Here is a 275,286-nt window from a genome sequence, read left to right on the forward strand (position 1 = left end):
CTCAGAGAAAACCTGAGTGTGACCCGCTGGGACCTGCTGTAAGAAAGCAAACACTTTGGGTCCTTTGAAAGTCAGTGTTAAAAGGGAGACTGTAGAAATAGTCATGTTCTGCCAAAATACACGTTAGCTGTCAAATTTACAAGATACAGTTACAATACACAACAAGAATGATTTGATATGTACAGTAAGAAACCATCTTAGTTAAACAGTTAACCAAAACCTCTATTTATTATCCATGCATTCATGCATGGATATATCCATGCCAAGTCATATGCACAATCGCAACAGAGCACATGGTTATTTCAAATATTTATTTCCTCAAAGTTGAAAAATAGCCTTTAATTGCAAAAGCATACACATTGGAAAAGACCTCTGCTTTAGTCTACCTAGTACTTAGAGTCTCTCCGGGATCCCACTGCCAAATCAAATACAAGAAAATATTTTAAATCACACTTGTAGCTTACAAACCACTTTTTAATTGCAGGTCTCACTCAATGTTATCATGCAAGCTTTGTGCTTCACTGGGAATTTAAGAAAACTGCAGAAATTCAAGCTATTGTAAATAATTATACATATATGACAACTAAAACAGGTAGGCAAGAGTGTGCCTTCCATTTTTAAACCACTAAAAGAGATGCTGTCAATATTTTATAGCACAATATTGGAATTACTTGAAAATTGACTTTTAGTTGATAGAAAAATAGAACTACTTCAAATTGGTCTCCTCCCTGGAGCACAAAATAATGATACTCCGATTCTCCCTTGTTTCTGCAGCGTAACAAAGGTGATCCACTGCACAGACAACAACACTGGGACTGCTGGAACACAACACAACTGAAGGCTTCAGCACAATAAGGTGCTATACAGTAGCTTCAATGCCAAACTAACTCTGCTTGACACAGTCCTGACAGTTCTTTCTAAAACTACTCTTCTCGCTTCCTCTTAATGTTCATGGGCTGGAGAGAAAATACCCAAACCTTAACCAGAAACCATACAATCTTGCACGCTGCCACTGGCATAAGAAAACACTCCCAACCTGCTGAAACTGAAGTGGCATGTACAACTGTAAAGCTCTGGTTATACTTTGCCATAGTTATGCAATATTTGGAAAAAGTACACTGTTCAAGATTTTGGCACACTAACAAATAAAATCCAGACATAGTCCATTACAAATATCAAAGTAACCCTGTGCACCAGCTCCTTTCCATATAGTTATATCTGTTATAGAAGAAATCCAAGGCAGCTGAAATCTAATTACAGAAAATAATACAACTCAGGGTAAATTGTTACAGTACATGTCCCTTTCAAAGTTGTTATAGCTTAATGTATGTTCCCTCTGTCAACTACAATGCTATCCAGTCACTTTCATTTCCCCCCCCCTAGATTTTGTAGCATCAAACCTCAGTAGAACATCCTGCTGCTGTTAAAAGATGCATCACAGCACTTGCATATACAAGAACATGGGCATCACTGAAAAATTCCTTTGTTATTAAAGCCCACCTACAACTAGTGGTTGCTTTTGGTATTGGATTATCCCTTTTGCAATCAGTCTTGGATCATTTGACAACAGCTGTTGAAGTGGGGGTAAAAGAATGGAATATTTTAAACAAGTTAAAGCAGTTTTAGCAAACAACTTTGTTTTTTTATTTATTTATTTATTTATTTTATTTTATTTTATTTTATTTTGTATAATGATTTAACATCCACTTCTGCACGTTTTGGCAATCAAGTTACTGATTGACAGGATTATTCACATCAAGTCATTGGAAGTGTTCTAACACACTTTTTGGAGCCACACAATTATTTTACAGAGTTCCACTGCTGCTTAGATTTGTGAAGGTTTCTGTATTTCTTCAGTTCTTCGTTTGCATGAAGAATGAACAAATGATAGCACCATGCCTTCAAGAAGAAATCACCTGTGCACAGATACACAACCAACCCTACCAAAAATGTCTGAAACATAAGAACTCAATTTATCATACTTTTAGCAAGAACACAAGGCCACAGAATAAACTAAAAAAAAAAACTGTTTTATTGTGACATTTATGACATTGAACCCTTGTTGATATGAATGACTATGGGTACTCTTAACACATTACATAATGTCATGGTGTAGGATGGCACTGATTGTCATCTGACTTTTGAGAATGTTTAATGGTCCCTACTGACCTCAGTGCATTTTGGCAAGTCACAGAAACTTTATCATCAGGTTTGTGTATACAGTTAACAAGTAGTTGGTCTTATAAGCACCATTACAAACCCTCACATTAAGGGTATTATTAATCTAGTTTACAAATGCTTCATTGATAAAAATAACATGATTACAGTATACACACACTTAATTTACATGTAATGTATTATAGGCATAACTGAAATAAACTACTGAGCTAACTTTGGTTGATTGAAGTATTTAGACTGAATAATGGCAATTTTGGCTTCTAAGTTGTGTAAATATTACAGTGCATTTATAAATCTAGGTTGAAAATTTACTAGCACCAAATGGATATCATAAATGGCTGACCTAGTAAGTTGTAGTTGGAGAAGCAAAGTTTAAGAATTACAAAAATAGAGCTGTCCATCAGTTGAAAGCACATTCTTGTACCTCTGCTGAAATGATGATGTGTCTCAGCATCAGTGGCCAACTTCCAATGGTTAAAGTCCCAGTTTTCAAGATTCAACATATCAAGGTAGCTCAGCTACAGTTAAAAGCCTGAGAAAGTGGTTGTTTTGAGCTAGGGTATTCATCCTGTACCTTGTTTATGTAATAATATAATAGTGCTCATTCATACAAATGTACTCATGTACCTATGATATGGAGAATCTGATTGGGAGGAATATTCATTCCTACCTATCTATCTTTGGTTTAATTATTTGGTCTTTGGTTGATGAATTAATGAAGCAATATCTGAATTTTCATTTTCAGATTATCTCCCAGCTCACCACTGAGGTAGTCTTTGTCATGTTTCTCTTCAAGCTGGTTAAGTTCCTTCTTTTTATAGAGTGGAATACTAGTGATTTGTAATGAATAGTTTCCAGGCACTGGCTTCTTCTTTGTGAAATGAAGGTAACTTATCCCGTCCTTCTTATTGATTCTAAAGAAACCATCTTCATTTCCGGAGTCAATTAAATATCGGTTATGGTTTGTCAGTGTTGTGAGGGCAGGAAGCAGTTTCAGGATGCGATCTTTGTTACTGAGATCAGAGATGTTGATAGAAAAGACTGCTGCTTTCTCAATATCCCAGCTGGCAAGGCTGATTGGGGGCTCCGGCTCTTGCTGATCCTGCACAAGAACAAACAATGTTAGTCGGCTTTGTCAATGTTTCACAGGTGCCTGTGTGCGTAGTTCTTGTCCAGTGCATCTGTTACTACTGAAATAACTTTTAAAAGGACATTCTGTAACATCATCTGTCTAAACCACTCTTGGAGTGGTCAGAATAACGTACAGTCACGTATCCACTCTTCAGGGCAAAAGCACTCTCCTGCCTTCCCATGTTAGCAGAGAGCCACTCACTGAGCACTTAATGGAAATGGCTCGCTGGCTCCCAAATCCTCTGTATTCACATGTGGAAAATATGCTCTTCGGCATACACACACGAACAGAGTACACACAACAGCTCAGGGTAGTGATGGTGTGACATCATTTTACAAGAGTGTGCAGAGTCTCTTGGTTATATTTTGAATGGAATGCACGCATTTGCATACACAGACACATACTTTTTCCTACACAGTTAAGACCTGCCATGACCTGCTGCTTCTCTGGCCAGATCAGGGCAGGTCCCATCACCTTTAACGTCATTGTCACCACAGAAAGGATGAAGAACTGGGACGTCCAATGACTGTGAACATTTCTGCAAGCTGTTTACTGTTTGTAAAGTCTAAGTATAATTAGTGTGAACAAGGTTTAAGTCTAGTGACCTGAGTGGGACACTGCACTGTATGACTCAAGCAGAAATTTCTGACGTTATATTACAAGAAGTTAAAATAAGCCAACGTGGCACTCCTTAGGTAATGCAGGGAGTTTTGCTCAAGAGAGATTACAGTAACATGACACATTGTAGGACCATGCCTCTGCCACAACTTCTGCACTCACAGTGGGAGGGGTGGTGCTGGGAGCAGGCAGACTTTGGACACTTGTGCCGCAAGCACAGCTGAAGAACAAACAGCATTACAACCACCTCCGCCATATTGTTTCACTGCTGTGATCAATTCAGAACAAACCCCAGCTGGGGGAGTTACTTTAATCCCGTTTTGAGAAATGTTTTCTAAGAACTAAAGAAAAATATCTCCATACAGGATGAATGAAAAAGGGTGCTTGTTCTTCATATAAAGACAACACACGTCACTTGTCACACAGCAGACCAGTTTTCACCCAGATATAAGTGTGGGCATTGAAACCACTCACTAACTTTTGGTTGCTAAAAAAAAAAAAAACAATGAAAACAGATAGGAAAGAGTACAGCTGGGTGAGCACAATAGATTTTAAGCATTTTACTGACACACAGTTACCCACTCAGAGGCAAATGGAAACTGCCACTGTCCCCAGGGACTTCCTAGTGATGGCAGTTGAAGCTCAGCCTCCTGTCTTTCCACTGGGACAAGCAGTGAGCACCACGAGTGACCCCGTTGACAGCTTCATTCGTGGGCTGGCAGCCCAGCCTGAGTGACTGCAAGGGTGTGGACAAGCCCCAGGAAGGCCTGTGGTGACAGGTCCTGCTAGGTGGGGTCCTCACCCTGAACAACAGTGCTGCCTTCCTGGCCACAAGGTCACACACATTTTTTTTATTTTTTTATTATTATTTTTATTTATTTATTTTTTTTTACCTATCTGCCATCCTCTAACATCAAGAGCCTGCTTTGCTGGGGAGTGCATTAACCTCTATAGATAGCTGGGTGGGTTGTTTTACTGTTTGACGTGACAGGTAAAGATGAGGGTTGCAGAAGATGACCTTAGTCTAGTGACAGTGAACAATTTCAGAACAGCCTCCCCCCCCAGACACCTGTAGTCCAAAACCAGCTCTTTGGTCTACTTTGGGGTATATTTTTTTCTTGTGGGATTGTTTCTTGGCCCAAGTCCTTCTAAGATTGCTTTTCACGAGATAACACCAAACCCCTTCCCCCTGAAAAGGGTCAATTACCTCTGCTTCATTTGCAGTTTCATTAGTGCTTCTGCGCTTCCTTCCTCTCTTGGGATAGCCATTGATTTTACATTCATAGCAAGCTTCTGGAGAGAGAGAGTTGTCATCTACTTCTCCACTGAGTGAAAGTTCTTGCCCTTGACCTTTGCCTAGACCCACTCCAGAAACACAGTGTCTGAGGAAGGAAGAAATCCAAAATTAATTATAGTGAGAGACATATCTTATCAAAAGCTAAATTTGGGGACTGCGAATGCAAATAATAAGCAATTATGTTGCACTCATTTCCCAGAAAAATTTTCTGCTGAATTCAACAGGCAAAAATCTCAATGAATCACAGTGCAACTGCCTCTTTGATTTCAAGACTCTGTCTCCAAGAGGCTTTGCCTAAGAGAGACCTGCCAATATTAAACAGTTTTAAAAACTCAGGTTTAGGCTCTGAGAAGTTCTTAGTTATTTCTGTCACCCAACCTGAAACACATTAAAACAGACCAATTTTCAGAAAGTGCTGAAAAATCTGAGAATTGGGGTCTTCCAGGCCAACTGAGTATCCCAAACTTTGAGTCACCTCTAAAATTTAAGCCACAGTCTTTCTGCATTTGAGTGCTTGGTCCTACATGATGCACAGCCCTAACACTCCCACTGGGGCAAGTGAAAATTGGTTTCCTTGATAAGGGAAACATTTATTTAAAAAATAATTAATATGGAACACAGATAAGAATATGGAACATGCAGGAATATAAGAGCATACAAAATTGTTGTTCCAATCAGTAGGTGAAACCTCCTGTATAACATCATTTGTCTTTGGATTTGGAGGGGGATGGGGTGGGCTTGTTTGTTTTTAAAGAGACAAGTGTACACCACAAATCATGGTGAGAGGTGTGAGCTTCCAAGGGGCAAGCTCAGGTAGCTTGTCTAGCTGCTGGGCTACGTAGGAGAGAGGTGAAAACAGTAGTTTAAAAGAGATTATTGAACTTTGTAATTGTGAGAAATTTCCTTAAACACTAAACCCATACAGCTCCCTTCTCTCTGTTAGCTCTCCCCTCCCCCATCTCTAAAACAGGCAGGTGGATCCGTCTCCTGAACACCTCCACGACCTTGTCGACCTTTCAGTGGTGACAACCCGCTGGTTCTGCTGCGCCACACCACAGAGAAGGGAGAGAGTTATGTCTCCTTTATGTCTGTTAGGTTAAAATGAGAATCCCTTACCCTTGTCCTATTCTGAAGTAACCAGGTGGACATCCACAGACATAGCCACCTTCAGTATTTGAACAACCATAACTGCATGGGGCTTGTGCAGAACCGCATTCATTGATATCTTGGCAACCTCCACTAAACTGTTCATACTGAAATCCGGTAGGGCACATACATTTATAGCTTCCCAAAGTATTGTGGCAAGATGCTCCTCCACAAATGTGTGCACTGAGACATTCATTTTCATCTGGAAAGGAAGCAGAACATACTATGTTAACTGTTTCTCAGGCCCAGCCCAAGCTACCCCTTCAGAAAGGCTGTGCTCGACTTGCTAAACCTGCTGCCCCGTGAGATGTGCAGAAAGGAAGGGAGGACAGGGCTCGGCCTCACCCTGACTACAGCCACACAACCCAACAGCTGGGCTGCTCTAGATGCGTCATGCCACGTCTGCTGGTGCTGAGTGGAGAAGCAGAGGAGGGAACTTTTTTGTTCCAGAAACAATTGAGAAGGATAAAACATTGTACAGGTGACACTCTGGTCTAGTAATCACATGCTGATAATTCTATTCAGCATTAAAGGGAAGAGTAGGGAACTGGGCTCTGACACCTTTTCCAGGCACTGAAAATCCCTCCCTACATGCAGTTAAGTACAGGTGAAGTGCAGGAACTAGTAGTAAAGTAAAAATAAAAGCAGCTGAAGATACAAAGGACTGCCACAGTGAGACAACACTTTTCCAAACTTTCCAAGTGTGGCACTGTAGGAGTTTGAGGTCGGCTCAGGCTTGCTTACTGTAAATGGATGATTTGTTAAATGCAGTTGGTCTCTGATGTGGCAAAATCGCTTTGAAATGTTCTGAATGCTATTGTTCTCCATTTTCTGTGATAAAGCAACTGCACATGCTTGGGTGCGTGTACACATGCATAAGAAATGTCATCTGGACACTGCATAGATAAAAACATCAAGCCCAGAGCAGCATTTCTGACCTGAGCATCCACATGAGATGGAAGTACTAATTCAGAGCATCATTGTCTCTTCCCAAACAATGTGGCTGTTCTTTCTTTGTTTAAAAGCAGTGCCTTTACTTTTTGCAGTGTGATTACAGAACTGCCTGAGCAGAGAATGCAGTCACACACAGCACGAGGCATGGGAGGAACCAAAGCATTCTTCAGTGATTATCTAAGTCTGTGTTGCAGCAACATCAGAAGTCCCTGAATACTTTATTAAATAAATTTAAAAAGACACAAACTGTCTGCAGAAGTGGGATTGCCAAGTAATAGGAAAGAAGTGTCACAGAAAAACCTATTACATGAATTTTTCCCCTGTGATATGCGCAGGAGATCTTGATAAGTATTTTAAGCACATAAAATTACAGATGTTATGATTTGAACATGTGGAAAACTCAATATATTGCAACCTGGGGCTGCATTCTGTATCACCAAAGCCCAGAGGAGCTTTGACATTAAGGTAGAGTGATGTCTCAATATCATACCTAACACAGCTGAATCCATGGCAATGAAGCACACCATAAGCACTTGTTTGTGCCAGAGTGTTGCTGCACCAAAAGACATACTCTACAACAGCTGGAGTGTGGACACTACCAACTCTAGTTCCAGTATTTTGGGTGACCGGTGGAAGAAAAAAAACATGTAAAAAGGAAAAAAAAAATGTACAGGAGCCTTGGACTCTGTGCTAGCTGTGCCATCAGGTGCCAGCCTTCCTCTCTGGTGCTCTGTGCTCCAACACATGCAGCTCTGTCACGCTCAGCTCCAGCAGGAAGGAGAGGTGCCATGAGCACACAAGGAAACCAAACCTCTTGCCCTACAATGCTGGGTTTCTGCCTGGACTACCCTGTGTCCAAGAAGGTGGAAGTACTAGCCAAGTCTGTCCCCATTTGTGGCACCCAACCTAACTTTCCCTAGTGAAGTCTGGTGATTAGTATTTGTTGCACAAAGGTTGAAGCCCTTCTGTCTTTGCATTTTGAAACCGATAATCCTTGTATGAAATCTAAACAGTAGTCAATAGTCTCAAAAAACAGAATAAAAGCGTGGGCCTGGTCTGGAAACCAGGCTGGAAATACACGTAGTTAAATGCTGTCACCCAAGAAGACGTCGAAACAGCAAAGATGACTTGCAAAACTAAAAAGCTGCACTTTTTCACATTACACAATGTCCTCCAACAGTCAGAATCAGTAGTACTAAAAATGCAGGTTCTTTATTACAGGCTTATTTGATATTTTTTTTTCTCATGACAATTATTAGATTCTAATTTGACCCTAAGCTCTGCTAATTTAATTATTATTCAAGGCCACCCTATGTTTGTACTCCCCGCTTGTTCTTTTGTATGTAATAGGCATTAAGTGCTGGAGCACAAGCAAGCAAACATCACAGCAAGGGCTGCATAAAATGTCAGGAATTTTGGTAAGCATAATGAGAAGCAGAGACCTCCCTAGAGCACCACAGTGCTAACAAGCTACGGCATTTTTATGTTTCTGAAAGCAAAGAAAGCCAAACAAAGAGTTACAGAGCTCTTTGTTCTCAAAGAGGTCAAACACATCTCCAGCTACCTACATAAGATGAACTTGTATGAGGCCCATTCAATGTCCTACTGCCCTTCACATGCTGCTAACAAAGGTAACATGTATTTCTATGTATGAATTTTAAAAAGTGACTTGCCAACACATTGGTTCCATTGGTAATGCTGGAGATATCCTTGCGGACAGCTACACCTGTATCCTCCAATTATATTTTGGCAGCCATGCTGACACCGGTGGTTTCCATCACATTCATCAACATCTAAAAAGGTGAGATACATTCTGAATTATGGGAGAAAAGCTCAAATTATTCTATATTTGAAAAGTATGTTACAAATAATTGTGTATATGTATAGGTATATTCAAGGATCTTCCAAAAACCCTGACCAGCACACGAACTCACTTCAGGCCTTTCAGGTTTGGGTTTGTAGCTCCACATCAAGTAAATTAGGGCAGAAAACCACCCAAAGATTAAATACAGCCACAATTTTCATAGCTACTGCATTCTGCTGTTGAGCAGAGAGAAGAAAGCCATTTGTATGTGAGACCAACAAGGCCTTCCTAAGGGTCCTAATCTCCACAGCAAAGAATTCCTTGCTTTTCCCTAAGCAAACCCAGGAATCCCAGGATATCTTTTTTCAAAGCAAACAAAACCCTGTTCCTGTAAAAGGCTCGAGGGACCCAGAAAAATATAGCCACCAGCCCTTGAACTCTTCTCAGCAGGTCACCTTGGAGATGCAAGACTTCCTGTCCTTGGTGAGCCCCTCAGAAATCCAGGCAGGATTCAACAGAAGTTCACTGAACTTATGGTTCTTAAACTAAAACATTCCAGACTAAATTGAAGTCTCCTCAGAAGATATCAGCTCTCTAGCATCCTGCAATATATCTATTTATTCAGGCCCATTAGGGGAAATTGTTATAAACTTGGATACCCCACCCTCTCTTCAGTCTGCACATGCTTACCCTGTAGGTTTTGGTGCTTACTCTGTATGTCCCTCCTTGGATAATAGTAGGATAAAAGAAGATGAAGGAAAACAAGACAAGATCAAGTTAAATGTGTTGTACCTACCTTCACAGCTAAGCCCAGTTTGATCTAGTGAGAAGCCACGTTGACATTCACAAACAAAACTTCCTGGTGTATTCTGGCAAATACCCTTCGCCCCACACAGGTTGATTTCAGTAGCACATTCATTATTATCTGAAGGAAAACAAAGCCTAAATGTTACTTTGACATGAGGCATTTCCACGGACCTAACGTGTAACTATTTAAAGGAGGACTATAGAAACAAATGTTTCATGCTTATTTTTTAAAGGAGCCTCAACGTGATGTCTAATGTGGGCCTGCAATTAACTACAGGAAAAGAACTGATTTTTAATTTTTATTGCTCCTTGGGTAAGAAAGGCTAAGGCAAAAATTACAAATCAGTGGTCTTACTGTCTAGTTCTCCCACAAGTGCAAAATTCAAAGACATGGTTTAAGAAAACAAAGGAAGGTAGGGAGGACCTCCACCTCTGTTCTGTGGGCCTGGGATCAGAATCTGGCCTGTTTCCATTTGGTTTCCCAGGAAGCTTATTTCGTCTTCTTGCTACTTTGCTTCTGGAATAAGAAACAGTAAGAAATCCCAAATCTGTGTCTACATTCTCACATCACTTACCAATGCAGGCTGTATGGTGCTGAGTGAATCCAGGAGGACATTTACAAGTAAAACCCCCAATAGTGTTGACACAAAGGAACTGGCAGTTGTGCTGCTTTGTAGCACATTCATCAAGATCTAAAAAACAAGCAAATATCTTTCATTTATGTTCCCTGGCAAGGATGTGACAGTTCAGTTGGACTTAGAAGAGATTGCAAATAAATAAAGTATCAAATAAAGGCTTTTGAATCCACACCTCACTTTTCAAGCTGGCTTCCAGTACCTCTTACGCGGAACCCCACATGTTATGATGGGATTTCAGAGCTATGCTAATATTTGCGATAATGCAGGACTACAGACACCACTCTCATCTGCCTGAAAGGTGCTATTATATGTTAAATGCCTGCTCTAGATACAGTCAACAAATGCAAAGTCACAGTCTTGATCAAAAGCAGTGGCAGATTGCAAAATGATTGCACAAAAGTATTGCACTGAAGCCTGCTATAACTCCAAAAGAAATATTTAAATACTAATGACAAAGTATACTGTCATTTCCCACGCCAAGTTTAGAATTGCTGCTCAAACTTGTGTGGTTTCAGTCAGAGCTTTGGTAACAAGATACAGAAATAAATTAAAATATAATGAGCATTTCAAAATCTCTCCTGCAACATTGTCCCCTATTCAGCCTGCTGCAGAGGTGGTTGGTTAAAACTCTGTTGATGCTAGACAATGCACTACAAACCACATCCATCTTTGAACTGCAGATCATTAGAATTATTATAATTAGCAGTCATAAAGATATATTTATCATTGAAAAACATGGCTTAAATCAATATGCTTACCAACATAAGACCAATCATTTATATCATTGGTTCAGAAGTCTTTAAAGATTGACTACTACCAACCTGCAAAATGCCTGTGGTTCCAATGTTCATCCAAGTTAACAAAAAGTACCTGAAACACCAGCTCCATTCTGCACAAGCTATTTACACTATTTATTTTTTTTTTGGATTGGTATGAATTTCTGCAGGTTTTGTGTTTTTTTTTTTTTGTTTTGTTTTTTATATACCTTTGCAGCTTCTCCCATCTTCTTGAAGGATGTACCCTTTTGGACATGAACACTGGAAGCTCCCCTCTGTGTTTTTGCAGATGAAATTGCAAGGTTTGGGGGACTCGTTACATTCATTCAGGTCTGAAATAAGCAAAAACATATCTCCACTGTGACAAACAACATTCATGATGCTTTTTGAAATGCTCCAAACCTCATAAGGAAAGACATTTTAATTTCCTCATTTTTTCAAAGTTTTTGTATTTCCTTCCACAAGCCATGCCTTGTATATAAACTTTATATGTATACAGCATAATAAATTTTATATACATACCGCATAATGAAAAACCCACCTATGCAAAGAGTGCCAGTTATGTCTGTAGTGTAGCCCAGGTTGCAATGACAACGGTAAGATCCCCTTTCATTAATGCATTCCCCATTACGGCAGACATCATGAATAACCTTGCACTCATCAATATCTGCAGTTAAATGAAGGTTAGTTCACAAGAGAACACCATGAAGAGCTGATTTTGTAAAGTTTGTAAAGTTCTAGTAGATTCTTGCAATCTGACATAAAAAAGTCCCTACATTAAAAAAAAAAAAAAAACACACAAAAAAAACAACACATAAAATAATGAAATATTGCCCAGATTAAGGAGAAATATTAAGTAGAAAAATATGGAATGGATCATTAATCTAACTTTCAAGCACTATGAACAAGTTTTAAGTGTAAGTAAAACAACTGGAATTGATCTACATTAGCCTCCGTAAATCAAACATCACTTTACTTACATGTACACAAGTAGTTCTTAATCTGTACCTACAGCACAAACAAATGTGAGCATGCAAATTCCCATTTGAGTGTGTGTCAATCAATGTTTAACTATGCAAAAAGCAAGATTTTCTAACATACTACTCAATAAATTGCATAAGACGGTGTTTAATAGGTAAATTGGTACCTGCTCCATTAGACATATATCCTCGACCATGAGGACAAAGCTTCTTAAAGGCCACAGTGCCTGGGAAGGGGCAGACCTCACAGTTTGGCCCCCAGCCTCGGCCACCATCACAGCAGCATTCAGACTTGGTGACAGAGTTCCTGTTGCTTGATCCGATTTGACACATACTTTGTAAGACTTCAGTGAAGCAGTAGCCTTCCCTGTTGTCTGGAAGACAAATTATGCATCACAGAGAATACTAATGGTGATGACCTCCATAGGGTCATGAGATATTAGGAATTTAGTTAGAAATATAAAAGAAAGGGCATACTTCACCCTGGGACTGTGGAACTGAGAGTGAAAAACTACCAGCAGTAAGAAAGAGAGCACGATGTCTAAGGGAAACAAAGAAGACAGGAAATTTAGCAAAAGGTGGAAGACAAGTTACATTATGCTCATAAAAAGATACACTTCAGTTTGATCCCAGACAAGAAGGGCTGGCTGAAAATCAGAACTAAAGAAAAGGCAGAGCAATTCCAAGCTGACTGACACCACCGAACAGTCAGCTTGCACAGCAAGCCAACCCAACCTGACTAATCAAAGCAGTTAGCAAGTGAACAAAGAAGTTGCAAGAGGACACCTACTTAAAAAGGCCCCTTCTAGAAGGAATGTAAATTGAAACACAGGTTTATTAACTGTTACATTTCTAAGTATAAGCTCCTGAGTACTTCCACAAAATGTAGTAACTCATTAAGCTGTGAAACAGCCTCAACCAATGGTCGCCTCTGAGTGCCAAAAAAAAACACCTTACAACCACAGATAAAGTGACTCCCAGAAAACAGAATTTCTGCAATCGAAGTGATTGTTCATAAGGGTGTTACTGTTAGACTTACCAAGGCATTCTTTCTGGCTGTCACTGACGCTGAATCCCTCATTGCATTCACATCTGTAACCTCCCACTGTGTTTACACACCGGCCATTCTCACAGATCCCAAGTTTGGTCTGACATTCATTCTCATCTGTGTTTTCAAAATGATATGAGAAAAATCATGTCTATTACTGGATTGAAGCAGGTTATAGAAGTTTACATGGAGTTTTTAAGCTGGGCATTCTGCATTGTTAAACTTGCATAAATATTTTTTTTTAAATAAAAATTCTCTTTATTTAATTTTCAGAGGAAAAAGAGCTGACCAGCTCACAACGTTATATATTTTGTTACTAAATTTTCTCTGCAACATATTTCTCACTGGTTTTCAAAACTGTTCCCAGTTATAGCTGTACTTCTTAATGCTATCCAAAGTTTTAAACTAATTCAGGATCTACACTCATTAACAGAGATAAACAAGCTCACAGCAGTAAGTAGGAAATCCAAATTTCCTACTTACTGCCCAGATGTGTGAACACCTGAACAGTAAAGGGACACATATGGCACTGGTGGATCCACTACGCAATCCACTACTGGTGGATCCACTACGCAAGTAGTTTCATAATTCTTCTCTTGGGTTCTTTAATACTTTGTTAAATCCAAAATCATCTGCTCTGCTGAGGAACTGTCTGTATCAAGAGCTTCAATGCTTCACACTTACCTACACAGCCTTCCCCATCTGGTCTGCGCTGATAACCTGGTCCACAGATACACATATAGGTACCTATTAGGTTTTTGCACTCCATCTGTTTTGAGTCACAGTCATGAATGCCTTCTTCACACTCATCCTGATCTAAAACACAAGGTTTAGACATTATAGTATAAATAGATGCTCCTGAAAATTCACAATAGTAAATACTGACTTTGGAATTTTAATTCTAATCAAATTCTACACACACTTTTATTATGCAAAACTATATACAAGATGTAGTACAGACCAAATTCAGTTCTCCCACATGCCCTTTTTACTGGGGCAAGACAAATCCATATCATCTGAAGTGACCTCACTTTATGTAGATGTATAAGATTTCAGGCAGGATAGGGCTGATACAATCAACTGTGTAATGCAAACTGCAAGCCATAGAACTTCATCCCAAATTCCTTCTGACTTAGTTAGTTCCTGAGGTTAAAACTCTGTACCACTACTGCAGTGAGTCAGGGCCCTACCCCTGCAGGAACTTAAAATCATTATCTTGCAACTGTGAGAATCTGGTAGGAGTTTTACCTCTGCACATTCTCCGGTCTTCTCGCAGAACGTACCCCGCAGGGCACTTGCACTCATAGGATCCGTAAGTGTTCACACAGCGGAAAGCACAGAGCAGAGGGTTCTGAATGCACTCGTTGACATCTAGATTCAGAGCAGCAAAGGCCACATGAAGTGAAAACATGCTTTTGCAATATGCAGCAGACTTGAACATGTAGGCTTTATTTATCGGCAATACCACAGAACTCCGTTTAGCAAGGGCTAAATTTTAATTGTTGAGGACCCACATTTCTACTCATTTCTGTAGAGAAGCAGGCACCAGACATGCTAGGATGTTTAAAAGATACCTGAAGTTTCAATATCTTCAATAGCAAGCAGCCTATAGAAATAATTTCCAGATCTCTGCTGCCAAAATACCATCTAACTTAAAATTGCATCTTTTCCGCTTCTAGGCTCAATTTTTATGACTGGTTATTTTTAAATTCTAGATTCACTATTTCAAATTCTTCATACACTGAATTCCATAAAACAATATTCTCACTAGAAACATGATTTTGAAGTGCATTTACATATGCTCTGGGCTACTAATTACTGCTACATAACAATGTTTATGCACTTGCTAACTCCTCCTCTGCAATTTGAGCTTTGAACCAAGTTCCACAGGGAAGTGAATGAAGCTCTAACTGTATATAAAACTAACATGAGCTGACATAAAGATAGAAGCGTTCTTTTGTATGAGCTTGCAAACAACTAGATTGTGGCAGATAATTTAAGAACAGCTGTGTCAGGTCAGATGACAGTGTCAGAATGTCCTAGGACATTCTTCTCTCTGACTATAATGGGAGGGGAAGAGTATTGAAAATAAAACTCATACCATGTATGCAGAGATCTTTCCCCTGATACAGCCTCCCAGTTTAAGGACTTCCACAGCCAAAATCCACATCCATACTATCAAGTTTAATTTCCATTGATGGATTACCACACAAATTTGTGCAAACTCTTTCAGGATCAATTTATACTTGAGGCTTCACTAATGCTCTGCAGCAGAGTTCCACTACTTAAATAAGTACTATGCATACAAAAATGTTTTCTTTGGTTTGTCTAACATGTTCCTTCTAGTTCTGGTACCTTCACCAGTTGTGGCTTTACAATTATAAATCATTTAATCATATTTACCACACTGAAATATTCTAGTCTAACTAATTTTCTGTGTGCTCCTTCTATAACCCTGATCTTCCTTATTCCTCCCTTCTTTGTGCACTTTCACTTTTTTATGTCTGAAATGAGAGACCAAAGTACAAAAAATATTCAATGTAGGGGTACCATAGTAATTTTATATGGTACTGTGTTTACACTGTCTGTTTGCTCCCTTTCTTTCCTTAAAAACAAACAAACAACAACAACAAACAAGCAGTCCATTTTCTACTTTCACTTTTGCTTAACATTTCAGAAGTCACTGACAGTCTCTCTTTACTCAAGGGCCACCTGGGAGGTGAGCAAAACCCATAGAAACAGTAAACAGCATTTCTGGGGACTGTTCTGGAGAGACCATACTCCCAGATGCTCCCTTCTGGGTGATCGTTTAGTAGATAACACCTGAAAGCCTGTTCACCCAATCTCCAATAAGAAAAAGGTTCAGTTCAAGGTGAGTACGGGAAGGAGGAACTTGCTTTCCCTTTTCAGATAAAGACACATTGCTCCAAACGGCTGTATTTTACTTTTTAAGCTGCTTTACTCTCGTCAGTTGTTTCTGAAATCAGGAAACTGTTTCAGCACACAACTGCAATGACTGTCCTTAACATGTAGGAGTCTCACCTTCACACGTCATCATTGGTCCAGGCTCAAATCCATCAACACAGGTGCATTCAAAACCTCCCACTACATTCCTGCAAGTTCCATTTCCGCACGGATTTCCAACAGCACATTCATCAGTATCTGCAAGCAATTAAATCCAGGCAAGAATACACAGTTATTCTCAAGTATAAGGTATAAAACTCTATGTCATCAATATGCAACCAAAAAAAAATACAAAATCCAAGAACTCACTTAAGTTACTGCATTACAGTCACAGAATTCTGTCATAATTTGAGAACACTGGAGGTTTTCTTGGCCAAACCCCCATCCAGTGGAAGACCTACTTGGAACAGGTTGCACAGCCCCTGCCTAGTCAGGTTTTGAACATCAGCAGGGATGGAAACTCTATGTTAGAATAATGTATCTCCGTTATGTCTTTAATGCTTAACAACTCAGCAGATTCTTTAAAATGGAAGATGAACCAGCTGTACTTACCCACACATTGAGTTTCCTGTAGGATGTAACCATATGGACATTCACAGCGGAAAGACCCATCTGTGTTGATACACTGCCCAAATTTACAGTTATCTGGATCAAGGCACTCATCCACATCTGAACCAGAAATACAAACAACACATTAAGAGCAGTTTACTTCATGTGGTTTTAGACTTCTCCCAAAGAACAATGTTGTTTTGGCAAGAAATATTCCTGAGATCACAACAAAAATACAAATATTTGAATTTTGATTTACTAGGATGAGAGCAAAGAATTCAACTTACAGGCTGGCTTTCAGAGTACAAAAAAGAAATTCATTCTAAACATCATATAAAAAAATTGTCTGGGGAGGAAAGGCATAGGGAGAGGAGTACATATGAAAAATAGTGGTCATCCACTGCTCCTTAAATGAAAATTTTTGCCAGGGAGGCTGAAATGTGTTGGGTGAGAACAGAATGTACTGATGGCATTTGGGAAACTGTGGTTTGTACTTCTGGGGCCTCTGAACAGGCTACCCATATTCTTTAAGAAAAGGCAGGTATGCTATGTGATCCATTCTCTAGATTCACAGAATCTAGAATCATTCACAGAAGTTTCCTAGTAAATTTGCTCAGCTTAAATTAAAAAGCCAAAGGTTTTTTAACTCTAGTTAAAAAAAAAAAAAAAAAAAAAAAGTTAAAAGTTAAATTTCTGACATAGGACATATTCAGGCTTGAATTTAAAATTAGTATAAATAAATGAGAAGAATTATAGAAGTTTCCAAAATTTGTGTATTTGGAAATAGTTGCAGAGATGTTATTCTCAATTTAAACTGAGAACGGATTTTGGGTATAAAATGTCATATTGATACAACAGCATTAGCAGTTCAGGCACTTACCCAGTCTTGCATCACCAGGTCCAACAAGGATGCCTATTCCAAATGGACAAATCTGTCTGAATGCCTCTGTGCAATGGAAAGAAAAAAAAAAAAAGTTCAAAGCACATGATAAATTCTGTCTTGGAGATCAGCATTAGCCATAAGCTATGCAATCACTCATACCAAGTCATCCTTCTCATGGTCAGATCCAGAAATTTAGTATGTACAATTTAAAATGCATAATTTACTTTAGTCTTATATTAATGTGAAAACTGTATGCTTACTTTACATTCCACCTGATCTCCAGTATGTATATATGTAAAATTCTGTGAATAATCAGCATCGTTCAACTTGCTTTAAGGAGTAAAGTAACGCAATATTTCCACTTTAAAAGTATCAATAACAGTGACTGCATTCATTTTTATTGTAAATTGAAGACTTCCTACATTTTCTGAACAAAATACAATCTCATTTGTAGTCACTAGTTAGTAGCAATAGTCTTTTTTATAAGTAGGCTAAGAGTATAATTTCTGGGTTCAGCTTAGAGTGAAGTTACCACCCAGTTTCTAAATCCACAAGGTTTTCTGTGCAGTTTTTGAAGATTTAAAGATGATGTAAATCTTTAGAGAATGAGTTGTTCCCAATTTTTTTGTTGCATATGGCATGTAGTTCCTTACCTATGCAAATCGCCTAATATATTCTGGGCCTTACAGTAAACAAGAAATCATACATTTCCACTCTTTTGGACCAAATTACAATGAGGATTTTGTAATCACAAAGGCTCTTCAGATTCATAAACTACTTTTGGGCCAGACATGCACACACACAAAAAAAAACAACAAGTCTTTCAAATTGAAACTAGCTTTCTACCTCTCTTCTCTAAACTGTATCTTCAGCAGATGGATGGACACATGCCTGTAATTCAAATCATCTCAATACACTGCTGAGCATCTATTCACTACTAACCATGCTCAGAACTCTTCATAAGATACAACTTTTATTTGAAATTGCAGTAGGCTGCAAAGAGGCAGTAAAAAAAAAGTTCAGCAGTAAAATCCAATCTTAGCCACAACAGATGTTATATTTTCTTTCGTTGAAATACATTAGCATACTGTTGCTGAGGTTGAACAAAACTGAGCTAAAATTGTGCTGAGCACACTTGCGCTGAAAATAACAAAGTGACTGGCATGCTGTTGCTCTCTGATTGGGAAACTTATCCCTGTGCTACTCAAAACCCACCTACTGCCCAAGCCTTCAGAAAGAGACTTGTCTATATGCTTGAGTTTACTAGCCTGTATAAGATGGCATGCAGTGGAGAACACGTAAAGATAACAACCAAGTACTTATTTAAAAACAAAACAAAACAAAACAATGGAAACACAACTAATTCCAGTGTCCACAATATGTCAAGACATAAATTTCCCTCACTCTGATATGTCAATACCATTTCTCTTTCAAAAGATAAGAAAAATGCCCTTGATCTCGTCATTTGAGAGCAGCCTGGACTGCAAAAAACGTTATGTGCTGACACTTCAAGGAAATGTTGTGATGTATATCATGCTTTTCCAGCTGACTGGTTCAAATGCTCCTGGGGCAACTGAATTAGATTTGCACAGGCATTATGCCTAGAAGGAGTATTGCAACTGGCACATTTGTTTTCTCTTTTCTTCTCTTGGTTTTTGTGTGGATTGTCTGCAAAACATCTACATGACATATTAATGAAATGAACTGTATTAATGTATTCCTGAAACTAGTAATGCTGTTAACCGCATTTGTCAGTATGAATTAAAGTGCGTTCAGCAAATTGCACTACGATGGTACAAAGGCCTGTTGAGTTGTTTGACGCTTAGTTACTCACAGTCTTACAGAGGATACTCACAAAAGAAAGTATTTCTTTAGCAACAGTCCAGGAAGGCTTTCCTTCATAAGGGCCTCCGTTTTGTCATTCTCTGCTATTTTTGCAAGTCATTCACATTGAAAAGATTGCCAAACAGATTTTTTTTTTTTTTTTAAATAATAACATGAAGTCACAAAATTTAACATGGTGGTTCAGATGAGGAGCTAATTCTATTGTGTTTTTTGTTTGTTTGTTTGTATTGTTTGTTTGCAATTTAGATTTCATCTTTATGGCACCCCTTCCTGTACTTGTAATTAGATGAATTCCATTTGCATCTTGCAGGTATTTCCACATACAGCCTCCTACCTTCCTACTGCAGTATGTGACACCTCCAGAGCAAAATACTCACCAACTAATTATACTAACAAACCTATAAGGAAACATGGAATATGGTTGAGAGATGCTTTTTGAGACCTCAAAGGCATCTACTTTAGAGATAGCAATGGCAACCTCTGGAAAAATATTTTTCTTAATTCCTTCTTATAAGAATCACAATCTTCTTTCAGTTCTGAAAGGCTATCATGATACTAAGGTCACCTAGTCAAGAACACACCATCTGCTTCCTCTGGGCAGAGTTCACAGGGATCTCCCCACCCTTGTCCTTTCAAGGCACAGCAACACTCTTGTTTGGAGTGGTTTCGGGACTTCGGCACAGAACATTTTCCATCTTCAAATTTGGTAAAGCAGTAACTCACTCTCAGATCTGCATAGAGAAAAAGTTGTTAGTCTAACTTTGGCAGTTTTCACTTAGAGAAGTTAGTTGCAAAATTACATGAGGTCTCCCTACAGCCCCCCCAGCAAAGCACCCAAATTCCATCTGATTTTAAAAAGGACCATTATTGCCTCTGACAGGAGAGGCTCTGATGGGAACGCTCTGATGAGGGAGAGACTCCTTCCATCCCAGTAAAGGAAAGCTATGGGATAGAGTGTCCTATCTCAGTCAGGGAAAAGGAAAAGATTTTCTCATATTTCCAGCAGAGACGAAAGGGCTGTACTCCCTTCCTATCTTCACTCCTTTTTGTAAAAAACAAACATTGACTTATTTATATTTCATTATGAGTAAGAATCACTTAAGTCAAAAGATTTGAGTAAACTTGCAATGATAATGCTGTGTAGTATTAAACTGAGGGGCAATGTACAATAGTGCTTTCTGTATAATTCTTCCCAGAGGTACATGGAACAAAGAAAACTGGCCCTGTGGCACTACATTTTACTGCTTTAAGCTGGGTAACAAGGATGCTGGAGTAGGGCTGAGATCAGAGACCACAAGCATCCAGCAGGCAGAAAGCTGGCAGCTCCCTGGCTTGGCAGGGGAACAGCAACAGGCCAATTGTGGAAGCAGCTGCTCATCCAGTTTTCTGGCTGCAGCATCAATGCTGGGCAATGTCCAGACTTTACAAAACTCCTAGGTAATGGGAAGTTTTAAACAAAAGTTTGTTTTGCCCGAGATACTTGAAAAAAACAGTCTTCTTCAGTGGATGGGGAAAAACACAGTTCTTAAGGTTTGTTCACACAAGTATGCATTTTCCTCTACTATTCCATGTGAAACAATGGTTGGCTTTTATAAAGAAGAAGATAAAGCTGCATACTTTTTTTGTGATTTTGTTTCTTGTTGTGTTTTTGTTTTTTAGTGTTTTTCCCTACCTGGAGAGAACAATAACCTCAGGGTAAAGAAATCTCATTTATACAAGCTACAAAAACACAGCTAAAACAGCCATGCTACTTTCTTGAAGTTGAGGCAAGTAACTATGCCAAACTGCATGGTGGTTTGGAGACCTGGATGAATGTTTACTGCAGGTTCCACAGATTCATTTAGCCCATTGTGAAGTGAAGAACTCACTATGGTGTCAATAAGCATCACCATTATGTGCCAAGCATAACTACAGAGGTCCTTATAGAGGTCTTACTCATCAGCAGTTACCGATGTGCACACTGTGTATGGGACATTTAATGATATATCTATTTAATAATTTCCAAAGTATTTAAAATAACTCACTCCCTAATTTGCTGTGCTTATTCTTTATCCACAGAATAAACTAACCTGTGGCTTTTCATTACTAGATGTTCAGTTCTCAGCATTTGACCTGTCTCAGTGCCTCTGAACAGTGTATGTACTAATGCCTGAAGCCAAAAGGAGCTTCAGACTTTTTTAAGTAGATGGGTGCTTATCAGCCATGCCACACCACTTGCAAATGTTTTCCATCTTTTTTCCATCCACACATTTGCGTAGAGGAATAGTGTATAACAAATGCTATATAGAATTTGATAAGTGCTAAGAACAGCCTTATTCCTGGAAATGCTGTTTGTAGCACTGCACTGCAGTAGTCTCCCATGTTCATGCTTCTACACCATGTCAAACATGTCACAGTCTATACAGAATCTAGGTAGCCTCAACATTTCTTCCAGGGGTGCAAGAAAGGGCTACAGGGCAACATAATTTTCTCACTTAACCTGGTGCATTTAACATAATCTTCACCTCTTTTATTGAAATGTTCTCTTTGATGACAAACAGATGTTAGAGCAAGACAGAACCTGGCCACAGCTGAAGAATTACCATGTTTTTCTTGTGAAAAACATTGTTTGAGTCCAGAGTCTCCTTATTATATTAGAAACAGGCAGCTAACAAGGCTTTTATAAAACAGAAAACAAATTCTGAAATGCCAAAAAAAAAAGAATAAAATTACCTTGGCATCGCCTTCCTGTGGAAGACAACACAAAACCTTCTGGACACAAGCATTTGAAACTGCCTGGTGTGTTGCTGCATGTGCCCAGGGCACAAATTTCTGGCTGTTCTACACACTCATCAATATCTGTAAGAAAAGTAATTACAGAGATGAGAAATAAAAATGTCTGCACTGGCAGATGTACAACATAAAATACAACCTTACATCAACAGTGATATCTAACAGATTTGAAAACACTAATGCCAATAGAAGAACAGACAGAAAGAGGGATGAGAAATCCAGGCACAAAATCTACAGTTAGTTTTCAAAACCTCATGTGGTGGGCACGCCTCAGCAATGTACCATCAGCCAAACAGCCTGGGATCAGATTTTTCTTGGGATCTGATAGGGTAGCTCAGGTTCAAATAAAACTGTGTGAGATTTTCTGAGAAGCAAGTGACTTATCAGTTGCTACAGTTCAGAACTGCATACTGCCACAAAAGAATAAACATTACGTATGTTTAGATGCAGAGAACAGTGGTAACAACAGTGAGTAGCTAGAAAAACAAACAGATAAAGGATTGGTCTATACACACCTTCACATTTGTCATTTTGCAGGACATATCCAGGAGGACAAATGCATCTGAATGACCCATCCAAGTTCTGGCACGTGCCCGGTGAGCATTTTCCAGGATCCAGTGCACACTCATTCACATCTGAAAGAAAAGAGAGACAACAGCAATTATTTCAAATATGTTATCTCCACAAATCTGCTGTAGAGGATGCTTTACTTTTGATTCCATCAAACTAACGGTGGAACTTTCCAGGAGCAGAAGTGTCTTCATCCACTTGCTTTTCTTCAGCTAGCTATAATGACATCAGTTTGACAGTTCTCTCTGACCTCCTTCACTTTTCACTCAACACTGTCATTTCAAGGTTTGTTGCACTTTCTTTTTTTGACCCTAAAAGAAAGTACTTACCAACACAAGTCCTTCCATCCAGAGCCACCTCATAGCCATCATTGCAAAGACACTGGAAAGATCCAATCGTGTTCACACACTGACCATTCCTGCAGAGCATCCCATTTCCACTTGCACATTCATCCACATCTAAAATAACATTGAAAGATACATGAGAAATACTTGCACCAAGTACAATTGCATAGATAAGATTTCTGTTTACACTACATCGCACAGTAACTGAGAATTCATCAATAAACCCTTGTTTCAAATGCAAGTGAGGGAAAAATACTCCTATTGGTCTACGTTATAAAATTGTCAAAGTGAGAGTTAAAAAGAGAATGGCATATTTCACAAGAAAACATTTAAGTGCTTATAGAAAAGCAAGAAGTTTACAATCAGAAGCCTTTTCAGACCAAAGAAATAGCTTTTTGTCTTTAATCACATAGACCATTCAAAGTGCAATTTTAACACCATAGAAATGATGGTACTAATGTTAATTTTATTAGAAGCAGAAAGTCTTAGAAACACTTAACTGGTCTCAGCACTCCTTACCTATACAGTCATTGTTATGTGAGAGGATGAACCCCAAATTGCAGCGGCAATTGAAAGAGCCAATGGTGTTTCTGCAGGTTCCATTGCCACAGGCATCTCTCTCACACTCATTGATATCTACAAAGGAGAAAAAACAAGCAGCAAGAATTTTAATCTCTAATGGGGAAAGGAAGGCCTGGAGCTATCCCACTGGCATGAGAAATAATCTACTGCCAACACAGAGCAAATAGAAGTAAAAAAGATTTTCCTGTCTTCCAAAAGGAAGATTTTACATGGGTTTACGTATTTGATAGCAACATATGTAAAAATAGATCAAGTGTCCAATGATAATTTATTCTCCTAAATCTATTTTGTATCTATCTCACCCTCCCCAAGGGATTTCTAATTTATCTTTGATCATAAACATCCTGAAATCTCATCCTATCCACAACAGATCTAAACTAACAGCTACAAATGGGTTAAGTACAGAATTTCCTTCTTTATGAAGATGCCTCTGTTTCTGAAAAGGGCACTTTTCTGGCAGGAAATCTACCCTTCGCTTATTCTATTAACGAGTAGGCTGTATACAATTTCTGTATTGCAATATTCATCTATTAGATTTCTTGTCTAAGGAATAAATGAGACAAAATGCTTCAGAAAATTCTAACAAGGAAGGAATATTTTCCTGAGGAATGAAAGCATCAACAGTTCATTAGACAGGATATATATTTTTAAAGGTTCTATCTACAGTAACGAGATGTTCTTCTTTCATTATCAGCTTATCATCTCCATTTACCAGGTATGGTGTTTTCACACCATTGCCAGTGGTAGATGGCTCACAATCAGTTCTTAAAGGGCCACTCCTTATGATACAGAGGATCGGCTTCCATTAAGATAGTCATTAGTCTAAGTACAACTTAATTGGATATACTTGCCTATACACATTGTTCTGTCATCGTTGGTCTTGAATCCGTTGTGACAAATACAGTAAAAACTTCCGACAGTGTCAATACACTGCCCATGGCTGCAGATATTGGGAATTTCTTGACATTCATTCCGATCTGAAAACAAAGAGGCACATTGAAAGTTAAGGCCTCTAAACTACAAGGCTAGAAAGATGTATTAGCATCAACCATGATATTTAGAATTCAGTGCAGGTCTCTAATTTAAAGTAGTATTTTTAATTTATTAATAAGAGAAACATTACTAAATAAATCTCTGGAAATGGGTAATTTGCTTGTAAACTACCTTTACAACATTTGTGGAGCTAGAAAAAGTCTAGTGTAAAAATGATATTGCTGAAACACGAATTCTTGCTGAAAGGGAATCATGTCACTAAATTGTGATTTTCAAATCACTGGATTTGAAAAGCAGATTTAATGACATGAAATTGTGTCAGGAGATTTCTGAGTGTTCTACATTGATTTCACAGCAGATGTGAAAGCCTCACATATATATATTTATATCACAGTTTGTATCCTTCTCGTGAAAGCAGCTTATTGCTTTTAGCCATGTTAAGCGCAATGCTGCTTAACTGACTTACTGAAATCATACAAAACTGAGATTGAAATAAATCCTACGCTCTTTTCACTGAGCTTACAAAAAGATAAAAATGCATTAAAATATTAGGCACTCTGCAGAGATAAAATGAGCACAAGTAGCACCTGTGTCTTATGCAATGTGATGGTCCTGAAAATCAGACAAACAAGGCACGATAAGCTGTCCTGGATTCAGCTGGAACAGAGTTAATATTCTTCCTAGTAGCTGGTATGGTGCTGTGTTTTGGATTTAGGATGAGAATAATGCTGAGAACATGCCAATGCTCTGGTTGTTGCTGAGCAGTGCTTACACTGAGTCAAGGACTCAACTTCTTACACTGCCTTTGCCAGGAGAGAGGCTGGGGGTGCCTCACAAGGAGCTGGGAGGGGACACAACCAGGACAGCTGACCCAAAGTGGCCACAGGGATATTCCATACTGTATGGCATCCTGCTGAACAATAAAACTGGTGGGGGGTTGGCTGGGGGAGGCAGGAGTGGGAGTGGGGAGGCCACTGCTCAGGGTCTGGCTGGGCATCAGTCAGTGGGTGGTGAGCAATTACATTGTGCATCACTTGCTTTGTACATTTTTTTTATCATTGTTATTTTTCTGTCACATTAAACGGCCTGTATCTCAACCTGTAAGTCTCCCTGTTCCTCCTCCCCCCCCTCTTTTTTTTTTTCTTCCAATTCTCTCCCCCATCTGTCCAAGGGCAGGGAGTGAGCAAATGGCTGCATGGTGCTTAGCTGCCTGTCGGGATAAATCACAACAAAAGCTCAAACAGCAAGAAGAGTTATGCTGTATGTAGCCAGAAAATATTTTGCCAACAGAAGCATACAATCACCTGTATAGTTCTGCAGAAAGAGATGGGGAAAACTATCCTGCTAGCATGGGATTTGCTGCCTTACAATAGCAGGGCATCTATTACACTAGTTCAACAGCTACCCGTTTCCTGCTACTCTTGTTATGAATACTTCCAGGCAGAATGCAGGGTTTTATCAATAGTAAGCGAAACAAAATGTCAAAGAACAAAATGTTTGCTGTCTAGCAGAATTTTTCCATAACAAATCAGAAACATGAATAAAATGAGGTCTTTTTGTTGACCTCATCCACCAACAAAAGCTGGTTTGATTCAGTATGCTTCCTGGCATTTTGTCTGCTGCATCTCCAAAATACTGCAACTGATATGCTCCCATTAGCCTGTATTGGAGTCTAGTTGATTTTAGTGTTCTGTAATTTTATTTCAAATACAATCTAAGCAAAACATCTAAGATGCAGTTTCATAACAAACTGCATTGCAAAAGTGCAAGAGTGAAATTGTTCCTAACTGCAAAGAATTGCGTGTACTAAATCTTGTTTTCCTTTGTCTGTTCTCCACACTCTGCTAAGCACACAGACCATCCTGATAGCTCTCATCCCTAGGATTACTGTACATCAATCAGCTCCATTAGTAACTTTGGATGAACATTTACTGACTACTAAGCTCTGCCAATGCTATTAAGGATACTGCTGCTAACTAGAATCTAAGGAAGGAGAAAGGAAACCAATGCTGGATAGCATGCTGATATAAGAATTCCTAATTTTCTCATCTCAGAAATGTAGAGGGGAAAGAAAAACTATGACTCTCTTTAGTGCTCCGTGAACAGTGAATTCAAAGTCCCAGGGAAAAATCACTTCTTTTGGGATAAACAGACAATAGAACAGAACAGAATGGAATAGTTCAGTTGGAAGGGACCTTTCAAAGGTCATCTAGTCCAACTGCCTGAGCACTTCAGGATGAACCAGAAGATAAAGCAGATTAATGAGGGCGTTATCCAATTGACTCTTTAACACTCACAGGCATGGGCATCAACTATCACTCTAAGAAGCCTGTTCCAGTGTTTGACCACCCTCACAGTAAAGAACATTAGAATTGTTTAAAAACTGGGAGGCAGAATTGTCTTAATTGTTTATAAGAAAAAATACTCATTATACCACGATAGATAGCACCAGAAGAGTGCTATTTTTATAAGATAAATTAAATAGTCATAGTATTGTTGACCATGATACAACCTAGTTACGTACAATAACATACAAGCTACTGGGGTGTAATACTATTTAATGCAGAAGCATGACTGATCCAGCATTGCAAGGTGCTTATCACTATGCTCTCAGCAGAGCAGTTAGGATTTTCCTTTCTTTGCTGGATCAAGTATTTTATCAACCACCTTTGACTCTAATTGTTACACTTTATTTTCACTAAGTATAAAATAAGAGCAAAATACAGGGAAGTATTACTTTTGTGCCAATTCATGCTGGGTTATTGTAACCCGTATCAGAACCTTCCCTGGCTCTTCCTGTACTACGGTCGAACACGTAAAAACAACAATTACATTGGTAATGTATTGCATATTTACATATGCCACTGCATAGCTTTACAAAACAAAGTTTTAGTTCTCATAGTAGAGTTCAGGTTGCCCCTACACCCTTTTCCCTCAAGGGTCTCATGAAACAATGAAAAACTGCACTGCAGGAAAAAGTGCACTTCCTAAAAACTCAAGTACTCAGAAGCGCAAACAGAAGGAAAATGTTACCAATTTCCTTTGTAATTATTATATTGTTCAGAAACGTATATAATATTTACAGCTCTTTAGCTCATAGCACTCTAAAATCTCTGCAATTCTTCAAGTAATCAAGATAACACCAATGCCTCTCTGGACTATGATATTAGAAGAAAGACCAACTAGATTAGAGAACTACAGTCCCAGTCAGGGAGTATCTAAAAATAATGTTCAGGGGCCAGTTTAAACCCACGGAAAAGTTAGGAAGTTTAACAGAAAGCTTTTTAAGTTAGTTGTTGCATATGGCTTAGGTAAGTCCACCTTATCAGCAGAGATCCCAGCAAGCAGTGATTTATTCGTGAAAAAACATGTGGCAAAAAAAGTGCTAAAACACATCCAGAAAATAAAAATAAATGACTTTATTCAGATGAAGGGGAAAATATCACATTCTCTGTCAGCAACTAAATTTTTAGTGTCAGAAAACAGCTAGTCACAAAGTAGTGAAGCCAGACATGACATGGACTAAAGAATCACACACAGAATCACAGAATTTCTAGGCTGGAAGAGACCTCAAGATCATTGAGTCCAACCTCTGACCTAACACTAACAGCAGATCTTTGCAGTTGGTGGTATAAAGTGGAGGTCAAATACCTACTCAGGTGATTAACTATCATTTATGCCTTTGCAGGATGGGCCCATTACTCTTCCGGGAATTAGCAGAATGTTTATGGGATTTCCTAAAAGTCTTTAAGAGGAGGGTTCTTGGAGCCTAGATCACCTCCTAGTATAAAAAATACATCTTACTGAAAAGGAGATATGCTTTTTTAAACTTCTTTTAAAAGGTACTACTTTCTGCAGACATTCATTCATGCAAGGCAGAAATACTCACCAGTGCAGCGTCCGGTTGATGTGAATCTATAGCCAGGTTTACAGTCACAACGGTAGCTACCAGCTGTGTTGACACACTCAGCATTTTGCTGACATACTGGTCCATTTTGGCATTCATCAATATCTGTTATACAAGAAGGAATTTGACTGTTATGGTAAATTGGTACTAGAAAGATAAGAAAACCACATTGTTTTTAGTGTAAAGGAGTACTGTTTTATTAAGTATAGGTATTTCTTTTAATTCTGAAAACATCAATATACTCATTAAATTAGGTACTTGGTTAAATTTAGATGTCTCCTTGAAATGGTCCCTAATCTGTATGTTCCATTTGTAAAACTTATTCCTGCTTAGAAGACTGATATAATGGTTTTCTGAAACTATTGGAGTGCACAGGAAAGGACTGTTGCAACCTTCCACTTGGATAGACTTCTGTCAGACTGCGATCAGAATAAGGAAGTTGCTATGCCCACGTAGATCTGCAGGTGGAAATTATAAGCATCCCCCCAGTCGTAACACAGAAACAAGATCCATGTTGGACGTTAGCAGCTTACAATATAAATATAAACAGCAACATAAAACTTCAGGCAAGGAAAAAAACCAGTTTTCCTTATTTAAGAATGTGAAAAGTAGATGGACATGAATGACAATTTTTTCTTTTGTGATATTCGCCTGTACTTACAATTTGGGAAGATCAGTTTTGGATTATTTCCTGTGGATGGCTGCATATTGAAGGCAGCACACTCACTTGGGAGAGCTGTACTACCACATGCAATTTCTACCAGCAGCAGCACCTCAGAGACCAGTGCAATGACATAAATACATGCACCATTCTAAATCTGAGAAACATAGTCATAGAATCATTTACTAGTTACCCAGCCTAAGACAGTATGAGTAAGAATCTGACAGAACAAGTTAAATTCATGGTCAGAGGCAACGAGGTGTGAAAATAAAGCATTAGCACTGGATTTGATTATGTTTTTTAAGCTTTGAAGATGGAATCACAGAAGTAGAATTTTACTGTGGATGGATTGCTGCTAGCCCCCTCGTTCTCAGAATATGGAAGGGAGAGAGCTGTTTTATAGGTTAGATGGTATAACCAAGAGATAGATGTATAATAGCCCTCTTAGAGAAATACACAGTCTAAGAGAGGTGATTCTCACAATCATGTTCTAACAATAGATATTGACTATAATAAATCAATATTATTCTGGAAAAAAAAAAGGCAGGTGAGCGGGGAGAGAAGCAGGGCTCTTAAATGCAATTTTATTCTCATTAAACAGCATTCACAGCACTGGATGGCAGAGCAGAGGCTATCCTCTGAATCCATTCAAGCTTGGGTCAAAGTCAACACAACCCTCATTGTCACTTGGGTTTCTCAAAGCTGCTGCTAACAGAGAACATTATTTCCCTAGAAATGTAACATTTCAAATAGAAGCTGCCTACAGAACATGCTTGTACTTGAAGCTCCTCAATACCTTGCTTTTAGTATCCATTTTGTCAGCAGTCATAAACCACACCAGGGAATGAAGCAACTCATACTACTGTCTTTGGTTTCACCATAAAAATGACTAATAAAACATTAGGAAATGTTTAAATTGCCCTCCCCCCCCCCCAGCCCCCCCCAGGAAAAAAAAAAAAAAAAAAAAAACACAAAAAAACAAACAAAAAAAACAACAACAACAACAACAACAAAAAACAAACAGAAATCTTTGTCCCATAAGAAAAAATATCTTGGAATAAAAAAATATTATTGTGATTTGACTCAGGATGACTACTCTTGTCTTGGCTTTTCTGTCAAATATGAAAAACAATGTTTCTTCCCATGACTGCTGACTCATGCTCCTCCAAAGCCTAAGACGTCTGATAGAAAATCTGGTATTTTCTATGCAAAAAAAATATTATAAAAGTCTTAATTAACACAGACTTACTACACTGACACCAGTAATTTCCTTTGCTAAGAATGACTTGCAAGTATCTCAAATTTGCCACTGTCTGAATTGTCAGCTGGTGAAATACCATTTCTCTGAATGATATCAACACTCTACCTTCGCAGATCAGTAGCTTGTCATTGTAGAAGAAACCCACAGGACACTCGCATCGGAAGCTGCCAACCATGTTTATACAGATGCCATTTTCACACACTCCAGGAATCTCTCTACATTCATCAATATCTGCAAGAAGATTTTTTTTTTTTAATTCTTGTAAACAGCACTTCATAAAATCCTTTGCTGAAGAACATGTCCTCTTGCATTTATCCTTAATAGAATCATCAAGCGCATGTGATCATCAGAACTTTTCCAACTGCAATAGATTGCAAGTCGTTCCAAACTATGAAAATGTAAATGTTTCCTGTTTCCTCAGATCCTGACTCTTCTCTGTAGCGAAGACATATCCTGCCACATGGGAAGGCAGAGCGCAGCACACACCCCTCCTCATTTCTCCCATCCATAGCACTGGCGAACCTGCTTGTCATTCTGAGTGTTACAATGAAGTTATTTGGAAGAGCCAAATGGAGAGAGTTTAACTGCTTTGAAAATGATATTCCCCACTTCACTAGAAATATTACGATTTAACTAGCCAAACACTGCATCAGAGCAACAGATTAATCCTAAAGCACCTGATTACTGCCCGTATACTGCCTCCGTTTGTTACATGGCACATTATCTGCTTCTTATTTGCATTCTTGTGTGAATAAAAACAAAATAGAGTCCCAGTAGGGTTTACTCAGACTTCAGTCTTTGAATTTCTCATTCTCTCCCTCTTTTTGTTTTGCAATTCGTTACTCACCATTCAAAAGTTATACACAATAACATATGTGAGAAATATTCTAGTTGAACAGAAAAAAGGATTTTTCTGTCAAACCAATACACAGGGGAACTGGTATGAAATGTCAGAATAAATCTCTGGTTTAGTCCCAAGGAAAGACTCCTAATTCTACTCAGAACAAATGCTGATTGGCCTTACTCCCAGACTTTGTAGGCTTGGTATCTGTGCCCTGCTCATGCAGGACTGATGATAATTTATTTAGAGCTTTATATTGCCTTAATAACAAGCAGCAATAAACATTGCTGCTAGCTAGGAGGAGCTATACGGAAAGCTTGCAGGCTCAAAATTCAACAGAAGGTTGATCTCCATTACACTGTTTGGCTTTTCTTCCTCCCATAAAAGAAATAATTGGGAAAAGAAACATCCTCCCTTCCTTGGACAGAGGTAGTATGGAATTTAGTTCAAAACAGAAATCACAACTCACCAACTGGTAGTCCTGTATATATATCAATGAAGAAGCCAGGCCTCTGACTTCCACAGAGCGTAGAGAATTCATCTACAATAGGAGACCAAAGCAGCAATTACAGTATTTTGAATTAATCAACAGTCACAAATTCACTACATCCTTTGCCCAAAGAAATTTCTACTTTTACCCTTTCAACATCTGCAGGGTATGTAGAAGTATGCAGATGCTTCCCTAAGGCTCACTGTGTGACGTGCTTAGTATGTACTTGGGTTCTCATTCAAAGGCCACTGAAATTAGCACATAAAAAGATGAGGAAGGTTTGGGCTCACATCCTGGCTTTGCTGTGCATATGTTTATCTCTGTGCATTACAGTTTCTGCACACAAGTCCAGATCTGAATTTAAAAAAGTCTGAACCATAAGTTGGAACTTATCCAAATAATTGTCTAGGAAGTTTATTCTTATAGCTAACCACCTCAAACCAGAGTGGGATATCCTGGGCTCAACTTTGCAGAGTCTTAAGTCAATGTGGAGGCTTCCTGTATGCCCATACAATTAGCCCAGAAACTGCTACATCTTATTGTAGCTGCTTGACATGGATCGTTCTCAGAAGAGACAAAGGTACCTCAGCAGTCAAGGCACAGCACAGCACACACATTTGTTGAAGCAATGGCAATAAAAATCCGGTCAGTGCCTCAGTACTTGATCAATAATAGGCATTTGCCAAGAGATGGATCAAATTATACAGCATGAAGTCTCCCAGAAAATGAAACTGTCACAAAAGAGGCATGGCCCAGCAGTCTGTACACATACCACTCCAAAAGGATTTAAACATATGCTTTCATTGTGACTAGGACTGATCACATCCAGGCCAAAAGAGGTAAGTGATCTCTTCATTTTAGATACACAAGAGCAGACAAAGTCATAGCATCTCTTTCTCTAACAATGTTACACCTGCTAATAGTATTCCTGTTACCAAGGCTTTCAAATTGCTTCCCAATTCAAAAAAGTACCGGTGCTAGGTATAGGACACTGTTCACAAGGCTTATTCCATGCACGTCCAATGTTGTAGGAACAGCAGCACATTTTCTTGGTCATATTAAAGAGTAGCTCGCCATCACAGGTTTGGTTATCAGCATAGTAATTTCTGTAGCACAGACTTCTTCTCATATCTGTGAAAATGAAGAAAAAAAGGCCAACACATCAGCAACTTTTACAAAAGATGGTGAACCTGAAGGGTTTAAGAACTATTCTTCACATACATACTTTTTAGATGCCTGTCTAGTAGATGTTGTGGTACTGTAGAATACTACATAAAAATTTATCCCTACAAGATTACTTTAAAAGTATGAAAACTTGTCTGCAATACAAACATTTAAGAGTCATAAACACTGCTGTAACACTGATCAGAATCATTAAAGGATTCAGTATTGGCGTTTTGCCTAAAATTGAAAAACACGAGTTTGTTTGTGGTTCTTCCTAAAAACTGTGCACAGGTTGTGATTTCATTCTGTGAAGCCTGAGTCATTTTAGTAGCGTATCACCTGCAGAAGCTTTTAAATGAAAAGCTGAAATGATAACTGGAAAGGATGAACACACAAATTATCAAATCAAAATAGAAATTCTGATGAGATACTAAAAAGTCTGTAATAAAAGTGATCTACCTTGGTTTATGTAATAAGATGAATAAAAGAAGGTAGATCTTTTATTTAGTTAACTCTTGTTTAACTAAATTTAGAGGAATAATTCTGATTTGTGCCAGCTAAAGCCCTGGCCCAAAGCATGAATATAAAGCTTAAAAAAACCCACAACACATACCCATACAGTTGTTCCCTCCGTTGACTTGCATGTAATCAGGAGGACAGATGCAGGTGTAGTTCCCAACAGTATTGTAACATGTGCCAGGTCCACATATGCCAGGTGTATCACACTCATTCACATCTAGAAGAGAATAAAAAGGCAGTGAGTGGCCATAGCAGTTTTCTCATTGTGCTTTCAAGAACGAAAATGTCTCAGTAACACCTGAGGTTGGAAGGTACTAACAGAGGACAGCTGAAGGATCGCTGAACAAGATCATGGTGGAGCAATGCCCACACAGTGGAGGAGTTTGTGGCACATGTGGCCACAGAGAGTCCAGCTGTGATGTGAAGATGGGGACTCTAATGTGTCTAGGCAGATCAAAGACAGTAATTTGGTTTCTGCAATTGCCACACAAAAGTAGCATTTAAAGATCTCATTCATTCCGAATTCCCAAATCCAGACAAGAACCAAAGCTGTTTACTGTGGAGTGCCCATCTCAGTAAGTAATGATGCTAAAACAGACTGATTGGAGGGTTCAAGTCTGTTTTGACTGGGAAAAGTGAGTAACTTTCCCAACTCAAGATGTCACCTTAATTTCATCAAGAGATCAAGATCACATGACATCTTACGTGATTCATCATCACGTAGATTTCATCAACATTTGCTAAAATAACAACAGAAAAAGTCCAACTTGGTTCCTAAAAATTCAACAGTAGTTCACTAACCTTAACATTTTAAACGATCTTTGACACATCACTAAGGAAAAATAAAAAGGTAGATCTCCTCTTTAACAGGAAACCATTTGTTGAGCTACATAAGCACAATATGCATGAAGCGCTTTGCTTCAGACTTAATTTAGAACCTGGACCTTTTATACTTCTGCAGTCCCTGGAATATCATAAGTACTGTATTAACATTATTAACAGTCTGGAAGGCTGAAGACAGCATGGGCTTTGGGAAATTTAAGGATTTAAGAGGTTGCCTGAAGTTTTGTATCCAGTAAAACCTGATAGTTTCAAGCAATGTGATGAATATATACTACGGACAGTGCTGGGGGAAGAAAAATGTTGTGCAGTCCAACAGATATTTTCAGTTGGACATTGAAATCAATAGGAGCAAAAATAAGCAGTGGATAAAAAGCACAAAGACATTGTAACCAACCCAGGAAACCAAGGGGCAAGTTAGCTCTTTATCTGGCTACCCATAAACCATTCTATTACCCATTAAAGGACAGCTATTTTTTTTTATAACTGGTTATTAAACTATATTTTACATATAAATGGTTGTTTTTTCTGTCTTTGACAAAAATATTATTATTTTGAATATAAATTTGTATATATTTCAACATGGTCAAGAAAGAATTCTCTCTCTCAATGTAAGACTTCAATCTGTTTCAACTTTCCACTGTAAAGCTGCATTGGTCTGCTTATTTTCATTTTCAAAGACAGATCAGTTCTGCTACATGTTGATTTGTCGTCATTTTATATCAATAAAAGCTGAAGACTAGTTAAGTGAAGGCTACGTACCATCACATACTCGAGTCTCTTCATTCAAATAGTACCCTGATGGACACTGACACTGGAAGCTACCAAATGTATTAATACATTTTCCTCCTTGGCAGAGCCCAGGCAGTTCTTGACATTCATCAATATCTGTTCAAACAAATTCAGAGACATTATCTCATTTACACTTTTCTATTAAAAACAACACTCACTCAAGAGTTTAATAATTTTAGGCATGTAAAAATAGGACAATGTAAATATTACCCTCTAATATAACTGTAATAGGGTTTGGTCGGAATCCTTCTCCTCCAGGGCAAAGAACCTTATATTCAGCTGAAAACAAAATAGATTTATGAACTTAAGATAGCAGAAACATTTTCAGCACAATTATCTTTGAAAATTAGTCAAATTGTTACAGATAATATAAATGTAAAATAACCAGACATCAACATTAAATTTTACTCTATAACATCAACTGCTATTTCATTTCATAATGTTAATTTTTTTGTGTAACAGCAAACTTGCTCAAAAGTGATAATATTCTGTCTAGATAACTGAAAGACTATTAAAGTTTTTGATTAAGACTGATGAGGTTCTTCAAAGACCTCTTTCCTGCAGGTATCCAGTAAATGATCACATTGTATTGTTGTGTCTAACCCAGGAAAGCTGACTTACTTGTGTTCACAGGTGGGCACTGTTCACAGGGAACTCCCCAAGCTCTGCCCAGAGAGCAGCAACAGGAGGCCTTAGAAACACCCACTCCAATCTCATTGCTGCAGAAGGTGCCACCATTATCTCCACGTGTTTTAATGTCCAAGTAACAGTTGCCAGATCGTGTATCTATTCAGAACACACATTAGCAACAAACATTTTAGGAGAGGGGAAATCACAAACAATATCTCAGGATGAGGGATAGCCTCAGACAACTCTAATTTCTTGTGTAACAGCTAAAGAAAGTGACTTGTGTTGTCCAAGAGAACCCATCTCTTCCTGCATGGGTAGGACAGTGGTGCCACATCTCTTCAGCCAGGCCTTTTCTCATTTTGATTTACATTGTCATCCACATTTGTACACCCTTCCAATTTCAGAAATACACTGCTTTCTCCTCTCTATGAGATTAACATGCATGAAAGCATCTACTTGTTAGGATTTTCAAATACATTTGAATTTGAGGAGCATCCCTATGCCCTCTTAAACAAACAAAAGCAAAAAAATATCAGAGTAACGAGTAGTCAGAGCCTAATAAAACAGCATTTCCATTGGTCATGAAAGCTGTACCTATCCAAGCTGCACTCAATTGCTCAAAGAGTGTAAGGTGGCTTTATGCCATAACTTCATTTGCCTGCCATCTTGGGGCAAGCTGGATGTTGGTTTAAGCTTGCTGAAATTTAAAATCATCTCATGCCTGCTGTAAATTGTGGACAGCTCTAACAAGCCCCAAGGGCTTGGTTCTGGCAGCAGGGCATTGCTGGCATGCTGCATCACTTCAGGCGTGTTCTCACTGCACTATTACAAGTTGCAAAACTATTAAAACAGGCCAGGGGCAGTGGGCTGGGAGTTGGTGAGTCTGTTCCAGCCCTCTTCCATGACCTAGGACTTTCACAGAATCACACAGATGACCTAACACTAACAAGTCCTCCACTAAACCATATCACTAAGCTCTACATCTAAACATCTTTTAAAGACCTTCAGGGATATCTACCACTTCCCTGGGCAGCCTATTCCAATGCCTAACAACTCTTTCGGTAAAGAAGTTCTTCCTAACATCCAACCTAAAACTCCCCTGGTGCAACTTTAGCTCATTCTCCCTTGTCCTGTCACCAGGTATGTGGGAGAACAGACCAACCCCCATCTTGCTACAGCCTCCTTTAAGGTACCTGTAGAGTGTGATAAGGTCGCCCCTGAGCCTCCTCTTTTCTAGACTGAACAATCCCAGCTCCCTCAGCCGCTCCTCATAAGACTTGTTCTCCAGACCCCTCACCAGCTTCATTGCCCTTCTCTGGACTCACTCAAGCACCTTGATGGCTTCAACCCCCTTCTTGGGGTTTTTGTGCCCCAGGTGCAGGTCCCGGCACTTGGCCTTGTTGAACCTCATACAGTTGGCCTCAGCCCATCGGTCCAGCCTATCCAGATCCTCCTGCAAAGCCTTCTCACCCTCGAGCAGATCGACACACGCACCTAACTTGGTGTCATCTGCAAACTTACTGAGGGTGCACTTGATACCCTCATCCAGATAATCAATAAAGATATTAAAGAGAACTGGCCCCAGTACCGAGCCCTGGGGGATGCCCCTAGTGACCGGCCTCCAACTGGATTTGACTCCATTCACCACAACTCTTTGGTCCTGGCTATCCAGCCAGTTTGTAACCCAACGAAGTGTACACCAGTCCAAGCCAAGAGCAGCCAGTTTCTTGAGGAGAATGCTGTGGGAAATGGTGTCAAAAGCCTTACTGAAGTCAAGGTAGACCACATCCACAGCCTTTCCCTCATCCACCAAGCGCATCACTTTGTCTTAGAAGGAGATCAGGTTCTAAACGGTTAGCCTTGCAGCCTCTGTGCAACTTCACTTGTAAATAAATATGAGTGGTCCCTTACCAACACAGCCAACACGGGTAGGATTCAGCTCAAAATCTGGAGGGCACTCACAGGTGTAACTACCAGCAGTATTGACACATGTGCCACTGATGCAGGTTGTGGGATCTGCACATTCATTAACATCTGCAAAAAAAAACAGCAGGTGGTAAGCAAATACTCCAGGACAGTGCATACCATAGATATATCAGGTATAATATGCTGACCACCACAAATCCATTAGTTACCAAGTACTGATCTCCAGGAAGTTCTCAAAGTAAATACACGTCTTAGAAGTAGAACACTAGCCTGAGATTAATTCATCATTGCACTAGGAAAAAAGTATTTTCCCTAGAAAACCAATCTATCAATTCACATAAAATATTCAAAAATACTTAAGGGAAAAATACATGACATCAGCTTGCCATCCAGTACTGTGAATGGAAACTACAGGGTGCAACACATCTCTGCCTTGAAGATGTAGACAAAGATGTTATCTCTGCTGTATTTCTCCCTTTCTTCTCTGAAGCCACTGGGAAATCAGAAGTTGACAAAAAAGGTGAAAGAGGAATGTGGAGAAGGCTGCCAGTCTCCATTTGAGTATAATTTCCACTGACATTTCTCTCTGTGCTATTCAGCAGATTTTCTTTATATTCAGACTGATCTGTATAGCATTTTAAAATAATTTCCTAAGGAGCAGATTATAACACTAATAGAAAATTAAAAAGCGTGTTGTTTGAAATCATCTTTACCTGTGCAGTTACCACCACTTCTGTCCAGTTCATAGCCCACTTCGCACTCACATCGGAAAAGTCCAGGAAGGTTATGACAAGTACCGTAGACACAGATGTTAGGAAGGGAGCACTCATCAATATCTGATAGAGAAAGAGGAATGGAAAAATATAAGATTTCTTTATCTTTTTTAATATAGATACAGAAAACTACAAAAAAGTTCAGAAAACATGAATCTGGAAACCGACTGCTCCTGTGCACTATATGAGACCAGACAAGAATAACATGCAAGATTTACGCTTGAAGCCTAACTAATCTAATCTATGGCCTTTTTTTTTTTTTTAATGCAAAATACTCTTTCCAATGTCACTAGAGACCATATAGAAACAATCTGAATTTACTCATGGGCTAACCTGACAAGTAGCAAAATTAAACATGGCAGGAAATATGCTTTAAAAATGAAGTTCATCCTAAATCAGCAGCCATCTCCAGAAAGCTGAACTTCAGCAAAATAAATTAATAATAATAATAGGCAACCCCCCCCCCCATGCTTGTGCACAGAGGTGAATTTGATGCTCATCTTCAGGTTTCTGCACTTGACAGATCTTGAGGTTAGCACCTTAAGCTCACTTCTATGTGCTGTTTGTCTAAATCATTGTATCTGATTCATTATTTACTGAATGCTTTATGTATTAGACAAAGAACAACTAAATGAAAAAATAAAAAAAAAAGTGTGTGTTTACAAAGGACCTTAAAATACTGTGTTTTGTGTACACATCCGAGACATCAAGGGAAGTCTGTTTTCACAACGGAAGCTAAGCTCTATGTAAGATATTTAAAGTTAGCTAAAAGGTCTCAAAGTAAATTATTGCATGAAACACTATGAAATGTAATATTCTTTTAGTTTATGCACAAATTCACTCTCGTAAATTAATTCTCTTGGTAGATTACTAAAAAAAAATACACAGAATACTTTTCAGGGGAAAAATCCTATTTATAGTGATGTAATTATGAACTCCCTCACATACTAGTTCTTACAAGTCATTAGTATGTCAGATGATACAGCTGCTGCTTCTGGACTGACTGAAGTGATAAGTGCTATACAAACTGGCTTTCATATATCATTACCAAATATATGCCTTTACACACATTGGTAAAATAGGTATTCCTTGGGTTTTGTAAATCTTTTCATATAAAAAGCTCTTACTGAAGAGTGGTAACCAGATCAAAAAGAACAAATACTCTCGGGATTTTTTATTTTTTTAATTTTTATTTTTCCATGGTCATATAAATTTTCTGTAAGGCTTCAATCTCTGATTTGGCATTTGGCAGAAACCCTCAAAGCAGGCTATATTAGCTACCAAACCAGTGTTTTTCAGCTTCATATGCACTAAGGCAAAGTAACTGTTTCTGTTTAACTGTTACAAATAAAATGAAGAACTGTGTGCATACTGACCAAGATGAAATGGCAGTTGACAATGCCATTTGGATCAGCAATCATGTCTACTAATAATACGTGGAAAAACAGTTTCCAAAAAGCTGTCCTTTCTCTATACAATAGGTAAATGAAGACCCGGAGGTCCATAATAAATACTAGCATCCAAGCACATAAACAGAAAAAAAAAAAAACAACTATTGACAGTTTTCATGCAGTTCTCAATAAAACCGCAACTGCAACCAATTGTAAGACTTTTCAAACATAAATTATTATTAAGGCTGAATTTGTTGAGTGTTGTTTAAAGCTTACAGAGAATTACCTTCACATGCTTTCCCATCCGGACTTGGCAAAAATCCCATATCACATTCACAGCGATATCCTCCCGGGGCATTGAGGCACTGCCCATTTTCACAGAGATTTAAGTTTTCTGAGCATTCATCTAGGTCTGTAAAAGGAAAAGAAATTGGAGGTTTACAGTAAACATGGTTTTCTCAACAACATTTATTTCAGCTAACTATGCAGTGTTCCAAGGATTTTAACTATTCTCTTAGCTCTGAACACTTGCAGAAGAAACTACACCCTACTTATAATCAAAAGAAAAATTAGCAACAGGTACAGGCTGCTAAAGTAGCTACAGCTAACAATGGTTGGAAGCCATACACACAGTCAAATTTAAACTCAGAATAAGAACATGAATCTTGTTATCGTTATCATTTCTATTACAGCAAAGCCTAGATACAGCAATTGAAATAAGAGGTTTACTGTGTAATGAGCAAACATATGGTAGTAGACGGTCTCCATGCCAAATAGAAAACACTAACAAAAGTGGCACTGAAGTGAAAATAACTCGATCAAAACCAAACTGCAGTTTAACAGCTGATAAGAAAAACGGCCTTGCTACTGGGCTACGCTGCCCTTCAGATAGATTGTGGCCCCTATTTTCTAGCTGACATTTTATACATTAACAAAAGAGCCTACTTGCTGCAACAGAGTCTAGCTGTCAGTGTGAGTTTGTTGCAAGTCCGTGGCTGGCAAAGCAAAGGTAGTACCTATCACAGTGAATGCTGTATATTTTGGAAGAGAGCTTACAGAATATTTGCATACCCTAGTTGGAGCCCCAGCCACCTCTTGCATCCACGAACAGTAAGCTTTCCTTTTTTTTTTTTTTTAAGGTGTTCAACTGAACACAGAATCTCTCTAAGTGCTCTGAAAGATGTAGTTTATAGACTCCTAGAAATCATCATCTAGGAAATTAACAAAAAGCCCTGCAGGTTATGAAGGCCACTAAGGAAGCTGAATCAGATTCAAGACTAAATTATACACACTCCATTAAATGGAATCCCAGGGCTCATTTATAAATTGGAATTATTCAAATTCTGCCTTAAACCTACTGAGCCAGATTCTCAGATGCAATGAAAACTACTGTTGTTGATAAAGCACTACTAATCTGCAGCAGCTGAAAATCTGGCCCACCAACTGTCTTCCCATTGCTTTATCCTCAACATGATCCCCCTGCATTATCAGCAATGCTGAATTCCTTAACGTAATAGCAAGGTTGTGAAAAAAACAAAACAAAAACATTTTTTGGTAGTTTTATAAAACAATTTTAATAACGTACCCTACTATTTAAATATTAATGTTGGCAGCCAGTGGATTGGGTTACTAATTGGATAAATTATATGATGAAACATTGTTTTAGTAAGTTTGCCACCCACTCCTACTAACAAGAAAAGCTCAATGAAAACTTATATTTTATCAAAAGAAAAAATTGACTGCTTTAGGTATAATACACAGTATCTTTAAAGTTGTCACAACTTAAATGAAGTAGAAAACAATGGAAGATGACATTCGAGAATAACTTCAAATCTTTAAAAGCTTTTTTTTTCTGTATTGAATCACAGACTAACTTAGGTTGCAAGACATCACTGGAGATCATCTTGTCCAGCCTCTGCTATACAAAAGGCTAATTTCAAAATTATATCAGGTTATTCACAGCCTTACCCAGCTGAGTTCTTAATAATTCCAAAGATGGAGATCTTACAATATCTTTTGACATCTGCTGCAGAGCTTAAGTGCTATCTGCTGAATCAGCAACCTAATTTGGGGAGCACCAGACCTAACGTAACACAATCCTGTAGCTGATCCACACTTTATATTCTAGTTGAATGGGATTCAGAGTATTTGTGTTTAAATTATAACACTAATAAGCCTAAATGCCAGGTGAGTATGCAAGCATGGTACTTGTCTCATTCTTAAGAAAGCTTACCTGTACAAGTGAAGCCATCCCCAGTATAACCTTCTTTACACAGGCAACGATAAGAACCCATTGTGTTCTTGCAGTCAGCATGTGGACTGCACATGTGGGTTCCATTTGAGCACTCATCCAGATCTTTAAAATAATAAGAAGAAAAAGATTTTTTTTTTAATTAAAAAAAAAAACAACCAAACAAACATGAATACACACTTTAGGCAGTATATGACATGACCAAACCTCTACTTCAAATAATCTTCTGTAATAAAACCCCCACATATGTGGTCATCTGACGGGAAAAGTAGTCACAGCTTATTTACAGCCCAACAAAGAATGGTGACAAGGTAATTGTGAATGAGGAGGCTGCAGGGCACCCTCCAGGCTAAGATCTTCTAGGATATATCTTGTTTTCACAAGGAGTACTGAGAGACCTCTCACTGTCTCCCATGAGCCACAAACTTTCCTGAAGTACACAGTCTCTCTCCATGGTCCAGTTCACTTCCATCATCTCACTCACCAAATATGAGATAATGCCGATTTCACAGTTACCATGGCAGAGAATTCACTCTCCAATGGATAGTGTCAAATTGACCTAATGAGGATGATAAACATTTGTCTTCTCTATTTGTAGGTGTGGTATTGTTTTTTCCAGGGTCACACAGACCCCGTGTTGATCAGACCTTACAAATAAATGCATACAACACTCACCTGTGCACTTGATACCATTCCCAACCCAGCCAGGGCTGCAGCTACATTTGAAACTTCCTGCTGTGTTCGTACATATGGCATGCCTATCACAGTTATGGGCTCCAATTTCACACTCGTTGATATCTGTAAAAACAGAGACATTTGAAGAGCTCATGGATCAAACTTTCTCAGAGTCAGCCTACTGATATAGGAATTTTTCAAGACAGACAATGTGAACATGAAAGCAAGTCAGCATTTCTTTACAACATGAGATTTTAAAATGACACAGAAAAGAAATAAAAGCAAAGAAAAGCAGAGAAGCATGTAGAATATTTCAAACATGCTGGCCTACTACCTGTTTTTCTGGGAGACATATAAAGCAGTACTTCTGCAGTCCACTCCAAAATCTTTTTATAACTAAGGAGGAAACCAGTAACTGAGGTTCTTCTTCTTTTGCTATCCGGTACATTCACAAAGAACGTGAGGACACAGCCCTTGGGAAGAGGACTAGAGCCCATAAAGAGTGGTAACACTGCAGGTGTTCAGCATCCTGGGATATATGCCTGTCAAGCGGCTTTCAAATAGGTTGTGGTTCAAATCTAGTGACTAAGACGTGACATGTGGACCTGTGCTGCCTTCACAGCTACAAGACACCACTACAATCTATTGGCATATCCGGAGTGTACCTTAACATAAGTGAGGGAAAGATGACAGCTTCCCCGTCTGCCCATCCTGAAGGTACTCGAGTGGCTCTGCACTGCATGGTTTGCTAAAAGATCAGAGGAGTCTCTGCTGCCCATGGACTCTTGGAATGCAGCACATCCCCCACAGTATCTGCAAGGATGCTGATGAACACCAACTGGGTACGGTACCACCTGCAAACTCCTCCTAGCATTATCCCCAGGCAGTTAATGAAGCCAGGTTCTGCTTTGCCAGAGACGGTGGGAGGTGAAGGATGGGCTGTAAAACTGCATATAATGGGACAGCTGATGGACCCAAAGCTCATCAGGCATGCAGTTTAATAGGAGCTCAGGAAACCTATCAGAATGGAAAAAGTCAGCATCCTTGGAGACACCAGACAGCAAGTCATCCAAACTTTAACATATGCATTCATGCCAGCACATTCTATTTCAATATTTTCTATTTTCACCTTATTTTGATTCCCGGGTGTTCTCCAGCAATGTTGAAAAGTATAGACATTAAAAATACAAACAACTGAACTTCATTCTGACTCATCACAAAACAATATTAATACTCCATATAAGTACTTGGAGAATGTGTAAGCTTGAAGACAAAGTTCTTAGGAATTACTACTGGTAACTAAAACAAAGTGGTCAGCAATTTTCTTACACATCTGAGCTATGGATTTTACATTGCTTTCTGTAATCAAGCTCTCTCTAACTGTGCTTTACATCCACACAGGATGTAAATTATTTTGACTTCATATCAAACCACTTAATATTTATATCCTTTTTTTCACCCTCCCAGATACTTTTTGCTGTTGCAATAAGTCAAATCATGCCATCCTGCTAAAAGCTGATGGAAATGGAAATCAAGCTCATGAACTCCACATGATTCCATACACAAAAACCCACCTCAGACCCCTTTTGAGAAGATGATTAAGAGAAGGTATTATCCATCAACCAGTTAACAGTCAGTGGGGTTCTCAGCCCCAAACCCTCAGACCTCATCTACCATTGTACCTAAAAGCAACTACCTCTTTCAAGAGAGCAAAAGAGTGGAGCCACCAGGGAGAGTGTCCAGGTAAGACCTTCACCATTTCCTTTATAAACATTTCTTAGGTTTTCTGCCCACCCTTCTTTAGGCATAAGGCTCTACGTCCTTTCTGTATAACCTGTACATATACCCTGCCTTTTCACAAAGGCTACAGGCAACTCTGAGAAGTAGATAACAAATGTCTTGCATCCTACAACTAAATTCTTGACTCAAGATTATTATTTTTTTTTTTTTATAACTCTGTAGTGAAATTGCATCCAGTCTTGTTTTTCTGAGTTTTTCTAAATGAGGCATTGCTCTGAATCAAAACTCCAGACGTGAGTATCCTCACAATCTAAATACTGAAGTCCAGATACAGATCTAAGTCTGGCAGCTGGAATTTACTGTTAATGAAGGCAGACTGCACCACAAAGCCTGAAAACATGCAAATGGACACTTACTTTTTAGAACTTAAGGGGGGGGGGGGGGGGGGGGGGGGGGGGGGAGGGAGGGAGGGGAAGGGTGCAGATGATCTCAAAGAATATTTGCCTTCAGTATGTGCAGAAACTCATGTGAAGATAACATCACCCTAAACAGGAAACTAGTGTCTGTTAAAAATCTTAAGGGTGGTCAGGAAAAAAAAACAAACAACAAAAAAAAACAAACAACCAAAAAACAAACAAACTCATTTTGGCTTGGACTGAAGGGAAAGACTAAAAGGAATTTCTAGAGGTCAGTTACAGTATACATTGACATAAAAAAGCTGAGGCAAACACTCTATATTTTAACCTTCATGTGATTTTTTAAAACCAAACTGTTAGACTTTAGCCAGCATTAAGATTGTCCTGTATTTGATTATTTGATGCTTTGAAACAACCAATATCTTCCTTATACCCTCTGGAGCACAACAAAACAACACAAAGACCATCATCAGTTGAGATATTTCTGCCAAGAATTCTTCTAAACCACCAGCAAACACAAACAGAAACTTGCATGCAACAGCTCCACCGCAATGAAGTCATGTTCAGGCTCAATTTTAAGGCAATCTAAAAGCAATTTTTAGTTCTACATAAACTGACTGTGGACTCCATCTCATTTTGTGCTGGCCCACTAAGAGTTTGCACCCCATTACTATCTCTCAGTGGAAGAGAAAGCAATTGCTGCACTTTCTCACAGCTTGTGAGCTGAGCACCTTCCCCGGTGCCAGCCATCCTGTTCCCCCATCAGCTATTTGCCACAAACACTAAAGAGATTGGAATCTTCTGCAGGATGAAAGTTGTGAGCACAAATCTATATCCAAACAGGGGTATTCATAATGGGATCAACTTTATCAGATATCATCCACTAAAATGCCATTTTACTTGCTTTGATCAAAATCTTAAAATCCTTTTCAGCTTTTATCCACCAATAAATAAACAAATAAATAATAGATTTCACTACTTTTTACCTGGGTAAATATCAAATAGGGAATGCAAAACACATTTTCTAATGTATTCTACCTTATCTACCTATATCTACCTTCACAGTGATGTTGCTGGGCTTATTTCATTGATGCATGGAAAATCTTTCACATACTTAGATGAAAGCTCATTGAGGCGTATAAAATTCCTTTACCAGCTTCTTCCCAAATTATACTTATTTTCAAAGCTATCTGCATTTAACTTACACATTGCTTTGTTGTAATCCCTATTCTCTCCTTTCACTGCACAGCTGAGGTATAAGCCTAAATTTATTGCACTGCAATTATTTCCAAGGCAGAGATCTCAGACCAAACAGGGTCCTGTGTAAATGGGGCAGTGAAATCAATGGAATTTATGCCTGCTTATACTGGAGCTTAACATGGATTTATGTTACCATAAGTACTGAATTATGACTTCACAGAATGAATCAAAAAGGAGAAGTTGAGCTCTGTAGGGGAAAATTAATTCAACATAAATATCTTTAATAAAAGAGTCCAGATTGTGCTGCCTGCATGGCAGTACAAACAGTACTACACTCTTCAAATAGCTCCAACTATTTTCATGCAATTGTTTGAAGAGCAAGGCATTACTCAGACTGAGTAAAGGTATCACGACCCAAAGAGCACACAGGAGAATGCTGCTCAAGTCAATGTTTCACAGAATGATGGCCTATTCCCATTGACTTCAGTGGGATTTTCATTAAAGAGTAAAGGAGTGAGTCACTGATTTATATCAACCTTCTCTTTCTGCCTCCAGTATGAGTCTGTGACAAGCCAAGGAAAATAAAGACATTCCAATCCAAGACTGACACTGCATCCTCAGCTGGTCCCACTGTGTCCCAGTCCTGCTGTACACATGCTCTCAGCTCTGTAATTGCACAACTCCCATTAATACTAAGGGAGTTGTCTGCTACAACAGATGAGAATATGCATGATAAATAAAATGCAGATCTGACATCATAACAATCCCAAGCACTATGGGGAAAAAAAAAAGTCAGTCACCCTATTTTGTTGGCTCTTTCAGTTCTCTGGACCAATGTTTTTTTTCCCTCAAGTCCTTGGCAATTAATAAAGCATCTCTCTCACTGATCAAAGAGACACAAGTATTTAGGGCTGTGAATGTACAGCAAAAATATATGCCTCACATATACCTGTTGTGTTGGCACTGTGCCTGCAAACATGTCAGCCAAATGCAAGAAACAGCTAGCCAGCACCTGCACAGAGTCCCCACACAGTTTATAAGTGCATCATTAAAAATCAGCCAGAGAGAAGCACAGGGAGAAGTCACTTTATTCTTGCCTATACTCTGGAAACATCCAAATGCAGAGGAATCTCTGCATTTGAACAAAGAAACACTAACCCATGACAATTCATATATCCATCACAGGGCATGAAAGCATCAAAGTATGCCATGTACATTTACTGTTAAGTTTCACTGGGGATTCAATAGCCTATAAAGACTCTTAGCAAAGCGTGAATTTAATTCAGTCTTCACCTATAAATTAGTACAGTTTTTCAAGAATAATGCAAATCCCTCAAGCATTTTCTGACTTCTTTTTTTTTTTTAAATTTTTGGCACTTTTAATATATATATAAATATATATATATATATAATCTGTGCATTTTATTGCACTGACGTTCCACTGGTATTTCGAGCCTGGCACTGATTCCCACCAGACCGGTCGTCTGGTGGAAGTCACAAGGCATTTCCTCCTCCTGGGATGCTGCCCATGTAATCAGGTGAGGAAAAGGAGCTATTAAGAAGGAATGCTTCTCAGAAGGGAGAAGACAGTGACTTCTGTCTTCTATTTCAACTTAGCACTCGTTTCAACATATGAGTGGAAATATATATGGAAAAATTCCCTTAGTCTGAGCTCTGTACTTGGTGTAACTGTTTTCTTCTTTGGGATTCACTCTCGGATTCTGTTTCGCATACTGCAGTGTAAGCCCCTCCTGGAGTTTTTTCCCATGGGCCAGGTCTAGCCTGCTATTGATCCTTACATAATCAGCCCGGGGTACAGCATGTTGTTGATGGACAGGCACCTACTCACAATGCACTCCTTCTGTAATACTCCCATTTGGCGGGTAACCTCATAATATTATTATCTTTTGGTATTTGGCCTGACACAGCCAGCTCCCAAATTCATAACGGGAAATGTATTTGTTTCACTGATACCACAATTCTCTTGTGCCATCAGACTGAAGCACAATGTATTATTAATGGCCAGAAGCCAAAGGCAGGGGAGAGAAAGTCAAAACAGATTGTACATGCCACAAAGTGTTATGGACCTACTTCTGAGGGCAAATGACAAGGCTCACCTCTTCCTTTCACAGTATCAGTTGTCTTTCTCTTTTTAGCTGTGTTATTCTCAGCCATGCAAGTATTTAGCAGCATGCACACACTTCTCCTTTAGCTGTTAATATCATCACTACTGAGTGACAGCAAGTAGCATTCAGGACCAAACCCTCTAATCTCGCCCAAAGGCCATGGCTGAACACCTTCCACCAGCCTTTCTCCAAACAGAGTGGCCCTCACAAAGTCAGCAAGCAGAAACTGACCCCAGTCCTCCAATTCCCCAAGCTTGCTGTGGAGAAGCCTAGACCATTTGAGCACTACTTTTTATCTGCTGACCATCTCAGGTGACTTCTGCCCCAGGGTCACCTCACGCAGTTTGACTTTGTGAAGAGCAGCCTAACCCTGTCCAAGCACAGCTTCACCAGGAGCACACAGCCATAACTAGCCAGGATGGGTGTAAGAGAGTCAGAGAAGAATTTGTTCCTCTAAGAAAGTATCAGAGCAAGTAAAGCTGAGGCTCTGCATCAACAGTGAAATACTGCATCCAAAGCACCGATGAATCTCCAAATGCAAGTGCCAATACAGGATTCCATCTCTGCGCAAATACACGAATACTTTATTGAGAGAAAAAGCAGATAAATTTGTTATAAAGCTCAGCAATCTGGAACAGAGATAGGGGAAAGCTTTGCAATCTTTCCTCTAGTGGCTATGAACCACTACTTGCCTAGAAAAATCTAAAATGAACTGCTCTTGGTCAGTCTTGCCACAGTTTGCTTTGTGAATGGAAATTACATCATTTGTAACATTTTGCCTCAGAAACCTGCATTCACAGTGTATATTTGTGTATAAAACATTTTTAATTTTATTTTTGTTACTAAGCTCTGTACACATTCTACTGAGAACCAAGGCAGGGGGGAGGAGGGGAAGGGGAGGCTAACATCTGTGTGGGATGGGAATGCAAGTCAGTGGGTGGATTCTGAATACTGTTACATGATTGGTGAAATACATGTTTATTTGTTAAAATGGAAACAATCAGTAATGACAAGGGAGCTGAAATATTTAGACAAAACTGTAATGGAACCCAGAGGACGTTATTTAATTGTTCTCATGAAACAAAGAACCTCCCATTCAAAGTATTGTAGACATTTTTGTAATTTTTTTCCACGGGAGTTCCTAATTACTGTGAATGCTTTTGAACTGTCTGCATGACAAGAATCGGGCCCTTGTGTCAAGGTGCTGTTAGTAGGGTCCCTACTGAAGAAGTCTTGAAAGATGCTCTCATGGGTTTTAGTACCTGGGTCTAGAAAATTCAGCTCTGGCACTTAGGCTATGCAAGCATGAGGTGTGGAATTCAAAAGACTCCACCAGTAAATCAGACTTTTTCTGTCAGAATGTGAGAATCTGCACAATGGGACCTGTTTCCTATGCTTTGGTTCCTACAAACAGTCTCCTCATCATGAAACCAGGCTATGAAGGTCCTGCTCTGCTTTCTCCCTTCCCCGAAGACTTACTTAAATCCAAACAATTTTGGTGAGTTGAGTATGGTCCCATCACAGCTGTACCAGCACAACTGATACTACATCATTTTGTTCCTTAGGCCACTGGCCTCTTTCAAATCACAGAGGGTTTCTATAGCATCTGCTGTAAGTTAGGTGTCCTGGTGAGTAGCGTCCTCCCTGGGACACTGACACATAGCCAGGATAAAGAAAGAACAGGCTGAGAGAAAGGTAAGTACATTTGAGGCGGTGAGAAGAGCCTACATGGCAGATAGCATCCATCCAGAGGGCTGGGCTTGGCTGGAACCAGGAGGCAGGGATTTCCCCGCCTCTGTTAACAAAAGAGTATTTATTGGGACAATTGCCACTACCTTGTGTCACATGCTGCCAAAATGGTGTCTGTTTCCAGGCACTTCCCCAGAAGCCATACCTCAGATTCCTCCCTTGCCTCCAGGACCTTTCTCTGCCTTTTCCCTTCTACTAGTCGTTTCATCTTCCCTGAAAGCTCCTTACTGTCACTCATTACACGGTGTGATAGCTGTACCATGTCTAACTGATCAGCATGAGGGATTTCAGGTCTAGAGAACTGAAGATATTTACATAATTTAGGACAGAAACAAAGAACAACGAAATATTGGTCTACAGGGTACAATTAGAGTTTTCTTGGATTTAGATCAGTTCATATGTAAGTCAAAGGCAGCTGTTACTAATGCATAACTATTCGTCCGCAATCCAATATGCAAAGTACAACTTAAGTTCTCAGATTGTTCTATGAGAGCTGTTAAAAACCAGCCTCATATATTTGGGGCACTTACAGTATATTAATAACTCAGTACAATAAGAGCAGACAAAGAATAAAAGTCTCAAAAACATTGCCAAAAATGTGTTTACCTTAAGTCTACATCAAAAATTATATTAAACATATGTTTGCTTTCATATTTTGGGCAAAGCCTAAGATTCTCAACACCTTGGCTTGAGACAACAGCATTAGGATCATGCCCTTTAAGTCTGTATATTTGAACCTCGTTTCTGTTAGCTTGCAATATATGAACTAATGCAAATTCTGATTTTGCTGATATAATGTAGTTGGGTAGGTGTATTGTTGCCACTTTGCAAGAACTGAGAATATATTTTGGCACATATTTCAAGCCATTATGTTTGCCAAAATAACACTTGGAAACAAGACCCGTTATTTGCATGCACAGCATACAATTAACTAATCCTAAACCACTGTGGCCCTCAACAGTCTGTCAAATTACAGCCAATGGCATTTTCTGTTCTCTTAGACTAACAACGATACAGTAAGCCCAATTTTGCTCCCAGTGCATATTTTATCACTCATTTCAGCAGAACCTGCATTAAGCTGAAAGTTGTGCCACAGAATGGAAGCAAGTTTGGGTAAGGATTACAATATTTAACACGAGTGAAAAGAATCACAGTGAGGAGGTTTTGAACACTAGAAAAACTAAAAAGGCATATAGAATCACAAGTTCAACTGAAGATTAACTATTAACTTTGTAACATACCTGTGCAACCAGTTGTGCCTTTCTTGCCTGAATATCCCATATCACAATGACAGATAAACGAGCCTTTTGTGTTCTCACAGGTTCCACTCAGACAAATGTTTGGATGCAGATCACACTCATTAACATCTAAAAAAAAACAAACAACCACCACATAATTTAAGATTTATTAAATAAAATTCTTAGAAAGTAACTAGCAAAATCTCTGAGATATGGTTCCTTAAAGACTCAAAATCAGCAGTATTGTCCAAAGAATGACTATGACTATTTATTGAAGCTTTCTATGTATATGTATGCGTGTGTCTGTATAGTTATATATGCATACACACACAGACACTATCTAGTTTTGCTCAAACAGTTCTCAAATATTCTCCAGATTTTTAATTTACATGTGAAAATTTGTTCCGGATTCAAACTGTTTCCTGACTTTGTTCTACCAAAGCACAGTACTTGCACACAGTTTGGTTTAGTGACAAGTTTAATCAGCACTGATGATTTACCTTGCCAGAAATTTTCCAGTGTCACCCATCAGCAGTTCCTTTCTATAAGCCCTCTTTGATCTGAGCTGCATAAGAGCTTATTGGAAGAGGACCCAGAGATACACTATTATAGATCACCACGTCTGCATCCCAACTTGATCTGGGGGTATACTGGAACACACAGAAATTACATCTGCGTTTGGTAAACATAGCTTGTGCACTAGGACTATTCCTGTGGTCAGGTGGCCAAAATTGCAGCATAAGAGCAATACCTTTTAAATACCATTGTCTACCTACTTGGAAATAGTGCCTTAATGAATATTTTTTTCCTTAGTTAAAGCAAAGAGGAAAAGATATATTTTCACTTACCTACACAAGTCTTCATGTCCTCTGATGCCATGAATCCATCATAGCAAAGACACCTGTATTCTCCTGGGATGTTTGTGCACTGGCCTCCATCACAGATGTTAGGATTGTCTTCACACTCGTCAATATCTACAGGGAAAAATCATATGCTTTAGATATGTTATCTTTATGCAGTGCAACTAACCGTAACCACAGCAAGCAAACATTGGTAATCACACTCAAGATTGAATCCTTGAACAGTATATTGCAAAACTGTCTTGATGATTAAACTTGCCATCTCCTGGTAAAGTCTGTGGAAAACATTCCACTCGTGCTCCAACAGGAGCAGGAACCAGCTTTGTAGGTAAAAAAAGTCACTAAGAAAAAAATACAGAACCTTTGTCACACCGCATGGCCACATATAATTGTATCTTTTTAGATACCATCCATCATTGTTGAAGTCAATGGAAGCTCCAAATTCAAATACAGGGACTTGATCCAGTCAAGCTCATGATGTGAATAATTATAGCACATACATTTATGTCACTAAGAGATTTTATGGTGGTTTTTGGGTGGGGTGGGTTTTTTTGTGGGCTGGTTTGTTTTTTTGTTTGTTTGTTTTAGCATTTCAGCAGACTGGCTAACTCAGACACATACTTACATTCTCCAGCATATAAGATGCTTTTTCAATTCATGAATCGGCCATCACCGATTTGGGGCAACTGCAGAAGCGGACACTTTATTATATTATTGCAGCCATGCTAAGGTCTGGAATCTTTCAAATTCCCTGGGGTTACGTTATTGTTTCTTGTAAAAATCCCTAGAATTTCCCTGTATCAGCACCAACATAGACCAGCAAGGATAAAAATCAGAAACTCTGCTTAGTGATTCCATGGGAAAAAAGTCAGTACAAAAAGGACAAGATTCAGGAACCCCCTTCTGAGAACAAGGGTGTAACTCATTATCAGACTGGTCTATTGTGGATTGCAGTAATTATGCAGCTGCAGAAAATGAACGCACTTTAACTAAAAATATTATGTTCATTATTCTTCTGTATTTCTAGCAGCAAATGTTTGTGTGGATACACACAGCTTCTGCAAGGAAGAAGGCTGACTCACCCTTGTTCATCTTAATGAGCAAATAACATTGGCATGGACATTAGCCTGGAAATGTTAATTTGGAATGAAATTTGAATTAACATGCAAAATTAAGCTCTATAAATTGGGATAATGACAGAAATGAAGAGCTTTATTTATTAACCTGTCACTGTACTGATTTCACAGTTGGGGGAAAATCATCTGACAAAGAACCTGTTGTTTCTCCTAACTGAGGTGATTATTTATGCATAACCTCACCAATTCAAATCTGACCTACTACTGAACTGAACAGCATTCTCAATAGCTCAATTATCAAGAAATATATTCCATAATAGCTTCTAGCTCTGTATGATGTTAAAATTAAAAGACATGTTCACAAAGAGAGCAAACTGAAAATGTAAAATAGGTGTTTCACATACTTAGGTCAAAATGCTACTAAATCATGTACCTTGCACAAACATACAACACAGTACAATCAGTCATTATGTGCAAAAAGTAGAATATGTTGCAAAAAAAAAATTTTTCTTATTTGTCACTAAGTTTGGGTAGAAGTCAAAATTTCAGCATGCAGACTTTGAATATTCACCATACACTTATATATGTAATTAACTTATCTTCATAAGAAGAATGCAGCATTTTCAGATACTAAAAGCATGGTGAAGGTGGTCTGGGTATTTTCTTGGGTAGAGTTTGACTAGATATCCAAAAGTCTCTAGTATTTCTGCTATCCGTACATGACACATGTGCAGACATAGCTGATATCTTTCTACACAGACTGTAGGAAAAAGCATCCGACTAAAATTTGATCACTGTTATTTGTGTTCACAATTAATTGTATCTACAATCTTTCCTGGATATGCTCACATAGATCTGTAATAATAACAAAAATCTGGTATGTCATCCTTCAAATCCCACCTATTGGCAATAATCCTTAATGGAATTTCATTCATTCTCATATTTTATATTTAAAAAAAAACTAATACAGATGCAGGAAATACCAGAGTTCCTCTATAAACATAGAATTATAATAATATCAAATGGTTTTTGAAGTGAGGATATAAATTATCTTTTAGATTTGGGATAGCAACCTGTTCTAGCATGACATCAGTAGCTCCCCAAAGCTGCAGTCATTTGTTGGAGTGTGAGGCATCTATTCAGTATGGTATTTTGTGTTAAGTACATGGATAGGCCTAGAGAAATCAGCATACTTATGGAAACCTCCTTACACATTAGTTATTGCATCCAAGTCTTTCTTAGGGGAGAATATGAAAATGAATAGCTAGCAGCTATTAATGGCTGTCCTGTAAATGAAATTTTATTTTTCAGAGTCAAGGCTGGATATAAATATTCAAAAATTAACTAAGATCAGATGGTTCCTCACCCAGATCTGACTACAAACCTCTAAGGACTTTTTTATGCTTGAGTGGTCAAAGACATTGAGAACCCATGCCCTCCACACAGCAAGGACAATTGCTCCTTCCCTTTTTAAACCTGAAAAGGGAAAGATGATAGTTTTCTATTCCAAAGGTTTTTGTTTAATAGGCAGGAAGATGCTCTAAACAATCCGCTCTGTTCTTGGTTTTAGAGATTCCTCTGGCTAAGGGCAAGAAGGGCTAAAACAGAGGAGAACTGTTGCTAGCCATCAGACTTGAAATCCCTAAGACTGCCTGAATATGCACTTGTGTTATTTGTACCCAAGTCAAGCCAAGATGAAAACACAAAAGTGGACAACAGACCCCCTGCTCCTCCCCTCCCTCTCATGTATCTGCTAATCCTGTCAGGTTTAGATTCTGGTTGAGTCACAATTTTGATCAAATGGTTTTTATTTTTGCATTCAAAAAGTGCCCAAAACAGCACTGTTGGCAAGTTTTTGCATGTTGGCAAGTTTTTGCCTTCACAAGAAAGTTGACCTATCCCTGCTCACTAAAGTAAAACATTTCTAATTTAAGTATTTGAGGTTTTGAAATATTTAATTTCAGGGTCAAATTTGCACTTTTCTAGTTGACTTCTGTCTTTGTAAAAGGGTCAGATGCTTGATGAAGATTGGCTACTTCACAGCATTGTGACAGTGTAATCTTTCAATGGGGGGCAAGCTGAATTGAACCATGCTTTAAGGCTCTTTTATCCTTTGGAATGGTAGTGAATGGCCTCAGGGTAAATGAGATCTTGTTCAGAGGTCCATAAATATTTACCAATTCTAAATGTGAGTCCTCTCTACTAATTTAGCATAGAAAACTCTCAATTTGTTCTACTATAAAGGCAATTCTATTCCAAGGGATTAACCCTGCTATATTTCTCATGCTCTTCAAGTTCTTGGATGGAATTGGCAAACAGCTGGCAAATATTCACATGCCTCAGCAGTTCAGTGGTTGTGCAGGAAGAAATAAGAAAAGAGCAGAGAATAATTATCTTTCCACTAACCTATGTGGAAATCACTGAGTACAATCCACATACTGGGATTATGACTACCAGAATCCCAAAGGAGAACACCCAACCATTACAGAGATCTGATGACAATTTTCTCACAAACTCTGTTTAGAGTGCAAGAGCAATGTTTCCTAAGAAAGATTTGCACTATTCAAATTTCAGTTTGGCTGAAAGTCATTCCGTTTTGAATGAATGCAGGACACTTGCATTTCACTAAACGAAGAACTAAAAATAGGATTATTTATTTTTTTTTTGGTTGTTTAAAAGCAGACAACACTGCATCTCTATTTGTTCTCCAATATAATCATATCGTATACACGTATGGCATTCTGACATATGTTTATGATGATTCTTTCCATTAACTTCAACACATTTTGGATTTGGACCTATTATACCTTAAGGGAGAAAATTTATCTGCTACTAAAATATCACTGCCTTTTGCTACCAAATATTAATATTAAGAAGAAGTTACATTTTTAAAATACTGAAATCAACCATTTCAGCTGAAGAGTTCCAAAAATCTCCCTTACCAGTACACGTCCTATGGTCTGGCATGAGTGCAAAGCCTTGTTTACAGCTACATTCATAGCTGCCCTCGGAGTTTGTACAGAAGTTCTCACAGCCACCATTCATTATGCTGCACTCGTCAATATCTAAAATGGAGAAAATTACAGTTAATACCCACAGTATCTTTTACTTTAAAACTCATTTCACAGACATACTTGGAGTTAGTTTTCCAGAACAGCATCAATCCAGCCTCTACACTTGCTTTTGCATGCTCCTCGAAGATACAAGCGTTTGCAAATACAGGCATTAGGAAGAATGTCAGGCAAACCAGGAAGGAAAAGAATCTTCCCTACTCACTAGGCATCTTGTGTAGGCTTTGTCCTTACCAACACAGTGTAACTTGTCAGGTGTAGACTGATATCCAGGGTTACAAGAACACTGATACTTTCCAATCAGGTTGACACAATGTCCGTTTCGGCACAAGTTGGTGCTTAGATCACATTCATTAATGTCTGTTGCAAAAGAAAAAGACAAACACATTTTTATATCTGTATGGAAATGAAACTATTGCAAACATAATACATGCTAGCACAGTAAAAGATTAGTATAAAGATCTGTGCACAGTATCAATTTTATCTCCATATCTCACCTATACATGCAGAAATATTTGGTGATATCTGATGGCCTGGAGGACAATCACACCGAAAACTTCCCTCTGTGTTGAGGCAGGTTCCACCTCGGCAGAGAAGGGGGTTGCGCTGACACTCATCGATGTCTGTGAGAAGAAGGGAAAGCACATCTGTGGTGGTTTTACTCAGGCGGGCAGCCGAGCTCCACCACAACTGCTCTCTCACTCCCCTTCTCCTCAAAGAGGTAGGGGGAGAAAATACAACACAGAGAACTCGAGGTCTGAGATGAGAAAGGTTTAATTAAAGGGAAAGGGAATGGGGAGAAAAAAAAGAAACAAAAGAAACAATAAGTCCGTGTGGAAGCACAGAGAGAGGGGAAAAAAAAAAAATTCTCTACTTCCCATCAACAAGTGATGTTCGGCCACGTACTGGGAAGCAGGGCCTCAAAACGTGTAGTGGTTGTTCAGGAGGAACAGCCCCCTCCCCCACGAGAGCCCCCCTTTTTATTGCTGAGTGTGACATCAGGTGTTATGGAATATCCCTTTGGTTGGTTTAGGTCAGCTGCCCTGGCAATGTCCCCTCCCCACCACTTGCCCACCCCCAGTGTGCTGGCTCTTGGGGGCTTGGAAGGAGTACTGATGCCGTGCCAGCACTATGCAGCAATAGACACAACGCTTGAGTGATATCAGTGCTGTTCCAGCTACAAGTGCAGAGCACAGCACTGTGTGGGCTGCTGCAGGGAAAAGGTGACTCCAGCTCAGACAGACCCAACACAACATCACCACCAGGATCAGCACTGCCAAAGCACCAGCCCTGGCAATGCCCCAGCAGCAGCCCTAACAATGCCCCAGCACTGTTCCTCTCATGAGCATACCTATGCATCTCCTCATCCAATGCCTTTCCAGGTGCTGACCATGCTAATCTCCCCAGGGTTCCAAAACACGTGTTAAAACAAGGCACGGGACTGCTCCACACACCGTACTCACACAGCCCCTGTATGCCACATCCTACTCCCCTCACTGACATGCGTACCAGGGGAAGTGATCACTGCAGACCAAGAAAAACTTTCCTCTGTCCTGACCGAGTCCATCTGTCCCCTTAGTCTTCTCCCACTCCCAGTTCCATCAGCCCAGATTGATGCTGGAGCCTTTGCTACAGCTAGTCATTCCTTAAAACTGCTTTAACTTCAGAGTTGAGGATTGTATCCCTCTCAACAGATTGTGGGGATAAATTTAACCTCCTAAAATCCTGACCCTTGCACATTTATGCTTTGGCATCCTACAGAAATAGGAAATTAATGTTTGTGGTGGAAACCAAATTAAAGCAAGCTTTAATAAGACTCAAAAATGAGAGGGATCTAAATCAAGGCACAATCAGGCCTTTAAAATAACCTGATTGCTTCACAAAAATAAAACATACGTAAAATACTACTGCACATCTACGGTATTTAAAAACATACCCATGCAGTTTTTCATCATCATAAATCCACTTTCATAGCCTTCAAAACATTCACATTCGAAGTCCCCAGGAGTATTGACACAGATCCCTTGACCACAAAGATCAGGAGAGATGCGGCATTCATCGATATCTGTAACAGAAAAAAACATTCACAGTATTTTCAAAGTAGTCCAGCTTTTCCTTTTCCAAATCAAAGTTATGAGAGATGTCTACGCAGTTTACCTGTGCAGTTCCTCTCTTCAGAATCAAGGGCAAATCCACTATCACATCTACACTTGAAACTGCCAATGGTGTTTCTGCATTTTCCATGGGTACAAAGGCTGGGGACCATTTTACATTCATTGATATCTAAAAATGAAACAGATTAGGCATTTGATTGTCAAGTGAGCTAGCAGAACATCCAAAAACTTCAAGAAGGACAGATTAGTAAAAATGTAAATTCTGCAATAAGAAGCCAACCGCAATTTATACACGCAAACTTTCATCACTTCCCTCAATGTAATAACAAGCATTCATAAGCAAATATATTATCTTTAACACAGACTTTGGAAGAGTTTTACAGAGAGGTAAGTATCCTTTATTTCACAGAATCTAGAGTGTAACTAAGGTGCTAAGGAAGACCTCTGTTCAGTGCAAAGGTATTCAAGCACTGCATAGACTTCATGTTTCTTGTCCTCAAAGAGGGAATGCCTGAGAAAGAGGGGACAGGTCATGCAAGATCTTGATGATATATTCTCTTAAAAAAGCCACATTTCTCACTCTTCTTAGCTCCCTGTGTATGGATTTAATGATAAGGATATATGATATTATCCCTTCATACAAGAACTGCACACAAAAGAACAACATTGACTTCAGAGATCATTCTTTCATGTGATAATTAACTCTCCTTTTGGGAAACTTGGCCACACTACATAAACTGATAGTGCCTTCCACCTAACCACCAATACAGACACTATGTAGTGGAACTGCATACAGCACTTTTTGCCATAAAAGGGCAAAAGGTCTTATCCTTCCTTTGTCCTACAGGATCTAATTGCAGCTCACTGAAGGAGACATTGATTTGAATGGATGGAGGATCAAACCTACAAGGGCAAAGGAAGCTTCCAAAAGAACCAGTGCTAGTGGTTCTATCTGCTAGTTTCTGAGAAAAAATGTGTCTTTCATGAGTCACAGAAAATATGAGCATAAATAACAGCATGTCTCACTTCTTTATGGATAATTAATGGCTTAGCAAATGTTTATAAAGCTAAGACTGAAACTATTTACAACAATTATCATTCATATATATTTCCCTATCCTTTAAAACTTCAAAATATTTAGGTTTTGGTAACTGGCTTTTAAAAAACAAATTCACGTTCAGTTGTGCTTCTGATATTATCTAGCTTAATCCCACTGGTAACCCTGCAAAGATGGCTTTCAACACATGACACCAGGGTGTCACTGTGTGATGCCCACTAATGCTGGTAGTTTACCAAGCACAGTCATAACAAGACTAAGTTTACAGTAAATTCAATTCTGCTCACTTAAGTTATCATGCTGGAAACATTTTTCTCAATTTCTAGTGGGTCCACAAGAAATTACCAAAATTTTTCATCCTCCCTTGCTTGCTCCACTGAAAAATTGAAGTTCCCATACCCTGTGCAGGTAAGAAAGACTCTGCTCTTAGAATATGTCCAAAGCTAACTGCGCCGTTAGTTCTGGTTTCTTTTATTATGAGGTGCCAAGTTTTCAAAACTATTCCATCAGCCAGAGATGCCATTAGATGCATCACAGGAGGCACGGTCATGCACAATTTAACTTCTCTAGTAGAGACAGGGATTTAGTATTTTGAGGCTGCAGTATAATATAGTATTTAATGGTCTGTGACACAGACTAAACGATCTTATGTTTTATTCTGGCCTTACTTTCCATGAAATCTAATGGGATTTGCAAATGTGCCTTAAGGCAACTGAAGTGCCTAACCACCACTGAAATTTTCAAACCCCCAGGAACTGACCAAGAGAAAAAGGAAAAGGCAGCAGAACTTGGTAGCAAAGAACTGCAAACACATCAGATACCTTTAGAAAAAGGTTTCCCAGTAATCTCTATCTTTGTAGAGAATCCAGATCCTCTGGGACAAAGAGCTTCAAATTCTGGTGATCCCTTCAGAGGACATTCCTCACACTCAAAGCCCCATGCTGCCCCCACAGAACAGCAGCAAGCATCCATTCGGTGTCGGCCTGGTATTTGTAAAGTGCATTGCTCATCTTCATGCTGCAGGTAGCAACTCTCCAAGCGAATGTCTGTTGGCCAATTGAACAATATGTTGAGAGAGAAAAAGAAAATTTAGTTCACTGCAGAGGAATCTCCAGAATCCCTTCTCAAGACAGTTTGCTCTGTGCTTTTGAGGATTCATGGGGCATACCAACCCCACTGCACAGCTCCTAACAGCAAAATATGAACATTAAATTTGAAAATTAACAACTGAATAAAGTTTAAATGTTTTCTCTAAAATGATGCTCAACACTTGAAATACATTTAGGCTCAGAAAAGGGTTTTAAGCATTTCAGCTTATGTAAGGTATGGTAAACCTTTAATCAATACAAGCTATTCCTCATTCTGAGACAAATCTTAGGCATTTACTGTTATAAAGGGACGAAGGTGCTTTGTATGAACTGCATACAAAACTTTGATATTCTGTTGCACTCCCCATTAATGCGTACACTGTGGCTACCAACACCACAGCTCTCATCAGAAGCCTTGGTCCTGGCAACAGTGGTCCCAACACCACCCTTCCAACCTCGGTGGGACTGATGATGAAGAGTACTGAGGGCATGGATGAGCTGTAGGGATTTGTCAGATGAACAATTTGGAACCAAATCTATGCCATTCACCAGCCAGCAGATGGTGATGGGCTTTAGACACTACCACTGGAATCTGTTCATATTCCAGTTGAACAGAGTTTATGTCCTTGATTGATTCCACCTGAAAATAACACATGTGGACAAAAATAATTTTCCTTATTTGTAAGAAAACATGCAGCACAAATCTATTTTCTCATTACATAGATTTGCTATTCCCTAGTAGACCTGTAAATGGAATTAATACTTACCAAGACACGTCCGTCCAGAAGCATCTAAAGTCATTCCACTGGGGCACTGGCAAACAAACGATCCCAAGGTATTGACACACTGCCCATTGGTACAGACTCCAGGGAACACCTCACATTCATTTACATCTATTTCCAATGAAAGTGTGAATAAATGTAATCACTAGCATGCTAAGCATTAACAGGTCAGAAAAAATACTAACATTCTAATGTTTGTGTTTTAGGATAAAATACAAAGCCACAACAGTTTATATGGCCTGACAAAACCGCAAATATTTAGGATTTCCTATGCAAGTCAGCCAGAATCAATTAATTACAGACAAATGTTGATGATTAGGAATATTACATGTTGTTATTTGTTGTTCCTATGAATACTGAAATCCAATTCTAAAATAACTAAAAAACATACAAAATTTCCAAAAAAGAAGAAAAATATTTTCAAATATTACCAATTTTCATATCTATTGTTATTTGGCACTTTCTGGAAAGGATAATTTTATTATCTGTGTTAGCATGGCCTAAGCACAAACAAATGTTTAGCAATCTAAGCATGGGGTCCTCCCACCTGTGTCCTTTGTGAAAACCACATGCTACACAACTGCCTCTATAAAAAAGCCTCCAACGTTAAAGATGACCCAAGATGAAGTATAACAATTTTTAAGACAGTAGGGGATAAGAACAAGGAATCAGAAAGGAATGACTGGTCTATAGCTCAACATTCATGTACAGAGTGTAATCAAGAAGTGGGTGGGTTGGACTCATTCATCTTACAGACAAATCTAGTGTGAACAGAGTCTGTGCAACACTCTGACTGCATAGCGCAGGGTAGAGGATGCATGTGTAAGGGGCATCAGTGGCATCTGCCCTTGACTAGATATTATAGATAAAAAGCCCACATCGACTAGGAGGCATGAAGTAAAGCCAACAGACTATCTGTAACCACTGAAACACAGATCACAGCCTGTGAACCATATTTCAGCTGACAACTCCAGGGCTCACCCATAAACTCGAGGAACACTGCTAATTTAGTTTGCTTATTTCCTTGCACAAGGCCCGTTACTAATTTTACATGGACTATGTATGGGAGAACTGAGTATCACCTTTTATGAACAAAACTTACTCTCTTTCCCTGTCTCTCACTTGCCAGTAAATTTCCCTGAGCTCTTCCCCTGTCTTGAAAAATGCTTACATTGGTTGAAACCCAAATACCACTTTAGTATGTTAAAACCAGGGGAAAGCACTCAGAAGAATCTGGGACCATCCAGGTCCCATTGAAATCAGAAAGATTAAAGCATGTAGTAGATGTAATCCAAAGTGCTGGTAAAGGAAATGCTGAAAACAGTTATGTCTACATCTTGGAAGGATAAACTTTCCATCCCAGCAGTGTTGAAAATGTTCTAAGACTTTCCTTGTGAATAGAGAAAGGTGGGGCTGCTTTTTTTTTTTTTTTTTTTTTTTTTTTTTCCCCTTTTCTTTCACTTACACACTCCAAAAAGTGTTGCTGAGGTCAGATAAGTTATGTACAGTGGGTCTGCAGCACGGACGTGCCAAAGTATTCAGTCATCATTTGGAAAGCGAAGAATATGTGTGAGGGTGTTCCTCTTCCCTTTTTGTTGTTGTTTTATTTTCTTTTTTGTTAAGGAAAAAAATATTTCTTTATGGAAGCTACATATGGGAGTAATTTTTAAAAAATATTTTAACTGCAGTGTCATGTCAGATGTTGTCAGTCAGGATGACCCACAGCGGTTTGAGACTCTCTGAGCTTCTGCTTATTATGGAAATATGCAGTACTTTGCCAGGGGTTCAAATCAATTCAGATGAAGATGAAATAGGGTGGGACCTTCAATTCTCACAGAATAGTATAGAGTCATCTCATACTGAGCAAAAAGCTACACATTTAAAAAATGTTCAGCCTGTTCTTTAACCAAAGTTTAACTGTGTCCTGATGCCCATTTTTTATAAGACAATAACTATGCTTTGGAACATTTCTGATTTAATATGTTACATGGAAGAAAGTCAAAGTTAAGAAAAAAAGCTTTCATTTCAAATACAGTCTTTAAACATTCTTATTCTACAGCATGGTAATGGCTTTGCATACCATTGTATTAATAATGCCATGCTTTATGGCATATTTTGCCTGAATAGGTTACTCAGTTAATAGTATTTGAAGAGAGAACCATCTTCTTATACTCATAGATACTGTATTTTCAAGTGTGTACTTTGAGATAAACTATATGTAGGAATGTTAAAAATATATATATAAAAATTCAATCCTGACATAAATTTAATGAAGTTAATGGAATCATACGAGGTAAGAATTTGGCATAATGTTCCTCTATGCTAAATTAACTGCTTAACTCAAAACACTGGCGTTTTTTTCATTCAAGCTCTGATTTATGTTAAGGCAACAATAAATACCTTCACATAATGTTCCTCTTATTCTTGAATATCCCTTTTGGCATATTGGGTCTGTAAAACAAACAAAAAAGAAATTTTAGAATGGTACAGTACAAAACTCACTGTTAACCTCTTGTGCAAAAATGATCATGTGAAATATTATCTCGAGTTTATTGCTGTGAGAGGTCTGAGTACATAGACAATATCTCAGTATTTTCTGAAAAATAAGGAGACAAGATGGGGCTACTACATAAACTGTGTAAAGTGTCAGCCATTGTCCTCTTTTACCTCCAACGCGTCTTAGCTAGCTAACCACAAAGTGGTTATATTATTCCTGCTTTATTCAAATCAATTAATTCATTTAATCTGGTCTCAGCATATTACAGCTCTATTTATCACTGACAGATGAGGATGAATTCTGCTGAGTTATAAAGGATGAATTAATTGATGACTTGAGCAAACTAGCAGCTTTCAGTGTGTGTAAGTATCAACCCATACACATTTGTGCAGTCATCATCTCATCCTTAGGTTCCCAGCTCATTCCACAGTTCAGTCAGGCAAATTGTGATAAAGTGAATACGCAGGCACCTCAACTCACTGCTTGATCAACCATATGATTCTCTAGATTGTCAGTTAATCTACAGAGTATAATAACAAGGGCTACTCCCTCTCCTCCCTCCATTACCACACCAAAGATCCATTTGTTGCAAACATTTTCTTGGAAGCTCTGGGGAACGTGCATCAATTGCTACATCGTTAAGAACTTTAGATCACTTATTATGACAAACCATGCTAAAGTAAGCAAGTTACAGACTGTAGGTGTGGTCCCTTCCTTTCAGAATTTAATTTTGTAAAATGTTTACTATAAAAGCCAATGTCAGAGCTTTCTATAGTTACATGCCACCTCTCAATATTAAGTCATCTTTTTTTCAGACTAAATAAGGAATGAGTGTTGTACAAGAGAAACAGTAAACTTATTTATCTGGCCTGTGGTCAAAGTTCTGTGACAATAATGTGGACCAGCCTCAGAACAAGGAAAAATCCAAGGTTCCTGAGGATACATACCATTTGTTACACTATGCCACCTTCTCAAAATAAAGCAAGGCTATAGAAGACAAAGAACAGTTTCCCTGTCTTCTAAAACTTTATGGATCGATTGAGAATAAAACCAGTCTTACTACCTTATTTTATTTATTTATTTAATGTGGCACCGGTGCCTAGATGGCCATCATCCTTGTTCTAGGCACTAAAGGGTTATGCCAAGGATTTCATAGCTAAATGGTTTAAACAAGCTTGCCTTTTTAAGCTTTTTCCCTTGCTTGGAATGTTACTTTATTCATGAATTCAAGTAAGATGGGAAGGCTCTTGTAATGTCACAGCTGTGAGGTACAAGAGCTTTGAATGGGAATTTTAAGAGAATAAATGAAGAGTGTTACCTCGTTCACACGGTGTACATGGACTACCCCAAGCAGCACCTAGTGAGGAACAGCACTGGGACTTTAGAGTTGCTCCATTGATATTTATTTCACATCTTCCATCAACTATGTTCTGCCAACAGGTACCCTTAACAGTTTCTGTTAGGAAGAAAACAAGGTATTGTCATGCAGATTGTTTAGAATTATACATGAATATATTTGAAAATACATCTCAATTTAACCATGAAAAAGAATCGTCCTTTCATTCTAACTCACCACATCAGATCTGAATTTAGATTAAAAGATCTTAATTTATCCTTCTCTGTGCTGAAGTACAGCCTGTAATCATCCCAGCAAAGAGCCCTTGCAAGTCCTAATTTATACTTATTAACCTTAACAGGGAATATCTCAACACCATTCAAGACCTGAGTCGCCATCATTTTTTTTATGATTCAGATCTGAGGCCCATGTAGAATGGGGCAGATATGAACCTCTTCTAGATCCTCCATTAATCTCTAAGATACTCCAGTCTGGATATCTGACCCTCCCATCTCCAGTGACAGGAGACAGCTGAGGACCACCCAGAACCATAGCTCCATAATTTTCCTTGCTGACTAGGCAACAGCTATAAATTATTGTCACTCCAGAACAACTCAGGGATAAATTATGAGCCCACATAGTATATGAGTCACAGCATTGTCTGTGTCTGCTCTAGAGTTAGTCTAGACTATATTAGACCTATGCTCCATCTCAAATCAAAAAGGGGCCTTTCTAGAGAGAAGATCTTAAGGAGAAGATTTTAAGATCTTGCAGGAAGGTTGAAGTGGGTGAGCACATTCCTGAAGAACCAGTCTGATCATTCCCTTATATGTTAGAAAAATTTTCATCTCCTTCAAATTTGACATGAAAGCATACCATGCTACTACATGCTAGTCACACTTTATGTACCCATAGTAATGGTGAAAACAAATACTTTAATGTTGTTTCTGGAATATTTTCTACTAAACATATCTACAAAAGTAATTTTAGAGTTTTTTTCGATACTTGGTGTACACTGCTTTTATGTCATTGGACATTTTCTACCAGCAAACATAAATTTTTCAGAAAAATAAATACCTATGCAGATAGTTCTTGTTGTATCCAAAGTACTTTCAGGAGAACATTCACAAGCAAAAGAGCCTGGTGTGTTTTTGCATACCCCATTAACGCAGGGGTTAGATTCACACTCGTCAATATCTAGAAGAGAAACACACTGCTGTTAGTGCCAGGAGACATTAACAAAAATACACATAGCCTTTTGCAGCGTGGGTAAAAATGGAAGCAGCTTTCCTCATGATAGGTTTTCCTCATATTCTGTGTTACAGTTATATAGTTCTTCACAGCAGGCTAATGATGCATGTGCCCTAAGGACACACTAACACATGAGAGCATTAAAACACTGAACTCAGCAGAAACATCTAATTTTTCTGTGACATCCAGCTACTATCCTGTTTTGAGTTGGTAGACTGTGTTGATTAAGTGATTTGATACACTGTCTGCAGCTCAAAAAGGATTCACACAAGGACCCATCTAGCTTTTTGCTCTCCACGTGAGAGAAAAGATTTGTAAAACCTGTCAGTTTTCACAATTTTTTCACTCCTGGCACAGTGCAGGCCCACTGGTGGTAGCCAATAAGGAGAATGCTAGAGCAGACCTGATATAAGCTATTCCACAAGGTTACATAAAACTTTGGTTTTGTCTCTCCTCTTTCCCCAACTTTCCCATATTATTTCCCTATGATTGTTTTGTGTTTTTTTTGCATTTTTTTTCCTCTCAAGTTCTACATGTTATATCCTTATCAAGATTCAAAGTATTTCTGACACAACCCCAAAACAATCTCTGTGAATCAAACTAAAATAAAATGAAGTGTCTTCACAATTACCTTCACATGTTTTTAGGTCTGGAGTGTATACAAATCCTTTGGGACAAGTGCAGGTGAAACTCCCAGGCGTATTTCTGCATTGTCCGTTGTCACAAAGCAGCATGTTCAGTGCACATTCATCAATGTCTGTAATGAAAATTAACATTTTTTTTTAAGAAAGGAAACATTCCTGGACTAGAAGCCAAGACAAAATTCCCCTCCTCACAGCCACATTTTATTACATTTTGCGTATGTGAGACAAGGAAATAAAAGGGAGATAGAGAATACTCATACACATGCCTTGCACTGCTTTCCGAAAACACTAAATAGATTTCTAGACTTTTTAGTAAACAACAGACTTGGAATTATTTCAAATGGAAATGACCACTCCAATACTTAAGACCCCACTTCCTTCATCTTCCTTCTTCATGAAAACTTGTTAACATAGTGGAAACAATAAGTTATATGAATTCAAATCACACAAATATTACCTGGAGAAAAATTAATGGCTTTGTTTTGCTTTTAAATGGGGAAAATGCCCCAAAAATATTTGTTCATCTTTTCCCGTGCTTTACTATTTAGGAGGCTATTTTGCATTTGTAAGTGCTCATACTTTCCTTCTACATGAATTCACAATATGTGGCAGCCACAGCACTGTTTAAAATAAAGCTGGGAATCACACTTTTGTCTTGCCTTTATTGTAGAATAGCTCTATGCAGTCTCTGATTCCCTGAACAACAGCCCTCACTCATGGGAAAAAAAAAAAAAATAGATGATTGGTTTGGAAAGATTTGCTGGTCATCCTGGTCCTTAAATCACCATTTTTCCAAATCTGCTCTGACTGTCTTAGATGTTATGGTTAATAAGGCCAATGTGAGTCTACTTTGTTTCAGAGTTGAAAATTTTCAATAGAAATGCCAGTGCGAAATTTCAGGAGCCCTTAGGAAATCTTTGGAAGAGCTGTGGTCATGAGAGAGAAGTTGCAAGAAGGTGGCAATGGGCCATGAATGGCAGGTGAAGATCAGGAGAGACTTCAAGAGCAGACAAGAACAATTGGCTAAGTCAGAGAGGCCTCAGAAAGTGTTGAGAGAAGTTGGGAAAACTCAGAGGGTCAGCTCAGCAGCTGGGAACAGCAGAAGTGCTAGGAAAAGCAGGGAGATTTGCAGAATAAATCAGACCATGTGGGAAGCTTCACAGGAGTTCAGAAAAATTGAGAGAGGGCCAGGTAGAACATTATAGAGGAATGGGAAACAGCTGCGATAGAGCATGGATGTGGGCTGCAGCAGGGTGGGCTGGGGAGCAGCTGGAAAAGTCACAGATGGATGGGGAGAAGAGAAGGGATGCCATAAGCTAGAGGCAGACTCTGAAATGGGACATGGATAATCAAAGCCAAAGAAGCAAATGGGAAAATGGGATGAATTACATCATGACTTTTATCAAAGATCAACTCAGACTTTTTATTTTTAACAAGATAGTGGATAGTTTAGACTGGAATAACACAGATGACTTAAGCTATTTAGATTTAAATAGAGAATACAGAACCAAAATAAAATTATTATGTAAGCTGAAGATAACAGGAAGGAACTTATGAACTTTAAGGTAGATTCAGATCTGGCTGAAGGAGAGATTACAGTAGGTTACATTAAAAAAGAGAGTCATCACATAGGAGAGATGATATTAGCAATGTTTTTCAAGGATAAGTCATGGTTCTATTCATTGCCATATAGAAATAAAAAATGAATTGCATCAAAAATTATGGACAACACTACACTGGAAGTTATTGCTAACACAGACAATCATGCAATTCTTTCAATTGTGCAATTCAATTAAGCTTGACAATGTGAGTAAGAAAAATAAAACACAATCACCAATGTTTGAAAACTTAGGGGCAAGTAACAATAACATGCTTTAAAACAGAACACATAAATTGAAGGCAATAGAGGAGAGAGAGCTCTGAGTGTACCTCCCAGTTAGAGGCTGACTTTAATCCCCAAGTATAATGTGTTTGAGAAAAGAGTAATTCACTCCAAAATCAGTTCAGGCAGGACTTTTATAGGGGCGATGGAGAAGTGCTGGCACCACTGTTTAAGACACTGGTTGGACCTCATCAGAAGACCACATAATGGTTGGATCAGTTGTATGCAATACAAAGCTGTAGCCTTTGCTTTTATGAAACTACCAAAATCATTAATTTGGATAGTCACTTAGGCAACAGAGTTTGAGAAAGGTTACAAAGATTCTTATAGAAATACTTTGGGGATAAGTGCTGACATGGTGCTATGTCAAATGATAATATTAGTACAACATCAACTGGTCATAAAATGGTCACAAATTTTAACAGGAAACTAGAAGAAATTTGTAACCAATTGTATAAAGACATACTGGAAACATGAGCCAATGCAGTAGTGGAAGAAAGGAATTTGAAAGTTTTTAAGTAATGTGCTTTTTGAAAGTGTTTAAGTAATGTGCTTTTGATGGTTCTGTTAAGTGGAACAAGAGAATTACCAGAACTAAAATTTCTAATAGGAGTCTGTAGATATCTGAGCTTTTTTTTTTTTTTTTTTTAAACATCCTTGACAGGATGAGAAGAAGCTGAACTACTACTTATTTCAATTCTTTTAATCTAATTCTTTTAAAAAGTGCAGTGCTTCTCTTGTTGTTCCTCTAGAAGTGACCAATTTATTTCACTTTTTCTGTGATGAAAAAAATTGGCTTTTTTTTTTTTTTTTTTTTCACTTGTACAGCACAGGAAATAAGCCATAGCTAGAGAGAGCATACAGGCAGAGTCTGCTAGTGCTTTCATCAATTTTCCTACATCTGACCAGTAAACTTAGCCCTGTCAGAAAGTTGAAAAGGAATTTTCCCTAAAGTCAGAACTGGTGGAAATCACAGAAGTTTTCTGTAGTATAGGGTATACTCATCTTCTTAGGATCTATTATATGTTTTACATAAACACATTTTTTTACATAAAGTCCCTCTTGGAGGTACTTACCACGCTGGTGATCCTAGATCTCTCCCATGGTGCACTGCAATAGCAGGATCTGGCTGTTTCTTATTTGGAGAAACAGTGATGCCATGGAGCACATATTTAGGGGACTTATCTGAACTGCCAGCGATTCAGGTCATTGGTAGCAATGGTCACTTACACTCTTACGCTGGAGGACTTTATAAGCAATGTAAAGCACCAAAATTAAACCAATAAAATTTAGCAAAAACATCCAGAAGAGGAACTACTGGATCTGATGAAACACTGAAGAAAATGGCAAAGGAGGATAAACACGAGCAAACTTCAAAATGAAAAATAGGACATTTCATACCAATGCAGTTTTTTCCAGTTGAATCCACTTCATACCCAGGGTTACAAATACATTTGTATGTTCCATGCAGATTCTCACACCTTCCATTGGGACAGAGATCAGTATCCAGTAAGCACTCATTAATATCTACATAAATGTTAAATAAATAAATAAAAACAAAAGTCAATTGTTGAGAACTGTGGGGGTTCCCCCTTTTCATTCTCCAAACTAGAATAAGATATATTTTCAATATCACTAACATTGGACATTCCATATTTTTAATTATGTAGTTCTGATTAGCAAATTCACACCTAAATATTCACATTCAAGACAAAATATATCCTTTTCACACTGATTTAAGACCATTTCTAGCCCACAAACATTTAAAAAACTTGCAACTGTAGATACAAACTGGGATATTAAACTGGGCTCTTATGTTTATAGATGCACAGGTACTAATAGCACCCCGTATTCATTTGCTCTGATTCACAGCATTTCCAGATGTTATCACTCCCAAGAGCATGAACATCCTTCCTTTCTGAATGCTCTTCCCTCTCTACTGGCAGCAATTCTATTAGTGAGTATTGACTTACTTAAGGTTTGCAATTTCAGTTGTACAACTACAAAGCTTTTATTGTAATCATTTGTTCCTTCTTTGTAATTATCAACCAAGCTCTGTTAGCCAGGTACTTGTGACTGAGATGAAAATACACGAGCAAGCTCAGTGTTCAACATGGCTTTATTCTTCAGGTCAATTTCAATTAAAAAATGTAAATACGACTTACAGATAAGATTTCTAGGTCACGTAGGTAATGACACTATTCACAGATTTGCCACTATTCTATAACAGCACTCACATACATTGAATGGCATAAAAAGAGAGGGCACACTGATGAAATAGCATGCTCCACTTATTTTATCCTAAATTCATCTATTCTTCTGTTGCAAACACCCACCTAGATAAGCCTTCCTCCCACTCTTTCCAGCCATCATCCCATCCAGCATGTCTAACTAATTAAGGATATCAAGGTCATGCTTTCAGCCAGAACTTCCACAGTTTGAAACTACATAAGGTGATCTTACCATTTCCTCCTGCTGTCATGCCAGTTCCACTACTGCACAGAGCCTGATATTCAGCTGGAAAAAATATGAAAATACTTACTGGCATACTCTTTTTCAGTTCATTGCTTTCAGCTTCATTTACAACATGCTAATTAATTACTCCAATTAAATAACATGCCTTTCAATTCCAAACACACGAATATTCTCCCAATGTTCTGAATCTGTGAAACATTTTAGCATTCATCTGCTGATGAAGATGAATGAGTAAAAACTTCAAATGCTGAACCGAGGCATTCAGGAATAGGCATGGGCTTCATCATGGCCTTCCTACATAAATAAATCATAACATCTTCACAGCAAAATCCTCCAGTATTCATATGTCCCAGTCCTTGCTTGAAGTGCACACTCAAAGTGATTGAAAAACAGAAAAAGTTTTCCATAAATCTAGGCCATATTTAACTCCATTTAGTAGGAGTGTCTGCAAATCAAGAATCTGCTATCCTTAAAAAAAAATAAAAATAAAATATCAAATTTTCTCAAATGTTTCAGTGAATGGTGGGTTCAAGTCCTTTTGAGTTCAGACCATTTGACAGAGTAAGCTGAACAATCACATCTACATCAGGACTACCTGTAAACAGATAGGTCAGTGTTTTTCAATACAGTTGCACTTTATGAACAGTCAAAATAGAATCTTAGAATCATAGAATGGTTTAGGTTGGAAGGGACCTTAAAGATCATCTAATTCCAACTCCCCTGCCATGGGAGGGGACACCTCCCACTAGACCAGGTTGCTCAAAGCCACAACCAACCTGGTCTTAAACACTTCCCAAGGATGGGGAATCCACAGTGTCTCTGGGCAACCTGTTCCAGTGCCTCACCACCCTCATAGTAAGGAATTTCTTCTATCTAATCTAAATCTACCCTCTTTTAGTTTAAAAACATTACTCCTTGTAAAATAATTACACTACTATTAAAAATATATTTATTGAACAGCTGTTTTCTCATCAAGAAAATCATATGCAAAACACCTCCCAGTCTTATCATAATCAGCAGGTTAATACAAATTCAGAAGGCTGTACACTTAACAGATTTTCTGACTTGTAAAACAAACAGATAAGTGGAATCAATTGACCCAAAATCATCTGTTACAAATATATTCTGCATTATACAGTTTACAACAGGACTTTTCAAGAGAAAGGACCTAAACCAGGGCAAACCATATATGTCTACATTGTGCCCAAAGTGATTCAATATCCATGTAGATACACACACAGAGCACATACTGCTACTTGAATCAATTAATCACTGCCAACTTATGTGAAAGCAGACCTGCTCTAGACATGCATCAGCAAAACTATTATTCTCATACTCAGTAGGAACTTCTGCAGAGAGTTTCTGAGGAGAACAGAGCAACAAGCGTCTTCCTTTCAGGAATTCTTTTAAATTTCTCTGATGCAATGCTCCTCTGTAAAAAATTTTCTCCTTTCCTCTCCAAGTCAATTCCCAAAGAAATGCTGCACTTCACCCTTTGTGAGATGGATTTTTTTTCATTTTAAACAGCTGAGAAGGTGGGCAAAACAACACAAAAAAAAATAGCTTTCACATGTGTAAATGTTCTGTTAAAGTAATTAAAATAAACAGAAGTCAATGATACAGACTCCAACATTTAGATCGAAAGATTTCAACTCTACTGTACAGAAAGAAGGGCCTATTGATATGAACAGAGGCTGTTGGAAAGGCTCTTTCCTATTCTGCTAACATTTCCGTGGTGTTTTGCTATTCTAAATAACATGGCACATTATAAAATGGTGGCAGCAAGCTCTTGCTGAAGAGCTCTAATCAGCTCAACAAGCCTAATCTGTTCCAATTGCTCGTGTCTCTAATGCTTTTCATAAAGCTATCAGTTAAAACTGAGATTTAAAATACATTTTTGGCCTACAAAGCAGGTACCAAGTTAGTGTGAGATGGTTTAGAACTACTTATCAAATGGCTTATTTGGTTCATATGCAACAACAAATTTGCTGAGTGCAAAGAATCACTTGACAAAGTTGTGCTTCAAACTATCCCCCTGCAGTCACCTCCACAAAACCAGCGTCTCTTTATTTATTGGCTTCAGGACAAGGACTGCATCAACATATTCTTCTTGAAAGAAGTGCTTGCCTAAAAGCAGATTCTGCCCATGAGAATGATTAGGATTGCTGTTTTGCCAAAGTGCAACTATGTTCCAGACATTGCTTGGTGGGGATTTTGGTGAGAGACTCAAATATTCTCAACTGTCTTAATCGGGCTTTTGTTTTGCACTGACTATCCAAAGTCTACTTACTGTATTAACAATTTCAGAACACTGGGGTGATACAGAATTCAGACAGCCAACATGTGACTGACAGGTGTACAAAAGGATTTGCATGAATGCATGAATTACTCAACATGGTTCCATTAATAATTTGAGATCAAAATTATACTTTTAGTAATCCACATCTACCAAAGTAGAGTTTTGTATGTGACAATCTGTTTTCATGTGTGTAATGACTTTCAATCAGATATTGGCATTTACTGTTACCTCAAAAAATTCTCTCCTATGCTATTTCAATACTCAAAATAGCAGATTGCTCAAAATACTTAACATGTTGTATGACAACATAATTCTCCAGTTTTTAGATGCGATGTAAACACAAAGCTGTATTTTACCTTCCTAAAAACAGCTTATTGACATAAAGCTTACATTAGAGTAAGTACCAGTTAATATTCCATACCTGAATTTTGTGCTGGACAGGGTTGGCAAGGCTCCCCAAAGGCATAGTCAGTGCTGGCACAACAACATTCCGATTTTGTAACTGCACCGGTTAATGGTCTTACACATTGCCCTCTCTTGTAGCCACCATAGCACGTGCTTCGCATATGTGTATCTGAAGAAAGAAATCCCTCTTAATCCTATCATTATCAACTATAGTGCCGTAAGTTACAACAGCTATTAAATATAGCTTGGTTGTCATAAATAGTGTCAAAGCTGTCAAAACAAAATATTTTTCACCATTTCCCTATGTTTCTCAACGACCTATACCCTTACTATACTCAGGACAGGAAATTCTTCTTCCTCATGCTCCTTCGAGTTCAGACACACGAACTAGTTACCACATTTAATGACTTAACAAATGAACTACAGAAACTGTTACTATGGGCTCTAACATGCAGAAAATGCAAATGTGTAATGCATTAGCTTAGAACTCTTTTATTGACCCTATAATGCATTTTAAATTCCCACTTCCTTTGCAACAAAAGTAAAGAAACAATTACTATAGCTCTGCTGACCACAGCTACTCTGTCAACCGGGATAAATCAACTACATATCTGAGCAAAATTTAGTGAAAAATCCATATTTTCATGGCTTCTGAATGTCAAAAGAGGTTTCCCTAATGAGAATACTTGTGGCACATTACCGAGATGGCTTTTTAAAGGCAAGTTGTAGACTGAGGGACTGGGGGCAAATATTAAAATATCAGAACACCTTATTTTTCTGCATTTTTTGCATTACTGCCTTTCAGAATACTCAGAGATGAAACCTTACAATTTCTGAGTGTACCATTAGTTTTCTGTTGTTGTTTACCTTTTCAGGATCATGGTTGACATTTCTCACTTTTTAAAACCTGGCTGATAATGGCCATCAGACATACATGTATTATAATTTTAAAATCAAAGATCTCAAACCTCCTTCATTTAATAAGAAATAGATGAAAGTAGGAAAATTGGTATGTCCAACTTTAAGAGATGAAAGCCTAACTAAATCTTTAAGCTTGGTGAAAAAATGAAGTAATCTAGACTGACAAAAACGGGGCAGATTCTCACCTGCTCAAAACTGATACAATTTTCATCCCCAACAGCACTATTCTATATAGTCTACCTGATCTTGTAATTTGGCCCATACATTTTTTACCTTTAAACACAAACAGAAAGAAAAAAAAGTAAAATGGGTCATCAATATAAATATTCCAGAAACCACTAATCCATGAAAATACAGTAAATTCTACGTTCAAATTCCAATCTATCACTTTAACTTTAATGCCTTAACATTGGTTGTGACTCGCCTCACATTGAGCTTGTCTTACCAACACACACACGTCCATCCAGTCCTACTGCAAGGCCAGGGAAGCATTCACATCTGAAAGAGCCATCAGTGTTCACACAGCGCCCGTTCATGCATATTCCAGCTGTCTCACACTCATCGATGTCTGTTAGAGAATAGAATGAGCTTTATTAGAAACTAAGTTACATAGAGTTCAATGCTTGGCTGAAACTTGCATTTGTGCAGCCTATTTTCAGCTGAAACGCATTCACAGCTGCTTTCAATGCATCTTATAGAAAAATATCGAATGAAAATGGAAACTAGTTCAAATAAAGGTCTTATTAAGATTATCGATTAATTAATTCTGTAAAATAAAAGAAGAAAATTTAAAATTCAGGAGAAATGACAACAAACCAGAACAATTTGACTCTCTTAGGATTTTTCTGCTGCTCAGAGGTCTACACTTTCCCAACTTGTTCCCAAGGGGTACATATTCCAAAATAAGGGTCATTCAAGCAAAAACATAACAGAGAAATGAGGAAACTGTGACTGCTAAGACAAAGGACTTCTGTAGTGTGCAACTGCATATTCCCTTTCTGTGTTAACAGTTGGTTTGCACTGTAAGAAATCAGCCCAGATTGCAAATTGGATCTCTCACACCATCACTGTGCTCCCCTCTATCAGGAATGCCTTCATAGGGACACCAAAGAATTTCCCTTCCTCCTGCTGTGGGTTCAGTTTTTGCAAGCTCATATGAATGTTCACAGGCAGACCCTTCCTGCACACAGCATCTCTCTGGTTATCTGCATGACAATTACTTTTTCCTATCAGATGCTCATTACAGCCCATTTTATAAACTTTTAATGGGTGGACTATACTCCAGTCTTGAAAGGAATTTCCTAATGATCTGAGCACCAAGCAATTGCCAAGTACAAGCTATCATCTTTGCCCAACAACAGTACACTAAACAATAAGGCCCTTAGCAGTGAAATATAAGAGTAAAACCTCACAATATTGGACTATCACAAAGGGATGTCAAATTAGCAAAAAAAAAAAAAATTACAGGCTTCCTGTCCTAATAGTAAGATCATTCTCTAGACACAGAGATCATGGCATTATTTTATAGGTGATTAAGAAAAGGAGTGTTTAAAATATTGTTTGGAAGTATGTATAACCTTTATAAAATAATCACTTCATAACAACTCTCCATAACACATACAAAAGACAGTGTGTGTGTGACAATTTCCTTTTTTCTGACCTTAAAAGGGCAAACTGAGAGTGAAACACCTCTATGTTTTACTTAGTTTGTGTTGTTTGGCATAAAACATGACTTGTATGATCCAAGATTCCTTTTTCAAACTGCATTTTAAAATAGAAGTTATAGTTGAGTATATGGGCTCAATTCATTTCAACTTCATCCTGCAATCTTTCGTTCTGTTTCAGGCAAATTTTAAATGCTTTTCCCTCTTCAAATGTAGTCTTTACTCAGTCTAAGTAAAACTGACTCAGGAACTCAAAGTATGTCCATATTATTTAAAGGTGCAGACAGTTTTTGCTAAACAATAATGAACTCCTTGGACAGATACATTGTAAAGTAGTAAGGGATGAAACGTCAATGTGTTTTGTTTTATACTCATTTAAAAATGTGTCTAAAATACCATCATTGGTGTTTTATAGAAATATACACTTGGTCACTCAGCATTGCAGGGGTAGCTGAAATCCTGGCTCCAGTGAAAAAGAGGCAAAAATCCTCTGCTTTTACCAGGGCCTGGATTCCACCCAGTAAGTCAACTGCACATGCAGGCATAAAGTCCAAATTTCTAACCCTGACAAGGGTCCACCGTCCTCTGTGGTAAAAGCCACCATTTTGACAACTTCAGAAACACTCACTTTTCTGACTTTTGCCAGTGTACCTCAACCTAGTTCTGGAAAACGACCTAATATATTAATTCTCCATGTCCAATCAGTTTTTGCCTTTTCTGCTTAGCTTGCTCAGTAGTGCCAGCTGGGTACACTAAGTCCTCTAATTTTAACCAGGAAAAATTTACTCAGACTACTAAAGCTCCCACTTCCAGTTGCCTTGCAAGAGCTTTCAATAATGCTTTAAACCTCTGCCTGCCTGATATAAGTATTTCTGAAAAAGCTTCAGCAAATCATCAGTGGAAGAACCTAATGGTGAAAAAGTTTAATGCGTCTTGTATTACAGGGAATACACAAGACTGTGGTGTAACATTCTTTTTTGGCATGTTACTTCATAAAGACTGAGTGGAATTTTTACCAGACAGCCAAGCATATGCCCTGTACTTAAATTCCAGTTTTATGGAACTGTCAATTACAGTATTCCTAACTTTGAGTTAGAAATTCTTAACATTTCCAAATTCAGCTTACAGTGCATCAAATGAGATGTTTATATGAGTAACATGTTTCACACTGCAATTCTTGCATTCTTTTGTTGATCTCCTGAAGAATTTGGCAAAAATACTTGTCAATTCCATATCAAAATTGCTCAGGCAGGTAGCCAATTTGTTGCAGAAACGTCAGTTTGTGCATACACATGTTCCCAAAATGCGTGAGCACTAACTGCATGTTTAAGCTTGTGTAAGATCTTAATGCATTCACTTCACAAACAAATTCAGGATACACAGTGTGAAAGATGAGTGTTTCAGAACCTAAATGTTCTGTAAGACAGGAATTATTTACTCTGCACATGTGGTATATACAGGGAGGACTCTACAGGGAGAAACACTAACATGTAAAAGGAAAAAACATTATTAAGGATCAATTTTAAACTTTTATTAATGTGACTAGAGACATTTACCAGAGAGTTGTGCTCATTCTAGCCAGTACTTTCTCCTGGGAATTTCATGATGCTTTGGGCGAGTGGAAGAAGGAGGCACATATGGGAATTTGGGAATATGTGCACTTTGGGTGTCAATGTCTCAAAATCTGGTTTGATTTTCACCCAATAGCAATTTCATACTTAATGAATGTTTGCATGCTCGTTCATAGAGAACAAGGCTTACTGTAAGTGTTGAAAAGCAGTGGGAGAAATCCTTTATTTTACTATAACATCTGTTCCAACTTCCAGTAGAAATCAGTTGAGTTGCCTGCAATTTTGGATAACTTTCAAATATTCTCCCTTTGAAGCACAGAAGTAACATTTCTCTAGGGCCAGAAACCCCTTTTTGGCTGTATCCATAGTCCTGTTTGGCCAGGAGGCATGTAAGAGAGGCTATGAAGTCAAGTATCCCAAATTTGATTTTGAAAGAGTCGAAGCAATTTATGTACCAGTTTCTTGGATGGCATTTCAGTGAACAGACTGATGTAAAAAAAATAAAATAAAATAAAACCAACCAACCAACCAACACAACCCATCAACAACAAAAGGCCACACCGAAAGGTGATAAAGGCACAAAACAAGGTTTTCGGCTGAGTTTTCATGAGTTAGTCACATCCCTGCTAACAACACAGAGAGCAGCCAGTGAGTGGTCTTTGGGAACAAGACTGTCTGATGTGCCAAGGCCTGATAGGCATTGAACTCTTCCCTGCCAAGTCTGAGGCCAAGTCTCATTGCCTTCCCACACACAGATCAGCTTGAAAATAAGCCTTGGCAAAGCGCAGACATACACCCACTATTTGGAAAACAGGTAAGAATGTAAATACAGCTGATTGCTGTTAAGTGTGTGAAAGTTGCTGCCAATGCAGACAGTAGCTCGTAAACTAATTGGACACATGTACAGATCCATGCATTTGTTTGTCTGAGAAATTAAAAGACAACTTATTCTCCCAATCAAAACTATCCTATTATGAAGCAAGAATGGGGTCTCCTCTTGCTATAGTATATGAATCCCCTGCCTGAAAGCTGGGTAGCCCTGGCTTGCACATTTAGTGCAAAAGGTAACAAATGCAAGAAAATTTCTGGATGTTTTACCAATAAATCACTGTCCTAGTTTGGATCCAAAGTCTAAGTCTAGGTACCATGCAGCTCAGATCTAAGACCCATACAGTGTTCAAGAAGCAAAAGGATCCAGAGAAATTCACCTTTAATGTCAGTAACTCTCAAAAACAAATTAATTCAAACATTTAATTTTGTAACTGGTCCACAAGACGCTGATGTATAATGCAGTGTTCTTTTTTTGGTTTTGTTTTTTGTTTGTTTGTTTTTTAATTTACTGAAGCGTAAAAACTTTCAGTTCAGCTGAAAGATTTTAAATTTTTCAAAAGAAAAATCCTATGTAACTTGGCACAGCATTTGCTTATTCCTTATTTCAGCTTCTGTAAGTAAGTTGGCACAGCACTTGTTTGTTCCTTATTTCAACTTCTGGTTTGCGCCTATAAAATGCACTGAAACACAAAGATTTATACACACAAAACTTGCAGTTCCTGACGGGACAGAACAGGAACTCCAATGACATAACTAGCAACAAGAAGACTGCAGTGTCTCCCACGGGAGCTTTTGCTGAGCTAGTGCAGCAAACAGGAAAGACAATCTCGCTGTGGTGCTCATGTCTGCATCTCGGTCACAAGGGGTACTGCACACTCCTTGGAGATACTGTATTGACTGGAGACACCCAGTCAGGAATGGGAGACAGACCCCAGGAAGGCAGTGAGCCAGGGTGTTTGCGTGGTCAAAGGCAGAAAACTTGAAAATGCCAAGCACAAGAAGTGCTGAAGTGCTGGAGCCAAACTGCAGAAGACCTCATAGGCAAAAAAAAAAAAAAAAAAAAAAAAAGAGTTGAACTAGGTCAGATCACACAGTTGTTGATCAAAAAATATTTCCCACTGGTTGGTCAGGGCTGCTGCTCAGCAGTTTGAAGAAGACTGAGTGCTGTCTTCCACAATAACAAATCATTCTAGCTAATTAAAAAAGCATATCTGATGAGAACTCTGCCCCGTGTTTCTTGTCGCCAAGGATCACTGTAAGGAAATTGAAGCTACAAGAGGAATATAACTCTCATGCTTTGGGAATCCATTACTTATAGTGCTTACCTCTGCAATAACGTCCATCAGATGCTAACTGGAACCCTGGTTTACAAATGCATTTAAAACTGCCGTCCTCATTGATGCACATCCCATTCAGGCACATATTTCTTATGCTGCATTCATCCATATCTGAAAATGCACATAACAGATGTAATCCTTATACTGTTTACGTAAAAGAACTCCTACTAATTATATCCAAACGGTAAACCTTAATTTCCTTCTTGGTTGTCAGGAGTACATGATAAATGGGAACATACAGTGGGACACAGTGCGCTGCCTTAGGTTATTCATGAAAGCAGTAACTCCAGTTTTTCATAATGAATAGTTAGCATACAAAGGTATGCATACAAAAGAAGTAAAGAGAATGACAAAATAGATGAGAGACTGAACAGTTTGAGAACTGCCTGTTGGTAAAAACTTTTAAAAGATTTTTTAGAAAAAAAGGGGGTGGGGTGGGATGCAATTGAAGAGAGACTGCAATCTTGATGAAAATGGAAGCTAGGTTAGAAGCAGATTGCATTTGGAATGGCAAACATATTTTTATATTACTAAGAACACCTGAATGGGCAGGAGTGGATACCTGTGTTAGAAGTAAAAACTTCTGTAACCTCTGTTTGATGAGTTTAAGATTTCCAGTGTGGGAGACTTCCCACCACTGCATTCAAGCATGCAGAAGCACATTGAACTCTGCTGCATTTTCATCACCAATTTCCATTTAAAATAAAACTCGCACCTTCCTGGATTTGGCATGACAGGTCACATAGTAGAGGTACTTACTAGCTTCATGCTGGTATTATTCACTCTCTGACCTAATGGCATAGAATAAGAATTCAAATAAGAATAGCATATACTGCTATTCTGAACCCTGCACAGTCAGTCAGTCTCTCTCTCATGCAAAGACAAGAAATTTCTGTGCTTGATTTGAGTAATATATTATGTGCTCTTAGTCTTTACTTCATGCTGGTGCAAATGAAATAAATTTTGGACATCACATACAAGAAAATCAGTACTACTTAGCAATTTCGTATAAAGGACTATACACAGTTACATTGAGGGATGGCACACGGTCTTTACCGGTAAGTGTGGGCGTACGTATTCCTAAGAACAAAACTCAATGCATTACAATGCCAGAGATGAAACTGTTTCATAAGCGGATGCAACAGACATTCTGGCAACATGTGCAATGGAATTAAAAATGTTTTACCAGACTGCCGATGTCCTGGTTCTTATTACTATTAGCACATGGTATTTGGTGGGAAAGGAAGAAATCAGAATCAAGTGTTTGTTTTTTTTTCCAAAATATATTCATTTTCAAGTACCTTTAGTCGATACAGATCCATAATTAGATATTTAAAAACTAACCTATAGTGCTAAACTGTGTCTAAAAAAAGAGTCAGGTAAAACAGTCTTAAAATGTCTGTCTCTACCAAGGATTAACAGAATCACTACAAGCACATAAAATCACTGGATCATAATGACATTACAATATATTCGGAATCGTGCTATTTTCCTTAATATTGCAGCTGTCTTGGACAGAAATTACACTTCTAGACATGGCGTGTTTTCTTTTTACTTACAGGCTAAGTCAGACAAAAATAATTTATGATTAAAAAAAAAAAAAAATCATGTATCTATCCCAACCAGGAATTTTGGCATTAAGTCTTTGAGCTGAATCACTGAGATAATATTCTGCCAAAAATGTTTCTAAGAACAGTGCTTGAAATTCCTTTAATGTATGAATAGATCATTGGGAACCCTCCCAAGGACCTTGAGAAGCATGATAAAGAACATTTTCCTCCTCCCCCCCCAACTTTGCTAAAGGTCTGGGAGGTAGGAACACATCAATTATGTTTACAAATTTTTCTTAAAAACAGACTTTATGGGTCAGCCCAGATTGCATCTGCATAAAACACACTGCTAGTCACCCAGTTAGATCCCATAAAGTATGCTGTTAAACATACAGTAAAATTAGGCAGCATGTGACTTGTACTCCATTTTAAAATGTACCACTCCCATCAAAGAAACTGCATTTTGCCATAGTGGTATGTGCTATTTCTCCTGCTGGACAGACATTCTGTTGAGGATTGCCAAGCCAAGGCTCCAGAACTGGCTGCAAAAGACAGTTTACTTGCCCTCCCAGATACAGCAAAAGGTATATAGAAATTTGATTCCTTGCTCCTTTCCTTTCCCTCTCATCAAAGGTTCTTTTCTTTTTTATTGATGTGAATAACCTCTTGCAACTGTATATTATTGCAACTAATATGGAGTAACTTCAGAAAAATCTTACCTTCACAGTTTTTCCCATCAGCTGCCACTTGAAATCCAGCATTGCACACACAGTGAAAACTGCCATCTGTATTTATGCATCGTCCATTATTGCAGATACGACCATTCTGTAAACATTCATCAATGTCTGAAAGCCAAACAAAAAGAAAAATAACGTTTTAGGACTTTTCTGTTTTATACTCAAGAGGATTTTTTCCCATTTTCGTTCCCCCAAGATTTTTAACCCTACATGGAAACAATATTCACCTGAGAAATAATTTAATTTGATTTCCACAACCAAATGCTATAGGTATGGAAAATGTTCTGTCAGCTTGAAATTTTAAGTTCTGTGAAAGAATTTCAGTGAACATTACCCAGCAGCTTGCTCAAACAAGAATCAGACCCATTTAACTGTTGTTGTTTGGTTTTGTTTGTCTGTTTTGTTTGTTTGTTTATTTTTCCATTTTCATTCATCATTAAAATGCTTTTACTGAAATTTAACTTAAGAATAGCTAACTACTGAAGGAAAGACAAGTTTGTTTTTTGATGCTGCTTTGTAAAGTAAGAGGAGAGTTTGAGACTTTTCCACCTCAGAAGGTATTTCTCATGCTTACTTTATATTTGAAACATCAGCTCCTCATTTCCCTCTCTCTTCAGGAGGTGCTTGGCAAGTGCTTTGGAGGACCTGAACAGTGATATCACACAAGGCTGGCAGCTCTCCCTTGCCTCCAAACGAGGGGAGAGGAGATGCTGAGACAGACTGTCTAGACATTTTTCAGATTGCTCAGTGTTCTCCATCAAGGCCTGGACCATCTCCCAGAGATTCCTGCACACAGGGGACTCTGTTCACAGAGATTTCAACCAGCCTATGCAAATGCATCTATAGTACAATCACATCATCTTCCCAAATATTCTGGAGGTGCCCTTCCCCAAGCCCTCTCCACAGAAGAACATTGCTGTGCTTGAAGAAGGAACAGAGGACAAGGAGTCCTCCTGAACAGTGCCCCTGCTCTCTAGACAGGTATCTGAGGGGAAACTTATGTCTCATGAAATTGTGAACCTAGATTTGCCTTCCCAGCAGCATGGTACTTCTAGGAAGCTAATAAGAAAGCCCTTAAAATACCTGTTTTGCCAGCATGCAACCAGACCAGCAGAGGCAAGAGCTGCTTAAGTGGCAGTGGCAGCTAGCATCCCTCTTGACAACCAGCAAAAGCGTACAGGCTTGATAAACCTCTTCGCAATTGATAAACAAGCATCATTGATCAGTAATGCAGAAAGCAAGTTTTCTCTGTGCTCAGTCCCTTTTCCCCACTTTTGTGACACTCAGTTGTACCTGAGCCTGACTTTAGTTACTCTGCCAGCTTTCTTCTTCGGGGTAGGCTGAATGCTAAATCAAGATTTTTCTGGCCTTTTAGTTTTTAGAGTTTGTTAGGATCTCTACCTTCATGGATCTGATAAGGTAACAGTTTTACACTAAAAGAGAGTAGGTAGTAGGTATGGGTTAGACAGTAAGAAAAATTTCTTTACTGTGAGGGTAACGAACACTGGAGCAGGTTGCCCAGAGAAGCTGTGGATGCCCCATTCCCTGCAAGTGTTCAAGGCCAGTTTTGGATGGAGCTTTGGGTGCCCTGGTCTGGTGGGAGGTGTCCCTGCCCATGGCAGGGGAATTGGAACTAGATGATTTTAAAGCTCCCTTCTGATCCAAACCTTTCTATGTTTCCATCTAAATCATGGTACAGGAAATTAACACAGAATTTTGGTGTTCTTTACATTCAGAAAGCTGACTGGAGACCCATCACTTGTTTCTGTTACCTTTAGAATTTTCAAGTTGCAAAATATCATTATGGATTTTTCTTTTTCCTCAGGGAAACTTCTAAAACTCAAAGTTCCCCTCTCACTGAAATGCCTGAAATTGCTGCCACCTCTGTGTGAGGTATGATCTCTTCCTCTTGAAAATATCAGGTAGATTATAAAAAGCACTTAGCTATTAAAGCTTTGATTCCTGAAAATTCATAGTTAATCACCATAAAATTTCATTTTTATGGAGGTCTATTTTACATCTACTCTTCTGCAATTGGAAAGCATTGTTCATTTTGATCATTAATCATAGCTCTAGTAGCCTTATTTATCTAAGTTCCCAATTAACATATTCATTTAGTGGAACTCCTACTAAAATTAAAAGGAATGCTATTAGCATTTATATTAGTAGCTTGTGTTACGGACAGCAATGTTTAATCAGACACCTATCAAACTTATCATGCAGAAAACCTTCCATGGAACCTCAGAGCAAGGAATAGATAAACATCTGGTCATTAAAGAGGTTTCATTTTTCAAGAACGGATGTAAGGAATACATTTGCAAAAGTGTATCACCACAGACACATTTGTATACGCAAAAAATAGAACAATTTACAAAGTAGTCACACAAAGTAATTCTACAGTAAATGCTGATTTTGGCAGGCTCCAGTGCTATATGCATATTTTGCCAAATGTACCCCACTAGCCCTTTTCTTTTCCCTAGACTGGTCCTAAAAATTCCTTCAGAAAACAAAGATTCTGCATATCTTAGCACTTCATGAACTGTCTGTCAAGCAAGTACAGTTCCCATAGACTGCAAAGGAACTGCTAAGTGACCACACGTTAATGCCATTAAGCTACTGGGCTTCTGACAACCATGTGTTTGTGTAATGAATCAGTCATATTAAAAGCGTGTGACAAAAATGACTCATGAGTGAATTCATCACCACTGAGACTCCACTTCAGCACTCCTTCACCACTAGTCAGCTGAACTATGAAGATGCTTCCACAACTTGGCTGTTTGGCAGCAACTAAGTCAAATATTCCCGGCAACATGCAGCAGAGGTGCTGGCTCTGCATGTCCTCCTGGATTGGAATAAGCTTCTGTACCACAAATACCTTTCAGATTCACAAAGGAAAAAATAAATAAAAATCACACATTAATATAGATAGCTTTCTTCTGGCTCTTTAAGAAACTCTGCTTCATGATGACTGCATGTTCAGGGAATCCTTCTTTTACTCCAGAAAGCAAAATATTATAACAAGCTAGGACTTCGAGCATTCAAATTTATCCTACTCCATTTAGATGCCTCCTTTCTTGTGGAATATCAAAGTAGTCATTAATTCTCCTGCCCAAAGTCTCTCATTTTGACTTAACCATAAAGGACTGCATCCACCTGTGTTGCCTAATTACCACCTCAGGGCAGTTTGGAAGTCACAGAGCCTTGACAGAGGGCTGAAAACTGAGGAGCTACACCTTCCCCACTTCTGAAGACAGGGTGAAGACCATCAGGACTTTTGTTGCCCTTGTTCTTCAAAAACACAAATGGGGATTCTACAGCTTCCCCACCTAGCCTTTTGTATGCTCTGCCACTTCTTCACACCTTAGTGAGCTGAAATTTATGCTGATTTCTTCCTCTGTCAGTGCTTATTTTATCTCCTACCTGTGTTAGTCTTTTAGCAGTAGGTAAAAGTGCTGTTTCAAATAAGGTACGTTTATTTGTCCTTGAGATCCTTGAGATGGAGCAAAAGAAGAAACAGCTGAACACGTTTTTTTGTTGTTGTTGTTGTTGTTTTGTTTTGTTTTTATTTTTTAAAAAAGTCTTCCAATTCAAAGCCACAAATGGTGCCAATATACCTTCAGCACAGGACAAAACGTCTGTTTTCATAACCCTGTCTGAGGAAGGCAGGTTAATCATTTTGGAAGAGCTCTTTTTACTGCTGTATTTATTTTCTTTTAGATTTTTTTAAATCATACATAACAAGTGTTAAATGTTGCTTAAAAACTGTTTTCCCTCCTGATATGTATACAATAAAACAGATATGTCTGTAAAACTGTGATTTACCTCGGCACTCTGTTCTCGTTGGTGTGCTCTGATATCCTATACGACACTGGCATATGTAGGATCCCTGGGTGTTCACACAGTCTCCACTGATACATGGATTCTTCTCACATTCATCAACATCTGCAAGACACAGACAGTATATTTTTATTAAGACATTGGTTGAAAGACATTCAGGTCCATAGGGTTATTTTACTGTTTTGTAGTTGGAGAAACAGTGTGCTGCAATCTAAAACGAGAGGGGATACCACTGAATTCCCACTAACAGGATCCCATGTTCTAAGCTAAGCAGGACCTGGGAAACTGGAGTACTCAAGACAAGATATTGTGGTAGAGTTCTTTATCCCACATGTCTGTATTCCCAGCACCACATGACGGATTTTGACAGAAGCAAAATCTTGTAAGACAGCTAATCCTTGCTCCTTTCATCTAACTCCAGCTGAGTTCCAAAATCAAAGGCCTCAAGAGTCCAACAAGGTACTCCTGATCAGCTGAAAGAGGACTTGTTAATTTCACTGAGTTTAAGATCATGTCTGCTTTTATTTATTTTATTTCATTTATTTGTTTACAATAATTCTTTTGCATACTCAAAGAGATCGTAACTTTTTAAAGGTATCATTTTAAATCACTAAGAAACACATTACAATCACAGATTAATAAGAAATCCTTAATTTGGTATAATTTCGTGACAAGTTACAAGATTTGTTATATGCTGTCTTAAGGATAAAACTGCTGTAAAAGTAACTCTGCTGTTGAAAGAAGTTTTGCTGTCTTTTTAAATATGAAGTTATTTTGGTGTGTTGTTGTTGTTTGTTTGTTTGGCAGGGGGTTATTTTATATAAGAACTCAGAGTTATTACATTGTCTAGAAAAGAAAAAAAGTTTAATAAAATTCCCTTCTGTGATTTACAGCAAAAAAAAATCACATACCAATGCATTCCCCTCTAACATCCAATTGGAATCCTTTGTTGCACTCGCAGCGGTAGCTCCCAGGAGTGGGAATACAGCGCCCATTAAGGCAGAGATGTCGGAACAACTGGCAATAGTCAGTGAAGTTCACCGGCAAGATCACTGAAAAAAGTTGGAAAAATATTTTAATAGCTCATCATAATCATTTTTGGTAATCTGCAACTTGGACAGCATTTTCCGTTAAAAATAAACATTTACCTTCCATCACAACATGAATTACATAGTACAATCAGCACTGGAAGAGAGAAGACAGCACTTTGTCTCTAAGAGATCTGTCTGAAACCAGCTAACAACCACTGCCTTTTTCATTGTGGCAAATCTGATACAGTTTTCCTCTTTTGCAGGACAAAAATGGCCTAAAACTGCTTGGACCCAGGGGAAAAGCAGGTGTGTGGAATTGCAGGGACTCTATCAAAGGCCAGCTGTAACAAGGAGCAGGAAGACTGGTTCAGTTATCTTCATTTTCAAACACAACACAATGACAGAGGGCAGGAATAACCTTGGAAGGTATGCCTATACGGACTTTGGCAGACAGACATGAGCGGGTTCTATCCATGCTCCCAGCTGACCAGAAGCTGTGCAGCTACATCAGTGCAGTGTCAGGCCTGAGTTAGTATACTTTGCCTCTTAGGCTTATTAGCTCAGCTTGGTGCTGAACCAAGACTAAATAGTTTCAGCTGGTGTAAGTGCAAAGGGAGCCTGCCTGCATCTGCACAGAGCATGGGTCAAACGAACTTGTGTTTACTTGCAAAAGAAAATGTGGTTAGGCCAAGTGATTTTAGGTGGTACATGCCTACTGCAAACTATCTGGGTACTCAGTAAATTCCCTGAGAAAGGGCAGAATAAGGAATATGTCATTATTCAGCTCTGGCTTCTATGTTGTTCTAGTGAAACCGTACCTATCTCATGTGTATCACTGGAACAGTTCTTTCTTTACATTGGGTCAGCCTCAGTGCCCACCAGACTAGTATTTTTACCTGTATATCACCTGGCCAAGTGAGAGCGAGGAACACAACCTGAAAGAAGCTGCTTTCTCATAGACAAACTCTTTAAAGTAACTATCACAACTTAGTTCAAAAGCTATTCATGTTACATGATGTTGACATGCAGCAAAGCTCACAATAGCCTTAAAATGACAGTAATGTAACTATTATGATACATACATCTCAGTACAGACAGTAAAGATATGATGTTGGAATCCTATAGAAAGGAGGAAGACACTACCAATGAGGTACACTTGCTGTAAGATACATGTTAACCAGGCTACAATTAGAAGGATATCTAGAAACTATATGGCCACATAAAATAAGCGATAACAGCTGAAGAGAACAAACTGCTCCTCAGAAATGCATGTTTGTATATAAACTAAATGCAAATGGTATAGGAAAAAGTCAATACTTCCTTCTTACCATGAGGTGGTGGAGCCCGAGATGGATAGACAATTTCTGGCTGTTGAGGGACCAGAGGAGGATAAACACCAGGAGGGATTGGTGGAGGCATGACTTCAGGACGACCCGGAGGAAGGTCAGGTCTTGCTGGCAGCAGAGCGGCTACTGTGCACAATTTGCGATACTCATCTAAAATGTGAAAAACACGACTGCTGTTTTAGACTCTTGTAGCTTTTCCATTTAATCCAACTCCCCCCTTTTCACAGCATGTCAGATTAGTAATACCAAACTCTAAATAATTTGGAAACTCTGAGCCTACAATTTTCTTCATAACAACAAGCTTTGTTCTGTGAATCACGTCATTAATCCAAAGGAGGGTATTAATGCTGCTTGTCAAAAGACTGCTCGTACAAAGCTAACATAACTGACTTTCTGGATATGAAATTGAATGGTCAAACTGGGACCTGATCTTAATTTCATCTTAATCTGATTTCAATCATCAAATCTTTGATGAACTCAGTGAAAAATTTACCAAAAGAAGGACTTTTGGACTTGATCCCAAGTTAATTTAACACAAAACCTCCCATAAAGCTAGAATAATACTGCACTGGGAAAAAACAAACAAACAAACAACAGTTTCTACTATATTTCTTAAAAGTTAGTCCCCTAAAACAAAGAAATATAAACATAAACCATGAGGCAAAAGCAATTAGAGAATGAATACACTAGCGCTATTTCATTGTGAAAATGAAGTTTGCCCTTAAAAGCAGAAATCAAATGAGGTGCAATCTAAGGAATGTAGTAAAAGAGAAACTGAGTCAGATCCACACCAAATTCATCCTTCCCTTAAGGGGAAAATGATTTGTTTTGCTGTAAACGTTATCTATACTGAGCCTTACACATTCTTCTATTGTTTATCTTTATTAGTGGCATCTGCCCTACTGACTCACTTTTCCTTGTGCCCCCAGCCCTTTTGTCCTTGGGAAGTGTGGGTTTGGAAGATGTGCTGCAAAAAATGCGCACAATTAAAGACCACATTTCCAGCTGATCTGATTCACACCCACAATTCATGTGTACACAAATAATTACTTGTGCAGCCAGTATATTTGAACTTCAAAATTGTAGAGTTTATGGCAGAACTGGAGGGAGGAATTATATAATGAAAACAAAATGCTAATGATGCATGAATTTCTGAACCAATATAAAAAAATGAGAACTGAAAAACAAATCCAGTGTTGGAAGATCTAGGTTGAGTATTTCAGCCTTCAACACTTTCATCCTGCTTTTATTTTCACCTGTAAAACATATTAGAAATTCTTCCTGAATCACGGAGGTTTTGTTAAATAAATATGGTAGCCCCAAATTCTGCTTTTCCTGATTGTGTTTGTGTTTTGTCTTTGTGTTTATTTTCATACTCTTAGGTGATCAGTTTGTTTCATACATCACTGCATTCCCCTCTACTGTTTTAATGTGACTTAATCTTTAAATCATTCGTAAGACTGTATTGTATTTTGCTTGTTTTGTTCTAGTTTTCTATTTTGCCTATTCATAAGTAAGCTGAATCCATTCTGTCAGTGATCTGTGATAAAATAGACACAGAGACATTCAGAAGGAAGTGTCCACTTAAGTACGTTCACAAACAACAGCGTGCAATTTCTTTCTAACAACAGTAGTTTTAATAGTCAATTTTCTAATCATCCATTTTCTACAACCTAGTGATTAGTTTCTGTGAAAGGAAATACTTTATTTCTTTTTCACTCCAGATTGGTAATGCTCAAGTACCCAAAGGCAATTGACCAAGAGCTGAGAATTTCCACACAAAAAGAAGTCACAGCATTGGGGCTGCCCACGAATGCAATCAGCACACATGAGCAAATGGTTTAGGTGAGAACTGAACACACATGTGGCTGGGTGCCTGACACACCACTTTTGAATTATTTGCAGTGTCAATGCGAAGTGTCACTCCATATTAACAATTATTGCTGTGTTATGCAAAGAAATACAGTGCAAGCCTTTTTTATTGCAACTTTAATCTCCATGTATAATTTCCAGCAATAAACAGCCTATTTTATAGTACCATCTGGTCTGCTGCCCACATTGAAAATGCAGCTACTTGGTTACATTATGCAACCAGTACTCCACTTCATATCGCTGTGTGCTTCCATTTCAGAATTAGAGAGACTTTGGGCCATTGGTACTCTTCGCTGATAGCTCTAAATTCTGCATCTTGCTTTCTCAGGCTATATTGAGGAATAAATGAACATGATTAAATAATGACAGCAATACCTTGCATACAGGTAAGGCTTTTCAAATATTTCAAAGCATCTTTGAAAAGAGAAAGTTCAGTCTCAATCTATATCCCAAGTTAGAAGAAAAAAGTGGAATATAGCCATGATCTTGGGAGACCTTGTATAGATTGTTGGATCAGGAAGTCTGAGTTCTAGCTCTTTTTCCACGATATGTCTCAGTCTGTGGCCTGTGCCAAATTACTTCACTTTTCCACCCAGCTTATTCAGCAGTTAGATATGAATAATTAGAAAGTATGTAAAGAAAACAGGGACTATGTTAAGATTGAGAGTTGTCTCATCCTCTTCCAATTTCAGGTGATCGTCGATAGATTATACTATGTTCTTAGCATTATTCTAGTCAATCGTGGATATTTAAGATGTTTAAATATTATTAACGAGATAGTGACAGAACCAGGAAGATACCTCCCACAGTTTTGATCTTATCTCTCTGCTTCAGTATTACAGTTTCAGTCAAAGGGTTAAAAACAAGAATAATAAGCACTCCCATATGTATTCTTTGACAATTTCTTCAGTTATACTGCAGTAGTGTTATGACCCCAAATTCTCCCTAAACCCTGCACCTCCCTTGAGCTCCTCCTAGCAATCCTTAAGCTTCTTGTGTTCTTCATTTCTAAAGCATTTCATTAAGTCTCCACTCCTGAACAAACTCAAAACATCTTTCCTCTACCCCCTCACACTTAGTTTCACAATCTGCTCACCATCTTCTGTAAATTCCAGATTCATGTTATCTGGGGATCTCAATAAGCAGTGAGGCACTAAAGCACAACACGTTTTGGTGTCAGACAGAAACCATGTTCTGTGTCAAATTCGAGAATGGCACCTCGAACAGCTAGACATACGAGAAAGAAAACCAGTTTTCCAATGAGAATGAAATTGTAGATGGATCTATTAGAAAGCTCTGGACTAACTTGAGCCTAAAGAGGATGTTGAAAACAACACCTCAGTCAGGTAGGGTCAGAATATCCAGGCTACAAAACATCAACTAGCTACTGATAAAATCCTCTGATAATGTTTGCATGCCCTAGCCTATTGGCATTCCTGCCATAGGAGACCATGCTCTGAGCAGCGGGGCTGGATAAAACCATCTCTCAATGTGTCTTCTAGCCTCAACTGTTGTGTGTGATCCTGTGACAAAAATATTACTGATGAAAGAAAATGGCTGCCTAATTCAATGTTCAATCACACTCAGAATACAGGTGGATTCATACCAGTGGATCTGATCGGACACATTTCAGGAGCACCAGCTGCACCAGAAGACCAGCATCGGCCACTGTCACAGCAACACTGCATTTTGGACAAAGGCTGGGGGAGCTGATTGCTGCAGCGCCCATTCGTCAGGGAAGAGAAGCAGTATCCAGGACGCACATCTACCAAGAGAAAAAAATGGATACATAATCATCAGTTCAATGAGGAATGTGACTTTAACAAAAAAGACAGGTCCCATTTTTCTTCTTTGATTACATGATCAATGATACAGCGTTTTCAACATTAAAAAAGAAAAAGAAAACCAAAGGCAGAAACCCACAAAAATCTGGATAAAATTTGGTCTATGTGGGATTCAACACAGGTGAAATACCTCCTGTGTGAAAGCCAAAGTGAAACGTGGTAGCAATGAATTAGAGGAGGAAAAACAGAATGGAAATGGGTATTCAGTATACAAAATATGCAGGGCCTCCAAAGAAAAATTCCAGTGTCAACTCTATAGTTAGTACTATAGATAGATAGATAGTACTAGATCAGTTCAGTTTAAGCTTTATTTCAAAGCCACTGATACATAGCAAAAATTCACAGCATTGCAGATCTCAAAGGAGTAATTTATATTTCATTTGTCACGCCTTCCCCAGCTGAAGTAGGTAGTGATTTGACAAGATATAGGCTTGCAGGCAAGAGAGAGCAGCACAGCTTTAACTAGTACCGTCACATTGTTTAGGGAAACATACTGTCTTCTTATCTGAAAAGGGTAAGCATGTGCTGTACAATGAACATCCCATACCCAGATTTCGTACACTCAGCTCTAACAACATTGTACAGAAGATACCCTACCTTAGAAATGGGAAAGAAAATGTATATGGGAGCAAAAAAATAGAATAAAGTAATCTTGTGATAAATACAAAGCTCTGAGCAATTGTTTCACAATACGTCATACCACGTCAAATTCAATAAAAACTGTAGAGTGATTTGATGCTGCATGATAAACCAGATCAAATTTGTTTTTAAAATGCACAAACATTTGCTGTCAAAATGTAGTGGAAAAAGTTACAGATAAAACCTTACAACAGCAGACACCATGCACAAAAGAAACAGTATCTCAGTTATACAAGGCAAGGCATTCATCTGTCTAACCAGTGCTTTCCAGAGTTTACTAGATATTCTAGTGGACAAGTAAAAAAAATAAATAAATAAATAAAAAAGAAGCAGGGAAGTTTCTTATTATTTTGAGGAAATTGATATATAGTGATATGTTGGGAGAGCCTGTGATGGTTCTTTGTTTTATTAGCTGGAACCATGAACACGGATATTACTGGCAGTACAGCTAAAACAAAAACAAAAACAGTTGGTCTTTGTTTTCAAACTTCAGTTTACTCTTGTTATGATACAACGGAATTCTGAAATAGACCAAAAAAAAAAAAAAATCTATTCAGTTCTGTTACTGGCCTCCTGGTACCGAACTGAACTGCCAAGCACACGTAGTCCTTGATCTACCATTTTGAAATCAAAGAAAGCTCTGATGCAAACTGTTCTCCACTGCATTTGTTACACAGTCTCCTCTTCACACAAAGGAGAGGTACATTCAGATGTTTGGCGTGATGGTGGGGTGCATGGGCAGGAAGGGAGGACTGTAACCATCCCTAACCCCTGTAATTCAGTCTTATCAGTTTTGGTCAGTACGAAGTTCTGAAACAAGTGAATGCAGTAATGGACAGAAGTGGGAAAAGTGTCTATGTGGGTTCTGTGCAAGCACGCAACGTGCCATAAAAAGATAAACAAAGATAAACAAAGAGCAAACATCTTTGTCTGCCTACAGGCATACGAGCTTATCCAAAAGCTACAACACTTTCAGAAAATGAAGGTAAATTTGTGAGTTTTTACTTATTAGGAGTATTTTCCATATTCTGGAAATAATTCTGAATTATGGAAATAATAAATTTATTAATATTAATATTAAATTTATAATATTATATCAATATTAATATTAAATTTCCATAATTCTTTCCTTATTTAGTTCTTTTTTCTCTTTTATTTTCTGTTGCAAAAGGGAAAACACGCGTAAGGTCAAAAATAGAGGGAAAAACATTTTTCTATTCACAAATACATTTTCAGATTTAACAATTATAATATTTTTCACTAAAAACTATTTCGAAATTTAAAAAAAAAAATAATCACTGAATATAGCTTTCAGGAATTTTTGGAAGGAAAAAAAAAAAAGTAATCTAAAAGTAACACAGAGCAAACAAATTTATGAAAGCCAGAACCAGGTTTATAAGCTTTCTTAATAGCACTCTCGATGTACTTTGGTTGAGATGTTTCGCTTTTATTTCTACTCTCCAGCTCCATTTGCTTCATCTATTCTAATTTTTAAGATTTGTCATAATGGAACTCCCAGTTCTCCCTTTGGATATTTGGCTTCAGTGCTGCTCCATTTGAGTCCCATAAGGGATACATTTCTCAGAAGCATTTCCTCATCTCTAACAGAATAGACACGTTCAGCTAACACTTTTCACTTAAGACAGGCATGTTGTAATTAAATCAAGATTACATGTTTTGCCCATCTCTAATACAGATTTGGGTTCCATCCCTGTTAATATAGCAAGTAAACAGTCTGCGTATTAGACAAAATCCAAAATATCTGCAGCTAATTAACAATGCTTCCCATTTAGCACGTTTTGCCTTGGACACGAAGCCAAAATTTCAATGATGGTTCATGGTCTGGCATATTACTTAACATAGCCTGTCATCATTTAAGTACCCCATTCTTTAGCTAAACTATTTCAGACTGCAAATACAGTGGGTAAAAAAGGCTGGAAAACTGCAGGAATGGAGGGGAATGTTGGGCAAACCTGACTGAGCAATGAATATAAAAAGTAAAACGCAAATAGCAGTTGAGCATCTCCACAGAAGTTTTTTGCTACATAAAAGTGCAAAAATATCCTTCATAAATATTAACTACAAATGGTAATCAATGATTTAATGATTGTCATTTAGGAGCTATTCATCTGAACCAATGAGTAATGCTCAACCAGCATTTTAAGCGTATATAGTACACGTCTAATCTACTAAAATTCTGTTCTTGATAATGCAAGAAACAGTCTATTTCTCACAACCCGCAGAAATAGAATGGCACTCACATAGAATGATTCAAAATGAATCATAACCCAAACTACTTCCAGAACTCTTGGGAAAATTAATATCATTTGGTACTTTTCTCTGTGAAGTTATTTTTGTTCAAATTTTTCCCAAATCATTATATACCAAAGGTACTAAACAACAAAGAGCTCAACCTGTTCCAATGCCTCACCACCCTCATAGTAAAGAATTTCTTCTGAATATCTAATCTAAATTACCCTTTTTGAGTATCAAGCCACTACTTCTTGTCCTATCACTACACTCCCTGACAGAGTCCCTCCCCAGCCTTTCTCTAGCCCCCTTTTAGGTACTGGAAGGCCACTATAAGGTCTCCCTGAAGCCTTCTCTTCTCCAGGCTGAACTACCCCAGCTCCCTCAGCCTGGTTTCACAGGAGAGGTGCTCCAGCCCTTAGATAATCCTCTGGATAATCCTCTGCCCATTCTGGACTCACTCTAATATAACTAAATGGACTAAACCAAGTACAAACATAAGAGCAAGAATATCAAGTATAATTGTTAAATATGTTCTGCCTACTTAAAGAGAACAAATGTGACATGACAGAAAAATTCTAATACAAAAAATTAAACAGAAGGTCACAACAAAGAAGGAAAGAGGAAACATCTTGTAAATGAAAGCCTCATTTTGTAATACAAATATAGGCACATTATGTACTTTTATATAAAAGAAGGATTTAAAGATCACAAGGTGAAATATATTTCTGGTACAATGTTACCCATTTCTGAGATTCATGAATGCTCATGACACCTACTGTATTATGATATACAGTATTTTACTCACCTATGCATTTTAAGCCATCAGGAGCTGTATAAAACCCTGGAGGACACTTGCAGAAATAACTGCTGACTGTGTTTGAACACTCTCCTCCATCACAGATTCCAGGAATGGTGCTGCATTCATCAATATCTTAAAGCAAAAAAGAGAAGCAGGGTCAGATTAGCTGTATTAGGCATGAGAAAAGTTGTTTTATAATTAACATTAATGATCAAATTCATGATCAAATTGATCATTGATGATCAAATTCAAGTCTGATACCCCTCTCAACTTATGTACTAGGGACACAATCAGCAGTTTCAAACCAGGATCAGGATCTTTTGTTAGCTATCTTATAAATGCAAGTGACACAGAATCTAAGGTCATATTATATCTATAAACTGCAAAAGGTCAGTTTGTTTTGCTGCTTAATAATGATGAATGAAAATCTAAAGCTGCAGAAAGGATTTACTAACTGTAAGTAAGCAATAACTGCCAATTTGAATTCTGCACACTAGGATTAAGAAAATTGGTAGTGATCGGGAACATAACTGTTACGTCTTTTGGTATCTCCAGCAGCACAGCATCTTCTGGCACCAGACAGGCAACCCTGATTTAAAGGGATCTGTGGCACCTACTAAATTGCCTACCCTTACTGTGTTTGTTTTTTCCTTAAAAATCCCCCATACAAAACTGACCAGATAGGTACTAGTTAACTAATGCAATCCAACAGGATTGTAGCACAAAGCACAATGACTACAAGCAACAAAAACTACCTTTCTGTTCCTCACCTGTTTCTCTGGCAATAAAAAGCCACTAAGTGAATGTACTGAAATTTCAACAAATTGCTTGACACTACAGATTTCTAGAAACTGAAATATCTACCACAGAAAGCACGTCAGATTTTTTTCTCTCCAGATTTTGTCAGTAATTAAAAAAAACAAAAACAAAAACAACCATACCGTACCATCACTAACAATTTTTAAACCATATACTAAATCATCAGCATATATCTAACACAGAAATTTTTTCAATTTCTGTTGGAGAAAATAACACACATCTTATACCTGATCATTGCTGCATACAGGAACAGAGGGAAGGTTTCTTCCATGCTTAGGAGTTCATGTTATTTACAGTCCTGCAAAAAACAGCCTATGCCAGTCTCAGCTGCTCCTTAATTACCATCAATAGCCCGCCTGTGCTGTGTTGTTACTTCCCCCCTGGTTTTCAGTGACTGTCTTAACATTACAGCTGTATCTACTTAGCACTGCTCTCATCTAGGAACCTGGAGTCCAGCTGAGCTTGAAAATAACTCACTTTTTTCTCTGGTACCTACAAGAAGAATCAGTAAAGCAAACCAGAAAGGCAGGTTACTTTTAGAGTGATCAGTGACAACTCGCTGTCACAGCCATCTAAGATCACTGAGCAGCTAGCTCTCCTGAAAGGGAGAATCCTGCCAGAAATCATGGTATCACAGGACTCTCTCTATACAACCTCTTCTCCAGAGATGTACAAACAGATAGACACATGGCTAAAATAATGATTTCACCAACCACAAAAATTTCTGAGATGAAATACTGCAACACCACCCAACACACCAAGGCAAGGAATGAATAATATTGTAGTCATTATAAATGATTTGAAGAATTTAAATGTAACGCCTAAATTGGAATTTGGCCCCAACAGATGGGGGAACACCCGAAGTCCCACAGGCCCATTAATGTGCTTTGTATCAAGTAGAGAGGATTTCTCTTTTCCTTTTCCTGGGAAGATAGTAATATAAAAATGATCAATTCTTTTTTCCCTAGGTAAAGAATTGGATGGTCTGCTATCTTTGTGGCCCCTTGCCTTTCCGGGAAAGGAGTAAAGGGACTGGGGTGGCATACAGATGGCCAAACTTTGCAGATTGTCCCATCCCAAACTATGCGGGGCCCTGGACCCCCTGTGCACACATTCCTCCCTAGCATCTTGCTAGCTGTCATGATGTGGGTCACATTCCTTGCTTGGGTGTGTGAGAGGGGTGTGACTTTTTGTTCAGTGCTACTTCAAGGGTGTTGCCAGAGCCTCCAGCCTTACTGCCCTGGGAGCACTGCTAAGAGACTTCTGGCTTCTGATCCAGGATTATACTCTGCAGGAGTCCCAAAAGTCTCAGTGACAAAAAATGTGGAAATTGAATTTCGGTCTGAATAGAGCCCTTAATTAACAGAGAAAAATGCAGTTGTAAATGGATCAGATTCAAGCATCTTCTGACTCAAATTCACCAATGTTTATCTAAAAGTCAGTGTTGCCACTGTTTATATAGAGTCTGACCTTTTTAAAAGCAAAATCACCACTCTTTATTTTAGGGTTGAGCCTAATCCAAACAGTATTTCACTATTTATATTAGTGTTGACATTCATATAAGCAATATTGTCATTATTAAGCATGCAAGGTAAGTATACTCAATGTACTCACAGACATGAATGTCACTCTAGGAAAAATTACTCCCTTCAATCGCCACAAAAATATATCTATCTCAGCTTTAATGCAACTACTGCAAGAGGAATACTGATTTGAAGCAGTGAAATAACATAACACCTAAAATCTAATTTTCCACCAGCTTTGATAATAAAGAGGACTTTGTCTGACACTTCTCTTTTTCCCATCTTGCTCTGATGTCTCACTATACCTTATGATTTCTGTCATGATCTTACTTGAGCTGGGACCCACAATAAAATGGTGCTACTAATTCAGCAGGTAGCTCCCAGGTCTATGAAACCAGGGACCAAGGAGATGTTACACCTGCCAGAAATCCTATCTGCTGGACAAGAAGTTAAACCAAGTACATGATCATATGTTTATTATTATGTGATAGAATTAATTATAATTAATTGCAATAAGCCAAACACCTTGTCTTATAGTGGAAATTTCAACTTAAAGGGATAATTCAGGAAAGCAGAATGGATATTCAGCTGTTACATGACTATGTTCTTAACTATCGAATCACTGTCCTATTTCATGATGCTGGTATAGGGCTGCTACTTTCAATTCTTTCAATTTTATTAATACCTACAAGGCTTTCACGAAAATTGCATGGTACATTTTATATGAAAATGTACTGGAGGTAAATCTCTGTCTGCTGAAGTTCAACAATGCACAGGTATAAAATAAAAGAAAGTCTATCCCATCTTTGCAGCTAAGAAATTTCACAAAGAGATTTCACATGATGGTGCACAAAATTTGTGGCAAGGCTTGGAAATGAACCAAGTTATCCCAGGTTCTTGGGACAGTCAATCATTCTCAACTGTTAGAAGAATTGCAGGCTCTGAAGGTGTTCTTTTCTTTTTATTTTTTTTTTAAATATGATTTCACAATCAAAAAACACCATAGCAATGTTTATACAATGCAGCAAGCCTGAGGTTCTCAGTTTTAATACTTAACAGTATTAACACTAGATGTAAAAGAACTCAGTATTAATACTTAACAAGGCACATGTTCAGTCTTTCCTATTCATCCTGTTCTTGATACTTCATCCACTGAAGGAAATACTTGTAATGTTGTTCTACCATGAAGCTGGGCTACTTTCTGCCAAAACCATTGGCAGTCAATATGAAAGCCATGCTATGTACACACTCTTCTGAAATTGCTTTCCCTAACACGTAATTGAATTATGATTTTTTTCTTGAAATACGGATTTTCCTTTTGAAAGACTGTCATAATTCTTCCAAAATGACTACAAAATTTTGAGTACTTCCTTAAAGGCACCTGACATAAGAAAGGGTGGTGGATGCACACCTCCCTTACACAATCACCTTAAGCTGTAGAGGTCATTCTTCATCATTTCATCTTTCTGAAGGCTTAATCTGCAAGGTGCTAAATGCTTGTCAAGTAACAGAAAAGCAGGACATTCAGAAAATACTCTGGGGACAGACCCTCTGCCACCAAAGTCAGTGGAACAGTAAAGAAGCCAGTGATTATTACTCAGATTTTCCCTTCAAAAATTAGAATTGCAGTATCTATGCCTGATTATTATACTACAGAGAAGAAAAACCATTATCAAATCACAGTTAAAAATTCTCAAGATTCAATAATCATGCAGTGCAAATCTCAATGCTAATATCTAGCACCTGCTAAACTTCCAAATTAGGATTACCAATAAGGAAAGACAAAATGTTTGCCCTTCTTTAATATCTGCAACCATAAGGATGAGTTTAGACCATAGTCCTGTGGTCTTCACTCAGCAGTGTAAAATTCTCATTAATGTCACATACAGTTTAACTGAGTAGGTGGGGATGTGTTGAACCTTCCAGTCATATATACTTTTTGGTTAAAAGATCCACAGAGAGACATGTGCCTCAAGCATTTTTAAAGTAACATATCAGTTAAAAACATTTTCAGCTTTAATGTTTAACTCGTTTCAGATGTACCTTTAAGTCTGCAAAATGTTACATGAATAAAAGGCTGGAAAAAGCTGCAGGGCCAATATTTAAGATTCTCTGTTTTAGAAGGAGAAATGACTGTTATTCATATTTGCTGTGAAGAATGCTGTTTGCATGTTCATGGCAGAAGAGACTGGAAAGTTTGTAACAAACTCCTAAACAAAGTTGGCCCCAAAAAGAAGACTTCCCCCCTTTAGTTGCAGAAGAAAGTTCTGAAAGTTCTTACCATCACATTTTTGTGTCACTTCATTAAACTTGTGTCCAGCTGGGCATTTGCACTCAAAAGATCCAACAGTATTAATGCAATTTCCCCCTTGACAGATCCCAGGGATGGCTTGGCATTCATCCACGTCTATCATATAAAAAAGGAAAAAACACCCACTTTAAATTCATTTCTCAAGAATAGCCATAATAATTTGTCTAGATAGAAATTAAAGTAAATATGCCTACATCCATCATTCACCCATGATAATATTATGATACTTGCTTGTGAAGTCAGACACTAATTTTGTAATTACTCTATGCAAAGTATGATTAAGTACAGTAATCTAAATATTTTCTGCAAGAAATTACATGGTTATTATTGTTACAGACATTAAACATCTAACTGTTATTGCTTTGTTTTTCCAAAACATCTGGGGAATGGTGATGCAGAGAACACAGCCTGCCACAACCCAGGTTCCTTTGCGTGTCTGAAGCTGGGCACCCAAAATCACTTGCAACTTTGAAAAACTTGGCAACTCCATATAGCATATACCTGAGTGCTGAGATGCAGGAGCCCCAAATCAGTGGAGGAGCAGTGTGTGATGTGCATGGAGAGGCCTTACAGAGGGAATTGCATGGTCATTATTGGTGGAAATGATTAACTCCTCACACTCCAGTAAGTTCAGCATCAATGACCTTAAGCTGTGGTTAGGATTTGACTCAAGGAGTTCCATAGCCATAATTAATGTCTCCAGAGGCATTATTAATCACCTACTTAGACATTCATAGCTTTGTCTATTTTTTGTTGTTTCTTTCTTTCTTTATAGCTTTTTCCTTTACTTTTCTCTTCCTTTTAATTTGTCACTTAAGAAAAAAATGACAAAGATAGTACCACAGGGTAGGTAGGAAACACAAGACAAACATTTTCAAGAAGCCCCACTTTCTGGCCTGACAGCTATTTTAGCACAACAACGTGTGTCATCACTAAGCTGCAGAAGTATTGCAATGGCTTAGTAATAGCTAGAGAAAAGAGATTAAAGGACGAGGACTAACGTTGCCATAGGAGACAAGGGAGGTCTGGCTCCCAGTCCCCTGAGGGCTGCCCTGTGTCTGTGGCTCCCTAGTCCTTTGGGAGCAAGCAGAGCAGTCACCACTCTGCACCCCAAACACCTGTGCTTACACACAGCTTCCCAAGGGGTACTAGCTGCTGCTGGCAAAACCCCATTTCTTGAAATCTTGGGCTTCAAGCTAGGATCAGTTTCTACACAGGACCACAGGCTGAAGGAGATGACGCCTTCAAATCTCCCTGTATAAATCCCAGAGAGTCAGCTGCAATGTGTCTTGCAGTCTGAAAAGCAAAGTATTATGTCTGTACAAAAGGCCAAGAGGCAATTTCCCTGGGAGCCACAAGTAGGAAGTTTCAGCAACGCCATGGGGCATATCTGTACCACATTGCAGAGCATTATGTAAAGATCCCCCAGTGATGAACTGGGTCACAGAGTGCCACAGCAGAGCCACAGCAGTGCTGTGCCTGAGCTAACCCAGGTGCTAGGAGGCACAGACAATCAGCACAGCACCCACTGACACTGTCATACTGCTGCTGGAACCTGAGCTAAACCCAAATGCTGCGCTACAGTAACAACAGTCAAGCCAGACTTCATGGCATTGCCCTGAATTTAAAATAAAAAAATAGAACTTATGCTCCTGAGTCACAATGTCTGTTTCAAAATCCCACGTTTTGGCTTTCATTTTCATAGTTTGTATCTTTAAGAAATCTCATCTGTAATACTAATTTAACTTTTAGTCAGACAAAGTCAAACTGTAGGCAGTGATATTCTATTTATTTTTTAAAATAAACTTGTCCTCCCCTCCATTTTATTTCTTCTGATTTCTCCACACAATAATAATGGTTTCTTTTCTCTTCAGAGAACCTGGATTTTATTTAACCTGCTTTTATTTACTTAGATTGAATATGGATGTGAAAGCCCTGAAATGTCTTCAGTCTGAATGGATGTTATCTGATTTCAAAAGGATTGGATTTAGTACAATTGTATGAAAAATAAAGTTAATATGTGGTTCCATAGCAGATCTGTTGAAATTATGAACACATTACAAGAGAAAAGAAAACTGGAAAGTACAGGTCAAATATACATGGCCAAAACTGTGCTGGCACTGCATACGGATTAGCATAAATGTAGCTGCATGCAAAGAAATGTGCAGCAAGCGGAGGTAGCCTTATTGTGAACTGCACAAAACCATCAGAGAGGTCACCGCAACTTTTCCATGACACAAACAAGTGGGCTATAACTAGGTGTGGCATGAGGTCAGGGGTGTGGGCCACATATTTATGCACATACAATCACAGAACTGTCCAGAATGTTAATTTACAGATTTCTGCACAATTTAGTTCTGACTTTTAACAGTGAGAGGAGAACAGATTGGCTGAGGTCAGAATATGTACACGTTATGCAGCATACGCAAACATGCCCATGTTGAAGTTCACCATGCCTGTCTGCAGGCACCAACCAGGACTTAGCCTGTGACAGATATCTACATTTTTTAATACAATGGAATGTCTTGAAGTCCTTCACAAGAATTTGATGATTAAATAAAATTACTTGTAGATTTATAATCTTTATCTTCCCTATTTTAAAAAATACTGTAACTTATTAGAAAATGTTAGACAGATCGAAATAAACTAGTCCCAAAGATACGGCCCTGGGAATTTATAATCCACATCAGTTTAATACATAGCTGCCCCTGTTAACTTTCTCCTGTTTCCTGCCAGACATCCAGACAATAAAAGAATTTATACAGCTGGAAGTACTAGAATAAAAGCCAAAAGCAGAGTAAGGACTTTCTATGGTAAGGCATGCTTAGAAAGAAGTAAGCAACATCTGGGTGGATTTTACGATTTGAAACAAATGCAAATGCATTTCCAAAATTGTATAAAATTTACAATAAGTATAATAAGGCATTTGAAAATGTCATGATGTGCACTTTTCTCCAGGTTGAAGCAGTGTAGCTCAAGAGATAAGACACCTAAGATGAATCCAAACCCAACAAATTTTACCTAAAAAAATCCCACACCAGATAAATGGAACAGTATCACCACAGATTGATGTATGTTTTGAGCACTTCTTGAAACACAATAAAATCCTCCGTGGAATGGCTGAGTGGTATACTCTGAGAAACATGCTACAGAACCAAGGGAAAGGGCTCCTGGCAGTGAGAAATTCGTTAAGATGCTAGCTGCTCTCACATGACCTAAGTTACTAGTGTACTCACTTGAACATCAGACACTCACTGAATCATGAAGTAATGCATTTGACAACGTTTTTCCATACTTCACACATATAGCCGAGAATGACTTAGGACAGGTTATTCACAGCAGTGCAACTCAATTAAGATTAATCCAGTAACAATTTCAGCAGCTTTCGGGTAAGCTTTGCTGCTAACTTACCTTGACAGGCCCCCGTTCGAATGTTTGGAATGAAGCCTCGGCGACAGGGATGCGGCTGGGCAGGACACATTTCACAGGGGTGGCCCCACGCTCTTCCAACAGTTGCACAGCAAAGGGTTTTTGTGCAGACTATTCCACTGAGCTGTCCCTGGCACATCTGGTTGGTTACCAAAGTGAAGCAAGGGCCGGTCCTGTAATCTGTGCCAAAGACAGGAAACGTAATCAGCATCACAGTAAAAATACATAACAAAACTTATAATAACTTACAATAAAGCAACAAGATTTAAGGAAGACTTCTGCACATAAATTCCCTACTACCCCAATGATTTCACTTAGCAGTGCTCTGCTACAGGTTTTTCTCAGATTTACTTCTTATTCAAATCCAAGGAAAATACGCAGCTCCACAAATACACTGTGACTATTTTACCAGGGGTATTATATATTTAAGATTCTCCACATCCCCTTTGCAGCTTGGTTTAATCTCTAGTAACACTATTTGGGAGGTCTTTACACTACTTTGTTTTAAATATTCAACACATTAATTAAAATAATACTGATAAAAAGTTAGGATATGTTTATTTCCACAAGTGTTATTCTCAAATGAGTCTCAAGGGACAAGAATACAGACTGCAGGAAGTTTTTCAAGGACAGCTTTCACTGTTATTGAGGCATATGCCGTACCAGATACATGGGTAAGCTTTGCCTACAGCTGAATGGAGGGCATGTGGAACACATCTGCTTTGATTTGTTTATGGTAGGACAGGCCACTTATCCAACAGAAAGAATTAAACTAAGATGTTAATAAAATACTGGTAGACTTTATTTTGTTCCTTTCTCCAAGGGCAACAACCAAACAGTGGTACTGCCAATTCAGCTGTCTCCTGCACATCCGGGGTGCGCACTCCAGCTAATTCTTCACAAGTGACCCTAAAATGCTTTTCTGTTATGGTGCACCAGGACAGAGTCCATCATCCTGTAAGCACAGCCAGCAAATTCTAAGCCTGACGTTCATCTGTACTGAAATAGTTACCAGCTGCATAAGCCAAGGTCACTAAGCAATCCACACTGCCTTGTAGAGATGACATTATAAATGCCTTCAATTTTCATGCCACTTCCAAACGTCGTTAACAGTAAGATGTTTCCATTAAACCACTGATAAAAAGTGTTAAATAGGGCAGAAGTAAGAATGGACACTTTTTCCATCTGTCCCCCAGTACTCTTGTCAGACAAGTACTCCAGGATTGCTCCCCGAACCAGGTGCACCTTGAAACTGACCACAAGTCCTATATGCCATAAAACAGTGCTGTATTACTACTGCTATCTTCAACAATTAAACATGATCCTCTCAGGAAGGATAGCAAATTAATCTGAAAGAATTATTTCTGATAAACGTGTACTAAATGCCACTCACTATCAGTGACCTCACATTCAGTAAAGGATGGAGATCCTCCTTAATCTTCATTTTGCTCTTGGTGTATTTATAAAAGCATTTTTCATCGTCTTTCACTGCACTAGCCAAATGGAGCTCCTGAGCTTTGGCCTTTATGATTCTGTAACTGCACAGCTTGCCAACAGCTCTAGAGTCCTCCTGAGTTGCCTGCCTGACTTTATATTAGGGGAGACACTGATTTAATGTCATCCTTATATGCTATTGGATTGCTAACACAAAATTTCTGTCCTATCCCCTCCAAACAGTGCGGCTACATTTATTGAACACTTCTCCATCGCCTTCCCCAGCAATTCTGTAAGACTCATCTTGAAATGGGTCAGAATCTCTCTTACCTCTGATTACTAAATTCCATTTCATCACCCTAACTTTTTTTTGGGTTGGCATTTCTCTTTCTACCCCTTCAATTCCCATATTTTTCTGCTCTACAACTTCTCTCCAGTTCTTTTCCTGTTTTTAAGCATTTTTGTAGCTACCTTCATTTTCCTAGTTAGATGGCTTTGTTTTGCGTTTGTCAAAACTAACACAGCTTTCTTTCTCATTTCTCATAGTAGACATGAAGCTTTGGAATCACACAGTATTACTAGCTTTATCATATTTCTTCAGCCCACAATGAATACAAGTGAGTCAGAACAAATTACACCTAACCAATCAAAAAATTTTAGTTCTGAGATCATTCCTTCAACCTAACACAAACCAAGGTCTACGACAGGTAATCTACTTTACTGTATGCAAAACTTCTGATACTAGAACTCCTAATATTAAAACAAGAGATGACAATTTATTTAGAAACACCACAGTTTTGTGTTGGCAACATGAAACCTCCAGCGCACCTCCTAAGAATGAAATCCCTTATTGTAGATTGCCCCTATACAGTTTAAATATAGACAGTTAAAAAAGGAGGCATTTTGTTCTCTGTCACAGTGGAAAGCAAACGTCAGACAGCCCATCTTGTATTTTATGTTATGTTATGAATGGATCAGCATTTACAATTGTTTAATTTCAAATTATAAATGGCTTATCAGTGGCTAAAATGACTTAGAAATATTGTGAACCCAATGAAGATCACTTCATAATCATGCAAATTTCCCTGAGGTTTGAGTAACAAGAAGTAGGACAAATATGGACTCAAAACCAAGCAAATCCATCTCCTATTTGTTATTATCCGATCAAAAGAGCTCTAAAATTAAAGTATTCCTAATGTTGTGTTTAATATCTTTTACATATTAAAAGAATAAGGCATACAACAAGGAAATGTGTTTCCGTTAAAATGATGGCAGAATAAAAATATAATAGTATAGCTAGTAATGAGGTACCCTTGGATTTACACCATCTTCTTTAAAACTGTTCGGATTTATGAATTATGTTGATTTTAGAAGACACTGTAACCCATAAGGCCTATGTTACAAAGCACTGATGTGGAATATGAGCTTAAAAAATCGTTTCTATTTTGTTACAATAACATTCCCTTATGCATTCATGATTACTCAAACTACTTTATGAGTAAAGCTCAATCAAGATTCCAAGTGATCAGTAAGGAGCTGAAAAAAGAGGCATGGATACTACCAGAAAAATTTGCACTTTTCCAGAGTAATTTTACTTTAACTAAAAAAAAAAGTTGAGGTTTGAAATTAATTTAGTAAAATTATTTTTTAAAGATGTGCAACTGATGGTTCCAATGTTCCACATAATTTCTAATGCAATTTTCAGCATGTGCAAGCAGCCTTCAATAAGACATTAATCACGGTTATCTAACAATTTTATCTGCTTCTTCACATACTTTTTAGCCATTTCTACAAGGAATAATTCCTCAGGGGTCCTCAGACAACTGAGAAAACAGCACAAACTGAAAGCACTTTAAGTTCATATACGTCAAAAAGAAAACAAGGGCAATGGAATGAAGCTGGTGTATACCACATAAAATCCTGTTTATTAAGTCCAAGGGAAAGAAGCAAGGTGCATTTTGATCCGCAACTTGTTCCTGTTTTAGCAATAATGATCGGATAATTTTAGTTATCCTTTCAAAAGATCCCTTATATTCCTAAATCCATCAGAGAGGCTGCTGAAATATGTAGCACAGGAAGGCTTTGATCAAAACCAAGTACAGCAATAAATAATGGTAATTGTTCCAAGTAATGCTGGACAGCACCAAGGAGACTCAAACACTTGGTCAGTGCAAGACTTTCTACAGCATGCACGCTTCTTAAGTCCTCAACTCAGAAAACCCTTAAACCTTTAGCTCCCGCTAACCCCTGTTTTCAAGAACAATACATTTTTTAATGTTAAGATACAGTTTAAACATAATTTTGAACTAAGGGAATACAGATTAAAGAATTATGATAGTGCAAGGATGCTGGATGAAATTACAGTCACTCTCTCCTCAATATTCATTCCATAGAAACATCCTAGAAAGAGTTCTTGATGGTTAAATTAACAGGCTGATTTCACAAACTGATAACCACCTATTGTAGAGGAGACTCTTCCAGCCCTGTTAGAATGAACTGCAACTGAGTAAGTGCAGAGAGAGCAGGATCGGATCGGAAATGCAAGTCAGCATTTACCTTACTGTGATGCTCATTTGGAACCTGATTTCAAACAACCAAAGAATAATGCTAGCTAAAAGATTGCCAGTCTGATTTTCAAGTAGCAGAATCCTTTCGACAGTACACAACTTCACAGGTAAATAAAGTTTCAGGTATCTCCAGAGTTATGGATACCATGATACAAGTTTGTGCTTCTACACCCAAGAAGGTATTTGGAAAATTATCTTCATATTTTAGTAGCAAATGAAACTAAATACACCAGTCTAACTGAATGGAGAGACTACAAGAAAGGGATTACTATGGTCTACTGAGAAACAAGATAGACAGAGGAGACTGCACCATATAACCTGCCTAGTGCTGTATTGCAAGGAAGAAAAAGAAAGAAAAATTGAAGCAGAAGCGAAACAGGTCACTTAATTGTAAGACTGGCCAAAAGCAACTGCTCACCAGATCATCAACCAATTTTTTTCAGAAGGAAATGCAGGTCTACATTACGATTTATTTAACAACACCTTTTGTAACCTGGACCGCGAGTTTTCTATCATTATCCAATTCAGTAAGGAAGATACCACACTTATAGACTCCCATGTAATGGTGTCACCAAAAGCTCTGTAAAATGTAACAGACTGAACAGAAAAGACAGAAGAAGGTGAAAGGAAAAAAACAACTGAAGGGAGCGTCTTCAACTATTTAAGAGGTAAATTTCAACTTTATTTTATTTCAGTTGTACAAAACACATATTTCTAATGGGGAAAATGAATTTTACAGTGATTCTGTTTCTCAATGGCATTCCTAAAGTACAAGAGGGAAGCACAAATTTCAGATTAACAAAAATTAGGATCAGGAAAACAGATGATGGGAGTTCCAAAGGAGTTTCCAAAAATGTCCCATGACGGGACACTTGCATATAGCAAAAATTAATGGGGGAGAAAGGAACTCTGAATGCATCAACTCTAGCGTCACCAGTAAGAAAGGTATGAAAATCACATCAAGCAAATTATGGTTTTGAGACATAAAGACAGTATTTTATAAAATTAGCTTTCACTGAACCATGAATGAAGAATCTTAAATGAATCCTAAAAGTATGCGCACATAATCTTATTTACCCACATCAGAGATTCTAGGCTGATCCAGCTGTGCTTGCACAAACAGAGCTCCTATCATTTTCCCAAGTCTAAAAGCTAGGAATTGAATAAATGTATGTCTGCTACTCTGATATAAAATTTGAAATAAATGGTGACCTCACAGCAGTAGGGATATAATGAGAAGCACCAAATCTGAAAGTCTTAGTTCTTTGAGGAAGCCATGTTCCTTGACAGGATCAGAAACCATACAATACCTCCACTTCAGTACACTAACAACTACACTGCTGACAGTTAAAGAAAAGAAACAAACAAACAAACAAAAAACAAAAAACAACAACAACAACAAAAAAACCTGCTTCATTCACTGTATGTTTCAATGTACTTCCATCGTTTCACACTCTTCAGAGTGTGAAATGCAGTTAAAGATGATGGGGAAAAATATCACACATTCTGCCTCATCTCAGGAGGCAGGATGCATTGTGCCCAAAATGAGTTTTTTTTGCAGTAAAGTTCCAAGAATTACAGGGAGACTCCAAAGTGGCACCAGACCACAACAAGGCCACGCTCACTGCAGCAGTCAGCACCACCATAACACAGGGAGTTACTGAAAACAGAGGTTCAGCATTTCAGGCTCAATTTCCAAACGTCCTTCCAAGGAATTCTAGTATTTCTATGCAAAAATCTCCTCATAAGGACAGAGGGAATAAACAGACTGCTTTATACACATACGACTCCCAAGACGCTAATGCAAACTCACGTGTGCCACTTTACCAGAGGCATAGGAAAGGCCAATGTGCTTGGACTCTATTTGCACTTGTCCAACGTTCCCTTTCCATTGTGTGTAGGCTATCATGAAATCATGTTTTGCATTTATACAGGATTTCATGGCTTTTAAGCACCAGGCAGAAAAGTGAATGACCACTGTCAGGAACCCATGGGATAACAATTATTTACCTCTATTTTTCTTAATAGGGGACAGGCCACATATCTCACTTCACAGACTGAATTGAGACCAGACATACAGCATCACGTTCCCATGTTAGCTTGATGCACTGACTTCCAACCATTTAAAAACTCAGACACCGTAAGTCTCAGTTCACAGGTGAGACGGAAATGCCAGTTGATAAATGCATTCAATCCCAACACTTTTTTTCCACATGGGCCATTTCCTCAAATAATTACTCACTGTTAAGCTCTCCCCTGTCCCCTCCTCCCTCCAGTCAGACACTATTACTCATCCCAGTCAGATCACAATGTGTCATCACTGGAAAGTACATGGCAAAGATATCTGAGGGTGTTCAGAAGGAAAGAAAACAAAATTTTGTAAACATTTTAAACACTACTTCCTACAATGTCCAAAACTTCTTACTAATGAGGCTTGGTGGATTTAGCTGTGGTATGTGAAGAAATTATCACCATGTCACTTCTGTCTGCTGCTTTCCAGTGCCAGAGGTGGTTTCACATATTAACAAGACTGTTTCTTGGTTGCTTCAGTGCACAGTCAAGCCCAGAACTTGAACTGCTGAGATTTAACACTGGTTAGTACTGCAATGTCACTGGATCTGGGGACTCAGAGTGCACTCAGTCAGCACTGTGTCTGGCAGGGGTATAAATCTGGCAGCAGAAAGGGCTCAAAATACCACAGCTGTGCTGTGGACAGATCAGTGCTCCAAGTTGCCTCTCATTATTTTAACGAGAGTAAAAAACATCCATGGAGGCATATCCAACACTTGCAATAAATAACTTCCACTGGTATCATAACTCTTTATTCTGTATTAGTCAACCACAAAAGTTAGTTCCAGCCTCATATATTCCAGACCTAGGAATACTATCCCCTCATTCATGAATCTGATGACCCCATTTCTGCATGTCTTCCTCACCTTTGGTTGTTGCAAATTGTTCTCATATATTGACTTGCTGGCACACTTCAGCCCAAATTTATTTTCCATTCCGTAAGCTTCTTCACAAATCACTTTCTGCACAGATAATCTGTTTAACATGTCTATCTAGCAAATATTATCTAGTCTTCCTAGGATACTGGTTAAAGAACGGGACTTTTAAATAACAGTTTGCTAACCACATCAGACTAACATTATCAGTTGCACTGGATGTAAAGAACAATTCAGGCTGGCCATTTAAAAAAGTATTTTGGCAATTCATTTTCAAGAACAAATATACAACTTTTTCATGCCAATTTTGTTCTTGCAACTGACCCAGTTCTTGAAGTCTGTGACTGAAAAGTAATAACATTACAGTAATAAAATAAAAAATAATAATGTTCAAAAAAATATTATAGAATTGGAGTGATTTGTTGCACACATTTTAATCCAACACGCAGACTAAGCATTTCACCAAAATCAAGGCTTTAGCTCTGTTGTTCCCAATTATGTGCGGCAGCAGTCCAAATACAGAAAATTGTTACCACATTTTATTCTTCTCCATGATGAAGAAAACAGTAAGCAATGCAGCTAAATGCAGAATAACTTCTCATTTCTGAATAATCAGTTACCTGACAAACTCTTACCCACCCTACTTTGCTATGTAAGCTACAAAGGAACATTTCTTCACAGATTTTAATTTTTCCAATTTCTTTCACAGGCTAACAAAAATGAAATAAAATTCTGAATTGATTTCCATCTCTCTTTTTGCAAAAAAGTAACTAACGTTGGTGACATATTTATTGTCAAGACCGGATGATTATTAAGGAGAATGGATTCAATTGAAGAACTCTGGAAGTTTCACTTAAAAAGCACAAGTTGGCTGAAGTTTATTACTACTTTTTTAAAAGTAGAGCTCTTAAGAAGTGCCACGTTATAATAACAGTCTTAACATACCACAAAGTATTAACCATTAAATAACAAGGTAAGGACAAAGCTAGTAGATGGGCTCTGTAAATTTTTTCTCTTTGGTTCCAGAAGACACTGACTATAAAATAACTAAGACTATCCAAAAGTAGAGCAAACTGCGTAAGAAAAATAGATGCTAATGAGTTATAGTATATTAAATAGAGTGACATCCAAAGACAGGGCAAATGCTTTCAGACAATGCAACATGCAGCATTTAAAGACATACTGCTCATATTTTAAAACAAGGAGTGGTACAATATATTAGGAATAACTGTGTGTGTGTTTTTTTTTTAATGTAAATGTTTCTCTGCAGTGTCATGAAACAAAATACAATTGCAGAGCACTGGAATGAAACTCAGTCCAGGACCGAAGACGGGTTATAAATAAAAAGGGGAGGTGAGAGGAAGGAAGAGAGCCAATTTCACTGTTCAAGCTAAGTGAAATACAAAGAGTAAACATACAGCAGGAATGGCAAGAAGTCGACTCTGTTTCAGTGTGGATAACTTAAAGGGAAAGCAGTAAATGTAATAATGGTGTTTTGGGTGTCAGTAAGTATATATTATCATAATGACACATGGACAAATGTTTGTGGTCCTAACAGAATGCAGAACTTCTAGAGTCCTGGCAGCTCTTTAACGAGGTAATTAGAGCAAACGACAATTTCTCCTGACTTGGTTGTAACAGCTGCCAGGAATCATCTAGCTTGTCCTAAGAAAGCTCTCTCTTTTCCATAACTGAAAGGGACCAGCACTCCTGAGAAATTATGGCAGTGGAAAAGCTTCCACCCAACACAAGCAAGGATCATGTTCTTGTGAAGATACTCGTCTCCAAATGGCTGCCAGCTCCCTGACCAAAGGGTCTTCAGGCAGCCACTGGCCTGGCTTTTTGTATTTTCAGTACTTCTTGGGTAAGTGTAGTTTTAGAGTTATGATTTTAGTTATGACAGATTTGATATAATGTAAATATTGATTTATTTATTTTACTAGTCTGAAGACTTTCAAATAACTTGCACTTTTCTTTTTTGAATAAGTTTATAATATGGAGTTTTATATTGCAAATAACCAGCTTAAAGCATTTGAAGTATCTGAAGAACAGTGATAATATACAGTACTTTGATTTTCACAGAAATATTTTAACTATGATTTTCTTTCATCATTGCACTATACTCCCCTCAAATCTCATAAAGTGTTACAAATTTAAACTGATAATTACCAAAATAACTTCAGATACGAATGACTCACCTCGAACTCTGCAGCGAAACACATCAACTACTTAATTGAAATACCATGCAACCCTTTGTGTTAAAGGATCTGATTCCTTCCTCAACTAAACTGTGGCATCACTCTGTGTTTACACCAATATAATCATGACAAGAATCTGTCTCATTTTGCATAACCACATATATGGGATTCACATTAAGACCATGGTTCCAAAAATAAACACGGTAATAGCATGCACTAGTTAACTCTGAGTAAGTCTGATAGTATCTCTGTTGAAATGTTATAGAGTACATGCCATAACTCTGCAATTATCACATGTACTTAATACCTATTTCTAGAAGTAGAAAGCGTCGCTCTCCAAGAAAGCAAATGATCTAATCTTGACTGACAAGTATTTTCAGCTATGCAAGTATAATTTTAAGTGTTTGTGTGTATGTAAATGGGTGTGTGTGTATACATATCTATCTATCTATATATAACACCTACCAAAATACATTTTATTTTTTTTTTTTGTATAATCCTGTAGATATCACTATGAACTCTACTTCTCAGTTGCCATTCTTCTGGTCTTTTGATTTATCAGGTTTTCAGAGAGCCTATGGTTCTCTCTTCTTTACTGCTTTCCTGTATTATCTACTAAAGCATTAAATAGTTGCTATCTGTGAATGAACTGCAGAAAATCTAATATATTCAGACAGCTTATAGGCTTCTATATTTATTGGAAAGAGACAATGAACATCAGTTATACTAGTATTTAATGAAAAGAAGTAAAGTCATTCCCTTCTTCATTGACAGCTTGGTTGGAGAAGTGTTCTTGCATGGCACTAACTAGGAGGTGAATATCGCCTCCAGTCAATGAATGACTGGCCTCAAATGACTGAGGACTTTCTGCATATACTACGTTTTTAATCTAAAGATCAGAAAAACTATTTATGGCAATTCTCCATTAAATAGCCTTTGCCAAAACCATATCAAAAGTCTGTTTTTCCCAAGAAGTAACAAAATACAATGCTAATTATAATTAAGTATCCTAAAGGAGAGAAATAAAAAAGAAATAGACCATTAGCACACTTAGGGTCAGATTTTTTTCTTGCATGTATGCTGCAGGTAGGAAGAGCAAAAGGTCTTTACTGACTAAGATTTCATTTGCCCTCCAATATGTGGCATAGCATGAAAACTTGGGAAACAGCCAGTGGTCTTGAACATTTAACATTCAAGCTCTGAAAGCTTAAATCCAGGTTTCTGTTTCCTCCCTATTAGAAAGGACATGATGGCTTTGTAGGTACCCAAATGTGGACATCCAGAAGGAAGTCCAGGTCTCAAATACAAGTAAATGGTTAGACTCACTGACTTTGGTGAGACTGACAATTCTGGAAAGAGCGTAGCAGAGGGACACCAAGATGATCAAGGGACTGAAGTACCTCTCCTATCAGGAAAGGCTGACATGTTCAGCTTGGAGAAGAGGAGGCTCAGGGGCGATCTTATCAATGTGCATAAATACCTGAAGGGAGGGTGCAAAGAACACAGAGCCAGGCTGTTTTCAGTGGGGCCCGGTGCCAGGACAAAAGGTGGTGAGCACAAGCTGGAAGTCTGAGCATCAGGAACCTCTTCTGTACTGTCCAGGTAATGGAGCACTGGCACAGACTGCCCAGAGAGGATGTGGAGTCTCACTCCTTGGAGATCTTCAAAAGCTGTCTGGAGATGGTCAACCTGCTCTAGCTGTCCCTGCTTCAGCAGGGTTTTGGGCAAGATGACCTCCAGAGATTCCTTCCAACCTAAACAATCTTGCAACTCTGTGGGGAATCCCATTGCCTGTGATTGCACATGCAAACCCACACACGGAAAACAGCCATCACTGGGAGGTGACAGTAAGAGAGAGATCCACCCAGCATCAAAGGCCTCTTTCCAAAAGCTAGTCGATACTGGCTCAACCAAAAGTGACACACTCCAGTTGTATTTCACTAACAATATGCTCACAGGGAATAGCATCAAACTCTTGGAAACTTCAGTTTGCACTGAACCAATCATTGTTCCATTTGGGGTGATTTCTCACTACTTATTTTAGAGATTGTGTTGAAAAACAAGGTTTCTCTCACCTCCATTCTGCATAAATCCCAGTGATTTTTATTTTTTGACTTGACAGTCACTGAAATTTATCAATGTAAATGCACAGAACATCTGGAATTAATAGTTTCAATTATCTGAGTGCATAACAGTGGTGCTCCAGAACATATGTCAGTGAGAATCAGATAAGTAATTTTTATTTGGGTGCTATGGGAGAAAGGAATCAGGGGTTCAGCAAATAAACCAGGTGTCTGTGAATACCTAATTATGGCACATAGGGGAATGAACAGCTCTGGCCTCTTCTTTGTGTGCTTCAGCAGAGCACTGCTGATTTCATTAAAAAAAAAAAAAAAAAAAAAGAGGGTGGGAGGAATATCCCTGTTGAATAAGGATGATAAGGATGATGCATGTCCATGGAGTTGCCCCCTCACATACTTGCACTTCCATCTGAGGTACAAAAGAAGTTTTATAATACTCTGGCTACACAGAGATTCTCCAAAAGATAAGAATATACTCAATATAATAGGAATCTCCCAGATGTAGGTCAGCTAACTGCTAGCCTCACCAGCTCCCAACACAGGAGTCCTTAACTTCTGAGGAACAGGGGTGCGTTAGCCTGTTATGCCCCTGTACCCCCCCCTCTCAGTTTACGCTGCACGGTGTAACACCCCACAGCCTGGCGCTGCACATCACTGCCAACACATCGTGATAAACGAGTAGGACCAGAACCTAAAACATATGAAAATTAAGAGAGCCAAGGAATGCAGAAGTCCTTTAAATATGTTTCTCATTCTTAAAAATCACTGAAATGCCTTGTAATTAAGGATACTATTTACAGATTTAACTACGCAATTTATAGATAAAATAATAATTTATGTTAAATTTACAAAGCCCTTACAGGCTTTGCTTCTGTTTACAGATAAAAGTATCTGTAGAAACTGCTGTTGATCCAGATGCCTGTCTAGTACATAATACCTCACAGCCTTACAAAATGCTGTGTATAAAAGGATGGAAATTGCTTTTTGGCCTACTTTCTACACTGACATACAGAAGAGGAGGGATAGTCTTGTGGTTGAGACACTTGGCTGGGATTGAGATGACCTGGGTTCAGTTTCAGACTCTGCTACAGACTCCCTGTATACCCTTACACAAGTGACTTAATCTCCCTGTATATTAGCTCCCCACATGTAACATGGGGCTGCCAATACTTCTGGACGCTGTTGGGTTTTTTCCTCTTCAGACTACACAGCCTTTGGGACACAGACTGTGTGTTTTGTGAATGATAAAGGGAGCCTCAAGCCAAGTTCAGGCCTCTTGGCATTACTGTAATAAGATGAGAAAAGATTTTTCACATAACGTTTTTTGTACTATGACCCTTCAAGTTATTTTATATATATATATATATATATATATATATATATATATATATATAAAAATTAATTGTCTGTTTATAGTAAAAGACCAGAGGAATTAGCTCCTGAGATTTTCTGTGCTGGGCAAGCGCAACAGCAGCAGAACAAATTCCACAGAGGAACTCATGCACAATCAATTAGGTCGTCTAATTAATTTTCCAACTCAATAGATGCTATGAACTATTTTTTATGCAGAAATATGTCTTTACGGGACACACATGTAAAATCAATCCAAAAACTTTTAAAATCTTAGAGGAGAAGGATAGATGCTATTCGCTTGAAGGTAACAATGCCCTCTCACATGGGATTCATATTTCTGACATGAGAGGAGAAAACACATACGGGGAATAACAGTATTTTCCAATTGACAAGGTTGTGTATTTAGCATTACAGACTGACTTGTTAATCACTATTTAGAATGATTTATGATGTTATGTACCCCATAAGTAGGGAGAATGAAAACACTGGCCACGTGGAAAGAAAAAGCAAAAGATGTGCTTAGAAAATATGTCTAAATACAACAGGGACAAAATGTATGGATGTTTATGGGATTTTTAAGCTGAGATGACATGAGGCTACAGCATCTAACAACAGAGATCTGTTTATCCAGTCCTAATGCAGACAAACCTTCAATTAACATCAGCAGGAACTGTGTCTGAATAAGGACTGCAGAACAAAGTCTGAAACAAGTTGAAGAAGAGTGGCCACAGAATTTTATGTCTTTTCTCACAGGGTCTTCAGCAGCAAAATTTTAACTGCTGTGTGTTTCTCCTGCACTGCTTCTCCCATCATTGTGATTACCCCAAAATACTTCTTCCCCACTAACAGAATAAAGCGTGAGACTACAGTTATAACTGTGAAGTCTGGGTTAGAAATGTGAGTTGTGGTATTTCTAGAGTCCTAAAGGAAACAACGTAAGTTATACACATATACTTGGTAATCCATAATTATAGGAAAGGTGGCACAGAAGCGCAGCAAGACACATCAATCATGGTTTTATCATGGGCATTTCTGTGTAAACATGCACTAGGTTTATAAATGAACTTAAATATCCTATAGCAAATAAAAAGCAATAACCCTAACCATCTCTCCAAACTGTAACACTAATCAGTTTTCAGTTAGTGACTCTACAATGTCCTCTGTTTCAAATGAAGCGGCTCCTACATCAGACAAGTGGACAAGAATAAGAAACAGCAAGCTCTGGAAAAGATGCACACTGCCAGTAGGAAAGGGAGAGCCAGTGCAGAAAACTTTTAGGGAACAAGTGTGAAGGGAACAAGGATCCAGCAAATCAAAACAGCAAAAAGAGAAGAGGGAAGAAAAACAGGAAGGCAGCAAAGACAGGATGGAATAAAGCAAATCTAACACATGAGTGGGAGGCACAGAGACACAGAGAGATAAACAGTGGGAATCAGCAGACACCACGTGTGAAAAGGGTTGGAAAGGAAGGGAGGGAAAAGGCCGGCCGGCAGAGAGTTTCATCAGCCAACCAGGAGAGGGAGGTTTGCCAGGACAGGCCAGCCAACTAACTAGTTAAAAAGGAGGTCCAGGGAGCCAACTAGTAAAGAGCAGCCAGCCAGGCAAAGACATCCAGGAGAGCAATGTCTATCGAGTAGGATGGGAGCAGTCCCGGCTCCACCCAGGATGTGGGCAACCTGCCACCAGCACCGTGACTTGCAGGGAGCGGCAGGTGTGAGCGGCGCTCACCTTCACACTCTGAGATGCAAAAAGATGCCTGGGAATTTCATAGCTGTGTGATAAGAGTACCGCTGATGCAGTACACAACAGCCTCCCATCTGGCAATAAACTCTGAAATATTATGTATTAGCTACCACTGGGTGACTACATGAATAAACAATGATTACATAAATTACAGATATTATCCTCATTTTTTTCCCAAATGGCTTTTTCTCCCTGCATCTTTTTCATATTCCATATTTCCAGTTGATTTCCATATTCTTTTTTGCTTTGATATTTTCAAGCTGCTAAGGTAAGAAGTATGTACCCCAACATTATTTATATACATCAATGTCATAACCCTAGATCAAGCAAAACAAATACCAGGCCAGTGATAAATGAGGATATTAGATTTAAAAAAGGTTAGAAACCATGTCAAGGATGGCCTAATCCAGCTGCACTGACAACATACTGCTTAGCTGTTAAATTAGGCAGCTCTTATGTATCCATCTCAAAGAATAAAATTGAGGCAAAATTAAAAGCTGTAGCTAATGGATTGCCAATACTTGTGCTGTTTTCTGAAACATTTTTATACCGAAAGAATAATTGTATAACTGAGTTGGAGCTGAATAAACCATGGCAAGACCTAATCATACGTTTTAAAACTCATATTTCAAACCAACAGTCACCTTCTCCTTGGGAGAAGAGAACAGTACAGAATGGAGAGCACCTCAGGGTTTCCCTCAACTGCTAAGAGGGGAGAGAAGAAGGGAAGCAGGATGGACCTCCTGTCTGCTGCTGGGAGTTAAGATGGGCAAGCATACGCAGTACAGCACAATGCAGTTTGAAGTTCCTCTGTGGGAGCTCCTGCATGTATCTGAACTGCACGGTTTAGCAATTCCAGTGCCAATTTTAAGCTGTACCTAAAAATATAGGAAATATTTTCTTTTAATATTTGATAGAATGGGTGTATTTAAAAATCTAGGTTGTCACAGATACACATAAGCATCACTCCCAGCAATGTTAAAGGAACAGCAAACTGTTCTGAGAGGTGACTAAAGCTTCAGCTGCTTGCAAACCAGAATTGTGGAAAACTTTTAGGTGGCTTTAAAAAAATTCCCATAAAACAGTAGAAAGCTCATAATTTAAGACACGTTAGTGGGAGTGAAAACTTCCTCACAATTATCAGAGGTATTGTGCACTATATCCAAAAGGTAAGTAAGATTGTTTCCAGAAATAATGTCTTTCATCCACATCACCCTTGTAAGGAAATATTTGTTTTAATAATTAAGCTTCAAGTTTCAGCTACACTTACAATAAATAAAATTTGAATTAAAAAAATGTTTTTAAAGCACCAAATAGTTTAGTCTTATAAAATAAAATAAGACTGTAGTGGTTAAGCTGCCTTACACATGAATGTTTTATTAGTGTGTGAATATACTATAAACCTAAATTATAAAGATAATGTAAGGTAGCCCTCATATTTCAAATGAGATAACCACTGGAAGGAACTCTTGCCTGGCAGCACACTGGTCTCCTACTTTCCTCCATCTCATTTAATTAAGAACTGCAAATTGGATCCGCATCTTTTAAACAGCTGATTAAAAGCCCTGTTCATAAAAGCGATATTGTTCATTTTTTCACACGAGCATCAAGCTAATGCCCTGCAGGGCAGAGTGCCTGCTGCCCACCTGGGATCTGATTCTGCTTAGAACGAGGTGCAGAGAGCTGCTGGCATCCTGTGCACTCCATCTGCACAGGATGTCATTCCATGGAAAAAGAAAGGATGGCCCAAAACTCTTCCCCATCTACTCAAATTTGGGTACAACCTAAATCCAGCTGAAGCAAATGAAGAGCCCCTTTGGATTTGAAAGAGGCTATTGGAGGACATGTACACATGTATTTATCCATGCATTAACCAATGTATATTGACACATCTTGCATTCAAGAAACATTGTAGAAATGAGAATATCAAAGAAAGATTGTGCATACAGCACATAAGCCCAACTTAGGCACACTGCATTTTTAAATATAAAGAGACATAATATATTTTGTTTCTTACTCTATTAGAACCTCCCATATTCATCACCTTGAAATTCAAAATTGCTGTTAAATAAATACTATTCCAAATAACAGTATTTCTGTACCCTACAGCCAGAGATAATAGCCTTCTTTGCTAGACCTTGTTCATATTTGTGGCTTATGTCTTTGAGCACTTCTATCCAAAATTACTGATTGATAGTAATGCATGGTACTACAGCACAGAGCTAGCCACTTTCTCAAAAACCTCTTGCTCTCTCTTGAAACCTGTCTGAAAAAAGCCTGCCTGTGTCAATTCTGAGGAAAAGGAAGAGAAAAAGAAGAATGATAAATGAATACACAAAGTGATGCACAATGCAACCGCTCACTACCCGCTGACTGATGCCCAGCCAGACCCTGAGCAGTGGCAACCCCCCACCAGTTTTATTGTTCAGCAGGACGCCATACAGTATGGAACATCCCTGTGGCCAGTGTGGGTCAGCTGTCCTGGTTGTGTCCCCTCCCAGCTCCTTGTGAAGCACCCCCAGCCTCCTCACTAGCAAGGGCAGCACAAGAAGCTGAGTCCTTGACTCAGTGTAAGCACTGCCCAGCAACAACCAGAGCATTGGTGTGTTCTCAGCATTATTCTTGTCCTAAATGCAAAACACAGCACCATACCAGCTACTAGGAAGAATATTAACTCTATCCCAGCCAAAACCAAGACACCCACCCAAGTCTTTGGGTGTCCCTTTCTTTGACTTCAGTAGGGTTTGGATCACTTCCATAGTTACTGAGAAGTTTAATCCAGGCTTTGCTTCCCTGAACAATATAAAATTTTCACCCCCGAATCTAAAATACTGCCCATATATTTGGATGTAAAACCAATATGCTTTTCTTGTTATTGTTGTTATATGTGAAATACATGCATAATCTACCCTCTGGTCATAACAAAATGCAAAGTTGTGGAATAAATGTAATAAATGCATCGCCTGCAGGGTTTTGGCAACATTTTACAGTAAGTGGCAAATCATTACTGGTTTTGACATTCCCTGTGAGGTTAACCATCTTGACCTCTGCTGATATTTTTTGGATGCAATGGCAGTTTCATAGAAATTTTTTTTGTGCTCTTTAATGCAGAGTCATTACATAACATTTTATAAGATTACCCAAGTAATTATGAACAGGGAACAAAAGTCACACATGCGTATGCACAACAAACATCCTGTTTGTTTGGATGATCTCAGACACTAAAAAGCACTATTCTCATGTCAAGACTTCCTTCAGAAGACAAACACAAAGAACAATGGCAGTCTCTCAGCAGCGGCAGATGTCAATAATGGCTCCTGCAACCACCCTCTAGGCAACTGTAAGTAACAAATCAAAACTATCTCCAGTCTTCTAAATCTGTCCTAAATCTGTCCTCCATCACATTGAATTCAAAGGAAGTGTTTCCACTGATTTCAACAGGACTGGCACACTCCTGGTATATTTCAAGGTTAGTTGAATCATTGGAACAGCAGCAAGACTTTGCATAGGAGTAACAAAAAGAAATTCCTCCCAGCTTGAGACTGAACCAGACATCAACGATATAAGCTGAAGGAAGTTGTTATTTCTATTCAAAATTCTAAACAGCTGTTTTCAAGACAAATTAAAAGATTTTTCAATGTTTGGATTCAACTCAAGAGCTTTATCTAATGCATACTTTGTATTTGAGTATTTGTTGAATTAGAAATTTAATAGAGCAGCTGAGTATTTTAAAATCTTTTGGAAGATGTGAAAAAGGGATGTGAACTCTAGCACACCCTGTAAAACATAAATTTCTTAGCAAAATAATATGTTATTCATGTGCTCTGTACATTAGGTCAATTATTACTCACTTTCTTTGGAGAACAACCAAGTGCCTCCACCCTTTATAACAGAGAACTGTAATCAACTCTAGTAAGAATAGCAGAATTATTCTAATACACATTGGTGGCTCAGGCCCTAGCTGAGGAAGGCTTGAACAGTGAGAGACTAAGATTGATTTCCAATCTTTTTATTTTTTTGAAATTGGGAAAGAAATTAATGTTTTCTTATATACCCTAGTAAATAATTTTAATTTTTTTTTTTTTTTAAAAAAAAAAGCTTCTTAAAAAAAAAAAGAGGAATGCTTTAAATTAGCCCTCCAATTTAAACACTTGTTACTTAATGACAAATTCCATAAACATTCTAATACCAATACTTATTCCACTGCACGTCTTTCCATTCCGCTAACCCAATTTAACCTCTCATCTTCCTTGGAGTCAGCAGCTGTACAAAGAAATTTTTTAATACTGGCATCAGCAAATGACTTAAGTGCTAGTGCTAGATTTAAAATGTCTTCTAAAAACATGACTTTTTGTATTGAATTTGGAACTGAGTCTGATACAACTTGTACTGTTAGTTTAATATAGTATCACCTTTCATGAAGCCATATCTTGTTGGGTTCCTGCTGGGACCTGAGAGCTGAAATAGCAAAAGGTTTAATGCATGGCACTTCATTTTGCCCAGCCTGGCTCAAGCCAAGAGAAGCATTTCAAATTATTTAGATAACCACACAGATTAAATACCCAGCAAGGTAGCTTGCTAAGTCATTCATCATTTGCCATTCCTGGACTGTGCTTGCGTCTAGCAATGTTTTTACTAGAAAAGCCATTCAGATGAATGGAATGCACATCTCTGCTGGGTTTCCCCTGCCTAAGAAGCAGTCTACACTTCTCAACCTGCCTTCAATGCTCTCTTCCTGAGTGAAAGCATTTGAGGTGGCAGAGGGGCTGGACCCCCTCTGCCACCTTCCTCTCTCCTATCTTCTTCCCTCACCTGCTTCTCTTGTTTTTCTTTGTAACTCCTCATAAATTTATGTATTAAGAAATACCTTTTCTTATTTCAGCCCCTCAAAAAGCTCACAATAAATTGTCCTCTTATTATTCCTTTTCTTTTCACCTCAAGGAACAAGTAACTGGGATAGTTCACACTGCGTGGTGCAATTCAATTCCAGACACAATATCTGCATCATTAAATTATACCTTAAAGGTTACTGGAGTGAAAGTGATCTAACATTGACTCTCCTTTCACAGCTACATATCAGTTCTCTCTTTTTTAACTGACCATTTCAATGGTAGGTCTTTTTGCCTTTAAAGCCTGCAGTCTGGAAGTCATTTTTGACCCTGTGGTTTCTTTTGAAGCCTGTATTAATCCGACTGTAAAGCTGTCACACTACCATTTTGTGAATCTCTCCAAGTTACCACCCATACTGTCCCACCGGGATGTGGAGGTTCTCATAAAGACTTTCATCATATCCCAGCAGGACAATTATAATGCATTGCTTGCTGGTTTTACTGTTACCTCTTATAAACATTTCAAGCTCAAGTAGGACTCTGTCACTGTACTGCTCAGCTGAACTAAGATGTCTGGACATACTATTCCAGAAGAGACTAGTTCAATGGCCCTTGAAGAAGCAGTTCTCATTTGAACACCGTTGAAGAAGGTGTCTCACTTTAAGATCCATTTTAATTGCACTTTAAATAAATTTTAGTGTGCTCTTCACAGCAAATGTTTACCACTTCATTTTTTGTCCTAGTTCTCAGAAAGTTACACAGACAAAGGAGGTTTTGAGATCTTAAAATCCCCTCTTACTAAGGGACCCAGTTTCCCCCTAAATCCAATGAAATTGTCAGTGAAGTTGGGAAAAAGTCTCAAAGCATATCTTTGGTTCTGCTTATTTGCATGTTATTTAGCTGTATCAGTTACAACATATAAGATTTCTAATTAAAACCTTATAGTGAAAAAGAAATCATGATGGTGAATTATTTAAATGCAGCATTAACAATGTAATACTGCAAGCGCAGTAGGCATAACATGACAAGCATGAAGAATTATGACTGAGTAAATTACCTCTGGGGATTTCAACTAATCAAACAAGTCAATCAATAAGCAAGAACAAAGAATATTTTCCTCACTTTCTTGTTGGCTTCTAATTTTAACTTCTTTAGAACTTGAGAAAAGCTGAAGAAAGTAACTAGTCATATTCCTTTGTGCAACATTTCATCTTTTCTGATTTGTGATAGGTTTTCTTGTGTAACAGGCAAAGGTAGTGCATTACTAAAGGCCTGTGAATTAGGTTTGGTCTCTCTATTCTTAGGGCTAGGACCGGAAGTAACATCAAAGCTCTTACAAAGCACCACTGAGTTAGCATAACAGATCTAAAATCACTGAAAAAAACGTTGGACAGAAGACTTTATTTTCCTTATTCTCCTCTCATTTTTGAAGAGAATAAACATGAAGAAGTTTTTTTGGAAGTGTCTAAAGCACAAAAGAAATTATTCTTTAAGCATATATGACTAGATTGCAGCAGCGTCAGTATGAAGTCTTACATAGGTTTGATTCTAGATTGGACTCTAGAATCTTCCCATCTTCTAAGTGACAGACGTATAGCGAGTATCAAATGAAAAGAGGAAAATCCCCCTGCTAGTTTCTCTGTAGTTACTAATGCTACTAGAAATTAAAACCATTCCCTATCCCACACCCCATAAACCAGTGCAATTTTGTCAGCTTATATTTTTAAATAAACTGTTCCATTTTTAGAATTTTAGTAGGCAAGTCCACTAGAAATTATCAGCGTAACATGTGCTTTCATTTGATAGCTCTCAGTTAATCATTGCCACAGGACAAACACTTCCAGACAGCAGAAAGCACAAATAAATAAAACAGACAAACAGAAACAAACAAAACATGCAAAAGATCCAGGATTATGAGTGCTTTGACGCTGTTAGCCCTGGATCTTCCTTAAATCCCTGGCAGCCAGGAGGCCAACCACATCCTGGGGTGCATCAAGCACGGCATCGCTAGTCAGTCAAGGGAGGTGACTGTCCCGCTCTACTCTGCTCTGGTGTGGCCTCACCTTGAGGACTGTGTGCAGTTCTGGGCACCACAAGTACAAGGACATTAAACTGTTGGAGAGTGTCCAGAGGAGGGTGACAAAGATGGTGAAGGGCCTAGAGGGGAAGACACATGAGCAGCGTCTGAGGTCACTGGGCCTGTTCAGCCTAGAGAAGAGGAGGCTGAGGGGAGACCTCATTGCAGTCTACAACTTCCTTGCGAGGGGGAGCGGAGAGGCAGGTGACCTGTTCTCTGTAAACATCAGTGATAGGACCCACGGGAATGGTGTTAAGCTGAGGCAGGGGAAGTTTAGGCTGGACATCAGGAAGAGGTTCTTCACCGAGAAGGTGATCACACACCGGAACAGGCTCCCCAGTGAGGTAGTCACTGCACCAAGCCTGTCTAAATATAAGAAGCGATTGGACTGTGCACTTAGTCACACAGTCTAAATTTTGAGCAGACCTGTGTGGTACCAGGAGTTGGACTTGATGATCCTTATGGGTCCCTTCCAACTCGGGATATTCTATGATTCTATGATTCTAAATGGCTAACAGGTTTGAATGACACAATTGGAGGTGCTACAAATCACAGCTTAACACACATTTTAACACATTTTCCACAAGGTGATTGGATATAGGCCTAGGCAACCTGCTCTAGCTGATCCTACTCGAGCAGGGGTGATCTCAAGAGGTCCCTTCCACCCTAAAGTGAATCAGTAAGGTGAAAAAATCTTAGAAATTATCCCTTCTGTCTCCAGTACTTCTTAGTAATTCTTCTCCATCCAGCCCATGGAGTAAGGAGGAAATAACAGCAGTACTGAAACTCCTGGGGATCACCAGGTAAACTTGGCAAAACTTAGGTGATGAAGACAGGGCCATTATAAAACAAGAGCAGCACCATTCAGTAAGGCAGGCCTACTCGAGTGAAATGCTCTTTAAAAAGTCACTCACTAAATTAAACATTCAGAAAAGCAGTGCGAGGCTCCTCCTTCTTAATGGGACCTGAATTACATCGCCATGAAAGAAAATTAAGACTATGGCAGAGCAAAGTGAAGGTGAGGCTGCAGTTATGTTAACCTACCTGTGCTAGTATAGCATGGTTAATACCAGCAACAGACACATAGTAAATGTGTAAGATCACAACCAAAAACCAGGTGCCCACAGGTTTCATATTTCTGTTCTTAACATACCTGAATATATAAGTACGTATATGTGTATATATACCCACACACTTTTAATAACTTTCATGCTTTTTAAAAAATTGCTTCTCCATAGCCTTTACATATCTTTTTTACAAAGAGAAATGTTGAATCTTTGTTTCTTACATAAAGAAATTCCCCCCTTTTCCAAAAGAGATTTTCTGGATAAGGAGTGCAAAGCTAGACTCCGTTTTACAGCAGAGCAGAGTTTGGAAAGTGATTCTTTCTCTTAAGGCTCCTTTCTTTTCAAACCTTATTTAGGCCTCTTTTCTTTTCCTACAGCGTTTCTCCAGAGTGCCAAACCGTACAAGCTGTCACAGAAAAAAAATTATGAAAACCACTCAGTCATTATTCCTGAACTTCTTAAGGCCAATTGGAAGCGTGAATGTGACTGTCCTTACAACTGCTCTTAGGTAGTTATTTCCTATAACTTTTTGCCACTTTCATGCTGAGATAGAATATAAGATACCTTTATAAATGTAACAGAAATTTCAACAATTCTGTTAAGAACACGTTGCAAGAAAAAGTATGTGTGACAAAACAGTTACACTGACCATTTTGAGCACCTCTGCTTAAGATGTATTTTCATTAGCATTTTGTACCTGACCTACATAAAAGAATTGTTTTTCTTGGAAATGCCCTTGTCAGTTTATCCTTACATTATGTATGATCTATGATGTTTTAGAAGAAGTTTTCTTTTCTTTGTTAGCACTGAGCATCATGAAGGCTTTAGCACTGAGCATCATGAAGGCTTAAAAACAAACAGAGGAAAAACAAACTCCCAACACAAACTTGACTTAAGGAATCCTATGTACTGATATTTCATTTTTGCTGTTGCAATTGTAACAAATTTTTTCAGCTTACCAGCTGAAAAAGGGTATGAATGGAAAATATTCATAGAAATTTTCAGGGTGATTCACAAGGAAAACATTTGTTTTCACTTTAACAAATCAAAGAATTTTAGCTAGCTCTGCTTTCTTGTATCAAAATATATTGTGGTCCAGACAAAAAGGAACACTTTTCTCCATAAATGGCTAAGTCAGCACTGTAAGAATGAGTTCTCAACTTCATTTACTCATTCTTTGTATCATGTTCAGCTCCAGGGTCACCATTTAGGCAGTACCTCCTCTATCGAAAGCTCCATGAGAAATTGTTTGTGCTCACTACTTTATGTTCTAAAAGTTTTGTAGTGACCCACTGTTGTGGTTTAACCTGGCTGGCAGCTAAACACCACACAGCCATTCGCTCACCCTCACCCCTCCCTCTCTTGGATGGGGGAGAGAAATGGGAAAGAGATAAGAAAGATAAGAAAGAGTTGAGATAAAGACAGTTTAATAAGACAGGAAAATAATAATAACAATAATAATAACGATAATGATGATAATAGTACTACTAATAATAATGTGTACAAAACAAGTGATGCACAATGCAATTGCTCACCACCCACTGACCGATGCAGTCCGGCCCTCCTCCCCCGGCTAGCCACCCTATTGTTTAGCATGACATCGGATGGGATGGAATACCCCTTTGGCCAGTTTGGGTCAGCTGCTCTGGGTCTGTCCCCTCCCAGCTCTTGCTGCACCCCCAGCCTGTCCGTTGGCAGGACAGAGCAAGAAGCTGAAACGTCCTTGGCTTGGTGTGAGCACTGCTCTGCAACAATTAAAACATCAGCATGTTATCAGCACTCTTCTCATCCTAAGCCAAAACATAGCATTCTACCAGCTACTAGGAAGAAAATTAACTCTGTCCTAACTGAAACGAGGACACCCACAAATTGGGAAATGGCTGAAATTTGAAAAATGGGAATGCTTCAATGGCACTAAGATCAAGAATGGTTTGAAGACACTTGTTCTGAAGGCTTTAAATGCAACGTTATGCAGCAATGATAACTAAAATCAATAAAAGCTGACTCAGTCTTTCAGCACAGAAAAAAAATCTCACTTTCATGATACATCAGACAGATTCTTCCCATTTCTCCTTGGAGCTCTGCAGAGTGCAAATCTGGCAGTGCAGGCCATTCAGGGAAGTTACATCTTTCAACTGCCTACACTGTGTATATAAAAGTCATATATGTATTAGTGTAACATCCCATAATCAAACAAACATAGACATCTCTTTGTGTATGTAACTTCAACAAAGCCTTCTGATGAAAGCACGGGCCTCCACTCTTTATTTCTTAAGACACCACAAGGCAGCTTGCAAGCACCATGCATGAGCAAAGCCAATGCAAGGTTCTATCTCTGACTGCAGGAAGCAGAACTGAATTTCTTGTGCAGCAAACATGTGCCCGCAGGCTGCCAGCACACCTGGAGGTAGGCGTTGGTTGCAGCAACCCAGCTGTCTACAGGACCGGGAGAATGATCTCAGTGATTCTCATGTGAGTCCCTTCAGGACCTACACGCAAGACTCACATCTCACAGATTAAAACAATGCAACTATTTCAATCAAGCATTTGCAGTGTTAGTTATGCAGTGTTTGTATTAACATATGCCATTACTACTTGAAAAACGCTTTTAGTTCTACCTCAATCAAAGCATGGGCTCCTCAATTTGTCATTAAATTTGTATGCATCTCCATTGTTACAGCTAAAATCAAATCAAAACAAAACACAAAGTCCAAGTAATACCTTACTGCACATCTAAAGGTCAGTGCCCTTAGCAGCCAATCAAGAAGGCATGGAAATACAGAGAGGGCTGCCAAATAGTTGAATGAAAACTTTGGATTTGGATTTGTTTGACTAAAATCAAAACTCAATTTGGAACAAAATGTAAATGTTCAGCTTCGTGTACAAAAGTTGGAGTCCTTACATCTCACAAGAGACCTAAGCCCATATGTACTGAATCATTTATGGATCTTGATTAAGTTTTAAGCATATATCCAAAGGAACGTTTTAAAACATGCTATGTGGTATTTTCAGATGCACAAAGGATCATAACATACAGCTGGTTAGATAGTGTATTTACAAGGAGCAGAACAATGAATAAAAGCCTTCACATACAAAAGACCCTAAAAATGCTTTTTGGTCTTAAATAACAGACTGAGCTTAGCACTGAGTTCTGATCCAAAGATCTATTGATTATATTGCTAAGCATTATAAACGTCCTTAAATCACACACAGTAATTCTGTAAAGACTGACTTCCACAGCATTAAGCTGCAGCTTCAGTTTTAAGACGAAGAAAAACTCCTCATCCATTTAACTCAACTTCTTTTATAGGAAAGATAATCCTAGGTGCTGATACTGACTTTTTTGTTTTAAAACTCAAAGATATCAAGGGTGGCAACATGTATAAAAATTGTGTTAAAGAAAGTAAAACATGACTGTGACTAAACATATTTAACTTCAGCCTGAAGCCATGTTTCATAATCAGGTTATAAAATCAGGGTGAAAATAGTGTGCAAGAATACTTATTCCAGGCCTTCAAGCTTACGCATCTTTTAGTTTGCTGTTATAATACTGTACACACTGTATTCATGTTACAGGGCTGCAGAAACTACATGTCTGTGTCAACAGATGTGTTTCTTGGAAGACATCTACAAAAATCAAGTTTATTCAAATGTTTGCCAGCTACCATATGCTGCAATACTACTTTAAATGCAACATAAGGCTTTGGGAACATACTTTTACTGCTATCTACACTTTGTTATTTACTTTCCATTTAGACTAAATACCAGAGACGGGGCACACTAAGGGGTGCAGTGTCCTCTTTGTAAAAACATTCTACCCGTTGTAGTATTTAGAAAGAAAAAAAATATACACGGCTCTACACTGCTCTCGACCACTTTCAGCGGCTGCACTTTCATAGTGAGGCTCTGGGAAAGATATTTTTACATATGGCATTAATTCTGGGAACTTTTAATAATGGCCAAATATAATTAAAAATTAGGCAAAAATTCCTGCCATGGAGAGAGCAGTACAGAAACAACTCTGTTTGAAGAAAAAGCAATCATTTGCTCATATTCTGAGTCCAGAAAAAAAACAAAACACACGTGGTACATTTTTAATATTTGAAATGCATCAGGCCCAATTCAACTCCTATGTGAAGCGAGTGGCAAAACTCCAAAATGCAGCAGGATTGAGCCCCTGATGTTGTCACAAGCATTCAGATAAACAAACAGGGCTGCAACACATTCTAAGCTTCCACTGTGTTCCTCTAACTGGATCCAGACAGAAAAAGAAAAGCACATTTCATTGCATTTTTTCAATACCAGAACAACAACAATATACAATTTTATATTCTATGGAAGTGACCCTATTATACTATAATTATCCAAATGCCCAAAGAAAAACAGATTTGAAGAAGTCAAGTTTTTATGCACTCATTTGAAAGACATTGTTCTATCAAATCCAATAGGGATTTCCGATCTCTCTGAGGTTGGTAATATCAATTCTGCCTCTGGACTTTTATCAAATGCATGATATAGCAATGTTTTAGATGCCCACTTTGGGGTCATTTGAATATGGCTAGCAAAATCCCCCAGACTCTTTTTACAGACAATAAAAAGTGCTGTCAATGTTCTGAATTATCCTCATGGGAACCTAAGCTAAGCCTCTGCCCTCATTCTCTTCAGAGACTCTAAAAGGGACTGCAAAATCCATAAGTAACGCATGTTATTCTGTGTTAAAAGACAAATGGTGTAAAGAAGACATCCTTTTTTTTTTTTTTAACCAGCAGAAGAAATTGTGCTTTGCTTGCATCTTAGTTTTTCTATTACCTGATTTCTTTTCATTAACAATATGACTAAATGATATGCTTAAACCTGAGTGCACCTCTTGAAATTTAACTGACTCTGAAAGCTTTGGCCAAAAGCCATCAAGACCCTTAAGCATTTGCGTTATTTTAAGAATACTGACATCTCAGTTTTGCATTTAAATGCATGTCAAAGCCCGTCATTGGATCACAGCCAGAGAACTCAGCACCTTCCAGAATGAATAGTTGAAGTTCAAATTTTAACTGAGTCAATATCCATGAAATATTTTCCTTTCTGTACTAGGCATATTAAATGTGTCTTAAATTGCTGTAGGAAGCATTTCCAACTCCACTATATTCTTACTGTATAGTTTACATCAAGTTCACCTTTTTGATGAACACTATCCCACAGAAAAAAAAGAAAAAAAAAAAGAAAAAAAAAAAAAAGGTCTATTGTATTTATAATACGCCTGCACATACTTGATGGTATGCCCAAGAAGCTTCCCCTACTCTGGAAAGGCACCAAACACCATTCGTGACAGTGTAGGAATTACTGATACATGTGTAAGACTTGACAATAGCACAGCTAGGGATCCAGCTCTGATACCATGTATCACTGGTAACACAGTACGCAGTCTCCCAGAACTTGAAGAGGAGTTCCACTGATACTAACGACTCTAAATATTCATTTTGCTCATGTAAATAGTGTTTTATGCCATCATTAACACTTCTAAGCCACACAAAAAGTAATTTGTACGCTGAAATTGTACCATGCTACCCTCTGAAAGAATGACTGAATAGATACATAAAAGTACTCAGGCCACAGATTTGATGTCACTCGCAGCACTGTGAAAGAAGCAGGTCTTTTACCAGACAAGCTCTTTCATTACACATGTATTTGAAGCTACTGACCTACACAGAAGTCCTGCAAATCTTCATCAACAACCATATGGTCAGCATTTACTGAGGTAATACCAATTAAGCTAATTTGTATTACAAATATGGGCCAAACATATGGAAAAACTAGTTAAAACAGTAGACAGAACACTGCAACATGCTGCTGGACTTAAGAAGCTGGCTCAAACTTTGATACAAGCAACTGGAACATTTTCATTGTTTTCTGTATTGGATTATTAGAATAATTCCTATGAATTTGGTTGTCTCAACATTGTTTTATTCAAGACAGTTCTAAGCTATGACACATGCAGCAATGGCTGGAATATTCCTTGGTCTGTGACATACGTGCCACAAACACCCTGTGACTGTTACTATTAGTCAATGTTCACAGAGAAAAGCACTGCGTGATATGCAGTAGTAAATTACTTACATCACTGTTAGCATGTGGCATGGCACAGCCTAGAAGTCAAACCACAGCCAAACACATGGGGAATGTGTATGCCACAAAAGCGTATCACTTCACATTACATTTATATCCAGAAATGGTATTTTCACAATAATCTGCCTCTCCTACTTCTCCCAGAAATGGGATAACTTAAGAGACTAATTCTTTTATTTATTTTCTATTTTTTCCCCGCTCCACATTCAGAGAAGCTTTAGTTTTGTTTTGTTACTTTTTTTCTATTATCTATTTACTGGATAACATCCATATACACATACATCAGAAGCCCACTAGGGAATGTCACAAATCCACATAACATTCCAGAGCTAGATTCAAAATACGGACCTCTTTTTTAGCTGACAGATGTGTAAAATCATACGCAGCCAGACAAAGCCCTAATGACTACACAGGTGCATGTGCTTAACAATGCAAGTTATTCCTACTAAAATCAACATTAGTTTATACTTGAAGTTATCTTCAGAAAACATTTTTCTGATGGCATAATGTGATTCTGCAACCAAAAACCACCACACCCTTTTTAGAGGAGGGGAACATATTAGCTCAGCTAGGTAGAGAGGCCGGAGGAAATCTCTGTGAAAGAAGCCAACTTTCAGAGGTTTTCTGGGAAGATATCACAGAATCACAGAATTGTAGGGGTTGGAAGGGACCTCGGAAGATCATTGGGTCCAACCCCCCTGCCAAAGTAGGTTCCTTAGAGCAGGCTGCCCAGGTAGGCGTCCAGATGGGCCTTGAATATCTCCAGAGAAGGAGACTCCACAAACTCCCTGGGCAGCCTGTCCCAGTGCTCTGTCACCCTCACCATGAAGAAGTTCTTTCACATGCTGGTGCCGAACTTCCTGTGCTTCATCTTGTGGCCATTACCCCTTGTTCTGTCCCCGCAAACCACTGAACAGAGGTTGGCCAAATCCCTCTGTCTCCACACCTCGGGTATTTATACACATTGATGAGATCCCCTCTCAGTCTTCTTTTCTCCAGGCTGAACAGACCCAGGTCTCTCAGCCTTTCTTCATAGGGAAGATGCTTCAGGCCCCATATCATCTTTGTGGCCCTCTGTTGGACTCTTTCCAAGAGATCCCTGTCTTTCTTGTACTGGGGAGCCCAGAACTGGACACAGTACTCCAGGTGAGGCCTGACCAGGGCAGAGTAGAGGGGGAGGATCACCTCCCTTGACCTGCTGGCCACACTCCTTTTAATGCACGCCAGGATCCCATTGGCCCTGTTGGCCACCAGGACACACTGCTGACGCATGGTCAACCTGTCGTCCACCAGGACCCCCAGGTCCTTCTCCTCAGAGCTCCTTTCCAGCAGGTCATCCCCCAGCCTGTACTGATACATGCAGTCGTTTCTTCCCAGGTGCAGGACTCTACACTTGCTCTTATTAAACCTCATTTGGTTTCCTCCTGCCCATCTCTGCAGCCTGTCGAGGACTCACTGAATGGCATTACAGCCTTCTGGCGTGTCAGCCACTCCTCCCAGCTTTGTGTCATCAGCCTGCTTGCTGAGGGCAGACACTATTCCCTTATCAAGGTCATTGATGAAGATGTTGAACAAGACCGGACCCAGCACCAACTCCTGGGGAACACCGCTAGTCACAGGTCTCCAGCTGGACTCTGCACCACCAATCACCACCCTCTGAGCTCAGCCAGTCAGCCAATTCTCAACCCACCTTACTGTCCACTCCTCTATCCCACACTTTCTCATCTTTGCTAGCAGGATGTCACAGGAGACAGTATCGAAAGCCTTGCTAAAGTCAAAGTAGGTGACATCCACTGCTCTTCCCTCATCAACCCAGCTGGTGATGCCATCATACATGAAGAAGGCAAAGAGGTTTACTATCATTTGGCTTCAATACTGCAATGAGCTTTAACCAGAAATACTACAGCTCATTAATGCCTAGTTATCAGTAAAAGAGAAAATATAGAATAAAAAAATGTGTTCTAAGTAAAATCTGCTTATGGATGATGCATTTAAAATACAGATTTCCACCTCATTCCATGGTGGTATGATTTGGCTCAAATTGCTTTGTGCCATCAGTTTCTTGTTCCACCTGACACAAAGCAGGAGCCCTGAGGGACAGGACTGAAGCTGATAGCAGGCTTCAGCCTTGAAACTTGCCCTAAGTGGGTTGAGTGAAATCAGCCCGAATTCAGGCAATGTAAAAGCAGCTTTAAACAATCCTTTTTAGAACTTGCACACTGTAGCTCCTCACCAGACTGAAGGCTCAAACCCTTCACCCACGGAGAACAAACAAGCACTCACTGCTTGAATTTCAAAGCCTTTGCAATAATATTCAGTACAATCATTACCTATAAAGATTTTATTCTATGCAAATTTCAGACTTCTAACCAAAGACACAACATTTTCCATTCCTCTTACTCCTCTCTCCACTGATGAGATCACGAGGCTCAGAACACAGCTGCTCCTCGGTCTTCAGAAAAACTTCAGCACTAGTTTGAACTACTACAACATCTGAGTGGACAACTGGCAAGACTTCAGACAATGCCAACAAAACAATTTTATCTGCTGTAGGGAGTGCAGCAAATACCTGCTTCATCCTACTGTCTGCTCCAGCTCAGAGCGAAACATTTCTGTCCCCCACTATTTGTTATTCTGCATCACCACCTACGCTGCCCTTTTAGAAATGCCAGCCATCACTCCAGCTGCAGTACCAACAGCAGTGAGCACCTGGCATACTCACTGCCAAAAACTTTGTGTGCTAAACACATCCTGTACATGCAAGCCCAAAATCAGGTCAGTACTACCCATACTGTCCCAGGTTTGCAGATATGTAACACAACCTCTTGTATGGGTAGTATGTATGAATTTCCAAAGAAACAAATCAATCAATAACTCTATCAAATTAAGTGTTATTTTTAAGATTGCAAAACTCAACAGAAAGCTTATACCTAAACCTTGATTGCTGTATCTCTCTCAAATGATCCCTTAAATTGGTTTTAATTCCATGGAAAAAAAAAAAAAAAAAAAAAAGAAAACAATATACCAGGTGAGGTAGTTGGTATATCTGTCAGCTGTTATCACTATGGATACATACACACAAAAAAAACCAACAACAACAATAACAATAAAACTGTACAAGATGGAAATAAGGATTGAATGAACTCTGCCAAAAGACATGCCAAACACAGAGGCAACATGCTGCTTACCACTGGTAAGTAAATGTATCAGAGAGATATGAGCTTTTCTGATGACTTAAAAATTATTCAAAGTTTGTACAAAAACACTTATCAATATATATATATATATATATATTTATTTCACAGCTCTCCCACTGAAATGTTTTCATAGCAAAAAATAAACAAAACAAAGACCCTAAGCAGTAGCATGTTTGTTTCATCCCAGTGTATTACATCTGTACTTCACATTCTACAAGAATGCCAGTCCTATTTTACCTTACTGATAGACAGCAATACAACATTACTACCTAAATGTGTGGTGGCACTGGTATTTTCAAACTATTATTAAGCAAGTTTGAAAATCAAAATTTTTTCCACTGTTTTAGGGCACATACCTCTTTCACACTGGGGTCCTGTAAAGCCATAGGTGCAAGCACATCGGTTCGGAGCCACACATCTCCCTCCATTTAGACATCCACTTTCACAGACAGCTGTATCAGAGGGGAGGTAAGAGTAGTCTTTATTGAGTTATTTCCAGAAAGACAGGAAACTACATACTTGACCAGCTCAGGTAAACTAGCAAACACTGTAAACATAACAGGCCAGGATACATTTTTTCCAGAATCTGCTTCTGATCTTTTGCTATTTCCTGGTCTCATTAGTATAATGAATTCATCTTTTCAAGGGAGCATAACATAAACATACTAACAAGCACAGCTTCTCCAACCTCTCAGAGCCTCTTTGATGACTAGACAATACCGTAACTGCAAAATAACATCTTTCAAACTTTCAATGAAACAACACTGAAAATGTAGAGATTGCAGATACGAACTTAATTTCTGAATCCTCTAAATTGTTGCCTATTCAAACACATTAAGAGAAGGGCGATGAAGCTGGTGAGGGGCCTGGAGAACAAGTCCTACGAGGAGCAGCTGAGGGAGCTGGGCTTGTTCAGCCTGGAGAAGAGGAGGCTCAGGGGCGACCTTATTGCTCTCTACAGATACCTTAAAGGAGGCTGTAGTGAGGTGGGGGTTGGCCTGTTCTCCCACATGCCTGGTGACAGGATGTGGGGGAATGGGCTAAAGTTGCGCCAGGGGAGTTTTAGGTTGGATATTAGGATGATCTTTACTGAAAGGGTTGTTAGGCATTGGAATGGGCTGCCCAGGGAAGTGGTGGAGTCACCATCCCTGGAGGTCTTTAAAAGACGTTTAGATGTAGAGCTTAGGGATATGGTTTAGTGGGGACTGTTAGGTCAGAGGTTGGACTCAATGATCTTGAGGTCTCTTCCAACCTAGAAATTCTGTGATTCTGTGATTAAAAAAATGTATTTGCTCCTCTACCATAATAAAAAAAAATAACAATCCAGTGTTAAAAGGCTTGTTGCTGATGCTTAATAATTCATGATATCAACTACAACTGCAAAACAATATCTATTTTGATTTAGTTAATCCAAGATATTCTTCCTTGTACTACACTGTGATAAAGTACAATTTTTTCTCATAATGAACTTCAAAAGCAATTGCTCTCAAAGATAATCAGAAAAAGGAACATTCACATGAAAAAAGGGTTTTTTAATACAATTTGATGCTCTTTGAGTAATGTTATTCTTTGTTCCATTTCACATTTCACTTTAGTAGAAAGAACGTTTCCATTTGTCCTCTTTTATCCACTTGATATTTCACAGAGAAGGCAGAAATACAATTCTTAATCCTTTCACCATGTGATCCTCTTCCAGATTATTAGCGTAAATTCATGGTCTCAGTGAAGTTCATTTTAAGTGTGCCATTGACTTTGACAGAGCAGAGCACAAAAGGTTTTCATTAAATAGGCTAAACACATTTTCCCTGTCAGACCAATAGTGCACTAGATAGCAACATGACAGCCTTGGTTAAAAGCAGCGCCTGCATCCTTATTTGAGTTTCTTCACAGCATTCCAGCCAAGAAGAACAACACTACCAGAATCAGGCTGGTAGAGGGTTTATGCAATGGATCCAAGAATGCTCTTGGCTCAGGATTCATTGACGAAGTAGATCAATTTGAGAGTCTTGATAACTCCATCAAGATAACATCAAAATAAGCAAGATTCCTAAAATGTAATAGCTAACTCTGAGGCAAACCCTTGAAACAAAAACAAGGATTTGTATTAAGGAGCTCAATTTTGTCTATAAGACAAAAACTGAATCCTATATAAATTCTTTATTCATGGCCTATTGCCCTAGAGAATGTAAGGCCCTGTAGATCAATGGGAATTAATGTAGAGTGAGAACTATAGGATCAAGTTATATCCCATTATTATGAATTCAAATGATGTTTATTTTAATAGTCCTGATCAGAAAGAATTCACTCGGCACTCATTACAAAGTCATGTGTTTTCCTGTAAAATTCCACTGCACCCGATCAAAAACAAGCTCAACATCAGTTGAAATTTAGCGTTAAAGGGTGCCCAGTTCACACATCCCTAAATTATTTAACTGTATGAAGTATCTATACAAATAAAATATACTTACGCTGTCCACAGTGTGTTCCTGTATATCCCTTCTGACAGAGGCAATGGTCATCACTGCAGCTACCTCCATTCATGCACCGGATGTTACAGTGTTGTACTTGAAAGGAAAAGAGATTTTCCTCAGTTAAGCCAAGACAGGAAGAAACACTTAACTATCTGCTAAAGGATTTTTAGGGATTGATTATATGAACTAGAAAGCAGTGCTAGAAACAGAAGATGCATATTTTAAAACAGATATTTAAAATGGCAGTACAGAAAACAATAAGAATTTACAGTTCCTCAGGAATACAGGTCATTGTGCAAGAATTTGAAACCACCCTTATCCATTGAAGTCAGCAGCATTTCATATGAGCATAGATGCACAGAACTCATCTTCTAGTTTCCAATGGTAAAAAAAAGACCATCAGCAAGGGGAAAGTATTAAACTTCTGGCAGATACCACCAAGCAGAGAAACTTATCATCTGAGCAATGGAAAAAGGAAGCATTAAAGGGAAGGAAATAAGAAAGCTCCTGAGGACAGCCTGGCTCTGCCAGGACACATAACACAAGAAATGGATCTGCCCAGGTAGGACTTCTTGCACAGAAAGGAAAAGTAACAGGGCACTTTCTTTCTGTGGGCTTACCCCATCACCACATAATGCTGCCACCAGGTCAGTGCCCGTGGCCTGAGGAGCTTACAGATAGCGCTTCCCCTAAGTCCTTCCTGCAAAGAGGAGAGACCAGGGTGCGACACAGCTCACTCTCCTCAGCAGCAGCCCCACCATTTGTTATGATTAACAAACAGCCCAAGTCCCAAGCCAATAAAACATAAAAGCACGTGCTGTGTTTTTCTAATAACAAGGACAAACATATTTTTCAACCGGAGGTCAGGAACAACTTAAAGTATGTCAGACTTTTCATCAGGCACAGAGAAACACACAGGTCTCCTGATGAAGTCCTCCTCACAGCTCCTGCTGCCTGACACAGCTGCTAACAGGGGCAGACACTCAGTACACAGCTGGGAAATGGTTTCCCTCTTAACAGGAACCACATGAAAGGCTCCTCCCCAGACAGGATTACAGGCAGATCGGCATTTTGGTAGGTTGTGATGGAGTGCTGGATACCTACACCATGCTGTCTGAAATGTTCAGGACTGAAAAATACAAATCACATGTACTGCCAGAGCCTGTTGTTAACAGGTGCTGTGCCAGCCACTGAATTTTTCCTGTTGCACAAAGCCCTTAAGCATCATTTGGCTTTTTACAGTTCAAAAGTACGTGCATGGAATTTAATTTTAATTTTTAAGCAGAATTAATAATTTTAGCAGTATTGCCATCTATAGCAATATGAATCCACAAAATATAACATGAACATGCAATTGTAGAAATGATTTTAAATAATCTCTAGCATTTAAAACACTAGTACACTTGATTCTTCAGTTATAAAAGTAAGACTATCATTTCTTATGTGTCTCATATTTATGATACACCTTTGTTCTGCTTTGGATGTACTTCAGGAAACAAAAATGTGCTAACATTCCTTAAAAAAAAGTAGAATTGTCTGCAAATACAGAGTAAGTATCTGGTGAAGATTTTTGGACAATGTCCTAAGTAGGTCAGAAAAAGGTATATAGTTACTTTAAAATGTGTAGTTCAACTTAGCTTTATACAATCTTAGAAAAACAGAGGGGATTACAAAAAGCATAGGAAATGATATCATCTGTGAAGCAGGGAAGGAACTTGAAAACCACAAACTGATTTCAATTAGAGCAAGCTATGCCAAGAGCTAATTTCCATTCCCACATGAAGACCAAAGCCATTTAAATACTTAGAACTACATTTGAGATAAAAAGGTTAACAGTAGCTTATATGATGATTTTCATATTATTTGTTCAAGTAACAGTAAAGTATATTTCCCCATTTTGGGATAAGGAAAGGTTTTGCACATAACACACACGCACGTTTCCATAATTTGTCTTACTGCTTCTCAAAGGAATTTTTCCAAGGTAAAATACTTCTTCCTCCTTTTTAAACTAAAATCATTATGGGAGATTGCTGGGATACCCAATCATAATTATTAAAATGAACCATTCAAATCAGTGAGCTTTCTACCTTATAACTATGTAATAAAATCAGTGACATAAAATCAGTAAGCTATTTATTTTCTGTCCTCTTTCATGGGAATGTTGAAAATAGTATTTCCAAAATCATACTGACTATTCTGAAATATTAGCCTTCCAGAAGTTTATAGAAACACATGCGAAGGCTGTCTGGAGCTTAGATGAGGATTTTAAGATTGCATTTTTGACAAGTATCATATGAATGCAGGTGCAAAGTCTATTCTCAGTTATATGAACAACTCCATTAATGGCAGTGGAGATATTCCATTAAATGAAATAACCTATTCCAAGGTATCACATTGACCGAGACTCAAGGAAAAATCACAGGAATCACCATAAGGCTGGTAAGTCAATTCATACAGCTTTGCACATATAGGAAATATTAACAACATTAATACATTATTGCTCTTAATAAATTTTCGTTCTCTTTCAGGTCCAACTTGTAAACAGCCTGCACTGGAAATTTCTGAAGTCAAAACAGAGGTAACTGCAGGAATGTAACTTTATAAACCTGCAAAAAGATCCAGCAAGATCTAACATACACATACACTTGGTGTGTGGGCGATGTTTGTACTGACTATCCAAAGTGAAACAAACTACAAGCTGCACACTTAAACATAACGGTTTCTGACTTTCTTAGTAAATTCTCAGCAAAATTGAGTAAAAACTTCATCATACGGAATGTACCACATGACAACCACTCATGAAACATTCATGAGCTCACTAAGCAGCCAACAGGTAAGCTGCACACTGTCAGCTCAGCAGTCCCAAACTAAAAAATACAAGGGTCTGTGATCATGACATGAAGAAACATAATGGAGCAGCACTCTGGCACCTGGGGCCCAGGGCACTCTGCAGCAGAGGGTACTGGCAGGAGCGGCCGCCACTTGTCTCTCTGTGCCACTGAAGAGGAAATGCTCCCAAGTCTGGTCGTGCATGACACAGAGCTTTGCCTGCCAGGAGCTGTAAACAAGGAATGATGGCCTCATCACATCCCAGATGCTCAGCGTGCTTTCCCTGTCGAGTAACTGACTCAGGAGATGGCAGCTAGCAGCAGGCTGGGATGCTGAGCTGCGTCCCTGTGAGACAGCAGCTGCCTCACTGCCCAGGGGGCTGTGTAAACCCACAGCAGTCTTGAAAACTCTGGAAATGTTCAAAATTCAAGACCTTTTACCACCTCTGAGAGCAGCAGTATAAGTGAAGGGGCTGCACTCTGGGGTTTTGATCAGATGTCTTACATCCCATCCCAGAGAGTGGCCTCCTGGGGGTACAAACCTTATGGCCTGGGCTTGGGGCCCCCAGAAATGCTGGGCATTCCCATTCACAGCAGGCATTTTCTGAGGAAAACCTCAGTACTATGGCTCCACCAGCGCTCATGGACTGACCACCCAAATTGGCTCTGTTCTCAGCTGGTGCCTCTGAAGCCACTGGCAGGGGGAGTGGGGCAGGCCCCATTTTACATTCAAGCGGTGTAACTGGCCTGACAGGAGGCAGCTCCCCTCAGCTGCTACCCTCAGTGTCCACTGCAGCCCTCACTGCCTCTGCCATGGCTTCCACCTTCCGAGGCAGCCGTGTCAGCAAAAGTCTGCTCTGCCTTGGCCAACCCAGGCCATTCTAACTTGGAATACATTTGGAAGCAAGACCAGTCTGACCTGACCCATAACCCTGTGAGCAGCAGAAGGCCTGCAGCCAAAGGAGAGACCATTCTGTTCCTCACTTCTCCCCTCCCCCCCCCACCCAGCTTCCACAGGAACAGAGCAACTACTCTAACAACAGGGCAGGATCTTGGCATGTGTCTGCAGCACAAGGAGGTGCCAAAGCAGCCACGCCCTGGGTGGTTTGGGAGACAGTAGTATCCATCACAGAGCCAGCACCAAACAGGGCAGATGACTTCCTCCATCGCTGCCGCATCAGTGCCACACACAGCAGGTTGGGGGATGCCTCTACACATGGCAATTTTATCTCCATGCCTACTGTAAACATACCCAAAATATCAAGAATTACCCAGAGATAACCACTGCCCAGCCAGCAAGTTCACTGATGTCATGAAAATCTATGCTGAGAAAACCATGCATTGATCTTTTCAACCATTAATCAAATTCCTAAAGCTGATTAGTAACAGGGAAGTCCCAACAGTTGACCTGTGTAGGCATCAAAGTTGGAGGCTATGTTTTGCTTTCCAGTCTGCATTAATTATTTGAGTTCAGCAGGCTGTCAGAGCTATCGTGCATCTGGTGTCTGCTTGCAATTGTACACAATTTAAAACCTGTGACCATTACTAATTCCTTAAGTAATGAACACAGACGTAGCTTAAAATATCCAAAAGAAGACTCAAACACGTCTCACCTATCAGGACCCATTATTTTTAATTGTGTCAAGTCCCATTATTTTCACTTGTACCTGTTATTTCTATTTTAAATGTAACAAACTTGTTGAAACCTGTGCTGTAATGTAATGTCTGCACACAGAAAAAGACAATTGGCATTCATCTATCTGCCAGTATTCAGGACAACACATGTAACAGCACTCTTTCCATAGTGTCACCTTCAGGTCTGAAAGAAAAAGAAAAAAAGTATCTATGGCACTACCCAGATTTTTATGCTGGATAAAAGGAACTGATAGATCATTTGACGTGATTCATTCAATCTGGTAATCACACTAACATATTTGGTATCATTCACTTTAATTTTTTGTATTACTTTAGAAGAACTTTTTCCCATTTGTTAAAACATAATTAATAAATTGGTTTATGAATGCATATTCTGACAAAATATGAGTTGTGGCCAATGCAAGCTGACAGTAACCCTTTGATGTCAAACAGAATTTTTTTATGTTTATGTTTCTTTTGTTTCCTAATACCATATCTAAGCCATTGTGGTCTGTTGTGTAAATATGTATTCATGGGTTTTGTCTACAGTGCCAACAGAGCAAATGACTTTCAAAAAGTGTACGTTCTGTAAGTCCTAATGAGGTGTTGGGTAATAAAAGTTATTACACAATAGTGCACAGAGGCAGTACAGTCATTTCTGTCTACAACAACTGAAGACACTTTTCTTTTTAGAATTGGTTTGCTTTACTAAATAAAGGATGTGACCACACACACAAAAATATCTTAAGCTATTGCATATATAAATGAGAAATAAACAATGTATTTTTTACACCAACTGCTGAATGTATTGGTATAGTGTACAGAAAAGCAACATCTTAATGTAGGCCTTATAGACCTAGGCAGCAGTATAAGGAAGATGATCTTAGCACTGATTAAAGCATTTCATTGGTAGAACATCTATACTTAGAAGTAATTAACAATTACCGAAATAGCTAACAGGTATAATCTTTAGAAGCTGCTTCATTAAGAACTGTAGTGAAGTCATTTTGGGACCATTTATCTATGCACGCAACTCCAATAAAAGCTAAAACTAAAGAAGTCAATGGTAGAATAAGCCAGAAGAAGAACCACAAGAACAACTTTATCTTTACTCATACTCTATTTTTCTTTTTAAGTCTTGACTCATAAAATACTTCATTGTGACCTAAAACAAAATGAGGTAATACTAAGGCCCACTTATTCCAACCTTTTACAAAGGTGCCAAAACACAAAATAAACATAGTAGAAGGGATATATCTCTTCTGTACTCTGAATGGGACTTGGGAGAAAGTCATGCTTTCCTTTACTAGATTACAGGCCTAAGGATTGTGCACCTGGTAAAACAGTAGCTGCAAACCCAGGCAGGAATGAACAACATAGACGTTTCTTCAGCATTTTGTACTCTTTCTCCTTCCAGTACTCTATGGGAGCTTCACAGCTCCATACCCTCCTCATGCCAGCCTCTTACTAACACACATCACAGGAGCATGAGAAAGGGGTTGAACTATGAACAATATTTACCATTTTAGTACATGCCATTCCATTACATTCCACAATTGTTATAGTTTTTCCACTGTTAACTGCATGAAAAGGATGTTAAAGCCTCAAACTGAAGTGGTCAGTTATATAGGAAAGCTTTTCAACCAGGAAAGCAGAAAAATGGCAAAGTAAAATATGGGGACAAAGCAGACTACACACTGAGTCTGAAAAGATATTCAAAATGAAAAGGATGACAGCTTTTCATAATATTACAGATGTCAGTTGAGTGCATTCCTCACTGACTTTAGTCGATATCTTGTTCAGATACTTATGGACATTTGCACCAAAAAAAATTCCCTCACTTTTCATCCTCAAAACTACCTAGTTTGTACAAAGATCAAAGACTTCTATATCTAACAGATAAACACCATATTTATATGAGAATACAATTGAGATTACAGCTGGCATCTCAGATACAAACTGAGACACTATCCCACCCAAGATCCTACTTCATATCAGATACTCTACCCATGATTAACCATTGAGCTCTTTGTTTCATTGTATTAATTGCATTTAACTTATTTTATTATGGATCTAGGAAACCTTCCTTGAAAAACTGAAATTCAAACACTTCTAGACAAAGTCACCTCTGAAAATTCTCATTTTCAACATATCTGTTTTTTTTGTCAATGAAAAGTTGTTCCACTCAAAAACTTTGCCCAGTTCTGTACCTCCAGCATCTACAAAACCATCACTTCAGTAAGTTCAGCAACATTAGATTCAGAAGATGCATACTGAGCCTGGCAAGGAAATGCTATAATACTCGATTAATTCATTGCAAATTAGTAGGCCTATGTCTGTAAAAGACGGCATAGTGTCTGGCTTAGTAACCCCCAAAATTATAGAAGAATTACAAAGCAAGATAAATTTAGCCAATTGCCAACAGTGACCTCTCTATTATTACAACTTCTAAATGGTGTATCTATGCATATCTAGTGTTGAATAAAGATAAGAGATTTTCCAGAAAGCAAACAAAGACTGGAATTAGTGTTACAAAATGGCAAAAAAATATAACATCTAATAAAACTAATTTGGCAAAGAAGAGCATCTCCAATAGCTAGTTTCCGAGTCATTATTCAGTTTCGTCATAGGAGGCTATACTTTCTTTCCTGTGATCAAGTACATCTGGTAACTCAGAAGTAATTTGTCCTAAATATTGAGCACTGAACTATCTTACATACCTTACTAGTTTCACAGACACAAAACAGTATCAAAGACACAGAAGAAATACTTACTAGATTTTGAACCACAGGAGGGGGCTATCTGACCATTTGGGCACGTGCACATGTTTGGTCTAGAGCAAAATCCATCCCCACAGGAATGTCTGCAAATTGCTATAAACAAAACATATATGCCTTTAAAACATGCTTAAAAAAAGCCCAGACACATTAAAAAAAAAAAAAAAAAAAAAAACAAAACTCATAGAAAATATTCATTCAGTTCCATGACACCCAGTTATAAACTCATTAAATTGTGTACAACAGAATCCAAAAGCGTTCCTGCCATTCATCTCCAACTCTAAAACAACTAAAATTTAAACATCCAGTCTCTTATGAAAAAGCCTGGGAACATGCCACAGGCTGTGCTAGATATGTAGGGAGATTTCCTTGGAAAAGGAAAACCGTGGTCCATTTTACCAAATGACTCCTGGAGGAAGGATGGCTCTTATGCAGCATTACAATGCTCTCTTTATTGCTGCACCACAGACACAGCAGTGTAATAATTACCATCTGAGAGCACATTGCCTCAGTATCTCTTGAGAGGGTCTTATCAGGCTTATGGAATTATCCCTGGGACAGTGTAATATTACAAGTGATATGTATACAGCAACATGATGTACCTATGTATACACTTACGTTTCTACATATATATTTCAGGGATATGGTCCAAACAAGCAGAGCAAATCTACTTGCTGGCCCAGTGCTGTTGCCTCCTTCCATTTACTTAAATAGATTAACGTATTCCACAGCTACTCACTCCTGAGAGTCCACACACCCCTTGAATCCCTCTACCACAGACTTAAACAGAACATGTGGATGACATTAATCCTTTGTGAAATATTGGTATCACATCACTATATTGTAGCCCACAGAACTCTGTATATTAGTTTAATATATTTGAAATGGTAAAGAAATGATGTGCAGCTGTTATTGAAACCATACAGAAACACATTTCCATTCTAGTATACAATTAAAAAATATCCTGATACACAGGGACAAAGATAAACCCTCAGTCATAACATATAACTAGATTAACTTACGGACTATGCATTGGTTCCCACCAGGTAAAGTTTTCCATCCAGGGCAACAGTAAGCATTGTAACGTGATCCACACACATTTGGTCTGGAAAAAAAAAATATATATATAACTTATTTTTACACAGAAGTATGCTCTGTAGTAGAGTTATAAACATGGAAAAAGTAAATCATTGTAATATACATTTCAATAATTAAAAGCATTGTTTTTAGCAGGACTGTATGCCTTAGATTGTTGTGCTTTTTTTATGTGACACACTGTTACAAATTGAAGATGACATTATAAAGCATGAAATCAAATCAGTAACAACTGAATAACAGGAACAGAATGGACAAAACTTGCCTCCTATCAATCCATATCTGAAAAAGTAACTCAGAGTTTTCTAGCAAAACACCCACTTAAATACAAAATGAGGGATCATAACCATCATCATTAATGAATACAGAGAAATCCAGTGCCTTTTGAACAATAACTTTTAAGCTTATTGTTGTCTTCTCTGCTTTAGTCTAAAGCACTGTCACTGTTTCCTGTTTTATCCCTGAGCAAAACTACATGTCTATGTATGAGTGAGACATGCCAATCATGACATTAGCCAAATGAGCCAAAATATGCAAACGCTTCATTAGCAAAACTGACTTACTGTCAAAAAAAATCAAGGATGTGGGTGTATGTAGACAGATAGTGCCACATGAAATAAAAATGAAGGGCTACTGCAATGAGTATTTCTTGCAGTTCTTAAATTATGGATCCATAGGAATTTTTCTTTCCATCCCATCCCTCTCACCCATATTTCCTTTTTTTAAAAGTATACAAAAAGAGTTTACAACAAAAGCTGAAAGGATGTGGCAGTATTCCTATGATTTCATTGGTAAAAATCGAAAAGTTTAAACTGTTCTATGCCCCTCACTAATAACTTTTTTTTTTAATGTAAGTTGTCCCATTTACTTAATGCATAAAACGCATCCACGCATGTAAAGCTAGTAAGGCATAGCAACAAAAAATGAAAAAATACGCCTCCTTTTGTTGTATGTCTCAATCTTATCAGATGAAAATTTTACAATATATTACTATTGTGAGCAATTACTCAGTAGATTAATGCAACTAAAGCTATCTATAAACTAGTACTTCCTAGAAACTGCTTTATTAAAATATTATACACAGATTAGAGACAGATTTAAAGTGTTTATTGTTTTAGGAAGGAGTTTTATTATTGTTTTGTCCTTGGTCGTTCAGAAAGTTTTTCATCCCTAGTATTGCAACTGCTAAGTAAACAACAGTTACCTCATATGGTGAGGCAACTTAAGAAAAACAGTCTTAGTGTACACAAACATTTATTTATGCACATTTTCTAAATAACAAGATTTTTATACTGTATTTATTTAGGGATTTGCATTGTTAATATAATTTCAGGTATTCTGATTACAGCAACTTCAGTGACACCTAGTCCTCTCATTAAGTGCTTGGCCAGAAACTACTCAAGTCAAAGCAAACTACCATTATCTTTCACGAGATTTGTATAATAGCTAAGTGGTAACTGAGGCCGTGAGCAACACAACTGGGCATGTTGCAGGGCCCTTTTTCCTTCCTGCACTCTTCTTATTCATATTATTCCAATGTATTCAGTTTTAGTAATGTCAGCTACTTCCCTGCAGGGCTATAACCATGTAACTTTCCTAGAGTTCCCTGTTCATCAATGCCAAATGTTGCTCCATGATCATCTGCCAAGTAAGACTGGCAAGCAGACAAGTGAGATTGCTTTTCACCTTCTCCGGTCAGAAGAAATAATGGAACTTACTAAGACAGACAGAATGGGTTTGTTGCTACCTGTTACAACCACAGGTATAAACCACCCATTTCTGATCCAAGTTGGTAATAATCTATAACCAGCTGACCATAAAATGATACACAGACACTCTGTCAAATTTCTGTCTCAGCAAGCACATGGTTTTGGGGACCATCTGGACCAAGTTAAGAATCAGGAGCAGACATCTGTGCCATGAAGAAACACAACTTTTAAAATCTGTTTCCAAAATGGGGTTCTGGAAAACCTAGATGTGCCAGCAACCGTGAAGTCAGAGACCCTGAGAGCCTTGAGGCTGTCCACATGGTAGACTACACCATATATGCCAAAAGCTCCAACTCTGGGGCAGCCTGCTTAGCTTTCAAAAAAGAAAATGAAAAAAAAAAAAAAAAAAAAAAAAAAAAAAAGGAAGAAAAAAAGTCATCAAACTGTACTTCCATGGAACAGTTTGAGTCTGACAAGTGCATTTTCCAGTGGAACAGTTTTTCGTCAGAAAGCTGCTGTCTAGCTCATAAAAGAAACCTGTATTAAATTCTAAGCTCTACTGTAGGCTCCTTTGAGAAGGAAAGGGTTGTTCTTTACTTGTGTCTACTTGTAAAATGTCTTCAAAAGGAATTAAGTTTGAAGGTTAAATTCATTGATATTTCTGAGGTGATCAAACACTATAGCAATAAAAGCCTGTAAATAAAGTATTTGAAAGGATAACAATTTACCTCATGTAAAATCATGGACACTACCAATCATATTTCAAAAGGTTCTATCATAGTATTTAATTTAAACAGTTAACCACCACTGGGTTTAATAGAACATATTTTCCTGCTGATATTATAGGCTATGAATAAAAAAGAAGCATTTTATATTGTTATAAAACTGATTTCCTGAACAGCACTACAGAGCTCAGTAATAAAATAAAACCTGATTTGTAATGGTAAAATAGGTAAAAACGCACCCACAGCACTTCCTGTCACTCCCAAGCCAGAAGAGGGATGAGGAGAGCTGAGGGATCCTGAGATCCTCTCAGGACCAAAGGAGGCAGCAGCCCTACACCCACTTCCTAAACCCCAGCCTCGCTCCTCTTTGCAGAGTAGAACACATTTCCCATAACACAGCGAGCTCTCAACATGGTGCCCGTCATGGAGACAGGGATGGCAAGGGGGAGCAAATTCACTATGTCTCACTGGGTGTTTATTAAAGCTCATGGGGTCCTGACCATTGTAGAAGTTTTAGGAGACAAGGAGACAAAACACTGAAAATACAGGTTCAACATGCTCTCAATTTTTTTTTTTTTTTTTTTTTTGGGGGGGGGGTAGGTTGAGGGTAGGGAGAGGGAAAGGAGGAAGGCTTTCCCTTTATTTGGAGTCACTTCTGAAGTTGTAAACCATAAAGGATTTCTGTAATGGTACAGTGCTGAGAGACACTGACTGATCCAGTTTCATCAAAGGCTTCCAAAATAAACAAGATATTATATCTTTGATGACATGCAAGTACAAATTCAGTAGCAAAATGAGTTAAATAATTATCAAAGGGTGTTAGTCATCAACTAGAAAATGACTGCAACAGTGAAAAGGAAAAACATTCATCCAGAAATTCCAGTAATTAAATGCTTGAGAATGACAGGTTTTGGCTGACAGCATCTGCATGCATCAAAGTAGATTTCTTCAGGAACTACTACAGGGAACCTCTACCCCTGTTAAGAAGAAACCACCCAGCACAGGAGCAGCGGGGACACCTCCACCATCACGGCTGTCCTCTGCAAGGCCCCGACAGACACACAGCCAGAGTCCAAGCTGTAGCCTGCCTGGGCTGTGCTAATGCTGTGCATCCCTCTTCAACCCTGCCTGTGACCTCTCGAAGAAATGACAACCCACTCCTGAAGAAAGCATCACCCCCCAGCTGCTCCCACGGCGGGAAGAGTTTCCAGCATTGCTGCGAGCAAGGTTTCTGGCCAAAATTCCGTCAGCAGCACTGCCATGTACTGACCAACGCTGGCGTAACCCAGGCTGAAACAAACCCAAAGCATGGGTCTCAAATTAGGCGGAGAGAGGAGACAGCGTGGGCAGGAGACAGCTGATCTCCAGATACAGCTGAGTTGGAGGTGCAGGGACACAGAGGAAGGTTTTCTCATCACTCCCTCAGCCCACTTTTCCTCTCCCTGTAGAAAACGTGCAGGGATTCTTCACTGCAAAGAAAATTCCTAATGAAGGACTTCAGTTAACTCCTTGGCTGCAGCAGCTGGCCTATGTTTAACATAACATAGGGTCACAGTTTTCTGTCATGAGATAGACAATTTAAAGCAATATCATCAGCCATCTGTTATTTTCAAAGGCTTTGCCTACTTTTCTTCTTATGTGGCTACAACTGTACCCAGAACTATTTGCTGATGATTCCCACCTAGAATTTGGGTGGTGTTTCCAAGCTTGGACCAGGAGTTCAAAAGAATGAGAAACAGTACCTGAAGAAATGGTAGTGTAGTCTGAAACACGTGGTCCTCTAAGTCTGGAGATAACCAACATACCAAGAAATAGTAGCTAAGGCTCCAGAATGTGAAAAGGAGTAACTTTCACAAGCTTTTTTCCAGAGAAACCATCAGATCTATACCTTTTGTCATAAAGCAGCTTTCCATACCTCCCTAAACTCCTCAGCACTTCAGAGAAAATGCTGACAGCACAAAATGGCCCCACTCCGTTGACTCCACTGGAGCTAACACAAGACTCAAGAATTTCCATCCTTAGAGATGTCCTTGACTGGACAGAGTTAAGTGTCCAGTCAAGTCCTTAGAGATGTCCTTGACTGGACCCAGCCTAAGTTCACCTGCCCTGAGCAAGGGTTGAACTGCACAATCTTCAGAGGTCCAATCGCACCTAAACAACCTAGAAGCCAGATATTTGGTGCACAAATTAGAAATCTTCTTGCTGCCTGACTGCTAGGAGGAGGAGTCTGGAAGCTACTTATTTCATCTGCCTAAAAGGAAACTCTAGGAAACAATGCAAGACTCAGAGTAAACAAACAAAAAAAATCATTCCTTTTATCCTACAAAGGATAAGTACACATTTTTAAGCAAAATATGCTTTTTATATAGAAGGGATTGCTTCTGATTGCATTTTTGCCATGCAATAAATGAGGCTGGATGTTTGTGCCACGCAGAGAGCCTAATATGATAACTATTTCTTACTCTGACAGACAGGATACCACTGTCCCAGAATCCTGGCTCAGTTCAACTAAAAAAAATAACATGCTGAGGAGCTCTACGAGTGTCTTTGGCTCTGGCCTATGTGCATGTCAAGAGTTCAGAATGACATGCAAGTTTTCTGCAGCAACACTGAGCGCTTTTCTAACCCTAACTTCCATCACCCTGTGACAGCTAAATACAGCATTTTAAAACTGTCACAACCTGACAACAATATTTGACATTAAGTGAATTCTTCTGCACTTGCTCTGAAGATCTGCCTGTGTCTTTTCCAGGGAAAGACCCATCTAACTTGACAGCCAGGCATTGTTCTCAATCATAGCCAGTGACAGACGTGCTTCTGGCACGTACTCCCATCCTTGTTCTGCATGAGAATGTCAGTGGGTCCAGTTTGACACCCAATTCCCATGGCTGCGTAAGACAACAAGTATAACGGCATGAGTACACCACCATAAAAAACTATCTGCTGGGCCAGACAAGAGGGATGCTAGTCAGCAGGAGGGATCCAGCAGGTACTGCTACTGTGCTACCCGCATCCCCACCTTGGAGCACATACCCAACACTTATGGAGAGTCCTCATGAACCCGACAGCTGTATCAGTTGCTTGTCAGCAAAATATCCTCAGGTGTTAAGCAATGCCTCTAACTTGTCTTTTAAAATGCTCTCCTTTAGGCTACTGGAAGATTTATTTTAGCTAAGACAGAAGTGTTCCTCCTCCTCCCTCCACATCATTCTGTCTCCTACCCTCTGACTCTTTCCTTGCCTGGACAGCAACGCTGTTTATTTCAAAAGGGTCATTTAGAACTGTATGTCTCTGTCATGCAACAGGAAAAACTGATCCCACTGTTATAGCTCACCTGGTCCCTAGCAGTCACTCGTAATTTACTCTGTATACAGGGAGAGGAGAAAAAGATGAAGCATCAGAGAGAAAAAACAAAGAAGGAGAAAGAGAGACAAGTGAAAAAGAAAATGTTCCTGAAAGGAAATAAATTCTTATTTTGAAACCCCAGCTGAACATCACTGGATACTCTGATGTCCTCCAGCAAAAACATGAGAGGGAAGCTTGAAAAAGGGGATGAAAATGATTAAGACTGTAGACAAAAAGAACTGTGGCTTTCATTTGGTAGTTCTGAGGCTTTAATGGTCATGAATCATTTCACAAAATGAGAAGTAGAAAGGAAACAACAGATTCTCCAGCAAGTCAACATTCAAAGTATTGTTCCAGATAAAGCTAGAACTACTTCATACCTCAGTGAAGATATACGTGCATAAAGAGAAGGCATGGGTTTTTGATTTAACAGGCTTCGTTTTAACCTTCCAATGTACCTTCCAGAGAAGAGCCCAAATATTACAGAACTGTCACAAAACCAGAAAATGATTCTTCTCATGTCTCTATTTACACATCAGCCTTAACATGAATGAGGTTGTTCTGCAGGTCTGAAATCCTAAAAATAATAAAACAACACTGAAATGGGATAGTCAGAATTGATGTGAAAACAATCAAAAGAGACGTCCACAATACAAGACTGAAGAGATACAAACATATTTTCCAGCCCAGTGTGATGGATAATCAGAAACACTCCAGGCCACAATTGTTTCATTTTACAAAAATATTTACTGAGTCTGGGGAGAAAGACCAAAGTGACACACATGCATCTATGTCCTGTTCATCTTTAAGGATCAGGAGGGAGATAAAGAAGAGGAACGAGATGGAAGGTGATCTTACTGCAAGCAAAAAAACTAATGATTAATCGCTTACTATTTCCATACATACACAGGCAAAGATCCCTTGCTCCCAAGCTTTGTTTAAGGAGAGAGGGCCTCCAGTGAGCCATTGTCTACTACACATCTATCAAGAGGAAGTTTTTCTGGTGATCCATGTAGCTAAATCGTGTAGGTCTTGGGTACTACTATTCTAATAGTCAGAGGCTTCAAAGTCAACATTTGCAGGATGGAAGATGAATGACAATAAATAAGACTGTCCTAAGTGAGCAGCACTGCTGAACGACACATTGCAGGAAAGGAAAACAGGCATCCAGGAAAACAGAAGCTGCAATTTTATTCAATAAGAATCACTGTAAACGAAGCAGACAGATAGACTGTTCCTGCCAAACCCTAACCAAGTGATCCTCCCATTGCTCCCAAAGAACTGAGAGAAGCCCTGTGCCTGCTTCAAAGTCTGCATTGTCAAGCCCAGCACAGTCCCAAATGTTCTGTCACTGCAGTACTGTGCAGTTGCACGTAGAGGAGCTTATCCAGGTAACACGGCAAACACACCCAGATCAGACTGAACCTGGCGAACAACTTGCAGAACTGCCACTGAACACAAAATGTATCTTGTGTTGGCTAACAAGAAGTTTAGTTTTGCAAGCCTTAAACTGGCCCTTTACTGAAGAAAGTATTTTCAGGGCCACAGCTTGGCTTCTTTGGTCTCCTCCAAACAATTCTTTTTGGAAACCTGTGCTGCAACCTGAGGATTACTTCTCTGCACTGTGCTGCAATCAGGTGCGCTCTCTGCAGGTGCTCTTCTTCCCCCCAGTCCTTTAAGTATCCGGTTTCTAAAGAGTGAATACCACCTGTCTCCCTCAACATAAGTTCAACAGAACAACTACAAACTGAGAGGCTCCAAAAGCTCCAGACAGATAACACCACACAAAATGTTAGATAATCCCATCTTATAACTGTGGAAGAAAATGATTACCTGGAACATGTGGGAAGAAACTGTGCTATCCACAGCATCTCTTGTTTTCTGAGTAAGAGCTGTAGCATAAATCTCCTTCTAACTGGCCAGCCAGGTAGTCATAGCCACAAACAGCCTTGCACTGGACATCTCCAGAATGGAGAACAGCAATGCACCCTCCTATGATGAGACACAAAGTGGCAAACCCAATGGGAAATTCTTCTCCCCTCTGGACACAAAGTACAAACCGATTACACCCCAGCTGTGACTTACCCTGCAGCACCTGGGTGGTGTATCAGGCCAAGCTGGTATAGCTAAGGACTATGCAGGCCAAAATATCTAAATAAATACATGAATAAATAAAAGAAGGAAAGAAAGGAAAAGAACTATATCCAACTCCCGATTTCCAACATGTCGTCTTGGCAAAGTGGGGCTTGGTGACAGGAAACTTGTTTCATCCGAGCCCCCTAAGCCAGTTTTACAACACAAACCATGTTCCAACACAACCATGTTTTATACAGCATGTCAAGAACATTGCTATATCATTTACTGTAGCCTTTTCCACTGTCTGCTCTAGCAGGGACTTGCTATCATCAAATGGGAAATAAATACTGAGTACATCAAAAGTACACTTTTCTGATGACTACTGCCAGACAGCTTTCATTAAAAGTATCAAATGTAAATAAGAATTTACATGTAGTGGTTAAACTAGTATATTTAAAAACAATTAAAACACATCATGGCATTCAGGAAGACATCTATCTATACAACCAGAATTGAAAATCATACATTATTCCTTCTTTAAGCATTAGCCCTTCAGCAAGCATTGATAACAGCTAGTACCACCTGCAGAATAAATTGTGTGCTGGCTTCTTGCTAGTCCTAGTCCATACATCCCACTCCCCAGAGAAAGTCACACCTACATCAAATCACATCATATGGTCCTACTGGGAGACAGGAAACATGTACACGAGACACAATGCCAAGATCTATGAACTCATTTAACTTTTGAATTAGATTTCCATTTATGTACAGGATAATGTAACAATAATGATAAAAAAATAAAATCATGGCCATTGGAAAATAAACCAGAAAGGTGCAGAACCTTACGCTGCGTGTAGCTGCCAAGAAGACCTCCACAGAGGCTTTATGCCGTAAGGTGCCGAAAACTGGAAGGAAGTCTGCCATTCCACCTGGAAGCCAGCTATTACAGTAATTTACATGTATTCTTAATTGCCCTATATTAAAAGTTATTGGCATTGCTTTTATATCTGAAAATTCACAGGGCTGGCAGGTGGCAATCCAAAGGGCTCTGTTTCTAGTGCATTTTTAATTACTTTTTATCCCCAAGTATCCAGGTTCCCTCCTGCTCCCGCATGACACGGACAAGGTGTGGCACCAGCAGCCAGTCAGAGTGGCAAGAAAAAATGTTTGAGGTTTTTCAGTATAAACCAATATTTACCGGTATGGAAAGTCTGCTTTTCTTCAGCAAGCTTTTAGTGGTAAATATTGGTTTAAAACGAAAACCAGAAGCCTTAATTATATAGTTGAATACTGGAATTATATTATAGATTTAGAAGATTTATTTTATTTCAGGGAGCAGTCATGCATAAAAAGGATCAAATCCAACCGAGTTTACTCAAGCAAGCCTATCAGTAAACCTGTGAACTTTGTTTTGTGAGTACAACCAACAGAAATTGTTCCAAAAGCCCAATCCCCTGTTGAATAGCTTTAATCCAAGTGTGTTATGAATCTCACTGAAGCCAACTATTATGTTCTGCAATATTCACTATCATTTCAACTTCATAACAATTAAATTAAATCACTTTTACACATATGTATTTAATGGTGTCTTAATTAGAGTCGTGCCAAAATTTGGATATCTTGAAGAAATTTTAGGTCTCTCAAAATTTCTGCTGAGCTATCTGTTAGACAAATAATTGCTTTCTTTGGTCATTATACAAATAAAAAGGCAGATGAATGTGCTTAAAATATTATTAAGAACTGATTGATCATCATTAAATTTGAGGTCTTTGTCTAGTGTCATCAGAAAAAGGGAAATCCTAATTAATTCTAAGATATTCAAGCACAATATTTCTTGTATGCAGTAAAGCATCAATCAAATCACCAGTAAATTACTTTTGGTTTATATTCAAATGATTGAAATGTATATAAGTGGTTTACTTCAAGAATGTATTGCTTAGAAAGAACTTCCCATTCATGGCCCAGTTTTGTAGTTTTTATCTCTTCAAAAATTGATGCTATATTTTTCGGTGTTTAAGGAATAGGGGGATAACAGTTTGATGCCACATTAATGTTTGTGTTAAAGCCTTGGGGGTTCTGTGGATAAAAATGTCTCAATAAGATGCTTATTATTTTAACTTGCTGAACCACACCAGATTCCAGCAACATTTCTGTGAATGGGGAATATGCAAATGATATATCTAGTTACATGCTGAAATTAATTACTGCCTTCTTTTGATTGCTTTCTGTTCACTTAGAGGCAGCAGGTACCCGCACATAAACACACACTGCCTCAGACCAAATGTACCGGGCACTACAAAGACTTCAGTGCTAATGCCTTCATAGTTGGATCAGTTCTAACTACAGAAGCAGCAAGCTCCAAGCCTTAAAGTGAGTACATAAAAGGCTTTCCCACATAATTCATAATTATTAAAGCTAAAAATACTTATAGAACCATATTATGTGCTCAGACAGCTAACAAGTATAAACAATGAGGCAAAGGTCACAGGGAAGAAAGCAAACATCTCCTGTAATCAACAGCTTGCAGTAAAAAATGTTAAGTGTGAAAAATCACCAGAATCAAATCAGATCTTAGACTTCTTCATTTTTACATAAAAGACCAGTATTCACATACAGGCTTTCCCTGATATATTAAAATGCTAAGACCCTTTCAACAGTAATTACAATCAAGCAAATAAAAAGTCTAAACTTAAAAGAATTTGTCTAAAAATGTAGCTCCATGCTCCTACAATCAGGGCAAGAGTTCATTTCAAAAAAAGAAGAAAAAGAAAAGCAGTCTTAGTCAACTACAATAACATCAAAATAAAGTTTCCCAGCATCTGTTATGATTTGCATTACAACTCTCAGATTCCCAAGTGTATTTGTACTGATGAACAAGTTAAAAAAAAATAAAAAAAAAAACTTGTAAAATCATATTTTTAGTGTTTTAGTCCATTCAATAGCAATGAATTTTCCCTGTCTAACATATGTACAGTTCCTGTACATTCAAAATACATTTTCCATCTGGGTTTCCAAAGAATTAGTTCCAACCTTGTCTGACAAAATGACAATTCTTTTTATTCATACTGTACAGTACACTACCACACCTAAGGAAGCACTCGCAATTTCTGAATTGGAAATGTCCTGCAGGGTTCTCCCAACAAAGATAAAGATGACTGGATGTTAACAAAGGGATTTCCATCTCCTCCAAGCAGCTTATGCACTCTACTCTAAGCCTCGAATGAGAGTTACAAAAAAAGTTATCAATCAAACTAATGGTTTGTTTTGTATTTACTGTATCTCAGAACATCTGGCAATCATATTTTATTTAAGAACTTGCCTTCCAAGGGCACTCATTCAGAACTCTAAAATTCCAAATATTTGACCAAGACATAAAATACCTAAAATTGATATTAGCATTAACTGTAGATTTTCAGATCACTAAGTTGATATAGAACTCACAGATAATATACAATAAAAGGATGGGAATGAATCACTGCAAAGTACACAAGCTGAAGGTTTCAGTTAAATATACAAATCAACCCATAAGACTGAATACTTATCCTAACCCATCCTGGACTTCAAAAATTATTAAAATTGAAATACCATCTATGAAGCAGTACTATTACTATCTAAACAGCACAGTCATATTCAACAAAGAAATTTTATCCTCAGCTGCTTGCCTCTAACTCCCACTAAGTCCATCAAGGCAGCACACATGTTCTAGGTGGCATACTTTATCCCATTGATCAGAAAGTGATGCTTTTCAGCCTGATGTTAATTCAGAGTTCTAAAATGAGAAAGTTTTTCAAAACATCATGAAGAAAAAAAAGGTTCGTTCTAGAAAATACTTTTCCTTATAATTTTTTATTACTTACAATTAGTCCCCAACTAGCACAACCCAACAACCCCAATAGCCCCCGACTTCAAGAACAGCTTTTGTCAAAGAAAAGACCTACTCTGTCCAATTGTTCCTCTGGTGACAAGGTTTGAGGAAATGAAATAAGAGAGTCTGACCCTACAAAATCAGATCCTTGAAAAACAATACTGACAGCTTGCATCCATTTTTGCAGAACAAGGACCCTAAAACTTAAACCTTCTCCAATTAGGCAAATATTAAAAAGGCCAAGATTTCCAATCTGTATATAAATAAAATGTACTACGTAAGTGTGAGGAAGTTAGCAAGAAATTAAAGCATATCCATCAAGGCCTCTAAAAATAAAGCTGTAATAGCTCCTCTTGGGGAAGTCAGGAAAACAGAGAAAAAGTCTTGCATCCCTTACTGAAACGTAACTATCTCTGTGTAATTTTTGCTACATTTGCTCTCTGCCTGATGAGTGAAAAAATCTTGCTATGGGCTGAAACAGGGCACCGGAACCCCTCAGGAAGGAAACCTCCTTTTTCCTTCCAACGTTGCAACCTTTCACCTTTACCGTGAACTATGCTTCCAACTGCGCACACATGCAATGCCTTTCAGCTGTCTTAACAATTATTTTTGCTCAGGAAAGGTGTTCTATTAGGATTTGGAAAGCATTTTGCCGGATCGGATTTGCCCCTCAAAAAAAACACCCTGCTAAGCGTGTGCCATGATGCCCGATCATGAGTTTTCACTCTTGTATGCATTGCTCGCTCGCTCGCTCTAGGTACCGGATAGCTCTGACACAAGCAGCAGTGCCGGGGCCAGGAGCAGCAGCGGAGAAGCAGCACAAGTCCAGAAAGCAGAGGCGCAGCGCACAAGGTTTAGGGGGGTGACGAGAGCCGGCAGCAAGCAGCGGGCCTCCCCGCTGCCCTGCTTTCTGCAGAGGGGACGCGCGAGGAATGCAGGAGCCTGCAGCGAGCCTTTATCTGCGCCCTTCCCTCGAGCCACCCGAGCAAAGCCCAGCCGCAGCCCAGCGAAGCCCTCATCCCCCCGCACGAAGCACGGCTCCCCGGTGATGCTGCGGGCGGTGCCCCGGCCCTGTGTTGGGGGCATCCCCGAGCCTCCTGGGGGCCTCCCCTTTCTCCCCTTCTCTCAGCCACCTCCGCGGTGCCCCGGGGGGCCCGGCCCGCACCTACCCTTTGAGCGCGTCGTGCCCGCCGCCGCCCTGCCCTCGCCTCTTGGCCCTGCTGGCCCGCAGCTCCTTGCCGCTCGCCCCCTCGGCGTGCCCGGCGGCGGCGGCGCCCCCCTGGGACGCCCACAGCACGGCAACTCCCAGGGCGATCCCCAGCAGCCGCCCCCGCCACATCGCGTCCCCAGAGCCCTCGGGCTGCGAGCGGCCGTCGCCTCCTCCTCCTCTTCCTCCTCCTCCTTCTCCTCCTCCTTCTCCTTCTTCTCTCCGCCGCCGCCGAAGTCCGCCGATGCCCGCCGCCCTGCCTCCGCAGAAACGTCTGCGAGGCGAGCTGTGAGAGAGAAGGGAGGAAGGGGCGTCAGGGGCAGGGCGAGAGCGGGCACGGCCGCCCCGCGCCCGCCGGCGCTGCTTCCACCTCCCTGCCACCGGGACCCGCTGGGAGCCTCCCCCGGCCGCGACCCCTTTCCTTTTCCCGGCTCCGCCGAGCGGGTACCGGCGGCTGGGAGCGCCGGGGCTCGCCGGCAGCCCGGGGGGGAGCCCCGCGGGCAGGAGCCTCCCGGCCAGCCCGCCCGCCCCGCTCGGCGCCCGCACCCGCTGGAGCCGCCGCCGGCCGCCGTTCCCGCTGCTGTTCCAGCTGCGGCCGCTGCACCCACCGCGGTTCCAGCTGCGGCTCCAGCTGCCCCCTCCCTCCTCCTCCTCGTCCTCCTCCTCCTTTTTCCCCTCCTCTCACTCCCCCCCCCCTCCCCGTCCTCTTCAAGGACCGCCCGCGCACCGCTTTCTCGCGAGAGAGGTGACAGAAAATGTTCCCCCCCCCACCCCCAAAACGCCACCCCGGGGGGCTCCGGGGCTGGGGCCGGAGGTGCCTCCCCTTCCCCGAGGTGGGAGTGATTCGGGCAGGGCACCTGCGGCCAGCCGCCCCGCTACCCCTGGGCCGGGGGCTCTGCCCGGACCCCCCAGACCTCCGGTGCCTGCCCGGGCTCCCGGGGAGCCCCCGGGCTTGGAGCAGGGGGCAGCAGCTCAGGGTGTACCCCCAAAGCGCAGGGACAGGGACGGAGTCCTCCATCTGAACCTATGTAGGCGTCAGAGAGCTACAGCATAGCTGCGGCGACTTAGCGGCTTTAAAAAAGTAATGCAGAACATCTCGGTTTCCCTTATAAGGAAAAATTGCAGCGATGCTAGCTTCACCTTAAAGGCTGCTGCAGGAGGAATAATATGCTTTCTAGCAATTAGCAGGGCAGCGACTGCTGCAGGGATTCAAAAACCCTAGGGCAAGACCTGAGCCTGGAAGCAGTGACAGACCAAACTTGCAACGCCTGCAGTGGTGGGCTAAGAAAGAGGCCTCATTTAAAGGGGAGAATTCAGTTATTAACTGGAAGCCCTTAATTTCATAGTTCCATTATTGCTTTATCCCACTCTAGGAAGCAGCATAAGCATAGATTTGATAGATTATTTTTTGTTAGCCCCTATCACAAGGAAATTGATTTTGGAGTAAAAGAGGCATAGTGAATATTTTGTGAATAATTGCTGCTTTGTGTCTTATAATTCTGAATTTCTCTCTCTCTCTTTTTTTTTTCTTTTTTTTTTTTTTTTTTTTTTGATCTCTGGGAACTCTTTGTCATTGACAAGAAATTGTAAATCCTGTGTGGAGTGGAGTGGAAGTTATGCACTCCACCCCTTGCAAGGGAAATTCAGTCACTAGGATAACAGCTCATCCTTCATTACAGAAAAACAAAAACAGTAAATGGGGATACTTCTAGAATCAACACAAATAAGTCCAAACTGTTAGCGGAAATCCAGTGGAACAACAAGATCTACACCAAGGAATACCCAGTTGAAACTAAAATACCTGCTAGATAGTAGGGGTACAAGGAAGCTCCAGGAATCAACTTCCAGATTTCAGCAGGAGGTGCTTTTCTGCTTTCAAAACTACAAAAGTACACAAAATTCATGATAACATAGCTAATAACTTGCCTGTTGCTAACATCATCTTCTAGACCAAAACTTACTTAAGTCAATGAAAAACTCTCCTCAAACTCACTGAACTTCAGATCAATTCTTACAGGACTAAGGAAGCTTGAGCCATAATCCAGCCTTAATAAATAACAGATTGGTAGCATTCTCATGGAGAGCCTGTACATGCACCTAATTCTATACAGCCAGTTCCAGAACAACTGCATGTCTCATCAGGAAAGGAAAGGAAAGGAAAGGAAAGGAAAGGAAAGGAAAGGAAAGGAAAGGAAAGGAAAGGAAAGGAAAGGAAAGGAAAGGAAAGGAAAGGAAAGGAAAGGAAAGGAAAGGAAAGGAAAGGAAAGGAAAGGAAAGGAAAGGAAAGGAAAGGAAAGGAAAGGAAAGGAAAGGAAAGGAAAGGAAAGGAAAGGTCATGCAGTTTTTACTTGTACTTTTGTGGTGTTTTTTGAAATTCTGAAGAACAAACCCCACTATGACCCTGGAAACAAAAAACTGTAATATTGAAATTAGTGAGTGGTTAATAGAATTCAATCCCAGACTACCTACACGGGTAGTAGTCTACCTACGGGTAGACACATAGGAGAATTATCCTATTTCAATGTATACAGAAAATACAAAACAAGGAAAGCAAGCATTGTGGACTGACGGTAAATTATATTTATGCATTCAGCTACTCTTCACTTAGAAGTATTTTGGCAGAAATGCTGGATTTCTTAACTTACATGTATTTTCAGCTTTTGTTAATTTCAGGTAGGTATTGATTGTGAATGGTTCTGTATTAGTGAGCCGATGTTGCAAAAGCTTAGCTGTATGATTTACAGAGTAGCTGACCATTCACCCACAGCAGCTGCCAAAGCACTTGCCAAAGGGAAATGGAGAGTATATACAGTGTGCCAGATTTTGATGCTATTTGAAATAAGTAGTTTAAATCTCTTTTTTTTTTAGCAACTTTTTGTTTTAAAAGGATAACGCATATCTATCTATCTATATAAATGTACATAGTATTTAAGCTAGCACAGGAAATGCAACGTGTATACTCGACCCAGTAACAGCATTCTGAGTATTTAGGCTGATTTTTATCATCAAGAAAATTGGCAGATGCTGTAAATTGTAAAATGGTTATTTGATTTTGGCCATTCCAGTGTCACCACTTAACATTTTAATGTGACAATACAGGTAAAATGTAGATACACAGTGAAATAATATGGGATATTGACAAAAGAAATAAGTAATGGGATTCAGAGTGTGGCTCTTCAGTTCATGTGAACAAGGCCCAAGCCAGTAGCAACCCAAAACTTATACCCCTGTTTTGTAGCTTGTACAAAAGGAAACAATGGAATTAAAGTTGATTTTGCATGCAAAATAGAATTATAGAATTTACCTGTAAGCAAGTGTAAGTTATGAAGGGAATTCTCGTCTACTATTTATTTAAACATTCTTTTGTTTTCAACATTTTCTTTTTCAATTGCTTGAATTTTCTAGATAAAGTACCAGAAAAAAATATCCACTCTATGTAACAGGTTAATAGGGTGATTTTCTCATATCTTCTAGGACATTTTATGATGTATTATTTGGTATCTTGCATGGTTGCAGAAATATGGATTACACTATGTGAAGTAATGCTACATCATATGTGGGCTGTCCACTAATTAATCTAGTGAACTATGCAGCACTTCATCGACTTCTGGTGTGTCATTCTAAAGAACATGTTTATATACTAGAAGTATTTAAATTGTTCACATCTTTAAAATATGCCCACCTGGGTTCTCAAACCACTAAAAATATACTGTCACAAGCAAAGGATTTAAAACTTCTGCTCTCTGCTGCTAAACAGAACTACTACTAAGGGTCATCCACAAAAGTTCCCACAGGCACTCGAGTGTTTTCAAATGTTTGGACTCTGAAAAACATCTGGACAAACAGATTCCTATATGGCCTCCAAAAGATTGGTCAGCCATTCAGAAGTTTCATTCAAGAAGACAAAAGAGTAATTCTTTTCATCCAGTTGATAACCATTTCTAATGAGAAAAAGCTGAACTCTTGGATTAACTGAGAATCAGAAGTTCAGTGATATTATAGCTCCTTGGTCAAATATCGGGAATCAAATCCAGAAATAAAAGATACTGAAGCAATAATGTTATATTCTTCATTTATGTGCCTAGAGGAGTTTGACATAACATAAAAGCAACTGTTTTCAGTGAGAGTCCCAGAGGATTTTATTTGAAGAGTAAGAAGATATGTATGGTATGGCATATCTTGGAAGATATGAATGGTATGGCAGGGTGGCAAGGCCCAAAATCAGTGGAAGCTAATTACAGTTCAATGAATTACATTAGCAAACATAGACAGACCACTTTTTGCAGTTGGGTATCAACTTGGAAGCAATGATCCTAAGATTTTCCATAGGTGCACATACCCTTTAAAACAAATCAGGTACATTCCTCTAATAAAAGACAAGTCCAGAAAGCAGGCTTGTATAGCTAGCCATGCCATAGAGCACCGCCCTGTGCTTATCAACATTAAAGACAAATACGTTAGTTAATTTTATACAATATGGGAATTATTACAATTTAATTGATTTTCAGAGGAATACCTGTTTATCCTGCTGTTTGATTTTCATAAAACCACAGAACTGAAGTTTTCAATGCTGATGCTCTATGTTCAGTAGCAGTGATATGACGGTTCTTACCTTTTCCTGGCTTTTACCAACCTGATCCTTTTTCTGTTAGGCAAATACTCCTCCCTCTTGTTCTGTAGGATGCTGATCAGAATTTTCATATTCATTAGACATTTAAATTGTTTTGAACTTTTGCAAACAAAATATCTTACCATAATGAAGTACTAAGATAGAGCTGGGAGTTTATTTCAATTAGAGTTTATTTCAATTATATGAACTTTTGCAGTAATTGTAATTTTTAGATCTGTAAATTTACTCCAACCCACGTGAGGAAAAAATATGCCCATCTTACATTTTTCTTAATAAAGTCTTAATTATGCCAATGAAAAGAAATAGTGTGGGAAAATTTTGGCGTGCATATTTTTTTAAGTACCTTACAAGCACAAACAGTAATTGCATCCAGACAAAAGCTGAGACCAATTAGCTGGTTTAAATATATTAAAAAAAAAAAAAAAAAAAAAAAAGTAACAAAACAAACTATCACTTTTTTTTTTTTTAAATGCTGTTTGGTCAGATAAGCTGTGATAGCTAGCTACAAAATCTATTAATGATATTAATGATAGATTTTGGGGGACAAATTTCACTTAAGACTTTTATTTTATTTTTATAAATGAAATATATTTACTCTGTAAACTGAGTTTATACATGTAAGGGAGGAGGAAGAAATCTAATCTACATTAGAATGTAAATCCATAATTTGTGAGACTGTGTGCAGTGTTGGGGTAATATTTCTGTAATACAATAAGAATTAAATGAAAGACTCTTTTGGCTCAGCCACTAGGGGCCTATGTGCTCCTGGGGAAATTCCAGCATTTTATCGCAGTTGCATCCTAGATGACCAGAAAGCTACTCATTTCATATATATTCGGTACATCTCTCTCCGATTTATGCAAGCATAGAACAGTTTTAGTACAGAATTTGTCACCTTAAACAAGACAATTCCTGTAATCTATAAGAATAAAGCAAAATTTTGGTATCACCCCACTAGTTTGGAGAATAATTCAAACAATAACTGGATTTGTCCTCCATGAGGTCTGAATGAAAGGAATGTTCTTAATTCTCTAAAACACCTAGATTTTTAAGTATTAGTGACAAAGAAATCACAAGGAAACCGTAGAGATGCCCTAACTCAGACACCCCTTTCTTAGTACTAACTTAAGGATAGTTCTGTACCATACTCATAGCTCTTTTCTTTTCTAGAACTGTATTTTATTTTAAATCAATCTTAATATCTCATATGAGTGACCCTTTTACACTATATCTCCATTTGCTAAAAGTATATGAGATAATATTAACATGTATCTTTTCTTTAGGACACATACAAACAGCTAAGTTAACTATAAGAAAACCTGTGGCTTCTATTCTGTCCTCCAGGAAGGGGAAGCACAACTTATTTTTGTAAGACTAGTGCTGAATAGCAATACAACTAAATTAAAATGGAATGGAAATTTTTAATAAAATAAAAATACCAGCGTAATACAATACATACATGACTTATATTTAATTCTATACATACAGCTCGAAAATTTTCAGTTTAAAATAGCATTTTTTCTTTGATTTAAATATTAAAAACCAAAAAAAAAAAATCCAACTCTGCAAGAAGAGGAAATACACATTCTTGTTCTGTCAGCTATAATCCTGTCAAATTTAATGGGAATTCTGCCAGAGAGTAATGATTGCAAGACTAGTTTCTTCAATCTTACGTTTGTCCCTAATGACCTTTTAAATCCCACCTGTAAACTCAGAAGCAAAGTGGAAGAAATTTCATGGTTTAGCATGATATGCCAACTGCTGGGTGTATTCTGGGGCCAAGACATTAAGCAAAACGGATACAACTTTTTATGAGAATTAGTACATTCCAAGTGGGTGGAAATCAGTAACTAGGAGCCTCTTCTTGTAGTTCTCATTTATGCACAACTCCCTACTGACTTGAACAAAGACAGCTGAATCAGGCCCTACATTCCTTCAGACATTGTGTCAGCAAGGGATTGGGTGGCTCTGCCTCTGTTTTCCATCCCAGTGTTCCTCTAGCTATGAGATGTCTCAGTTGACAGGGAGTTCCCCCATGATGCAGTTGAAATAATAAAATAGGTAATAAGAGACCAGGGATTAGACTTAACCCACCACATTCCATTTACAAAGCCCTTCCATTGAGAAATAACACTATCGTAGCATCACTTATGGACTTCTCATAGAACCAAATATGAATTTAGATGGTAGTGACTTGTGGAGGTTACCTGGTCCAGATCCCTGCAAAGAGCAGGCCATTCAGGCCCAATCCAGCCAAGTTCTGAGCATTTCCAAGGATGGAGACTCCACAGCCCCTCTGGCAGAACCTATTACAGTGTTTGACAGCTCTTATCGTGATGAATTTCCCTCATTATAACTTGTGCCTGTTGCCTCTCATTCTATCACTGCTCACAAGCACCCAGCAGTCAGGCTCTGTCTCCTCTAAAGGCGTCACTAAGATCCTTTTTAACCTTCGCTTCTTAATATTGAATGGGCCCTCCCCTAAGAGGTCCTTGCTTTAGCTCCTAAACATCCTGGTGGCCCTCTGCAAGGCTCACTTCAGGTGCCAATGCTGTTGCTTTGTTTTGTACTATTGGGGTGCCCAGCACTGAGTGCACTACTGCAGATACGGTTTCCCAAAAGCCAAAGGAGTGGAAGAATCAATTCTCTCCACCACCTGGTTATGTTCGCACTAACACAGCCCTGTCTGCAGTTGGCCTTCTTCACTGCAAGGGCACACTGCTGACTCATGTATGAGTGACTCCAGCCAGTGAAAAGTTCAGTACAGCTCTGCTCTGCACTTTCCTTTATTCAATAACTTTCCAAAAGGCTGACTTCATTTCCTCAGGTTTTCTAGATACCAGTAAACTAAATGAGACAACCTCATCTGGAGTCTGTGACTCCTTACAGGGTATAATATCATTCAGGAATTCCTTTTTTTTCCACCCCGTCTGTTCAAAGTACTAAGATTTACTTACTGAGAATCACTGAGGGGGCTGCTTTATCAGGCTCACTACTATCAGCAGCCAGTCTTCATTGCTTCAAAATGCCCATCAGCTGTAAAGTCTTTTATACACCACACTGTATAGAACACAATCCATTTATTAGTGTATACTTCTTTAATATACTGCATGCCACAGTTCCAGCACTATTACTTGGGTATATTCAGCTCACAAAAGTCAATAGGAAATGTCCTATTACCTTTTAAATTGTTTCATTATAAGCCCCTTCTCATTTATGTACTGACTCAGTGGGCAACAAGCTGATCATGTCCTAAGCAAGCAGCTATAAAGCACTTAAATAATACAAATAATCTAGTTGCCTTTCTTTGTAAGGAAACACAGGAAATAATAATTTCAGTTAACCCAAAACCATTTTACAAGTAACCAAAGAAGTTAAGGAAGCCATTTGAGTAGGAAATTGCAATAAATTCCAAATACTGCAGCTCAAATTGGAAACAAGAAGGGACAGGAGGAAAGCTCTATATGTTTTTGAAATAATTTTTTTCTTCCCTACAAGGAGGATTAAGATAGAAGGATAGCTTAAAATTCATTATTTACAACACTTGAAATGTGAATGTTTACTTGTGTTTCTAGTATCAATTACAATAGACTACAGTTTAAAAGGGGGAAGAAATTCTAATATTAAAAAAAAAAAATCTTTAAAGCTTCTTTTGTTTGTTTGCAAGTTATCAACACCAGTCCACCCAAAATTGTTACTGTGGTGAATGGGGTGGAGTTCAGAAAAGATTGCTTTGCTACTTTTTTTTTTTTTTTTTTTTTAATAAGATACAAGCTTTTGACACTACAAATTTTAAATAAAAATGTTGAAAACCATTTTTAGCTGTGTGAACTCCTTTCCACACACACACAAAAAAAAAAATCCGCACAGCTACAGACAAATAAGAACAGAGGTTGAACAGGCACACAGTCAAGTAGAGGAAATGTCATCTGACACCCATAAGGGAGAGACAAGGAAAAATACTCATAGCCAGGAGATGGTTAGGAAAAAATGGTATCTATATCTATCTATCTAGAGATATATGGATATATAGTAAGACTGACTTTTTCCACTCCTGTTCATCAGTAAGAGGAAGGAAGTCTAATTTTATGGATGAAACAGTAGGTGATGTAAATAAAGAGATTCGTGCTGCCTTTTCAAGATAAGAAAATCTTTCAGAGGCTCCAGTCTGGACGCATTTTATGATAAACTATTGGGAAAACAGTTTCCCTGCACTGCAATGATCTGGAGAAACTTCCGTTGACAGTATAAACCTAGTCCAAAGCCTGAGATCATTTTTTTCCCTCCATTTATTTCAGTGGTCTACAGAGCATGCTCTGACTTCAGTGTGGTGAATGCCATTCCATCCAGTTAAGCTAAAATACAGCAGTGAAGTTTCTGAAAACAGCATTACATGGATTCTGATGCATTATGGAGAACTGGAAAAAATTCCCTTCACACAATTGGCTACAAAATCTTTCTTCCTTTTCTACATTCTTTGGTCTACAGATGAGACTCTTTACCTACCTGACTTTTTGTCACTAATAGCAAAATAGCAACAAATCACAGAATCACAGAATTTCTAGGTTGGAAGAGACCTCAAGATCATCGAGTCCAACCTCTGACCTGACACTAACAGTCCCCAATAAACCATATCCCTATCATCTAAACGTCTTTTAAAGACTTCCAGGGATGGTGACTCCACCACTTCCCTGGGCAGCCCATTCCAATGCCTAACAACCCTTTCAGTAAAGATCTTCCTAATATCCAACCTAAAACTCCCCTGGCGCAACTTAAGCCCATTCCCCCTTGTCCTGTCACCAGGCACGTGGGAGAACAGACCAACCCCCACCTCACTACAGCTTCCTTTGAGGTACCTGTAGAAAGCAATAAGGTCACCCCTGAGCCTCCTTTTCTCCAGGCTGAACAAGCCCAGCTCCCTCAGCCGCTCCTCGTAGGACTTGTTCTCCAGACCCCTCACCAGCTTCGTCGCCCTTCTCTGGACCCGCTCAAGCACCTCGATGTCCTTCTTGTAGCGAGGGACACAAAACTGAACACAGTACTTGAGGTGCGGCCTCACCAGAGCCGAGTACAGGGGGACGATCACTTCCCTAGCCCTGCTGGCCACACTGCTTCTTATGCAAGCCAGGATGCTGTTGGCCTTCTTGGCCACCTGAGCACACTGCTGGCTCATATTCAGCCGACTATCCACCATCACTCCCAGGTCCTTCTCTGCCTGGCAGCTCTCCAGCCACTCATCTCCCAGCCTGTAGCTCTGATTGGGGTTATTGCACCCCAGGTGCAGGACCCGGCACTTGGCCTTGTTGAACCTCATGCAGTTGACCTCAGCCCATCGGTGCAGCCTATCCAGATCCTCCTGCAGAGCTTTCCTACCCTCAAGCAAATCGACACACAAATACATGTACATGTGAGATTTAGCCCAGGAAGATGCTAGGAAGTGCAACAATGTGTTAATCTGCAAATCCCAGCTATAAACCTGTTGAGTCTGCTTTGTTCAACCCTACCGCTAAGCCATCAGCAAATAGCCTTGTTTCAAGAAAAACAGTTGCCAGGTGTGTAAATTGCTGTTCTTCAGGTGATCAGCAAAATACATTCCACAGTTGCCAGCACTTCCGCAAGAAAACATTTAGCAGGCAATGTGGAGATTTAATTTATAGGGTTGTTCATATTCCAGAAGCTCTAGGAATATCTTACCTCCTTTCCACTTGCAAACGTGAATGATTTTTGTTTTGTTTGAAGAAGAGTTGAGAACAAGTTAAAGTCCCTGGCTGATGAATTGGTCACAACTTCCCCCAGAGACTGCTCAGGCATCCACAATAATAAATAGAGTCAAAGCCTTTACTGGCTAAGCTGATGTTTATGAGTACTATCTGCTAATGACCTAAAGGCAACAATGTTGAGAAATGTAGGAAATAGCTTCACCAGCTATTGGTTATTATAACATACATCACTGATAGGCAAAACATCTCTTGCAAGAGCAGGGCAGGAAGACAGAAGTTATGTTTTATGACGAATTTTACTTTCTACATTTGATTTCCTTCCAGCTTGGAAGGAAACTGAGGTATTTAAGTTTTCCACAAAAGAAAAATCATGAAGGAAAAGAAGACGGCTGTGGGTCTCTTAAACTGACTCATTTCAATTTTTACTTTTTTAAATTTGCAAAGGTTTACAAGTTGCGACTCATTTTAAAACAAAAGGTTTCACTCAGATCACGTTAAAATGTTTTGATACTTGGAATGTTTCTATTTTTTCCATAACTAAATATGAAGACAAACAATTTTGTGAAGTATTTTAAGAGAACTGTATTTTCTATTAATAAATTGACAACATTTTCTTTATTGACACAATGCCCTTTTGATTCCCCCATATTTTCTTCCAAATAGTTCAAGACATTCTAGAAAAAAAAATGTAAAAGTTCCAAATGTTTGAAAAAAGTTCCGAATAGTTTGAAAAGAGCAGCTAGCTTCTGAAAACCAAATCCTCTACATACATTTTTAGTATATTCCTGATCAGAAAAAGAAGAAAAGAGACAAATGTTTAATGACATAACCTATCCTGTAATAGCAAGCCATTTCAAAGCCTTTAAAAACAGACCCTAGAATGCAAAGCACTTAACCATTAACTATTGCTTAATTAAGTCTGTGCTGAACAACTCCATTGTGTTGATTACAACCTCAACAACTTGAACAAAGAGCAGCAGTTTCCATTCTGATCTCAGCTGTTTCCTAGCTAGTAGAAGCGACATCCTACATGAAAATGGCTATTGGCTAGCTTAAAGGCAGATAAAAACTAACCTGTCTCACGACGGACAGTCTAATCCCAGCTCATGTTCCCTATTAATGGGTGAACAATCCAATGCTTGGTGAATTCTGCTTCACAATGATAGAAAGAGCTGACATTGAAGGATCAAAAAGTGATGTCGCTATGAACATGTGGCCACCACAAGCCAGTTATCCCTGTGGTAACTTTTCTGACAGCTCCTGCTTAAAACCCAAAAAGTCAGAAGGATCACGAGGCCCCGCTTTCACAGTCTGTATTCATACTGAAAATCAAGATCAAGCGAGCTTTTGCCCTTCTGCTCCACGAGAGGTTTCTGGCCTACCTGAGCTCACCTTAGGACACCTACGTTACGCTTTGACAGGTGTACCACCCCAGTCAAACTCCCCACATGATGCTGTCCCCGGAGCGGGTTGTGCCCGGCATGTGCTGGACACTTGGCGCCAGAAGCGAGAGCCCCTCGGGGCTCACCCCCCCCACCTCACCAGGTAAGTGAAAACATGATCAGAGTAGTGGTATTTCACTGCCAGCCAGAGCCGCGGTGCAGTCATGTGAGCACAGAGCCTCCCACTTATCCTACACCTCTCATGTTTCTTCACAACGCCAGACTAGAGATAAACTCAACAGGGTGATCTTTCCCCACTGATTCTGCCAAGCCCATTCCCTTGGCTGTGGTTTTCCTGGATGGTAGGTAGGGACAGTGGGAATCTTGTTCATCCATTCATGCACATCACTAATTAGATGACGAGGCATTTGGCTACATGAAGAGAGTCAGTTACTCCCGCCTATACCGGCGCTTCATTTGGTGTACGCTTCATTGGGTTAAAAACTGGCTGGATAGCCAGATCCACCATGAGTCGTGGTGAATGGAGTCAAATCCAGTTGGAGGCCAGTCACTAGTGGAGTCCCCCAGGGCTCAGTACTGGGGCCAGTCCTCATTAACATCTTTATTGACAATATGGGTGAGGGCATCAAGTGCATCCTCAGTAAGTTTGCAGATGACACCAAGTTAGGTGTGTGTGTCGATCTGCTCAAGGGTAAGAAGGCTCTGCAGGAGGATCTGGACAGGCTGCACCGATGGGCTGAGGCCAACTGTATGAGGTTCAACAAGGCCAAGTGCTGGGGCGTGCACCTGGGGCACAACAACCCCAAGCAGAGCTACAGGCTGGGAGATGAGTGGTTGGAGAGCTGCCAGGCAGAGAAGGACCTGGGAGTATTGGTTGATAGTCGGCTGAATATGAGCCAGCAGTGTGCTCAGGTGGCCAAGAAGGCCAACAGCATCTTGGCTTGCATAAGAAGCAGTGTGGCCAGCAGGGCTAGGGAAGTGATCGTTCTCCTGTACTCGGCTCTGGTGAGGCCGCACCTCGAGTACTGTGTTCAGTTTTGTGCCCCTCGCTACAAGAAGGACATGGAAGTGCTTGAGAGAGAATAGAGAAGGGCAACAAAGCTGGTGAGGGGTCTGGAGAACAAGTCCTACGAGGAGCGGCTGAGGGAGCTGGGCTTGTTCAGCCTGGAGAAGAGGAGGCTCAGGGGTGACCTTATTGCTTTCTACAGGTACCTCAAAGGAAGCTGTAGTGAGGTGGGGGTTGGTCTGTTCTCCCACGTGCCTGGTGACAGGACAAGGGGGAATGGGCTTAAGTTGCGCCAGGGGAGTTTTAGGTTGGATATTAGGAAGATCTTTACTGAAAGGGTTGTTAGGCATTGGAATGGGCTGCCCAGGGAAGTGGTTGAGTCACCATCCCTGGAGGTCTTTAAAAGATGTTTAGATGTAGAGCTTAGTGATATGGTTTAGTGGAGAATTGGTTAGAGTTAGGTCAGAGGTTGGACTAGGTGATCTTTAAGGTCTCTTCCAACCTAGACGATTCTGTGATTCTGTGAAGGCAGATCCCACTCCTTCAACAGCCTCTATATGTCCCACAACTTGCATAGGCCCAAACAGTGTTGAGTGCACCACAGAACTGTCATGTCCCTCAGAACAACCATATAGCACTACACATGCAATTAGTTTCAGCTGATGTAAATCCTTGGCTGCAGTTTGAGTAACTAACATGGACACGAACACTCCTTTGGACCAGGTTTCAGGGCACAGAAAAAAAGGCTGTGGGTATAGTTTGGCCTTTAACTAAAGTCAACATATAAAGAACAGTGATTTACAGTGGCAAGAAATCCAGTCACTATGAACTGGTTTCTCTATTGGAAGAGAAGATGAGTAGAAGGAAGAAGTTACCAGAAGACTTTTTTTTTTTTTTTCCTTAACAGATTATTACCACCGTCCTTAAATCTATTGTGATGTGTTATATAAAAGTACATATGGCAAAAGACCACTAGATGGGAGTAAAGTAACTTAAAAGTGAGTATTTCCTCTACTCGGTTTTGTTGTATAAACTGCATTTGCATGTTAATTAACAGCTATAGTAAAACCAGGGTATTAAAGAATTGCATTTGCTTAACATTTTAAAGCAAAGTTGATTAGATAAATACAGTATTTCTGTACCTTTGTCCCTTCTCACTAGGCTGCGGGCTGACAGGGAACATTCATCATCTGGATGAAGCCAAAACACCAGGGATGGCATTGAGCCAGAACATTTGGCAGTAGACATGAATTTCTTTATTTGTATTCAGATTTACAAAGGAGCATCATTACATGATGGAAACAGACTCATATTTATCAAGTGTTAAAAAGGCACTGGGCTTAAAAGCTGTCTTGGTAGGTAAGCATGTACAAGAGGCAGGAAAACAAGAACCTTGGTTCTCACATTGATCACTGCCCCAAATCTACACAACACTGAAATATTTGCCCGAGCAAAAGGAACAGAGAGAGAAGTATGATTAATTTTGAAGTGTGAAGTATTCTGCATCAGAATGCTGGATGAAATCTCACTGCAGCTGCAAGTAATGTGCTCCTGTATCACTGCCAGGTTACCATAGTCTGTCTCCATTGTAACCCATCTACACCATGGGAGAAAAGACTGTGCAGTGAATCTGCACAAAAGAGCAAATGTTTAAAATAAATGTCAATGAGAAATCTTAGCAACTGCCACAGAACAAAGTGAAACATGAGAACAGAGTTCCAAAAGCAGAAGAATGGCTTTGACAGCAAATTTTAAGCATGAATGACTGAAATATATATATATGTGACTGTGTATCTTACTACTGCTGGGAAGTATACCCAGCTTGAGATTTTTATGGGAAAAGAGATGCTATATGGCAGTAAGTAGATCTCCAAACTTCACTGGAAAGTACCAACTTATCAATACAAAGGTAAAATAAGAGATGAGGGGGCAATGAGATACAAAATTCCAAAGGTGCTAAGAAAAGCCTGTAAATGCAAGCTGGAGTTCTTCTTAGTCACATACCCACAGATAATACTTACTGAACCTTGATTTAATCATAGCAATCTTGAAAGACTTTCATCATCACAGATGGTTGTTTTTCTAACATTGTAGTAATTCTGCAGAAGAACTGACCATCAGTTGAACCAGTCTGAAAATTATCAATCATGGCTGGATCAATATTGTTGGGTCTATTTTTTTTCCATCTACTATTTGCTGTCATTTGGACTCTTTCCACATTTGCATGCAACAATAGACCTATAATACATCTTAAAAGCTGACTTATGCAAGAAAGATTGGTGTTACTTAAGTGAAAGAAAACTGAGGAGAGTAACAGCAGTTTTTAAACACATGACATACTGACAGATAAAAGAAATCCCTATTCCACGTACTTGGTACATTGCAGAAGTAGTAACAGGCTTAAACTGCAGTGTAAGAGCTCAGGTAAGACACAAAGGGAAAGGGGAAGCAGAGGCAGCCTTCCAGCATTAAGGAAAACAAGATACTGAAAAGCATTTGTCAGGGCAGTTGTAGAGTCTCCGTTACTGGAAAACTAGAACACCATATTGGACAAACATCCATTAGGACCAACATAATAACAGCTGATTAAGTATTGTGGCAGGAAAAAGGACTGGACAACTCTTTCAGAATGCTAAAGGTAGAAATCTGTGATATGTAACAGTAATTCATGAATATGACAAATCACGAATCATTTAAGACAAGAAAAAATGGTATCTATCACTCTGGTGAAGAAGTTTATAATGATAAATGTATTTCCCACAACAGAAGGTGGAACAAGGGGATGAGGAGGGGGTCAGGGGAGGAGAAGCAGGGGGCAAGGAATTTCAGAAATTACACGACGTTCAAGCAAACTTAAAAAAAAAAAAAAGAGTCCATACAAAGCCAAACACAGGCTAAGATTAAAACTAGGAAAAAAAAAAAAAAGAGGGTAAGAAAAAGAGCTAAATAAAAACGGCAGAATTAAAGTCTAAGAATTAATAAAAAGTAAAGAAGATAAACTCAAATAGAATAGAATATGAATCAAAGAAATATAAAAGCATAGTAAAGTGTTGAAGAAATTAAAAAATGAAGGTAATTTAGTGGTTAAAGCACTAACCTACAATTTAAAATACCTGTTTTTAATTCCCTGTTCAGGCTTCCTAACTTTCTGAACAAGCTAACTAATTTCTCCTGGCCTCAGGTCCTACTCATAACTACTCTTGTACACAGAAACTTGCTGTGGTAGGAGACAAGGTTTCAGTTGTGCACGTATGGGGGTGTTAAAACTTGAGTAAAATGGTATTAAACTGCAACATCATTAGAATAAAAACAGAATTCAAGCTAATGCAGCATAAATACAATATTAAAACAAGGAACCATCTGAATGAAAAAGTCATAATAGTATGTGATGAATTCTTGAACAAAACAGGTAAGTTCTTTTAGAGTATGACTGAGTTTGTGAAAATAAATGGCAAATTTATTTTAAAAAAATTATTTAGTGGCTATGTTACAGTCCTGGGTCAACTACACAAGTCTAACCACATAGATTGTGACAGTACACATCCCCCATTCCTAATGTCAGCTATCCGATTTCAGGAGTTGCCACCCTTTATGCTACCTTGTCCTAGCTTCATTCTCTCCTGCTGATGTTAGAAGAAGGAGGGTTGAGAAATGCTGTTGACCAAGTTGTTGATTCTTGGGCTAAGTAGCTAAAACTTAACTCACCAGAGAAAGACTGACAAAATTTGGGTATGGATCTTCCCATCAGGCATCTGGAGATGATTTTCATTTTGAAATTCCCTCTGCAACTTCAGAGCTCTCCACAGACACACAATAAATATTAGGTGAGCAAGGATTTAACTGTTTTTTGCAATCTACATTCACATTCTCACATGCATTGAAGCACTGGTCACTGATGTTGTCTGGTACTGTGTTGTGATACAAATAAAACAGCAAGTGTCTAGATTTAAATATTATCCCTTTTACTAGGTGGGATTGGAAAGACTCCACCCCTCCTCCCTCCTTCACCTGTCTGTTTAATATCTTCTACCTGTCCCACAGGAGAGAAAGGGAGTGCAAACCCAGCAAGTTTTTTAAAAGCTACAGAGAAACAACAAAATAAAGTTACACTTACAAAGAACGCTGAGCAACACAACAGAAGGAAAACATATGAAGGAAAACGTGCCGTAAAAGGTTACATTCCAGAAAAATTTTAAGAGCAGTTCATGTATAGGCACAAAGCTCAGCACATTTCGGAGCACAGAATCATGGAATCATTGAATACCCCAAGTTGGAAGGGACTCATAAGGATCATCAAGTCCAACTCCTGGTACCGCACAGGTCTACCCAAAAGTTTAGACCATGTGACTAAGTAAGAGTCCCATCGCTTCTTAAATTCAGACAGGCTTGGTGCAGTGACTACCTCACTGGGGAGCCTGTTCCAGTGTGTGATCACCCTCTCGGTGAAGAACCTCTTCCTGATGTCCAGCCTAAACCTCCCCTGCTTCAGCTTGACACCATTCCCTCGGGTCCTATCACTGGTGATTAAGGAGAATAGGTCACCTGCCTCTCCACTCCGCCTCGCGAGGAAGTTGTAGACTGCAATGAGGTCCCCCCTCAGCCTCCTCTTTTCCAGGCTGAACGGGCCAAGTGACCTCAGACGCTGCTCATGTGTCTTCCCGTCTAGGCCCTTCACCATCTTTGTCACCCTCCTCTGGACACTTTCCAACAGTTTAATGTCCTTGTACTTGTGGTGCCCAGAACTGCACACAGTGCTCAAGGTGAGGCTGCACCAGCGCAGAGTAGAGCGGGACAGTCACCTCCCTTGACTGACTAGCGATGCCGTGCTTGACGCACCCCAGGATGTGGTTGGCCCTCCTGGCTGCCAGGGCACACTGCTGGCTCATATTCAACTTGCTGCCAACCACAACCCCCAGATCCCTCTCTGCGGGGCTGCTCTCCAGTGTCTCGTCACCCAGCCTGTACATAAAGCCAGGGTTGCCCCATCCCAGGTGGAGGACCCAGCACTGCAGAGCAGCTACAGAGAAGCTACAGAACCTATCCGGAATGAAAGATTACATGGAAAAGTGTGCTCTGTACACACTTGAGAGATCTGGGGGCCTCAGCTGCTCTATCTGAGCCATCGGTGATGTCCGACAGGATGACTGCATGGTTTCTTCTGTAAGCTTTCTTCACCCGGCAAAGGTTTCTGGACAAGGCCAAGGAATGAGTCTGTCTGATCAGTTGGTTCAAGCACCTGTTCAAGCACCTCAAACAGCAATAAATACATCTCTTTTCCTTACTCAGGAAAATGCTTGAGCAAACCAGAAAAGCCACTCCACGTTGGAAAAAGAAGCCTCCACTCAGGGATTAGAGGACAACCAGCAAAAGCTTTCCCCTGCACACAAGGCCACAGCTATTTCCTCAGTTTAGAGCTAGGAATAAGGCCCTTGAACTTAACCACTGCTCGTGTTTCTTTAGGCACGAGCAGTCTCTCGTGGCTTTGTTTTGCTTCCACTGACAATGACAAACCCCAAACCTTCACTAAAGAGGAAGTGGGGTTGCATTTATGGGCAACATTAAAGGCCACCAAGAAATGCAGAGCTTTCTCACTTGATCACCTCAGTCTCCAGACACAAACCAGTCTTGAAGACCAAGAGCTGTAACACATTCTGCCTTGCCAGCTGGCCTGAAATATAAATAGGCAAGGCAGTTTGGTAAAGGAAGTTAAATACGTTTTTCTCCATATGATCTCTCCTCAGTCTTGTTCTGTTTTCCTCTTAAACACTGAGGAGATTCTCTGATTAAGTGTTGCTGTTTGACTGCGACAGACCAGCCTTGTAAGAGATGAGTGTTGTCGCACATAAAATGCTTATGTATCATGGAGGAGAATATTTAACCTTGGTTTTGTTTCTTCTAATAACACACAAGCATAACAGGCCAAAATAGCAGGATATTGTTTTGTGTTTTTGTTTTTTGTCTGTGTTTTTTTTATTACCAGCAATATGAGTTGCTGAGCCATAATCATCTAATTAATTGCAACAAGCATTAACCACACCTTGCACACGCAACACAGATGGAGTCAATAAAGAAAGCAGAAAAATGTTTGTTTTCATTACTGTATCCCTAGAAATGAAATCCCACTCCAAGAAAAATATTAAAATAGTATTAGACACAGGTGAAACATCTAAAACATGTATTTCTTTCAACTATGAACAGGCTTTTAAAGGGAATTTTTGAAACCATCAAAAGAAAAATTACTACATTTTCAGTTTAAAGTGATAGCTATTTAAGAAACACCTGCTTGTGGTTAATTTAACCTATACTTTCTTTCATCCAGTAGAAGCTTTGTTTTTGTTGTATCCAAGAGAAGATTACATGATAGTTGACTTGATGGTTGATTTGTTTTAATAATTAAGGTAAGTATTTACACTTTTATTATGAAGACACATACAGAGGAAATAAGGGGGGGTTCTCCAAAATGAAATAGAAATTTCATTTCAATTTCATTCAGCTCAATTGAAAAACTTGTTTCAAACATTTCTCATTGAGCTCTGAAGGAATTTTCACAAGCATTTAAAAAGTTTACCACAAGTTAAAGTAGGTTTGCTTTAAATAAACACTGCACACTTAATATAAAAAATAAATTATATTTAATAAACATACATAATACACTATAAACAGCTGTGAAAGTGTTATTCCAAGAGTAAACAGAAGTCTGCATTTGTATTTCAAGCAATTACATAGAATTAGTTCATGCAACACAAATTCTGTAACATTGATCACGAAACAGTTTTTTTCCCCTCTCCTCATACTTACATATATATTTTTTCCTTCAAATGAGGAATCATTGTTATTGGTTCAAGTTAAAAAAAAAAAAAAATCAAAACCACTATCTTACTGAAGAGACTGGGGATCCCATGACATTCTTTTCCAAGTCTTTCTCGCAGCATTTTTGTGCATTTGAGTTTGGCAACGCACTGAGCTGTGTGACAGCAGAGTTTGATTTGTCAGATCTGAGGAATGAAGTACACTCTGGATTTGTTTTCATCTGGCCTCTACTGTAAAACTTACTACTGTTTTTCACTTTGAGATTCTTGACATGGCCAGTGGTGAGTTCTCTCCAAGTACCACCAACACTTTCATCGGCAGTGCAAAAAGATTCTTCACAGGATACAAACTTTGCCTGGATGTTTGCATTGGGTTTTTGTTCAGGATGCACCACAGGCATATTACTACTACCCAGACACTGACTTCCATTCACAGAATTCCATTCACTGCAGCTACTTTCATCCCTTCTAGGGATTTTGTGAAAATCTGAGTTTTTTGTTCTTCCAGTTGTAGTTTTCCAGTTTCCACACAGTGGTATACATTCATCTTCTTTCAAAACTAATCTTTCATTTTGATTCTTCAGCACTTGATGAGATGGCTCTGAGACACCAAGGCCATCTGTAAGGCTGGGTGCATGCATATTATCTAACTTGACACAAAAGGCAGATGGAGAGGCATTCTGATGTCCTAAATTACTAGTTGCACACAGGAGTGGTTTATTCACATTTATGATAGGGCTGTATTTTTCTCTTCTTCCATCTTCATTTGGATAGAATTCTAACAGATGATCTCTAGTAAAGTCAACCAGATTTTTGGTATTATTCCCATTCTGAATATTTGAAGCATCTGTTTCAGGAAGCATATGTTGTGTTTCAGTCTGCGTTGCATCAAATTGCTGTCTCAAGTCACGTGGAACACACTTATGAACAACTCTATCATTAGCTTTTTCAGTAATACTTTCGCCACAAGATTTGCTTTCCATGTAGTTTAGCCGACTTTGAGATAGGCCATCACTTTTTGAGTACTCTCCTCTGGTTGGCAGATCAGAATTTAGCAGCAAAGCTACAAGGCCAGGGAAGGAAACAGATTAATAGAAGGAAATGTTAACACTGGAAGAAGAAAAGGGCAGGGGGTTATTTGTTTGTATGCCTTTTTAAATAAAAATTTGTCAATATTAGCACTGTCAGAATGAGCAGCGTATATTTACATATCTGTTCAGAACTTATCGAGAACTAGTACATCACCATACGCCTGCCTTTTCATTACTGCATCCATTAAATCTGTATTGCTAAGAAGAAAACAGCTATAAAACACAACTAACCTGAGTGGGTAGTTTTGCACTGGGACGTGTGTCGAAGAGGGGTTTCAAGCCCTTTAGCCATTTTAACAAGCTTGATGGCAGCATTCATTATTTTCTTCTCAGCTCTGACAAGAACCACAGAACATGAGAAAAAATTAAAAAACAATTCCTTTCAGATTGTACTTGAAAGTATTGCTAGCAAGAGCCAACAAACACTGAGAAGACAATATGTCTGACTGCTCAGCAATGCTCAGGCATCAAGCTCGGCAGTGACCCCGTGACAGCCTTATCAGACTGGCAGCACTTCAGGCTGCACCACTGTTGCTCCAACACAGCCTGAACTGCCAGCAGACAAACAATGCTAAGCTAAAATTTACGTAGCTCTTTCAAATATAAATTTCCAAACGTGCTTGAGCTTACCTTTCATAGTTCCCATTATCAGTAAGAAGTTGCTGAAGACATGTCAAATAGTATTTCCGCATTTTCCGTGCCGTCTCTTGGCGCTCTCTTAAAACCTCTGCTCTAATCATAGCAGCAGCCCTCTCCTTACTTCCACGGATATAATTAAGCATATCACCTACACAAACATACTTGATTAGCGCTAGTTTTAACTGGGATGGGGAGGAGAACAAAAAGCAAACAGAAGGATTTTTGAGCACACTTGGAGCAAGGCAGCAATGGCCCACATTTACCTGCCAACCTTCTTCCCAAGTCTCTGCACCTACTGCCATTGATTGGCTCTATGCCACTGGAAGACCCAAAGCCAACCAGTACCAAATATCAGACACAGAAATTAAATTGGCTCACTCTGCATCTTCAGCACAATTTCACCAGCAGAAGGGGCAGGGACCAGAGAAGAATGTTGGCTGGCATATCCAGCACCAGGTATTCTTCCACAGAGGTACAGCTGGCACTCAGGGACCCACTGTCCTCCAGTAAGGCTTGGGGCTGCACTTGAACCCTCTCCTCAGCCAGATGCCTGCTGACTAAGCCAGAAGGGCCAGAAAGCAGGACACAGAACCAGAGAAAAGCAGACGCCCCCTCACAACAAGTTGCTGGGCTGGCAGCTGCTTTGCGAGAGAAAAAAGATCAGCACTCCAAATTGCCTTTACCATTTAACAACACATAACGTAGTGCAAAGAAATGAAGGCATAACGAGGCTTTGCCCCTCAAAATGAAGCTTGCCCAGCATCATGCCAACAACTTCATTTCTTACATTCACTCCAACAAGAAAGCAGACAGTAGTTCTTAGGTGACTTGTCTGTCAGACTCCTGTGCAAGCTGGCTCAAGGACAAGGAGGCAACTGAGGGAGTTACTTAACTAAAATGGTAGGAGAGCAAAATAAGACTCCAGGACTTACTCTTAATCTTGCTCACAGTTGTAATGTACAGAGCACGCATTTCTTCCAGCCCTTTCACAGAGCAGCAGGACGTACAGGGTTTTGAGACACCTCCATCTGACAGTGACCTGAAAAGCATACAAGTCACACAGCATTCAAAAAGTAGCTTAGACCTGGTGAGCATCAGCTATTAAATCTTCTAAAAAGATCTTTTTTTAAAGACCTTGGCGGTGTTCCCAGGTCTCTCAGTTTAGCCTTCACCTCACAGTTTTCGGCAGTCAGAGCTTCAAGAAACTTCTCGTTTCCTAAAAAAGCAAGTAACAAACCATAAAACACTGTACTTGCCTACACTCCAGTCAAGTTCAACATCAGACATCACAAAAACTGCTGCCTCTGGTAGAAGAGCTCCAGGTCACAAAGCTTCACCAGACAACATTCAGCTGTGGCAGTAACTACCATGCAGAAATCAAACATCACACATTTTAGTAAAGCCTCAATACAAAATCATCTCAGACTAATTGTCACTGGCCCTCAGCACACAGCCAACATGGCCAAGCCGTTCTGAACTTCCCTTAGCTGACTCCCAGTGCGAACCTTTGCACCGTGCTGATCTTCAACAGCAATTCCTAAACGTGCCCAAAATGAATCTAACCCAACCCAGCTACTTCCAGAGCTCTACTGCAATCTCCTTTTGATGAGAAAGCATGCACGCACTGTCTTCGGCTAATTAAAATAAACACATGAGGTTGGAACCCCATTACAGAATGGGGTGGCAGCACCGATCGAGTCACTGAGCCCTCGCAGTCTCAGCAAACTCCTGTCCATGATCATCTGAGTCTTCACAGAGATCTCCAAACAGGCAGCAGCAGGAGACTCCTAGGCTGAATTCTCAACTGTTCACTTATTTATTTATTTTCCAAACCAACATCCAAACAGGGGCTTCTGGAGTCAGCTGGAGGAAACTCTCCCAGCTGGGAAGACTCACATGCGGCTGACTTAAGTTAAGAAACTCACAAAGACTGGGCCTCTTCCAGGAGAGCAACGGCTGCTTTCCATAGCCAGGACAGGGAGCTCAAGAGACAGAAGGGCTGCACTGCTTGCATTGTTTGGTGTTTAATAGATGGTTTGTTATTTTGGTGTTGAAGGAATTTCAAGCCACATTACAGGCATAAAGCCAAAGGCTCTTGGGCTTTCTCACTCTATGCTTTTTGGTTGCACAAGAACTCAAGCTAAGCAGAAAGCCCGAGAGATTTGCATGCCTCCCATGAAGTTTTGCCACAGCTACACACTCTCTGGCTTAGCCGTAGCACATGTGACAGCTTTGGGAACAGCTACAATGCTCAACCATGCACAGATTACAAAAGAGGAGGGAACAGGAGAAGGTGAAAGGGAGAAGCATTGCCCAGGGGAGTCACATTTCCTCAACTAAACTCTTCATCAAAACACACGGAAAAACTACCAGGCCAGGTGAAGTACCATTCCCAATACAACCATGTCCTTGACATGACAGCAGAATTCCCTGTCTTGTCTAACAGCAGCAGCATCAAGAAGTACGATTTGGTCTTCAAAGCTCTTGCTGAGTACTTACTCATTTCAAAACAGCATCTAGACCATACCCTGCTCAGCAGGCTCAACACCTGCTTGCTTACAGAACTGTCACACACCAAAGGTAGTCGCATTCCTCCATCTATAATGTTAGTCAGAACAGCTACCATTCCCTCTACCAGCCAGTGGCTCACCAGCCAAGACTGCTACTAACACGCTTAGTTGGATGGCATAGTCTGCCAGAGCGAAAACAAGCCCAATACCTCCATCTGTTCCAGTCCTCTGCAGGGGCAGACATCTTCTCAGCTTTCTTTGCGTTTCTGCTTGCTGACCAATGCCATACAAAGGAGGTGTCACCAGGTCTCCAGTTTCTCCTGTGCCTCGGGGCATGCTAGGGTATGCATTTTTACTGACATTACTCAGTAGCTCTCCATGTTTCTGCAATTGAAAAACACTCTTTGAAAACCCAGCACAGAGCCACACAAAGAAGAACTAAAGGCGTGCTACAGCATACTGCTTAACTGCTTTAACTTAACAGGAATAAAAGCAAGCAATCCAAAGGAGACTAGTAGACCAAATAATTGCATCCTTGATGCTTTAGCCCTGCAGAAGAACTGAAGACAGCAGCTCAGATCAGGACATGAGTTTTGAACAGGCTCCCAGACTTAAGATGGCACGTGCACCTCCTTAATTTATCTGTCTCAGTACTAAAAAGGAATGCTCCTAACCTACTATTCCTCTTCTTCAAACACTGAGAGTGTTAACAGATATGCTTAGCCTCTTCCTTTTCACTTGCTAGCCATGCCTTAGCCCTCCCTCACAGGTCTAAAGGACTCTTCCTACCAGTAAATGTAGGTACAAGTCATCTGACTTCTCAAAACCCTCTTCTGGGTGGCACTTCTCACTTACAGAAAAATTACCTCTTTCCATTCTCGCTTGTCCTTTTCCAGAATTGTGTGAACTGTTCTTCTGTAGGCCTTCTGTAAGCATGCTTTCAGTTTGCCTTTGCACTGATTATTTAATTGATCAGGAGCATCAGAACACCTGTCCTCCCAGGAACACTTACTAGCTGCGCACTCAACTAGCTCTTCATGGACTTCTTGCAATAAGTGCTCAAGCTCAATCAGAATCTTCTCCTCACAACGACTGAGCTCATCCTGAAGTCTCTTTGTTTCCTGAGCTTCCCACTCCCGCTGCTTCTTGTCCAGTATCATCTTAATTTCCGCCTCTTTCTGAGCGGAGAGATTGTTCTTCTGCTTTGCAAGATCCTCCTTTGCAGTGGCAAGTACCTCGTTAATCTTGTTTCTGTGGTCATCCAAGAACAAACGATAGTCTCTCTCATTCTGCTCTTGTATCTGCAAGATTTCTTCTTGCTTTTCTTTGTTCCACTGAGCACGGGCTCTGGCTAGTTCTGCTTTGATAGCCACAGGCATTTCTTCTTTCTTTAGCTCCAGCTCCTTCCTGAGAGAAACCACCTTTTCCTCCAGTTCTTTCATTCTTGCTCCAGATCTCTCTGAATTCTCGTGTTCTTTCTTCCACTTCTCTTCGGCAGCTGAGAGAATCAGGGCTAACTGATCAACACATAAAACAGACCCAATCAACATGCACAGCATTCATATCAAAGCATAACTGAGTAAATTATTAAGTGTACCTCAAGTAAAGGAATAGCTGAATATCATCACCCATATGAAAGTGTTTTCAGCTACCTGCTTTGCTGCAGTCCCTTTGTGTTCCTTTTCACACTTTTCTTGTTCTGTCTTCAGATTTACTTTGTACTCTCTGAGGTCTCTTAATACTTGCAGCCACTTGTCATGAGCTTGGGTTAAAGCCTCCTCTACCTGTAAGCGGGTAAAGAGCCTGCTTCAGTCACCACTCCAGGAACGTTTTTATTATTACTTCACACAGCAGTGAAAGTTGTGCATGGCAGTTACAAAGGATCCAGGCAAATTTAATTATTATTTTTTTGTTACCTGGATGGCAAGGTGTTTACAGTATTTATTTTCCAATTCTATTTCAAGTTCTCTTAAGGGCTCTTCAGAGGACATATTTTCTTTCAGAACCTTCTTGATCTGCAGCTTCTGATCTGCAATGATCCTTGCTAACTCTTTAAATGAAGCATCATCCACTACTGTCACTCTGTCAGTTTGACTGCCACAATCATTGCAGTCAGCTACAGTTCTTCTCACTTCTTCCAGCTTATTTTGCCATTCTCCTTCTATCTCTCCAATGACTTGTTCTATAATCTAAGGAAACAAACAAACAAAACAAAACATATTTTTAAGACAATCTGCCCATTATTCAAATATAAACACACCTACACTGGCATTTAACAAGCAACAGTCAGCTTACACTAGTAAGCTTCCCTGACAGTGGAACACCAAAACCATGCTCTGAGAGCACCGAGGTTCTTCCAAGCCATGTCTCTATATTTCTGAAAAATCTGAAAAGCATCAAAACCTAACGCTTTGTGGTGCTTCTTAGTCAGTGGGTCCCATCACGCTCTCCCACTCCCCTGTGCCCTCCAAATACACACTTCCCACTATCTGTTTGGTAAAGGAGATGACTTTTCTTCCTCCTCCCAGCTTTATTCTGTGGGGAAGGAGACAAAAAAGCACTTTCTCAGGATAACCAAATCAAACAGAATACAAAGCATAAACATTCATCACCCAATTAGTGTGGAAAACTCCAGCATGTTATAGTTGTGATTACGGTCTGCATGCTGCTTTACAAGGTCTAATTCTGCAAAGCATACATCATACCTACTGACTTCATCAGAAGCGCCTGAAACAGCAGACCCTTAACACCCACCTCAAATGGCAGAAGCACAATGAGTAAGTCTAGCGTACATACATACAAGTCCTCCTTCTCAAAATAAATTGGTTGCTTCATTTGGTTCATTTGAAATCCCCAGGTAAAAGCTCCACACCTTTTTTTCTTCTTTCTCCCAGTGGGCTTTGGCTAATGCAACCTCCTTTTCAACCTGCTCTCCTTTTTCTTTCAGCCACTGCTGCTTTGCTGCTCTCATAGAATCACTGTATTTCTCTTCAAGCTTGCTTCTCAGAAGGCTAAGAGACTCTTCTTTTTCTTCTAGAAGATGTTTCTTGAGCTTGGCCAAAAAAAAAAAAAAAAAAAAAAAGGCAATAAATAATAAAAACACACCACAGATGAAGCATTCTCCAACATATAGCAAATTGCCAAATTGCTCTGGTACAAGGCAATGAGAATGCATGAGATGCACTATACACTCTCTAGAGCCTGACTTTAGCAACAACCCCTAGGACAGGAGATCTGGCAGCTCTCAGAAAGAGGTATAGTAAGGCACAAGATCAGAGGTTACTACAGGCTATTGCTCTAAAGCAATATTCTCTTATCTAGCATCTGCATCTTTCAGCACTTCTTCAGCTGCATCTCTTTGCTATGCTGGACAAGCAAGACAGCTGGCCTCCCTTCAGTCATTCTGCACTCATAGCTTCAGAAAAGCAACACTCTTAACCAATGCTGCAGACTCCATTCGCTATTACTTACAAAGAAAGAAAAACCCACAGCATTTGCACATCACGTTTCTACACAGAGAAGAAAACTTGCACTGTCACTAAGGTCTTTTGGAAACAAGCTCGAGATTGCAGTAGCTCACGCTGCTGGCTGAATGGTGTCCAGGAGTCCACTTTATAAGAAGGACACCTGCGGGAAAAGGCATTGCCACTGGAAAGGGTTACTGCCACTGTATGTTAAACCACACAACACAGCAGTAGGCTAACTTAACAACCAATAGGTCACACTGCTTATCTTGCTAATATGGCTGCATCTCTTCCAAGGCTCCACTCCAAACAAAGTTCAAGCCACTCCTGCACATTACATTTTTAAAACAGGATGAACTGAGAGTGGTGTGTAGGTATGTCCAGTAGTACCTTGTCTTCTTTCAGCTGCTGCTCTTGCTCAAATTTCTGCCTTAAAGTAGCTTCCAAGGTGTCCTTCTCACCACAGACTGCTATGTAACATTCCTTCACCGCAGTCATCTCTCTGTTCAGCTCCTCTATGGTAGCCCTTCACAGCACAGATTACTCATTAGCAAACAGTCTTTACACTCACAGGACACTCAGTCTGTTTTATAAGAAGTTTAACTAGCACCAAGGGCCAGACAGGAGTGGGAATGCTTCGGGAACAATGACAATAAAGAAGAGGGGAAAGAAAAGCCTTACTTCAGCTGCAAGACCCTCTCTTCGTGACTTCGTAGAAGCTGCTGTTTTTCTGCAGCATACTTCTCGGTCAACTCTTTCTCAAACTGGGCTTTCATATCCTCATGATGTCGCTGATAAGTTCTTTCACACCTACAGTTCCAGGAAAGGAAAGGAAAACACTCTTTAGTCCCCCTTGTAAATGGAGTTCTGCTCTTCTTTAAGAAAGCAGAAGAAAGGTTTCTTCTTTAAGAAAATAGATTTCCAGTGCAGACCCCTCCATACAAACAGCTGGTACACACATGCAGGATAAAAATATCACAAAAAAAAACAAGACAGAGTTAACAGACCTACCTGTCAAGTGCTTCTTGCTTATCCTCATCAAAATCTTGAACCATCTTTCTCATCTGACAGCAGAGATCCTGGTTTGAGTTTTTCAGTTTTTCCTCATTTTCTTTCAGTTCTTCAATAGTCAAAGTATGTTTCTGGACAAAGAGAAGTCAAGTAACAGGCCAGTTTTAAGGAACCTTTTATAATGCAGGCTTTGGCACTTTTTTTTATTTAAATGAAATACACAACATTTTTGTCTCACCTGAACTTCTTGCAGCAAAGTTTCATTTTCCTTTCTGAGTCTCCAAACTTCTTCTTTAAGATTATCAGGAACTAACAGATTGGCCACCAAAGGATCATTTATATTCTTCACTGCCTACAAATAAATAAAAAAAATAATAATTTATGATAACTTTCAAGATTTATATGCTATGAAAACCGGTACTTTAAAAACAGTTACAGCTGTTGAATATGTTGAATATTTTACTTATAGAAACTAAAAAACAAAAAGCCCGAAGTAAATTATTGCAGTGCATCATTGCAATATCACTGTTATCCTTGAGAAACAGCAGTACAAATTTTTTAAAAAGCATGTACTCAACATTGAGTTTAACAAGTGTTACTATCCGATCAAGAGAGTATGCTTATGAAGCATACATACTATATTCCTGTCCCACATCCCGGTCACAATGTACAGATTACAAAAGCAGAAATTATAAATCCAATCATATAGTTGGAAGTTAATTAAGCAGTCAAGAGAGGCATAGTATCAGTGATTTTTCACGGATCACAGAATGGTTTGCATTAGAAGGGACCTTTAAAATCATCTAGTCCAACCCGCTGCCACGAGCAGGGACATCTTCCATTAGACCAGGCTGCTCAAATCACAGCACTCTCAGACATATAGTTTGATTTTGGGATGGACTTGTTCAGAGTTGGATTTCATGATCCTTGTGGGTCCCTTCCAACTCAGGATATTCTATGATTCTATGACTTGCAAGGATGAGACATCCACAACTTTCTGGGGCAAGCTGTTCCCGTACCTCTACACCTTCATAAACAGAGAATTTCTTCATTACATCTAACCTCAATCGACCCTCTTTCCAATTCAAAACAGTTACCCCTTGTCTTATCACTACATACCCTTGTAAAAAGTCTCTCTATCTTTCTTATGAGCTCCCTTTGTACATATTTGGAAGGGTCCAGTAAGGTTTCCCTGGAGCCTTCTCTGCTCTGGGCTAGGAATCGCCAGCTTTCTCAGCCCTTCTTCATAGGAGAAGTGCTCCAGCCCTCTGAGCATTTTTGTGGCCCATTCTAACAGGTTTGCATCTTTCTCATGCTGCGGGCCCCAAAGCTGGATGCAGTACTTCATCCAGTAGTGGAGCAGAGGGGAAGAATCACCTCCTGGGACCTGCTAGCCACACTTTTTATGCAGCCCAGAATACGATTGATCAAATTACAGAGTGAATGCAATGAGAAGGCAATCTATTTAATGTCTCATCAACGATACCATCAGCTTTCTCACAGAATTTACAAGTCTTTTGAGATAAAGAAAACCTACTTTCTCCAGTGAAATAAAGTTCTTCTCGAAAAGCAAAGTGGTTATTAAGTGTTACCAAGCAAGTAATCCATCATATCAGAACTGACCTAATAAGATATATTCTGCTGAAGTTCTGCTATTCAATTCTTTTTCAAAGATACAAAAGAAGTAATCATGAAAATGACTATTTTCCTTAAGATCAAAGACAGATTTGCTTAATTGCTGTGACCATAGCTCTCATTAAATTCTTTGACCTGTTTTCATAGTAAGTTTAAATGATTTGGCTTGCTAAAACCCAGTACATCTTTACAAGGACTTAAAAACATGTAAAAAGAACAAACCTCTGACTCTTTTGATGCTTTTTCTGCTTTCAACAACTGTTTGAGTTCCTCTAATGTCTTCTGGCAATCCTTAAGATCATTTTGTAATTGAGTAATCTGGTTTCTCTTCATTTTATTACTGCTCAATAAGCGTTCCAATTCAGCTTTTAATTTTACAATAATTTCATCTTTAGAGAGTTCTTCATCCATGCCTCTGGTCTGTATTATACTGTTAGGGAAGACATAACCAGATCAGCATTTAAAAGACAAAACACACTTACCTGAAAGGTAGTGCTAGCAGAAGAACTAACAGTACCAAAAACACAGAAGTTCACGTTACTTGTATAATTTCTTGGGGATTTTAGATTTTTCTTTCAGTAAGAATCATTTAATACCTGCAGAACCCTGAGTTTTTCTGGGTGATTTTTTTAATTCCCAAATCTACATAGGAATCACTGAGGTTTGTATGCTGCTCTCCATCTGCATCATTCAAGAATACTCCAAATTTGGCAGCAGATTCATACAAAGTTATTTCTTCTTTCAGTTCCATTAATTCTTCCTTAAAGTAAGAGACAGAAAAAATAATACTCAAAGAAACTACAAGTAAACATTAAGACTATTAAGCTTACATGTATTACTCTAGCACCTACTAGGATTCATTACTTCAAGATGATAGGTTTAGAGATGTCAAATACCTGAGCTGAACTGGAAAAACAGATTTGCATTGATATTTTAGAGGACTCCTTAGCATTCCCTCTTGTTGGCAAAAGGTAAGTTTCAGAAGATAATACCTCCAAACATCCTTATAGGCCCCCTATATCAGGGCACTGAAATTACATTCTTTTTTCAGAAGCAAGTTAGACAGATGTATGATATGATTTGTGCTGTTATACTCCCCCACCATGGTTTTAATTACAAAAATAAAAAATAAAGTTCCAGACACAATACTGGAAGATAAAGTAGTAGTAGGGAGTGCTAGCTTCCCCAACAAATGAATAAGAATTTCAACCACCAACCTGTTAGCTATAACACCCTTCCCTTTAAAATCCAAACCAAATTAAAATCAAACTAAACATTAGATATTTTATAAAATAAATTAACCTGCAAAGCCTTGTTCATTTTATTGCTTATCATATGTGCAGACTGAGCTTGTTGCAACTGAAACCGTAACTGATTTGTCTCCTGTATTGAGCCTATTGCAAGGGGGGGAAAAAAAAAAAAAGGAGAGAAAAGGTAAATCAAAAACTTGCAAGAAAGATTATGCAATCTGAAAAAAGATCACTGTTAAAAATAGCCATGTTGACTCTGGTAATAAGTGTTACTCTTTCTCTTTCCCTGAGCTTGCTAATACAAAATACAAAGAACAAAGGCAAGAATACCTCTCACTATATCAAACAGGTGAACTTGCATTACTACAGTTCTCCAATTTAAATACCAATTTGTTTTAAACTTTGAGAACTATGGTGACTGTTTTTTTCAAAAATTTTATAGTCACTTTAAAATTAATGACATCAGGAACAAGATTTGCCAAATATTTGCTGTGCCAGAAGTTAGCAAAAACAGGACCATCTTAGAAAACAGGCCTCTTTCACCTCCTCCACAGGCAAGGAGTTTAGCTTATGAGCTTGCAAATTTATTATTGGTCTAAGGCATTTGATAAACATAGCATGGAGAAAAGTCATGGTGATTGGCCAATTATCATATGTATTACTTATGCTACATAGTACAGATCTAATATGTTTTTTCCCCTCCATCCTCACTACCAGGCTCTCTCTAGAGACTTTTCTTCTAGACTAACACAGTTCTCAAGCAGAACATGCTGGAGTTTATTAAATATTTGGACAGTACTTTCAGACATAGGATTTCTTTTTTGGGTGGTCCTGTGTGGAGCCAGGAGTTGGGCTCAGTGATCCTTGTGGGTCCCTTCCAACTCAGGATACTCTATGATTCTGTGGTAATCCATTAAGAAAGACATTTTATTTACTTAAGATGTTTGGATCCTAAGAAAGGACATACCTAATTAGAAGACTTCAGTGTCTAAACGTAGGCACAAGTCACACACAAAATCAGCAAAAAATCCCACACACTATTGCTACTAATATAAATTCTCAAGAACCAGCCTCCAACTACAAAAACAATTATTTTCAAATTAAAATCTCTCAGATTTGAATTTTGAATGGCAATTCAGGGTTGTTCTTTTACTGTACAAGAAAACAGCAAATCTTTGCTTCTCAAAGACTTATCTGTTGAAAACCACTTTGTCTGTTTATACTGAAACTTCTCAAAATTAGGAGCTTTAATTCTGCTACTGCTGTATTTAAGTTGTTGATTCCATTTCAATAGGAACGCAGATTTGCAGTTTCATACTTCAGAAAATTTGAGTCGTATCTGCAAGAAAAGATAAGGTATGAGTACAAGGCTGACCTGTTTGCAGTAAGTTTGCACACTGCTTTTGACTTTCTTCTAGACTTCTTGTCAATCTATTTATTATTTCAGTTTTTTCACATTTGGTTTCTTCAAGTATTTTCTCCAGTTGGTTAACATGCTCTCCTAGATTTTTGCAGAGTTCTTTCTAGGAAAAAATATTATTTTTATTCATGTTAAACATCTACCAATCCAGGACAGCTCCAGATACAGAAAAAAAAAAAGAGGTAACACATAAAAGACATTGGAAAAAAATATCAGTCCTAAGGGGAAAGAAAGGCCTTCTTTCATGGGAAAGAAGATGACAATTTATCAAGGTCTGCTCACAGTACATTGTTTGAATATATTAAATAGCATGATGGACTCTTATGACATAAGAGGTAGAGTAAGTTGTATAACTATGTGACACAAGGTTAATTCTTTTCTTTCCCGGATAGATTCCTAGGTAGTCAATTTAAGAAAAGATTGCTCACAGAATGAAAGCTCAAGAGGGACGCTAAGACACTGAATTCTTGCTTCCCCCAGTAAAACAGAGCCTCTTCTGCATCTGCTACTAACAGTTTCAAATTACAACTGCCTGGAAATGTTTACAAACACATACCACACAGGCTTCATAATATTGAGACTTACACAGAATCTTCTTCCCATTCAGCAAACACCTTCCATAAGGAGATGTTTGGATTATAGGCCAAGAAGTACGGTTTTGGAGATGTGGAGTTCTGCAGCTTCTGCCGCAAAGCACTCAGCATCCTATAATAATTTCTCACCTGCTCTCGGAGTGCAGATTTTGTAGCATCAAGGTTCTGCTCTAAGGACAATACTTGATTTTCATGCTTCTGCTTGAGTGCTGAAATAATAGCATCATGCTGTTCTCTGGCTCGTTGAAGGGCATCTGACCGCTGAAGTTCTAGCAGCTGCTTCTGCATGCTTTCCATGGCTACCTCTGCCACTTTGGATTGCTTCACTATCTGTAGGAAGAGTATTAGAGTAGCTCCCAATTACATTTATTTTGCCTTTGCTCCAATATTCTGTATGTCAAATCAGTTTTTCATGCAAGAGTTGCTGAAAATCCTCAGATATTGCCTAGATTTTAATACAAGTTATTTTTCCACCAATACATTCCATTCATTCACCATATATTCATGCTTCTGCAAGGATTATGAACAGTGTGCTGCGAGATCAGCAATTATGTATGTATTTAATGCAAATGCACTACAAATATCCTGTATAGATCTTCTACAATAAACAGTTTAAAAATATTTATAGTACCTGCTCTTCCTTGGCAGTAAGAGTCTGAATTTGAGTTTCAAGTGCCTTTATTTGACCTTCAAGATGCACTTCCCGTTCTTTTCCATTCTGATAGAGTTTTTGAGATTCATGAAGGCTAACAGCCAAACCATCCTTTTCATCTGAAGAGAGAAACATTGCATGAGAAACGCAGCCACAACACGGAATGTGGCTGTTCGGTACCCTAGCTCTACAGAACTATTCTGTGAGCCCTCCATCTGATACTACAGGCAACAAGCAGAATTCAGAACAAAGAAGTTCAGTTAGTCTCCATCTGGCAAACACTTTCTTCCTCTGATAGCTGGAAGCACTCTATGTTGTACCCTCAGAAGTCAGGTGGAAACCATCCTGTTAGCACTCAGAACTATCATCATCCCTTAACACTTCTTAAGGGAGAAATAAAGTAATTCCCCCACAGAAACAGTCAAGGCATCAAAGTGGTTGACAAAGTCTTCTCTCTCTGACACTCTAAAAATTACATTCTTAATTCTGTAAGTTCTTAGCATGTTTCTGTAAGAAAACAAGAGAACAAGACAACCACTAATCTCCACTACAGCTCTGATCACTTTGGAAGGCACATTTCTCCTGTTCTTTGTTGTTTGTACTTTAAGCACACTACTTTTGAAAACTTCTCATTTTTCTGAGCATTTCTGATGCCAAACACATGGGAACCCTGAAATACAATGGTAGTCTTGAGAAACAACGCATTGTAAGTTCAGACAGTTATGCAGCCAAGCACTAATGAAGGGAATTTTCTTTAAAATAGTGTTGTGAGAGAGGGTTAGATCTCCATAATCCTGAGTTGAGCTTGTAAACATGATCGATACTTGCAGAGACACTACATAAATCATAGTTGCTAAATATTATAAATAAGTTTGCTATAAAAAAGTTGCTAGATATGGATAAAATCTAAAAATCAGAGATCAGTATAATATTTTACCTTTGACAATTGAAAGCTGATGACTCAGATACCTAATCTGCTGCGCACTCTTTTCTAGCTTTTCATTAAATTCTTCCAGTTGTCTTTCTCTTGCTTTATTTAGAGCTTGAAGCTGAAGAATCTGAATATTCTCTGAAGAATCTGCCAAATTTCAAATACAGTATTCTGACAAGTCAGCACAGTCAATGGTCACAACTTGGTTGGCTCGTAAGTAATTACTGCCCCAAGGCATTTCTTCCACATAGTGCCAAATTCAATATTAATCCACAGCAGTATATGATGTTTTATCCATGTTTGATTCACATCACCTGAATTGCTCTGTTAGGTTTGAATTTCATTGTTAGCACCTCAATTCTCCAGCCATCAATAATAACAAACCCAGAGAAATATTTGCATGATGTGAATTCAGGCCCAGTTTAGTGGCAACTGTAAATTTTCAAGATGGCCAACGAGCAAAGCAGTTCTGTCATTTTAAGTGGACTTAACAGAAAAGCCTCAATCTGGCATGGATCAGCGCATGACTCATCCAGTACAACACCTTATTATTTTCCAGAATATATTATGTTTTCTATCGAGACATAGAGCAACAGCACAACTTGAGATCAAGCCATCAGAAGGATAAAATGTGTTGGGGTTTTTTTGTTCTTGTTGTTCAGTCTCACCAGTCAATACTACATTTAAGTAGTCTGAAATTCAAATACCCCAAAGAAAAGCTGATTTCTAAATAAAGAGAAAAAAATCAAATAAAAATAGGCTATCCCAATATAAGTTCAGAACAAAATAAAAGATCATATATACACACATATCTCAAAATACTGTTAACTGTTCTCTAAAACTTACTGAAACCAATAGGTTTTCTGTTGATGATTTCCAATGGACTTTTCACACAATCTTATTTCAAGTCTAAATAAGAAGCACTTACTTTCATCATTGCCCAAGAATTCATTCTGCAAATCTTCAAACATTCCATTTCTTCTCATTCCTTCTGGGGTTACTGGAATTTTTTGGTGAACTCCATTTTGGTATGGTTTATATGTCACTTTGTAAGTTTCCACTGACTGGCCACTAACAACTTCAGATGCAACAAACTGCTGTTTTGACAATATATAAGAACAAATAAATGAAAGCTACAACTGTAGTTTTCCATCAATTAAAATATTTTTCCTTTCTGCTTTACAGAAAGGAAATTCAGCACACATCGTTTAACTGAGATGGAAATTTCAATGAAGGTTTCTGCTTTAGCAGATTGGTGAGGCATCAACTTCAACAAAGTCATCACACATTTATGTGCATCACATTCATTCTACCTCATGGACTTTTAGCTAGCCTAAAAGAGCAAGAAATAAATAACACACACATGCTAAAATCTAGATATCTAATGCTTTCTTGTTTTCATACACAAAATTGATCACAGAAGCCTCCCATTGCTGTTTTACCTGGTAATAACAGACTGAAAACATTTGGAAATATTACTTACCAGCAGCTAAAGACCTATGAAAATTTTCACAAGGACAGAAAAATACGTAAGATTCTGAAATACCTTAAGATGTTCCTTTGAAGCATCTGGGAAGTTTATTATTTTACTTTGTTGACAGTTAAATTCTGGTATATGGCCATTTGTATATGGTCTAAAGTTTTCAGGAAGATGATACAAATTGTTCTGTTGGTAGCACCTTGGACCATTAAATCCATCTCTACCAAGAAAGACATTATCTGGATCCTCTTGAATGTTCTGGTTACAGTAATCTTCTTTAGCATCATATAAACATTTTTTCTCTTCATTATGTAGGCCATTCCAATTCTTGGCATGTTTTTCAGCATGATCATCTTGCTGGTCACACAGATATTTTTCAGGATACAGATTTTGTCCTTCCTCATAATTCTATAAACGGATAAGAGGTTTAGAATTTGCTCTCTGAAAACTCAGGTTTTTCTTTGTGGAGTTACCAGCCCTCAAGGTCAAAATACTTCAGATAAATAGCAAAGTAAGCCACCAACACAAGAAGAACTCCTCTAGTGAATTCAGAGAATATTTAGTGTGTTACTACTAACAAGCAGTTCCTACTCATTACATCTCTGCTTAGACAAACTTACATTTTGAGGATCAACGACCAATGGATGATCATTCCACCGTCCATCAGGCTTCTGAGGCTCAACTGACCTAGAGAAAGACAAGACACTTACCTAGGGTACTCACAACCTCAATGAAGCAAAACAAACAAACAAAAAACTACTTCATTAAAGTAAATGGCATCTACTTTATTTCTCAAAGAGCCCCTGCCATAACTGCACTACAGCACTCCTTTTACGTGCAGTGCTCTCATTTACCCCATCAGCTGAGACTTGGTTCTGCTCTTAAAAGCACAACTTAAGAATAACAAAAATAAAGTACAAAGGGACTTACTGCTCCTCACTCTCATGAGTGCTACTGTCTGAATAGCTGGAGAGCTGGTCTCCACTGTCCTCCAGCATATCATGGGGAAGGTCTGTCAAGAGTTGTTGCAGCTGAAGCAGAACAAACCATATGCATTTCAAAAGATCATATACGACTTCATGAAAAGACAGGCATACACAGATGAAAGAGGCCACTTGCACAAAACCCTGACTTTCTTCCTCCATTGAAAAGGACATCATTCTTTGACAACACTGGAATTCACAGAGATTTGCACCACACAATGCTTAAGAGACTACAGTTACCAACCTAGAAATTTTTCTGGCAAAGTCCTGTGACAAAAAGAATCACACCCAGAACAGTTAAGGGAGAGGCTACCAGAGAGATGTGTCCTAGGATAATCTGTTAGTGATCATGCTGAGATATCTCCTCCCTTTACGCCGGGTAAGAGGTACTGGATATTCAAAACCTGCTCTTACTGAGAGAAATACACGTGTAAAAAAGTGTTTCCTTACTCTTAGAAACTCCTATGTTTCAGTTTGTGCTCATTGCCTCTTGTTCTATCTCTGGGCAGCACTAAGAGCGCAGCTATGTCTTCTTTACACCTTCCCTTCAGATATTTATGTACAATAAGATCACCCCCAAACTTTCTCCTCTCCAGGCTGAACAGACTCTGCTCCCAGCATTTCCTTGTAGGAGAGCTGCTTCTCTCAACTCCCTGAACAATATTCTTTATCAGAGTAGAAAGTTTTGGGTCTGAAGTAAGGTTCTCTACCATGTTTGCAGTAACATCTTTAGAAGTCATGCATCTATTGTTCTTGTACATGTTTTTGTGAATTTGTCTTTACATTACCTATGCTAAAGAACGGGACACCATCTCAGGGAAGCTACCTCATGTGAACATGGTTTACCAACCCATACAAAACCACTTCACATTCATATCAAATGCATATTTTTGCTAATTTCCTTTATGAAACAAACAGAATAGAAACACCTAAAATATTTCCAGTAAATAAAAAAAAAGAATATATTTTTCTAGGTATTGGAGGATCTAATTTATAGTCAGTAGCTTATAAAAGTGGTTACTCGTTTTTTTCTGGGCTAAGTAGATTTTCACAGAGAGCAACACTTTTCTTTCATAAGTAATTACAGTAAGCATAAAATCTGTGGGGAAAAAAAAAAGAAGACCAGAAGAAGTAGAGCAACTGCACCTTTTAGCGCTCTATCTACTGCCTCAGCAACAGATTACAGCCTTCCAGTCTCTACATATGCCATTGCTTAAGATGCACCATCTCGTTATCTCATACTTTATATGCCCCTTTTGCAAAAGTCTGTACCCTGTATTTTGCTCATATCAAAGAGAATATAAATCTAAACCAAAACGGCTCGTTATGAAAACCATCACATAAGCTTTTTTTTGAAACCTCTTGTTCTCTTGCGTAGTCCTCTTGGTCATAGTCTTCATCATCATGTTGAGTTTGTAGAGCTCCACTATCAAAGTCAAGGGACATCGTGGTCTAGCAGTGTTTTTGGGTATCCAGCAAAGCCTATCACAAGACAAAACAATATCATACACGAGTAAAAAAGTAGGGAGGAAAAAGTTATATACTGAAAAGTACCACACTCCCCTCCTAAATTAAGGATCCAAACACAAATATTTTTGGCACAAACACTGCAAGTTATCTGTGTGGCTCGCTTGAGTGGCTTTTTGTTTCTAGGTGAGAGGGGTATTTTTCGTTTCTGAGCACCTCCTAGGTGACGCCATGAAACGACCCCAAACCGCGTGCGGCGCGGTGCCTCGCTCGGTGCCCTGACGCTGCGTTACAGAAGCCCTGCGGTGACGACCACGGCCCCTTCCCGCCCTGCCCCGCCCCGCACGGAGCTGTGGGCACACAGCCGCCGGGCCGGCTCCCCACCGAGCTGCGTGACGACGAGCCTCGGCCGCCCGGGGACTCGCCGGCAGCGCCCTCCTCACGGCACCGGGAGCAGCGCGGGGCGGCGGCAGCCTCAAGCCCGTGCCCTCAGCGCGGCCCCGCCGCCGATACCCGCCGGACCCCGCAGCCGCAGCCTCCGCCGGCACCGCCGCTTTTCCGCGTGACAACCGACCCTGCGCCCGCCGCCTCGACTGACAGACGAGAGGGCCAATCACCGCCGGGCTGCGCGAGAAGGAGGCGGGATGACGGGCACGCGCTCCCGCCCCCAGTAGAGTTGGGCTGCGCCGCAGAGCTCCCGTCCCGCCCGTTCGAAAGCAGGCGCGGAAGGAGGCGGGAAGGAGGACGGCGCGCCGATTGGCTAAGCAGTCGGCCAATGGCTCGTGTGCGGTTTGCGGAGGGGGCGGGGATTCTGCAGTGCGCACGCGCGCGGTGCGGAGCTTGGCGGGAGGGGGCCGGGCGCCATCTCGCAGCAAGCCGGGGCGGTTGCTAGGCAACGCGCCATGGCGTCGCCGGAGCGCAGCTCCCGGGGCTTCCAGGCAGGCCCAACGGGGCGGCGGCTCGCTATCGCGACTTATGTCGTGACGGCAGCTGGCAGCGCAGCCCTAAGGGGGGATCTGGAGGGCCTGTCGTCGTCCCGCTCCTCCGACGGGTGTGCCAAAGCCGCCGCCCCTCGTCCGCTGGCCGTGCCCACGCCCACAGAGCGCGGCTGGCACAAGATGGCGGCGGCGCCGGGCAGGGGGAGGTAGCCTCTGCCCCGCCAAGCTCCAGTCGGGAGGGCCTGTGTGGGCTCCCAGGTCTCCCAGTATTGTAATCTGCTTAAATACAATAAAAATAAATAATAATAATAATAATAATAAAAGTAAAGCTTCTGGACTCCCAAACTCCTTCCACAGAATAGCCTGTAGCAAACGTTCCAAAAAAAAAAAAAATCAGGAAGGTTTCTCAATGAGTGTTCGATGATTAAGAAGATATATAACATCTCCATCTGGTGACACCCTCATCTGTAAAAGTGCTTCCTGCCCTAGTGATTGAATCATTTGTTATAATGTTTTTATTGATGGGTGCAAACAGATACGTATGTTAATGTGTTTCAGTGAAATGTATAGACCCCTTGTAAAAGAATTAATATGCTAAGGCAAATTTTCCCACAGCATTCTCCTCAAGAAACTGGCTGCTCTTGGCATGGACTGGTGTGCACTTTGTTGGGTTAGAAACTGGCTGGGTAGCTGGGCCCAAAGAGTTGTGGTGAAAGGAGTTAAATCCAGTTGGAGGCCAGTCGCTAGTGGAGTCCCCCAGGGCTCAGTACTGGGGCCAGTCCTCTTTAACATCTTTATCGACAATATGGATGAGGGCATCGAGTGCACCCTCAGTAAGTTTGCAGATGACACCAAGTTAGGTGCGTGTGTCGATCTGCTCAAGGGTAGGAAGGCTCTGCAGGAGGATCTGGATAGGCTGGACCGATGGGCTGAGGCCAACTGTATGAGGTTCAACAAGGCCAAGTGCCGGGACCTGCCCCTGGGGCACAACAACCCCAAGCAGACCTACAGGCTGGGAGATGAGTGGTTGGAAAGCTGCCTGGCAGAGAAGGACCTGGGAGTGATGGTGGATAGTCAGCTGAATATGAGCCAGCAGTGTGCTCAGGTGGCCAAGAAAGCCAACAGCATCCTGGCTTGTATAAGAAGCAGTGTGGCCAGCAGGGCTAGGGAAGTGATCGTCCCCCTGTACTCGGCTCTGGTGAGGCCGCACCTCGAGTACTGTGTTCAGTTTTGGGCCCCTCGCTACAAGAAGGATATGGAAGTGCTTGAGAGAGAATAGAGAAGGGCAACGAAGCTGGTGAGGGGTCTGGAGAACAAGTCCTATGAGGAGCAGCTGAGGGAGCTGGGATTGTTCAGCCTGGAGAAAAGGAGGCTCAGGGGTGACTTTATTGCTCTCTATAGGTACCTTAAAGGAGGCTGTAGCGAGGTGGAGGTTGTTCTGTTCTCCCATGTGCCTGGTGACAGGATGAGGGGGAATGAGCTAAAGTTGCGCCAGGGGAGTTTTAGGTTGGATATTAGGAAGATCTTCTTTACTGAAAGGGTTGTTAGACATTGGAACAGGCTGCCCAGGGAAGTGGTGGAGTCACCATCCCTAGAGGTCTTTAAAAGATGTTTAGATGTAGAGCTTAGTGATACGGTTTAGTGGAGGACTGGTTAGAGTTAGGTCAGAGGTTGGACTAGGTGATCTCGAAGGTCTCTTCCAACCTAGATGATTTTGTGATTCTGTGAAACTAGTTATTATTCTCAGGGTGTACTAGTAACCATTACAACAGAGATTAACCAGTTCTTACTATTTCCTCAACATCTTCACAAGCATTTTTAAATGAAGTTTAAATTAAGTTGTTTTTAAAAGAAGACTGCATGTGCCTGGAGGTTATATTAACCTTTTCAAAACCAATACTTTTTTAAACTTTCCAGAAATCAAATTATTTTAATATAGCATAATTAATTCTAAGACTTCTACATGGGAGATAGTGTAGTTTACATGAGATGGCTGGTCCATGGAGAAGAAGCTGAGTAAAGGTGAAGCCAGCAATAGAAGAATGGGGGCTTGTTTAACCACATTAATGATTTATAAATAAAAGAATTGTTATTATGAAAGCCAGGAATGGAAGAATGGGGGCTTGCTTAATCACATTAAAATAGATGTTGCTGAGTGTCTTTGCTTACTACTGTGCAAATTAACCAAAACAAGGAGTCACAGGGCTCCTCACAGAGGATGTTTCCTGACAAAAATGGGGAACCTGTCTCAAAATCAGCTGAGATCGACCTTGTAGTTTGGACAAGAGCTAGGAGCAGTTGAGTCTGGCAGGGGGTCAGCTAGTGGTGATGAAGAAGCATTATTAGCCTTCATTCCCACAACCCTCTGACGACCACCACCAAGCGCAGATGGAGGACTTTATGGAAATTACTTGTTGGAGCTAATTTTAATACAAAGCAGGGATAGGTTATGCATATGTATAGGCGTATTGGGAAACTTCATGGATATGTAACTCTTTACTGCATGTAACTAACGCAAGTTGCCGCGTTAGGGTGTGCATGCCTTTGGGAGCTATCCCGCATGTACCCAGCGCTGAAACAAACCACATATCTACTTTATAACTCATTTGCTTTGAGTTGTAGAGTTCTTCAGCAAATCAAAGGCACATAAAAGTTAGGAACTCTGAATCAAGTTCCTAGTTCCATTCCAGAAAAAAAAATATGGATGGAATTCATTCTAGGAGAATGCCTGTATTTGTTTTGATTTTTTGTTTTCTCTGTTTTGCATCAAGAGATTTTGAGTTACTTGTTTATTTGTATTGGGTTTATGTGGTAAGGTTCTGGTAGCAGGAGGCTGCACAGGTTGCCTCTGTGAGAAGAGTCCAGAAGCTGCCCCATGTCAGACCAGAGCCAGCTACAGCCGGCTCCAGAAGGGACCCCACCACTAGCCAAAGTTGAGCCTATGAGCATTGCTGTTTACGCCTCTGTGAGAGCAGATTTAAGAAAGGGAAATGGCACTGTGCAACAGCAGCTAGGAGAGAGGAGTCAGAAACTGTAGAGAAACAACCCTGCAGTCACCAAGGAGGGCAGGAGGTGCTGCAGATGTTGAAGCAGAAGTCCCCCTGCAGCCCATGGGTCTCACATGAAGCAGATCTCCATGCTGCAGCCTGTGGAGGAGCCCCCGGTGTAGCAGGTGGATGTGGCCTGGAGGAGGTTGCGGCCCATGGAGAGCCTCTGTAGGAGCAGGCCCCAGGTCATAGCTGCAGCCCGTGGAGAAGAGCCCACACACAGGCAGGGAAGCTGGGGGGAGTTGCAGTCCATGGGGGAGTCATGCCGGAGCAGTTTGCTCCCGAAGGATGGACCCTGTGGTGTGGACCCATGTGGGAGCAGCTCTTGAAGAGCTGCTGCCTGTGGGAAGCCTCCGTAGGATTAGTTCATGAAGGACAGCATCCCATGGGAGGAAGTTCATGCTGGAACAGGTGCCAAGAGTGACCACAAAGGAGCAGCACAGACAAAGTGTTATGGACTGACTGTAACCACCATTTCCCAACATCAGTCAGGGATGTAGGAAAGGGCAGATGGAAGGAAGGCATTTTTAGTTTGCTTTTAGTTCTCACTGCTGTAGCCTGTTATAAACAGGCAATAAATTACATTAATCTCCCTTATGTTGAGTCTGTTTTGCCCATGACAATAATTGGTGAGCAATTTCCCTCTCCTTATCTCAATCCATGAGCTTTTTTTTTCCGTTGATTTTTCCCTCATTCTGTTGAGGAGGAGTGAGAGAGCAGCAAGATGCTGTTTAGCTGCCTATCAGTTAAATCACCACATTATTACATTAGCACCCAGTTAATTAATTTTTCTTCCCTTTTTCCTTCAGAGTTTTATTTCACATACAAAAGAATTGGGAACAAAACAAAGATTCCTGTCTTGCTTCTGTTAAAGTTAGTGATATTCAAAGAGAGAGACTTGGACTGTATTGTACTGTGATCCAAACATCATATAATCGCTGTGGCTGTTTTTGCCCATTGGTAAACTGAAAATGGTGAAATGCAAACACTATTTTTCTAGTTGTCAGTAGCTTTGATTTATACTAAAAATAGAGATGGAGCTTCACACATTTGCTTTCTATGACCTGTCATAAAATTCAGCTTTGATGAAAAATATCAAAATTACCTTATGCAAGTCATTCTCTTCTCATGACATGCCACAGAAATAGCTATCTTTGTTTTGTAGTTTGCTCAATGAAGTCATGTCAAGCATTGTACACTAGTTTGGTAAGATGTATGAAAATGTATACTATGCAGGAACTCTGTATCCCACTCACAGTTTCTTGCCACCTGTCCTTGCTGTGGCACAAAATTTGAACATGAATTGCTATAGGGGCCTTTTTTGCAGGTGGGAACCTTGGACATGATGGAACAGGCATAAACTTGATATGTTCTAAAGCCTTGAAATATCAGTAATGCCAGACTATTATCAAAGAAATGAGTTACCAACATTTTAAAGCTTCTCACCACTTCAGTATATGCAAATAATTTTTTTTAATCACATTGTTATCAAAGAATGAAATATATTTTGTGCCTACTAGTTGAGGAATGGAATAAAGCTGGTTTTAGACTGCTCTAAATGTGGCTCTTTACATCATATTCTCCCCTCTAAGAAAGTGTGTCTTAAATTATTTTATTTTATCTGTATGACCCCTTTTGTTTTCCAGAGGAAAGAGCTCTTACTATACTATCCCATATAACATGAACACAGGCAAAATAACAGAATTTATTCTTTTATAGTCAAATCTTTTCTTCCAGCAATTGGTGACTATCCACAATTGTCTGCCTTATGGCAGACACAATTGTCTGCCTTATTGTCTGCCTTATTTCAAGGGAGGCTGTAGCGAGGTGGGGGTTGGTCTGTTCTCCCACGCGCCTGGTGACAGGACGAGGGGGAATGGGCTAAAGTTGCGCCAGGGGAGTTTTAGGTTAGATATTAGGAAGAACTTCTTTACTGAAAGGGTTGTGAGGCATTGGAACAGGCTGCCCAGGGAAGTGGTGGAGTCACCATCCCTGGAAGTCTTCAAAAGACGTTTAGATGTAGAGCTTAGGGATGTGGTTTAGTGGGGACTGCTAGCGTTAGGTCAGAGGTTGGACTCGATGATCTTGAGGTCTCTTCCAACCTAGATATTCTGTGATTCTGTGATTCTGTGAACTAAGTTGGTGGGCTGGGAGACAGAGAGAATGTCCCCGCTGGTGCCAGAAGACATCACTTATTGGGATAACTTTCTCAGGGTATCACCCAGGCTACCAGTCTCATTCTTTAGATTCTCCTTCCCTTTCTTAAGCTGCTTACTAAATCACTGTTTCTTCAACAGGAAACCCAAGAAACCTCTGTTAACTCTGAATATAGGATTGTTCATATTGAGAGTATTTATTGTGACCAAACAATTCATATGTTTCCTTTAAAAGGCTTTTTGGGAACAAATGGACTCCACATGATTACAAGTAAAATCATATATTGTTTTGGAAAGAACACTGAATAAGGGCACATGCAAAATTCAAACAGTCCTTTAAATAGCTCTCTCTCAAAATGTATCATTAGTTTTGTTCAGCTTTTCTAGTTTGTAAACAACTATTTAAGCAGTGAAAATATATTTTAGCCTACCTTTAAAAAGGGATGTCTCCAGTATTGATTAGTAGTAATACTAAAATCATATGCAAGACAAAAATATTAGGATCTAGCATGCCTGTCCTTGTAACAAGTTCTATTCCAAAATTATATTACATATATTAATTTCAACTTTGTAAATGTTGCATAATCTCAATTTTTTGAGTAGTCAGACAGTGATAAAAAAAACAATTAAGAAACCAGACAAACCTTTCTGTATTGTGAATGCCATTCATTTCAAATATTACTTGCTAGTAAAGTGCTGTTACAAGCAAAGTGAAATTGTTAGTGTCTATCGAAAGCAGATGACATTTTAGTAATATTCAAATTGTATTTGTTTTGGCAAACAGTTAAAAGCTTTGACATGTTTGTTTAACCACCTAAAATTAATTCAGTATAAATAATATTGGTTTCCAATAATTCTATGCGAAAAGGCACATACTAATGTTCCAGTAGTTCATTCAAGTGAGCTTTTGCATGTAGAGGTTTAATTGTGCTTTTAAAACGTTACTGATTCAGTATGACCTTGAAAGTGACATTTGTGCATGTTTAAAAAACCTTCTCACAAATGAATCTCACATTCTGAAGGTGTAATTTTGCTAAGATTATATATATCTACATAACTATGCTTATTGATCTCTATAGATCTACATAGATATACACATATACATATATTCATACATACATACACAAAAGAATATCTTCTGGAACAGCAGCAAAAAGTGCAGTCTATACTTTTTGAATTGGCTTCATAATATAAAGTTTTATAATAGTCAATGCAATTTTCAGATACAAATTGTCTTGGGATTTGTGAAATCCAAGGGGATCATATGTGATATTGCATGTGTCCCATGTTATTCTCTTTCCTTACAGGCTGTTTCAAGCTCACTTCACTTCCAGAAGAGATGATTGGCAAATTATTTTCCATGTGATACTGAATAAGATGACTCACACTATCAAATATATGGTCTTTGGTTCTCACCTAATGAAAGAAGCAAAAGAATTTAAGATTATATTGTGCTTGTAAGTGGTTAAACATGACCCTAGCCCACTGAAGTCAAAAAAACATTTAAGCTACTGAATTCAATGGAGCAGGATCATTAGGCTATAGCAGTAATTCAGATTTATCCTTTGACTTACCATTAACTGACGTGAAAATTGGAGGACTGAGTTAAAGGAAACAAAATCTTTTTTTTTTCTTCCTCCACAGAAGAGAGATCTTTTTTCCTAAATCCTACTAAGAATTTTGCTTTCTGATTTACTGTCTCCTCTGAGAAATGTCACTTCAGAGCACTCTTCTAGTCCTGAGCAGAAGCAGGTAGAATAGAACCGACATCAAACCACCTCTACCTTTTCTGTATCCAGAAGCATGTTAGTAAATCAACTTCATTATTTAGCATTAGGGCTATTTTTCCAGAAATTTAATAATGAATCAAAGGATGTATTAAGTTTGTACACTAATTATCAGCACCTGGACTAACAATTATATTTAAGCACCTCACTTCTATTTCCATGGTGTTTAGGTGCTTGTAAGTTCCTGAACTGAACTTTTAAACCTACTTTAGTCACTGGCTCAATTTAAATTAACCTGAAGGGAATCAGATCATTTCCACGTCCAGGAATGCATCCGTGCATTCTGACTGAAATACCTGAGCAGCCTTGAAATTTCCATGTATGAAATGTTCATACCTTGCCCTCAGGATCCACCAAGAGAAGATGCTTTGCTTGCCCTCCCTGAAGCCCACTGAGGACGTACTGCCCAGGTGATGTTGCACTCTCTCGCACCAAAAAATCCCCATCGTTGACTAAGAGACTCTCTGCTGCTTTCCTGTTTAATTTGCCATGGTAACAATCTTCATTCTTTAGCTGTTTTTTTATTTGTGGCAGAACACAGACACCAGCTGTGTTGCTTGTGGCACTCTGCTGAACAGCTTCTGGTAACTCTGAAATGAAAGGGAACATACTGGATACTTCACCTAGAACTTCACTCTAAAAGGAAGTAAGAGGGTCGTTCTATGGCTTTTAAAAATTCAAATAATTCAGTCTTGAGGCTATGATCAGGCTAACCTTACAGCCTGTAATAACATGCATACATGAATGCTCATAACCCTCCAGAGCATTAGGTAATGTTATCATGAGATCTCCTCCCGTACCTTATATGGGTAAACCTTGTGTCGCTAGGCAACAGGGATTGGAAACTGGATTTTTTTTTCTGATGCTCTCATGCTTTTGTTTTGTATTTCTTTGGTTTAATTAAAAAGTCAAATCTTCCCCATTAAAAAAAAAAAAAAAGAAAAGAAAAAAAGACTGCTGTTGTTTTTAGCCTCTAAGATCTAGTTTTTCCTTTTTCCTTAACAAGCTCTGAAGAGATTGTCACGTCTTGTTGGGAGAGTCGTGTTGAGTGGCTCCAGCTATGTGCAGGAATGTAAGACAACATGGCCAGTGTAGCCAGAAGGGAAGGATTACAGCATGATGCATCTGCTGTGAAAAAACGAACAATTACTGAATGTACTAGCAACTGGGTGGTTTGGGATATAGCCAGTCAGACTGCAAATGATTCACAGGCAGGATTTTTCTAAGAAAAATAAGAGGATACCACTTCTTCAATGAAATTGTGCAACATAAGGCTCCTCAGGATATAGCCAGTTCCTTTTAGAGCATAATACAGCCCTGGGTTGGAAATGCCTCAATGGTCACAGATTTCCTTTGCTGTAGAAAGATCTATCCAGTCCTTAGCCCACTGTTTTGTATGGAGCCAACTCTGACAGAGAAAACACTCAGTGAGAAACTATAAAAGGTAAAGCTCTTTCATAAAGTGTTTTCAGTAATAAGAAAAATCAGTAGCAACTGTATAGTCATGGATATCCACCACTTGGAGTCTTTTAATCAAGACTTAATTGGACATATATTTAATAGATACCATTGATCAAACAATTTGATTTAGAAGTTATTGGTTGAGATTCAATGGTCACTTATGCAAGAAATGAGGAAGTGTTCATAACGATCCCATGTTGACCTTGCATGCTATTGCCTGGGAAACAAAAGAATCTGAGGTCATTTCTAGCTTACAAGTGAGATAAGCACAGAGGAGAGCCCTCTTCCTTAAAGCAAAGTGCAGTCCTAAGCTTCCATAATATCTTAAATACTTGCTTATTACCACCTGTGGAATACGGGACACTATTTGTTGTCATCAAGCAACTACAGAAGATGAAAGGTTACTCTATGTGCTCACACTCACTGTCAGCACTTTTCATCTTTGTCTTGAATTTGAAAATCGTTCTTGAATTTGAAAACACACACAAACTCTGTATTTCTTATGGGGAAACCAAAAGCTTTCTCTTTGCCCATGGCTGAGAAGTCCCCTCTTTTCAAAGCATAGGAAGATACCATATAGCAACAAGCACCTACTTGCATGATGCAGTGGGCTGCCGTGACCCTGTGCTGCTGCTGTAGCACGGGCTGTACAGGCTGCAGACTGCAGGGCCTGTGTGTTGATGTAACACGGATCATCAAAAAGATCTGTTTTGTAGGCAGGCTTCAGTAATGTCACATCTCTCTTTGTCTTCTGTGATCTTTCACCACAATGGCCTGCAATTAATAAACAGTATGCATAGATCATTATTTTTATTTTTGTTTAAAGAAAAAAACTCAAGTTAAAATAACTGCAAAAGCTAAAATACAAATATTGTTGTTCTTGTATATCCTATTAAAATCACTCAGAAGGAAAACAGAAATTGGCGGATGAACTTTTTTTCTTTCCTTTTTTCCCCCCTTATGGCTACAAGGCACAAGGTACACTATTCAGAATCAGTTAAAATGTTTTCAAAAATGTGCCACACTGGTTCAGTCCTGCTTCATTTAATGTCAGCAGTAAAACCCACACTGATTGAAAATAAATTACTACATATGACTCTACAGAAACACAAGCTGTATGCATTGTTTGTTGCAAAACCCCTTCCTTCTCCTCTGCACCACAAGCTTTGTGGGAAGCTGAACAATTCTCTCCCTTGCTGTTCTGGTGGAGCATGGAGATGGAGGAGTTTGGTGCTTTGTGGCTCTGTCTACAGAGCCAGAGCCACATCTGTCAGGTTAGGATCCAAGCCTAGGAAGAGGCTAACAGAATATCCCCTGCAGGGTATGAAAATAATGCCACTTCAGCTAGCCAAATACACACATACTTTTGCTCTTTAGCAAACATTTTAGTCATAGATCTATTCATTCATTCATTATTTTTTCACCCTCTCTTTGTAGAAACCATTTGATTTTTCCTTTCCTTAAATCAGAAATAACATAAGAAATTGCAGTATCCCCTGTAGACAGTAATTGATCTCCTTATAATAGTGGAAGTGGGAATTCAAAAAGGATGTCATTTTTCAGTGAAAGAGATGAGCTGAGGAAACGTCCTTAGGGCATCAGCTGTGGCAGGCAAAGTCCAGAAGGGGATGTAGGGTGGTAATCCCTTGGGGACCCAGAGAGCAGATTTTGCTAAAGCAGGATTGGGGGCACAAAGCTCCCCAAGGGAAGGGAAGGACACAGTTAAACGCAGAAACTACTGACACTGGAATCAAGGCCATAGACTCCACTGGAACAGCAACCCAATGTTGACAGCTGGGTCTCCTAATGTATTTGTAGGGTGTAGGGGTATTTTCAGAGACTGTTAAAGCAGAGAAATATCTTTCTTCTTCAAAGAGTAGGAAAGAATAAAACAACAAAGAGCTACTGTACAGTATCATGACAAGTAAAATGAATAAGTCTGCCAAAAGACATGAAGACAGAGTAGTGCCCTTTTGAAAAGCTGTAAGGCTTTGTTGTCTGCCCTTCATCTAGGGAATCAAAAATGACCCACTAAGCAGGACACTTTTCACCATTGTATGGAAAGCAAAGGCACAGCCCTTCCAGTCAGATTGCCTTGGTTATTTTATGCATACAGAAGTGAAGGAAAATAGAGTACATACCCACAGTTTTGTTTCCTTCTGGGCAATTTTCATATAAATTGATGAATGTCGGGCTGCCTGTCTGCACAGAAATCATAAAAAGAGTCACATACAATAGTCCCTTGGAAACCTCCGATAACTATAACATCCATGCACTAGTTAACTGTGATCCGGGTAACTTAACAAATCTTCACAAAAAAAATCCTATCTCCTCAATATTTCATGATGATACTTTCTCCAGGATATCACATCTGGACATACTCCAACCCCCACTGAGACTGTTAACTGCCCAGTAATGTACCTAAGGCTTAATGTACCTAAATCCTATGCCCTAACTGTCGGTCCTGTGCAGATGCACCAGGTGTAGGTTTCAGCAGCTGAACTGAGTCCTAATTCTTCTTTGATGGATAACTAATTTTTTCACTGTCATTTCTACAGATGTTATCATGAGGGTGAACTCTGACTTGCTCTGATACCAGGTCTGATTGAGCTGGAGGAACTTTTTTTTTAATCAAAGTCACAAAAGTAACAGTTTCAAGGGAGATAGTTTTGAAGTCATAAACTGAAATATGATGGTGACGTATAAAGAACATGCAGCAGGAACAGATTAACTCCTAGGTAAAGTTCCTATTTCCCTATAACTGTTCCTTGCAATAAAAAAAAAAAAAAAACAAGGAAGAAAAACTACAGACAACCTGGTGTGAGTGAAACAGTCACCAAGTTGTCTAAGCAGCACTGAAAGAACTGAAGGGAACTGAGAAGAAAAAATTAACACCCCATGGAAAGAAGGCAATTGCAATTACATGTTGCAGGGTAATTCCTTGCAACCCTGGAGAGCTTTGAATGCAAACTCAGGATAGAGACACATACCATTTAGAGAATTGTTTGCGGGCCAGGGATGGAGTCTATCAGGCCCACAGCGGACATGTGGACTATGGTTTAAGTTAACATACTGGAAAATTGATGGAGCGGTTGCTGCCAGAGACAAACCACCACTGGGAGCAGCAACTTCTGAAGCGGCACTAACTTGCTGCCAGCAGGCATGGCCAAGTATGCACCCTCTTAGCAAAGTGATAGTGCCTGCCTGCTTCCCTGAATGAGGAAATGACGGCGTTTCCTGATTTATTTATTTTTTAATTTGTGACTATCCCAGGCAAAAACCATGGATATTTGCATTTTTGCTGTCCTTGAAAGCTGAGGCTGATTTGACAGAATCTCTTCAAACATTCCAAATGTAATTGATGTTGCATATACATTGCAATCAGTTAATGCTGTATGTATAGATTGTAGAACATAATGGACAAGATGGAATACTTATCAGATCACAGAATTTGGAGCCAGGAAGTCCCAGATTTTATAAATGTTCTGTTAGACAAGCTATTCAAGTCTGTATCTATTTCCTTCTCACAACTAAAAAGTGAACAAGGGAATATTACATGGTCTCCTAAAAGAACTCTAAAGACAAACTAGTTAATCTTCAGAAAGTGCTTTGGGATTTAATTATGTACTAAGCATCATTAAATCTTGCCTAAAAAGAACTTTCCCAGGATAATCAGGACCTGGTTCTGATGTTAACACCATGCTTTATACCACAATAACACTTTATTATTCATTCCCATAATATGTAGTGAATAGTTATTCCAGAAGATGATGTACTTACTGAGCAAGGCTGCTTTCTGCACTGTATAAGACAGCAAGCCCTTTGGCCTGTTTGCACTTTCATTCGCATGTCTAATGTTCCACCAGTGGGAGGCTCTTTCCCTGGAATTTCATTGTAATATTCATGATCCTCCCTCTCCTGTAAATTCCCAGCTGATCCATTAGTATTTGCTGCCTCACTGCAAAAATATGGAAAAAAAAAAAAAGAAACTACTACTGTTACCATCTGCTTTCTAATGCAGGCAAACGTCCCAAGTGTTTGTGCATCACACAATACACACATTAGCCATACAGTCTATAAAGGGGTTTGGGTCTAAACTTTTAGAGTTGTTTATTTTTCCAGGTACATCTCTCCAGATTAAAAATGGAGTCACCATAGATCAGGCTGCCAGGAGATGATCTTAGCACCAGACAGCCCAGATCCCTGAGATGCCAATGTGTTGTTCGTTAAGGTATCCAAATTGTTGACCATAAAATTGATTCCTCTGGCTTCTCATCTCACCTGTATAAATCTAGGGACTTTGGGGCGGGGGACGGGAGAGAGACATGACTTGCAAAAGAAAATTAAAACCTCATGCATTTAGGCAGACAAGACTGACACTGTTTTAGAAAACCAAACATTGCTACAAAAAAAAAAAAAAAGTCGTTTTCCCAGGTGGAATGCACTCTGATTTTAATAATCAGAATCCATACAACTATTCTGTTTCTGCTTGAAGAAAACACTGAATGACATGAAGGATGGTGGCCGAAGTTTTTCTTGAGCTAAAATAGAATGATGATAGCTTAAATGTACAGCTGATACACTGCAAAATAACTAGGCGCTTCCTGTATTGTCTCCGGTCCTGAAATAAAAAGCTCATCTCAAATCTTACTTCTCTGTTTAACAAGAACGTAATTGGATAAAAGGCCTTGAGCAGGAAAGAGATAAAGTTCAAGTAGTTGATTATGTGATATGCAGTGCAAGTATTTGATTATGTGATTCATAGTAGTTTGGAGGTGGGTGACTCATTCGCACAGCAATATCTGAGTTCTCTGTCTGAGGACCATTCTCAAAGAATGGCTGTGGTTTTGGCTCAAGGAGGGAATTTAATTAGCATCTTCCATTTCTCCTTTCTGCAATTTACTTGTGGCATAACCTAGCAGAGTTTCATAGCACAGACTCTTCCTCTGGCTATTGTCTCCAGGGTAAACAGACTAGTATTAGCAGTTGAATGGCTAGAAACACTATATAACGAGATAAATATAACCTGGAGGTGGTACTGCTGTCATGGAATAAAACCAGTTTTGTTGCAGTGTTAGGTACTGTAGCAGTGACATCACCTGCACACTAACTCCAGGGTTTCAGGAAGCAGCTAAGCAGTTTTACAGGTTTACCTGTTTGCAGGAGGTAGCAAGGGATCCAATTCACTAAAGAAAAGCCTGAGAAAAATAGACGTGGCTAACCTGTGAGGAGAGCCATAAGTCAAAGCAAGAATTGTGTGTCCAGTGCAATGGGAAAAGGGTAGCTGAAATGGGGAATTGCAGTCTGAAATTTAATCTGGGTCCTGTAATTTGAACAATGTGCAGAGGACAGAACTGCATACTTTAAAATGCCAAGTAGTAGCTGGGCTTATTTCAGTATATGATGCTGATTCAAGTCATACCAGGTGGAACTGTAGGCCCCTGCCAGGACACAAGCAGAACAGCACAATGGTGAACTACAACTGCTTTTTTCCCCCCACCACATACTTTCCACAGCTGCAGTGAGCTTAAACTTGGCATGGCTTGGGACTGAGCTCAGTGTGTGTGCATCATATTTATAGAGCAGAACTTCTCCACTTCATTTACTCTGCCCTTGCTTGGGCAGAATAATTTGAACATTTGCTCAGTTTACTTGCATCATTTGAAATAAGGCTGTTCCAGCTAAGAAACAATACAGCTGAATTCTGTCTTGTTATGCACCTGTACAAATGTCAGTGGAATCAGTGACATTTACTGGAATAAGCTAATTTTCATCTATTATACTCTGTACATGCAGCATATCTTACAATTAGCATATGTCCAGAATGCATATCCAAAGCATCTTATATATGGAGTGTACTGTTTTCTTGAAAAGTAGTAAGAGAAGAAAACTGCCAGTGAAGTGACTGAGAATATGCTGACCTTTCATTAGATGTAACCAGGCTGGAGGGATTCTTCAGGTACTGCTTAAACCGGAGCTCAAAAGCCTGCCCTATGGTGTTTATTACTTCCTGCGCCATCCCATTGGGACATTCCAGTATGTGGCATGCTGCAAAGAGACACCTTGCTTTAACTAGGTAAACGCACTTTATACCAGAAAATAGAGCCAAGCTGTAATGCCTACAGCAGAAAAGCTGAGCATGAAATGATGCATCTGGATAACTTTAGGACATTATGCACTTAGGAAGTTGCACTGGGGGTATCTTAATCATAATACCAACTTACACTTCAATAAAAGAAACTCTCCATTTATGGTTTCTTCATGGAGTGCTCCTGCACCTTCCTCCCCAAGCAAGGCAGAGCCCTGATCTTTGGCTGCCTGGGGAAGAATCCTGCCCCAGCACAGGGTCAGCACCTGGCACAGGTGTAGTCCAACCCATGGATCCTCACTTAATTGCACAAAGAATATGACATCTAAAGCCACAGTCTGCATACCATCACTCCCATCCATACATGGAAGATGGAAATTGTATAGACTATTGGGCTATTCAGTAGTTCTGATTTTGAAACTCAAGGAATTCCTTGGTACAGATAAAGCAATTGCAAAAACATGCATGATAATCTGGAAATTGTTTCCATACCTCTCTGATTAACGGGATCTTTTGCTACATATGCAACATAGTCTGTCGTATCCTTTAGGAAAGAAGAACACAAGTACTTTAAAATTATCATCATGGACAGTAAGGATTGTTCAGCTACCACCATAACAAAGCAACTGAGTATACACGGAGAGATTTTCAGCTTTCAAAAAATACTTCATTCAGGAAAAACTAGAGGTTCTAGCAAAGGGGGCTAAGGATTAGTGATACACTGGTGGATCACACAGTCATTGTGCAGGAATGTTTTTCTTGTAATAAATGCAGTAGACCATTTTGCATTCTTTGGGTTTCCAATAAACTGTGCTTTTAGTTCCAAACTCTGCAACAGAAGAAACTCAGCTGGTGCCTCATCAGCAGACAACACTGCTCTCTTCTGCTGCTCCCACAAAGCTCAAAGCCTCTTCTGTGGAAAGCATCAGAGCTGCGTGACCCCCAGTCACATCTTTTAGCTGGGACAATCCTTATCAATATCTGTGGAATATTAAAAAGTGCAAAAATACTGCAAAGGGCAAGTTAGAATTTTCCCAATTTGTAGCCTGAAGATTGACTTTCAAAGGCATCTTAGAGAAAAAGTTGATCTTTAAAAAATTGCAGAACACGATGCAGATCTGATCTCAATCACTGCTGCCTGATTTTAGATTTTAGGCTGGCTAACATCAGGTTAAATTACCCTGGACCTCAAGGCTGCCGCTGAGATCAGACAACCTCAGTATAATCAGTTGTCTGTTTCAGATTTCTTTTTCCAGTCAGCACTGAAATAATAATCACTTTTTCTTGTGAAACTGAAAAGGGAACTGGCATGGAAAAATTAAAATTTCTGGTCATATTGCAAAAGCAAAGAGTCACTTGATGATTTAGTGTTATAGTAAAAATGGTGAGGTAATGAATAACATTCTTTTAATAATTAAAGATGCATTTTGTTATTTTGGATCTTTAAGGCCGAATGGGGAAAGTGCAATTCGAAGCTTAAAGGCATGGCTCTCTTGAGGGAAGATGCAATCAGCTGGCAGGAAACAAAGGCCCCCATTTGCAATATGCACAAGAACAATCATTTAATAATTCACAATGAATGACACAGGAGGCAGATCTCAGGGTCAGCAGATCTTGCCCTAGATCATTAAAAGCAAAAAAAAAAAAAAAAAAAAAAAATCTCCAAAATTAATATAATTAAAGCAAAGAAAGCTAAATATTTCTCATGCATTTATTGAACACAATTTCCTTCCTTTTCCTCTCAGGGTTTTCTTAAGGCTCATAAATATTTTAGCATACACTCTCAAAATAAATTAGATCTTGAGAGCAACTCAAAAACTAAAGCAACTACAGCAGTACCTGCTATTTTATTATCTTTACAATGTTTAAGTACTTGCATGGATGGCTTTGCTTTAAAATAAAGCCCCCTCTAGAGCAGAATACTGCCATTCCTTAACAGTGAAGAGCAACAGTGAGCTGTGTTCAGGCCGTGAATGTGGAGATGGGTGGAGAGACATGTCCTATGGAAACCATAGCTAGCACATATAAGGGGAGTTTCTGAAAAAAGCTCAACAAGCCACCAGAATTGCCCTGTGTGAAGTGCCACACATAGTTCCCTCCCATACCAAGATCTCTGTTTTACACATTCTCTCAGCTGCACCACCAAGAGCCTGTAGCACATTGTTGTGATAGCACATTCCTTGGAGGTCCTACCACTTAAGCGCTGACCCAGCCCTTGTGTATCCTGTGAGATCTGATGGGATCACTATGTAGGACCAGTGCAGGATAATGATAACAATAATAGTAATAAAAACACCACCACTATAAAAAGGTAAACAAGCCCTGTAGAATTACCCATCCAGCCCACTGCACGTAAGTCACTAAGCATAAGTCTGAAAATGTATCCCTGAATTTTCCAAAGTGGAGATGGTATATAAAGACAATCTATTTAGACAGCCAGCATCTAGGACATAGTACATACTTCAGAGGCAAGACAGATTAAGTGACTACACACATGCTCCCTCCTCACTTCCCACCCCAGCTCCAGAAAGCTCCTGTTTTCAGGCAACTTTGGGCAAAACCTCTCAGAGGGCTCCTTACATCACCACGATGGCCCTCCAGAGAAGATCCATCAATCACACAGGGCTGGTTCCCAGCTATTTTCCCTTGCTTGGTCCCAAATCCAGAGGGGCAGATTTGGTATTTTCCAGTCAAAGCTAGACCTGGCTTCAGCCCCCACGTTATCAAGAACATGACCCAGAGCCTTCTATTTTCCCTGTTTCATAACACAAGAACAAGGAGACATTTAACAAAACTGAAGGGCAGAAAATTCAAAACCGATTAAAAAAATACTGTTTTCACAGAGCATGGAGTGTGAAATTCAGAACACTGGCAGAGCTAGGAACTTGCTGACATTGGAGGAAGGAACAGGTCATGTTTATGGATGACAAATTCTTCACTTACAATCATTTCCAATAAAGGATTTGGAAGAGGATAGAAAACTTCTTGTGTGACAACATCAATGAGTTCATGACTATAATACTAGGAGAAAACCGCACGTCTGCAAGCAAAATAATGCCACGTTTGTCTTGTAGGAGTTTTGACTGACTTGAAATTTGTTTAAAATTTACAGGCACTGGTGCTGACCACTTTTGTGACTCAACATAGAACTGATATAATTCCTATGTTTGTGTGTTCTTACATTTAGGGCCCCAAGTCTGGGGACTTCTGAGTGAACTGAGGCTCACTGATGGACAGTGAGAGAAGTAACTCTACCTAGCTATCAAACAACCACTGAATCTCTATTCCATGTGTCCTTTTCCATCTCAGGCCCACTGTTTTATTGTTATCCTGGTCATGATGCAGAAGCATGGCATACTGTTAGTGCTTGTGGATAGGACAGGATGAAATAAAGTATTTGCAGGTACTTCTGTTCTCATAATAATTTCATTATACCTGTGGAAATATATCTTATAAATCAATACTTACTGGGTCACCTCCAGAAGCAAATGAGATGGACTGCATGTGATGGTTGGCAATAATCTGAAAAGCATGACAAAGTAGTTAAACATGCTCATGTGCCACACATTTGGAAAACAGCAGAGCAAGCAAAAAAGTTCATCACAACCCAGTCTATTAATACATGGACACATTATTTGTGAATGAAGAAACTAAAAATAGGAGTATTTTTAGAGACATCCTGTTCACGCTTGGAAACGTCTGATCAAACTTCCTTAAAGCGTTTTCAGAATGAATTCAGCCAACAGCTTCTAACCTGGTCTGTATAAAGCTACATGAGTCTCTTACAGGAGAAAACTGGAAACACTGGATGCTTTTACAAATTCTTGAGAAATTAATTTAGTTTAAAATGACCAAAAATTTTGTTTAAATGCATGGAGTATATAACAGTTGCATTTTTACGAACAGTAACAGTACAAACACTGATACTCTGATCACGTTGTCTCTCGGCACTGGTATCAAGCTGTTATCTGGTAGAAATGTTGGTGGCCAGATCATGCATCAACTTTTCTACATTTCAAACACTACCTCATCTCTGGAGACAAACCGCAATTTATTATAAAATCAAGTGCACAAGATTACACAAGTGGGAACACAGTGAAATGTGGCAGCAGCACAGGAATGGAATAAACAGAATTTCCAATTTGCAAAGGCATAGCAAGAGAAGATCTAGAAAGAGCTCCAAGACAGTCCCCCGAACACCCACATCTGCGGTAACAGGGCACATGAGTGCCTTTGCAAAGAGATCTGTCTGTCCGGCTTAGTCCTGTATCAAACAGGAAGAGCTTAGAGGGCCATACTTTAGCTGCCAAACCCCAGTGCTTCGTCTGGCATAGGGAAGCCCTTTGCTGCTGTAGCTGAAAGGAGGGGAAGCCTCAGGCCACGGACCCTTGCTCCTCCTAGCACAGGAGAGCCCCAAGTGCTCAGCCTGGCCTCAGGGCAGTACAACAGGTCCTTAGAGTCAGTGAATCAAAACTACCTCCCCGATGCTCCCCTGCTCCAACTTGGAAGAAAACCCGCTGCTGGCCCTGGGTGAGATCATGCTGGGAGCTGAAGCCAGCAGCTGAAGGAGGAATTAGGTGGGCAAGACAAAGCTCCCAGCTGCATCTGCCACGGGGGGTGCACGCCCCAGTCCCACAGTCCCAGGGCAGACCCAGTCTCTCAGGACCATGCCTCAATGGAGCCCAGGGAATCTGTATAGCAAAACTGATTATGCACATATATTGCCCAGCTGTAAAATAGCTTTGAACGACTGCAAAGCCAAGCTCTGACTCATTATTTATGTCAATTTTTTCTTTCCCCTAGGATTTGTCAGAAATTCCAGGAAGGACTAGTGCCTTGTTTATTAGGCACAGTACAGACAGTGACACATTGAGAGAAACAGTTTGCCAAGTGCTTAGAGATCCCTGGACACAAAGGACACTAACACAAACAAAAAGAGCATGTGCCACATCTTGAATTCCCCCAAAATACTCTCATTTTTAAATTCAGAGGAATCACACGGTTCAGCTTCATCAGGCATGCATGGGAAGACTAGAGGGTGCTGCTTTCCACTCAAGCACCCAGCCCTTCTTACAGACATCACAAAAAGAGGAGAATATAGTAGCACAGAGAGAAGGACACTGATTTACATGTATCCTACCTGCTGTGTGTCAACATTAATCAATGTGAGGCTGTTTGTTGAAATGGTCAGCTTTATATTCACGCCAGAAAACTGAAGATTACTTTTGCCAAGTACAGAAGACAGAAACTTAACTGGAGGCTTTGAATACAAACAAAAGAAAGAGACTGTCAACTGGGTTTGTCGGGGCAGAAGTATATCTGAGTCAAGTAGATTTTACAGCATTTTATTGAGAATTTAAAGGGAACAGGGATAATGTCATGGTCAAACACAAGTAGACTTTCTAACAAATATCAGCTTTGAGTATGACGCGTGTACATGTTTATTATGTCAATAATCGGGAAAAGTTTTAAAGAAACAAAAAAACAGGGAGCTAAATGTTATAGCTGGCTCAGGAGTTCAGAATGTGTAATTTTCCCACCAAACTCAGCCTCATTTCCTGAGGATGAAGTGTTTTGGAGTAAATCAAGAAATTCTCTCATGCATTCATTTTTCAGGAACATGTTGGTTCACCCTTAGCTCCATGGTTACAGGAGGAAACCAATAACCTCCTGTGAACACTGCCCCACAGGAGCCACTTGCACTGACTCCCCCTGCATGCTAGCTATTAAATAAATGACAGGCCCATTAAACACTGCCTTTCTCATTGTGCTTATTTTTTCAATATAAATAAAAATCGGGTAATCCTCTAGTGAAGGAGCTCTCTTTCACTGTCCAAAAGAGCTCCTACATTTTACCTGCCAGAGCCTAGGATTTGCTAAGCACTGAGCCCTGCAAAGGCTGATAGAAGCAGGAGCTCCAGGCAGAGCACTAACCCTGGTGAGAAGAGGTCCAGCACAACCTCAGCACCCAGAAAAAGCAGGCTAAGCATCCTGCTACAAACACTTCCATGTTATACCAAGCTCACATGAATTAACATGCACTCCACCATGGGCTGAATCTTGTTGGGGTATCATGTATCAGGCTTATCAGAAGCAGATACAGAAAAGTAATCATTCAGCTAAAACTGTATTTACCTTCCGCTTCTTTATCGCTCCATTTGTACCTGATACGGCTTCACACAGTCGACTTATTGCTTCCCTACAAATAGAAAATACAGCATAAACTGTTGGATCATTTAACATGCATCAGCTGTAACAGGGCCAGCAACCTTGTGATTTATTGTTATAATTCCACTTAGAAACATTTAAATCTTCCGGAAAGCCTTTCACAGTTGTTTTTCCTTCTTTATCCCAGGGTTAAAAAAAAAAAAAAAGTATTACAGTATTTAATGAAACACAATAATTCAACAGCCTGCTTTGGGTTGATTCTTTTTCTTCACAAAATGTACCAGTGTCACCTAATGAAAATTCTTTGTTAAAAAAACAACAACAACAACAACAAAAAACAGCTAACCACAATGAAACTCCAAGGACCTCATGCCTTCAAGTCCTTTTTCTCAGTAAGGTTTTCTCAGTAAGGCAGAGCTCTTATTGTCAGGGAGGGCTCCTGCCTGCCTTAATCCATTTGATTTAGAGCACCACGGGTGTGCTGAGTGAGCCCAGCTGGGTGCTCTTATGGGCTTCCTGGTGTTTGGGGTTTCTCTTTAAAAAAAAAAGAAATATTTCATCTGCACTTCAGCCAATTTCCCACACTTTTCTCTCACAGGAACATTCTTGCTTCCCAGCCTACCCTGTTTGGGAGTTATGCATGAACATTTCCCAGCACTGCCCTTGCTAGGTGTGACAGTCATTCCAGGATTTGGTACCTGGGCTGCTGATAACACATCTCTTTGTCAAACTGTGACATTCTTGGCCAAACCACTGGTTAGATATATACATGCACACCAAAAATAAGAGTGTCTTTGAGTGTTGCTGTCAACAGTTCTATATCCCTCCATGCAGAAGACTTTTCTTGGGGAATACTGCATAAATCTTTCCCTTTTTAAGGTGCAGGTGCATGGTTTGCTCAGCTGAAGCTAGATTTCAAGGCCACTTCTCCAAGGCAAGGGGTTTTATGATAGTGTTTTGAAAAGTCATGGTTCAGGGGGGGAAATTTGGTGCTGTAATCAGCTTTGCAACTTCTGTTCCAAATCTGAGGTCTCAGTTTCATATCTTTCCATCTCTAGCAGGTATTTCCCAAATCAGATGTCCTTTCCCAGACACACAGTCATCTCTGTGGTGCTTCTTAGGAAGCATAAGCGTAAGGCATAAAGTACCAGTGGTCTGTACCAGAGACAGCTAAATTACTCAATATATCTAAGTGTTGTGCTGCATCTATTTCCCATGTTTCATGAAAGCAAGTTCTGATACACAATCAGTCAGGCGACTGGCTTCCACATATAGAACACTTGACAGTCCTGATGGAGGTTAGCATGGCAGCTGGGGAAAAAATCTTTTATTGGCAGCCATAGACTTTTCCTGGACTGACACTTATTGTTTTGAAGCCAATGGAAAAATGGTGACTGACTGGGTTGGGATGTGCTTAGCAGATTTCCTTAACTTTCCTGGACATCCTGGAGACAAGGAAAGGCTGGGTCTGCTGCAGCATGCCACAAATTCCAGGATCCAACCCAATAGCCTTATCTTGATAATCCAGGAATCGCAGGTGTTACTGGTGCAAATTTTCCATGTGTCAGCCTTGGACAATGTCTGGGGAGCCAAAGACACTGCTAACAGCACAAAGCCACCTTGATGGGTCTGACCTGCAGCCCGTGACCCTTCTGGCCACCCAGAACCTGTGCCAAGGTTGTGGAGGGCATCCCACAGCCCCGTCCTGCAGCCAGCGCTTCACACTGTACCTCCTGTATGGGCTGCCTTGGCCTGAGTTCAGACTTGGGCTTTCACAGGTTTGGATTTCATTTCATGCTTGAGGGGAAAGGAATTAGTTTGTTTAATTTTTTTTTGTTTATTTTACTGCGTTATTACCCAACAAGCTAATTAGGAAACAAGCTAGTTAAGAAAGTCCATCTATTTTCAGATACTGGCGGGTGCATGGGTGGAACATGCTGCTGGGCTTTTCCAGAGAAAGCTTCCTTTCAGAAAGGCTAAAAATTGCCAGGTACATCCCAAGCAGCACAGTCAGCCTGAGGCCTGTGCTGGGCCTGAGGAGCAGGGGTGGGCCGCAAGCACCCAGCATGGTGCCGCTGACCCCTGGCATCTCTGCTGGCCCCAGCACGGCACCCCACAGATGTAGCTGAATTATGTGAGCATAAAGCACTGGAGATTGCTGATATTAAATGGAGTCTTCCCGTCAGATGAAGTCCTGAGAACCTGCAGACTTCACCAAGGGCAAAGTAACAAAAATGTAGTGAATATGTTCTGAGTGAAACCAGCAGCAAAGAAGATGAGCATTGTAGTGGGCTACACAAGATGTTTCAGATTCAGTTTACAAACACAGACTTTTTTTTTTTACCCTTTTAAAGCACAGCATTTCCCCCTACACAACCAAAAATATGCTTTTGAAGTGAAATCCTGGCATCCCTCTCATTTTGTTCCTTTTTTATTTCAGTGTTACCCATAGAAAGGCCAAAGCTAAACAAAATGGGAACAGCATCCTGCAGGATGATCTTGCAGATTCCAATGATCTGTTTGGAAAATGAGAGCTCATCTTCTCATTCAATATTAAAGGAAATTAAAATCAGAGCCAAGACATTAAGGCATTGGAGCCTTCAAGTCTAGCTCCACCTAGAAAGAAAACCAGATACTGAACAAATTGGAAAAACAGGGAAGTCTTCTATTTTGGTGACAAATGAGTTCCTGCATGCTTCAAGCAGCCTGTGCAGAATAAGGAGTTGCAGGCAAAGCTGTCCACAGCTGATCCCATTCTGCTACAAGAACATCTTGTCACTGCCCACTTCACCCTGCTCTGAAGCAATTGTCCAGAAAACAGGAACAAAAATGTAGGCAAATCATTTCTACTTAATAGTTTCTATTTTCTCTCTTTACAGAATCACAGTAGAGGAAGTCATCCTCTCACAGCTATTCCTTGCTGTTTATCTGTGGATGGTTTTCCAGATGATCTAACAAACCTCAAATATTATTTTAAAGATGTGAGAAGCGGCCATTTGATAACACCTTGTCCTGGTTTCAGTTAGAACAGAGTTAATTTTCTTCCTAGTAGCTGGTAGAATGCTATGTTTTGGCTTAGGATGAGAACAGTGCTGATAACACCCCAATGTTTTAATTGTTGCAGAGCAGTGCTTATACTGAGCCAAGGACATCTCAGCTTCTTGCTCTGTCCTGCCAACAGGCAGGCTGGGGGTGCAGCAAGAGCTGGGAGGGGACAGACCCAGGACAGGTGACCCAAACTAGCCAAAGGGGTATTCCATAGCATCTGACGTCATGCTAAACAATATATAGGGGTGGCTAGCCGGGGGGAGGGGGGCCGGACTGCTCGGGGTTAGGCTGGGCATCGGTCAGCAGGTGGTGAGCAATTGCACTGTGCATCACTTGTTTGTACACATTAGTAGTAGTAGTACTATTATCATCATTGTATTATTATCATCATTGCATTATTATTATTATTGTTATTATTATTGTTGTTATTATTATTATTGTTATTATTATTTTCCTGTCTTATTAAACTGTCTTTATCTCAACTCACAGGCTTCACTTTCCATTTCTCTCCCCCGTCCCAGAGAGGGAGGGGGGAGGGTGAGCGAACGGCTGTCGTGTTTAGCTGCCGGCCAGGTTAAACCACGACACACCTTGCTGCTATAACTGAATACCTCTCCATTTCAGTCACTCCCATGGGGCAGGCAGGCCTGACCTGGACACTGCACACTAGGAAGAAAAGAAATTCTGGAAATAACCGTGATAAACTGAAATAGGATTTTCTGTGCCTTCTTCCTGGAAACCTGCTATTAATTTCTTCATACAGCTGTTTGTTTTCAGTCACTTGCTTGGGCAAGTCTCTCCTTTTAGATCTGCCAGATGGCATACACCTGTGTAGGCCTTGTAGTTGTTCTCAGACGAATGTGCAGCTTCATGCGTTCAGGCATTTGCTTGTCCATTTTACACTTGCCAAATCGGAGACAGCAGCAGCAGATGTGGCCTTGTTATTCCAGTCATGTTGCTACTTTTCCTTTCTCTCCTCCTTGTCACTCATCCCAAAGCAAAGCACTTTGCGTTTGTTTTTCTTTTAAATCACACTGAATGTGATAACTCCACTGACATACTCTGTGGCAATTCCTCTTGACCCGGGAACCACAGAATGAAATCAGGAGAGCTGTGAGGAATTTAAATCGTTCTTCTAGGCTAAGGCAAAGAAAACCTTGCTCCTCGACAACTTGGGCATCTCTTGCCATGTGGAGTGGCATCACTGTCTGTCAGTCTTGTGGTGCCCATGCAAAAACAATAAACCAACCACTGGTAATTTGCACAGAAAGTTTTTGCTTTTCATAATGAAAGGGAGAGATTTGGGTCAGCTCCTGAGCGAGCAACCATGGTCAGCTCCACAGCTCCGGGGCTGAGCTGGGCCAGCACCACAACCCCTTACAGCCAGTGGGCGCTGCAGAAGCCGGGGACAGAGTGGACTTGTGGTTGCTCACCCAGGCCCAAGGGCTCTGCAGCCCTTGTCACTCCCATTTTTGGCACTCGTAACCTTTAAATCAGCTCAGCTGTACAGTCAAATCCAGACTTCTACTCTGGGGCTGCACCTCTGGAGTAAGCCCCACCACAGACGCTCCTTCGAGCGTGCGTGCAGGAGGGGAAGCACAGTGCTGACAGAGAGCCGCTTTGTTGATTATTTCCCCAAATGAGAGCAAAAGAAGAGTGAAGGGCTGATGTAAGCAAGTAAGCATGCTGCTTAAGATTTGCTTTTAAGCATCAAGGGCTCTGCCTACACTATCTAACAGAAAGGGATTGTGTGTCTCAACAAAGTTGAAATTAATCTCCCAAACAAAGTCAGCCTTCTTCGACCGGTTGCCCCACCAGCCTGTTTCAGCCACCCCTCACCCCAGCCTCACTGCCTGACTACTTCCAAGATTGCAAGTCAGTGCCCTGACCTGGGATACAGAATCCCCTTTCCCATAAATGTCCAGATACCAAGCTTGATTTAACAGAACTGGAAGATGCATAAAAGGAAAAAAGCTGGACAAGGGGAGGGCAAGTCAGGGTCCGGCTTAGGTGTGGGACAGGCAGAGCTGCCACCTCCACAGCACAGGGGCTCCAGCCCCAGTGCCTTGTGCTGTCAGCAGAAAGCACGGCGTGCTCACAGTGACCACCCTTAAAAATAAAAAGCCTCTCGAGCAGAGGAGCCTGCTACCCTTATTGTTATTTGTTGGCACTGCTCTTGTCATCTCCATGTAACTTGGGTTCGCACATTTTTGAGAAACAGAAGGGACATAATAAGAGCAAGAGAGTGCTATGATGAGTCTCCCACCCTCAGTTAAACAAAGATGTGTGGCACAGCGAAACCGCCTGGGCAGGGCTGACCTGGAAAATTGACAGCATCAGCCTCACATTGTAGCCCTGGGAGCCAGGCACACAACTCGTGGCTGGGTTTGACATGGCGTCTCCCTGCACAGCACTCAGCAGTGCTACATGTGGGTCTAGCCCATCCCAGCAAGGCTTCAGCTGAATGCAAATGACCCTGAGTTTACTACAGACTGGATTTAAAACCAGCTGATCCAACTGGTGTGGAAGGGAACAAGGATTTTCTTAAATTCATCTAAATCTGGAGTATATTTTCCCACAATGGACAACAGTGAGGTATAAATCACAGTGAGATGATTCAGAGCCACCCACCCTTGTCATTACGTCTTGCAGCACTGGCGGGTGAGTTCTGTGAGCTTTAGCTGCAGGACTTCAGGATGTTGTCACCCCAGTGCTTGGACCAGCCTGTCTGCTAGAAGTCACCAGCCCAGACTGCAGCTCTCACCATGGGTGAGGGCAGCATCTCAGTACTGCATTAGCCTGCTAATTTGGGTTGCAGACTGTCAGAAAGCTAGAAGAGAAAACTGCTGCAGCGAAACCTCCTCTGCCAAGCTCCTCACCACACAGCTGCCAGGGCCAAGGGTAAAGAGCATCCCAGTGCCTGGCTCTTCCCTTGCTGCACTGCAGTCATTCAGCCTGAAGGCCCCCACGGTCTCACAAGTCATTCACATCACTGGGGAGGCCACTTTCACCTTCCTTCGCCCTGTGCCAGGTCCGAAGGTAGGTCTGCATGCTGCCCAGAAACATCACACTTATGTGCCCAGACAGAACGTATTTTGGAAGTCCCAGTTCTTACCATCTCTGGTAAGTGACTCTGAAAGTGCAAGTATGGCAATAAACTGGAAAGTAAATCCTTCACGTTCAACTCCTTTGACTCCTCACAACACTTCAACAAACATCAGTTTGTTGATTTTTCCAACATGCGTGTTAGGTAGGTAAAAAATAGCTTTAATTTTAGAGATCAGGAGACTAAGAATGCAAATAGACATGCAGCAAGGCAGGGAAGAGACATAATTAGAGACCTTGTCTGCATTACTTTAAAACAGAGCATGGCCCTTTGTTTACTGAAATGCCATCAGAGAAAAATACGGTTTTACCAGTACAAATAACACAAATTATTAAAATTGAACCATTTCCAGTAAGTCTTTGGTTGTTGTATTGAGCAGGCCATCTATAAAGTTACTCGCCTGGGAGAACAATAGAATAATCAATGCTATTGTCACTTAGTTTGTAATCGAACAAACTTTAAAGTTCACATGCATGAGCTCAGCACTTCAACATTCGGTTTGCAAACAGCTTAATTTTGAATTTCTCATACACAAAAGAGCCTCTTAAGGTCAGCAGTGGCATTTTTTGTAGGTGATGGAAATATTTCCATTGTTAAGTTTTCACATAGCCCTGTTTAACAAAACCTTACTATTTGGGCCAAATTTAAGTTGGCAACTTCTCTTTAGGCAGTAATTCATATTCATTATTTTCCAGACAAATCGTCCAAATCTCTGTTTTCTAAGTGTAGCAATACACACAGTCCATATCTTACAAACAGGAGATAACCTCACTTTCTGGCTTATGCTGTTGATGAATATGAGTGGGTCTGAACATGCCAGCCTGATTACTCTGGGCAAAAAACTACCACATTTCTGGTTTTGGTCAGTAAACAATTATGGTGAGGGAACTATATTTGTATCTCAGGCACTTCTTCATATACATGTGCAGGAACTGGGTCAGTGTGTGCTTGTGCTGATTGTAATTGTCAACAACTGCTGATTGAGTGCAATATATAGGCATTTAAGGACTCCAGTTTTTCAGTTTCTTCCTTTTAGCTGATAACTCTGGGAGCCAATAGGTAGAAGTTTAACACATAGTTCTTCATGCTCCTTTCCTGTCTCCAGACCGTTTGATATGAACACTTCAGGAAGCAAAAGAGCATCTGTAAATCATCTGCCAGCAGGAAGGAAGAGCTGGGCAGACACAGGAAGCCTAAACCACACTTCTGGCATCCTCAGCATGAGCCATGCCAGAAGAATGGCTGAGGGGAGGAGGGAACATGTACAAGGCAGTGCAAAAATACTCTGCATGCAGCCAGCCCTCCAAGAAGCATTTGGAAGCACAGGGGCCAGGGTGCTGGGAGCCATACTGCAGGACCATGAGTGCACCCCAGTAGCATGCAGCTCTGAGCTGGGAAAAAGGTGTTTATTTGGAAAAGTACTCCTGCATGCACTTACAGACACAGGGACTATATGAGTAAAAATAAAGCTGGGCTGCTCTGTTCCTGACAGGACATTTCAAGAACCCCACACATGCATACCTTGATAGTCTATACCCAGTGACTGGCAGCAATGCAAGCTGCAGAAGTTGCAAGCTTCTTGAAAGACCACCAAAATATTTCATGTTTAAACTAATTTCCAGTGTATCTGAGACCAAAATATTCATCTTTTTCTGATTTGCAGCCTGGAAGCTTAGGCTCAAAGTACTTCTGGAAATTACTGCGTTTCAGCATGTTTTCCCTGTGTCTCCACTTCCAACTGAATCTGGCCTTGGTGCAAACAGGGCCAAGCAATGTCATATCTGACAAAAAATCATTAGCCACTCTGCATCAGGTGTGAAGCAGAGAGAAGGCAGCAGCAGAGATGCCTGTGAGCACCCAGGCTCGGTGTCTTGGCCACCCGCAGCAGCACCAGGCTGTGGCAGCACCCACAAATTCACCCTGCACCCCAGGTGAGCCAAGTGGCAGTGCTGAGCCCACACTCACGGCCTGGCTGCTGCCAGAACCCAAGTTGCTGGGTATGTCTGTACCATGCTGCGACTGCAGGGGCATTCTCTCCATATCCAAAGCAAGAACTGGGAGAGAAATGAGGTCTGTGGCTGAAACAATTCAGTCCCCAGTGCAAATAGCCTATTGTAATGATCAAATATTTCAAGTCATCACTTGGGGAAAAGAAAAATAAAGCATGCAAACTCCTATTCAAAAGAGTCTATGAGCTTGGCATGAGCCTGTGGCTTTATACAGAAATCAGCACTCAGGCTTTTAATTCTTGTGCTGAATTTCAGTTTGACAGTGCCTACCTGGTGACTTGCGTTCGTGTGCCAAAGTCCAGGGACCTCATTGACTGCAGCACTTCAATGCAGCCCATGTACTAGGGAAAACAAAGAGACAGAGAGAAATGATGACTGTGTTTATATCTGCAAAACAGGCAAGAGGAAGGGTCACAGAAGAAAGCAAATGTGATTTCAGTCCACTGAATATATGCAGAATCAGAGTCTAAACAGAAAATCAAATCAGCCATTCTAAAGCAACTTCATAATGTATCTAGTTTTACTGAAAAGTGTACAGAACAGAACTTCCACAACAGAGCACAAAAAAGAAGTAAAGCACTCTGGAGACACAAAATTCAATCCTTCCTTTTTCCTAATTCAGGTTATTCTCACTGATTAGCCTGAGTCATTGAGCTGGGAGGAACACTGGAGTGAAATTCTCCCACGAGCAGAGGATGTCTGGGTGTCTGCAGGACCACTGCACTCAGCCTCTGTGCAGAAGAGCTGAACGTCCCTTTGGGCAGTGAGAGGCATTACTAGGCATGAGGAAAACCACTGGCTCCATGCTGCTGCAGGTCTGATGACAAATAACCTCTGCAGAAGATGAAGGAGGTAGGGTTGCAATTCAAGATCATAGCAACAGCTCTTAAGAGCCTGCACTATAAACCAACCTGCTTTGAATTAGAGGTTGAGTCTCACACTTCTCTTGTATGGGGCACAGCTAGGGGCTCTTTCTGTACTCATTTGGGATTTGCATAGGACAAATTTTCAGAAACATTGTGACGGTGTGTGAGCCCACAGACTCCTTTGACATTATGCACAAACCTGTGGAACATTTTCATCTCAATGAAGTGCACCAGGCTAAATCTATCTGCTGAGTTTACCTCTACTAAAACACAGCTTACTAGTTCCTTCAGCATTTTTGTTGATAGCCATCTCTGTTATTAAAGTGCTCAGATATCTCCATTCCACAGGGTCGGCATAGGTCTGTGCTTCCCAGTTGGCACCCCCTGCTCCATTATGAAATATTTGCCTGGGAATGGAGCTTTTGGGAGCATCCCAATCTGACCATGGGCTGCAGCAACAGCCCACCCCTGCAGACCTCTCCTGCAGAGAGTTAAAGCTTCTGGGATACATCAGAGAGACTGGAAATCCCAAGCAGACGTGCACACTCTGTCCTCTTGTTCTGAATGGACAGAGGAAGCACTGTCTGCCCATAGAAAGGCCCTGTATTTACCTCCTCTGCACCAGGCTGCCCGTGAATTGATTCTTCTGCTGGGACGTTCAGGCGGGGTTGGATTTAGGTATCTGTTTCAGCTTTGTAGATTTTCAGAAATGACTGTGTTAAAAAGAGAACGTATGTCTGCAGTCAAGCAGGGATTCCACAACAATGGTATTATCCCTGTTTTGGTTTCTTTCCAAATAGCAATGCAACCCTTGGGAGAACTCCAGAATTAGGTCAGAGCCCTGGAAGGACATCGATAAGAATCTGAAGGGTTTGCAGAACTGCTTCCCTAATGAACATTAAATGACTTTGTAAAGGACTCGGAGAGCTATCTTACTTGTTAAAGGTATTCCTGCTTAACGGGAACAAAGCAAACACAGAAAATATGTCTAGAGCCTCAGCTTATAGCATGGCAGAGACCTCTGATCCTATAGGATAAGGTCAAGCATCCTGTAAGCTGTTTGGGTGCTCATTGAGAACAGAAATATTTAGAGGATTAGGTGAGTCATATGCTGATAAGTGAGTCCCCACTGCATCCTGAGCAGATGCGTGGGAAGCTACTCTAAGCAAAGATGTAAAATCAATATTGTTTTTTTGCATAAGTGACCCTGAGTGAAGCTGAACTTATCAATGATTCACAAAAGACCTTTTTTTTCCCCTTAAAAGCCTAAGCAGGGGAGTGCATTACCATGGCACGTCACTGCATCTCTCATTTGTTTTTGTTGCCACTGACTATCTAAACCAGCACAGCCAGTAACAGCCAAACCTCCCCATCCCAGCAGAAGGAGTACAGCAGAACCACAGAGCCCTGGGCAGGGGGAAAACAGGCTCACAGAGCTGGGGAGAAGCCTGGGGAGTGCTTAGAAAAGACAATGGGATACTGGAAGCCTATTAAAGAAAACAAAAGACATCTCTGAGGAAGAAACAAGAATTAAAAAACACAGATGGACAAGATTAACCCCACCACAGAAGGCCCTGCAGAGACCAGCAACACAACCAACGTACCAGAGTGTGGCAGGCAGCTGCAGCAGCACTCAGCTGCACGAGAGCCGTCCGCCCCATAAGGGGCTACAGCTACCTGCAAGGCGTTTTTGTAACATAGGGACAGTGGTATCGAGGGTTCAACCGTGGTTTGAGAGGGGAGGGAAAGGCGACTTGTGCCTGGGCTCCTGAGCACATGAGGTGTGGTGTCCAAGCAAGGCATTTTGCCTTCCAAAGCCCACAGATCTGACAGCAGTGGGATCAAGAGGTCTTGCCAGGATGAGCAATGGCTCTCAGGAGAGAGAGGAGACACTCACTGGTCCCTGCTGGCAAGGGAACAGCTCCTCTAATGGCAACATGTGCCAAGCTCTGTTCCCCATCTCTCTGCTGGGGCTGAAGAGAGCATCTGCACTGGGGGAGCTTCATCTCTCAGGGTTTGAAGGGGATGATGATCTGGGTATGTTTCTGTTTCATCATGCCGCAGCGTCGGGGGGAGAGCAGGGTGGTTCCTGGAGATGCACATCTTCTCACATCTCTTTGCAAGAGATGATGGAGAACGACTGCAGGCAGGATGATGGCTGTGTGGGAGGAGATGTGAATGCACCAGGCAGGGCTTGCATGAATAAGCTTTTGAGGCGCCCTCTAATAGAGCCCCATGTCTCGTTTCATTCCTTTCCATAACACAGTGGCTCCAGCTCCAGCCTAAATGTCAGCCAGTGATTCACCGGCACCAACAATACCAGCAGCAGCTGATGGAGCTCCTGATTAAACAACGCGGCTGTAGCCGTGCAATTGGACTTACTAGTTAGCAGGCGCTAATTCATAAGTAATGCCTAGAGCAAGTACTACAGACCCTAGAGCCATCTAATGAGGAATCCAGGTGACAAGTTTTGCTAGCAGAGGCAACGAGGTAACACACTGCTGCTAAACAGCCTCTGCCCAAATGTAGGTTAGGCTGCACTCAAATTCCCTAAAAACAGTACAGATGCCAGGGCAGAAACCCATCTCGAGCAGCAGCATTGTGTGCAAATGAGCATGGCGGGAATACTGCTCCCATCCAGACATTTATTTTCCCAGCACTGCTTTAACAAGGCATTTCTGAAGTAATGGGACGGGATTTCTGAGCCACCTACCCCCCTTTTCCCTTGCAGGGTGAGGGCTGCCAGGTGGGGAGCACCTGGGTGTGCCCCTGGGCAGGGGCTCTCTGCTTCTCAGGGCTGGGGCTGTGTTCTGCTGTGATGGTTTTGGGCAACTCACCGAGCTTGTGATGGATCCGGCAGGAAGGGAAACTGGGCATAAATGAGCAGCAGCCCGCAGCACGTGGCAGGAGCGTGGTGCTGGAATTGAGACTGGCCTCTACCTCTCACACCAAGGAGAAACAGCCCATGCCTCTAACAGTAAGAGTGTGGCATGATTGGTTCGCTTTAGCACTTGCTGCTGGCGCGAATCCCACCACACTTCTGGCTCCCTTTCCTTTCTTTCTGATAGGGTGCCCCAGGTCGTGGAGGGGCCAGCTACCAGCCAGGGAGCAACACAAATTGCTGCAGACAAGCACCTCGCTCCTCAGCATCAAGCATGCTGCCTTCCCCCAGCAGGCAGCAGCCCCTCCCCACGCTGGGAGCAAACTCTGCTCTTCCATCCCTCCTGAAACCAGCAGAGAGGCAAAGGCAGCCCAGGGCAGCAGCCATGCACAGCAGGGCATTGGTACCCTCTGGACCAGAGAGCACAAAAACTCTAGCAGAAAGAGATGGCTAACAGCCTGGACAATGTCACAGGAGAAAAAAGCTCATAAAAGCCCATTAAACATATCAAAAGCCACAACCGGTTTGTCAGTGTTGGCTTAAGCTTCTGCACTGCAGAAGTTTCTGGGGCTGGTGAGTGCTGAAGGCCCTCCTTGCGTGCCTGTCCTGTGCTCATCTTCTTCCTGCTAGCAGCACATGGACAGACAGGTCTGTCCCACTCCTCCTGGCCATGTGGCACTCCTTCTTCAGGGGCAGCAAGCTGCAGCTTTTGTATCAAAGAGTGGCTTTTGCTAAACAGAAAATTTGCTGGAGAATTTGACCCTTCCATTCAAGGGTTTTCAATTTTTAAATAAATGTTGAGAAAAAAACAGGGGAATTTTAATGAATGTATATATGTGTGTGAGTGTGCACATATATACATATATACACATTTTAAATGTATGCACACACTTTTTTTTTTTTTAATATATACACACATACATTTTCCCTTTCTTTTTAGTTTTGTGCTGAAAAAGCACTAAAGCACTTCCTGCACTGGGGCCAGGCTGTGGCAGACATGGCTCAAAAGGAACCTGACCCAGCAAATGAGTGTGGGCCACGAAGGTGCTGTTTGGTGTTAAGGGATGATTACCCAGAGAAGAGCATCGGTCTCGGAAGCCATTATGGCTGTATGGCTGTAGGACAAGGGGTGCCCCAGCAAGTGCTGCACCCCTGAGCCCCCAGCCTAGCCCAGCATTGCCATCCCAGCACCCCAAGCCTATGGTTCATGATTCATGGCTGCTGCCCTGAAGCCATGAGCCACCAGAGCTGATCTCCTTCCTTCAAGAGGAGCACAACCACAAGTCCAAGATCTGTTTTTAAAGGTAACTGCACGGGGATAACTGCACTGGCTCTGTTAAAATACCGATATTTGGGCTCTTTATTATTCACACAAGCGGTTCAGGGGAGCAGGCACAGTCAGGGGTCTCGACATCCTTGACAGAGCCCAGGTGACGTGGCTGAGAGACAAGGGGCCAAGACACCAGTGGCCATCTCCACCTGGAGATGCCACTCCTCAAAACCAGCCCCAGAAAGATGATTTCTGCCTTGCTCTAGTCTGTAGGTGACAGCTTTTGATCTTTTTATTCAGCAGATCATTGTTTTTCCAAGATACCTACAGATGCTCTCCATGTAAGCATCAAATCCTCTTCAGACTCCACTCAAGATTGTAAAGCCAAAGACCTCTGGAGAAAGGAAGCTTGGGGAAAGGAGTTTAGTATCCCTTGCTGTGATGATAAGGCTCTGAAGCCCCCAAGCTTCTTCCTTACCTACCTGCTTGTCATTAAAGGGGCTGTTTGAAAAACCACAGTGTTTTGCCACAATGCATTTTGACTCACATTAACAGCGCTCCCGCAGCTCTCGTGGGCTGGCTCATGCAGCCCCGCACCACCCCGCCAGCAGCAGCAGCAGCAGCAGCAAGGTGCAGCAGAGTAGCAGGAAAACATTTCCCTGCTGTCCTGGGAGGTCCCTGCCAGCAAAACCCTTTCAGAGAGATTTCCCCATGAAACATCGTGACCCCGGAAAGACCAGCAGAAAAACATACTGGACCTGCAGCCTGGGGAGCAGCAGGAGGGGACGACCCCTTCCTCACATCTCTTGACCTTCCTGTCAAGCTGGGCTCTGGTTTTGCTTCTCCTTCTGCGTTTTTTGTTTGCCTGGTCTCTGGAGGGTAACACTTCGCTACCTCTGCTCTCGGGTCTGGGCCACCACAGAGACCTGGGAAATCCCCCTGCACATTACCTTCTCCTCCTCGTGCCAGAAACCTCCTTCTGTAGGTGCGCCTGTGCCAGTAGCACCTCATCATCTGAATCCCTGCAGCTACTTTAAAGCCTCAGATGTGGGCGCTGTAATATCCGTACCACGAACAGGCAGGTGCCACAAGCCTGTGCATCGTGACACCGAGACACCATGACACGACACCGTGTCACCACTTCAGTCAGCTGAGCAAAAGCCCAGCACCAGGAGCCACATTTGGCACTTATGCTATCAAGTCAAGTACTGGACTTTAAAGAAAAATAAACACAAGAGGACAACCACAATGATAGTTCAGTTTGTGAGAGACTCCCCCCAAGCGCAGGCCCTCTCCTACTTCTGTCTTTAACAAGAAGACAAATGCAAACAGCACTTGTTGCCATTTCCCATGGCTGGTTTTCTGCTGGTGCCAGTCTCACAACTAATGCAAGCCAGAGTGACAGGAGCCTTTGGCCTGCCCAGCCATTACACTGTAGTTTTCAGACTACACTCTCTGCGCTGCACTGGCTCTGGTTCCCCCATGTGAGCAGCGGGCAGTTTTCACCTGGCAGTGCCTTTGTCAGATGAGACACAAGCACTGAGGTGTGCAGGGTCAGAAGTTCTGAACACAGAGTATGGGCAGTGGTTTTCCAAATGGCCAGTTCTGAATGCAGAAACATAAAGCCCAGTGATAAGAAAACAAGAAAGCTCCTGAGTGTGGCACAGGCAGAGGGAGTGAAACCCTGAGCCCAGGCACTCATTCAGGCCACCTGGTCCCCTCTCGGCCAGCCACTGCTGCTCAGAAGGTGGCACATACCAGTGCCAGCACACAGTGCTGAAAAACCCAGAAGTCTATTCCAGGGTGTCTCATGAAGGAACAGGCAGGGTTTTCCATACCTGGAGAATCACACACAGCCCTACAGCACCAAAGGAGATGGGCAGCTGGGGCACCCTGCACCCTGGGAAGGTGCTGCAGGGAGCAGCACAGGTCCTCGAACCCACCCTGACAAACATTTCAGTGCTGCCCGCCAGCACCGATCTGATGCCTCGGGGCTGCTGGGAGGGCTGGGAAGCCCTCGCTGTGGTCCTTTCCACTCCAACATGCATTTTATGACAGAACAACCCCTGTTCGAGCTGCAGCTTGGCTGTGTTCCTCAAAGAGTCTGCGGATATTCTTTTGGAAATGGATGCTGTGTTAGCTCTGGGGGTGGCCGCTCCTTTTAACTCCCTCAGGTCAAATACACAGCCCTACATCCATCAGGAAACAGGAGATACAAGGGATGGGGCAGTGGCTTGGGGCTGCAGATGTGGGAACACAGAGGTCACAGCGCAGCCTCCTGCCCCGTTTGCCCCAGAGAATAGCAACCTCATGCCAAGTACTCACCCGCACACCATACATCGCACCTGGCTCCCCCGCGCTCTCACTGCTGCGCACGAGGGCCCCATCCTGCCTGCCCGCAGGAGTGGCCTCCTCCGCTCCCCGCCCGGCACAGTCCCCCACAGGCTTTGGGTTCGGGTGCAGCTTGTCCAGGTCAGGCTGTGGGTACGATGCTGAGAGGCAGCTGATCTCAGGTGAGGTGGGGCTGCTGGGGATGGTAACGCACTCCGTGAGCTTAATCCTTGGCACCTCTTTCATTCCCAGGCAGAAGCTTTTCAGCACAGGCAGGCTGGAGGGGTTGGCGAGTTTAATGTTCGCCATGCGGGGGATCAGCGTGCACAGGGTGGTGCAGGTGTCCTGCGGCCCCAGAGGGCTATCTTCTGCCAGCAAGTTAGGTGATGAGGAATGGGAAGAGGAGGAAGAACCTTTGATGTTTAAAGATGTATTTTGTGGACCTTCATCTAGAGATGTTATTGAGTCATTCCTGAATCGGCTGTACTTAGCCCTGTGCAGCATTCCTGGATGTCTGAACAACCCTACATACAGGACGTGTCCACTGAGGCTCTGCTGGCTGCGTTCTCTCATAGCCTTGACAGTTCTGTAACTGGATACTTTTGCATAAATTGCTCTTGTAGATAAATTATATGAAAATTAGGCAAGTCAACCGATTTTAAAAACAGAAACCTATTGGATATTTTTGCTGACTCTGTTCTGAGTGGCTTATTTTCCTCAATGCGTGAGGCTTAAAATTGCACGGACATCTGGTATTCTGTAAGCAGGAATAAAAGCAGTGTACAGGAAAGCACATCGGTGGTACAGCTGCTTAGGCCAAAGTGCTGCTACCCCAACCTGCCTTCGTTCCCACCTCAAGCCGGACACTAAAACACAGCCAGCTCTGGAGACTCACAGTTGTAGCATCATTGATCGCGGAGTCCTGGCTGCAGAAAAAGCCCAAGCATATTCCACACAAAGCAGGGCAAGGCTACAAGCTCAGACACATTTTCAGACCAGCAAGAACCCCAGAAGGTACCCAGTTCTTGGCATCTTCAACTTCGGCTGCCCCAATGGAAAAAAAAAAAAAAAAAAAAAAAAAAAAAGCAAGCATCCGTGTGCTGCATCGCTCCTGCCCGGCAGGCAAGCACCAAGCCGGGTGTATTTCAAGGGAGGCACTGGTGTGAGCAGTGGCAGCGCTTCTCAGCATCGCCCTCGTTAATTCTTGCTCCAAAGCCCTTCAGCGCCGGAATCCGGAGCGCAGGGACCGGCGCCGGGACCATCGCTGTCCTGTCCTGTCCTGGCCCGTGCTGTCCTGGCCCGGCCCGGCCCGGCCGAGGCAGCAGCTCCGCAGCGCGGAGCCGCCGCGGCTTTTATGAATGAAGTTTTTTTTTTTTTTTTTTTTTTTTTTTTTTTTTTTTTTTATGAATGAGCCTCGGCGCGTGCAGGCGGGCAGCGCCGTGAATGGCGCTCGGCGGGCGGCCGCGGCCCGGCGGCCCCCGGGGTGCTGCCGGCAGCCAATCGCCGTCCGCCACCGGCTCACGCGCCCTTGGCGCGCGCGGGTTTTGGGGAGGGGGAGAGCGGGCGGGGCTCCGCGGGGGGCGCTGCGGGGCCCGGCTCGGGCCCCGGCCCCGGCCCCGTTGGAGCAGCGGGGGCCGCGGGGCCGTTGGGCTCGGTTCGGCGCCGCCGTTTCCGTGCGGGCACCGGGAGGCCCCGCATCCGCAGCGCGCCCGCCCGCAGCCTTAAGCCTCAGCCTCGCAATTTGCACGGCCCGGATGCACGCAGAGGGGCTGAGCGAGGCCGCGGGGCCCGTCCGGGGCTCGGCTGCTGCCAGCAGGGGTGCGGGTTGCTCAGGGAAGCCCGAAAGACTGCAGCCAGCCCGCCTAGGCCTCTGTGTCCTGCGAGACTGGCCTCCCCGTCCTTCCCACCAGTGAGGGGCTTCCTGCCTTCCAGCAGCCCCCCGATGAGGACGATGGCACCAGGAAAGGGGCTCAGGGACTGGGATGCTGCCCTGCACCTTGGCTCAGGCAGGGATGGATCCATGGGCCGTGGGATGGCCTTAGCCAGTGCTGGTCCTCATCTCAGCCCTCTCTCCTGCTGCCTGGGGAGACTGCAGTACCTTAAACCAACCTTTCTGGGATGCAACTGGAGCACCTTACCGAGGTGTGAGGTCCCTGCCTACCCCAGCAGAGGTGCACAAACGCCTCCAACCGCGCTAATGGAGGCTGGGGAACCTGGAAGTTGAAAGTGCTGAAAGGACTGGCCCTAAACCAGAGTGGCAGAAGGGGACACTGTCAAGAAAAAGATCCCACAATGCTGCAGCCCACTTGTTAAGAGGAGCCTGAGATCTGTGTCCCAAGGCATGCCTGGGGCTGGGGGCTCCCCACGGAGGTGCAGTGTAGCACTTGGCAGCCCACCAGTGCGGTGGTGGTGCGGGAAGCGAAGAACTGGCTGTGGAAAGTTCTGATTTCAGCAGCACTACAGAAACACAAGCTTGAGAACAGAAGCCAGCAAAGAGCAGCATTGTCCAAGGAATATTAGCAATGGCAGGGAGGGGGAGGAGGAAGAAAGAAAAATGCCATGCCTTTGTAAATTAAAAAGCTTTTTCTTGAGGCTAAAAACAAGATTTCTGTTTAAGATACTGGGAAATTGGCCTCTAACCAGCACAGAGAACAAAGCTCCTTTAAGCACTGGTGAAACTGAGCCTATAGCCTTGCATGAAGCCCACAAGGAGCCTGTGTTCCTTGCTCATGGCTTCAGTTCCTGGTTGACCCAATGTCTGGGAGCTTCAGGTGCTGGCCCAGCTTGCTGCCCAGCCCCATGCTGCCAGGAAAGCACGAGGAAGCAGCATTTTGCCCCTTTGCAAGGGTGTTGATGTGCAATGTGTATACTTCCAAGAGGCTGAAGCCTGTGTGTTTTCTCAGGCTATGGGAACTGCCTCCTGGCACACAGTTAGGAACCCAGACCTCCCTTGGTTAGAGTGGCTACAGCCCTGAGCCCCCAAATACCCTACAAGAAAAAAACTGTGAGCAGCCCCTGTCACGTGTTACTGCAGGGACCAGGCACTTTGGCAGGTGCCACCACAGTGAGGGGCAGCAGCATTTAGGGGAGGGAGCAGGCAGCTGATGCCAGGCACCTCCAGCATCCCTCCGCAACAGCTGCAGAGGCAGCGGCGAGACAGCACGGAGCAAACAGTGCTCACAGGAGCCAGCACAAAGCTGCTACGTGCTTTTTGCACCTGGCAGCCTGCCCACCAGAGCTCTGCGTTTCTGTCAGAACACAGAGTATATGGTGGATGTTTTTTTCCCCTGTATAAATAGCAGCAGCAGCGTTAATTGGTGCTGAGGTGCACTGAGCTCACCTGCTCGCTTACTCCTTGACATGCCTGGCTGCTGCAGGCAGAAAGCAGCCAAGTGCTGTGGGGTGGCAGGAAAGCCCCCAGACCAGCAGCCTGGGTGCAGGGAGCTTTGGGAAGCCCTGGAGCTCACTTTGCATGAGTGAGAGTCACTGCGCCCCTTCAGTCGAGAGAAGTGGATTTTCCCACCTACTGGGTCATTCCCACTGCTTTATCTTCTACAGGCACCTTGGTGGTGGTGTCAAAGGCCAAGCCCAGGCACCTTTGCCAGCTGCAGGCCACTTCCCTCATTTCAGAAGGGTCAAAGGAGGGGTGTGGGTTGAAGACAGGGAGCTGAGAGCAGGATGGGTTGGCAGAGGGCAGAGGTAGGGTTGCCAACATGTCCCACTGTGCAGGAGGGGAGCCAGTGATGAGGCTGTCACTGTTCTCCTGCTCCAGCTCTGGAGGGTCTGCCCCAGGAAATACCTCCTGGGGAAGTTAAAGACAAGTTGCCCTTCTTCTAGAGCACCACACTGCATTACCTAGCCCAGTGTAACCAGTTGCAGCAACACTGCCTTGCTCCAAACCAGGTGGTCCCTGTGGCACAACCATCCCTTCTGCGATGGGGTGATGCCAGCCTCTGCAAGGCCCTACAAGGGAGCTGCACCAAAGGGATCTGAGTTACGGGCAGAGCTGCTACGAGCCACCGGGAACCCAGCGTACCCAAAGGGCAGGCAGAGTGCCCAAGCTTTCTGAAAGGGGAGATACAGCCAAGGAGCCCCAAGGTGTGTCCCGTGGCACTTGCTGGCCTGCCCAGCACTGCTTGCAAGGACAAGCCCATGGGAAGTCACCAGAAGCCCATCAGGCAAACAACTCCAGATTAAAACAGCCTCTGATGGCTGTTGTCCCACAAAGTGCTGGCAGCAAAGCAGATGCGGCATCGCCTGCCTGTCTCTGGCTGCCAATACAGTCCTGCAGCAGGAGGGATGCAAAGACAAATCTTGGCTGATCCCAAAATAGCCTAAAGCTCCAGCTCTGCACAACCACCCTGCATGTGAACCAAGTTTCAGCAGCAGCACCACAAAATGCAGTCAGCTCGCAAGGAAGTTGGAAATAATCTGCTGCTTTAGCAGCATTGGGCAGGTGGTATCCCTGTGATAGTGTGTAGGGAACATTCCTTCCTGCATTGCAGCTTGGAAGTGGATTTTTGTAGGGCAATTCACAAGCACATGTTTGGAGAGAATAACTCCAGCAACAATTTGAACCTCTCCCAGTAGCTCCTCAGCATGCAGAGGCTACCCAAGGAACCACCAAGATCGTACCCACACTATCTCCCACCTCCACCTTTAGCGGTTGGTTATCTGTAATTTGGCGTTACGTTGTCATAGCAAATCTGAAAGGAAGCTATGACTCGGGGACATTTCTATCTGCTTTTTTTTCCTGCCAATTTGCTCTGTTCCTCTACCACCATCTGAAGATGTGTACTTCCCTCGCTTAAAATGCATTATAAGAATCTCCGTGCTTTAAATGCCTTTTGTCTATTTTTTTTTCCATTGTAAGATGCCACCCAACAGAACTTTTATGCAGGTGTTTTCTTTTTCTGTTTTTTTATTTCTTAAATGTACCAAACCCCCCACCAGTTTAGAATGCCTATATTTAGCACTGCTTTATGCCTTTGCAAGAAATGCATAGCCTGCTACATAGGCACACAACACACAAAACACAAAGTTGGTTTAAATTTAGCATGGATGCATGTTAGCTCTCCCTATAAATACAAACTGCCTGCACGCATGGTGCCAACTGCAGCCTCCAGGGGGAAGCCGAGCAAACAGAGCTGCGACACTGATAACTGCAGGAAATGCAGCTTGCTCCAGCCCCCCTGCTCCTGTTTGTCTTTATATAAGAGCAAGTCTGTTATCAGTGTTACATGATTACTAAATTCCTCATTACTCATTTAAGCACTATCCTTGGATAAAAAAGGACATGACAGATAGCTGAGCATTTCAGAGAGCGCCCAGATGGACACCCACACACATCCGCCTCTCAGCCAGCGCTCACCAAACCTCAGCGGAAAACTGCAAGGAACCAGCTGTGAGCACACCAGGGTCCTGTTGCTGTTGCCAGAAGGCACATTCCTGCTCAGGTTTACCTGACTTTGTACTGTTTGCTTAGTCATAAAACACCTGGGAAGGTACAGTCTTCAGTTGCAGTATTACCTTTGTCCAATACTACCAAAAAAATCCCAACCAAAAGCAAAAATCCACAGAATCACAGAATTGCTAGGTTGGAAGAGACCTCAAGATCATCGAGTCCAACCTCTGACCTGACACTAAAAGTCCCCAATAAACCATATCCCTAAGCTCTACATCTAAACATCTTTTAAAGACCTCCAGGGATGGTGACTCCACCACTTCCCTGGGCAGCCCGTTCCAATGCCTCACAACCCTTTCGGTAAAGAAGTTCTTCCTAACATCCAACCTCAACCTCCCCTGGCTCAACTTAAGCCCATTCCCCCTCGTCCTGTCACCAGGCACGTGGGAGAACAGACCAACCCCCACCTCACTACAGCCTCCTTTAAGGTACCTGTAGAGAGTGATAAGGTCGCCCCTGAGCCTCCTTTTCCCCAGGCTGAACAAGCTCAGCTCCCTCAGCCGCTCCTCGTAGGACTTGTTCTCCAGGCCCCTCACCAGCTTCATCGCCCTTCTCTGGACTCGCTTAAGCACCTCGATGTCCTTCTTGTAGTGAGGGGCACAAAACTGAACACAGTACTCGAGGTGCGGCCTCACCAGAGCCGAGTACAGGGGGACGATCACTTCCTTAGCCCTGCTGGCCACACTGCTTCTTATACAAGCTAGGATGCTGTTGGCCTTCTTGGCCATCCAAACAAACATCTCTTAAAAAAGTACCTTTCTTCACGGTGATTCTAAAAATCTGAAAGCAAATCTGAAGAGCAGTCTTTGTGGCACTGAGTGCAATTTGAGTGTCTGGGGTCTTTTCTGATGCAGAGTCTTCAGCTCCCAGCATTAAACCTGGTGTCTGAGTTCAGGTCGCTCTGCATGCGTGGGCAGCACTAGTGCTTGCTCCCATGAACTTCAGTGCAGCAGAGCGGGAGGAAAACAATCTTTGCACATGACACTGTGTAGCAGTGCAAAACGTAGTTGCCATCTATGGTTCCATTATTGGAACTTCTCAACAGAAGCTGGGAAACTTCCTCAGAGGGCTACAAATTGTGCAATGCTTTTTCTATGGTAGAGAAATGGGGATGGAGAGAAAAAATTCCTAAGGCTTTAGGGTAATTAATTGTTACCTTCATAGCACATTACACAGTGCCACCTGATTCTTTTTGTACTTTCCAGGATTTGCATCAGGTTGAGGTGTGTGCAAAACTCAGGCATGAATAGTGATTTTGAGGTAATCTCACCTGCTGCGCTGCCTAAGGCAGATCACAAAAGCATTTTCTATGGAGACAACTCCAATAGCAGAATTCAAACACAAAGCTAAGGCACAGAAATAGAAAACTCGAAATTACAGGATGAAGCTGCATCCTTTTTGAGTTGCTCCAAATATTCTCACCCGTAGGAGTTGCAAAACCAGTTAATGACACTGTTACTAGAGACGCAGAAGCGTGAGCAGCTCTAGTGAGTCACTGGGGAACTGGGGGCAAGATGCTCCCAATGCCCTGCTGCTGTTTGCCAAAGTAAATTTATCACCCAATTATAGCAACAGCAGGAGGTTGACTTCAACTCTCATACATTAGCAGTATGCACGAAATCCACTCTTTTGGAGGTACCTGTGGTTATTCTCACTCTTCTGCTCTTAGATAGTTACTTCCAACACGATATGCTGGACCTACTTCAATCCCAGGATGCCTGTACAATGGTAGCATTTCTCTCTCTCACGTGGTTTTATGGTTATGGTACAGGGTGGTGCATGAGTAACAAGGAACTGGACTCCCTGCTGCCAAAATCCCCAGCTGATCCCCAGCCCCTCTGCCAGGGACTGCTCCATCAAGGCGACTGCCCAGGCTCGAAGCTAATAGTGTGAGACCAGGGCACAGGGCGCTGCCCTGACCCAGCAGGGACTCACAGGTAGCGTTCTGCCCTCTCCTGTCCTGCCCAGGCCACCTTTGGCAACCCAAACTCAGGATGCAGCAGCGAGGAACAAACACATCACTAATAACACCATACATTTCTACAATTGTTTTTATTAGTTATGGAAGAATCCCCCACTAGTATTTACATAGTGCAAAAAAGCTGTTATTACTCCAAAAAGTACGGTAGACAGAACAATCATCCTTCATACAGCAAAAAAGAAATGGAACAAAACCCTTCATATCATATTTCTTAATAGTTTTTCTACTGCTTTAACCTAAGTATTACCATAAATTTTAAGACGTTTAAAGATTAAACAGCTTTTCCTAATTAGAATCTATTTAAAAGTAAAATACACGAACTATTGATGAACATTTAGAAGGTGGGCTGTGCCAACTGGGTTTCTACTTTCAGTGTTACCATTCACTGGAGTGGAAGTTTTTGGTTAGACACTCTTATGTTTCCTTACTTGAGGCAGGGTGGGTTGGAAACCCATGTTGTTTGTTTCTATGGCTTGCTTCTGCTGGTTTTTGTTTCACAAACAAGTCGCCATGTCTACTTTTTAAATGGCTAACATTGAACTCAATAGTTTCATTAATTGGCACAACTTCACAGAAAATACTTAATGACAGTTTCAGCAAACAGCAGCTTTCCAAACAGTAATACTTTTTACATACGTATTTAAAGTAACATTATTAAAATTTAAGCTTCTGTTAAAGAACTGGACAGAATCACACTGTGTAAGCTCCCACCCACCCCAATGAGTATAAAGACACCTCTTATCTTTACCATAAGAATACCAACAAGTGCATCATTGAATGTTTTCTATAATGAATTTTTAAAACACAGGTCAACACCCTCAGTCACTGTTTAGCTCCAATCTTGCAAATATTTGCACACAACTGAGGCAGAAAAATAGGCCACTGTCCTTGGCCAGTGGAAGTAATGCTGTCAAGCATGTGTTAGCAGGATCAGGTCCTTAACCTTAGTCATTTTTACTTGGTCCAACTAAGGACAAAGTTCTTCAGAATTCTTCCCTTTTACATATTTGCAATCCATATTTTATTATTTTTACAGAGATACTTAAAGTATTTATATAAATAGGTTGTATACATAGCCACCTCTATCAGCTTTAAAGATCCCTACACAGATACATTATTTTGATTTTTACCAGATAAATTAAGTGGTGAAATCATTTCTACAAAGAATGTCTTAAGAAAAGTAGATTCATTTTCTGAATAATCATTTGCACAACAAAAAATACTATACACCTATAAACTACAGAAACATCTTTTCTTGGGAACCATAACAACCTGTATAACAAACTGCATACTTTTATACTGAAATAGAAATTCAGCTAAAAAAAAAAAAAAAAACAACAAAACAAAACCACATGGTATTGTAAAACATTTGTATGTTTTTTTTGTTTTTTTTTTGTTTTTTTTTTTTAATTCAGGTGATATTAAAATTCAAAATTACCACAGTGAGATACTCTTCTCAAGTGCTTTAAGTGGTAAGGAACTTCCCTAAATTTAGATGCAAATGGATCTTTAGATTTGCATCTAAATTTAGATGCAAATGGGAATTGCAATTTCATTCTCACAGTTATTGCTCATTCCCAGCTTATCAAAAAAGGAAGCACTAAAAACAGTTTCCGTAACTCATTTTCAGTTTGCTCCTCTAAGGGTGATCTGCCACATTTTTAAAAAAAGAGATTAGTTCCTCATTTGCTGGCAAACAGAGACATTAGAAGTGCTGTATCATCTTCAAGAACTCTATTAAACCTGTAGCAAAATTGCAGGCAGTTAAGTAATGGGCTGAATATTACAAGTTGTTTTTTGTTTTTTTTTTTTTTTTTTTATAAATGTCAAAAAACCTTAAAATGACAGTCCAAGTTCAGAAAAGACATACAAAAAGATGCGCCTGATGCTAATACTTCAAGATCAAAAGTTATTTGAATCACTGGCACTGAAAAAGCAAATGGAAAAGTTACAAACTTTTTTTTTTTAATGTTCTGGTAAAGTTTTGCCCTCAGTGTATACACTGATCTCAGCAAATGTTGAGACATGCTTACACATCCAAGGGCAAGTTTTGCTTGTCAGCAGTTCAAACACCTATCATTTCCTAAAGCAAAAACTGTTTCCAAACACACAGACAGTAGAAGTCTGCCATATCTATACAGTAAAAGGTTTAACATTCAGGAGGCATCAATCCTTAGTCTTTATTTTCCTACAAAACGCCTGTTCTAATATCTAGGAAGAGTACATTAAGTAAGTAAGAATGTGACAGGACAGCCAGTTGTCCTAGCAGCTCTCTACACTGTTTATCTACATAACCCTTGCTATGCCTGTATCTATCAAAACACTATTTACATAACACACACAGTTTCTATTATTCTCATTAGCATCCAAAAAACCCAGGGCTAGATGATTTCTAAACCTGGAGTCTTATTTCCCCAGTGCAACCTAAAATGCCAGCATTGCTAATACTATAAGCGCTGGTCCCATGTTAATAAGTGTGGACTACATATCTAACTAAGCTATCAATTTCTTGTGTTTTTCTTTCAGCCAACCCAAATGAATTTAATATTTTGATACAAGTGATCACGAGAAATGAAGTGGAATTAAAACAAACATATGTTTGCTATAAAAGTGTATTTGTGTGTTACTCTTTGGCTACTCTTGTAGTGAAGCTCCTGCTGCTGGCAGTTTCAGTATATCTCTCATCAATATAAGACAAGGATGGAAAACAGATTCCTTGCATGCAAGGTTTAAACATACACTCAATCTTCAATCTGAAATCAATTAACCATCAGTTAACAGATTTCACTTCATATTCAAAATAAAATTAAGGAATGGTTCTGTAGCAACATGTATGTTTCAAGGGCGTGGGGGTCATTCCTTTTACCTCAGGACCACTGCAATACCTCCCCAAATTACAGGGCACTTCTACCTTTCCTGGGCAAACTACTTCCTTTTCTACTCTAGAGGTCAACTCCTAAGGCTGCTACAACTGAGAACAGACAAAAAGAGGTCACATTTTGAATACAAATTGTTAAGATCCATCCTGAACTCAACAAGAAAGTGACCAGGACCAAAGCATGCCGATGAACTTACCAAGAAATTGAGCCACTGTGTCATTTGCACTTGCTGTTAAATAATTACTCTTCCTTTTTGCAATGTTATAAATTACAATATGCAAAAAACAGCATTCCTGAGGTAAGCAACAGGAGAAAAAAGAAGTCATCAGTTTGCTAAAAGCCCTGGGTAGGGATTATGGTTAATGATTCACTTAGTGTGGTTTGGCAGGCAGCAACTGTGGAGAGCATGGGGAATTTGTTTTCTTTTCCTGCTTTTATGTAATATTTCCACTCTGTAAACAGACTAATAACAATAATAAATACATTATACCCCTGTAGTTTAAAGTTTCTGGAATAAAAAGTTGGTATAGCTTATTGTAACAACTGCAACCATCTCAACTATCAGCGGCTTTAAAAAGCTGCATCTATCTTAGCGTAAGAACCACATACAGATTTCTCTATTTACTCTTCATGAAGACTGCAAACAAGGTTTTCCAGCTTTTTCTTTTTTAATGAAGATAACCAAAACCTTACTTCTATTTCTAGACAGAACTAGACTAATCACAGCCAAATACACTGACATGCCTGGCATAACACCAATGTGAAGCGCTGGTAACTTGTCAGTCTTAAAATGTATCTTATCTGTTTGAAAATCAGCTAAGTGGTCACATCATAAAATAATTTTGCTTAAAACTGGTCAGTTATAAAGTGTTTCCTTTTGCAAAAGATTTAATGAATACTCACTGACAGATTTTCCACAGAGTTTCTATTTTGGGAAATAGATACTGATTAAAAGCTAAGCTAGTTTTTAAATCAACCAAGTAATGGACAGCTACAAAAATATTGTAAATTAAATACACATTAAATGTTTAACAGTGCAAAACGTTGAGATGAAGCATATGAAATAATGGCTGCAACTTTTACAACAGTTAGTTTTAATATAATTTCTAAAAAGTTCCTGAGTTCCTGCTGATTTCTATGGCATGTAGATGGAATCTGTGTGATCTTTATTCAAAGAAGTGCAGATAGTGGGCTTATGTTGAGTGTTACTTGCATGCTTGTCATTTGTCCATTCCTCACCATCAACGACTGGATCAACCTGCTCAGAAATCTCTATTTCTTCCTCCTCACTTTGTTCTGCATTGTCTTCTTCGGCACCACTAAGGGTCTTCCCAAGCTGAAGGGTCTCCATAGTTCTCTGGGTCTCTGAAACCCAGGATTCAATTCTGCTATTAAGCTGAACCTCAACAGAAATCGGTTCATGGGCATAATCCTCATCATCTTCCTCATCTTCCTCATCCTCCTCTTCTAGCATTCCTGGCACAAGAGTACTAGTGGTACTGGTCATAGAGGAATTCAAAAGATCTTGGCAGCTGCCATCTAGTGATCCTGTCTCTGTACTCTGCTGTGAGGCCTGTTCCAGATTGTCATCTGGTTTCACCTCCTCCTTCTCACCTGGTATGGATTTTCCGTGATTTGTTGCTGAGGTAGTGCTGGATGTAGCCAGTGGTGGTTGTTTATTAAGGGTACATTTTTCAGTTTGACCATTACCTGCTTTTTCTGGTACTGCAGCCTTGGATGAGGATTCTCTCTCATTTTCAGAGGTTTCTAACCCATCCGATGTTTCTACCATATTTCTCCAGTTTGTTTCTACAAGTTTCAAAAGAGATTTAGGTAGGAAACAGATTAGTTCTTTCTGTATAAAAATATTTCTCCTCAACATCCCTCAATTATTTAAACAGAAGTTGAAGGTAATCACTTTAATATTACACTTGCTATAACAATTTGAACTAGATAATGGGGGAAGAAGAGGAAGGGAGAGAGAGAAAAAGAAAAGCTATTTTGTTAATAGATTTTAAGACACATTATTAAGTTGAAAGTTCATGCACTTAGCTTTCTGTGTACACTGTGGAAGCACTAAATATAACTGAGTATAATCAAAGAGGTAAGACAAAATATTTTAAGCTCAAGTATGAATTAAAAACAGACTGCCACAATCTTAAGTCATCTGTTTAATGATTTCTCAGAAAACACTTAAGTGAAGTAATCTTAAGACACCACAAAAGAATTAAAACAAGACAGTTTCTTGCAAACCAAAAAGGATACTAATAAAGAAGTTTCTGACTTCAAATAAACATTCTCCATTTTCTCCCCGTCAACTGTGCCTATGTTAAATAAATCTGTCTATTGCTCACAATATATTCATTCATTATCTCATATTTCAGAAGTTAAGCTATACATCCTCTCTTCTCAATAATTTAGTTCATAACCTGTCATTTTCAGCCTCAATCACAATCAATTCTGTGTTTGAAGAGTCTTGTTACCATAACTTTCTGTGTTAGTTCAATAAATCTGGAAAATCCACCTCCACTAATGCAAGTAAGCTAACTGTAACACTTACGAAGTGTAGAACTCCAAATTATGGTTTTCTGTATAGTTCAGGAAAAATTACTTATAAAACTAGCCAATTTTGTATTACTCCCAAAAGCTGTAGAAGACTAATGAAGTGTTATATTTTTAGCTGCATTTTTCAATAAGTAGCATTTGGAAAGCTCCAGCTTCTGATTATAAAATTAATTTTTTAAACACTTACCATATTCTTTCTCATTCACTTCAGATATGGGTTCAGAAATAACACTACAGAACGAGATAGCACTTGCTGCAGAGGGATTACGAGAATGACCCATGTGATGGGGTGCCTTCTTGACATTCTTCAAAGCTTCTTCTGCCTGTTCCTGTTCCATCGCAGCAACCATATCTCTGTATGCTTTTCGGGCCTCTTCAGTCAGCGATACCAGCTTATTAAATAGATCCTAAGTATGAATACAGATTTATTTTGTTTTAAATAATCAGTAGTTCTTATTGATAATTTTCACTTTAAATTACTTCTTTTAATCAATGGTATACCACGTAATGAATCTTAAGCCTACTAACACCAAATACCTTTACTTCAACCAAAAACTAACTCTGCTCTGTATTACATGTAAATAAATGCCACTCTACATATATACAACTCTAAAATGTGCTTACTTTAAAACACATTGTTTTCCTTACAATTTTAAGCCTACTAGAAAATTTCAGATGGCTTTTCAAGTCTATGAAAGCAATAGAAATGTCACGACCAACATTTCAATGCATAAGCCTCACAATTACATAAAAAATACTGAATTTCAAAGAATAGATCAGGGATCAGGGCTGGGCCATTATCAAATGGGTAGTAGCTTGATGCGCTGCTCTCCATGTCAAAGTAACTCTTAACTACAAGGAACATACATTGTTTACTCCAGTCATACATTAAGTGAATTACTCACCTCAGCACCTGAGTAGTTGAAGATACCCACTACACTAACAGGAACCAGCTTGTTCACACAACGGCCGAGAGCTTTACGTCCAAGAGCAAAGACAAAAGGAATTTCCTGTTCCCGTGCCATGGCTATTACGTTATACAGAGCTTCATCCAATCCACCTTGAAGACATTAAATTTTTAATGGATATCTAGTCAAAGCCATAATATGGCGAGACATTCTGTACCCCAGCTTTACCCCAACTTTAATTGTAACTAGTCAGCAAAATCTCAATACACACAAATCACCAGCTACTATGTATCACAGGATAACGGACTATAAATTATGAGTATAGCACATGAGTATATATCAAGGCACTTCTGTTCAGTGATATTCTATATTCTCTTAGTATATATTCTCTGTTAGTCTTGCAAACGCTTTTTTTCCCCCACTCTTTTGTTCTTCCATTGAATAGATCTTTACTCTTTCAATATCTCAGGAAGAGTCTCTCTGCATTTCTGGAAGAGGCAAAATGTGTTGTTTGGCTAACTGACATTTCCACATGAGGAATCCTCCTTAAGAGCACCCAGAACTTAGGACTTCAGGTATATTACAGACATAATGTAATAAAATCGAAGTCTACAGTATCTATTATTCTTTATATTATATTTATATTTTTATATTTTTATTTTTATATTCTATATTATTATCTGTTATTGTTCAGCTATTTGTTCCTCATGAACTAGCTTCTTCCAGAATGGAAGATGAAAAGAATGAAATAAGTAGAGACTGACAATTGTACAATGGATCCATGAAGTGTTACATCCTGCATAAAAATGCTGTTAGCCTTGCTATTCAGTGCTACGCAGTCATACACACACAAAAAGAAATGAATGAAATTAAGCCCATCACTTGCTTTTTATTAATTATACCTTTTGACTGGATTTTTTCGCAGTTGGGAGATATAATTACACACTTGATCTTGTTTAGCTTCATATGCTTAGTAACTTCACGCAGTCCCATAACCAGTCTTCTTCTTGCTTTAGCTCTCATGGGATCTTTTTGATAAATCCGTTCTTGAAAGCTGACAAGCTCTTGCAATAACAGAGTCACACATTCATCTATTTCTTTACTCAGAACTTGGTTACAGTACCTGTTGTAAATTCAAAGAAACAAGTATTAGCATAGCACATACTCAACTGTTTCCACTGAGCCTCTCTTTAACCAAAAAGATGTTATTTTTTATCATAAGTTTTATGGAATTAAAGTTATTTGAAGTGGTTAAAAAGGAGTTAGAAATCAGACTATATAAGCAAAGTTTAAAAAAAATTTTGACATTTCCAGTAATATCTGTTACCTCACAAAGTCAGACAAATGGAGTATTAAGAAATGCACAGAAATACCCCAGTAAGTGCCGAAATAAACCGTTCTTTTCCTTAATTTGATACTCTTAAAAATAAAGAATATTAATGTACTAAGAGTAAATACTACACTACTTTCAGCATTCTTACGTATTCCACCTCTTTCCCATCCACAAAGTAGACTGTACTCCTTTAAATAAAAATCTTCTACAGAATATTTTAAACTAGCTTACTTGCATTGCAGCAAATGAAGAAAATCTAAAGTGTGCATATACATACACAATATATATACACCCGTGTGTGCACACACCTGATATATATGTATGTAGCCATCAATCTGTAGGACAATAAGTAATAAGAAAATACTTACACATACTTGTATTGACAAAAGGCTAGTTTATGCTTATTCAACTCCTAAAACTATTAAACCTATCCATGCTTAAAAAATTTGGGGGACTGAAGTGCAGAACTTGAATTTAAATTAACAATGCAAGACTCTTACTCTCTGAATCTCTTGCTGTGAATTTTGGTTATTGCAGAAGATGCCATTGGACTACCTATTCCAGAACTAGCAGGTGAACCTTGTGACACCGGGGTCATACAGTAGGGAGAATTCTGACTTGCTGGTGAAAGTGAAGCATCACTAGGCATACTTAATCCAGTTTCTGAAAGACAGTTTTGAAACATTATAAAGTACAAGGACATTTTCACATAGAAGAAAGAAAACTGCAATTCCTATGCAGCTCTCTCACTTATGCCAAATTACATTTGAAAAACACTAAACAGTATTCTTCTCTGGATGGGTAATTCAGAGGCAGAAAGCAAAATAAGCACATAGCAGATGCTTTGCATGGGTCAGGTAACCAAGCAATATTTGAGCATTCATAATCAAACATCTAATGCCAAGTTTAAGGAATACAACAAAATAGAAAACCTACCTAAATGCTAAAACTTCTTTCAATAACTCTTTACTATATGATGTTTATCTACTTTATTCATAGAGTATTTAAGATTTTCACACTTATCTTTAATCAGGTGAAGTCAGGAAGATCAAGCAGAAGAAAAGTTCTGAAGCAGGACATCTGAACACTTGTTAGACAACCTGCTCCCCTCCCTCCCTCAATCAAGAACATGGAAAATTCTTTGGAACTTCCCAGTTGCTCATGGCTGTTTGCTGCAAACTGACAATCCAGACACTACAGCTTATTAACAAAGTGTTCAGCAAACTGGAAACCCCCTTTGACAGTTTAACTTTTGTAGAAAAGTTTCAGTTTGCAAAAATTAACACACACTGTGACCAATGTGGCATAGCTGAAAAAAAGTTTTATTTATTTATTTTGATAAATGGACAAAAAGTTATCAACGCTGAGAGATTTCAAGTAACCACTCAAGAGAAATTTATTAAAAGGCTATATGGAGATTATCAACCTAGAACACATACTGCACTGAGGCTTCCACAAATGAGGGACAGACAAGTCATTTTAAAAAAAGGATTCTATTTTCTAGTATTTCATGATGTTAAGAAAAATTGCAAGGTAACACCAGTAGACTGTATTGCATGAAAGAGAGACGAAATAAGTAGGTTAGTAGAACTGGGGTACAGTGGGCAAGCGGAAAAGAAGAGAGAGACTGACCTTCTTGAGAGGCCAAATCCTGAGACTGATCGGTAGTCAAACTTATATGAACCTCTTTCTGTTCATCAGATCCCAAAAGACTGTGGTCTACTGACAAACGGCCTTTCTTCTCTTCTCTTTCTTTCAAAATAATCTAGGAACAAAACCAGCAGCTATTAACATTAATCAAATGAGCCTTTTTCTGTAAAGGTATCCTGTTTGTTTTTAAACAAAACAAAATCAACTAATTAAAAACCTTCCTACTCATAGTGGTATAAAGAAAGCTGAAGTCATCTATGTTTCCTCACTGACCACAAACAGTACTTCATTCTAGCATTTTACAGATGGTATATTCCACACTCCTGTACTTCCACATCAACAGTACTTCCAACAGTTTTAAATATTAAGCACTTTTACAGTTTCTTTCTGGTACACAATACTTACTCATTAAGAATTCCTCATTTCCATTTCTGCAAAAAGATTCTTATGCAAGAATATTAGTTGTCTTCATGAAGACAACATATGAAACACAAATAAAACCATTTCTTTTGCATTGAAAAAGCACAAAGAAGCACCTGTGGGTGTACTGCCATTAGTATAAATGATAAAGACCTTAAGAGAGGTGTCCTTTTTTCCACAGGAAGCTGTGGATTTCTATCTCATGTAAATCACAGATAAGTTGGGGGGGGAGGAGGGGGGAAAGGAAGTTACCAGTGAGAGAAAAAAGGCAATTTAGCCTCAGTCAACCTTTGCACGTACACAGCTTTACCAGATTCCAACTGCCCATCTCATCAGGTAGGCAAATCTTGATTAAGATCTGTGGTGCATTAGCACCAGTAGCTACCACTTCTTTAATGCTTACCCACTGTCTCTTTTTTTTTTTTTTAGGGCTAGCTTTTCTGTGTTTTACCTTCTGATTTCAGAACATATTGTATTATCTGTGTACATACCTATTTCATATATACACATATATATACATATACAAACAATTAGTTCTAAATTCACTCAAAACCTATGTGTTTGCTTCAAGTTATACAACCATTTCTAAAAAAAGGTACGGCAATCTAGCATACTACTTTGCATTACAAACTAGGATTCAGCAACATGGAAAGAAATACACAAACTTCTCCATATATTCTAGTGCTTATAGTTAAAATATCCTCAAAACTCCTATTAAGATAAATTTATACACTCCCAACTAGTTACAGAAGTAGAAAAGTTATGCATGTTACATGTCTGTATCAAAAGGACAGGACATCAGCATAATAAGAACTAGAGGTAGAAGCTCATGAGTCCTTCCTCAAGGAATAGTGACCATGAGTATATGGTAAGAGAATTTTTATTTTTGAAGTATGAGTGCAGATCAGAACAACCTACAGTTGACGCATTTACCTTTTTAAGTGCAGTAGGGCGTTTCAGTTTTGAAATCTCTCTTTCTTTTCCTCTTTTCACTTTTGGAGCAGTTGAATCCAAAGGATTAAGGCAACCCATAGATGGCTGTCCCTTTGTTAAAGATTTTCTGCTGGCAGATTCTTTGGTATGAAAGGGAGCAGCACTGCCAACTAAATACAAGAAAGATAATAGTTTCACTAAAAGACATGTCAGCTTTATTTCAACATTACTTTCAGAATTTCCACTGGTGAGTTCTCAAAGTGCATTTTCCTTCCTTGGAAAAAAAAGCAGTTCATAATGACAGGAAAATTACATCATCAGATATTGTCAATTCCAGATGGTTTTAAGCTTTCTTCAGTTTAGCCTCATGCTTTAGGAAGCTACAGATTCCAGGAAAATAATTACTTTACAACACTTAAAATGGATCTCTCAAATGACTACACATAACATTATTAGTAAGATCATAATAGTAAGATACAATGCAAATATTTATCCTTTTTTCCCCCCGAAAAAGACTTGGTTAGTCGAAGGAGAGAACAGATGAGAGTACAGCATGTAGTTAAGTATCTTCTGTGAGAAACAGAATAAAATAAATAGTCTGAAATGAAAATGCCAACTGTACTTTGCTGAGCTTTGTTTGATATAACCTTGCCAACTTTAATTAATGTTTGAACACAGATGAAACTCAAAGCAGGTAAATGAAGTAAACATGGTAACTATGTGCATAACAATGGACTCTAGGCTACTTACTACTGCTCAGGAATGAGATTCAGGGAGTTATGATAGATAACTATGAAAGTATCCGTTCTGTACTCAGCAGCAAACATAAAAAAATTAGTTTAGCATTAGGTGTTGATAAAGAAATAAGGAATAAGTGTAATTAAGCTGGTGCATACATTTGTGATAGAACTATAACTTAATATTTTGTGTACATGTGACCTCCTGCATTTCCAAGTAGATACTGTAGAACTACAAACAGATACAGAGAGGGCAATAAGGATGATCAGAAAGACCAGCTTCCACACACTAAATAAAGAGACTAGAACACTAGTGAGAACATTAGTGAGACTAGTCAGAACTCACTACTGTTGGACTTTATGGACAGTAAAAGCATGCAACAGAAGTGACAGATAGCTTCGGAAGCAAATTTGGTTTGAGAAAACCTTGGGTCAGGAGGCACTGAACTACAGTCAGTAGAGGTTTGAAGAATATCCTGGAGAGGTATCCCTCTGTATCATAGTCACAGGTATCTTTTCTAAGCTGCTTTCAAGGAGAATTAGGTAATATTCTGTAATAATACACTTATTTTCACACATTCAACACTGAATCACTCTTAAGACAAATGCTGCATTTTACTAAGTGTTTATCTTCAATTCTAATATGGACTTCCACTATTATATACTGCAGCTCAAAGGAAGTTAGCACAAGTGAATTTTTGGAGAAATAAATGCATCAAGTAGATCTTCCTAGGTTTTTGTTATGTTTATATTCCGAAATAAGAAAAAGGAAAAAGCACGCTTAAGATGCTCAGAACAATGACATTTCACACTTATATTGTCACAAAATACATTTTGTGATAGTCAAGATGAGAAGTACCTGTGTATGAAAGAGGCCTGGTGTTGGTGATCTGACGAGCTTTCATTGCTTGCTGCTGCTTTTCAAGAGCTGCTAACATGTCCCCCAAATCTAACTGAACAGGGGTCTTACTCTTCTTTCCAGCTGCTTTTGATAAAGCCTCCTATAAGATGAACGTCACATACGGATAAATACAGAGAAATAGTGCTTGCAGAACTGTCTTTGAAAGAGATTCTTGCTTTTACAGAATAGAAAGGAATAGCTACTATAAGATATTCTACTTTACCAATCTCTGATGGGTGGGGGTAGGGGCACACCTGAAGTTTTTTCTGTTCCATGCTTATCTCTGAATACTCTTGAGCTGTTGCAAGCGCTGCTGCCAAGGCCTTCTTCTTCTGACTTTTTGCACGCTTTGGTACGGAAGTTGTAATGGGAATTGGAGTTTGGACTATATTGATTGGAGAATTCTCTGGTAAGTCATCCAACTAGGATTTTAAACAGCGCAAAAGACACCATTAAAGACCTTTCTCTTGAGACCACGGGAAGCATGATGCCGATGAGGCCAAACGAACCATTGCTTTGGTCCGCAGTATGATAACCCAATAATTAAACCCAACTAGATGACCCAGTAAACTCATAGAAAAAGTTCTGTGTATTTCATTTTTGTAAGAAAAACATTATTCTATTTGTCTCCAATTATGTCAGAGGGTTTTCCAGTCTGATTGCTAAATAAGGGAAATTTTTTCCTCTCAGAGATTTCATGTAGGACTTGATTTTCATGGAGATCAGCCCAATAGATTAAATAGTTTACATGTATGATTCTACAACAAAACATTTACGTAAATCACATAAAAGAACATCTTCACAACACTTATTTCTAGAGTCTAGATGCAGATATGCTTAGCTTATTGTCCTTTCAGGATAAATTAGGACAACTGTAGTTATTTTGGAGAATTGAAACTACTAACTATGCATTTGCAGATTTAACAATTCTGCATCAAAGCTTCAGTCTGAATGCAAGTCCTTGTGAGTCAGAAAGAATAACCAGGATGTGATCTATTAGCCCGAAGACAGATAGATAAAGCTCCGAATAAGTTTTAATATCAGAAATCCGTCTGTATCTACTGTTCATCCAAAATTCAGCATGTAACTTCAAAAAGCACAAAATTCATAAGAAACTATTCATGAAATGAAGAAGTGTTCGTATCTCTTACAGTCTCTCCCATTAACAGACTCATTAGAAGCCAACAGCAGTCTTTTTAAAATGGCTTCTCTGCACCATTTAATTGGCATTTCTTTAACATCTAAAACCAGTAATGCAAATACCCTAAGAACATCATAACGTCCATATCATAAATATTGTGATATGACTTCATAAAAAGACAAATTTATGTTATCTCAAAATAACTTCCCTTAATTTAAATATATTTTGCAAAACAAAAGAGTTACTTACTACTTTGGGTGAAATCTTTTGTTGGATGTTACTACTTTTGCTGCTACTATTGTCACTATTTAGCTCTGGGAATTCATCCTCATCCTAAACAGTAGAAAAAATTAAGAATGAAGAGCACAGAACCAGAATTCACATGAAAAGCATTAACTAAAACAGCTGGAAGTACAAGGATGGATTTAATCCTAAAGTTCCACAAACTAGAAGAGCTTAATAGTGGCACAAACAGAAAGTGACAGGAAAAAAAAAGTTAAAATAGTGTATCTGTATCTGCATAACCTGTTTAAAAAAAGAAAAAAAGAATTTACTAACACTTAAATTAAAGAAATTCAACTATATTAAGAAAATAAAAAAATATCAGAGAACGGTATTTTTTATCTGCAGGAAAACAAAAGTTTTTCACCTTCTCCCTGTTCATAAAAATCACTTATTCCACAATTATTTCACTAATGCATAAACAGTTTTCAAACAACATTACCTCAAAATACAGAGGTTCAGGACTCTGTTCTGTTCTACTCGACTGACTTGGAGTCAGAGGCTTTTCATGTCGTTTTTGCAAATTCTGCCTTCTTTCTGAAGATGTGCTGTGGCCTCTGCACCTGAAACCAGACTAAAAAAAATAACAAATATGGTCAGCATTCTGCAATTTTGATTTTTCAAGGTGTGCGCACACACATAATACATCCATGTCCGTTAAATGCAAACTAAGAAGTAACAAGTTGTATGTAATTAGATTTAATAAGCAGTTTATTTTTTTTTAATGCAAAAGCTATTCAACAGATAATACCTACTCCATTTCAAATTCCTTATTTTCATGTGTTACATGAAACATAACAAAAAAATTCTTCAGTTTAGAACCATTAACAACATACCTGTGAACTATTTCTTTGCTCAGCTTGTCTTCCACCTCTAGAAAACGTCTGAGTTTTTTCAGCCCAAGGTTTTTTTTGAATTGCCTGGGAATTTACATTAGTCCAACTTACACCAGCTGAAAGGGAAGCATCAGCTATGACAAATGAATCAGTGTGACAGAATGCATCAGTGACATACATACCACCAGAGGTAGAAACTCAAGTTTGATACAAACACAGTTCTCTGAGAAGGTCTAATTCTCCTGTTATAATTTTAACTTCTGTTAATAGCTACAGAAATAATGAGAATCACCTTTATGGAAGAGTCCCATGACAGATATTCAAACTGCTAAAAAACGATCACTAGGAAGCAATCAAAGGAAATATCAGATTTGCATCCCTAACAATTTCAGTCCAGCCATAAATAATAGTCACTAGCATTATCAACCACTATCAGAGTAATCACAACTTTTTTTTGTGTGTTAAAGTACTTCTAGAACTTCAAAAAAAAAATGTGAGCACTTCTTAAATAGGTAACAGAGTTCTTCAGCTCCAGGTGTAGAGTAATGCAATTACCACCCTTATATGAACTGCAGTCCAATAGAGTAAGGAAAGAAGATAAAACACAATACAAACACAGCTTTGTCTGAACACTTCTGTTGGAAAATTTAGTTTTCCCTCATTTGAAGACACAGTTGATAAATTATTAGCAATAGCTACTTAGATACTTTCATTCAACCACCAGGAGGGAGGCATTGGTGGGGATGGTAGAAGTCACAGTAAAGAAAAATCTTCAGAAGTATTTGATCAGTTCCAACAGCATCCTGGAAGCAGATCAACTGTTACCCGCAAAATGTCAAGCAAAAATACAGAAGTAGCCCAGCAAAATATGATATAGCTCACTAGGAAAATACTTACTTGTATTTACTGATGGTTCTACAACCTGAAAAGGAAAAAACATTTTAGATGTTTTCTTTTCTAATCTGCAGGATACAAATACAGTTAAATTATTCAGTTATGTTTACATACATTCACTGCACAAGAATCTGTATTCCTTGAAGTCATGGCTGCAACCTGGTTATTGCCATGCTTAGGACTACAATATCCACTATCGCTGTCAATGTCTGCTTCACTTGCACCTTGTTCACTAGATGACTCTGCAGCAGGGTGAGAAGCTCTTCTGCGTCTGCCTTTTGATTTCCAAAGCATGGTAGAGGTGCTTTCAGAAAGTGACTTATTAGCTATATCCGAAGGAAAGTCTGCAAGACAAAAGATAACAATTCCTGCATAAATAATTAATTATGAAACATGAAAAAAACATACATGATAAAAAAAAAGAAACAAGCCAGTGTCTTTGCACACGACCATTTCCCTTTAATAAAATTAACAATAGCACTGATTTTCTTTTTTCTTTTTTTTTTTCTTTTTTTTTTTTAAAAAAAAGATGATTATTAGTTCGATCTAGACAACTCCCTCAACAAGGGAAGAGTTCTTTTTTGACATTGGCAAGATCTCTGCAGAAGCACACAATCATTGCAACATTATAATCTGACACATTAAATAGGTCTCTGCAAACACCAGCACCTTTTCTTCATTATCTTACTGATCTGCAAAAATCACTCTCAGAAGCTACCTCTGAAACTGGTCCACCTTCTTTTAGGACAGACAACAAGTGAGATATAGTTCTAGTTATTTTGTACACCCAGAAAATAACAAGAAATTACCTGTTTGCTGTGATGCATCAACCAACAAAACAATCTTTGATCTATTCTCAGGACCTGATGAACTAGTCTCCTTTTGAGTGGCTACATTTTTCACTGGGGGACGTTTATTTCTTATGTGCATCTGTAGCTGCTGTTGCTGTTTTAAAAGATTAGCCATACATACTCATAAGTCATATGATTTGATTTCATAGTTATAATCAAACTAAAGAAACAAATTGAAAGTTCTAATGCTCTTTACAGAAGCCACATATCTGAAGACAAGATTAAGGGAAATATTCATAAAGTACTTGTAAGAACATTTTCTGCACAAACTTTTTTGACGCTTCCACCTCATTACAGTAAACAAAGTCTGAGGATATTTTATTCTCTAAGGAAGTAATTCTAAACTCAGACCAAACCAGCAGAGAGGCAGCGGGAATTTCCCATATTACACTTACAGGTTTTATAAGCTCATCACGTATTTTAACCACAAAATTGTCTCTGTATACAGAGTTAAATGTCTCTCTAAATAACACCTTTTCTGCCCACCTTTTCTTCCATTTATATAGGCCATACCTGTTCTTACTCAAATGAGAAGCATGCTTCCGTGCAAAGACACTTTCTTTCTACAATTCTATTTATCCTGTTAACAAAGGGACAGCATCATGCTTACTTTTTGTATGATGGGTCCCCTGTTACTGCTTCTGCTCCGCTGACTGGATAATGGAAAGACCTGGCCCGATGGGTTGGGACGCTCTGTGCATTCTGTAGTAACTGCATTTACAGCATTTGCTGTTTGAAAGGGTGCAGAATAGGGAGTAGGGAAAGGATGATAGAAACCCATGACCTGAGCACATGGTGCTGGCATCAACTGATAGTATGTGTATTCTGTAGAAACAGGTGGTTGTGCAGATATTATAGGATAAGCAAGGTATGGTCCTGCAGGATTTGGGTTGGGTTGCTGCCATCTGATGTCACTGTTGTATAATGGAAACTGTCTGTAAAAAAAAAAAATAATAATAATAATCAAAAGGAAAGAAAAAAAGATTGCTCATTACGTTTTTCCCTCAAGAAAATTCAGAACAAGCAAACACCACCCCCTTAAAAAAAACATTTCATAGGCTATTAGCTTACAGTAACTGAACTTAAATTTACTAAGACTTCTTAGAAATTCCAATTAAATTATGTTCACCAGCTCAAATTACATTCAAGAGCAAAATAAAGAGTTTTATCTTGTCATCTTTGTAAACTTAATTTCTTATATTAAATTTAGAAATTAAGCATAGGCATTTCCCTTAACAAGTACTTTGGACCTACTACAAATTTAATTGTTTTGACATCTCAAAAAGCATATATAACTTTAGAGACATAAGTTTAAACAAGGTAAGCCAGCAGAGAGATGTAAGAGTGAAGTTCATCAGCTTACTCAGGGCTGAGTACTTGAGTACACCAAGAAGTTGCCAACTCACCCTTGTTCAAAATTCCTTTGAAATGCAGGCCTCAACAAGCACACATGAAGACAGGCATTTATAAACTCAAACTTTCAAACTCATTTCATGAGAGATTATCTTCCATGAAGACCACAATCATGTATTACCTATTGGATTGATTTTCCTGTACAAATGGATAGCAAGTAATCAGATAGCTGGGGATAGGAGTTGGTTCCACACCATTAATTCCTCCACTGTCATTAGGAAGTGCCATTGGGATCATTAGTGTTTCTGGACCCTTCTTTTGAGGAATAAATGGTTCTACTTCAGCTGACAGCTTGACATTCTTTAGAAAGAGAAAAAGAAACAATGACTTCATTAAGTACAGAAACGTATAAATTGTTCGGAAAACTTAGATTCATGAAGTTGTATGGCAACCATCACAAACAGCAGGCAAATGGACGACAAGGCTACAAGCCTTCTGCAGTAAACTGAAAGACACGGAAAACAGTTGGCAAGCATTTGTTGGATCCTTCCAGTCAACACAGGCTGTAACACAGATCACCAACACCTAATGTTTATGTTAACTTTACATAGTGCTGTACAAACACCGACTAATTTAGAAAGGGGCTGAAGTTCAGATCTTGCAGAGGAAATACTAGTCTCAACACAGAAAGAAACAGACTTAGCACTGTAGGTGGAGCACGGTCATGTAGGCTTGCATAATTGAAACCAACATATGGAATAAGTAGTAATGCCTGGTCTACACTACAAAACTGGCCATGTTTCTAGGCAATTATAGAACAGGTTTTTCAGCCACCATAAGTTTACTGCTAAAATAGATGGAACATGTGTGGGGTTTTCTTTTGTGATACACCATCTGAACAAGTGTTAAAAATGATTACTTTTTGCCACGAAGAGGGAATTAAAGACTGCTTAGAAGTAAATTCTAAATTGTGCTTTCAAAGGAAAAGATCAGCCCCAAAGGTAGCCTCAAAAGTTTATGGCTTTTTACCCACTGTTTTCATCTTTGTTTGTAATAGATTAGCTAGATTTATGCTTCCGCATTGAACAATGCTCTGTTCAGCCAGCCAAAGCCTTAGTCTGAGACAAATGCAGATCCCAAATACCCTGAAATTCCATGCTCCGATATATGTTACAATTAGCCAAAAAGGATCTTTTTGTTCAAACATTTCAGCTTCAATATGCTTGCTTCTCAGTAGATTCTTTCTAAAACAGGCAAGGAGTCCAGAAATGTTTCTTTCCATTTATCCAGGAAACAATTCCAAAGGCAATGTATAACCTGTAGGAGGTCGTGGTCTTATTTTACAAAAGGAGAAGCTTGAAGGTTTGCTGTGCAGTGGACAGTTTTACATCCTTGCCACTTCCTCCACAACATCCAAGCGAGCAAAATCAGTTAAATAATGTGAGTTCTGAAAACATCATGACAAGTAGTCATGTCTGCCACACCTCTCAGTCCACATCTTTGCTCTGTGTCAAGCCCCCAGCCCATACACAAACATTTCAACCTAACTGTCCAGAATCTGAAACTAAACACTTATTATACCCTCCCTCCATTTATTTTTGGAAACATAGCACATGAGCAGATCGGGTATTTCTTTATCAGCATTGGGTGAGGAAGTGGGTGGAAGTTGGAAGGGGAAAGTCCAAAACGTTTAGAAAATACAGTTATCCTAAGTCAGTAGGAAACTACTTTTTTTCCTTGATGAATAGGCACATTTAATGTAATAGACTGAACAAGAAAAAATCCTAGCTTAAACTAGGAGTTAAATTTATTTGAGCAACAGTGAGGTCAAGACACACTTGTGCAGATTACTGGTTCTTCATTTAGTTAGTCTGATACACTTAAATACAATGAAGTTTAATTAACCAGCAAAAGGCAGAATCATCATCATCATCCAAATGACTAAGAGCAGTCGACCAAGGGAAACCAGCTGATGTGATCTTTTTGGACTTCAGCAAGGCTTTTGACACGGTTTCCCATAGGATCCTACTAGACAAAATGTCCAGCATACAACTTAACAAAAACATCATGCAATGGGTGAGCAATTGGCTGATGGGCAGGGCTCAAAGGGTTGTGGTTAATGGGGCCACATCTGGCTGGCAGATGGTCACTAGTGGGGTCCCTCAAGGCTCCATTTTAGGGCCAGTCCTCTTCAATGTCTTTATAAATGATTTGGATGGAGGACTAGAAGGTGTTCTGAGCAAATTTGCTGATGACACCAAACTTGGAGGAGTTGTGGACACGGATGAGGGTGGACAGGCCTTGCAGAGATATCTGGACAGATTAGAAAACTGGGTGATCACCAGCCATATGAAGTTTAACAAAAGCAAGTGCCAGGTCCTGCACCAGGGACGGGGCAACCCTGGCTATACATACAGACTGGGCGATGAGACGCTGGAGAACAGCCCCACAGAGAGGGATCTGGGGGTTGTGGTTGGCAGCAAGTTGAATATGAGCCAGCAGTGTGCCCTGGCAGCCAGGAGGGCCAACTGGATCCTGGGGTGCATCAAGCACGGCATTGCTTGTCGGTTGAGGGAGGTGACTGTCCTGCTCTACTCTGCACTGGTGTGGCCTCACATGCTGTGTGCAGTTCTGGGCACCACAGTACAAGAAGGACATTGAACTGTTGGAGAGTGTCCAGAGGAGGGTGGCAAAGATAGTGAAGGGCTTAGAGGCAAAGACACATGAGGAGTGGCTGAGGGCACTGGGCCTGTTCAGCCTGGAGGAGGCTGAGGGGGGAACCTCATCACGGTCTACAACTTCCCCTCGCAAGGGGGAGTGGAGAGGCAGGTGACCTATTCTCCTTAATCACCAGTGATAGGACCCGAGGGAATGGTGTCAAGCTGAGGCAGGGGAGGTTTAGGCTGGACATCAGGAAGAGGTTCTTCACCGAGATAGTGGTTGCACACTGGAACAGGCTCCCCAGTGAAGTAGTCACTGCACCAAGCCTGTCTGAATTTAAGAAGCGATTGGACTGTGCACTTAGTCACATGGTCTAAATTTTGGGCAGACCTGTGCGGTGCCAGGAATTGGACTTGATGATCCTTACGAGTCCCTTCCAACTCCGGATATTCTACGAGTTACACTGTAATCCACCAAACAAATGAGTTAAAAAACAACAGTTATTTAATTACTTCATTGTCACATACTCTTAAGAGAGAAAAAAACACAGTTGAGACTGTAAAAGCTCCTGAGAAATATACTCACTATTAAGTCATCATAACTGCCAATGATCAATGCAATGTTTTTATAATATAGAAATATTTTCTCTGCCTCTATCAAACTGGATCTGAATTCCCTGCCAATCTTGAAAGTAAGGCCAAAAATTTTGCTCACTAAATTCATTCTGTTACACTCCATACATGACACTCAAACTAACTGCAGAGTCTCTAAGAGCTATTCTAATGACTTGCACAAACAGAACCAAACTATTCCTCCAAGTGTAAATCTTTTATTAGAAAAATCAGCTGTTTTTAATTTTATCCTTCCATTGTCAAATTTGCTAATTGTCCTGGTTTCAGTTAGAACAGAGTTAATTTTCTTCCTAGTAGCTGGTAGAATGCTATGTTTTGGCTTAGGATGAGAATAGTGCTGATAACACCCCAATGTTTTAATTGTTGCAGAGCAGTGCTTATACTGAGCCAAGGACATCTCAGCTTCTTGCTCTGTCCTGCCAACAGGCAGGCTGGGGGTGCAGTAAGAGCTGGGAGGGGACAGACCCAGGACAGGTGACCCAAACTAGCCAAAGGGGTATTCCATAGCATCTGACGTCATGCTAAACAATATATAGGGGTGGCTAGCCAGGAGAGGGGGGCCGGACTGCTCGGGGTTAGGCTGGGCATCGGTCAGCGGGTGGTGAGCAATTGCATTGTGCATCACTTGTTTGTACACATTATTAGTAGTAGTACTATTATCATCATTGTATTATTATTTTGTTATTATTATTTTCCTGTCTTACTAAACTGTCTTTATCTCAACTCACGGGCTTCACTTTTCATTTCTCTCCCCTGTCCCAGAGAGGGAGGGGGGAGGGTGAGCGAACAGCTGTGTAGTGTTTAGCTGCCGGCCGGGTTAAACTATGACACTAATTCATAATCCTTCCATGAGATTTTCTGTAGTATTGGCTCAAATTTCACCATTAGCTACTGTTCCCTGTAAACATCATCTCACTTCCTCAAAGAGCCACTGGGTAGCTCCAGGGCGCAGCAGTGCTCTGCTCTCTGACCTCAGGCATATGGTAGAGCTCCCCTGTGACTCAAGTACCCACCTGCCAAATTCCAAGGCATCTGATCCAACACAGCTCCACAGCAACAAAAGCTTTTTTTAATTATCAAATGCTTTCATACAGCGATCACATCATAACCAACGAATACCTATGCTCAATTCCCTCTCTGAAAAGAGATTTTGTCCATGATACAGAAAGAATTCCAGACAGAATTACTTGCAGAAGAATTGATTCAGTTGTGGACTGGCCTACAAACCCAGATGGCAAACATGTTAGAGCACCAAGCTAAGGCTGTCTCACCCACAGAAGACTCAACAGCATAATGGGGATGAGCTCTTTACAAATATAGCATTCTTATGAAGCACTGAAAACTTCCAAAAAAGTATGCCTAATCTGCTGCTCACCAGCTTCCAGCAGTACGTCAACCCAACTTTAGCCAAGACACCAATTACAAACCACTCAAGAACTGACTAGGAAAACAGTCAAAATATACTTGTGATTCAGGTGGTACAAGATTCCCTATTTTGAAGGGCTTTCTAGTCTCTCTGCTCTTTCCCTATATTACTTTGGAAGACTGATGTGGAAATACAACCAAACACAGACACACATACATGCACACATTTCTTAATGGTGATTCACTTGCAGAACTGTCTTAGTCTTATCACAATAATTTGTACTATTGTATTATATCATCATTATTACTCTTATGAAGGAATATTCTTTCACTTTTTTTTTTTTTTTTTTTTTTTTTAAGTACATGATAACTGATCAAAGCAGGAGTTGAATGACTCCCATCAGCAAACCTGCCACAGCAGAAGTATTTCTTGCCATTTGGGAAAGATAAACCCTTTCCTGTTAAGGTAACTTTTTCCTTCTTCTTCCCACCCCCTCACCCCCCTTTTTAAGGGATTTTAAACAATGCTGAGAATGTAAAATCCTTGATTATTCTAGTAGTAACATTTTCAAGATAATGTGTTATCCCAACTGCTTTTGCAAAACCAAGAAAAGTGACCTTGGTTTTCCCTCTAAGTATTTTGGATAAAATGTATTGGATCTCTTTAAACCTTTCTAGTAAAAACAGGATTCTCTCCTCATTTTTTTTTTCTTTAAATAAAAAACAGTCATATATTTCATAAATTCTTAAATTTAGCAAAATTTCATTAAAATTATTGTGCTTAATTTTGGTAGTTTCATACAACTCAGAGATATCCAAAGTAGAAGGACAATGTCAGTGGTTCTTCTCCTATTGCCCTGCCTCTTATGCAGGTAATGATTAACTACTGCTGTGACAGAGCAATTGCCTGATATATTTAATTACCATTTTCTGTACAACTCGTCATATATTTAACTTATTTATAGTAGTAAGATAAAGATAGAAAATATCCTGTAATCATAAACAGGTATGAGTGCATTTGAAAATTAATGCCTTTTTTTGCCTGCAGCACTTTGACAGTGTCTGTTATTAAAAATAATCAAAGCAACACTTCAGAAGTCTTTTACATGTATTATAGCATAAACTCTGCTTTCTTTTGCAATCGAATCTGTAGGGGTAGACTTTTTTCATTTTAGTTTTTAAATGTTCATTCAAAAGATGTTTGCTTCAGCAAAAGAATTCAGGGTAAATCTTACTTTATTTTTTAAGTTTTACATTCTGTTCTGTACACACTTTGAATGCTAACTCACCAAAAGAGAAACTGAAAACTTAACCTTAATGCAGGTGTTTCAAAAACCATTCTGCAAGCATAATACATGCAATCCCCTGAATGATTGATACATCTTGTCAAACAACAAAGCCCTATTTTCGCTTCAGGGTTAAAAAGACAACTTTGCTTAGATAGTAATACACTAAACTTCAACGTATTACTTCCTTAAGTATTCCAGAGAGACTGGTAAAATACTACTGAAGTACCTTTTTACATGAAATATGTGTACATAATAGGACACTAAAGTTCATTAAACCTAAAGCAGAAAGTGGAAACAGATTTATTGAGGCAGGTCAGACTGCTAACCAAACCAAAATAAAAGTAGAATTAACTCTCCAATGTTATTATCCAGACATTTCAGTACATTTCACAAAGGGCTGGTGGTTTCAGTTGACAGGCAAAGGAAACAAAATAGCTAAGTTAGGTAATTGGCCCAAAATTATCTAAGCAGGATTTTTGGGGGGTCTGTGATATTCCTGGCTGGGAGGAAGGACTGGGAAAGACAGAGAGCAAAGTAACGTTTTAATAAGAGGCATTTTAGGTCACCTGTTTCCCAATATGTTGGGGAACAACTGAAATTATCTTCTCCTTAATAGTGTAAGAAGAGAGTGAAAAAAAATAAAAATAAACAATCAGTTAAAAGGTAAGGATGTTGCTAACTACTTATTGTACTGGACAAGCAAAAATATCTCAGACTGAGCCTTTGTATTTTGCTTACATGGTCATCTCCTGTGCTTCTTTCACTAGATACTGAAATAAAACAGTTCATCGTTGCTTTTTGTTTTATTTTTAAATACAATGTTGACATATTTGAGACTCAGTAGAAAACATAACCAACTACAACTTCAGTATACTCTAGATGAGAAGATGAGATCCCTTTATTAAGTGACTATTTGCTTCGGAAACAAAATGCAGTGCACAAATCAAAGCATGTGGATAAAAAACAACTCCCCCAAAAGTACAGCCAGACAGTATGACAGGAGTGACAAGTGCAGATGAACACAACACAGCAGGATTGATCACGTAGCTGATTTATAACCATATGCAAACAAAAGGAATTGAAAAGAAAGACCTAGACCAAATGCCAGAAAACTGGAGGAAGGCACCTACACTTCTGGTAAAAACAACAGAACACTTGCAATAGTAATTTATGCTATGATTGCTCTCACAACATAGACATTTACATCACCCTGCACACGCTAAAAATCAACATTTTGCTGCTGACATCACTGACATATAACAAAAAAGTATGTTTTTGACTGGGCAATCTAAAAGCAAACATTGCAAGACCAAGTCTAATTTTATTCTGGCGTGTAACTTTTTCATGTTTATTCAACCCTTCACATCATAAAGCTGAACAAAGCTTTATTGAAATTGACCTTTGATAACCAAACTCAATCCTAAATATAAATTTAAGCCATGATGAAACACCAGATTTTCAATCAGTTGCCCATTAACACAAGCAGAACCCTTCAAATGAAACCAAGATTTATACACGAGTTGCTTTTGTAGATACCCCTAGTGCAAAACATTTCACAAATTGAAACCATCTCATTACATATTTCAGTCCAACAATTACAACTCTTTCAAGACAGCATATACACTGAAGAGATCCTTTGTTTCCTATATAAAAGCTACTGTAGTCATCAACAGCTGCAAAGACAGAAGATGACACAAGCAGGAACAGACTGGTAAACTTTGTCCTATAGTTGTAGTACTGTATGTTTAATCTTAGAAAAGTTTTTGTTCATTGTAGCTTAATGCCATTCAGCACTTTCCATTAAAAGGGATCTCTTTCAGCTTGCTGTCTTAGAAGAGAACACTTGGGTATCTATCTCACCATTTACAGGGGGAGAAAATAGGCACAGATGCTGCATTTCAGAGGGCTGTAATGAAATCAGCTGCTTTGCTGCCTCGAAGTCTGGAAACAAGAAGTCTCATCACAGATGTGATACACAAACATAGCTCAAGTATCTTTTTCCTTAAAAAAAAAATCCTGATTCTGAATTTTGGATTTCAAAATGCAATAGTCATTTTAGTAGTAAGACAGGTCACATTTCATCTGTTGAAGATAAACTTTACAAACATGGAAGCCATTGTTTCTATAATTAGTTGCTTCTAAGTGGCAAATACTTCAGGAATGGTAAATATGCAGTCCAACTGGAAACGCCAGCAGTAGGCCATTTAACAAAGCACAAAATTTAAGCCTATCCTATTTAGATTAAACATAATAATTCTAATTCAACACTTAGAGCAAACAGGCTAGGAAGTTAGCCTTTCCCTTAGCTCCCGTACACAATTCTTTTTCCTTTTGCAAAAAGGAAACCCTACTCAGAAGCATGTAAGTTAATGTTAAAATTTTTAAAGTACTGAAATTTTTCTGCATATGCTGAACGTAAACAAGTGGCACAACATGACAAGTTGGCTGGCTTTTTAACATTCAAGACCAGAATATTAAAAAAAAAAAAAAAAAAAAAAAAAAAAAAAGGAAAACTAAACTGCAGTATTTAGTTACAAAGCTTGTCCAAAAGATAAAAAGCTACGGACAGGATCCTCTCCACTTATCTAGTTTACAGCACTTAACAGGGCATGTAAACTTCTCAAGTACGACTGCTTTGTAGTCTATATACTAAAGGTGTTAGTACAAACCAATCACATATGTCTGCTTCCTCATCATACGCTAGTCAATGATAAATAAAATCTGTGATCAGAAGGCTTAGAAGACCTTCACATGTCATATCAATAACATTTTAGATGGACTGAAGAACACATTCTATAATAAAATATAAACCATAAACAAAACTCAAATTCTTCTGCTCTTGCAGGGTTCAAGAGAAAGTAAGATGCAAAACATAGAACCCAGAAAAACTGACCTTTTTCAGTCTGCTGACAGTTGAAAATTCTGCCATGCAAGAAACATGGAAGAAAATTAATTAGGATAAGGAGCACCTAGATCTATAGCAAGCGTTTTATCAAGCCAGCTGTTGAACGGTCAAATAGAGTAGAGGCAAGCAGAAGAGGCAGTATTTAAGCAACAGTAATACAGAACACAGGTCATCGATTTCACAACTTCACCTAATTTCTCAACTGCACTAATAGAATCAAATACCTTAATCATAGGGATAGACGTGTCTAACACTTGGAAAATCAAAACACATCAGTGCCCTTGAGAGGGGAAGTTGATTCTCTTTAGATTTCTACCACAATCAGCTTCAACAGAAGGAGTGACAAAGGTCACATGCTGAATCTTCTCTTTTGTAGGGAAAGACAATACTTCACAACCACTGAAAGCCTTAGGCTTCTCAATGGAAGAAGTTTCGGTTAAAAAATAATTATTTTATAGGAGGGTACATTACAAACAGCTTTATTATATTTTCCTCTTTGTTATGCGCCAAAAAGATCACTGGGAATACCATAACAAGCGAAGTCACACCAGAATTCAGGTAACAGAAACCTGAGGAGTGACGTGCAAGCGACACCTTTTTCCTCATCTGGGTGCCCAGACGTTCTTGGTGCATGACAAAACTCTGTTCAAATATATCCTCCACCAAAAGCATTTGCATTCCCCCCTCTACCCTTGAAATACCATACTTTAACATAGCACAATATCCTACTTGCTTGTGTTCTAGTTCCACAGTAGTTATTCCTATCTGCAGGGACAATTACCCTATTGTGGCTGACTGAGTAATCTGGGGAAAAGGGAAAAAGAAAATTAAGTACTGTTATCATACATCTACATGCTTGAAGATTCATTTATCAGATGTCATGCAATACATGTGCCCAAAGCAGACCAAATCAAAGAAAACGTGGAAAAGCACCCAGAACTGATGCAACTTTACCAAACACTTGCACAGATAAAGGAGATTACATTTGATCTCACTGCACAAAAGGTTCAAACCCAAAGCAGTTTGGAATCTCCTAATCAAGATGTTACTGCATAATGAGAAGACAAAAGCAACAAGATAATTTAATAATTTTAGAAACTCATCAGCTATTAATTTGTCTGCCTAGAAGCCTTACTAGCAGATGAGGAACCAACAGGATGAGATATGCTGCAAACAGAATAAGCAAGAAGACTGTTCCTGCTTCAGAGAGCTTAACTGCACCTCCGAGTTGAAATATTACACAGTTAAGATAATCATACAGACAGATTAAACACATTACGTTATGAGTAACTCAGAGATTATCAGCTTTTCTGAGCTATTTCCAACAAACAAAAAGAGACTGGTTTGGTAGTGGCATGAGCCTCTGGTAATGAAGAGCTCAAGCAACAGGGAATAAATATTTCACAAGGGTGCCACAGTCCTAGTTACAGATGAACTGAAGGAGAAAGATACAAGATTTTAAAGAGTACAACAGGCAAATTCAGTAAGCTAATGTAAATTTTTACAGAGTGAGATCAATTTCTCTAAATTAAATAGACAGTGGGAGCCATAAGGTAGTAAACTGCACTGTTCACTAACTTCTTTAGACATATGTACAAAATAAAAAGCAATACATCTTTACAGAATGCATTGTTACCATCTACAGGAGCTTGTACTATTTTATTGATTGACTCTCCTATGAGAACCCCTGGACATGCCAAGATCTCAAGCTACAAGGAAGGAATTTCTGAATTCCGTGTATGAGTTTTGAAAACATTTTGCTCAATCAGAAGCTTAAAAATAAAGTCACGTTGTTATGGAGAGCAACATTCACTTCAGATCCACCTTTTAGAAGTGCCTCCTGCCCGTGAAAGATTTTATTGCACAGATGTAAACAAATCACATGACCTCTTAAGTCCCAGCTAAAGCTTCTTCATACCTATAATTTGAAGGGTGCTAAGAATAATGCAGGCTGATTACTTGGAGAACAGCAAGTTACCTATTACAGAAAAAGAAAACAGTGGTTTCTAGAATTAGTGACCTAAACCCAAATCTCCCCACTCAGCTGAACGGCCAAGACCTATCAGCAGCGGCTCTAACCCTGAAAACTTCACCCAAACCCTTATGTTTACATTACTCCAACAGGCGACAAGCCTCACGCGTCGCCAAGTTCTCAAGAAACCCACCCAGGACTCTTGCAGTGAGCACAGAGCTTTAAGTCACACCCCACCGACCGTGACCACCCCACGAACACGAAGCAAAGCCTGTCAGTAGCAACAGGGCGGGGGGCGGAAGAATCCTGGAGCGGAGCCCCTCGGCCCTGCGGGAACACAGGGACAGCCTCACAGCCCCCCGAGCCTCTCCCAGGAGCCGGACTCCCGCTCGGAGCCTCCAACAGCCCCGGCTGAAACCGCTCCCGCGGCCGAGGAGGGCCCGGAGGCAGCCCCCCGAACACCTCCCGGTACTCCCAAACCCCGCAGGCCGCGTCAGGCCCCGCACGCGTCCCCCCCCCCCCGCCCCGCCGGGCCGCGCCCTGCCCCTCCGCGGGGTGCCGTGAGAGGACACAAGGGCCGCGGGGCGGCCGCCCGCCCTCACCGCGGTGTCCGCCGGCGCCCGTCGGCCCGCACCTTGTCGGCTTTGTCCATGGCTCCGGCGGGGCTGGGCGGCGGCTCTACCGAGTGCGGCGGAGGCTCGGAGCCGCCTCCTCCATGGTGCTCGCTTCTCCCCCCCTCCCCGCCGCCTCAGCGGGCTACACCGCGCTCCCGCACACGCCCAGGGCGGCGCTGGCCCCGCTCGCGGCTCTCACGGGAACCGCGCCCGGCTGCGCCACGGCCGAGGGCGGGCACCGGAGCGGAGGGGAGGGGAAGGGAAGGGAAAGGGGGAGGCGGCGGGGCGACGGGGAGGGCTCAGCTGGGACGGAAGCCGGGCGGGCCCAAGCGGCGCCGAAAGCCTTGTTTCTCCTCAGGGCTGGGGGGGGGAGGCGTCCTTGAAATTAAAATATTTAAAAAAATAAAAAAATAACTGTAAGTTATTTAGTCGGAAAGCTGAAAATGTACAGGAGGGGCCGGGCCCACGCCCCGTTCTCTGCCCGTCCCCGGGTCCCCACAGGGTCGGGCCCGTCCTTGGGTGCTCCAAGGGGCTGCAAGGCTGTCTCCAGGGCTTTCACTGATACTTCTGGAGTAGGGCAGAAAAAACAGGCTAAATGCCTATGTAAAATAGAATCAATTGCAAAGGATGTGCTGGAGCAGAGCTGAGTACTTCCAGGTGAAATCCAGAAATCCATTTATAAAATGTATTAATGCAAGAGGCAGGTTTCTGATTGATTTTTTTTTTTTTTTTAATTTTTGGTGAGAAATAAGGGCATAGCTAATGGGAAAGGTAAGCAAGCCTGTATTTTGACACAGTTAAAATTAAAATTACCAACACTGTTTCTACAGAGCAATCTTGATAGAGCTTCCTAGATTTAACCTTCACTTTCCAATTCACTCTTTCCCACGTTATGTTCAGCATGCCACATAACAAGCTGTTGGACTTCACAAAAATTTTGTTGGATTAATCCATGTTATCCCTTTGTATTTTCTTAGCATAGCTCTCCACCATTAGAACTTTATAAGTAACATACGGTATTTTGAAGATGGCTATTGCACTGCACAGTAAGATCTCATCTTGCAAACAGATGACATGAATACAGAACTTGTGCAGACAGACTGTCACTGCCTTGTGTGCTATTTTACATCAGCAGGATCTCCGGTTAAGTGTAACTTTTGCCTAGATGCCTGCAACATTACTTACATTCTGTGAATTAAGTTTTCATGGGGTTGCAGCCAACAAAATCATAGGTCCCATGGATCATATGTGAAAGGGAGAACGGTGAAATTGTAATCCTAATGAAATGTAACTGTAGGATTTCTGTTGACTTCAGTGAGGCCACTGTTTTACCACAACTGAAGAGAACAGGAGGGCTGTTCCTGGCCCCTAATTGCTATAGAAACCTCTCTTAGCTGGAAAAACTGCAGCACTCGCCCACTTTGCTTGCACTTCCATATCCCAACACTTTCCTTGACAAGATTAATAGAAGTCTTCATGGTCAGTGTTGACATATACCATCCTGTCTTTCAACAGTATACAGCAGTAGCGTGGTGAAGGTCTTCAGCAGAACTAACGCACGTGTTCATAACCTTAGGAAGCTGTTTAAAAGTAGCAATACTGATCTAAATTTGAGGTTATGAGGTTATGCTCCCAGCAGCTTTTACACAATGACATTTCTGATTTTGACACAAGAAGTCAGGAAAGTAAAACCAGGGATTAAGCCGGTTGTATCAAGAACTTTCAGCTGATGCAACTGAACACCATTTCATCAGTCACTGCTGAACTTAAAAATGAGATGTAAATCTATAGATAAATAATGATGAAACATTGAATAAGCCACTTGAACCTTAGTCTTCATAAATTGAACAATGCATCTCTACTGAGTGAAGTGTATTTTATTCCCAATTGTTGAATATGTTTCACTTAAGCGAATACAATTTTGCTCAATTATTTAAAATCTAGTCACTTTTCATCTCCCAAGTAATGTGGGAGAACTTGCCTGACAGGACAGAAAACAGTGAAAATATCCCACTGAAACCACTACAACAATTGTCTTCTTGTATTAGCACACCAGCATTTTAGCATGGAATGCAGCTTCATTTGTCTAATATGGTGCTGACCACGGAATATATATTATGACATTTGCTTAAGATACTTGCTGTATTTTCTTTTTTTTAAATAATGACTCATTATGGCAAGGCTGTTCATTGTGAAATCCTTCTTTTGTTCCCAAGATACATACCAACAGAAAGGTCACACTTGAAAGCTCTGTTATGCATACTTAAACAACAATAACAAGAAGTTCTAAGATCTAAATTGGGCAGTGATTAAATAGGCGTCAGATCTACACAACTTATACAATATACATAGTACAGAAAGTTATGTTGGGTGACCTAAGCAGCCACTTGGGTGAAAAGAATTCAAGTCTCCCATAAAATTTAACTCTGTATTATAAAAAAAAAAAAAAAAAAAAAAAAAAGCCAAAGCGCTTAGAACCAGTTACGTTAGATCTTCTATCCACAGCTATTTACAACTAAGCCTGCCTATCTGGTTACATCATCATCTTCTTGATCAAGTGTTGTGTAAGTGAACTCAACAGTGTTACTGGCCTTAAAGAAGCCATGAGGGGAAAAAAAAAAAAAAAAAGGCAAACAAAACAAGCAAAAAAAACTGTCCAGTTTAAGCACACTAGTAATTGCAGTAGCTCCTTTAGAATACTCAGTCCTAAAGGTCCAGTTCTCAAATCAGTCAATATGTAAGCAACTATTGCTACTTCTCTATCACAACATAGAGTAAATAATAAATAGTTGGGAAGCAAAAATGATGCTTGAAATTAGTGGGTGCTAATTGCAATTTTGCTAATAAGTTGTTGGGTTTATTGCTGCAGCTGCTGGATAGTGGAGTTATCCTTCCTGAATACAAA

At 39.9% G+C, this 275,286-nt stretch overlaps 4 protein-coding genes across 8 annotated transcripts; all 4 read right to left on the minus strand.

The window, feature by feature from the left end:
- Positions 1 to 2,009: 2,009 nt before the first annotated feature.
- FBN1 (fibrillin 1) lies at positions 2,010 to 160,627 on the minus strand. 3 transcript variants are annotated; one of them, XM_032195315.1, is made up of 66 exons: positions 160,574 to 160,627; positions 159,928 to 160,251; positions 146,966 to 147,048; positions 145,941 to 146,039; positions 138,701 to 138,796; positions 136,589 to 136,684; positions 104,604 to 104,801; positions 101,163 to 101,288; positions 96,546 to 96,671; positions 92,611 to 92,769; positions 89,115 to 89,282; positions 87,667 to 87,807; positions 86,741 to 86,860; positions 82,901 to 83,026; positions 80,620 to 80,742; positions 75,674 to 75,796; positions 74,324 to 74,476; positions 71,592 to 71,645; positions 70,530 to 70,655; positions 67,234 to 67,359; positions 66,429 to 66,548; positions 65,334 to 65,471; positions 63,919 to 63,969; positions 61,504 to 61,629; positions 60,470 to 60,694; positions 58,635 to 58,760; positions 58,414 to 58,542; positions 56,975 to 57,100; positions 56,712 to 56,837; positions 56,349 to 56,471; positions 52,319 to 52,444; positions 51,474 to 51,599; positions 43,002 to 43,124; positions 42,309 to 42,431; positions 40,362 to 40,487; positions 38,625 to 38,747; positions 37,897 to 38,019; positions 35,977 to 36,141; positions 35,566 to 35,634; positions 35,326 to 35,451; positions 33,818 to 33,940; positions 33,013 to 33,171; positions 32,020 to 32,091; positions 30,815 to 30,940; positions 28,770 to 28,892; positions 24,739 to 24,864; positions 23,825 to 23,941; positions 23,291 to 23,419; positions 22,907 to 23,026; positions 22,332 to 22,457; positions 20,201 to 20,350; positions 17,772 to 17,837; positions 16,895 to 17,011; positions 16,421 to 16,540; positions 14,627 to 14,749; positions 14,063 to 14,194; positions 13,370 to 13,495; positions 12,498 to 12,704; positions 11,892 to 12,017; positions 11,560 to 11,682; positions 10,512 to 10,628; positions 9,926 to 10,054; positions 8,999 to 9,118; positions 6,342 to 6,573; positions 5,136 to 5,310; positions 2,010 to 3,280 (listed from the first exon to the last, which is right to left on the minus strand). In XM_032195315.1, exons 2-66 carry the CDS (start codon positions 160,095 to 160,097, stop codon positions 2,891 to 2,893), a joined length of 8,607 nt encoding a protein of 2,868 aa, XP_032051206.1. In that variant the 5' UTR covers positions 160,098 to 160,251; positions 160,574 to 160,627; the 3' UTR covers positions 2,010 to 2,890. The 3 variants fall into 3 exon arrangements, with proteins under 3 accessions (XP_032051206.1, XP_032051205.1, XP_032051208.1); XM_032195314.1 differs by lacking the exon at positions 160,574 to 160,627 and adding an exon at positions 160,512 to 160,549; XM_032195317.1 differs by lacking the exons at positions 2,010 to 3,280; positions 5,136 to 5,310; positions 6,342 to 6,573; ... (4 more) ...; positions 11,892 to 12,017; positions 160,574 to 160,627 and adding exons at positions 12,808 to 12,871; positions 160,512 to 160,549 and having other exon boundaries at positions 12,611 to 12,704.
- Positions 160,628 to 179,395: 18,768 nt separating this feature from the next.
- On the minus strand, positions 179,396 to 199,253 carry CEP152 (centrosomal protein 152). Its single transcript, XM_032195252.1, has 27 exons — positions 199,234 to 199,253; positions 198,552 to 198,674; positions 197,140 to 197,240; positions 196,830 to 196,896; positions 196,276 to 196,617; positions 195,658 to 195,826; positions 194,736 to 194,876; positions 193,778 to 193,917; positions 193,276 to 193,476; positions 192,509 to 192,656; positions 191,186 to 191,277; positions 190,480 to 190,643; positions 190,106 to 190,313; positions 188,487 to 188,600; positions 188,249 to 188,379; positions 187,919 to 188,047; positions 187,628 to 187,763; positions 186,646 to 186,825; positions 185,690 to 185,962; positions 185,426 to 185,557; positions 184,640 to 185,290; positions 183,983 to 184,157; positions 182,398 to 182,479; positions 182,196 to 182,302; positions 181,255 to 181,411; positions 180,856 to 180,959; positions 179,396 to 180,596 (listed from the first exon to the last, which is right to left on the minus strand). The coding sequence occupies exons 2-27, from the start codon at positions 198,636 to 198,638 to the stop codon at positions 179,596 to 179,598; spliced, it is 5,232 nt and encodes a 1,743-aa protein (XP_032051143.1). The 5' UTR covers positions 198,639 to 198,674; positions 199,234 to 199,253; the 3' UTR covers positions 179,396 to 179,595.
- A 5,720-nt stretch (positions 199,254 to 204,973) lies between these two features.
- SHC4 (SHC adaptor protein 4) lies at positions 204,974 to 236,864 on the minus strand. Its single transcript, XM_032194599.1, has 12 exons — positions 235,810 to 236,864; positions 228,738 to 228,808; positions 220,272 to 220,335; positions 219,277 to 219,396; positions 217,605 to 217,658; positions 214,629 to 214,680; positions 213,970 to 214,096; positions 211,829 to 212,006; positions 210,190 to 210,250; positions 208,643 to 208,822; positions 206,924 to 207,177; positions 204,974 to 206,216 (listed from the first exon to the last, which is right to left on the minus strand). Exons 1-12 carry the CDS (start codon positions 236,386 to 236,388, stop codon positions 206,061 to 206,063), a joined length of 1,896 nt encoding a protein of 631 aa, XP_032050490.1. The 5' UTR covers positions 236,389 to 236,864; the 3' UTR covers positions 204,974 to 206,060.
- An 8,196-nt stretch (positions 236,865 to 245,060) lies between these two features.
- Positions 245,061 to 272,493, minus strand: SECISBP2L (SECIS binding protein 2 like). 3 transcript variants are annotated; one of them, XM_032195108.1, is made up of 18 exons: positions 272,402 to 272,493; positions 261,125 to 261,303; positions 260,201 to 260,525; positions 259,549 to 259,684; positions 258,854 to 259,083; positions 258,743 to 258,767; positions 257,846 to 257,961; positions 257,452 to 257,583; positions 256,977 to 257,060; positions 255,841 to 256,008; positions 255,545 to 255,686; positions 253,949 to 254,118; positions 252,578 to 252,710; positions 251,446 to 251,608; positions 250,515 to 250,735; positions 249,610 to 249,764; positions 248,892 to 249,111; positions 245,061 to 247,948 (listed from the first exon to the last, which is right to left on the minus strand). In XM_032195108.1, the coding sequence occupies exons 1-18, from the start codon at positions 272,417 to 272,419 to the stop codon at positions 247,275 to 247,277; spliced, it is 3,291 nt and encodes a 1,096-aa protein (XP_032050999.1). In that variant the 5' UTR covers positions 272,420 to 272,493; the 3' UTR covers positions 245,061 to 247,274. The 3 variants fall into 3 exon arrangements, with proteins under 3 accessions (XP_032050999.1, XP_032050997.1, XP_032050998.1); XM_032195106.1 differs by having other exon boundaries at positions 257,846 to 257,979; XM_032195107.1 differs by lacking the exon at positions 272,402 to 272,493 and adding an exon at positions 270,020 to 270,043 and having other exon boundaries at positions 257,846 to 257,979.
- Positions 272,494 to 275,286: the final 2,793 nt, after the last annotated feature.

Source organism: Aythya fuligula, chromosome 11 (assembly GCF_009819795.1).
Source record: "Aythya fuligula isolate bAytFul2 chromosome 11, bAytFul2.pri, whole genome shotgun sequence".
Classification (NCBI taxonomy): domain Eukaryota; kingdom Metazoa; phylum Chordata; class Aves; order Anseriformes; family Anatidae; genus Aythya; species Aythya fuligula.

Excerpts from the sequence above, each read along its gene's own strand:
- FBN1 (XM_032195315.1), bottom strand. The coding sequence starts at position 160,097 with ATGTGGCGGGGGCGGCTGCTGGGGATCGCCCTGGGAGTTGCCGTGCTG. Across the intron at positions 136,685-138,700 it reads AGGAACACACTGTGGACAGC|CTGTCTGTGAAAGTGGATGT; the intron begins GTAAGTATATTT and ends CCTCTGATACAG. Across the intron at positions 70,656-71,591 it reads CATGACAGCAGGAGGAAATG|ATATTAATGAGTGCTTACTG; the intron begins GTAAGATCACCT and ends ACATTTATGTAG.
- CEP152 (XM_032195252.1), bottom strand. The coding sequence starts at position 198,638 with ATGTCCCTTGACTTTGATAGTGGAGCTCTACAAACTCAACATGATGAT. Across the intron at positions 193,918-194,735 it reads TCAGCTTTCAATTGTCAAAG|ATGAAAAGGATGGTTTGGCT; the intron begins GTAAAATATTAT and ends TTCTCTCTTCAG. Across the intron at positions 192,657-193,275 it reads AATCTGCACTCCGAGAGCAG|AAAGAACTCTGCAAAAATCT; the intron begins GTGAGAAATTAT and ends ATTTTTTCCTAG.
- SHC4 (XM_032194599.1), bottom strand. The coding sequence starts at position 236,388 with ATGAGAGAACGCAGCCAGCAGAGCCTCAGTGGACACGTCCTGTATGTA. Across the intron at positions 207,178-208,642 it reads CAGCCCACTGCATCATGCAA|AGTTACCAGAAGCTGTTCAG; the intron begins GTAGGTGCTTGT and ends CTTTCATTTCAG. Across the intron at positions 206,217-206,923 it reads TGGTGGATCCTGAGGGCAAG|GTGAGAACCAAAGACCATAT; the intron begins GTATGAACATTT and ends TTCTTTCATTAG.
- SECISBP2L (XM_032195106.1), bottom strand. Across the intron at positions 249,765-250,514 it reads CGAAAAAATCCAGTCAAAAG|GTGGATTGGATGAAGCTCTG; the intron begins GTATAATTAATA and ends AATGTCTTCAAG. Across the intron at positions 249,112-249,609 it reads TCAACTACTCAGGTGCTGAG|GATCTATTTAATAAGCTGGT; the intron begins GTGAGTAATTCA and ends ATTCATACTTAG.